The 288,358-nt window shown below is 37.8% G+C and overlaps 4 protein-coding genes and 2 non-coding genes across 9 annotated transcripts in view; 2 read left to right on the top strand and 4 right to left on the bottom strand.

Annotated features, from left to right (window-relative positions):
* The first annotated feature begins 224 nt into the window (after nt 1–224).
* On the top strand, nt 225–139,598 carry SH3D19 (SH3 domain containing 19). 3 transcript variants are annotated; one of them, XM_054562582.1, is made up of 21 exons: nt 225–534; nt 66,117–66,159; nt 90,908–90,948; nt 96,363–96,405; nt 98,178–98,316; nt 98,444–98,606; nt 99,632–100,636; nt 111,062–111,169; nt 113,495–113,607; nt 117,802–117,863; nt 118,906–119,170; nt 121,293–121,361; nt 121,527–121,667; nt 126,022–126,094; nt 126,934–127,064; nt 128,886–128,947; nt 130,617–130,819; nt 131,248–131,300; nt 133,799–133,985; nt 134,458–134,555; nt 137,582–139,598. In XM_054562582.1, exons 1-21 carry the CDS (start codon nt 432–434, stop codon nt 137,696–137,698), a joined length of 3,219 nt encoding a protein of 1,072 aa, XP_054418557.1. In that variant the 5' UTR covers nt 225–431; the 3' UTR covers nt 137,699–139,598. The 3 variants fall into 3 exon arrangements, with proteins under 3 accessions (XP_054418557.1, XP_054418552.1, XP_054418564.1); XM_054562577.1 differs by having other exon boundaries at nt 284–534; nt 98,444–98,597; XM_054562589.1 differs by lacking the exons at nt 225–534; nt 66,117–66,159 and adding an exon at nt 85,596–85,681.
* Nucleotides 21,487–28,332, bottom strand: PRSS48 (serine protease 48). The gene is given in 8 exon segments (XM_054595594.1): nt 21,487–21,633; nt 21,636–21,749; nt 21,752–21,916; nt 23,965–24,134; nt 24,826–25,085; nt 27,021–27,183; nt 27,761–27,769; nt 28,290–28,332. Coding segments are annotated over 8 exon segments (1,071 nt in total).
* Nucleotides 139,599–145,624: 6,026 nt separating the features above from the next.
* Nucleotides 145,625–149,868, bottom strand: RPS3A (ribosomal protein S3A). Its single transcript, XM_054562602.1, has 6 exons — nt 149,744–149,868; nt 148,932–149,035; nt 148,476–148,663; nt 146,647–146,855; nt 145,998–146,107; nt 145,625–145,807 (listed from the first exon to the last, which is right to left on the bottom strand). The coding sequence occupies exons 1-6, from the start codon at nt 149,803–149,805 to the stop codon at nt 145,686–145,688; spliced, it is 795 nt and encodes a 264-aa protein (XP_054418577.1). The 5' UTR covers nt 149,806–149,868; the 3' UTR covers nt 145,625–145,685.
* Nucleotides 146,322–146,391, bottom strand: LOC129062797 (small nucleolar RNA SNORD73). Its single transcript, XR_008528309.1, has one exon. It is a non-coding gene; the product is annotated as a small nucleolar RNA SNORD73 (small nucleolar RNA).
* On the bottom strand, nt 147,709–147,779 carry LOC129062804 (small nucleolar RNA SNORD73). The gene has a single exon (XR_008528310.1). It is a non-coding gene; the product is annotated as a small nucleolar RNA SNORD73 (small nucleolar RNA).
* A 44,039-nt stretch (nt 149,869–193,907) lies between the features above and the next one.
* LRBA (LPS responsive beige-like anchor protein) overlaps nt 193,908–288,358 on the top strand; it is a 520,386-nt gene continuing 425,935 nt past the window's right edge. For both annotated transcript variants that reach the window (XM_054562615.1, XM_054562626.1), the window contains exons 1-22: nt 193,908–193,995; nt 194,331–194,758; nt 249,191–249,422; nt 249,630–249,730; nt 252,494–252,589; nt 256,366–256,487; nt 256,574–256,700; nt 257,410–257,529; nt 259,537–259,683; nt 261,190–261,387; nt 261,564–261,697; nt 263,350–263,458; nt 263,766–263,918; nt 268,377–268,545; nt 270,743–270,822; nt 272,030–272,092; nt 274,012–274,109; nt 278,072–278,164; nt 279,279–279,387; nt 279,795–279,876; nt 283,270–283,393; nt 283,692–283,884. In XM_054562615.1, coding sequence (XP_054418590.1) covers nt 194,540–194,758; nt 249,191–249,422; nt 249,630–249,730; nt 252,494–252,589; nt 256,366–256,487; nt 256,574–256,700; nt 257,410–257,529; nt 259,537–259,683; nt 261,190–261,387; nt 261,564–261,697; nt 263,350–263,458; nt 263,766–263,918; nt 268,377–268,545; nt 270,743–270,822; nt 272,030–272,092; nt 274,012–274,109; nt 278,072–278,164; nt 279,279–279,387; nt 279,795–279,876; nt 283,270–283,393; nt 283,692–283,884 — 2,769 coding nt within the window. In that variant the 5' untranslated portion in view covers nt 193,908–193,995; nt 194,331–194,539. The remainder of the gene's footprint in view (nt 193,996–194,330; nt 194,759–249,190; nt 249,423–249,629; nt 249,731–252,493; nt 252,590–256,365; nt 256,488–256,573; nt 256,701–257,409; nt 257,530–259,536; nt 259,684–261,189; nt 261,388–261,563; nt 261,698–263,349; nt 263,459–263,765; nt 263,919–268,376; nt 268,546–270,742; nt 270,823–272,029; nt 272,093–274,011; nt 274,110–278,071; nt 278,165–279,278; nt 279,388–279,794; nt 279,877–283,269; nt 283,394–283,691; nt 283,885–288,358) is intronic.

The following is a 288,358-nucleotide window of genomic DNA, read 5'->3' on the forward strand; positions in this document are numbered from 1 at the left end:
CGGGTGGTTCCAGCGTGTGGGGCTGTGTGCGCGTGTGTGTGCGCGCGCGCCGCGCGGGGGGGGGTGCTCAGTGGCCTGTAACCGCCCCCCACCCCAGGAGGCGCGGCCAAGCCGCCGGGCCCCTGGCTCCGAGTCCGCGGGGCGGGAAGGGAAGGAGGAAGGGGGAAGAGAGTGGGAGAGCGAAAGCGGGGAGAAAGAGGCCGGGTGCGCCGGGAGGAGGAGGAGGCGGAGGCGGGGAAACCGGCTCGGCCTGCGCCAGGCCGCTCCCCCATCAGCTGCAGGTGGAGCCCGCAGAGGCAGCCGATTCCGCCGCCGCCGGCGCCGCTGCTGCCGCTTCTTCCCCGGGGCCGCCCTCCAGGCCCCGAGGGTGCTGGCTTGGGGGCATCGGGTGCTGGTCCGCCGTCCCGCAGCTGCGCCTCTGCGCCTCGCCCATGGCTGAGGGTCGGCGCCGGGACGACGAGGAGGAAGAGCTGCGGGAGCTCGGGGGCTCGCGCCGCGCCCGGGGCCGTGCTCTCTCGGGCCACTCGGCCGCAGGTGAGGGGCGCGGGGAACGTGAAGGGGGACGCGGGACCGGGCGCCCCGGGGCGCGCGGGTCCTGCCCTGGAAGGCGCGGGCTCCCTCACCCACCCCGATGGGACCGGCACCTCTCGGAGAGTGGCTTTTCCATCCTCGTCCTCACTTCTGGGCGGAGCCGGAGGAAATTCACACTGGTCTCTACCTGGTAGGGCCCAGGAGCCAAAGTACAAATTTTCCCTGCGCACATTGAATCCAGGGGCTGCTGGCTTGGACCTTGCGGCCCAGGTAGTTACTTATCTCTGGGTGAGTCAGAGACCCGTGGAGGACGACACCCTGCCTGGGCTGCCGCCACCAGGTAGAACCACGTGCTGATAGTCTAGTCTGGTTTCGGTGTCTCTTAAGTTTGGACCCGTGACTTCCCTCCCTGCCCCCAACACCGCCGGAGCAACACCAGTTTTCTATGGGACTTGTTTTAAAGTTATTTTGTGAGCTCCCCAGTCCAGAATATAGCATTCCAAAGGCAATTCATTTGGTCTGAGAATCATTTATGGGCCTAAAATTACTTTTATGAGCTTGTGTTTTGAGAGGCACAAAGGCGGCACAGATCAATAGTTTGGCGCAGAAGTGTAACAGTGAGTGAGTGTATAGAGATGGATACCCCTTCTTCTCTTCCCAGTAGCTTTTCAAACATAATAGGAGTTCTTTGGCCTTTGGTTCCTTAATCTAATTAGATTAGCCTTATCTAATAAGAGAGAACAAACTTAGGGAATTGACTACAAAAGGGAGATATAGAAATGACAGAGGGAAATGGGGCGGGGTGGGGGGAGGGACGGGGAGATATGAGAAAGGTTCGTTATAGCCTCTTTAGAAAGTGAAATATAGGGAATAGTCTATCAAGTCATGGACAAACTTTATCATGTGACTCCCTTAACCTAAGAGAAAGTTGGAGAATTAAGAGAAGTTAATGGGTCTGTGGAAAACAAGTGGAAGGAAGAAAACAGAATAAAAGGATAGGATTTGAGTGCAGTATGAAGAAATTGTCAACTTGATGCCTTTGGTAGTAGGATCTTGGAACCTTAAAAATAATTCCGTGTGCCCATTACTAGGACTTTTTATCAGAATAATGCATTGAACACATCTGTTTTGAAAATGATAGTTTTGTTCAGTATAAATCCAGACCTCATGATATAATATGAAACGAGTAAATATTTCTTTGCAAGAATACAATGAAAAAACGTTGAAAAAGATGTACCTCCACTCACTGATTTAAACAGTGTGGGTTCCATGGAGTCCTAGTACTTTCAGCAAAAAGCTGACTCTTCTCTAAGAAGGGACTGTACTGTGAAGAGTTCTTTTTACTGGAGGGCAGACTAGACATGATCCAGGTATATGTTTACGATAAGTTGCAATCTGAGTATTTATTCCAAGGCTAGTGGATGCTCCCTTCAGCAGAACACAGAGCAAGGCTACGAGAAGAGGTGTTTTTGTAACTTGTTTTTACCAGTTACTTAATTTCCCCAAGCTGGCAGAGAGGCTTTCCTCTCTGATAGTATTTTGCTGAGACATGACATAATGTATTTCACTCAGAAATTCATGTTTGCAGGTTCTAACCACTTAACATACCCTGTCCCCATTAAGGGGTGAGGAGCAGAGATATTAAAGAGTGGGCAGAGGGTTAAACTTGCAGTCACTGGTCTTCTTTCTTTTGGGATTCATTATTTAAGTTTGCATTTCTTGAGAAGCTGTTTTCCTCCGTCTCATTAGTTACTGTGTTTTTCAGACACTGTCACATTCCTTACCAAGCTTGGGCATTTGTTCCTTCTGTCTGTGCTGCATGTTGTTCTCTCTCCAAGTACAAGTATGAACTGACCCACAGGCCTAATCTTTCTTCTGCTTAATGTTTCTTTCCAGACTTTCACCTTTCCAGTTCTCATCACTCCTCCTTCCCTCACCACTTTACAGTTTAGAGATTTTATTTTTCTTTGATCTCACTGGAGCTTGACACCATAAATTTGGGGTTTAGGGACTTGAGGGAATCTGAACTCTTTCTCTCCATGCTAACTTTAGGTGTGGTGGTGGAAATATATTTATTTTCGCAACGTACATTTAGAATAGCATACTAAACCTATAAATTATAAAATACAGGCATACCTCAGAGATATTGCAGGTTTGGTTTCAGACCACCACAATCAAATGAGTTGTTAATCTTTTTGCTCATGGAGTGTCTTCCCTTTAATGCAGGATCTGTGAAGCATGATAAAGTGAATAAAGCACAATAAAACAGGAGGCCTGTAAAATTCTTGTAACCTGTGCCTACATCAAGAAAGAATAGTTGGTAACCTAGAGGCAGACTCTGATCCTTCTCAGTTCCACTTTTTTTTTTTTACTTTTGTGATTATTATCTCCTTGTTCTTCTATACTTTTACCTCCCTATACAATATTGTTCAGATTTATCTATTTTACAGGTTCATGAGTAGAATCATCTGTATGTATTCTTTAATGTCATGCTTTTTTCACTCAATAGTAAGTTGGTAAGATTTATGCATGTTGTTACATGCAGCTGCGGATTTCATTGTATAAATATCTATCACACATTTTGTCTAGCATGTTTTATGGATTTGTTGGAGTTCGTTACACAAGAATCTCAACTTTTTTTGTTTGCATGTTTTGCAAATATCTTCCACTCTGTGGCCTATTTTTGAAATTTTCCTTAAGGTCTCTTTTGATGTGGAAGTTCTTCATTTTAATGTAGGTGTACTTTTGAGTCTTTCTCTTTATAGTTCCTCCTCCCCTTCCTGTCCCCTACCCCAGGGTCATGAGGATACTCTCCCCTGTCTCCTGTACTGTCTCCTACAAGTTTTGTAACCTTCTTTGGAGAGACTGGTGTCGCTGTCATCACACTGTCACCTGGGTCTGAGAGTCTCTAACTGATCTCCAGGGCTGGGAACAGAAAAATCTAGGTCCTCCCCTAATCACCCCCAAGAGTGGTAGGCATTAAACAGGGTTTAATAAATATTAAAGGAATTATTCTTTCTATATGTTGATGTCTTTATGGTAAATTCTGGAAGAACTGATAAAACTCCTCTGATGTGTTTTGAGTAAAATAACTAATATAGTCAGTATAAGGGCACAGAATAAAATTTGTTGTGTTCACTATGAACCAGGTGCTTCTTATATGTTATACCTTGTTAGGTAGGTGTTATTTTCTCCATTTTTATAATTGAAAAGATAGAGGCTCAGAAATAGGTAAGCAACTTGCTCAAGGTCCCTCAGCTAGTAAATGGCGGACTGGGGACTTGAATTCAGGTCTTTCTGACCTGAAAGTTAATGTTGTTCCAAACTATCCTGCTGGTTGTTAACAACAGTCAATTGCTATTAATGCCTTACACGTTTATATCTTCATGTTCCTAGTTATATATTTAGAAATACTTTACATCTGTTTTTTTTCTGCTTAAGAAGGGCTTTCACAGGCTAATTTGATTCTTAAAGATCCTGAGGAAAGGAGGGTAAATTATATCATTCCCATGTTAAAGATAAGTAAATTGAGACTCAGAAATATTGAAGACTTAATCTAAAATACCATAGTTAGGTATAACTGCACCTCAGTTACCTCTATTGCGTGTTTCAAGTCATAAATTATAGTTTCTTTGAGTTGATTCATATAACATGTCCGAGAGTTAGCGGCTCTTAGTTTTTGGAAACTGCATTAATTCCCCTGGGCTACCATCTTCCTGTTTTTACTATTAGAATTCCAGAATTGTCTGATTTATTTTGAGAAAGTTATTATTAGTCCCACGAAAAGTATCGATATATTTACAGTTGTTTAAAAATCGTGTACTCTGAGTTCTTTTAGTCCCATCAATATAATGAATGCAAAATGGTGTAGAAAATATGGGGAATAGAACAGGATATATAAAATAGTCTCCTTGCTTTTAAAGAACATGTAACAGAATTAGGGAAGGTGAGACTAACGCATTTTAAAGGAGATAAGTGTATAGCCGTGGCTAGTGTGGCCCAGTGGATTGAGCGCCGGCCTGTGAACTGAAAGGTGGTCCGTTAGGTTCCCTGTCAAGGCACATGCCTGGGTTGTGAGCTGGGTCCACATCTGGGGGCAAACAAGAGGTAACCAATCGATGTTTCTCTCACACATCGTTGTTTCTCTACCTCTGTTTCTCTCTCTGAAAATAAATAAATAAAACCTTCTGAAAAATAAAATAAAGGAGGTAAGTATATAAAGGAGTCCATAGTGACTATCAACTGGAGTTTAGCATAAGAGAACCAGATTGTCTTGATTCCTTTCTTGGATCCTCTCTTATTAACAGAGTGACCTTGGACAAATTACCTAACCTCTCTGTGCATTCATTCTTTATTTGTAAAATGAGGATATTAATAAAACCTGTTATGTAGGGTTTGAGGATTAAATAAGTTAGTATTTGTAGTGCCCTTAGAACATGACTAGGCACATTGTAAATGGCTATAAAGTTATTAGCACTTACTTACGTTGTTAACCTAAGGATAAAAGACCAAAGTTGGGAAGCAATAGTGTTTGAGATCCCCTCAAAATAGCTATTTGTAATCACTGATTCAGGCAGAAACCCAAATAGTGTTCTGATTATGAAGAAATGTCAAGGGATTTTATGTGAAAAGGAAGGGGAATGATTACACGAATAGCAGGAACGGATTTCTATTGGTGTAAAGTCAAAGATGGAATTTCTGTAGGTGCAAATAAGCTAAGTTATTCTTTAGCTATACATGGTGCCAATTCTAAAGAACGTCTTTAATTTTTAATCTGGTGGTCAGAATGTCCGCTTTCGATTGTCAGCATTGCCAGCACTTCTTTGGGACACAGTATTGCTTTGGCCCAGTCCAGAGGTTCTTTAGCCCAGTTTAAATATTCCGGAGGTTTGAGGTGTGAGACGTGCAAGGCATTTCCTCTGGGCCAGCAGCTCTGACAACATCGTTTTTCACATGTATGTCCAACTGAGGTGACCTATGACTCAAACTCATTCACACCAGAGTATCAACATGTACAAAGGGGGCTAATAGGATCTTTCTAATTTTGGAAATAGAGAGGAAGTTAAAATAGAAGAATTTGGAAAAGCACTGAATTAGGATAATTATATCATCGTGAGTTAAAATTTATTGTGCAGTGGGCGCACAGTATATAAATTCTAATTGGCTTCCATGTATTTTGCTTAGCCCTCATACCATGTGGTGATTTCCCTCATTTTTACAGATGAACCTAAGGCCTAGAGGGAGTAATTAACCTACTCGGGGTCATACAGCTAACAAGTGACACAGTAGGATTCTGTGGCAGACTCCTAGTTGCTTACCCACCGTTCATTCCCTTTGTCTTCCTGAGTCACTGGAACCCTGTGTTTTGGACGGTGGCAGTTTGCCCACCCATAGAACTACCTCTGCCAGCCTGCTAAGGAGGTGCAAGTAAAAGTTGTTGGGTGGGATTTCTAGGAAAGTTCTGTAAAGAGGACTCAACTGCACAGAATGTGCTTTTGCCTTTATCGTCTTTCTTCCCCCTCCTACCAGGAACAAGGATGTGTGTAGTTCGCAGCAGCCACTCTGGGCCATGAAAACGGGATCCATGCACTGAGCATGGTGGAGCAGAGAGGTAGATAGAATCTCAGTTCCCAAAGATAGAAGTCATCATCTGAGCTTTTGATTGCTTGCCTCCTTTATTTGAGAAGAAAAAGAAAAGAAAAGAAAAACAACCTCTTGTCTTGTTTAAGTCACTGTTATCTTAGGTCTCTACAACTAGGCCCTGAATACACTTTCCAACTGATACAAATTCTAACCTGATCTTATTTCTCTCTCCCTAACACCAGGCTCTAATGCATTTTGTTAACATACATTTCCCTTAGGATACCTAGATTCTTGTTGTTATTTTGTATTTTATTGTAACACCACCTTGGGCAAATCACTAAGAGGTTCCCCCTGCCCCCCCCCCTTCCCGCCTTTATTTGCATCTTTTGAATGGGTATTCTTATTTAACTACTCTGCAACAGTGTTACGGGGAACAGTGTTGTAAACTTCAAGTTCTCATGTGTGATGTACTAAAAAGGAACCCTATAGAATCTGAAAACAGTTTTCTGTGTTTGTCATTTTACCTAGTCCCAGGTTTGACTGCTTCCCAGGGACTAAATAAATAGAAGCTGTGAAGGGAGGTGATTTTGTCTCGCCTCTGATGCAAAGGAGATGAACAACTGCAGTTGCTGATGAGCCCTATAATGCAAGCCAGGGCCGCTGCTTAGGATTCTGAGTTCATTTATTTCCAATATGGCTGCCTTCCCTGTACCAGAGTGTTGTTCCCTGAAGATACATTAATCAAGGAATCGCCTTACTGGAGGATAGCTCCATGCTTTTTCTCTGAGAGGGGGCTAAGAAGAAGGGCACAGAAGGAAATGTTTGCACGGCATATGGATAATTAGTTTTTTGGGCATTAAATATTGCCATTTCCAAATACTCCTTTGAAACTAGTACAGAGCTGTTCACACACAAAAAAGGGCAGCCCCGCCCAGCATGGGGTCACCCTTGTAAATGATCCCTTCTCGTCTTGTCACTACACCCCTGTTTATTTCCTCACAAGGACTCCCTCAACATACACACTACCAGCTTAGTGGAGATAAGTGAAACTCTCTGGAGGTTGTAAGGTAGATTTGTGTTACTCAGATGAGGTAGAACTCAGTGAAGGATGTGGTTTGTGAGCGGAATTCATTTGGAATGAGTGGTATTGCAAGTTTTAAAATAGGTGCACTTGCATTTGAATATTACTCTTAATTAGAAACTTAAAAACGCAAAATGCCTAATATCACAAACATTTGATTTCTCATGCAGTTCTAGTCCTGCTTATTTTTCATAGAAAAATTTCTTGAGGTGTTCAACTTTATAACATGGTTTGGAATTTCTCTGTTTCTGTAGCAATGGCACGTCTAACCAGTACTTTTTAAACTTTAATATGCCTATAAATCACCTGGAGAGTTTATAAAAAAAAAAAAAATGTAGACCCTGATTGAGTAGGTTGGGGTGGAGCCTGAGATTCTGCATTTCTAACAAACTCCAAACGCCGCTGCTGCTGCTGCTGCTGGTCCCTGGACCACACTGAGTAATAAAGAAGACCCACGATTACCTTTACCTCAGTGTCAGTGTTCTGAATGCAGGCTGGGCATCAGAATCAACTGGGGAGCTTTGAAAAAGACACACTTATGGCCCCACCTTCAGATTTCCTCATTAGTTACTTCTGGAATAGTTGCTGGGGAGCTGTAGTTTTGAAGGTCTGTGTGGGGTGAGAGTTAGCTTAGGCTTCTATTTAAAAATGTGATGTTAGGTGGTTTCAGTGTGATTTCTTTTAATTTGAGCTGTTATATTCTTCCATCATAAGTTGTGCTGACTTTTAGTTAAACAAACCCACCATGCATTTTATACGTGAATTTTATTCAATCCCTCTATTATTTTATATGGAAGATAAGGCTCCACATGAAGAATGGTATAAGGAGCTATCATTGGAGTACTGAAAAGTAATGTATGTGATAATTATATTATGTGATTGCAAGAAATAGAGGCCTATTCTGCTCATCTCAGCTGATGCAGGCCTAGTATCAGGATGCACAGGTAAGTTTGAACACACAAGAAGTAGCTTCAAAAGTCATTTGGAAATAAGAGTAGCTCTAGGAAAGTGACAGCAAATAACTATTCCAGAAAACATTCCTTTGTAAAATGGGATGATGGTTAATTCTTTATGTCAGTAACACCACCATTTTTGTGACTCAGTTTACCTTTGTGTCCATGGTTTCTGAAGTTACTGAATTGGCCTTCTTTGTTTTTCTGACAGTCAGCCCCTCCAAGGAGGAGGTTCTAAGTAGGATGGGTAGCCGCTGTCCCGCACACAGTGTCCCTTTTGGGCAGGGTTTTCATGCCAGTTGACCTTGGAGGCCTATGACAAGCTAGACAGTTACCTTGTCACACTCAACCCTGCGGGGCTCCTTCTCCTGGGCACGCCCCTGGCTGCCTACATTTCAGACCTGAGAATCGCCAGCGGCTGCTCCTGGCGGATGGGACCTTGGGCCTGGGGGCTGCCCGAGGTTTCCTAGCATGGAGAGAGGGTAAAGTTGGCGACTCTGTGCATGACCCAACGCTCCGACTTTCAGTTATGAGTTCCATGAAGGAAGACACTTATTTTGTTCATTGTTATAGTCCAGTGATTTTCAACCTTGTTTATCTCATGGCACACACAAACTAATTACACTAAAATTCTGCAGCGCACACAAAAATTCTGCAGCACACCAAAAATACATTTTTTGCCCATCTGACACACAAAAAAAATCTTTAATTTTGATTCATTCACACCAGAGAGCTATTATGTTGGCTGTTGTTATTTTTTTAATATGACGATCTCAGGTAAAAGAGGGCTGTGCCCCTGACTAAATGGTCACACTGCGTGTTTTAAAAATTCTTGTGGCACACCAATTGAAAATCTCTGTGATAGCCCCATGACTCAGAACAGTGCCTGGCACTTACGTTCAGTACATATCTATCAAGTAGGTAGATTAAAAAAATGATTTCATGTAAGCTTTATTTTTTGTGTGTTTCATTACTCTTTATTCTAATCCAAGTCCTTAGGTACAGAATGATGGAAAGGGAATTCTTATTCTGACCATAGCTTACACCGCTGAGAAGAAACTGTGCTCAAACATGCAAGAACCTCACATATTCCTGTTTCCTGTTTTTAGACGAGAGACGTTTGCCACTTGGTGCCACCAGCACAGCTGGGTCCAGGCTCTGAGCTGAGGGGCAGCAAACGGAGGTCAAGTCCAGTGGTCGAGTCCTTCCTAACGCTCCCCGTCCTGGCCTCCTTGCCCCGCCCCCCCGCGTGAAGCGGCTACGCAGGGGCTTGAACCCCCGAGCGCCTCCGCCCTGCCCCAGTGCCCCTGCAGCCTGCACGGCGCCTGCGCACCAGCCCACACCGCCGCTTAGAATGCGAGCCTCTCGCTGGGTTGCCGCCATCTTGGGTGCCAATTGAAACTGATTATTTTGTTCAAACGTCGCCTTGGTGATTGGGGCGAGAAAAGGAAGCTTAATTTCAGGTAGGGAGAGAGGCACTGGGAGATCGAAGTCGCCATCAGTTGCAGCTGCTGCCGTTTCTTAAACCCTAAACCCCATCTGTATGTGGAATAGTGTGGAGGATGGATGTCGAAACATACTTTTGAGGACGGATTGACCGGGTTAGTGATACAGGATGTAGGAGGGTGACAAAGTCCTAAGTTGCAGAGGTTCCTAGACTTAGGAAAAGGAAGTTGTGATTTGACAGTCTTTGCTGGGGAGGGGCAATGATATCACTTAATATTAATCTTTAATTAAAACTTAGATAATCTTTATTTTCTAATAATTTTATTAGAGCACATTTGTTATTAGTGTTAAATATAGTGACAAGTACTTAATGTAGCACTTAAACTGCTCAATACCCCCTGGAGCGCAAGGATTTTTGTAAACCTTGCAAAATGTAATTTAGAATGATCACCTCACAGGTCAACAGTGAATGTTTCATGAAGATAATGAAGACTTAGGAGGTTTAATTTTAATATTTTATTTTTTGCCTTTTAATTGAAAACCAGATTTCTTAATGCTGTAGTAGGTTTTTTAAAAGTACCAACTTTTGCCCTGGCCAGGTGGCTCAGTTGGTTGGAGTGTTGTCCGTGCCCGGGAAGGTCGCGGCTCATCCCGGTCAGAGCGCACGGAGGTTCCAGGTTCGATCCGGCTCAGCGGCGCAGGGAGGCAACCGGTTGATTTCTCTCTCACATGGATATTTTTTTTCCTCCGTCCCCCTTGTTTGCTCTGTTTAAAATGAATAAACATATCCGAGGGTGAGGATTTTTTTTAAAAAAGCAGGAAACCATCTCAACATTTTTAAAATAAATAAATACATTAATAAAAGGAGCAACTCTTTAGCATGTCTGAAAAAAAATGTAGCATGTAATAAAAAAAAATTAACATGTTCCAGGAACGTAAGTAATTCTTATAACAAAGAAAGGCTGTTTCTGTTTTTAAGAAACATCCATGTGAGAGAGAATCATCAGTCAGTTTCCTCCTGGACACACCCCGATCAGGGATCGCACCTGCAATCTAGCTCTGTGCCCTAACGGGGATTGAGCCCGCATCTTTCGGGGTAGGGGGCGATGCTCCAACCAGTGGAGCCACCCAGCCAAGGCAAAGATCTCTCGGTCTTTGCAGATGGGCTCTGCGTGTTGCTGCACAGCTTCCCTTAGCCCTCTCTTCCTGCTTGTGCAGGACCTGAAGGTCAGCCAGAGGCAGAGCTTAGGGCCTTCTCAGATGTTTCTGAGCATGTACCCACCCTGGGACTGCACATGGTCTGCTGGGATTCCCGAGAATATATAGGAGCTTTTCAAAGCCCTTATTCTCCCAAGCCTCATTCTCTAGCCTTTCCTCTCAACCTCTTTGGTTAGTCTCTTCTTTGCCCCAACTCTTTATTATTCATTGCCTCATGCAGCACCAACTAGTGTATTTTCTGCTTGTAAATGTTTTCAACAGACTCCCTCCAGCTAGCTACTTTTTAGCACTTGGAGAGTTCTCAGTTAGGCGAGACGATAGTCATCTTTTGTGCCAGTCTTCCAAGGCACCACCAGATAAAACAAAACAAATTAATACAATTCTTTGTGAATGAGATCAGTTCTATGCCCTTTGGTGCTGGTTCTGGTACTGGTACTAGGAAGGCAGACAATTATTTTCAGTGCTACCACTGAGCTGGAGAATGGGGAAATGCCGCAAAGCTCATCACTCAACCAAAATCCAGCTAGTTCTTAAATGTTGCGCTCTCCTTTAGTGCAGCAAGTAGTTTTTGCAAGCTTTTGGTTACTTTCCAGAGTTCCAAAAAAAGTTGATTCTGACAGGTTTTTTTTAATTGCTTTTATGGAGGACAGACTTTTGGAGTTCCTTACTTTGCTGTTTTTACTGATCACTCAAGTATGGATTTCAAAACTGATGAAGATTGTTGGTCTTTTTATGAGCAAATTGATCCCAGTTTTCCCAATACCCAAAGAGAAGAAATGGATATTCTTACTCGTTTTTGAAGTGTTTGCACATTCTGCAGTAGTATTATCAAGGTATATCAGGAGCCTCGCTCGTTTGGTTAGAGTGCGTGGGCAGCTTGCTTTTCTCATTGGCAGGCCACAGGCAACCCCAACCTCTCCGTTGCTCTTTAAAACATGATTTTGAAGGGCTCTCTCTGTATTCCTCTTTGTTGTTTAGAGTTTGCTGAGAGAAAGTAGCTTTATTACACTGTTCTGATGTAAATCAGTCATGTATTAACAGTCAGGGGAATGAAATCGGGGAGAACGTGGAGTGGGTCACTTTAGATACTTCGGTATTGTTTGAGTGTCCTCCAATGAGTATTACTTTGAAAATTAAAAGAAAGAAAAATTTAAAATACCATGAGAAATAACTGCCTGCTGCTGATCTAGTGTATTTGTTGCTCATGGTATGGTATTTTTTAAAAACCTGTTTTGCCTTAAGATAAGTTATTGAAATGATCATAGCAAATGCTGTCCTGTTGATAAAACAAATGATCGATAAAGTGTGCAAGGAAATGATAGTAGGAAGGAGGTATATAATCGTTTCCTATGAAGATCATTTTTCAAACACTGAGTCATTTATCATTTGTTCACCTCTTTGGTTTTATGACACTCACTTGTTTTTATGACAACCATGTCTTGAAAAGCAAATCCTCATTTATAATCAAACTGTTAAAAGCTGTTTAACATAATCAAAGCCCATCTTAGTATTCTCTGATTCTTTGCCTTATTTTTTCTTAGTATTTCATCTCTATCTTATGACCCAACAGAACCTTGTCTAGAGGCATAAACTCGGGAGATCTGCATGCTAATGCTCAACCTTCCACTAGCCAGCTGTATGACCTTAATTTAATCTCTTTGGGTCTCTGATTCCTCAATGACAATATGAAGGATTTAGACCAGGGATCTGGAAACTACAGACCTGTGGGCCAAATCTGGCTCCCTTCCTGTTTTTGTAAATAAAGTTTTATTAGAGTATAGATATGCTCATTCATTTACATATTGTATATTGCTGCTTTCATACTATATCTGTGTGGCTCACAAGCCTGAAATATTTACTGTATTGCCCTTTACAGAAAAGTATGCTGACTCCAGAATATCAAGCTTCCTTTCAGGTTCAAAATTCTTTGTTTTAGTTTTGGGATACTTGGGACAACTTTTTTATTTTCCCATAAGATTGCTTCTTAGCAGATCACCAGAAAATTTGACTAAAAGAGGGGAGATACAAATAAACATTATTATCTGTGGGACACCAATATCTGTCACATTTTGCTGTTAATGCTGTGATAACAACCTGCAGAGCTCAGTATCTTTTCACAGTTACATTCTACTGATGAGCCACAGCTCTGCCCCGCTTTTCTTCTTCATTTTGGGATCCTGGCTGAAGGAGCAAACCTTGTTGGTGCCAATCATGAATCCCCAGTTTGGGGTGTGATGAAGAGGAAACTTTATTCAGTACAAAATATCTCAATTGGGATACATCACAGGCTGTGAAAACAGCGCAGCTATGAGGCAGCCCGGGGACCAGGCCCCTTTCTGGCTAGATAGCTCTGCTCCTCTCCTCTCTTTGCTGGTCTGTCTTGTGCTGCTCTGGTCTGCTCCAGTCCGCCCTGGTGAGACATTGGTGGTGTTTCAGCTCAGCCAGGGAAACACAGTCTTTAGTCTGGTGGAAAAGGAAAGTGCGGTCTCAGAGCCAGAGGAGAGCAGAGAGCTGGCTGCGGGAACAGAAGTACCTGCCCCTGGTCCCTGATTGATATAGCCTCATGCAAATAAGGACTCCAAATCATAACAGCATGATTGGCTTAAAAGGTACTGTCTTAATTGGTCAGCTGCTCTGATTGGTTGGAGCTGTGCATCTCTGATCAGATGGGGAAAGCCTCAGTCTTATTGGTTGAAACAGGATTCCAGGAATTTCTTTATGAGGTCAGACTTAGATGGCAGAAACACTGCAGGTAGGCAGTTGAGTGCAGAGGTAGGTAGTTCAGTGCAGACCTCTCCCTAAAGTGAGGTTTGCCCAAGAGGCCCCTGCGTAGACAGGACTGCTAGGCTCTGTTTTTTGTTTTGTTTTTTTAATTTGAGCCCAGTTTTCTACCAAGAGCCCTTCTTAGTAGATGCCTTCTTTCTCAGCATTCACACTGTCTGGGAAAAAGCAAGGAACAAACCATGTGCCAGCTTTTAAGACTCCTGCTCAAAAGTGGTGTTATGTCGCTTCTACTCACATTTCTTTGGCCAGCTTTATGTGATGCAGGGAAGTGTAATCCTTTTGTAGGAGGTCCTGCAAGTCACCTGGTACGTGGAGTGTGTGGATAGTCCTTCTACTGGGAGGGCAGTGAGTCACTGGGGGCAACAACATCTGATAGCTTCCTTAAAAGGTTTGCTAGTGGGAGCAGAATGAAACTAATGTGTGCTAACTTTCACAAACTCTGTATAACTAATAAAAAACTAGGATTTGGTCCATTGAGCTTTTGGAATATATCCTAATTCTCTCAACTTGCTTATTTAATAAATGTGCAGTGTAAGACTATAGTGTATCTGTTTGGGTTTCTTTTTCATAGACTTGTGATGTCTTTAACTTGTATTTCTCATCCCTGAGCTATCTTCTCCAAGGTTCCATATCTCACTGTATGACGCACCTCAGGTTGCCTAAGTCTGAAACCTGGGAGAAGTTCTTAACTTCCTCCCTCACAGTGATATCTAATCAGTCAGTTACCAGATTCTACTGAGTCTGTCTCTTTTGTGGCTCTTGATTCTGTCCTCTTATCTTCATCTTTGTTGCTACCATCCTGGTCCAGTCATCTCTCACTATTTGCAACAGCTTTCTAACTAGCCTTGCTACCTCTTGACTTGCTTCTCTGTAATCCGTTCTTTGCACAACCACCAAAGTGATTTTTCTAAAATGCAAATTGCCAAAGTGATTTTTCTAAAATGCAGACTAATTGTGTTAGTTCTCTGCATTCAAACCTTAAAGCTCAACTTTCTTAACATGGCCTCTCACCTTTTTTTCTTTATTTTTTTCTGGTAATTCCCAAGTCTATCCTGTTATGCTTAGTTTACTTTCATGGTAGTAAAAATATAGTTTTCTAGAAAGTTTTTTTCTAGGTCATATTTGTTGAACTCATACAGTATTTGGTAGATGTTTTTCACTTGTAGAGACTCAAACCCTTGATGAAAAATATTGTGCAAAGCTGACTGTGCTGTTCTGACCATGGCCCAACAATAGGATGCCCCCATTTTGATGTTATGTGGATTTTTACTTCTTAGAAGGGCTTGGCTAAGCCACGTGAGCTCCAAAGAAAGGTAGACAGACGTTAGTTTTGTTTTACTTTCTCTGTGACCTGTTTTTATAAGTTTAAAATATACCCAATTTGGAACTAGTTTATTGAGCCTCTTTCAGTGAGCTAACATTTTTCATTATGATACCAACTCAGCAGCTTCTGAACAATAAGAATATGAAACAAATGCATTTTTTTTTAAAAAAAACACGACTATCTCTTTTCGTGTTAGCTCTGTGTTTCAGAAATAAAAATAGCTTCACTGAACTTGGGGGGATTGGAGGTTTCTTCTAAAACCCAAATCCTTGCCTTTGAAAATGTGCTAGGAATTTTAATTTTCAAGGCCAAAATGTTTTCATTATTTAAAATTCATTGACACAACTTTCTTTGATCAATCAACTGCTATCTTTTCTTTTTGTCTAGCCTAGTTGCATGGAATTTTTAGTAAAATGAATCAAGGTCTCTCAACTCTGAAGCTTTGCAGTTGTAACCACAGCTTTCTGTTATTATAAGCTAATTTTAAAAAGCAAGTTCAGTTTAGAAAGGCATGTTTAAAAAAACTGTACACTCGTATAAACATTTAAAAAGCAGTCAGAGGCATATTGACACATCCTTAAACATGAGGAGTGTATAGGGTAAGAGTGATAAACAGACAGTTACATGGGGATTTGAACTTTCTGTGCTAGGTATTTCTGTAACATTTTGATATTTTGTAATAAGTAGAATTGGGAAAACATTTTAAGATTTTTTTTTTTTTTAATAAAAAGTTACTTGGTTTCCTCCTCAGGGAGGCAGCAGCCTTCTCTGGGTTAGAACAGGCTGCTTTGTGATTACTTGTAATATTCTGGAGGTTCTATGAATATAGGGATTTTTGAACATCTTGAAATTACATTAAAAAATGTGTGTGTGCATGAGTGCTTTTTTGGGATATAGGGTTCGAATGATGTGGAGATGAGGATCCATAATTTAAACAGATTCTTCTGATTTTATTTCTCTACTCCAGCCCTCTCTGAGCTCCAGATTGCCTACTCAGCATCTTTACTTGAATCTCTAATAGTGATCTCAAATTTAGTATGTATGTATTAGTTTCCTATTGCTGCTGTAACATATGACTACAATTTTAGTGGGCATGTAATAATGTTGAACGCATGCTAATGTTCAGACTTCCCAGAATAAGGGACCTGTTGGGCTGTCCAGTATTTTTTTTTTTTTATATTGTTCTTTTAGTCTCTGTGTTAGTCAATTCCGCTCTGATCTTGATTATTTCCTTCCTTCCTTCTACTCATTTTAGGCTTTGTTGTTGTTTCCCCTGTTCTTGAAGCTGTAGGGTTGGATCGTTTATTTGAACTGTTTTTATCTTTTTTAGGTAGGCCTGTATTGCTATGAACTTCCTTCTCAGGGCTGCCTTCTCTGTGTCCCAGAGGTTTTGGACTGTTGTGTGTTTATTTTCATTTGTTTCCAGAAAATTTTTGATTTCTTCTTTCATTTCACTATTGACCCATTCATTGTTTAATAGCATGCTATTCAGTCTCCATGAGTTGGAATGTTTTTGAGTTTTTTCATTTAGGTTGGTTTTAGTTTCCAGCCCTTGTAGTCTGAGAAAATGCTTGTTATGATTTCAATTTTTCTAAATTTGTTGAGGCTTGTTTTGTGTCTTATGTGGTCTGTCTTTGAAAATGTTCCATGTGCATTTATAAAGAATGTGCATTTTGCTTCTTTGGGATGAAAGGTTCTATATATGCCAGTTAAATCCATTTGATCTAATGCATTGTTCGGTTCCACAGTATCCTTGTTTATGTTTTATTTGGATGATCTATCCATTTTTGACAGTGGGGTGTTAAAATCCCCTACTATCAGTGTGTTGCTGTCTATTTCTTTCTTGAAGTCCTCAAGATTTTCCTTACATATTTGGGCGCTCCTATGTTGGGTACATATAGGTTTACAACGTTTATGTCTTCTTGATGGATTCTTCCTTTGAGTATTATGAAGTGTCGTTCTGGGTCTTACTTTTTTAATTTTTATTTTTAAATCATGTTTATTCTATTACATTTGTCTCAGTTTTTCCCCCTTTGCCCTCTTCCACCCATCCCATCCCACCCCCCTCTCCCACAGTCAGTTCCCACTCTTGTCCATGTCCATGGGCCATTCATACATGTTCTTTGTCTAGTTCCTTTTCCTTCTTTCCACCAATATCCTCTTTCTCCATCCCCTCTGGTCACTTTCAGGCTGCTCCATGTTTTGATGCCTGTGGTTTATTTTGTTCATTAGTTAATTTTGTTGAATAGATTCCACTTATAGGTGAGATCATATGGTATTTGTCTTTCACCAACTGGTTTATTTCACTTAGCATAATATTCTCCAGTACCATCCATGTCGCAAAAGGTAAGAGTTCCTTCTTTTTTTTTTTTAATGCAGATTTTATTTATTTATTTATTTAGAAAAGTCAAAATCCATTATAAAATATTTAAAAATTTAAACCCATTATAAAGTCTCAGCAATTAAAACAACATGACACCAGCACAGAAATAATCAAGTAGATCAATGAAATAAAATGAGCATTCTAGAAACAAATGTATATCTCTATCTAATAATGTAATATATGATTAAATTGATATTTCAAATCAATGGGGAATATAAGACATATTCAACAAATAAAGTGCATGGACCACTATTACTTGAAATAAAACAAATATAGAGTCCTATTATACACATCATACAAACAGTATTTAGGTGAGTTAAAAATCAGTATGTAAAATCTAAGGAGTTTTAGGAGAAAGTACAAATTAATATTTTTTTTACCCTAAAGTAACATATTCAAACCCAGAAGCTCTAAAGTAAAGTATTGACAGTCTGACTATATTAAACATTTAAGACTATACAGTAAAATACATATAAAAAAAGTTAAAGGACATGTAATAGAATAGGAAAGTATTTGCAACACATCTAAAAAAGGGTTAATAGTTTTTTGGGTGTTTTTTTTAGGGAAAAAATTCTACAAAGATTTAATAAAAAAATGGATAAAGAATACCAAAAAAAGCCATTTAAAGCTTTTTAAAAATAATAGAAATAGGCAAGAAATACACAAAAACAGGTTTAGTTTCAACAAATAATAAAGTAACAATTAAAATAACACATCATTGTCTCAATCAGATTAATAAGTATTTAAAATATTGGTAATATCAAGTATTAGTAACTGTGAAAGGAACTGGATATTCATAGACTCTTTTTCTCCATCTTCTTAAAGCAGTACCTTTAACATATTTTGCAATGCTGGTTTGGTGGAGGTGTATTCTTTTAGCCTTCTTTTGTCTGGGAAGCTCTTTATTTCTTCTTCCATTTTACGTGAGAGCCTTGCTGGGTAGAGCAGTCTTGGTTGCAGGACTTTGCTTTTCATTACTTGGAATATTTCTGGCCATTCCCTTCTGGCTTGCAGTATTTCTGTTGAGAAGTCACCTGCTAGCCCTACTGGGCTTCCCTTATATATTACTACCTCTTTCCCCTTTGCTTCCTTTAGGATTCTCTGTTTGTCTTTGATATTTGCCATTTTAATGATGATGTGTCTTGGAGTGGGCCTCATTGGGTTCCTCTTGAATGGGACCCTCTGTGCTTCCTGGACTTGAGTGACTTTTTCTCTCTTCAAATTAGGGAAGTTTTCCATCATTACTTTTTCAAACAGGTTCTCTATCCCTTCCTCCTCTTCTCCTTCTGGTATCCCTATTATATGGATATGATTACATTTCAGGTTTTCCTGCATTTCCCTCAATACCTCTTCATTCTTTTTGAGTCTTTTTTCATTTTCTTGCTCTTTCTGGGAGCTTTTTTCTACCTTATCATCCAGCTTGCTGATTCGATCCTCTGCTTGATCTATCCTGCTTTTGATTCCGTCTGCTGTGTTCTTCAATTCAGAAATGGTATTCTCCATTTCCTCTTGTCTCTTATTGATAGTTTCTATGTCCTTTTTCATGCTGATATAGTTTGCAATAAGTTCCTTGTAGTTTCCCTGTAGTTTTTTGTAATTCTCTCTGAGCTCACTGAGCTCATTGATCTTCCTTAGAACTGCTGTTTTGAACTCAGTATCTGATAGTTAACTTGTCTCTATTTTATTTAGTTCTCTTTCTGAGGATTCTTCCTTTCCCTTTGACTGTGGTTGGGGAGGGGGGGTTGTTTCTTTGTCTTCCCATTATTTGTGAGACTCATTTTTTGCTTCTCCTTCTGAAATTGATCTGTCTTGACTTCCTGACTTATATGGTAGGAGATTGCTGTTTTTTCTTTCTGGATCTGCTTCTGATAATGCCAGATGTTGACTGTGTCTGACCTTAGGCAATCTGTTCAAGATTTCCAGGAATCTACTGTCTGGCTGTCTCCTTCAGTTGTTAATCTAGCCCAGGCTGTCCAGTATTAAGTGTAACTATTGGGTAGGATAATCCAACAGCCTCACTGCCCTCTGGGCAGCTGTTCAGTCAGGTGCTCCTCCTGATACAGCCGACCAGTAATGGCCAGGACAGTGTACTTATGTGGTCCTCTTCTTTCCATATCCCCTTCTTTCCACTTGAATGGACTTGTCCCTCCAAAAGTTTTTAAGTTTCAACTCTAGTTTCATGAGAAAAGTTTTGCCAGCTCCCATGCTGTGGAACATTTTCTTCCTCAGGTCTAGAGGAATGGTAGGCAGAAGTATTTGGCTTTTTTATTTAAAAAAAAAAGTATTTGACCTTCTTTATGTTCTCTTGCTCTGTCCTCCTGATTCATCTATTTGTAGTCTTTCTCCTCCTATTTGCTGGTCTCTGGTTCTTCATTTTAGTCTTTCCTCTCTTCTTGCCCCTCCTTTCCTTCTTTTGTTCTTTTCTCTCAGCTGCCATTTTACTTTGCCCTCTGTCATTTTAGAGCTTGCTTAGTTTGAATTCTTGCCTTGAGAAACCTTTCAATTACTTGCTTTTTGTACTCTTTTCTCTCCTTTGTTCCTTATGTTTGGAGAGAAGGGGCTGAAACATTCTTTTCTTTCTTCATCACTTTATTTAACTAATATTTGAAACCTACTTGGGTAAGATACTATGCCAGGTTCTGGGCTACCTCAGTAAATAAAACCCCCAGGTTCTTAGTTGGGGAGACAAAGAGGTTGAGTGTTATTCACTCATGCATGCATTCATTCAGCAAATATTTGAGACTGGATACAGTGGTTGGCAAAAACAAAAATTCTTTCTTTCATGGAGCATACATTTTGGTAAGACAGACATACATCAAGTAAATGATTATACAAACAAATGTTAAATTATAGCTATGTTGAGTCCTGTGAAGGACAACTCCATAGTGCTGTGAGAATACATTTAGAGGGATTTGTTCTCATCAGTAGAGCTAGGGACAGCCTTCTTAAGGAAGTGAAGGGTAAACTGAGATCTTAAGGCACAAGAATTAAGTAGGTGAAGGCAGCAGGGAAGAGGTAAAAGTCCAGTACTCAGAGGTGGCTTGGAGTATTTGAGGAAGTGGAAGCATGTGGAGCAGGATGGAATGAGGCTGAATGAGGCTAAAGAGGCAGGCTGAGGTCAAATCCAACAGGGTTTGGTGGGTCCTGTTAGGGACTTGGGTCCTTATTCTATGAGCAATGAATGGATACGATTGAAGTGCTGTAAGCAAGGGCAAGGGGGAGAAAAGTATAAAACATACCTTTATTTTTGAAACAATCTGAATTCTGTAGAGGATAAATGGAGTTTAGCGTGGGTGTAAGTGAGGGAAAGGATGTGGGAGTGCCAGTTAAGAGGCTGTTGAAGTAGTCCAGATGAGAGGTGAGGGCAGGGGTCAGCAAGGATTTTAAGTTTCCAAACCTACCCTTACTTCCTAGTAAATGAATTTAACCCCAAAATTGTTTTTGAATGTTGACTTACACAGATATGATAAAACTGAAGTTCACTCAGATGAGAAATGGATGATTTAAACAAAAAGGGGTTACAAGTGGAACTATAGCATATAATCTAGGATAAAAATGATGACTGAGCTCAAGTTTAAAACTTAGCTCTGAGCTGAAAGAATAGTATACGTTATGTGATTCTTTAAGAAAAGGAAGCATGCTAGTTAAGTAGAGAATATAATCTTTCCCTTATAAACATTTATACTTTACTATAGAATTGGTATTAAACAACCTGGATGGGTCCGGATTATTAAAACCCAAGACTTCAGTTCTTGTGATCATGGCAATAATCCATTTTTGGCAATTGGTTACATTGATATTTCAAAGAGTAAAAATTTCTGAAAATTCTAGAGCTGAACTACGTAAGTCCATTTCTTACTAGACCTTTTGCATCAGAGGGAAAGCATAGGATAGGAGAGGAGAGCACATTAGAAATACAGACCAGGTAAGAAGCTTACAATGCGTCCATGGGCAGGAAGTAAACCCTTAAATTTATTTCCTTGATGTCCTTCCCTTTTTCCTCCACAGATACTTTTTTTCTTTCCTGTTTCTCCAGTAGACATTTAATTTGTTTTCATAAATACTTATTCATAGAAGTCATCTTTCTTGCCTTGCAAGATGCACAGTCAGGGGAAAAAAATGCCATAGATAGAAGTGACAGCCTTATTTCTCAGTAGTTCACATTCCAACCACTAAAACATGCTTACAGAATCAAGAACCCAGAATTATTTCTAATTATTTTAATGAAGTTATTCAGAGTTTCCAGGGACTCTCCTGTGAGTTCTCAGCCCCTGGGGTTTATTCTCCATGCATTCCCTCCCCAGCCCTGTACTTGGCTAATGGCTTCAGCTTTGCCTGCCCACTCTCCTGGTAAGATGTTGGCCCAGAGGCCCAGGAGGGTCCCAAAAGAGCCAGAGAGAACAGTAAAATAGGGAACAGGAAGTCAGATAAGTCCAGATTGTTGGCCCCCAAACATCAGCTCTTGAAATAACAGCTTTAATCCATTTTTGATAGTAGGTCACGTTGGTGTAGACTCCAGGAAGAGATTCACCACATCCTAATCCCCAGCTTACCAGTCCTATCAGGGTCCATACACCATCAATATGACATGACAGAGGCCCTCCAGAATCACCCTAAGGAAGAGATAAAGGTCATGAGCATAGTGAAAAAGGCCTTGAATAGGAGAGTGGCTACAAGAGGTGGAGAGTTCCTTAGAATGGGGCAGTGGAGCCTGCGGAGCAACAGAACTCTAGAGGGAGCGGGACTTTCCCCTGTATTAGGGGGAAAGCACAGGAATTCTAGAATCATAGAATTTGAAACTGGCAGAGATCTTAGCTCAATCTATATATCGATAGTTTAAAAATACTAATTTGTGATAAATTAATGTGATGTTTTTTCACTAAAGTTATTCAGTTGAATGAACTGCCCTTATTTTTATGTTTTTAGGTTCTTACAGCCTTTTTTAGTGTCAAAATAATCCTTTGTTATATAAACAATAGTAATAGTAAGTAGTTGGTGGTATGTCTTTCAATCTTGCTTGTCCTTTCTGTAACAGCCTTATTGTTATAATTCACATACAGTACAATTCACCCATTCAAAGTATACCAGTTTTTTAGTATATTCACAATGTTGTTCAACTATCACCACATTGCATTTTAGAACATTGTCATCACCTCCAAAAGAGGAGTCACCCTCATTTCCTCCCACCCCTCCAGTCCTAGGCCAACTAATAATCAGTCTACTTTCTGCCTTACAAATTTGTATAATCTGGACATTTCATATAAATGGAATAATATTATATGTGACCTTTTGTGTCAGGCTTCTTTCATTAAGCGTACTCTCTTCAAGGTTCATCTATGTTGTATATATTAGTATTCCATTTCTTTTAATGGCTGAATAATGGCAAAATGTGGATATACTACATTTCGTTTATCTAGTCATCAGTTGATGGACATTTTGGGTTGTTTCACATTTTGGCTATTATGAATAGCGCTGTTATTAACTTTTTATGTTAAAGTTTTTATATGAACATATGTTATTATTTCTCTTGTGTGTATACCTAGGAGTAGAATTCCTGGTCGTGTGGTAATTATATTTAACCTTTTGAGGAACTAACGGACAATTTTCCAAAGCAGCTGCACCATTTTACATTCCCACCAGGTGTATGAAAATTCTAATTTTCCCACATTCTTTTCAACTCTTGTCATATCTGTCTTGATTGTCGCCATCCTAGTGAATGTGAAGCCATGTCTCATTTATGATTTGCAAATAATAAATATACAGATAGAAAATCTTGGTAGAGATATAGAAAAGTATGTGTGTGTATGCAAGAGAGAGAGAAGAAATAAAACTAACTGATCATACTAGAACTAAAAAATAAAATATCTGAAAAATTTCACTGGATGAACTTAACAGAGAAATAGAGATAACAGGAGAAAGAGACAATGATTTTGAATATGGATTAATTTAGAGTATCTTGAAGATTAGAAAAAGAGAAAAATAAAATGAATAGATTCTGAAAAGATCAAAAAGTATAACTTACACATTTGTGGTTTTAACCAGAAGAGGAAAAGAGAAAAATGAGGCAGAATAATATTTGAAGAAATAATGAATAAAAATTTTTCAAGTTATGATGAAAGATAAAAGAATATATTTAAAAAGCCAAAAACTCAGCCAGTTCCAAATAGGATAAATACAAAGAAAAGCATATCTAACATATCACAATCAAATTTCTGACAGTCATATATGAAGGAAAATTGAAAGCAGCCAGACTAAAACAACTTGTCATACTCAGTGGAGGAAGACACAAATGATGGCTGACTGTTCATCAGATAGTTATGATCAGGAGACAATGGAATGACATCTTTTGAATATGAAATGAAACATTATTACTTGAAAATATAAAAAGATTGGCAATTCTATATCAACCTCCTAATATATTTAGAAAAATTTACGAGTTTGTAAAAAATCCAGTGACTAGTGGTTAGTTTAGCATTGCACTAGATCAGCAGTTGAAGAGATTAAATTCATATGTAAAAGTTAAGTGACTTGTCCAGGGTAACACAAGAATTATCATCAGAACCCTTGTATCTTGATTCCTAACCCACTATTGTTTACAGGTAGGAATACCTGGATCCACATTAAGACCTTATGTTAAAAAATTTCAGCAGCAGACCCTAACCTTGCAGGAATCCTTCTTATTGTGAATATCACCAGCACAAATCATGTCTTTCTTGACCACTGGGTCTAATTCTGGCAACATGAAGCCGACTGGGTTGTACATATATTCACAAGCTCGGTGGTTGATGATGGGTACTTCTGCTTCCTGGAGGGTGGAACTGTAATCAATACCTGTAAAAATAGACAGGAAAGAAAGGAAAAGCAATCTGGAAAGGTGCAGGGGCATCATTCAGTCATGATGTGCAAAATTTCTGAGTGGGAATTCAAAAGCAGAATGTAATCACTTTCCAATTGTGTGTGCTAGTGGAAGAATGTTTTTCGTACCCTTAATTTAAAACAATGGATAATTCAAAATTACTTTTATTTGTCTGAGGTTTTTTAAATGTGCCAGTGTGGGGTATTCCTAATGTTCCAAATAAAAATTCAGATATGTTTTCATTAAGAAAAGATGTGAGTATTCTAAAACTTTTTCCTTTACCACTTGTCTGCTCTTGTCTTTACTCCATCCTGGGAAACAGGTGACACAAACACTTTAAAAACATTAAGAAAACACTACACTCTCCCCAGTGTTAAGTCAGGTTTGTTAATCTCTTTCAGAGAGGTAATTATGTGTTTAAATTTTTTCATATCTGCTGTTGCAGCTACAGCTAGACTCAAGTCAGGATAGAAGAGCAAATAAACATATAAATGTCAAAAAAAAAGACATTTTATTTGAAGACTTATAGATAATATCACTAGGTTGACCTGGTTTTGTCAAAAAATATTTGTCTCAGTAATGATGTGACTAGAATCTGAACCTTCTGAAACGGGTGGGTATAAGAAGGTGACATATAACACAACCCCTTTCTCTACCCAGTCTCACCTTCATCCCCCTTAACTTTTCCCCATCCAGTCACCCAGCAAGAGCCAGGGATATTCAGCTGCTTTGTGGTATTGGGCAGGCAGATGGGCAGGATGGAAGAGGTGAAGTTAACTCTAGCAACCAGCTTCAATAAGGCGATGTCTGCAGCTATGTCTTGGGATTTGGGATGGAAAATGATTTGGGATACATGATGGTTCACAGTGCCATAGGTTGCTTTAAGTGATCCCAGTGACACAGTATATAACCAAGGAATCCAGGTCCTAAGGGGAAGAGAAAGTGGAGCACATCTGTTACAGTTGGGTCAGAACAACCTATTTGGGTGCAGCAAGCAGTAAGACTGTAAGAAAGGGGTGTACCAGACTGGGAATTAACCAGGCAGCTTCCAGCCTGGACTAGGGTGGTTTGTCTGCTTTTCTTCTTCCCGCCTTCCTGACGACTATTTTTGTTATTGTTCTTTACTGTTTCTGTGATCTCCTCTTACATGCTTATGGCGCCTTTTGTCCTGCATTTCCTCCCTCCCTGGCTCTCTTGTTCACCTCTCCCATTCTCCATGGTTTCAGCCATCACCTGTGTGCTTACTAGTCATTGGGTTTTTTATTGCCAGTTTTGATTTCTGAGCACTAGAGCTTTATTTCTAAATAACAATGTAAAGTGAAGTATAATCATCAAAGTTATATATATATGTATATATATATATATATATATACTATTTAAAATGTCAAGTAGCTTGAAAAGATGTACTAAATAAAAAGTGCTCTGCTCTACTGCCCTCAGTTCACACTTATCCAAAGGCAGTCAATTTCAACTCTTAGCTATGTCTTTTAGTATTTTCCTTGTTATTTTCAAGAAACTCTATTTACTGCTATTCATTTAGTTTTAGAATATTGTATTCCTATTGTGAAAGGCGAGGATTGAGCCAATAATTACTGCCAACCTTCTACTTCCTTTTCAGCATCCTCCTAACCAAGTATAATTTTTTGTTAGATCAATAGTTCATGTGTATGTTATTGTGACTACATAAACATTATTTACTGCTGGACCATATTGGGTCCTGTGAATACATTTCTTATAAATATTTTTGTTTGTCCTGGGGTTAATAATGGGATCTCGCCTTTTTGTTTTGTTTTCTAATTACCTATCATTAAGTGATCATTCATCCCCCACATTCTCTGCCAGAGCGTAAATCTCTCAGTATGTTAAAATCTTCAGGCATTCTATCAATACCTTTTTTTTTTTTTTAAGCCATCTGCCCTCTTGCTCCAATTCCAGTCTTGGTATTTTCCTTTATCATTTTCCTAGGATTCTCTTTTATGTTGTCTCTCCTTTTTTCCGGATCCCATAATTCCCTGTGTTTTCCCCCTTTATTTTGTTCAAGGACATTTTCCTGAGAAAATGTGCAGGAGAGATAGTATTTTTGCTGTTTTGTATATTTGCAAATATCTTGTTTCTGTCCAACACTTAATCAATAGTTTGCATATGGGTAGAATTCTAGGTTGGAAATAATTTTCTCTCAGTATTCTAAAGTTGTTTCTCATTTTCTTTGAGCTTTCAGTGTTGTTATTGAAAAGTCCCGTCATTTTGATTTCTGTATATATTAGTTATCTATTGTTGAATAACGAGTTACCACACAAGCTTAGAGGCTTAAAACACACACTCATCTCACACTTTTCTCACTTATCTCCTGGGCCAGGAATCAGGTGTGGCTAGCTGGGTGCCTCTGGCTCAAGCTCGTTCACGAGGCCGCAGTCAGGTGGGCTGCAGCCATCTCCAGGTTCACTCTGGGAGGATGTTTCCAAACTCCCTTACATTCGCAGACTTTGCATCTTCATTAGGTATTGACTAAAAACATTAGTTTTACATGGGCTTCTCCCTAGGCTACTCACCACATGGCACCTTGCTTCTCTCAGCAGTTCTGGGAGAAAGCTCAGGTTGTGAGTTTACGACCCCCAACAAGCTTTAGACAAAACTCCCTGACTGGTGTTTAGAAATCAGTTTGGCAAAAAGAAAAGTTTCTAATACAGTGCCTATTTTCATTATTTATTTCTTTTCCTACCTCTGTGCCCTGTCCCTAGTCCAAGGTGACCTGTGGTTTCTGCTTACCCATCTTACCACTTTCCTTTGTCTGTTGGTTCATTCATGAAACATTCACGCTTCCGGAGACCCTGTCTGTGGCCTAGGCATTAGCTAGAACTCACGTTTGGATGCAGTGTGCTGCCGTCAGGATCCACCTGTCGCTGATGAGGCAAGCTCCGCAGACCTGAGTCAGGCCAAAGTACAGGCCGGCCTGCCAAGGCCAGCGCCCCGCGGGAGCATCCTGGCCTCCCACTACCCGGCCTGAGTATGCAGGTTGTCCACACACTAGAGAAAGAAGAGAGAGGGAAACATGGATCTCAGTGTCCTGTGGTTCCTGTTTTCTCATCATCCCCAAATGCCATTTCTAGGACCTGCTTCCTCCCCAGCTCCATATGCCATCCTATTCCAGTTCCAAACCCAGTAGTTTTGGGCCCAAATGGAGACCACTCACCTGCCTGCTGGTCTTTCTTTTTGGAAGAACAGCATGGGCAAGACCCTAAGACAGACACACCGTATCATTAATATATAATAACACAATATCTTAATTCCCTGAACGAGGCTTTCCACTTATTTAAATTCCTCTGATTGGCATTCAAGGCAAAATTTTTATAACTGTTCACCCATTACTGGGAAGTCTTGATAATTATTACATACCCGCCTGCCTTTTTTAGCAGCATACATGGAATATAATTTAATTTTTACTTGGTGATTCAAGGTTGCCATCAGGAATATCAAGATGTTAGGTTGTAGATATGATGATGCCTTCAGATGCTGCCCATGTTTATAAGCTGTTTACTTTTGTCCTGTTTTCTTTAACTGAATTGGCATTTTGCAGTATTTGTGTATCTTTCCTTTTTGCCACCTGTTATGGCTACTCTCAGCCTATCTTGCTTTTGAATCGCCAGAAAAATAAATGAACAAGCTTATGCCTGAAAGCACTGAACAGCGTTTGTGCTTTTAGTTCCCTCTGCTTGAATTTCTCTTTTCCTAGAGCCTCTTAGTCAAATTATTCACCTGCTTCAAGTCTCTGCTCAAATGATTCCCCCTTAACGAAAACCTCGTTGCCTACCCTATTTAAAATTACAACATGCCTCTTCCATGCACTGCCCCTTTCCTGTCATAGTGTCTGTTACTTCCTGATGTGCTACATAATTTGCGTGTTCAACATGTGTATTGATCATAAGGCCCACGAAGGCAGAGATCTCTGTTTTGTTGACTGCTCTATCTAAGATACTTGAAAAGGCGCCTGGCATGTAATATCCTCTCAGGATTTTCTCGGGGCACACTACTGTAAGTCAAATCACATGAGCGAAGTGTCATCTTATTCTAAACGGTAACTTCTTGAGCCAGAAAACCTCTCCTCCCCTCCCCAGCCCACCTGAGGGGCTCACCCAGCAAAAGGGACAGCAGGAAGACACAGCCAGCAGGGCCCATGTCCCTGTCCTCAGAAACTGCACTTCCTGCTTCCTGGACTCAGGCTCCCAGGCAGACGCCAGAAGAGGGGCAGGACCAGCTTTCCCTCCTGGATGGAGTCCTCTGCTTCACCCCTTTCTCTCCTTTGACTTTCACTCAGGGCCAGGCACCGAAGGGACCAGACTTGAGAAGAGCACCGCACCTAGAAAGAGGAGCGGGTGGTGGGGAGGGGGGCGGCCTGAGGCGCCCCCTGCTGTGCGGGAAGAGCGGACGCCTGCTGGGTGGGGGAGGGGTGGGTGCAGTGGCGACGCCAAGGCAAGTTAGGGGCACAGGAAGAAACCGGGCCCTTTTCTCTAGCAAGGAAGCGGAAGATGGGCAGGGGTCTTCAAAAGCAAGAAATGGAAAAGAGAATCAGTTTTTCCTTATTTTTTCCTGGCTGATTTTTCCTTATTTTTTTCATCTTCTTTACAGTGTTAGCTGGAAAATATACCACGAGTCAGATTATTTGGGCAATACTTTAATGATAAGAGATTTGTGGGCAAGAAGTTTCGTGGGTTGTGAATCAGGATCAACACCTCAAGGTGGGTTGGAAGTAGGACTGGACAGAGGGAGAGTCAAACTAATGCATTGGCAGTGGATGTCTCTGAGCCAATGGCACAAGTTCCCCTGAAGCTGGAGTTGACCTGCAGAGATGTCCTGAACTGAGGCAGAAGGCCGGGCACGTGGACTTCTGCATGGTTGGATGCAGGCTGCCTCCAAGAACGGGGCATTACCTTAAGTGGGAGGCTCTGTTGGCGGTTCTTGGAATGGGACTTAGCTGTGAACTGTCGCTGCTGCTGGTTGCTGGGAGAATGAATGGGTTCAGTCCCGAAGGAGGATCTGGGTGGTGCAGCACAGCGCCTGCCACAGAACCCTTCTCTGTGCCTTTCCTGTTTTCTAGACCGATTGTTTGTAGAGAACTAGGTCTGTAGAGGCAGGATTCAGTGGACTCTTAAAGCATAGTAGTAGCATATTATTGTTCTCTTGTAGCTTAAAATATTGGGAGGTCTGAAAGATACACGTGAACAATTAAAAAGTAATAGAAGCCCAGAAAATTTAACTGCTTTGATAAGGTTTATTCAGTTACAAGCAACAGAGAATCACTGAACCCAGCTCAAACAAAAAGAGGATTACTTTAAAGATATTGTTATGGGCTGAAATGTGTCTCCCCCAAAATCATATGTTGAAGTCCTAACCCCCAGTACCACAGAATGTGACCATATTTGGAGATTGTCTATAAAGAGGTAATTAAAGTAAAATGAGGTCATTAGGGTGGGCCCTGGCCTGACATCAATGTTGTCCTTGTAAGAAGACAAAATTTGGAAGGCGAAATTTGGACATAGACTCATACAGAGGCAAAAGTTGGCCATCCACACACTAAGGAAGCCTGGAATACTCTCCCCTCATGTCCCTCAGGAGGCCCCCTTGACACCCGGATCTCAGACCTCTCGCCTCTATATAACTGTGAGAAAAAAACGTCTTGTTGTTTAAGCGGCCCATCTATGGTACTTTTGTTAGAGCATCCCCAGCAAAGGAATGCAGGTATCTATGGAACAAAAAGGAAAACAGAGTAGCTAGGACATCTCGGGGTACCATAGGACCGACCTGATGACCCCGGTAGGAGAGGAGAGCTGTAAGGATACAGGTTCATGCCCGTGAACTAGCTGTCTTTGGAGTAAGTGCCCCTATGCCTGAAGCGGGGGGTGGGCGGGTGCAGAGTACGGCCAGATGAGCAGTGGAGACAGTGGTGGGGCAGGTGCTGGATTATCTGTATCTCAATACGGTGAGATGTCTGCCTCTTTAAATACATTTCTTTTTCAGATATTAGAAGTGAACACTTGAAAAAAATAATTTTTCCATTTACTTTTTTATTGACACTATTACAGATGCCCCCCATTGCTCCCCCTCCTTTGAGCTCCTCCACCCAGTCCCGCTCACAGCTGTGTGCCTTCACCACAGTGTTGTCTGTCTGTGCCCATGGCCATGCATATATGCATACATATCCTTTGGCTAATCTCTTCCAGGACCCCCACTCCCCACCCCTCTGAGATCTGTCAGTCTGTTCCATGTATCCATGCCCCTGGTTTTATTTTGTTTGTCAGTTCATTTTATTCATTAGATATGAGTGAAATCATGTGGTATTTGTTTTTCTCTGACTGGCTTATTTCACTTAGCATAATATTCTCCAGGTCCCTTTGTTGCAAAGGGTAAGAGTTCCTTCTTTTTTACAGCTACGTAGTACTCTGCTGTATAAATGTACCACATATTTTTTATCCATTCATCTAAAATATATAGACCCATTTACTTTTTACTGACTGCCACAACTATGAATTTTTACCTGATTTATATTTTTCAGATCCATTCTTCTTTATTTGTATCTTGATGGAGATGAGAATCTACTACTACTATTTATTTTAGTTCCTTCATAGATTTTTTTTTTAGTGGTTCTTCTTTTAGTCACCTGTTTTTGTGTGTGTGGTTTATACATTCATTCTGATTATGTGTTTATCATGCACTGTGCTTTTTATCATATATAATTATTCTTTTAGTGATTTTCACCTTGATTTTTTCTGAAATTAATATTGCAACATGTGATTTTTGTCCTAATTTAATTGAACAAAAAGGTTTATTCCTATCACAACCATCTGGGTGGGTATTTCAATTAACTTATAGTATTCACAGACCATTTTATCTATTTAGTCAACTTATTTAAGTATAGCTTCTAAAAAAGTCAGACCTCAGTTTGAGATTTGCCTTCAAGTCATGTTTGGAGTAAAGGTAGTCATTTTGCAAGACACCAAAGCTCTGGACAAGTCTTTCTATTGATTTATCAAAGGAACAAAAATTTGACCAGATATTCTTTTCCCTCTGAGGGTCTGTGGTTGTCCTACATCTTTGGACTTTTATTTCCCTGCATAAATCTGGTCACTAGTCAGTACTATTTACGTGAGTTGGGTGGTTCATAGAGTCTTTTCTTTTTCCTTTTAAGTGTTTTATAAAAATGTATTTTTGGTTTTGGTTCTAGTTTAGTTGGAAATAAACTTTATTGGGAGTAACTAAGATATCAGCACTTTACTTGGAAATTGAAAGTAAAAGGAAAGAATTAAATAGTTATCTTGCTTTTACTGTCCAAACTATAGTTCAGAGTAACAAAATGGTTTAGTTCATGAGGGAAGAATTCCAGCTAATAAATGTGGTTGGACTGATAGAACTTGAAAAGCATCGCTTGCAGCCCCTCATTAGATTGATTCAGGGGATGATTATCAGTAGCTGAAAGCAGATGAAAGGTTGATGGGTTGTTGAGGGCATTACCATTCGAACCCTGTTGTCAATCGTAGCATCGTGGAAAGTAGGGTAAGGCGGGCACGTGCCTCCTGATGTGACATAGTATCAAGCAACATCCAGTGAAGTGTTCTTGTCCAAAAATGTGACCTCTCTCAAGTTTCTGCTACATACAGCAAATATAGGGATAAAAGAGTAGGTTAAATTACAACACAACGAGCTTAACAGTCAAATCCATAATGTGCTATATTTTATGAAACAACTGACCTGGTTTCTATAGTAAGTCAATTATGTGAGGGTAAAAACGGAGGAAACACCTCTAGATGAAAAGAAACTTAAGAGGCAAGTGTGTGCATGTCCCTTGTTTGGATTATGATATAACAAACCAACTCCAAAAGACATTTTGATACAAGGAAGCAAATTTGGTAATAAACTGGGTATTAGATGGTATGAAGGAATTATAGTTAATCTTGATAGGTGTAATAATGGCCTTGAGATATGTAAGAAAGTGTTCATTTTTGAAAAGGGAGTTGGAATTGTGAGTCCTTTCTAAATCTAAGCTAAACTCTTTTGTCATACTGGAGAAATCTGTGGCTTTCAGCTCACAGTGCTACTCTGTCATTTTGATGGGGATGGCTCTATGACCTTCAGCAAGTCCTTTCCCCCAAGACCTTTGTTTTACTATTGTAACATGAAGGAATTATAGGTAGTCATTGATCTCAAAGATTCTTGATAGATGTAACATTAAATTATGCATTGCTCATTCACCTATTTATCTTTATTTTTGTTATTACCTCCATTTTTCCTCTGCAGATATTGTCTTATTTCTGGTTTAGCAACCATGAAACATGTTGGGTTTGCCGTTTCACCACCCCCTTGCTTCTTCTAAGATAAGGACTTGCCAAGAAGTTGGAAGCAAGAGAGCAGGTGCTTAGCGGCCCCTCCACTGGCCTTCCTGAAGACAGCTCTCCGGCTCCCTGGTCCTGCTCTATCTCCAGGTCTTAGATTCTTCGTTCTCAGATCACTACCTTGTTATCATTAGTTATCTGTAAATATCTCTGCTGTACACAAAACTGCTGGTTTGGGAAGTGGCAATATATTGTTGGTGGTAAGAGATTTCATATTTCTCGTGTGGCTCTGGCTAAGTGACAGCCTTTCCATCTCTGTAAAATGGGAATGATAATGCCACAAAAGATTTTTGTAAGAATTAAATAAAATCCAGGGCATGTTCTTAGCTTGGATTTCGCTTATTTATGCATGCAATAATACATCGTAGCTGCTGTTTTTGTGGTTGTTGAACTAATATTCCAGTTTTATTTTTATTTATTTTACTTTTTTATTGAATATATTAAGGTGACATTGGTTAATAAAATTATATCGATTTCAGGTATACTGTTCGATAATGCATCATCTGTATAGTATATTGTGTTCACTCCAAGCCAAGACTACTTCCATCACCGTCCCCTGCCCCCCGCCCCCATACCCTTTTCTACCTCGCTTTCCTCCTGGTAATCACCATACTGTTGTCTTTATCTATGAGTTTTTTTCCTTTTTTGCTTAATCTTGTCACCTTTTTCACCAGCCCCACAACCCCTCTATCTATGAGTCTGTTTTTGTTTTGTTAGTATATTTTGTTCATTAGATTCCACATATGAGTGAAATCATATGGTACTTGTAGTTCTCTGATTCTTGAAAACAGGTCATGATGATGATAGCTTCAATTTATGTTCATGCCTGTAAACCAGGGTTTCTCACTCTTGGCATTGTTGAGATTTTGGGCCAGCTGATTGCTTGTTAGGGGGCCTGTTCTGTGCATTTTAAGATGTTAAGCAGCATCTCTGACCTTTATCTACCAAACACCAGGAGTACCACCCACCCCCAATTTTGACAACCAAAAATGTCTCCAGACATTGCCAAATGTCCCTAGGTTGAGAACCACTGCTGTAAAGCAAGGATGCCACTTCAAGGATGCAATCTTCTCTTGAGGACCCTGAGAATAAAATAGGGATAACGGTGGTTTTGTAAATTTTGTAGCTCTTTATCTGCATTTCCAGCAAGGGCAAATGAATCTCATTGTCTCTTTTTAAAATTCAACCCATAAGATTGATCTATTATATTGGAAAATGATTAAATCACCTTATGAAACAGTCTTCCAAGGAATAATTGATTTCTCTAGCACATGTATAGCAGGCTCTGGCTTTTGCCTGATGTCACCTTATAACACTAAGACACCTATGCTCTCTATTTACAGCGCCAGTCTGGTCCTAGTGCTCAAACGTGGACAAGAAACTTTTAGCCCATCTTTTAGTTCCACTAACCAAAATGTCCTTGGACTAGTCCATATACTTGGCATCCATTGTGTCAGGGCTCTAAACCCTGCACAACCTTTCAGGCACAACGTTCTTCACCTCCCCAGCTCATTGCATTATTGGCCAGTCTGTGGTTGCTTTCTAACAATGAATGGAGGTAATTTGGTATAGTGGAAATAGCCAAATCTTTTGAGTCAGACAGTCCCGGATAAACCTGTTTAATCTGGTATCAGCTGTGTGGTCTTAGGCAAGTTACTTAAACTCTCTGAACCTCCGCTGTTTTGTGTGTATGTGTGTGTACTTTCATTTGTAAAAGTGGGATAAATAATACCTTCTTAAAGTGTTAGGACTAAATAGGATATTTCAAGTGCCCAGCATGTTAACTAAAGCAGAGGAGGCATAAAGAAAGCGTAAGTGCCTGCCACAGTTAGAGATGAGATAAAGATGCGGGTCACCCAGAGAATCTGCTTAGGCAGGCCTTTCACAGCCAACATGGCTTGGCTCAAGGTATCTCAGTCTGGGCCCTTAGCTTTTTAGCTTATGAAATTCAGGGTTTGTCAGAGCACCTAGAATAGATCAAACTCAAGAGACTGACTTGCTAAATTTTAATAGACTTGTGTATGAACCAGAATGTTTATTTGCAATGAGAACTATTCGTTTTTATTATTTAGAATTTTCATTTTTCCCAACCAGGGTACACCTTCTTTATATAAGTAGGGAATCCAAATTAGTAAGTGGGTGGTGGTTTGAAGAGACTCTAGATCAGAACAAAGGGAAGTGGTTAATCTCCACAAGCATTTCACTTACTAGGATGAAATATTCCTTATTTATGAAAACAAAGTTAAAGCACTTCTCCCTAACAGGACATGTTTTTCTAAATAAATGTGAAGTTTATATTCATCACACTCAGAGCCTTTCTCCCTTAACAACCTAGGGTTACCAACCTAGGGTTGTTTCTCCCTTAACACATTCAGCTATCTAGCTTTTGCTTCCTTAGATTCCATGCTGACCATTCCCCTTGCTAATACTGTTTTTATTCAGTCACTGTGTACTATTGCTGATTAGACTTAAGCTTCCTCAGGTGTGCTCTTATTCCTGGTATGTTGCTTTGAGGTTATATCCAAATCTCCAAGTTTAGCTTATTTGTAAAACACAGAGGCATGTATTAACTGAATTTTAGGGGGTTCTTTCTACAGATAACAATCTCATTCCATCTCACCCATTATGTGTCTATTTTATTTGTTAAGTTTCAGTTTTAGAGGATTCTGGTGGGCAAGGGACAGGAAGGTGCTATGTAGTGAAGATAGTGTTCATTTTCCTATTCCCAACAGCCAAGATAGATAGATAGATAGATAGATAGATAGATAGATAGATAGATAGATAGATAGTTTTCCAGTGCTGCTGTATTAAAAAGTGAAAGGTCTATTAAACAAGCAAATGTATGCCTTGATTGATTGAGCTGAGAATTCTATTGTATAAACTTGGAAGGTGCCTTTCAATTCTTTTATTTTATGATTCTGAAACCTTCTTTTATCTCTGTGGGATTTCTTGGCTCTATTATCTAGATCCATCTTCTCTCACATTGTTATTTATTTATGTTTTTTGCTTATTCTGAATCCCATGTTTAGTGACTTTATCTTTTCTTTTGCTGAAGCATTTTTCACAGCTTCAGTTGTACCTTGCTTGCAGTTCTGCAACATTGTCATCTAAAAACATCCCAATGAAATCTTAACAATGTGAACAGTGTCCCTTTGAAAATAAATTGTAAACATCCTTTGAATCCTGCTTATACTTTATGATTTTTGCGTATGGGGGAGTTAATGTTTTTTCAGAGTTCTTACTGTTTTCTTCATATATGTGAAAAGCTTTTTAATGGTCCAGATTGAGTATACTTATTTTTATATAATTACCTTATCTTATAGTTATTAATGAAAATTTTTATTTTTAAACAATGATTCTAGTAGTACTTAATGAAATTTGAGCAAGGGATGTTCATCCCACTGCTTTGGCCAGACCCCTAATTATTTTTTACCATTGCTAGGTGATACAGAGCATGCTGCTATTACTTTAATCAGCATCTTGTGAAATCTATAAATTAATCTGGCATTGGCCAGTGTCACACCCCAGATTCTTAACTACTCCGTGTGTGCCAGAGGCCCAGGGAAAGGGTAGGGGTACAGCAGTCATACACTTCTTACATGAGACATGTCCTTAAACTATTCTCTGGTCACGGATAATGCAAGTTGGAAATCTCTTTGACACCTTCTCTAACCCCAAGACATCTATGAGCACAACCATGAGGTGCTTTCCGTGGGTGGGATTAATGGGGGACTCAGAAGGCATTTTTCCTCGCACGTGTCCATGTAACCTCCCCCATGCTTCTATTTAACCCATGACTCCACACACAGTCAGTCTTTGCCCCCTTCTCCCAATTTCTTAATCCAGACCCTTCCCTTATACCACCTAGGTATAAGGGAATGATCCTCACCTTGATATTCACACCTTGTTGATTCACTTGTAAAGAACAAAGTACAACAGAAGTAATGAGGTGTCAGTTTTGAGATTAGATTATAAGAGACCATGGCTTCCATCTTGGATGTTCTCTCTCACTTCTGGGATCACTCACTCTGGGAAGCCATGTGCCCCGAGTCAGCCCTGCAGGGAGGGGAGGCCGAGAGAGTGTGCCTAGAGCTCACTGATCCTCAGAGGCCAGTCCCAGACAAAGGAGCGAGCTTGGGGGCAGATCCTGTTGCAGGTGAGCTTAGAGCTGACTGCAACTGGCGCTGGTGACAGCAGCCTCCTAAACGACCCTGAGCCAGACTATTTGATCACTGACCCACAGGAACTGTGAGATAATGTATGTTTGTTGTTTTCAGCAATAGGTATCTAATACTGCCCAAGGCTCCTCTTGCCTGGCTCGCTTCATTAAAACCTTCTTATCTTCTGAGTCCTTGATTTTTCTTCAGACCCAGTTCTGTCCCAGATTGGATGGTTTTCATCCTGAATTCAGCCAAGGGCAAACTATCTGGACCCCAGCTCCTTCATCCACAGAATGTGGAGATTGCTTGGGCCAAGTGATTTCCAGATCCCTTTTCAGCCCTAAGCTTCTGTGCTTCTGTATTTCCCCAGTCTCTGTTTCCAGTTTCATCAAGAGAACAAATATGAGAAATAATAGTTAGAATCAACCAAACTTTATTCATCCTGAGCGTGTCGCTTTCCAGGCTGACCTGGGGGGAAAAAAGGCAAGCAGCAGATTAGACTAATGGGGGCTATGCTTAGAGGTTGCAGAACTGCATCTGTCTTGCTGAATCTTCAAAATCCTCAACTTCTAGAATTTCCCCTTCTCTCTTGTTCTTAATTGCACCTTCACCCTGACCACACTGAGCTCAGTCAGTTAGGGTGGCCCCAGGGAAGTGAGCAGTTGAAGCGTAACAGGGAGGAGCCCGGAGAAGTCCGGACTGAGGGTATGAGAAAAGTCAGTGTGCGAGGCTGCTGCCTCCTCAATGCAAGATTTGCAGAAATGGATGTTTGTATAGATTCCAGTCGCATTGGTTTGGTTGCAGCTTGATTCCCAGCTCACCACTCCTGCCAGGATCCAGAAATCCTCCACTTCACTATGAGGGGATCTCCTCTGCTGCCCTGGGGGAGGGAGCAAAGATGGCCAAGCCACCCACAGGGCAAAGGGAGACTGTCCAGCGGTTTAGCCAAGAGCTGTGGAGTCAGGGCCTGTCCAGGCACTCCTGGGTTTACCCAGGGACTCAGAAGATATGGGCCATGGAAGCACATGGGGAAGGGAAGAGGCTCTGAAAGGCGCCAATAGGGTGGATCCTTACGATACACTGATACATCTGCCCGACTGCTTGGAGCAGACGATGGCCTCAGTGACGAGGGGCTTGACTCCACGCAGCAAGCTTGCTTTCTGATAATAGTCACTGTGTTTCTGGAGATCAATGAGGGGCACTTTTAGTTCCTTCAGTGTATAAGACGGCTTCATATCTGTGAGGTCAAAAACAGTCAAAGCTGCCTTAAAAAATTCGGAAGCAACCTCCAGCTAGGATATGGATTTTGGGCCTCTAATTTCAAATATTCTGCCCCATATTAGATAGCATTTTCATGTCTGGCTTGGGAAACAGCCTAAAGTCTGAGTTCCTGTGTCTGAACAAGGCTGAAAGCAGTTGCTCCTGCTCAGCACAAGTAACAGAAAAATCTCGTGATTCAGGAAAACCAGGAACAATGAATGATGCAGAATTAAGTTTTTTGTCTTTGGAATATATTTTTCTATTCCATAAGATATAAATAGGTGGATCTAATATACTGAAGAAGAATCGAGACAGTTGATACAGAAATGAAGCTCTGCTCTCCCAGTCTGACTCTGGACTTGCTGAGTGGTCTTACTTTCCTGAGCACATCTTCATGTCTGCTTCTCCTATCCACTGGCCCACACACACTCGACCCAGGAATGAAATGAGAACTGTATTATTTTCAGACCAAGAACTGTCCTCTAAGCTCATCGCCCTGTCCTTTTCATGTCTCTTTTTAATCCTTACCCTAAGACATGCTTATTGATTTCAAAGAGAGGGAAAGAGAGGGGGAGAGAGAGAGGGAGAGAAACATCGTGTGAGGGGAAAACACTGATTGGTTACCTCTCATACACGCCCCAGCTTGGGACCAAACCTGCAACGTAGGCACATGCCATGACAGGGAATTGAACCTGTGGCCTTTTGATTTACAGAACAATGCTCCAACCAACTGAGTCACACTGGCCAGGGCTCCTTTTCACTTTTAAGGTCTTGCTACTCTTGCTAAACAGGAACAAAAGCAGATATAAGTAAGCAAAGAGATTACAGAAGAAATATGAAGGAGGCAACCAGTGTAGTGAGTCCCAGCTACTCGGGAGGCTGAGGCAGGAGGATCACTTGAGCCCAAGAGTTCTGGGCTGTAGTGCGCTATGCCAGTCGGGTGTCCACACTAAGTTTGGCATCAATATGGTGACCTCCTGGAAGCAGGGGGCCACCAGATTGCCTAAGAGGGGTGAACCAGGACCAGGTCAGAAATGGAGCAGGTCAAAACTCCCGTGCTGATCAGAAATACGAAGAAGGCAAAGGAAAGGTCCAGGGTCAAGGAGAATTTGAAGTCTGCAGTACCTCAGATTAAGTGCCTGGAGAATGTAAAATATTTGGTGCTAGGGGCTGGATTGAGAGTAGGGAAAGAGAATGTCAGTTTAGGAAATAGGGGTCATAAAGTCTACTTATCCTCACATTGGTAAATCCCAGAGTAGCCCCAACCACTTACCCAGCAGGCGGCTGAGTTCTTCAGCTGCATTCCTGAGGGGGGGGGGGCAGAACAACAGGGCTAAGAGAAACTGGGCCAGCCAGTTCTGCTGCAGCGCTGGAGCTGGATGCGTTTCCCTGGAAGTTGGAGAAGAGAGCAATCCTGGACCCAGGTATTATTGTTGTTTTGGAGCATAGGCAACCAAATATCTGAAGTGACCCCACCAATACGGTGTATTTCCTGGTGTCCTTGGACCTGAGAAAAGTAGAACAATTAACATGGATTTCTTGTGACTCTGCTGTGGAATATCTAGCAGAGCCCACAGTTCTGGAGGTTGCATTCTTCCCCTAGTTCTTCCTAAGCACTGATGTTCCTTCAATAAGTGCTGAGCATCTCCTGAGACTATGATACAGCCATGATCTGCCCTCAGGGCTTTTGGTCATAAGGATTGAGTGTGTGTGTGTGTGTGTGTGTGTGTGTGTGTGTGTGTGTGAGAGAGAGAGAGAGAGAGAGAGAGAGAGAGAGAGAGAGCGAGCGAGTGCGCGCGCGCAGGCGCACTAGCGGGACAGACAGAGAGGGAGGGAGGGGGAGAGAAAGGGGGAGAGAGAGAGAGAAGCTACAAATAAGTAAACAAGTAAAATTTTAATTGTGATAGCTATTATGAAGAAAACAAACAGGGTTTTAAGTGAGAGAGTACGGGATAGGAAAAGTCTTTGGAGTGGGTATTCAAGGAGGTCTCATTGAAGAGAGAACTTTTCAACTAAGTCCTCAAAATTAGGAGTTAGCCGTGAGAAAATCTACAAGGAAAAGCAATCGAGAGAGAGAATAGAGTATGCAAAGGCCCTGAAAGAGTTAGAAAGGGCTTGGCAGTTTCTAGGAATTGAAATAAACCTGGAGAGGAAAGGGGCGAGGTTGGGAAAACGGGCAGATCTGGCAATTCCTGCGTGTAGGCTATGGGGAGACATCTGGGTTTTATTCTCGGTGCCTGGGCAGCCACTCTAGGATTCACAGACCTCCGCTACCCAATCAGGGATCTGCCCTAGTTGCTCCCTCTAATTCCTCCTTGACCAATGGTAAACCAACATAGGGCAGATCCCTGAGTTTAGATTGAAAAAGGGCTGTGCAGAGTGGCTGTCTCCAGCCCTTGGCTTCTAGAAAGGTTTGTTACAGGACTGACAAGAGAAAAGAAAAAAGAAGTAAGTGTCTCAGGCAGCTGACCAATATTTTTTGCTTTCTCTCTCTGTTTTCTGCTTCAATCTCTACTTGATGTACTTTGTTCTTTGCCTTTCTAAGTTAACAAGTATTTACTGGGTCTATTTGGCACAACACCTTATACACCTAGTATGAATCATGGGGCTGCCTGCCTTCAAGGTGTTGACAGTTTAGTTGGAGCGAGGTAGAAGAAGGAAATAACTCAGGAGGATTTATTTTTAATTGATATCTCATTCATAAAAGGGGGAAGGCAAGGGGCTCTGAGAGCTGACTGACAGCACATTGTGTGGGGAGCACAGGATGATCAACTTGATTCCTGCCTCCCCCACACATTGGCTTGGAGAACTTTTGAGTTTAGAAAAGGCTGAACAAATGTTGGTTGCCATTTCTAAAGACCTGATGATGGTGATTACAATCAAATGGGTAGAGATTCTTTAATATTCCATGCCCAGTGCTTGGCCTAGGAGGACTCATGGGTACAATAAAAATGAACAGGATTAGAAGGCCTGTAGAAATAAAGGGGAGATTATACTTCGCAAAAGTCAAGAATGGGATTATGTAATATAATTATTGAAATTGAGAATTCATTTAACTTGAAGCTTTCTAGACACTAGGGCAAAGAAAAAAAATGAACTACAATGCATAGCTCATATCATCTGATAATAAGAAGCGTACTCTTAAGTCAGGAGATAACTTTTTAACCCCTGGAAACAAATTCACCAAGTTTGTTATAATATTGTAAAAAGCACATTGGTTAACATAATAAGCAGTTTTGTAGGGGACTGGAAAAAAGATACCTTGTCTTTTTATATTGTCTCTCAATAAATACTGATGCCATCCTTTGGAATCCTGATTAAAGTATTTCTTTGAAGAAGTAAACTATTTTAAATGAAGTATTTATATTTCTTATGTAACTTGAAACAAGAGTAGAATTTAGAGAAGATGCCTCTTTTCTCCTTCAAACACCACTCTTTCTGGTGGTGCTTTGGTGAGGTCCATATTCTCTAGGCACTTTTAGACTGTCCTTACATTTTATTTCCAAGCCAAGAACCTGGCTTGTATTTCTTTCTGCCTCTATGATAGCATCTCAGTTTTGCTTGATTTGGGCTGCAGGAAGGTCTGTGGGGAGGGCAATTCCAGAGCCAAATAAAGTACCGAAAAGATCTCAAGATATGAAGTCTCATCTCCCCCATTAGGAAGAGATACAGTCCCAGAAGGGAAAGGAAAAGTAATTTTAACCATATGCCCAGAAGTTGGAGCTTGTAGGATACTAATGTGTATAATTAATAATATAGACAATTACAAACTCTAGAGAGAGGACAGTTAAAAATCTTTGTTATAATTTAAGTTATGACAGCCATTTTTACAGGTGTGAGGTGATATCTCACTGTGGTTTTAATTTGCATTTCTCTGATGATTAGTGACATTTGAGTATCTTTTCATATGTCTGTTGGTTGTACATCCTCTTTGGAGAAGTGTCTCTTCAGGTGTTTTGCCCATTTTTTAATTGGATTGTTTGTGAGGGTTTTTTTTATGTTAAGCTTTATAAGTTCTTTTTAAATTTTGGCTATTAACCCCTTATCAGATTTATCAGTTAATACTTTCTCCCATTTAGTGGGTTGTCTTTTCATTATGTTGATGGTTTTCTTTGCTGTGCAAAAACTTTTTAGTTTGATGTAAACCCATTTGTTTATTTATTTTTTGTATCCCCTACATAGGGAGATATATCAGAAAAATATTGCTATGAACAGTGTCCAAGATTTTACTCCCTGTGTTTTCTTCTAGAATTTTTATGGTTTTGAGTCTAACTTAAGTCTTTAATTCATTTTGAATTTATTTTGTTTGTGGTACAAGAAGATGATCTAGTTTCATTTTTCTTCATATATCTGCCCAGTTTCCCCAACACCATTTATTGAATAAACTGTCTTTAGCCCATTGTATGTGCTTGTTTTCTCTGTCAAATATTAATTAACTATAAATGCGTGGGTTCTTTATGAGCTCTCTATTCTGTTTCATTGATCTATGTGTCCGTTTTTATGTCAATTCCATGCTGTTTTGATTACTATGGCCTTATTAGTATAGTTTGATATTAGGTAGTGTGATTCCTTCAACTTTGTTCTTCTTTCTCAAGATCACTGTTGCTATTTGGGATTTTCCGTGGTTCCAAATATATTTTTGAAATATTTGTTCTAGTTCTGTGAAGTACGTCATTGGTATCTTGATAGAATTGCATGGAATCTATAGGTTGCTTTGGGTAATATAGACATTTTAATGATGTTAATTCTTGCTATCCATGTACAGAGTATGTGCTTCCACTTATTTGTATCTTCTTCAATTTCTTCCATCAATGTCTTAAAATTTCCCAAGTACAGGTCTTTTACATCCTTGGTTAAATGTATTCCTACGCGTTTTATTGTTTTTGAAGCAATTGTGAATGGGATTTTTAAAAAATTTTTCTTTCTGATAGTTAATTATTGACATATAAAAATGCAACTGATTTCTGGATATTAATTTTGTATTCTGCTACTTCACTGAATTCGTTTATCAGTTCTAGTAGTTTCTTGGTGGAATCTTTAGTGTTCTCTATGTACAGTATCATGTATTCTGCAATTTATAACATTTTTACTTCTTTCTTTCCAGTCTGGATGCTATTTATTTATTCTTCTTGCCTGATTGTTGTGGCTAGGAATTCCGGTACAATGTTGAATAAAAGAGATGAGAGTGGACATCCCTCTCTTGTTCCTGATCTTAAGGGGAACACTTGTAGTTTTTGCCCACTGAGTATGATGTTGGCTGTGGGTTTGTCATATAAGGCCTTTATTATGTTAAGGTATGTTCCTTTATTCCCACTTTGCTGAGTTGTTTGTTTTGGGTTGTTTTTTTTGATCATTAAGGGGTGCTGGATTTTATCAAATGCTTTTTCTGCATCTATTGGTTAGATCATAAGGTTTTTATCCTTCATTTTGTTTATGTGGTGTATCACATTTATTGATTTGCAAATGTTGTACCAACCTTTCATCCCCAGAATAAATCCCATGTGACCATAGTGTATGTTCTTTTTGATGTATTGCTGTATTTAGTTAGCTAATATTTTGTTGAGGATTTTACCATCTATGTTCATCAGGGATATGGACCTATAATACTCTATTTTTTTTGTAGTGTCTTTATCTTGTTTTAGAATTAGGATAATGCTGGCTTCATAAAATGAACTTGGGAGTCTTTCCTTTTCTTAAGTTGGTGGAAATAGTTTGAGAAGGAGAGGTGTTAGTTCTTAGAATGTTTGGTAAAATTCACCTGTGAAGCCATCCAGTCCAGGGCTTTTGTTGGCTGGAAATTTTTTGATTACTGCTTCAATTTCAGTAGGTGTAATCTGTCTATTCAGAATCTCTGATTCTCTCTGATTTAGTTTTGGAAGATTTTATGTTTCTAGGAATTTCTCCATTTTGTCCAGGTTGTCCAATTTGTTGGTGTATAGTTGTTCATAATATTTTCTTACTATCCTTTTTATTTCTTTGCTGTCAGTTGTTATTTCTCCTCTTTCAATACTGATTTAATTTATTTAGGTCTTTTTTTTTTTTCCTCGATGAGTCTGGTAAAAGGTTTGTCAATCTTGTTTGTCTTTGCTAATAACCAGCTTTTGGATTCATTGATCTTTTATACTGTTTTTTTAGACTCTATTTCACTTATTTTGCTGTGATCCTTATTATTTCCTTCCTTCTGCTCACTTTGGCCTTTGTTGTTCTTTTTCAAGTTCCTTTAAATGTAAAGTTATATTGTTTATGTGAGCTCTTTCTTGTTTCTTGAGGTAGGCCTGTAATGCTATCAGTTTCCCTCTTAGGATTGCTTTCCCAATGTCCCACAGATTTTGAGTTGTATTCTCATTTTCTTTTGCTTCAAGGTATCTTTTGATTTCTTCCTTGATCTTGTTGTTGTTATTGATACATTTGTTGTTTCATAACATGTTGCTTAGCTTTCATGTCTTTGCATATTTTTCTGTCTTCTTCTCTTGATTGATTTCTGGTTTCATAGCATTGTGGTCAGAGAAGATGCTTGATATGATTTCAGCCTTCTTAAATTTATCGAGACTTGTTTTGTGTCATAACATGTGGCCTATCCTAGAAAATGTTCAATGTGCATTTGAAAAGTATGTATATTCTGCTGTTTCAGGGTGAAATGCTGTGAAGATACCAGTTAAATCCAGTTGATCCAATGTGTCATTGAAGGGCACTCTCACCTTGTTGAAGTTCTATCTTGAAGAAAAATCCACTGAAGTCAATGGGGTGTTAAAATCCCCAAATATGACCGCATTTCTGTCAGTCTTTCCCCTTACATTTTCATCAAGATTTGCTTTACATATTTCAGTACACCTATGTGGGGTGCGTAAATATTTACTAGGGTTATATCCTTGTTGGATTGTTCCCTTTATCATTATGTAGTATCTCTTTGTCTCTTACTATAGCACTGGTTTTAAAGTGTATTTTATCGGGTGTAAGTATTGTTACCCCAGCTTTTTTTTCCTTTCCATTTGCATGAAATATCTTTTTTTATCCCTTTAATTTTAGTCTGTGTGTATCTTTCAATCCGAGATGGGTCTCTTGGAGAAAGCATATATATGGATCTTGTTTTCTTACCCATTCAGCTACCCTGTGTCTTTTGATTGGAGCATTTAATCTGCATTTACATTTAAAGTGATTATTGATAGGTACATATTTATTGCCATTTTATTCTTTTGACCGTGTTCCTTTATGTTTTTCTTTCTCTTCTTATTCTTAAAGCAAGCTCTTTAACATTTGTTTTAGCACTGGTGTTAACAAACTCCTTTAGCTTTTTGTTGGCTAGGAGGCTCTTTATTTCTCCTTCAGTTTTAAATGATAGTCTCTCTGGGTAGAGTAGCCTTGGTTGTAGGCCCTTGCTTTTCTTCACCTTGAATATTTCATGGTAAACCCTTCTGGCCTGAAACGCTTCTGTTGAGAAATCAGATGACAGTCTAATGGGAGCTCCCTTGCAGGGGAATGACTCAGCACAGGATTCCTGGCAGCTGACCATTCATTCAGTTCTCTTCCCCAGAGCCATCAACTTCACCCTCTCCTCACGTGTTTCAAGTCTGCTCTGCCCACCTTCTGCTGGAGCCCAGGGTAAGTGGCTGCAAACAAAATTTTGTTCTTGGCCCTATAAGAGGCCCTCTGTGTTTCCAGCCATCTCTCCTTGGCAGATAGAAACCCCTCTGTTTTTCACAGCTGTTTGTTATTTGAGTTCCTTTTCTGGTTTTGGTGCTCTAGGCTGGGGAGCCCAGCTTGGGATCTATACCCCACGCTTCTCACAGGGACCTCCCTGGCTGCTGAGATGTCCCTCCAGAACTTCAGCTGCCACAGATGGGAGCCTATGGGAGCCCAGCCACCCTCTCGTGCCTCCACACTTCTTACCAGTTTTCCTTGTGGTGATGTGTTTTCTTCTGTAAGTCCTTGGTTATAAGGCTTCTCTCCAGCAAGTGTTCAGTTGGTTACTCAGGACAATTTTTCTATAATTTAGTTGTAATTCCAGTTTAATCCTGGGAGGAGTTGGTATACTTTCCACCTACTCTTCTGCTATTGTGGGTCTCCAAGACATAACTTTTAAAGAGGGTATTCAGGGAAGGCATCACTGAGGAGTTTCTGAGCAGGTATCTGAGGAAAGAGAGACAACGAGCCAGGCAGGTAAGTGAGGGAAGAGGTGTTAATGCACAGAGGGTGTCAGTACAAAGCCCTTGAGGCAAGGGTGTGTGTGGGAAATGTGAGAAACATTGAGGCTGGAGCAGACAGGAAATGAGGTTGCACAGGGAACAGAGGACAGACCATGGAGCCCCTCATAGGCAATTGTGAAGACTTTGATTTTCATTTTTAGTAGAACAGGAAGATTTGTATGTGACTTAAAAGTTTTAAATGGATCATATTGGCTACTGGGTTGAGAATGGTGACGGGTAAAAGCAGGGAGACCAATCAGAAAACGACTGCAGTAATTTGGGCAGAAGGCGATGTGGCTTTGGACCAGGGCTGTAGAGGCGAAAGTGGTGAGAAGAGGCAGGTTCCGATTGCAGTTTGAAGGTGGAGCCAATGGGACTTGCTCATGGATTGGCTGAGGGGATGAGAGAGTACAAGGTCAATAATGACTTCAGGGTTTTTGGCCTGAGCCACTGGAAGTGTGGGTACCATTTACTGAGATGGAGGACACTGTGGGGGAGATGAGAAATTTATCTATAGTCATGTTAAGCATAAGATGCTTCATAGATGTCCCACTGGAAAGGTCCAGTGGGCAGCTGAACACACGCATCTGGAGTCAGGAGGTTGTCACAAACTGAAGGAAGTAGATTAGGGCGTCACCAGCATGTTATACTATTTAAAGCAATGGGATGAGATAAGGTCACTTGGCGTGAGTATAAACAAAGTCCACTGTGAGTTTTAAGGATTGACCACACCAAAGCTAAAATGAGATAAACAGGAATCAATGAGAGCCTGAGAGGATAGCAGTGAGGCAGGCAGGGAACTGACAGGAGGAGTATTCTGGAAGCCAAGCAGAAAGTGTTTGAGGGAAGAAGTGATCAGCTGCCAAAGGCTGCAGAAAACCAACTGACTGTTGGGTTTAGTTTCAAGGAATGGATTCAAGAGAAAGGAGGGATTGGAGGCAGCAAGTATAGGCAGTTTTTAAAAGCAGTTTAACTATTAAACGGGAGTTGAGAAATAGCTGGCAGAGGAGCCTGGGTGGCACAGGGTTTTTTGTTCTAGTTTTGTTTTAGGATTGGAGAAGTTACATCAGGCTTGTGTGCTAATGGAATTATCCAGCAAAGAGGGAGAAATTGATGATGCAGAAGAGAAAGCTGGAGAATCGCTGCTGTGGTGTCCTTGAGCAGACAGGAAGGGACTGAACCTAACTCATCAGCTGGGAGGTGAGGATGCTTAGGTTAGAGCACAGATGGGTCTTTCCTTCAATGGGAGCAAAAGCAAGTATGTGGACACAGATGTCGTTTGGTAGGAGATGTGGTGGTAGAAGTTCTCTGCTGGTTGTTTCCATTTCCTCAGAGGGATAGAAATCATCTCCCAAGGGTGGGGACAGGAAAGGGAGTATCGAGGACTCAAGAAGAAGGAGTGAACTAGTTATGTATAAGTGTGGCAGATGAATGGGCCAGAGAAATAACAGTATGACTGCTGGGCAGCAGAAACTATCCACTTGGACTTCAGGTGAAGTCGGCAGTGCTGTGTGTTCACAAGCAGCATGGTTAGAGGCACAGAGAGGGCAGAGGGTTGGCTCTAACCAGCCTGAGGTTTTCTGAAGTGGGTATGATGAAGAGGGAGGGGGCAAGGGAGTGATCATAAAAATGAATCATGAATTTAAGCTGGAAAGGAGGGAAGTAAGGAATGAGGGCGCTATAGGGAGTAAAGCAAGGTAAAAATCAGTGGGTTATGAATCCTAACGGGGCTGAAAATGATTGGGATTGACATTCTTGCTACGAGGAGAGCAAGACAGATAGTAAATGTGCTGGGACAGTGAGGTGCTTAAAATCGAGATCAGGGGGAGGGTGCTGCTTGCTGCTGGGCATGGTATATGGTTGGTTTTTTCCTCTGCAATTAATGAAAAAAATTAAACTGTATAGATATGTGTGAAGTAAAATAGAGAGTTTCCTTCCTCACCCTCTACTTCTAGCAGCTCATGGGTTGTTTCAGGGGCATCACTCCAGACCTCTCCTTGGCTTTCCCTCTCTGCCTATACATACATATTTGTGTGTGTATCACAGAAAAAAAATGGAATTATTCTCGATGCAACTTAACTTTTTCTACTCAGAGTCTTTTCATGCCAGTATATACTGACCTGATGACTTTTCTGCAGAACTGTTGCATTATAGTACACAAGAGAGAAGCATACCATAACTTTAAAATCATGCCCATGTTGATGGATGCTTAGGGTTTTAAAAAAATTTTTGCTATTATTGATTATGCTAAAGAATGTAGATATTCTTTACCAGTCTTCTGGAGTATTCGTGCAATTGCTTTGCAATGAATTGCTCTGACATAGAAGTACTAAATAAAAGATTTGTGTTTTAACTCTGATCTCTGTTGCCAAATCTTCACAAAGATGGTACCAGTTTGTAGAGATTGGGAACATCTCTTTTCCCACCTCCTCAATCATATCCATAGTTTATCTTTCCACCCCTTCCATTTTAGTTACTCGAATAGGAGAAAACATTTTAAACAAACAATACTGCATTAATTTTGGGAGGGAACAGAAAAATAGGAAGATATTTCATTCTTATCTTTCTGCAAAGGGTGGATTACTAATGCTTCTCCAACTTCTAAGACTTAACTTACACAGGAAGGGCCTTAATTAATTCCTTAAAGAGAAAAGTGATCAGAGGCAGGGCCGGAGAGTAATGGAAGTCATCCAAATAAAAGGACAGACCTGATTTCTCTTTTTTTTTTTGTTGCCAAAAATGTTTCCACATCCATTTTTTACAGCAAGTTTGCAAAGATTTCAAGCTCTGTGATAAACCCTTATATGGTATTGATTTCAAATTTGATCTGAGTTTAATTTTGAGTTGGTGGTGACTGAATTGGAAAGAAATTTTATATCAGTATATTTTGGAAGGAGAGACCTGTAATAGTATATATTTAAAATGGAGTAGTACAGATTTAGCACTACTTTTTAATTTTTTCATGCTTATTCTGTGAGTAGATAGAATCTTATATTGATGATTTCCCTCCAGTTAAAAGTCATTTATTATTGATGACTTGATAACTCTCTGATACTGTTTTTAGGGAAATGTTTGAAAATAAGTCTTAGGTATGAAATTCCTTTTATTTAATTAACAAAATAGTTATATATTTTATGGATATACTGAGTATATACATAGGACAAAGGGTATGTACAGATTCTGAATATATGTGTGAGTATATATATGTTTTGGATTCCTTTATTGTGAATTCATACTTGTCAGCACAAGACTTACGTACCCTTGAGTGCTTTATAGTCAGCCTTTAATGTAACTATGCATCTGCTTAAAACTCAAAACAATCTTGTCATATGCTCTTAGATGTTTTTGAGGCTCACTTTATGTCTTTGAGAAGATGATAGAAAAGTAACAGATGGCCAACAAGGATATTAAGCTGACAAGGAAGCAACTTAATTTAGTAACTTTAATTCCTGAATGAGAACAAATTTATGTCAGTATAAATTCACTCAAGAAAAATCTTGGGAGTATGTTTTCACTGAAGTCTTTTCTTTGCATTTTGTTTCATTTTGTTTTTGCAAGGGGACTTTCTGGTAGGGAGGAAGGAAAAAAAGAGGGAAGAAAGATTTAGACCCATGTTTATGGTTCCAAAGTCAGTGCTCTTTCTACTCCTCTGAGTCTGTTTTCTGTTGACCTTTTACCATTGGAAGAAATTTTCAGTGCTCAAAGCAATGTTTCCTAATCTTAGATCTAATAATGCTAGTGACTGGATTATGCATGTTTGAACATGTAAAAATATTTTCTTGTTAAATTAAGTTTAATCTTATACTTAACGTTCCCTGTTGTATAGGGAGAACTTTGAAGCAAGGATAAGAAATCAAATGATACTAATACTTCCTAATTAAAGAAATTTCTCTTCAGTGCTAACTAAGAATATATTGGCTGAACTTCTAGTCAGCTGGGCTTAATTCTTAGCACTAAATTCCTGAACATTATGGGTAAAACACTTTGTCCAATTCAGAAATAGCTAGACTTTTTCAAAACTGTCATTGAAAAAAATTTAAAAAGGAAATTAAGAAAAATAAAATCTTTTAAATTTACCTTACATTAAGAAAATATGGTTAATGTGAAATAAAGAAAAATAGCAATTTCTATTATGTCTGGAGGCAGAGAGGTTATTGTGATCATATTTTATTATTTGCCTCCTGTTGCTTGTTGCCAATGGGGCTGTTAAGAATACATGATCATGAACGCCTCGGTACTGAACGTAGGAACATGAGAACAATCATACTGTTTGTTTTTTACATTAATACCAGGTAGCTTTAATGAGTTTTAAGAAAATTATACCACTTGTGCATAGCACAACATTAATTTCTTAAAAGTAAATAAGTTTAATATAATATAATCATGTTCTATGCAATATAGCCAAGATTTGACTCTGTTAATCTTATTTAATCCATATTAAGTGAATGCATCTGTTCATGTGCTTTAAGGTTATGACATTGCACTATTAAAACAAGGGAAGGGCTGGAGACAGCAGCAGGGATTGATTCCTAGTGGGTGTAAGGGATCTTTTTAAGGTGATGGTAATGTTCTGAAACCATGGTGGTGATGCTTGTAGAACTCTGTAAATTTACTAAAAATCATTGAATTGTACACTTCATACAGGTAAATTTTATGGCATGTAAGTTATACCTCAATAAAGCTGCTAAAATTTTAAATAATGAATGGAAAAGAGGTCACCACAGGTAATCCCAGAGACAGAAAATCTAAAATAACAGTTATTACTGACGAAATAGACAAAGTTGTTAACAATCTATAGTCCCTGCCCTCTCTTTCAAGTTTATAAGGATACTCTACCACAATTTAAGAAACAAATTATTCCAATGTTATTTTAAACTGTTTCAGAACATAGAAAATGAAGAAAACTTTCCAAATTCCTTTTTTTGAAGGGCAAATAACATTGATATTGAAAAAAGGAAAAGATATTACTCCTAAAAAAAACAAAAAAAACAAAAAAAGAAAACCAACCCAAAACCCAGAGATTAATTTTGTTTGTGAATATTTAAACAACAATCCTTGAAAGAAAAATTATAAAACAGAATCCAGTATCACATTTGAAAAGTAACATACAAAACAGCAAGCTAGTATAGCGCTGAAGAGTTTAGTCTCTGAAGCTGGACTGGTTTGGGACCCTGCTTCCATCACCTCCTAGCTCCTTGACTGTAGCAAAGTAACTGAGCTGCTTTCTTTTCTCATCAGTAAAATGGGACTGGTAAATACGAGAACTTTTGTCACAGGGTTCTGGTGAAGCCCCAGGGAATAAAGCACTTAGATAAGTGTTTGACACTCGATAAATGTTCAATATGATAACCTCATAGTCCATTAAAAATTACAAATGTGTCAAAATTTGTTATTTATTATTGACCATTTGGATATGCTATTGTAAAGAACAGCACAGTAAATATCTTTATATGATTTAATTTCTGCCAGTAGGCACATAATATAAACAACTAAAACAGTTAAGAACTTAGTGTCCTTCATGACATCCTCACCAGACGCAGGAATCGCCTTACTTCCCCTCATGTTCGTTCTGAGTCTATGAAATCAGTTTATACAGTTTGACTCCCACATCTTAGTGATATTTATGGAGGGGAATAGAAAGCAAGAGACATTTTTCCCCCTTTTTCCCATTTCTTTTCCCCTTTTATGGTGTAAAGCCTTACATTTTTATTTGCTATTATACTTTTTATTTGATCATCACAGAGTACTCTCTTAACTTAGATATTAAATGATATTAACTTAGATATTAACTTAGATATTAAATATTTTCTTACAAATATTTGGACACAGATTACTCAAGAGGTGTACAAATTCTGGATTGCACCTTTACTTCCTCTTACTTTCTTAGCACCATAAGGATTGAGGAGAGAGAACCAGTGAGAGGTCTTTTTGGTTCCCAAACCAGCTGTTTGTTTCTGTGGAGGTAGAAGAAAAGTTTGGAGATATTCTGTCATCTCTAACGCTTTTTGCAGTTTGTCTAATAATCAGGATTATTCCCCTGGAATTATCAGTGTGTCTGTCACCTGGAATTATTATTGGGAAATTCCTTATGCTTACTTTGTTTTACCTCTTGATTCCTACAACTTTGTTAGTTGTACTATCAATGCCAAATCTGTGTTCAGCTTAACTGTACCTGAGAGACTTTCTTACAGCTTTTTACAAAAGAGCAATATTGTCATTAATTTCCCAGTCAACTATGACCTAAGGGTATAAGGAAACATATAAAGTTACATAAAACCTATCCAAAATACACCTTCTTCTTTCTATTCCATTATAGTTTTTCCTCTTTACAAGCAAACGCTGACTTATTAATAGAAACGTGATGTTTTTGCTTTCACCATGTAAAAGATACATCAGGCATGAGTTACTGTGAAGAGACATCTTGAGGATGGGACCCCGAGCTGCATTCCGGCCCCGGGTCGGCTCCAGGCCCGGTCGGCTCTTCGCCTGTCTTGTGACCCTGGGAGGGAACTTCAGTTTCCACGTTTTAAAATGAGAATAATTTCAGGGCTGTGAGGATTAAAATAGCTTAAATATTCTTTCCTATTCCCTAAAGTCTCCTTTTCTTGGATCAGGAATTGGTCATACATTTTGGTCTTTCTCTTTTACACTATCGATTTTTCTTAGATGTTTGTTTATCTTTGCAGGTACATGTCTATGAATAAAAGACTAAATTGACATAAGTCGTGGGGCTTTTCCTGTAAAAATGTCTTCTGCTGAGTGATAGAACCGACTGTGTCCGTGGGTGTTGACAGGGGCACGCCTGTAGGTCAGCCTTCCTGTAAGGGAGGAGGAAAGCAAACTTTGACCCCCAAAATTGCCAAAGTAAGGAAGTTGTCCTTCTAGGGGTGAGATGTATCTAGAAAGGGAGTAGTTTACTGTATTTACCCTCCAGTACCTGTCATTCCTCTCTGTCTCCCAACAACTTCTGGGTCTGAATTCTTAAATTCTAAATTACCTTAGACTCAACTCTTTGTACCTCTGAAGCCCAAAGTCCCCTGCTGGGGATCTTCTCGGGCAGATCACCAGCTTTCTATGGATGGCAGTTTCTGCCTTTAGCTCATAAAACTCAGAACGATCTTGTAATATGCTCTTAGATGAGTGGTTGAGGGATGTAAGTGGTTGTGGGGTGGGCTGGGCAGTGCTTAGTAGCTCCATCTGGTCATCCGAATGTGCTCTTTAATTACCTGTCTCCCGTGGTTGCCCAAGGGCCCACTTTTTATTTTTTCACTAACAAGGAGCTTCCTAGGGAGTGTACATGTTTAACCTCTGATGTCTTGGACCCTGGTTTCAAATTTTTCAGGGAGTCTGATCTATTGATGACTGATGACTTTCATTCCTGAGTTATTTTTTTTATAACTCAGGGGGGATTTTTTTTTAAGTGTTGTTATAGTTCCATTCAGATTTTTATTTTATTGTCATTTCACATTTAGAGAGAGGCAACTTGGATGTAACTACTAATTGGGCCATCTTGAATGAGTCAAGTAAAACATTTCCGTGTGATTTTTCACTTAGAACCCTCAAACTTAATATATCCTAATCATCATATATCCCCACCCATTCTCTCATCATGCGTCCTCACCTTGCTTTGTCCCTGACCTCAGTTAATGGTAGCCTGTTCTACCATGTACCACAGCAGCATTCCAGCTCCTCCCTCAATGCACGTTGCCCATCCCTAATCCCATCTGTTTCCATTCAATCCTCTCACTTCACTTCCTGGTCCTCTTATTTCAGGCTTTTTGTCTTGGTGTAGTTAGAGGTCTCTGCTTTCATTCTCCACCCTCCACCGCAGTCCATCCCACAGGGTTATCCTTTCTCCATTGCCTATAGAATAGTACAAATGCCAAGGTATGGCATTCATGAATTGCCCCACATAATCCTGAATTGGCTTTGTAATATCATCTCCTCATATATTTTCCTTACACACTGAGTCCACCTACAACTGGATTACTCAACACTTTTCCTTAGTTCCATGCACCTTTACCCTTTTGTATAGTACAAGTTTCTCCTAAACTTAGATGCCCTTCATCCCATATTTAACTCTCAAATTTGCCAACCTAAAATTAGGCTCAAATAACATGCTGTCTACTCTGGGATGCTTCAAAGATTTCTTAGTCTGTTGTTTATTGAAAGTAGATATTGTTGTATTTCAACTGTATTCTCAATCTTATATCCTCCAAGACAATCAGAATTATCTTTGTCCCTTTTTTCTCTGGGCCAGGGCTGGGCAGATCAAAGAGATCCAAGCCTGAGCAAACTGAAGGTGACAGATCCTTCTCACTCCAGGGGTTTCATCCATGGCTCTGTGGAAAGCAAGCACACGTCTTACTTTGGTTTCTAACAAAGTAGAATATGTTTTGTATTATATTTCATCTCTGTGTTGCTGGAGGAGTCCCCTAACCAAATGATTGCTCTGTTGCTCAGACCTATTTTTTAATTGCTTGTGGTACATGCGTTAATCCATGAATGATGCAAACACATTTCTATATGTGTTAACGATTCTGGGTGTGGAATAATATATAAGACTTAGATAGTAATGACAGGCAAATCAAAGATAGCTGAAAGTCTGGTTTGCATAAATGACACGTAAGCTGCCCCAGAGCCAATTTCTGGTGTGTGGCTAATATATCTTATAGTTCTTCCTCCTCATCGCCCAGTGTTTGTGTGCTTAAAATAACTATCATGTGTTTTAACTATCATTATTGAGTTGACTTTGCATTGCAATAAGATGGCTAATTGTATTTGAAAAGAAAATCAGCAACATCATATTGGTGTCCTATAAAAAATACAATAATTTTCTCAGTTCACTTTATCCTTTTAAAAAAAATTTCACTCTGCAACACCAAAGAAACAAACAATCCAATTAAAAAATGTGCAGAGGCCCTGAATAGATATTTCTCCAAAGAGGACGTACAAATGACCAACAGACATATGAAAAGATGCTCAACATCACTAACCATCAGAGAAATGCAAATTAAAACCACAATGAGATATCACCTCACACCTGTCAGAATGGTTATCATCAGTAAATCAACAAACGGCAAGTGCTAGTGAGGATGTGGAGAAAGGGGAACTCCAGAGTCCTACTGATGGGAATGTAGACTCATGCAGCCACTGCGGAAAGCAGTGTGGAGGAGATACCTCAAAACATTAAAAATGGAACTGCCTTATGATCTAGTGATTGTACTTCTGGGAGTATATCTGAAGAAATTCAGAACACCAATTTGAAAAGATATATGCACCCCTATGTTCATTGCAGTATTATTTATAAAAGCCAAGCTACAGAAGCAATGCAAGTGCCCATCAATAGACAACTGGAAAAAGAAAATGTGGTACGTTTGTACAATCGAGTGTTACTCGAGCTATAAAAAAAAGAATGAAATGTCACCATTTGTGACATCGTAGATTGACCTAGAAGGTATGCTGAGTGAGCTAGGTCAGACAGAGAAAGACAAATGCCATGTGATTTTTACTTATATGTGGGATCTAAGGAACAAAATAAATGAACAAACAAAACAGAAACACAGGCTCGTAGATACAGTGAACAAACTGAGGGTTGCCAGATGGGAGTGAGTGGGAGGATTGGTGAAAAAGATGAAGGAAGTAAGGAGTTACAAAATAAGCACGTGGATGTAAAGTGCAGCATAGGGAACATAATCGGTTATACTGTAATAACTATGTATAACGCCAGCTGGGTACTTGAAGTATTAGGTGGATCGCTTTGTAAATCATATAATTGTCTAACCATTATGCTGTACACCTGAAAATATATTTTTAAAAATTTCACTCTGAGGATACAGGAATTAACACACAATATTGCAACAAAATTTAAACTTGCCTCACAATCTGTTAATTTTGTAATGAATTGTCCCTGTCGTCATGTACCTATATCCATGCTCTGCCGAACCCATAAATTGAATGTTAGTAGCTAAGATTACTGATAGCCCTAGGTAGTGAGTTGGAGCCATTCTCCCAGCTCAGATATTTTGTCGTAAAACACCCAAGTCAAAATCTTCTGTATTCTTAGGAATTTATGAGAGGGTGTTTGAAAGTTTTACAGAGCTGAAGAAAACCACAGAGACATTTGGAAAGAATTTGTGAAGCCCTGGATTCAGTCCCTAAACAACACACTGTCTGATACTGAAGTATAAGTGCCTTGTAGTGAACAGAATTCCTATACATTTACCCTGTAGTTCATCAAATGAGTGAGACCTCCAGCCTTCTAATGTAATGGAAAAACAGGGACTTTGGGATTCTTCACATCCAGGATTGAAAATTCATACTCCCTTTTTATTTAACTAGCTGCTCTGAGACTTTGCTTTCTTGTCAATAAAATGGAAAAGACTTGCATCATGGGACTTCTGTGAAGATTAAATGGGAATGTATTAAGAATGCCTCTAACATAGCAAACACTCATGAATAATAGCTGTCATTGTTGTTGTTGTTATGCTGATAGCCAAGTCTTGAATTCCTCTCAGCTGTTTTCTGTGACCTGGGAGCCACAGAAGTAAATCCCTTGTGTACTTTCCTATATTTTATAATGACTGCTCTCCCAAACAGTGCATTTTTCATTACATGAATATAATGTTTTTATTAATTCTGCAACTCTGAAGTAGCATTTCAAAATGCTTTCACTCCAAGTTGAAATTATTTGAAGCTTTGCACAGTAATGCCCAATCTCTTCCTCTATGAATTAATAATAACCACACCCCACCCTGCTACCCCTAAAAGAAACAGAAACAACACAAAGGCCTTTTTTAGTAAATGTATTGGGGTGACTTTGGTTAATAGGATGACATAGGTTTAAAGTGCACATTTCTGTGACACAGGATCTGTATAGCGCAGTGTGTGCCCACCCCCCAAAGTCAGATCATCTTCTGTCACCATGTATTTGGCCCCCTTTATCTCCTCTCTACCCCCCACTCACTTTCCTTTGTGTCTATACGGTTCAGTTGTATATCCCACATATGAGTGAAGTCATATGGTTCTTAGCTTTTTCTGATGGACTTATTTTGCTTGGCATAATATTCTCAAGGTCCATCCATGTTGTTGCAAATGGCAGTATTTCATCTTTTCTTAAGGCTGAGTAGTATATCATAGTATAGATGTACCACATCTTCTTTATCCAATCCTCTGTTGAAAGGACACTTTCGTTGTCTCCATGTCCTGGCCACCGTAAATAATGCAATGAACATAGAGGTGCATGTGTCTTTGTGAATAAATGTTTTCGAATTTCTCAGGTAGATACCCAGGAGAGGGATTGCTGGGTCATGTGGTAACTCTCTTCTTAATTTTCTGAGGAACTTCCAGACTGTTTTCCATAGTGGCTGTACTACTCTGCATTCCCACCATCAGTAAATGAGGGTTCCTTTTTCTCTGCAACCTTTCTAACTCTTCTTGTCTTGTTGATAATAACCATTCTAACAGTCTGAGGTGGGTTATCATTGTAATTTTGATTTGCATTTCCCTAATAGCTAGTGAAGTTGAACATCCTTTCATATGTCTCTTGGCCATTTGTATTTCTTTTTGGGATAAGTGTCTGTTCAAGTCTTCTGCCCATTTTTTAATTGGATTGTTTGTTTGGTGTTGAGTTGTATGAGTTCTTTATATATTTTGGATATTAATCCTTTGTTGAAGATGTTTTTGCAAATATCATGTCCTATTCCATTGGTTGCTTTTTGTTTTGTTTTTAATTTCTTTTGCTGTACAGAAGCTTTTCAGTTTGATATAGTCCCATTCATTTATTTTTGCCTTTACTTCCCTTGCCATTGGGGTCAAATCCTTAAGATATTCTCTACAACCAAGGTTGATAAGTTTAGTACCCACGTTTTCTTCTGTGTAACTTATTATTTCAGATCTTACATTTAGATCTTTGATTCATTTTGAATTAATTTTTGTACATGGAGACAAACTGTAATCTAGTGTCATTCTTTTGCATGTGGCTTTCCAGTTTTCCAAGCTCCATTTATTGAAGAGACTTTCTTTACTCCATTGTCTGTTTTTGGTCCCTTGGTCAAAAATTATTTGCCCATATACATGTGTTTTTTCCCCTAGGCACTCCATTCTGTTCCCCTAGGCCCACATGTCTGTTTTTCTGCCAATACCATGCTGTTTTGTTTATTGTAGCTCTGCAGTATAATTTGAAGTCAGGAAATGTGATACCTCCAACTGCATTCTTTCTTATCAGGATTGCGTTGGCTAGTCAGAGTCTTTTGTAGTTCCATACAAATGTGATGATTTATTGTTCTAGTTCTTTAAAAATTTACATTGGAATTTTGGTGGGAAGTGCATTAAATCTGTATATTGCTTTGGGTACTATGGCCATTTTAACTAGGTTGATTCTTCCAACCCATGAACATAGAATAGCTTTCCATTTCATTGTGTCTTTTTCAATCTCTTTTTTAAAAAAAAAAAAAGATTTTATTTGTTTATTTTTAAAGAGAGGGGAAGGGAGGAAGAAAGAGGGGGAGAGAAACTTCGATGTGCTGGAGAAACATCAGTTGGTTGCCTCTTATATGCCTGTAACCCAGGCTTGTGCCTGACTGGGAATTTAACCAGGAACCTTTGGGTTCATAGGTCAGTGCTCAATCCACTAAAGCCACATCAGCCAGGGCGCAATCTCTCTTAATGATGGTTTGTAGTTTTCAGTGTATAGGTCCTCCATATACTTAACACAAAGAGGGTTTTAGCTCAGCTGATTTCCAGTTTGCAGAGGTGTTGGAGAGGATCCACATCAGTGTATTTAATGATAGATATTATATTGTATCTACTATGTATAAGGTACTCTGCCAAGCATTGTAAGATATATATCCAGTGTACTGGGTGTACTGGATATATATTGGCATATTGGCAGAGTACCTTATACACAGTAGATACAATATAATATCTATAGTTACATAGGCCCTGTCTTGAAGGAACTTAAAATAGTTGAAGCAATAAGGCATAGATGAAAAGAATTATAATGTGAGGCAAAATGTGGTAAGTGCCAACAAGTACTAGGCACTGTGTGTGTGTATGTGTGCATGTGGGAAGGGTAGGTAGGAGCCTTATTTCTCACTGTGAGAAATCAGAGAAGGCTTTGAAGCAGAAATGGCAATGCCTCTCAGGTCTCCTCTCAAACATCCTGCGCATCTTTAGAACTGTGAAAAGTTAGAACAAAGCATTCAGAGGCATTCTACACAGTTGAAAAATACAGTGAGACAGTTGGCATTCTCCTTGTTTGTGTTCAGTAGCATTTTGAAGGTGGTTGTGTGGATATAAATTTGATTAACAAAGTGGAGAGGAAGAAGATGGGTGGGCTTGAATTTGCAAGAAGCAGTGTGTCGTTTCCAGAGAATACATTCTCTATGCCTAGGTAAGGTGATGTGGTAAGGGCTAGATATGGCTTTGCCTGTCTTCCGATTAAAAGAAAAAAAAAAATCACTCTATATTAGAGACCAAGACTGCCCCACTGTGGATAAAAATCTTAGTTTGAAAATTCAGATTAAAAAATCCTCATCCATGTAGTACAAAGGTTTGCATGGCCTTACATCAGAATAAGGTGCCTGGTATTTGGGATAAAGTGGTTGTCTCTTTGTTTCCTGCTTCTCTGCTGATGATGGAATCTCTTGGTTACAGCGGTTTCTGATATTTGCTCATTTTGTAGAGTAAGCTGTACAAGGTAAAACTTTGTTATGAGATCTGTGAATTAATCAGAAATAAAGGAAGAGGGGACCCTAAGAATGGGCCTTTCGCTCTTTAAGGAAAAAAAAATCTTTCTTTTTACCCTAACAGCTGAAAAAGCAACCTGTGGTTAAATGTTACCTATCTAAATGTTATGTTAAATGGCACGAGAAATAATTTAAATCTTTGACTTCTGGATTCTTGTGAGAGAAATCCATACTATCCTAAAATATGGAGGCAGATTTCAATATTTTCACTCACTCATTTTACTTAGGAAATTCATTTTACTTAGGCTTCTTGAGTCTCAAAAAATGACTGTGAGGGCTTAATATGCACGGCATGAGCAGGGATGGGGAAGACGGCAAGGAATGTGCTTCAAGGAGCAGGATAGAGCGCAGACCTTTCTTGGCAAGAGCTTTCCATCCTGAAGGAACTGCCTGTGCCTGTCTTTTAATTCTCTCCCTTCTGCTGCTTACTGTTAGGGCTTATTTATCACTTCTGCCAGAAGCTGCACTGGGAAAAGTTTTCATGGTAGCCTTGGGTACAAAAGGGCTGCAAAGGAAAGAGGCTGGAGTCATTGGATATGGGGAGTTTGGGAAGTTATTTATGAGTGCGCTCCTGTCTTGACCAGTGATGCACGAGAAAAAAAACCTTACAGAATTAAAAACTCCATATTGGACAAAGGATAATTCATCTTTTAGCTAATTCTACACCCAATATCATGAATTTCACAAATATTCTGTGTCCCAGGTATTATCATGATAATAGTAAACATGTATTGAGCACTTGTAGTCAGCAACCTTACTGTCCTTTCTATGCTTGTCTTCGCTTGATCCCCATTCAGCTTGATGAAATGGGCACTGCTATTATCAGATGCGGATACTGAAGCTTACAGAGGTTAAATGTCTGGCTAAGATCATCCAGGTAATAAATAGTGAAGCAAGAACTCCAGAGAAGCCCTGTCTGACTTAGAGTTCCTGCTCTTACCCTCTACCTAACTGTCATACTGAATATTTATAATTTCCCCATTATGGGTATGACCCAGTAGTAGATACCTAGAGGCACTAAGTAGTTACCTTCTTTGTGGAGCCTTGTAATTCTAAACTGCACAAATTAACCTAAACAACGCAAAATGAAAGATCCGTGATAGGATTAAAGGAAGGACACATTTAATATAATCTTAAAAGATCAGGGTTTGACCTGATTGGATTGGAAGGGAGATCCACTTGTCCTTCTCACACCTTTCTGTGTTTGGGTTCTGTGCCTGGTCCTGCACCACAAGGACTTCAGTTTATTAGAGAAGTGCCTACACTGTGCAGGCAAGGTGCTCAGCCTGTCACTGTCATCGTCTCACCTGACCGTCTCAGGACCTCTGGCATGTAGTGATTTGCTATTTTTCTGAGGCATGGGTTTACGTGGCCAGTAGTTTGGCTAAATTGGAGGGACAGAGCCTGGAACCAGAAAATCCACTCAATGGACAACAGTCCAGATGAGCCTGATCTGAACCTAGAATGCAGGTAAAGACAGTGGGCGCGGGGAGGAGAAAATGGACTTCACAGACAATCTGCTCCTTTGTTGAAATGTAACTCATGTATTGAAAAAACTTCGCCTCCACCTCTGATATCTCCTCCCTCTGTGATTAGGGTGCTGCATTTTAATGAGTTAGGCACTTTATAATTAGAATTAATGAAAGGTGTCCGTATTGACAGTGCCGTAGACCAGACTCTTCCACTACCCACGGAAGCATGCTCAGAGGTCATGGAAATTTCTCGATAAAAGGCCTCATTTCTCTCCTGTCATGGTAACTCACAGAAACTGTCTTTAATATTTTGGTGTTTTAAACCAAAAGAGATAGCAACTTTCTTGCCGAAGTTCTAACAATAACAAATATAATTATGGAAAATCTGCCATTTAAAAAAGCAATATACTAGTCACTCCAGGAGCCTCAAAAGTGACTAAAAATCAGTTTGAAAGCCCTGGCCTGTAGCTCAGTTTGTTACAGTGCTGTCCTGATATGCCAAAGCCGCAGGTTCGATCCTGGTCATGGCACATAGAAGAAGCAACCAGTGAAGCGAAACATTTATGTCAGATTAATCCATTCTTAAAAAATAACACTATATTTAGATCCATGCTGGAATTTGACAGTAATGCTTAAGAGTGTGATACAGAATCTCTTCATAGACAGTATTCATTCTACGGAAAGATTTTAGTTCTCCAATATGAGGTACAGCACAGATTCCTTTATACCACTTCATATTCTACCCCAAGTGTGTCTGTGTGTATTCATTCATGTAGACTGAGTCTTCCCACTAATTTCAAAGAACGATTTAGGAGCTTTCACTGCTGGCTCGAATTAGCCAAATAAGTTCCTACCCAGTGAAGTTTGATTTTTCTCTTCAGTTAAGTGATCAAAGCCAAATCCTTAAAGCCTGCATGTCTTATAGTAGATTCTCATAAATTCTGAGTTGGCCATTCTTCTTAGTTTTAATCAAAGCAAAAGATGACATTTGCATTTTTGTCATCTTCATTTCCAAGTGTTTTTCATATTCTTAGATTCAGAGTTACCCTGGCTGGTTACACATCAATAGAATCTGTCTAGCCATTTCCAGAAAGAACAGGGGCCCATTTCTATGTTAAGGTGGTATCCCACCCAAATACATAAACACTAGAATCATGTATGTCCAGAATACTTAGAACCAGAAGTCATCACGGCAGGAAAACTTGGGTAACCTGGAGTGGAGTTCTCCCACGCAGTCACTGATTCAGTGTAGCCTCCTACCACTCTCCTGCTTCCCAGTCCCCGTACTGTGCGGCTTCCCCCGTGGCCTCCTTTCCCTCCCTCACAGCATTTACACACAGGCAGTCATCAACAACACCCTTTGTACCTGCTTTGCCTTATTTTCTGCCTCTACTCTGTTTGCAGGGCATTCTTTCATTTCCTCAATTAGCTCTATTAACTGGGAGACATGGGTGAATAGGGACAGGGAATGCAAGTGCCCTCACGCCATGTGAGGGTGTCTGAGTGACATACACCTGCAAAGCCAGCAGACGTTTACATAGCCGTCCAGCCATGCCTACCTTCACGTTGAGAGCGTCCTGCTGATCTTTGACCTAAATCGTTAAGCTCAGTTTGGTGGCCCCTGGAGTTAGTGCATTACCCGCAGTAAATGTGCAGCATTTGGCAACCAAATTTTAGAATTAGAGCACTTTTTAAAAAAAAAATTTTTTTTTTGTAGAAATGATGAATTGAGCTAATCAGTTGTTTATATGATTTCTAAGTACATAAAAGTTCAGGAAAGCTTTGCAAGTATACTCTCTTCTAATTATTTAAAAATTAGAAACTCTAAAATAAATTGGGAGGGGCTGTGCCAAAGAGTATTTAATCTGAAATAAATAAAATCCATATGCTTATAGCGCTGTATATCACAAGATGAAATTTGCATGTTTGCTATAGATCAGTTCTCATTTTCCGTGAGGGAATTTTATCCAAATGTTTTATTACTGTTGGCACAATCCAGATCTTGAATCTTCCCTCAGTGCTTTGTTTTGTTCAGTCTTGGCTTTTGGACCAAAATAATAACCACATATTATTTTGCCAGAAATACAGCATTACTGCTAATGTATTCTTGACAATTGCACAATATTCTTGACTGTCATGAAAATTACTTTGCTTAAAATTAGAATATAAAAATATGTGTAGACAACATACACTACACATTTATATGTATTCAAGCTAAAAGATGGCTCATGGCAGAATTTGAAGTCCAATTATTTGTGTATTTTGAGGAAAAAGATCACACCAAGAAACTGTATCATATTTTGTTTTCTATTGTCAAGAAGTAAGGAATGGAGAATATTGTGAACAATGACTAGTTTACTCATACCTTCAAATTATCAAATGTATGGGATTTAGGAGTAATATGTTACAAACAATGTGTATGTATATTTACATAGAAATGTAAAATATAACATTGAGTGAATTTGGGAGAAAATGTTTAAAATATCCTTCAACAGGGGGAAGGATTGAGGGTGGGAGGTGGGGTGGGTGGGGTAGGGGAAAGTGGTTGTAGGAAAATGGAGACAAATGTATTTGAACAATAAAAAAAAGTCCTTCAACAGATTATCAACTTATTTTCTTGGATTTTTAACTACTAGCTTGATAAGTACCTCGGGGAGGCATTTGTATTTTCTTAGAAGAGAAAGTATAAAAATAACTATAAATTTTCCTGTTTTAACCAAGAATTAAGGAGAGCTATGAGCCATTCGCTTCCTGAGTGGCCACATTCCAGCTGTGCAGACTGGTCATAGCACATCTGCCAATCAGAACAGGCTCTAGGCCCTGGAGGGAAGCCCTCAGATGCTGAGTCTTGTTTACACTCCTTGTGACTCCGTTTCTCTCCTCCTCCTGTGTGTTGTACCACTAGAAAGATTTGTGGGGGAGTTTGGTATTGCATGCCTAAATAAACTGTACGAAACTTGGATCACAGCCACAGCAATTGGTATTACGGGCAGACTTTGAGCTCATCTTTAGCCACAGGTAAGAGCTGTTGCTTTGTTTTCAGAGGATAGCTGATCTGCACCCAGTTTCTACCTTTACTTTGAGACCTTATACTTTACTTTTGTTAGCAAAACTAGCAGGCTAAAAGCTGAAGAGGAACAATTGAAAATACAGTTAAAATGTGTGCTGTTTTGCTATGACTAAATTTTTGGTACTTAACAAGTAAAAAACCATGATATTTTCATTTAAGGGCAGGGTAAAACCAAATTAAAACAAAAGTTTTAAAAGCGGCAATAACACTAAGTCACTGTGTAGAGAAATTGGAACCAGAAGCATACTAACAGAGTGCAGTTTGGAAAGCATTATAGCTAAACAAACATGTTTTATTGTGAATCTTCCTCCTTGTTAGTCTTTCATAAAACACTGTCTTCCTGTGTACTAAGTCTTTGGTTTAAACATTTCTTTATTATTATGAACCCATTCAGAAAGAATTGATATATACATTTAACTATGTAAATCTGATTCCTTTTCTTCCATAATTCTCTCTAGAAGTTATGCAGTACATTTTCATTATCTTTATACTATTCCACCAGCAATAAAATTAAAGGGGGGAAAGAATTTCTGTCTAATCTTTGTTTTGGGATTAAATTTTATTATGTTAGTAATAATTCAGATGATACTTTAGAAAACAATATTTGGACAACATTGCAAAGGATTTTTTTTTAAAAAGTCATTGCATAGGATTTTATTGTGGCTTACACATTGCTTTCTTTTGTTAGTTTTTCCATAACACTGAGAACTTTTTACTTCATCTTACTTATTTCGAAGCATGTATTGCACAAAAATGTTATTCAGGGTTCAAAAAGACAACCTGGGGGTTTTGTGGTTCTTTCTCTTGTATAATACAAGTTGATTAAGAACATTTTTCAGCATTCCAAAGAGACACTTTTTGAAAATTTCAAGCAGTCAAGCTCTTGTCTCTTACCCTGTAGCGGTGTTTTTCAACCTTAGCACAGTTGACATTTTGGCAAGATGATTCTTTGTTGTAGGGTGCATCCTCGAAGAATGTTTAGCAGCATCCCTGGTCTGACCCACTAGATGCCAATAGCTCCTTCCTCCCCAGTTGTAACAATAAAAAAAGTCTCCTGACAGGCCAGATGTTTCTTGGGGGAGGGGTTGTGAAATCCCCCCCGGGAAAAACCACTGTCCTATAGCATATTAGACCTAATTATCTCAGACACAGTGAAATCCAACTTCTGAAATGCTCTGGGTGATAGAGAGTTAAGGATGAGGTTGTACTGGTCTTAGTGTATTTGCAGATGTTGCTGCAGCTGACTGCTCATTTTTTCCCCTTCCCCATCCTGTTAGAAGTTTTTGCCAACCATGATTCATGGAATAATTTTTTTGGAGCTGAGTAATTTGTGGCTTTTCAATTTCCTTACTTTCTTTCCTTAGCTAAATTTGTTTTTGTTTTAGCAAAGTGTTTAAAACAGCAAAGATCTTTGAAACGAAATAATACATGTAATGATATATTTTCCAAGTAGGTGATTTTAACCAGCCATGAAAAGTGCATATCCCTGTCTTTCTCTGAATCCTCTCTACCTCCTCTGTCAGGCAACCAACCCCTCTCCACTCTGAAGAGCCTTATACAGAAAAAGACACAGTTACCTTTGGCGGTTCTTGTGAAATCTAGTGGTATGGAAGCTCATAATTAAGGACTTTTCCAGGGCTTCTAAAGAGCATTTTGACATGTAACCGTCTTCTTTCTTTACAGATCGCAACGAACGAAATAAGCCACCAGAGCATCGTTCTTCAAGGTATGAAATTATAATATTTAATAATCCTGCATGAAGCTTTTCATTTGAAAAGTATTGTTTGGAGGCAATGCAAATATCCCTTTTAGAGTTACTATATATTTGAATCTTCAATGGCATTCAAAGAAGCTTTACAGGGAGATACTGTTTATTGTCTGAACAAAAAATTTTAATAAAATTATTAACTACTGGAAAAACATTTTATTTTGAGAATTCCTATCAGTGATAGGCAAATCCTTACAAAAATTATTTTATTCCTATTTCTTTACTTTTGTGGTTTATTTTCCTTTTCTTTAACTGGTATTTTTCTAAATGTGTATTGCTTTTTTCCTAATTATAAACTAACGTGGGATCACTGTAGAAGTTTTTAAAATATTTAAAAAAAAACATTGAAAAACAAAGCACAGCCATCTGTCTTTCATCAGCTAGAGATGGCTGGCTACTGCTAAAAATTTGGTGTAGTTTCTTCTGTATGTTTTTTATTAGTGTATGTGTATTCCAATTGAATTCTTTAAGTTCTTATTAGTTTCAAATGACCAGCAAGTTATATTACTTAAGTCTCTTACCCACTCTTGTGCGAGAGTGTTTCCCAAAATCTTCACCAGCACTGAAGAGTACTTTTTAAAATCCTTGTCAATCTTACAGGTAGAAAATTGTTTAACTTCCACTTCTAGGCAAGAATTCAATTTTTTGATCCAGTTCTGTGAAGGATTATAATTTTTCTAATATTATTTTCTCCTTATCCCACCTTCCATCACTTTTTCTTTACATTTTGTGTTGTGGGAACTGATAAAATGGTAATGCATTCATTGGGTTGAATGGCTCAGCAAGCCAAACCCTGATGCTTTTGCAAGGCAGTAAACCCTAGAATGTGTTGGTCTCAAATGAATAAAAATATAAAATCCATGAAAATGCCATTAATTAGAATAGCAATACATTTTGCAGAAAATTGTCAGTCAAAAATAGTGAGACCTAATCTTGGAGAAAAATATCATTGAGTATTTGAAATACAAGGCTGATATTTTTCAGGTATAATTCATGTACATTAAAACAGTCATTTTGGTGTATTATTCTATGAGTTTTAAGAAAGATACCATTATGTGACCACCACTATACTAAGAAAAGTTTGTGAGATTGATAGTGTTAATAATTTAAAAAATAATAAGAGGGGAAAAAGTGATGTACGAGAGTGAACTTCGACAGCACACTGAACTGTGAGTGACATGAAGTTGCAAATACGTAGCATGACACAATCACAATCCACAAGATCATTGGCATACTGAAGGCTTGACTTAAGCAATGTGAGTTTTAGTTAGAACAAATGTAAATTCTTACACCTGGTTTTGAAAAACCAATTGAATATGAGATGTCGGAGATGTGACTTAACAATATGTTTGAAAAAGTCTTGAGGATTTAATTCTTCACAAATTCATCATGAGTCAAAATTTTTGTGTCATTGCCTCCTCTTCCTCCAAAATATCAGCATCCATTTAATTACACTGAAAGAATTTTAGTGTCCAGTATAAAAAATGTAATATCTCTAAACCATACTTTTGATTCTGGGTCCACAGGGCCTTGAAAATCATATGTGCAGTGGTTAATATCACTCGAAGAGCTTAAAAAACAAACAAATAAACAAACAATAGAACAAAAACAAGAGTCCCATGCTCCCAGAGATTCTCATTCAGTAAGTATGGAGTGAGTAGATCCTGGGAATCTATATATGAAAGAAGTCCCCTCGTGACTTTGATGTATAGCCAGGTTGGGAACCTCTGGAATAGAACACAGCATCTGAGTTGGGACAGGTAATATGAAAGAGGAGAGCAGCGTAGAAATCAGAGACAAGTCACAGGGAGACTGTGTAAGGAACTGGGTGAATTCAGCCTAGCAGTGAGTTTTGGGAGCTGAATTTTGGGATAGAAATAACTGGCTTCAGACATTTGGAGGGCCGGCATATAAAAGAAACTAGCAACATTATTCCTCATAAATGCTATTCCCCACTAAGAAGCAACAGGGATCTTTGGTGGAATAGCTGATGCCAGGTCTGGGGAAGGGGAAAGTACAGGTGAGTCTGAACTTCGATGTGACAAAAAGATAGGAAATGCTCAACTAATGAAGTCATGTCAAAAAGGCTTCGGGAGGCTCCCACTGGCCAAATCTGGGATAATCTGAGTATCAGTTTTTAGATGGTAACGTATTCTAGCACATTGGCTTTTTAAAAATCCATGTAGAAGAAATCATAGAATTAGAAAATAATAATTTTGTAATTTTCAATGTAATGGTTGATTCAGACAAGGATCACAGAGCCTTCTAAAACTTAGGGAAAAAGTAGTTGGAGACATAGACATTCACACTGCCTTAAAGTTTTTAATTACAAAGGAGCAAATGTACTTTTTCAATAATGAGATCTGGTGATCACATTATAAATCAAGTGGTCAACTTATATATCATCATTAGTGAGACAGCCTGACAGTATGTGCCTCCAGATGATGCATTAGCCGTACATGTAGGTGGTGCTTTGGTAGCAGCAGTCCTGGCCAAAAAAAAAAAGTTACAAAATGTACAAAAAATTCTAGAAAAATATTCTAGATTAAAAGCGACTGAATTTCTTTTTAATCTGGAATTTTAAAATTCCGATTTTAAACAAAACACTTTGGGATAATTGAGACACTTTTAATGTGAATTTCATTTTAGACAATAGTTTATTAATATTACTTTTTTTAAGATGTGTAATAGGAATGCTGTTATATGGGAGAATGACCTTAGTCTTAGAAGATGTATGCCAAAGTATTAGGTGTGATGTAGTCTTACATTTGCAAGGTACTCTCAAATGATTCATTAAAAAAAAAAAGAAAGAAAGAAAACAGCAAGGGATAAAACAGAGCAAGTATGGGAAAATATTAATAATTGGCAATTGGATGAAAAGCATATTACCAATTATTATTAAGTGTTAATTGCACTATTCAACTTTTCTGCAGACTTGACATTTTCGAATAAAAAGTAGCAGGTGGGGGACTGTTCTGTGAGTGCCGGTGAGCCCCAGAGGGCAGAATGTGAACCTGTGGATGGAAGGTTTCGGGGTGGGGGGAGGGGTGACTTCACAGCAAGAGGAAGGCTTTCCTGACGCAGCTGGTCAAAGCTGGAATGGATCACTCTGTGAGGGTACACTTGTCAAGGAAAAGCTAGACAAGGTGATGCTGGGAACGAAAGAGAAAAGATTCACACATGGCTGTAATCCTTTGAACATTCAATAGCCAATAAATAATTTGTTGAGAGGCCTTAATCCAGGCTCAGGACACAAGAGAAAACAAGAAAAGTCTCCAGCTTCGTGGAGCATGGAGCACCCATTGTTTTGGATTTACACTCCCAATCTCCGACAGCCTGTTCACTCTGAAGTCAGCATCCAACTGTTCATAGTTCTACTGCAAGCAACGTTTTGGTACTCGAGGGTATTCAGAAAATACTTTATTCTTTAATCTCTAATTTATACTGTTAGGTTCTCAAGGTCTGTGCTACTAGGCTTAGTAACCCTCTCTTAGCAGTGTCTGGTCTGCAAGAGGCCCCTAATAAATAAATGCCTGTTGAATAAATGCTAAATGCAATTTGAAAAGAGAAAGAGAAATGCCAATGCTTTCCCCTTGCAAACTGGGAAGAACCTGACTCTCGAAAGCTTGCACATGACTATTATGGAATTTTTGTTACAGCAACAACAAGCAGGAGTGCGCTATAAGAAGAGAAAAGAAATATTTTTTCATGGAAGGCTACTCTTTTCTGTCTGGGTGTCTATTGAGAGATTGGCAGGGACCTGGTCTTCCCTTGCCATGTCAGCTGAGCATGACTGCCCCGCCAGGCCTGCAGTGCATCAAGCAGATTAATACCTGCTGCACAAACAGAGCGGGAAGACGAAAACACAAACAAAAGGCATTTAATTTTGGTATGTTTGCTCATTCTCTTCAGGCTGCTTGGCTGCAAAAATGATGGGCTCAAAGCCCAGCAAGGATAAAAGAAATGCATTTCTTTTGCTTGTCTTTTTTATAAGACCAAAGTAAGAGATCAATAAGTCTGAGATGTCTGCCTGTTCTTTCATTTTGGTGTTGAAATAAGAAGGAAAGCATAACTCTTACCAGATTAAAGGGAAAGGTTTATCAGGTATAGGCCAACGCTAAGACCCCAAGCTAAAAAAATAATAAAATAAAATAAAATAAAAGGCTTAAGCATTTTTATAAGTCTTGCTGGGTGCTTTTTGTTCTGATACTGGCATTTTAATTTTTTCTTATTGCTGAATGACCAGTGTGGAAGTCAGAAATGTCTAAATCCTTGTCTTTTTCTTATTCGTATAAATACATTATTTCCCAAATTGATGTCCCATGGAACACTCTTTTGTAAGAAATTAAGCAGTATGCAGGAAATAAACATTCACTCACAAAAAAGTTTGTGAAATGGTAAATTAAAACTAAACTAGATATATTTCTTTACTGTAATTCCACCAAGAGTATTTGCTATACTAAAGTTTATTGTAAAACTCCAAGTGAGAGATTTACTCTACAGAATTTAATATTTTTTGTTTGAATGTGTAACTTCTGACAAGCTATTAGTATTGAAAAAATGTACTATGGAATGGCAGTTTGATAAATTAATCAAGAGGGAAGTAAGAGCAAAAGGAAATAGAGAAAGTTAAGCCCTGTGGCAATTGGTGCCATTAATGGAAAATTAGGCTCTTTTTTGTTTGTTTGTTTTTTACCACCCGACTAGATCTGAGTAATATAAAAGAGCCCAGTGACTTACGCAGGCTGCAAAACCTGTTACTCTGTCTTAAATGTTTTACCTATTACAAGGAAATAATTTATAGCAGCAACAAAGGAAAGCAGCAAAAGAGGGGATTCTAAATGTACTTCTCAAAAATTATCATTTGAACCTTAGTCTTTCTAAAACCTTCTTGAAACTACCTATTGTAATCCTCTTTGATAACTGTTCATAAAATTCAGTAAAATTTCAGTAAAAATCACAAAATAAAAAAAAACTTAAAACCCTCGCCCAAGGATATATTCATCGATTTAGAGAGAGAGGAAGGGAAACAGACAGAAATATTGATGCGAGAGAGAAACATGGGTCATTTGCCTCCCATACGTGCTCCAACTGGATAGCAAACCCAAAACCTAGGTATGTGCCCTCACCGTTGATTGGATGCTACCTTTTTGGTGTTCAGGATGATGGTCCAACCAACTGAACCACTTGGTAGGGAATCACAAAATAAATTTTTGAACTCAATTCAGTGGTTCTACAATTCATAAGGAAGACATGGATAACCAATCATTTCTGAAGATCAAGAGAGGGAGGCGGACTCTTGCAAGTAATTAAGGTAGGGTTTTGTCATCAAAGAGAGAAACAAGTTAATGGAACAAAATAGAGTTCATAACAGGCAAAGATGGACACATACAATTCTGTATTGTGTGTTGTGATAGAGGTGGCATTACAGATCAGCGGGGAAGGTGGACATGTCAACAGATGGTGCAGAAACAACTGATTACCCATATTTATAAAAATTCAGATGCAGTTTGTTTTATTTCATCACGCGAGGTAGACTCTGAAGACATAAGAAGCACAGAAGTAAAACTGAAACTTTTTTTATCCTCCCCAGAAGACATTTCTTCCTTGTTTTTAGAGAGAGAGGAATGGAAAAAGGAAGGGTGGGAGAGAGGCACTGATTGGTTGCCTCCTGTCGGTGACCCAACCAGGGATTGAACCTGCAACCCAGGTATGTGCCCTGACTGGCAATTAAACCCACAACCTTTTGGTTACAAGATGATGCTCCAACCAACTGAGCCACACCAGCCAGGGCTAAAATGGAAACATTTTGAAGACATATATTACATACTCTTTATGACTGCAGTCAGAAAAAGAGTTCTTAAGCCTCAACAAGTACAAACCACAAAGAAAAAGATTTGACCATGTGAAAAAAAATCTAAAATTTATGTATATGAAGATTCAAAAGCATGAGAAAAGACAAGTTATGACTGTGCAATGCACACGGGTGACAAAAATTAGTGTCCAGCATTATAAAAAATACACATCAGAAAGAAAAAGAAAAATAACTCAGTAAAAAAGGGAGAGGGAACTCACGAAAGATGAAACCCAAGTGGCTAAATAATATTTGAAAAGATTGTATCTTTACCTTGCTATTTTTAAGATGTATAGTAACATGATAATAAAATACTATTTCACATCCATCAGGTTGGCACAGAAATCTCAATGATTGGCAAGTCTGTATGAGAATAATGTGTTATATCATATTTAGAGAGCAATTGAGCAGTATCTGGTAAAGCTGAAAATGCCCATACCGTACAACTCAGGAGGTATTTGTATACCCTAGAGAAATTCTTTCACATGTGCCAAAGGAACCATGTATTAGAATGTTCCTGTACTGCTTGGAGAATAGTACTGTTTGGATTAAGGGGACTGCAGATACACATGAAAACATAGATAAATCTCAGAAATATAACTGTGGATGATAGAAAGCAAGTTGCAGAAGGATAGGTACAATATATCATTTATATTAAGCAAAGGTCAGCAATGGGCCGTATCTGGCCTGCTTGTGTATATAGTTTTGTAGGAGCTCAGCCGTGCCCATTTGTTTGTGTATTGTCTGCTTTCACATCACAGCGGCAGAGTTGACTGTCTACAACAGAAACCATATGACCCTCAAAGCTGAACATGTTTACTGTCTGACCTTAAAAGCTTGCAAACTCCAGATACCAAAAAAAATAAATAAATACGTAATTGCTGACTCGTTTTCATAGGTTAAGCAAACAATATGTTGTTTATTAAATATTTTATGGTTACATATCTACTATGTATATGTATTTATATATTTTATGAAAGTGTACAAAGATGCATGGAAGTGATAAATAGTAAATTTAGGATATTGATTATCAAAGGAATGGGTCAGAGAAGGGTCCACAGGGGGCTTCAAGCATTATCTATTCTGTTTTGTTTCCTAGGCTAAGTAATTGGCTTTGTAAAATTACACTTTTTAAAAAATTCTGAAAATTTTCATAATTAATTAAAAAGGACTTTAAGAACACCTTGAATCCTGTGGCACCAATAGAGAGGTTTTTATAGGATATTGCATAAAATTGAGTGAAATTTTCTTATGACTGAAAAGGAAAATAAAAAGGAGGAAATAGTCAAGATTGTTCAGAAAAAGACATGATTAAATTCTTCGTATTTCACTTCCACTCAGTCCTACTCCTGTAATTCCCTTTACTGGCAGTACCATTTATTGCTCTGTTGGTGTTTGTCCCATTTTGTCACTTGAGTTAAACAAGTAACACATGAGAACATTTTTTAGTAGTGTAGAAATATGTGCCTTTATTCCATAGACAACTATTATTAAGAATTTGGTGGTACAATGCCTATCCTAGGCTGCTTTCTGTGCATATATGTAGTATATATTATAGAATAAATGGGTATATATATTTGTGTGTAGCGTGTAGGTATATATATGTTTGCATATATATTCATGTATATTTATACCAACTTGCCCTTTTCACTTATATTTAAGAAAGTTTTACCATGTCACTTTCCACTTCATTACTTTTTAAACTGCTACATAGAATTTTATGTTATTATTTATTTAACTAGTCCTTTATTGATAGCATTTGGGTCGTTTTCCAGTTCATAACAGAAATGATGCTGCAATAAACATCTTCATGTTTATATCTGTGTATACATGTGGAAGAAAACCTCTACTTCTTCTTCCAAAATTGATTTTTTTCTCAACTTTCTATTGAACACCTATTCTCATTCACAATTATTTTAAGTTTTAAAATTTTTCATGCCCTCAGGAGGTATTTCTATTTCTGAATCTGAGATAGCTTCATAGTGGTTTGGTGCCACTTCAGGTTTAGGAGGGCCTGTTTCTCTCCCTCACACGCTCCCAAAACAGCCTGAAATGTCACCCCACACAGGGAGGTACTCAAACTCAACATGCGGAACATATCTGCAGCACACAGTTCAGTGCACTAAGAATTAGTAGTTGATGATATTAAAACTCACTTTATCATTAAAATTTGAAGGGGTCTTGGTACCCTGAATTGGTACCCTGATGTTGATTTTATGAAGATGTTGAGGATTTTATTTTTATAAAAAGTATGTTGAGGATTTGACACTTTTATCCTCATCACATTGTGGTTTAAATAGATTAGCTAAAAGCAAAAGATTTAACTTGTTTTTGCTGTTCTTCTTTCTAAATATGTCTATGAAAATGTCATGCTCTGCTGGGCTTAGTTTAATTACTGTAATTCTGTAGCATTTCCTTGCCCATATGTTTTGATTCCTGTACCTCTATAAACTATAGCTTGTGTGTAATTACTTTCTGGCATTATGTTTTCTAAGCTATAAGAGAAACATTACTTATGCTGTAGCATCTGTAATGCTGTAAACAAGGTGAAAAATTAAAGTGTATGCAGGTTTTGTGGGAGGAAAAAGTCCTTTTGCAGTGGAAGACGTAAAAGCATTATTAACATTTTATGTCATTCTACAGAGACTATATATATTATGTTGTTTTATTGTAGTTTTAAGAAATGTCACTTTAGCATTTCCCCCTAGTGTGATGAGAATGAAAATGAAGCATTTATATGGTGTATCGGTTGGGTAATTGAAAAGTTTTATCAGCTGGCCTACCACTGCCACTTAGTACTTAGTGTGGAGGCTTCTCTGAAGTTGTTTCAAATTAAACTATCAGCAGGAGTTAACTTTGGAATAGCAGCTGCTCCTGTTTTATTACTTTTCGTCAAGATTGGCATGTATAGCCAACTATTTCTCAGCAGTCCAGGGAGCCCACGGAACTCCTGGTCCTTAAATTTTTTCATTCTAATTCTTTCCTTTCTTTCCCTTGGGTTAGTTATATTTTATATTAGTTTTTTACTTTTCTTCAGTATAATTTAGAAGCAGTCATTTACACAGTTCTACAAAATCTATATTAAATAGACTTTAGTTGAGTAAACTTGGTATACATCATTGTGGATCTCAGTCTGTTGCTAGTTTGTGGCCTTACACCACCTAATAAATATCCTTGTACAACTGGACTTTAATTTTTAAAAATATTTTCTCTTGCTGGCATAGCATATATCAGATTTTTCAAATGTGTTGATTAGGACAATGAAGCACAGAAGTGTACTAAGTAATTCCTGGAAGAATTTTAGTATGGACAGAATTGCTAAATAGTCATTCAGTTGCCTGGTCACCTCCTGTCTTATTAATAGTAAATACTGTTGATCAAAATTTAGTTTTGTCCTGCCCTGGCCAGGTCGTCCCATACAGCAGAATGTGTGGGTTTGATTTCGGGGCACATGCGTGGGTTAAGGCTGGATTCCCTGATGGGGCGAGTACAGGAGGCAACCGATCGACGTTTCTCATGTCGATGTTTCCCTTCCTTGCCTCCTCTTGTCAATAAACATATCCTTGGGTGAGGATTAAAAAAAAATTTAGTTTTGTCATTATCCATAAAACCCTTCTCAAAACCAGAAATTAGGCCTGGCCCCACAAATGCAGTTTCAGGGCTGGGGTTTCCTTTTTAATTAGGTGCTCCTCAGGTCAGCAGATTTCAGCCAGTGAGCTGCAGGGATTTTTAAAACATCCAGTAGCTGTTTAGTCAGGGGCACTGACTTCTTTTCCCTTAGATTGTCAAATTAAAAAATGGCAACAATCCGATTGTCAAAGAAAGAAATCACAATAGCTGTCAGGTGTTAATGAGTCAAAACTACACCTTTTTATTTTTTGTCAGCTCAGTGAAAAATGTATCTTTTGGTGTGCTGCAGAGCTTTAGTTACTAGTTTATATGTGCCATGAGATGAAAAAGGTCAGAAATTGCTGCTCAAATCAGAGCATTCAGTTCTGTCTTAGTGACCAGGTTTTGTCACTTCCAATCTTGTTCCAGCTCTAGAGCAGCTTTCCAGAGATGAACCTGCCCACCCTGTACAACACTTTTAAATGCAGCAAAACTAAGGCAGGCGGGCCAAGGAAGGGCTTGCGGGTGATTCTCTCCTTTTGGAAAGGAGGATTGAGAATCAGTCCTTGGTAATTAAGGCAATGAAAGAATAGAAGGAAAGTATCGCTCCTATGACTGCTTTGGAGTAATATGTCTAGAATACAGGGTGGGGCAAAAGGAGATGAGTACATGAAACACAGAATTTATTCTGCTATTATTATGGATCAATTATTGTATTATTTTCCCTCTGAACAACTGTAAACCTATTTTTGCCTCACCCGGTACAAACATCCCCTCAGTTGCGTCGCTGTTTCCTGGAGATAATACTGTTCCCGGCACCCGGAGCTGTCCCGGCAGCCTGGGGGTGCCGTCCGGGATGACAGATAGGACCTGAGCGTTAGCACCACCTCTTGCCCCGGTAGTTTCTCTTTCGGCTCTGGATTCTAAAGAGAAGTTCCAAGTAGGAGTCCTAATAATTGGAACTATACTGTTCAGAACTTACCTCTATGGTAAATTACTGTCTTTAACACCATTGCTCTTTTTTGTTTTAAATGAAATTGCATTCACTTGTTCTGATTATAAAGTAGAATATAGATAGAAAATTTAGAAACAATTTTCATGATAGAAAATTTGGAAAAAGTAAGTATATAAAAGAAAAAATCATCTATAATTCCACTTTTTTACAGTTAATCACTATTATATTTCGATGTATTTCTGGCTTTTACGTTTTCATGTGATACTATAATTTTAACACAGAGACTCATGAACATACTGTTTTTAAATTGTTTTCATTTAACTTTATATCGTGAACATTTTCCCATTTCAGTAGTCTTATAAATTATGATTAATATTTTTTTACAATAAAGTAATACATTTTTATTAAAGAAAATTCATTTAAAAAAAAGAAAAGGCAAAATTAAAATCACTTGTGGGCCAACCACTGCATTGTAACTACTGTTGGTATGTTAGTGGCTCAGCCTTTCTTCTGGGCATACTTGGTATATATTTTTAAAATGTAATTGGGATCATACAGCACATAGTATTATATATTACCTCCTTTTTTCACAAAATGAGAGTTTGTAAATATCTTCCTAAGGTATGATTTTTAATGGTATTCCATCAAGGTGGTATACCAAACTTTAATTTTGCTATTGTCAGACATTTAGGTTATTTCCAGTTTTTTCCTATTATAAACAGTGCTGTGGTAAAATTCCTAAACCTGCATTTTAATGAACTGTCACTGATTAGCTCCTTATGATAAATTCCTAGCAGTGGAATTAATAGATCAAGTTAATGGGACAAAAAAATTTTTCAGACTTCTTATATGTACTACCAAATTACCTCACTGAAAGGTTTCATTCTCACCATTGAAACTTTATTTAAAGATCTTCCCTTACCCCGTGTTGCTAGTGGATCAACCAAAAGAAAATAACCAATTAGAACTTTGTTTCTTTCAGCTTAACTCATCTTTTTATGCTAGAATGCTCAGATTTGTTAGCACGACCCATTTCTGTAATCTTTAGTTCAGGCTCCCAGACGATACTTGTGCTGATCCACAGCCCCTGGACTCCCTCCTGCCCAGAGCCTCTCAGACACCTCGTCCAGGGCACTTAGGGGCCGGATCTCCTGGGCTAGCGGCCTAGGCATCAGTGCCTCTCCCTCGTGCCTGCATTTGAAATCAGGACTGTTTGTGCTCAGGTTTGGGGAACTTCCAGGGTGGCCCAAAGTGAGTACCAAAGTACTCCTGGATCATGCCCAAGATTGGAGAACGTTTTAGGGCAATCCAAAATGGATTTTGAAAAGTACTTTTTCAGCTGTTTAGGTTCTGCTTGCATTGGTGAAATCATTCAGAAAGGCGGTGGAACAGAAGGTAAAGTGCTTGGCTTTGAACTTCAGCTGCCTGAATTAGAATCCAGCTTTCCCACTTAGGAGCTGGGTACTCGGAGCAGTTTCTTAATCTATCTGTACCTGTTAATACTCATCTATAAGTGGGGCTAATAATAATACCTCTTAAGGTTATTAGGATGATTATTTAGTTGCTGTATCAGTTAGGGTTCAACCAGAGAAACAGGACCAGTAGGAGAAGCATATTAAGAAATTTATTGTGGTTAATTGGCTTAAGTGATTGGGGGGCTGCCTAAGCAAGTCGGAAGCGCATAGGGCAGCCCACCAGGGAGGGCAGGCTGGAACTCACATGCATGGACTGAGCTGCCATTCACAGGCAGGGTATTTTCTCCATCAGAGAAACCTCAGCTTTGCTCTTAAAGCCTTTCACCAGGTTGAATGAGGACCACTCATATTATCTAGTGTTGTCTCCCATATTTTAAAGTCAAATGATTATGAACTTTAACTACATAAATTTGTGTTTGATTGAATAACTTCAGGCTGTAGCCTCACCAAGTGGACACACACAATTGAACATCACAGTTGCTTTGGACCTCAGTTAAGCAGACTCAACCCACTTGGTAATGAATTTCAGTTTTACCTCTGCTTTTCAAGCTCTTTAAGAGTCTATAACCCAGTGCTTTCTGACAGATCTGTTTGATGTACCACTTGGTAATGAATTTCAGTTTTACCTCTGCTTTTCGAGCTCTTTAAGAGTCTTTAACCCAGTTCTTTCTGACAGATATGTTTGATGTCTGTTAGTTTTGGTATAAATAACTGTTCTGTTGTGTTGTCCATGATCCTGAAAGTTCTGTCTGTTGGAGCCAGGGTGTCTGGTCAGGGCAGGGTTCTGTGCAGGCACATAAACTGACACTGGCACCTGCATAGACCTTCATAGACACACCTGGTGGCATGTGCTCTTCACATGTTTGTGTTACCCTTTCATGCTTAGATAAACGCACTGCTACACAAGTCTGCTTTGTGTGGACTGGGAAAGTCTGGGATTGTCAGGGACTGTGGAGCAGTCCCGCAGGCTTCTGACATAGTGACAAGATACTAGCTTTGGTTACTTATAGAAAAGATAGAGATTTGGTTCTTTTGTTTTACTAGTGCTGATTTTTCATAGTCAATTCTATATAGCAGAACTTCCTTTTGGGAAGTGAATTGTGTTTCTTTGAGCATAATAAACCCTAATCTCTACCCAATTTGAATACAGGAGGCTGTCTTCTTTGTTCCCTCACTCAAAGCAGGAAAAGATAGGCCACTCAGAGGTAAAATAGCTAGTGGGAAAAGCTCAATAAACATGGTTAGGATTAACTTCCTTGTGGTCTTGGGTTTACAAAGCTTTTAGCAGTAGCTCTGGAAACAATGCCTGTCCTCTCGTGGATCCTCTTGTGAATTCTCTAGGCCTACATTTCAGTGTTCGGTTTGTTTGCGGTCCTACTGAATCAGACCTCTTGCAGATGTACCCCTTGCCCCCTTCTCTGAGAACTGCCTCCCAGCTGAGGGAGAGCTCCTGGAACAGGGCTTCTACGCAGCCTCACCTCATTTGGCCATCGCTGGTAGACTTCTGACCTGTATGCTGTGATAATCAAGCTCTTTCTTCGAAAGTTTAAAAATACCACTGAGAGCTGTGGTTTCCAGAGCTTGAGGACTGTTAAGGTTTGGGTTTGGTGGGACACACATGCTGGTGAACACGGGCCGGGTACGCTGGTGAACAAGCGGAGAGAGTCCGTCTGCAGCAGGAGGTTTGAAGAGAGAAGCAGAGAGAGCGGTCCCCGGGAAAGTGAGGAAGGTGAGGGCCTGGCAGGAGGCCCCGCTGTCTCCCAGTACTGCGCGAAGTTCGCCTGCACCTCCTGTGTGTGGGATTCCCAAGGTACCCTTGTACGCTCATAATGAACCTTATTTAAAATTTGAGTTTAAAGAGGTTTCAGTTGTTTTCACCCTCACTAGATAATATAATGCCATTAGAAGAAATAACCATAATGCTATTATAATTTAGAAATGAAAATTACATACTCAGCATACTTAGATTGGCTTTATTAGTACTAACCCAGACTATAGCCTTGTTTGAAGATTTATTTACACCTAGGGGAGGGTACCATGAACACAGTGAAAGAAACAGAGCAGAGTAGAACTTCATAGTATTTATGTACAAACCAAATCCCTTCCATATTAATATATTGTATGGAGAAAGAAATGTATTGCTTGTCTTATGAACTCTGACATCAGATCTATGCATTAGTGAGTAATAGAAGTGTTTATTGTTCTGCCTTCTTCCACCAACAAAAATCAAAACAAACAAACAAAAAAATCAAAAACCAAAAAAAAACCCAAACCCTCTTTGTATAGGATCTCCTAAAACAACACAAAATACAGCCAGACCCATGAATTTTCCAAATATTTATTTGCATACATGCCTTGACATGTTATATATGATTAATAAATCCCAGAAGTTATCAAAGTTTTAAATCATTTTCTAATACTCTTTAAAACACCTTCCCCCTTCCTGCACCATTGCCTCTGGTTTAAATCTTTCAAGCCTTGGGATATTCAGTGGATGAAGACAAGTTCTCAAGGTTCCTTGGTAATTAATTCACAATTGTTACTTTTAAGTGTTTTTTGTGTTTTCCTCTTAACATTCAGCTGCAGGTGAACTTTTTATGAGGCAGAACTAAAACCTCAGTTTTTGTAAACTTACTGTCCCAAGTTCAAATCCTGGCTTCATTATTTAAAGCTGTGAGACCTTAGATATTTAAATTACAAAAACTCTTCTCATCTGTAAAATTGAGATAATAATAGTACCTTCTTCTAAGGGGGGGATATGTGGATTAAATTAGTTAAAAGATGTAAGGCATCAGAACCATGTTCAGTTAGGTTAGCTGTTATTATGGAGCATATTAGTTATAAGTCCAACTCTCTTTATTTCAGTTGGATTAAGTAATTGATTCTTAAGTGGAATTTAAATTGGGGTCTTGGAGTTTTTTAAGTTTCATATTTCATATTTAAGTTCATATTTATATTTCTATAAAAAATTTAGAATAGTGGGTAGAATAGAGATCATCCCATCATTTCCAATAATGTTGTATTATAGATGAGGAAACTGACATTAAGTTATACAGTTATGGGCCTGGTTGGTGTGGCTCAGTGGATTGAGCACTGGCCTGTGAACCAAATGGGTGTCAGTTCGATTCCCAGTCAGGGAACATGCCTGCGTTGTGGGACAGGTCCCCAGTTGGGGGCATATGAGAGGGAACCACACATTGATGTTTCTCTCCCTCTCTTTCTCCCTCCCTTTCTCTAATAATAAATAAGTAAAACCTTTTTTAAAAGTAAAATAAAACCTTACACATTCTAAAAAAAAAACCTCATAAAAAATTACACGATCATGCTCACTGAGTGACAGGGCTGAGACTGTACTCCAGTCTTCTCACACAGTCCCCTCTCTGTGTCTGAAAAGTGTCAGAAGGATTCTTGGTCCTGAGCCCTACATGCCCTGTGTCTCCAGGAATTCATTTATGGACTTAATGCAAGTAGGTACTTTATGTACAAGGGTGGGTCGCCTCTCCTCTCTTCTTTTTGACCCTCTACTTGCATAAAAAATCAACCTGATCACGGTATTTAAATAAAGTAGTACCCTTTAGTTTCTTTAAATAGTAATTGCTGAGAATACAGCTTTTAAATTTCCCATAGATTTGTTCTGGTTAAGAGTGAGGCAAAACCACACCTTGAATTTATGGCAGGCCTGTTGTTGGAAGGATGCAGCTTAAGTAATATCTCCATGAAACATTGATAAATGCATATTTGATATCAAACAGATGTATTGGAGCTTCTGTACAATGATATATTTGCAAGTGGAATTTACTTATATTCAACAAATAGTTATTGTGTGTGATAAGCACTTTGCTAGGCATGCTAAACCCAGGTAGTTGAAGCCATAAAAAAATAAATCTGCAGAAATTTTGCCCTACCCTGATTTACTTTAAACTCTGTTAAGGTTAGCAGTCTTTCTGTCTCCTGAATTTTTCTCCCTTTTATTGGTACTTCTCTTCTTTGTAAAACACCACTCTAAATAGTTTGTCTTTATGTGAAAAGCCCTGTGAATTGGGCTTCTTGACCTTATTCCTCAGTTCAAATGTGACTTTTCCTTGGAGAAAAGGATATTTGGGTGTTCACATTTTCTGTTGCTCTGAGGAAGAGCGCTAACATTCTGTTCAACGTTACACTAATGCCTGTAGGGGATCTTTTCTAGTTCTGTAATATCTTACAAATGAAACATGGAAAAGTAGAGTTTGCATATTAGTGTTTAAAAACATATATACGTAACTGTGACAAATGTAACATTAATGTAAGATGTGAAAAATAGGGGAAACTGTGTGTGGGCTGTATGGAAACGCTTTACTATCTTTACAACTATTCCATAAATCTAAAACTGTTGCAAAATTTTAAACTATTTAAGAAAAAGATTCCCCCACAAAACATACTTACAAAATTACTATGACAGAGTAAGTTGCAGCAATTCAATATTAGCACGGTGAGCAGCTTTTATTCTGTGTCACCAAATAATATAAGATAAAATGATCAAGACTGATTTATTTCAGTAAGAGAAAGGTCATTGCTCTTTCAGAACATCATAATTTGAAAACAAAGATTTTTGTTTTGTTTTGTTTTGGTTTTTGGCTTGGATAAGCTGCATCTTTATTTAGCAGGTTCCAGCTCAGCACTAGCACAGTAACAAAAACCAGAAGTTCAAGGTGGGGTCAGAGACAGGGATCTGGTCCAGCCCTTTCCTTGCAAACCCTCCCTGACCCTTCCTAAAGAGAGGGGGTGTGGGAGAGAAGGCCCCACAGAGATGGGAGGCCTTCTTTTGTCAGAGGCCTGTTACCCACTCTGTTCTGGGCTGATGCTCACATGTGCTGCCTGACACAGGTGTTTCCTGAAGGGTGACATCCACTGAGAGACACGGCGAGGGCCTGGGGGTGTTGTCGGCCATAGTGAGCTGGAAGGATCCAGAGCTGGTCAGCAGGAGTTAGGGGTTTACAGAAGCAAAAGTTCTGTCACTGTTCTTCAAGTCATCTGACTTTGTCACTTCATGCTGCTAAGAAAAAAATAAACACTCTATTCCCACCTAAAATCTCACAGCAAACCTAAAACCCACAGGAGTTACATGCAGAGAGGAAATCCAAGACCTGGGGTTTCAAACTGTTTCCCCAGAGCCCCTGGGCCCCTGCAGAGGCACAGGGGGACCGTGGCAGGGGGGCGGGGGGCCAGTGCAGAGGGAGGGGCCTGGATGGTCAGGCTCAGCCTGTGAAAGAGGCCCTGTGTGACCTGTAGGCTCCAGTGGTTGGAAGGTCCCTCCTTTCTTCTGAGACATTTACTTTACCAGTCTTGTTCTGGCTTCTGCTTTATATCTTTAGTTGTAGGACTTCTGTTCAGCTAGATTTCAGGCAGTTCTGAATGATGCTTGTTCAGTAGTTCAGCTGTAATTTTGATACGGTTGTGGGAAGATTCAAGTACCACATTTATCTACACCGCCATCTTAACTGGAAACCAGCACTTTTATTGTTCTCAAGTGTCAGGAATGTGGAAGCAGCCTAGGTGGGTGGTTCCGGCTCAGAGTCTCTCATGAAGTCACAGTCCAAAACAAACACTGCTAGCAAGATGTTAGAGTTAAAGAGAAATGCAGGTGCAGTCATCCGCCACATGATGATGTTTTGTTCAACAGTGGACCGTGTATATGATGGCGGTCCCACAAGATTATAATGAAGCTGAAAAATTCGTCGCCTACTGATGTCATAGCTGTTGTAATGTCATTACAGTGTGTTTGCATTTTTAGCTAAGTGCCATTACCCAAGAGTCACAAAGTTAAATAAAACATTTATAAAGTTAAAATGTCACAGTAAGCTAAGGTTAATTTATTATTGAAGAAAATATTTTTATAAATTTAGTATAGCCTCAGTGTGTTTCTAAGCTCTACAGCAGCACACAGCAACGTCCTGGGCCTTCGCGTTCACGCGCCACTCACTCCCTGACTCCCCCAGAGCACCTCTAGTCCTGCGGACTCCACTTATGATGCCCTGTACAGGTGTACCCTTTTATCTTTTTACCATATTCTTACTGTACCTTTTCTCTGTTTAGATACACAAATACTGTTGTGTTACAATTGCATACAATACTCAGTACAATAACGTGCTGTACATTTTGTAGCCTAGGAACACACCATATATGTAGGCCATACCATGTAGCCTAGGCGTGCAGTAGGCTACACCACCTAGGTTTGTGTTAGTGCCCTCTACAATGTTTGCACAATGACAAAATCACCTAATGACACTCTTTTTAAATGTATCCTGTGGTTAAGCAGTGCATAACTGTAGAGTCCTTAAAATTTTTTTAAATGGCCTAAAGTTGGAGACATTTTTGATCATGGGGACAAAAAAAAAACAAACTGAAGGCTGCTTCCTAATTACTTAAGCATACTTGCATCTAGAGCACAATACAAGTTGATTTGTGCTCTAGATACAAATCTTATACTTATCAACAAATTAAGTTGATAAGTATAAGTGTATGAGTCTGGCTTCTCACCCAGAAGCAATTGTTCATCTTTGTCTCAGGCTTGGTACGTAACAGTGATCGGTTAATGTTTCTTAATTTGAGAGGAGACACTAGTTCCAAGTGAACTAGAAACAACTAAAAATCTGAATACCTCAAGAAATTTTTTGGGGGGGGGGGTGTTTAGTTTACTTGCAAAGGTAAATAATGAGGTAGAGAAAAAGCTTTACAAAATCAGTATTTGTGGGTAGGTTTTCTTCGCACACTGTGGTCTTTGTAGGTATCTAAAAACCATCCACAACAGTCCTGCTGCCCCACTGCCAAGGGCTGTTCCACACCAGCTGACATTTTGCAGGGAACCGTTGCAGCTATTGTTGATTCTCCTATCACGAGAATTCCACCCAGCCCTTCTTAGGCCCTTGATGTCAGGGCGGTAAGGATGCAGGTGGCTTGTGCAAATGAGGTGGAATCAGGAGTAGAGCTTGCAAGCTTGTGTTTAATTCTAGCCCACCACCAACAGTTACATTTCTCTAAGCTCTTTTGTCTCCATCTCTTTCTCGTTCTCCTTTTCTTGAAATTCCAGGAAGAATCTCAAATATTTTCTGACTGGGTTCAACTCAGAATGCAACAGCTGTGGCCTCAGTTTCAGCAGGCAGAGTATCACACTGGCTTTGGGTGTTTAGAAAGGCTCTCTCTTTGCCACTCCATCAAATCACCTAGACAGGTGGACCTACACGTAGAGGGAGTTACTAGATAATGTATCTTCTTTTTTGACAGTAGGCTGTTAATAAAAAAGTCTGTCTATCTGCCTATCTGTCTGCCTACCTTTTCTTTCATCTGTCCATCCATACACTGATTTCCATTGATTTCTATTATTATAAATTCCTACAACAGGATGGGCCATGGCCTAAGAAACAATTAGTATATCTTATGGACCTGTGTAAGGTGACAGAGCCATTGGTTAAAGGTGTGAGCAGGATGACCTTGAGTGCCACTAGAAGTTTGAATTAGGACTGGACCATCCTGCCAAGCCAGCTTGAAAAACGCCAATGTGGACGAGCTGGGCGTTCAAGGACTGACTCTGGCTTTGGCTGCTGCAGGAAGGTAAATATTACTATTCATATCTGCACAGTCTTGCCAATGAGAGTCTATTTGATTACTTTTTAAAGTGTGGTTATACTTTAATCTCTTTCAGTTGTATTTAATTGGAATTGACAACCATGATTAGTTCTATGTTTGTGATATTTTTAGAAGATTCTAGATGTCCTTAGGTGGTTCCACATTTCCTAATCTGTATTAAAATTGCCAGACTAAAAAACAAACCCCAAAACTAAAAGCTTGTATGTTTCCTTCTCTGCCTTCTCCACCTAAACCGTAAGCCCTTTTAATGCAGAGGCTCATCTTTTTCACTCTTGTCTCAGTGCCTAGGAGAATGCCTGGAACATAGAAGATACTAAGGAAATAATAGTGACATTAATGGTCTTTTAATTCTAGGAGTTTATATTCATTTAATTTGATTATTAACTCCTTATTTTTTATTTTATATTTAAGCAACATAGATTTGTGAGATATATAGGTAGTTTCTTTTTGTAAGCTGTTTTGAAGTTGTATGCATGCGGCCATTCATGCTCCAACAGAATTCTGGGGGTTTTATCCCTGTAGTGTCATGTAAGACTTGACCTCAGTCTTTTCCAGAGAGTGATTTGATTATCTGATGGTTTGAATGTAATTTTAATTATTCAAAGGTCATGAATTTAACATGAACCAAATACTTCATTTTGATTTTGCCATAGCAGATCTTTTTTTAAAAAAATTAAAGTTATAAAATGAATGTTTATTATATAAAACTTGGAAAATACAGAGGCATAGGGAGATAACAAATCATATTTCTGTACCTCTCAAAGCCAACTATTGTTAACATTTTGGGCATATGTGGTAATGAGCCAATAAATGTTTAACAACCAGCTCCCTTGGTGTAATTCTAATAGGAATGTTGGTTGATATTTTTATTAATATAATGAGTAAGACATATGTCAATATTTCCACTTTTTGTCAATGACATTGAGCAACTTCTTTACTTATTTGGATAATAGTTTTCAAATATTAGAAGAATGTTTCCTCAATTTTTTTGTGCTATGCATAACATAACAGCTACAAACACAACATGGTTCTGAGTTGAATTTGCACTATTAACATACTCTCCACCACTTTTTAAAGTCTAGACAATCAATAAAATGATAAATTAGGCTCTGGTTTACCAGTACTTGTGTAAATACACCTACTATGGCCAATTTCAGACTACCAACATGGCACCACCGATGGTAAATTGGGAAGTGTTACAGCAACACATCATTATATCATATTCCACCCTAGAGGCATGATAGACATAAAGAATCTTGAGAGCATAGATAATAGTAAAGGTACTCAAATGATTAGGAAATGAGGAGTTTTGAATCTTTATTACCTTTGTTTTTATGTGCTTTATTTAATTATAAGTCTGTATAATTTATGTAAGTTCATGTAATTTTAAATAATGGCTATATTTAACAACTGTCCTGCAAAATTTCTGAAAATTTAATTGTTAGCTCTCTTGAGCCAGTATGAACTGACTGAAGCACATCACTGAATAGATATGTTCTCACTTTTCTTGTATAAACATATGTTTACTTATATATGTATGTATATTTATTTTTTATAAGTAAGATTTTAAAAATAAGATTGGGGTCATAGTGAATATTCAGTTTGGGTACCAGTTTATCTACCCCATAGGAGTAAATTCCAGTATCAGGTGGTCATGCTCTGCTGCAGGGAAAGATGCGACAAGTCAAGGACTTGTTCAGTATAGTCCTAAAATAAGTATCATTTTTTTAAATTGTAGATAATCCCTGATTGATAAAAGCCTGACTTGATAAAGATTCTTTTCACAGAATGACTGATTGTCTATGTTCCTTCATAGAAACACTCATTTTTTTCATTTGGTATAACATAGTACCACTTCTCCAAAACTGTTCTTGGTGCTAGAAATTTCTTTCACTCCTTTCTTCTATTCTCATCACTCCCTTTGCCCTGTTCCCTCATATCCAGCCCCCAATTTTATGCCACTACTATCGCCATCAACCTAGCAATCAGAAATGGCAAAGCCGGCTTCTTTCCTAGCCATATAGATCCTGTTACTCCTTTTTGATGCCCCTAGCTTAGTTTTTCTCAACTGAGGGCAATCTCCCCCCACCCCCCACCCCTGCCAGGTACACTTGGCAGTGTCTGCAGACAGTTTTGGTGGTCACAACTGGCTGGCAGGTGGGGCAAGTGTGTCTTCAGCATGTAATAGGGAGGGGCAAGGGATGCCGCTAATTATCCTACAATATTCAAGAAAGCTCCCCCGTCCCCCGGCTCTCCCCACACTGCCCCCACCGCTTCACAAATGTCCATAGTACATGGAAGAGAAAAGTAAATCTCAAAGAAAAAACTCTTTTAAAAACATAAACTGTCAGTTAGGCCTGCTAACTATATGCTATCAGACCCGTGCCAATGGAGAACCTGCTGATGTTGTATGTAGGGTCAGGTATTTTGTGATGCCCCTAAAGGTGAACAGACATTAATATCAACAGTAGCATCTGGCACTTATCAATCGCACACTTTGTTCCAAGCACTGTGTACAATACTTTAATGGATTCTCTCTCTTACTCTTTATAACAACCTCATGAGGAAGTTGGGTTATCCTTGTTTTTACATTGAGGAAACGGGGGGCCTCAGAGAAAGCAATTTGCACAGTCATACCAGCCAGCAACGGTAGGCACCAGGAGGGAATATGGACAGTTGGAAGCCAGAACTAGCTCTCTGAACCAGCAGGCTCTACTGTCCCCTCCTTTGATCCATGGTCCTCGGGCCATGTCTACCGCTGTGGTGGCCACCCTTCCCAGAGGCTCCTCGCCTGAGCTCATGCTGAGGGAGGACTCCCATGGGGTTTCCTCTTCAGACTGTAGAGTGGGAACTTCACCTCCAGCCCTTGCTCTGCAGTACATCTTCTGACCTCAGCGTCTGCATCCACAGCTGCATCTGAGCTGCAGAAATCATGTGCACCACACAGCCAGCATCTCCTGAAGCTGCTTCCCATGGAGATGTATTGGACCACGGGCCTTTTTTTAAATGTTCCCTCCCTGGAAACCTGTTAACCTCTAAAAGAAAACTTTAAACTTTTAGAGTTTGGACAGTGCAGTTTTAGACATAAAATGTTGGTAGATTGGTTGGTTGGTTGGTTTATAGTTCTAGTCTAAATATGATACTGCAAACCCTGAGAACTGTAAGAGCCTGGGATGACCTCAGTCAAAATTCTATTTTGTGACAAAATTTCTGCCCCCCCCAACTTTTTATTGAAGTAGAACATACAGAAAACCGCACAAAGTGTACAGCTCAGTGGACTATCACATCTACTCAAGTACCCCAGGAGCCCTCTCTCCCCTGCATTAATTTCTTAGGGCTCCCATAACAAAGCAGCAGAAACTGGGTAGTTCTGGAGGCTGGAAGTCTGAAACCAAGGTGTTGGCAGGGCCACGTTCCATCTGAAGTCCACAGTCCAATCCTTTCTCACCTCTTCCTAGCTTCCGGTGGTTTGCCAAGCACTTCTTGGCGTTCCTTGGCTTGATGCTGCGTCACTCCAGACTATGCCTTTGTTGTCACCTGCCACTTGCCCTGTGTGTCTTCACATGGCCTTCTTCTAGGGACACCAGTTACATTAGATTAGGGGCCCACCCTACTGCAGTGTGACCTCATCTTAACTAATTGCATCTGTAATGACCTTATTTCCAAACAAGTTCACATTCTGAGGTATTGGAGGTTATGATTTCAACATATTTGTGTGTGGGGAGGCGTGCAGTTTGACCTAAAACCCTCATGTTCCACCTCAGTCTGTGTGCCTTTCTCCTTCACGAAGGTATAACAAAGGGTGTTTTTAAGTAGTAGTAACATCCCACCACATCAGTGTTAATGAACAAGATGACTAAGATGTAGACATTCAGTAACATCCCCTATGTCTTGCCTGGACACATGTGGAACTTTGGCTTTTTTTGTCCTTGCTTCTAAATACTGATTTTTATCTTTTTACTTACTGTACCTACATCAGCATACACAATATTAACATGCAGATTCACTCCAGTTTTACAAGTTTAGGAGAAGTTTCTCCTGAAACCTTAAGTCAACCTATTTGTGTTTTAGTGCTGTTACCTCTTATATATTACTTTATACTATTTACTTTCAAGTAGTTGTTTTCAGAAAGCCTTCATGACATTTTTAAAAAATTAGTATTGCTGAAAACACATGGTTTTATATTATGGTCCTAGCTCCATGGTATTGAAGACCTCCTAGTGCTTTTTTCCTTCTTATGTGACAGAATAGTATATTTTTAAAGCATCTCTCCCATAAAACAGACTGATATGTTGTTGTATCTTCCTACTGTAGCTATCTAAGAAACAGCAAGAGGATTTATGCAGGTTGCCACAGGCACAAATTTTAGAAGAGTATAAATTTTTTTTTAAAAAGTATAAATTTTAAAACACCATTCTGAAAAAAACAAGAATTTTATAAACAAGAAATTTTTTTAAATCATATCATTAAACTTTCATGGTTGTATATTTTTTTCTAAATGATTCCAAAAAAACAGTCCAGCTGATATGAATAAAGACAAACAAACAAACAAAAACCTGAAAAACTAATAGTATAAGCCTTTGCAGTTCTAGATTGTTTTGACCAATGACTGAGCGGGGGCTCATAAGAGTGACTTGCCCACAGTTATGTAGAGAGGCAGTCAAGACCAACCAGCTATTGAGCAAAAATCAAAGCAGAAGACTTTAATTTTTAGGTGGTGATGTTCTAATTATAATCTTAGGGGGAAATGCTGTTGGTCCTCAGGTCAAATTGACTATAAAAATGATCTGTTTTGACCTGAGAAGATAGGAATTCCAAAATCAAACACAAAGGGGGTTGGCGAGGTTCAAAAATGTTTTGAGCGCCATGTAATTGCTACTTGACTTCAAGCAAATCACTGGAAGACACAGTACGTAGGTAGCTATAAAAGCAACTTCAAGGCAGAATTTTATTTATACTGCAGATATACTTCACCAGCCTCCTCACCTCCCATAAAACATCTTAAATATCAAAGGCAGTTGTTAAATGTTTTTTAATTTGTGTTTTGTAAAGAGGATAGACCAGTAATTAATGTATCAAACTTGCTGCTTGGCGCCATATGGAGTCCCTGAAATGACCTGGTGCAATGAATGATTCTTCTTCAAAAGGATTAATGAATGTATAATAAGTTTTCTTTCTTTCTTTTTCTAGCCAAGGACCCTTGTCATCCATTAGAGCGGTAATCAAGAGATGTAAGTTTGTTTTTTCCTGCTCTACATTTTCCTCTGTAGTAATTTTAAATGATGGTTTAGATTTCTAGTAAGTAAGTCATTGTATTTGATGAATCTTACAAAGAATCCAACGAGAGGAACTTGTTGTAAGGAGCAGTAAGCCATTTCAGACATGCCGCCAGCTTTTCAACTTCCTTTTCAACTCATTTATTGATAAGCCAGTTCCTCAGAACAATGTTTTTCTCTTATAGAACTAAGCTATTAAAATAAGTCTGGATTATCTAGTCAGTTCCTGTGATCTAATATAAATTTTATGTGACCATTTTTATAGGTAAACATCTGATGAATCTGAAAAATATCAAACAAGTCCTGTCCTTTTTTATTCTTTTGCTTCCACAGTATTTTTATTTAGCTGTAAACATGCCTATGCAGTTTGACTCACACTTCCACATACAAGATAGAAGTGCCCTCATAGAATTGTCTCCAGAACAGTAGCTTCATAGTTAACCAACTTTACCTCTTGGTTAAAGCTTTAAAATGTGCTCTTTGTGTGTAGGATTTTAACATTCTTTTTAATACAAGGCTCTTCAAAGATCCCTTTTCCAAATAGTATATGAATTACCTGTCATAAAGAAAAGGCAAGGATTTTAGATGTTCTTCAGATTATTTGAGCTGAGATCACCACCCTAAGGAGGACGTATACTACTTTTAGAAACATAATTTATAATAGTATAGATTCAGAATATCCACAGGTTTCGAAGAGCGTGCATTTGAACTTATTGTGGTGAACAATTTGTAAGGTGGCAATACAAAAAATTTTCCATGATTCTCCATGTTCCCCCACATTTCATTTTTTTTTGTTGTTGGTAGTGGTGGATTATAAAAATATGGGAATGCCACAGTTTATGTTGAAGAGAGTTCAGATATAAAAATAAAAAATTAATGACAACTTTACATGCCACAGAGCCCTCGGGGTGAGAGTGGGGAGAAGGGCTAACTTAAACGGGAAATTAGGGTCTGGAATTTAGGCAAGAATTTTTTCCCAAAGACACAACTTGGGGGTGGTCAAGGTTGGAGACAAAATCCTGGGAATGGCTAGTCACATAGGGAGAAAGTGTAGAGGATAAAGATGCCGAAGGACCGAATCTCGGGAAACAGTGGTGTCCGGGATCAAGCCCTGCCTTTAAGGTGCTTTGGGCAAAAGACGCATGACCCAGACCACGGCCCCGCCGTGGGGAGCCTTCTTTCACCGAGCCCTGTCTGCTGCTCCTGCCTGCTCTCTGGCTTCTTGCCTTTCCTCTCTCTCCATCTCAGGACTTCTTTGTTGGGGATGATGATTTGTATCTGATTTGCCATAGGTCCTTCAGGATGGATCCTGCTTACCCTGAGGTCCCCTGCCATGCAGGTCTTAAGGAGAAGCCAGCTAAGGAGGAGTAGGCAGGAGGGGCCGAACACGAATGATCGGCGTAATAGAAAAAATAGGAGACTGCGGTGTGTTAGAGGTCAAGGGAAGAGAGGTTTTGGAAAGAATGAGTGGACCACAAATAGCTCTTAGTGCTGCAGCAAGGTCAGGCACGGGTGGCTGAGAATAGGTCATTGTATGTGCCATTTGGGAGGTCAGTGCTGATCTTTGAGAGAGCGGTTTAAGTAGAACATTGAAGTCAGAAGGCACACTTTAGCTTGAACAATGAATGGAATCTGTAGAAGCTGGGACAGCTGGGCTAGGCTACTCTTTTATTAAATTTTGTGGTAAATGGGAGAAGAAAACGCAGCTTGAGGAGGGATGAGGGTCAAGCAGAGAGGATATGTGAATACGTTTGCAGACTGTTCAGGAAGAGGGAGCTTGGAAGTCTCTGTGGGCAGCAGGGAAGGAATCAGCGTAGACATCAGACAGGCGCCTCTAGAGAGAAGAGGAAATTGGTGAAGCAACCCAAGCAGAGAGGGAGGAAATGAAACAGTGGAGGAACTCATGCTTTGACATTTAGGCAGGACGGCCAAGCAGACCCTCACAGGATGCAGTGCGACTAGAATGGAGAATCTCTGCGGCATCTCTGAGGCATCCCTGCTCTTTCGCACTTGTGCCCATTGAAAACAACTTTTGTCCAACCCCAGCCCACTATCCCAGAAATGTTTGTGTTATTCTCCCAGACTTACTCATGTAACTCTGACAAAGAGAAAGGCTTTATCACATTTCAAGGTGATGTTCCTTAACTGGTTGTGTTATATTTTAAATTCTTTCATGAAGAGTCTGGTTTCAGTCAAGCCGTGAGGTCTTTTTTCATTTATCCTTGGGAGCCCTAAATATTTTGGGTAAAGATCTTAAAGTGTCCTGACTGGATATATCTAGAATTTCATGTTTTTCCTTTCTTTTAACTTTTTAAAAGAAAATTATCCTCTGAAATTCAGAAATAGCTAATATTCGTTGCCTACTGCAAGTCAGGAACTGCTCACATACATTATACGTGGTATGTTAACCTCATTTTGTGGATGGCCAGGACACTAAGTCCCAGGTTACGTAGCTTCATAAGGTAGAGTTGAGCTGTGAACCTAGCCTTCCGGACTCCAAGGCCACGGGCTTCCCGTTGCATGGATGTTCTTGTTACCATGTCACACGCATCTAGCTCACACCCTGTCTCAAGCTCATGTAGTTATTTTTTATTATTGTGGTCTTCATTGGTAAGGATTATAGCAAGGATGCTTACTATAAATATAATAATCCTTCTGTGTGTTTATTCTTTTGACCATCATTTAATCGCTGTTCTTGAATTATTTAAAATCAGATCAAGCATCCGGCTCTCCTAGCTCCACAAGGAGTTAAACTGCTTTAAGGAAGAACTGCTCCCAGCCCTTCCTGTAATGGGTTGGGTGCCCTGGGATAATTCATTTAGCCCCTCTGTGCCTCTGGCTCCTCATCCGTAAGGTGGCAGTAGGATGATCACTGACGGTCCTATCATGCTCATGATCTTCCTCGAGCATAGGAAGAGTTTTTGTTAGTAATAATATTGCAAATACAGATCTCAGTCTTTTATAAACAGCTGAATATGAATTTATTTTGTACTTAGAATTTAACCATGTGAGCTAGAACAATTTCAACATAATACTGTAAAGTGATAATGGTAACTTTAACTGAAAATGCTGCCTTTATTCTGTGGCTGTAATCCAAAATGCACGAGAGACTAGCAGCTTGTGGCAAGGGCTAAAAGGAATATTGGTCTATATGGGCCTTGGTGGCAATTTCAATGTTCTTGGCAACAACTACTTCAAATCTCTTTAATCTGGGAAAGTGAGAATGGATTAAGTGGGTAGTTAAGAAATTAGCAAGAAGAGTGTGAGATACTACATGAAAATCTACCATGAACATCTGAAGTGTTTCCAGATGCTAAACCTATTCAACACTGAAAAAAGTCCCAGTCATTCCATAAAGATCAAGAGAAAAAAGAGATTTCATAAATGAGCGAATGTGAAAAAAATTCAGAGCAGGAGAGGAGTGCATCTGGAAGGACGTAGAGATCTGTGAGTGTGATTGGGAGACTTTCTTGCCCCTCATGCAGCTACATCTGGAGTAGGAATGCTACACTGCTCCCAAGGGGGCACCTGTTATTAATGACCTCTGGTATGAAAGGGCAGAATCAAGCAAAAAGCCACTAATTTAGAAGGATGTAAACTGACTACTGAATTTCCTTTTAAGTATTACTTATACTTTAATATTGATTCCTATTGAAGTAGCAAATTGATTTTTTTTTTTTTTTTTTGCAAAATGCTTTTTTGTTATTTTTTGCACTGTTGTTAAAAACCATAGGTAGATTTTTTTTTTTCCCTGTGGTTATGTGTGTGTATATCTGGTCTATGCAGACATGTCTTTGCTACAACGTACCTCTTTACCCCCTGAAACTGTGGTTGATCGGCTTTTCCTTTCCGTAGAAGTTTGCAGAGTGGCATGGCAAGACAGTCTTGCTTTCAAATTCCTTTTAGAGAATAGGCAGCTGGGTTCACTCTTTTTCTCCCTTTCCTCTTCTATAACCCCTTCTTTTTTTCCCTTAGCACTCATGAATAGTGCACAGCAAAAATGCCCCGTGGAAGAGGTATGTTTGTGACAATAAATAACCCGATGTCTTGTACAAGTGCTGTGTCTGCTGATTCTGGCTGTAGTGATGATGGCGATGTGGTTGCAGCACACTCAGTGAGCCTCTGATTTAATGAAACCATTCTCACGAATCAGACGCACCATTAGAGCTTTAGCTTCCCTGTCCTTTTATTCCAGTAGACAAAATGCACCTCAACTTGGTTTAACTCTCGATAGAAAAGTAAGTCAAACCAGTTGATGATAGGAATACGGGACATTCTCCAATCTGAGGTCTAAGGGTTTTGGCTTCAAATGCTGGGTTTGCTTGGCCAACCCAGAATAGATTGAGCTGTCAGCCTAAATTTCATTCCCACCTCACACCTCTACCCCTGCCTCGCCAGTCTTGTCATCCTCCTTGTTCAGAGAGAATCAGAAGCTAATAGGGAGAAGAAAGAAAAGATCCATACCATCAATCTTTACAAATCAGGAAAATTGAAAAATCAGAGTATTGGAGAGATATGAGGGCAACTGGTAGAAGTAGTTAATATCTGAAACAAATTCCTGTTTGTGCAACAAACCATTTCAGTATAGTATTTGAAGATTTTTTTAAAAAGATATCTTTAGAACGTGCTCCTTTAAAATAGGAATATTATTCTCTATTGCACATATGTGTAATATGTGACGCTATATGTGACATGGTTTCCAGATCATCTGATTAAGGTTTAATTTTAAAATAAAATTTGGAAAAGATTAAAATGATCTAGCTTTTCAAGTTTGAGACTTGAGGGAAAGGTCAGTGCTGCGTGTATAATAACATATGCTATAAATATGTTTATTAAAATGATTTGAATATTTTTGCATTTATTATCTCTTAAGTACTAAAACAACTTAAAGATTGTAAAACTCCAGAGAAGTTAGAAAATAGATGAAACTTTGACCACCTTCACCCTCTTTATAATAGAGTACAAGCAAATATTACAAAAATATAGTAATGGATCAGAATAGCTATTTAACAAGCTTTCCTGCCCATTGTTATTTCATGTCATCATAAGCGCTCTTATCATGCAATTTCTATATAGCTCTTTTTTTCCCTCTGTTCATTCTTTAAATTATTTTCAGAGCTGCAAAATGTGCTTTGGAGAACTTTTGAAATCTATGCTTTTTTATGAATTCAAATATATAACTGTAATTAACTTTATACCATATGAAAAGATTGTTTTGATTTGCTTTTCTACTATGAATGTTAAAATCCATACATTCTATGTGATGTGAAGTATAAGCTAATCTTTTTCAATAATATACCCTAAAAAATTTAAACCTTTGTTGAATATAATAATTTTATGTTATATCAATATATTATTTTTTTTTATAGCTTCTCGGATTTCTATTCAGAGTGAGCTTCATCGAGATAGGAGGTATGGTTATATTCTACTAATAGTGAAATGCAAGTATGTTATCAATTAGCAAGTTAAGTATTTCTCATTCATAACAAGTGTATTATACCATTCTACCTCATCAGTACATTTCCGGAACTAATCTATAAGTTTGAGTGATGAAGAGCAATACAAGCCTAAAAGTGTTCTTTTGACAGTAATTATTTACTGACATCAATTTGAAAGTGTTTATTAAGCAGTTGCTATATATAAAGCATTATTGGAACTGCTTCAAAGGAATGCTGTGTACCTCATAGCTACTCAGTAAATGTTGTCTAGATAAATGGTTGATAACAGGATAGAGAATTAAATGGAAGGATAAAGAAATGAAGAGAGGCAGGGAGGCTGGCTGGCTGGCTAGATAGGTAGGTAGGTAGATGATAGAGAGAGAGAGAGAGGCGCGGGGAGCGGGGGAGAAAGAGAGAGAGAGCTGAATGAGTAAGCGGCTAGATGGCTGGCCGGAGAAAGGGAAGGAGTAGAGGAGAGAGGACTGAGTCACTGGACACACAGAAGGAAGGACAGATAGGTAAAGAGCTGAATGGATGGAAAGGTGAACAGGTGGGTAAATAGATGGCTGGATTTTTATAAGATATCCTCCCTGCTTTCAAATTTTTCACAGTAAACTATCAGGGAATGAAGGACAAGGACTTTAGAGTGAGACATTACCCACACTCAAATCCTGGCTTTACTTTCTCACCATGTGACCTTGGGCAAGGTACTTAGCCCTTCTCAGCTTTGATATGCCCATCATTAAAGTGGTACGAAGCAGGCCTACAACATGAGGTTGTCATAAGGATTAATGCATGTAGAGTGGTTAACATTTATTAATTAGTAACTCATTATTTAGACAAAAGCTATAAGCAGAGGTTCTTAGGTAACACCATTCAAATTGAATCAGTGAGCAGGTCCTACTGTTTCACTAGCTAGCGTGAGAGTATGTCTGCACAGATTTGATAGTGACAGTGCTTTTTGTTTTTATTTTCCATAGAGTGCTAGGGAAAGGAAGAGCAGGTGCCATCATCTCTGTTTGTTAGAAGATTGAGAAGATTGAGGCTCACAGAGGCAGATTGATTTGCTCAGAGTCACACAGTTGGTGTTTGTTAGGAAATCAGTTTGAAGAAGATAAAGTTTAGACATGACACTGTAGACTGAGGTTAAGAAAGTGAAGGAAATAATGCCTAAATCACTGTGGCTTCTTGGCGTTAACAGTTAGTCATCAAATTTGTACACATAGCTGACCAGGAACACAGACACACATGTCAGGGTTGAGAAGTGAACGTATGAGTTCTAAACACTTAGGTAACTTGGAATTGGGACAGAGGTGGCCTGAGGAGAGAAAGGATATTGTATTTATATCGTATCATTTTTTAGTATATACTTTATAATAATAGAAAACTAAACAATTCCATTTGACCAGTGCACTTTTTTGCTTTATGATATATTTATGTTGTGCTGTAGGCCCTGGAATGAAGAGCTTGCATGGGCCTTACTTAGCCCATTTGCTTATTAACCAAGGCACACGTGCTTAGGGTTGAGAGGAAAAATCACAGAGGAAGACTGCCATTTTATCCCTTGAAGCTTGCCTGGGTGTCGTGCTAGAGACAGCCCAGGCCAGACAGGTCATTTCTGTGACTCTGATGGTTCTTATGTAATTTTTGGGGGTGGTAGTTGTTTTCATGAATCTCTGAACATTTGCAAATAAACAATAGCTTGTTACCAACCTGCAAAACCTCACTGAGGCTTCTGTGTGCCAGGCGCCCGGAGATCACCATCGTGGCAGCTGAGCCGCTGAGGCCGGCCTCGTGGTTCCCAGGAGCCCCACCCCCAGGACTCGGGTTTCCGCCAGCCTCTGCAGCAGGCCCCTGGAGGCCCAGTGAGCTGGTTCCTGCCGAGGTGAATCAATACTACGTTATCCCTTCCCATTTTATTTTAAAAGTAAAGTTCAAGGATTAGAACGGTGAGATTATTAACATGTCGGCTATTGCCCACAAATGTCTAAAATCTTCACTTTATTTTACAGCTCCCACCATCTTATGAACAAGTCATAAAAGAAATCAACCAAGTTCAAGTTAATACAACAAATAACAATAATGCTGCTGCCTCTCCAAGGCACACTATTACTTCTGCAACTCAGACTGACTTTTCAGAAGAAATAGACAACCATCTGCCTCAAAGTAATGCAAGTAATTTGTCTTCCCTAATTCTGACCTACTTCTAGGAAAATAATCATCAGGCTCTAGCCTTTAAAATAATTTTCAATTTGTACATAATTTATTGAGCTCTTCTTCCCAGTCAGTGTGATCATGTGCGCTTTCTTTCTTTCTTTGGGTTTGCTGTGATTATAATAGCTCATTCGCAGGAACTAGAGCCCCAATCTCTTGACCTCACCCTAGTTCATATCACAGAAACATCATCCTTTTAACTCATGGTTGGCTTTATTGCTATGCCCTTTATTTTCATCAGGAAAGATGTTATATTTAGCAACTTCAACTTGATAGGATGCTAAAGGTGGTTGTCCTGTTAGGCTTTTTAAAAGCATTGTATTAGGATAACATATGAAAGTAAGTTACTTTGGGAAAGTAAAGCAAGAATTGTTGGAATTTTGATAGCAAGAGAGAAATGGTTCATGTGATTAAGTCTACTGAGAATCAGAAATTGAATACTGTTTTTGTGGTGGTAGGGGAGTATAAGGGCACTAAATGGTAATGGAAAAAAATATAGTAAAGATTAAATCAGTCCTGGCTGGTGTGGCTCAGTGGATTGAGAGCTAGCCCGTAGACCGAGAGGCTGCTGTTTTGATTCCCTGTCAGGGCTCATACCTCAGTTGTGGGCCAGGTCCCCAGCTAGGGCTGTGAGAGAGGCAGCTGGTGGATTCTCTCGCATACTGATGTTTCTCTCCCTACCCCCGCCCCCAAAAATAGATAAATAAAGTATTTTTTAAAGATTAAGTCAAAAAATAAATTAGAAATTTAACGTTTAAAAATATTACATATTAAATATTTCTTGTATGAATAAGTATAATTTGAACACTCCTGCAGGAAGCTGAGTACATTTTCCCACTGATTTTGGAATTACTTTTTACTAATTAAGGAAACCAAATTTGTTTGATATTTTACATGTATATCTTTAAAAATATATGTATTTTCTTTTTTTTTTCCTTTTAAATTATAACATTGCAACTTCTTTTTGTTCGTTTTGGTCTTATCAGCACTACCGGCACCTCTCAAACCTCTTCAGTCTTCCCCAGTGGTCTCAGCCAGTGATCCTCCAACAAATGTGGCACCTTTAATAGTCTTTGACATTTCTGAAGAACAGAACTGTCCAGAAAACTCCAATGCTGCAAGATGTCCAGTGCCAAGACCAAGATCAAAAAGCAACCTCAGACCAGCAGCCAGAGATACTCACATTAAAGAGCAGAATCACCAGAAGACCAGCCCAGCGGCCGCAGAATCAGAGCCATCCCCAGGCCGACCCCAGTCTCTGTTGGACAGTACCAATGACTTGGGTAGTCAGGCAGTGATGAGCATTATGAACACAGAACAAAGCCAAAATAGTATTGTTTCAAGGATCAAAGCATTTGATAGTCAGACAAATACAGACACCTCTGGGCTGACCAAGAAACCAGAGATTGCGCCCCGCACACTTCCCCCCAGGCCTGCTGTTCCCTCAGGGAAACCCTCTGTAGCTCCCAAACCAGCTGCTAATAGAGCTTCTGGAGAACTGGACTCCTGGAACGAAAACAGACTCAAGGTGGCCTCTCGGGAAGGGCTCATCCCGCACTCTCCACCGCAGGAAGCAGGGAGCCTCCCGGTAACCAAACCTGAATTGCCAAAGAAACCAAACCCTGGCCTTACACGAAGTGTCAATCATGAGATTCTCAGGGGAGGGCCCACAGCTGAGAGCCCTGACAGTGGCAAGAGAATCCCAACTCCTGCTCCTCGGCCTTTGCTGCCGAAGAAATCAGGCTCCTCAGAAAATCCCACCTACCCTGCAGCTTTGCTGAAACCAGTCACTGTTCCTCCCCGCCTCTCGGTGGCATCACAAGCCAAAGCATTCAGGTCCCTGGGTGAAGGACCCTCAGCCAACCCCCCTGTTCCAGGTCTGCAAAGCAAGCCTCCAGGGGACGTCGACCTCATCAGTTTTGATGATGATGTCTTACCCACCCCATCGGGGAACGTGGTTGAAGACCCTGTGGGTCCGGAGATGATTCTGGGTAAGTAAACATCAGAAGTGGAGGGGAATCCAAACTCACCAAAGGCTATCGTGAACGGCACCTGCTGGTATAATGTGCAGCACGTCCGTCGCTGTGCTGTGTGCGTGCACGTGTATGTGTAGAGACAGGGTGGAACACAGAAAGACTGAGAACCATGGAGCTGGGTGGGAGATGGGAATCAACAGGGAAGCGGAAAGGGAAAACATGGGCTGGGGAGATAGAGACAGAGAAGGAGAGAGACACCCGCATGGATTTTTATTTCCTGAGCCAGGAATTAGCAGACTGGGACTAGGGACTAAACTAGATGTGAGTGAGGCTGGCTCCCTTGCTCTGGCAAGTGGAGATTCAAGCATTAGGAGGAAGCTGGGGCGGGGGCGGGGAGGAGAACGACTTCTCCTCGAGGGGAAGTCCTGCAGCGGCCCCAGGAGGGCTCCTCAGGTTGGCCCCGCCCCATAGGGAGTGTCTGGAGAAGGCAAGGCTGGGGAGGACTGGCGGGAGCGATGCAATGCGAGGAGTGAGAAGCCAGCCATAGGCTGCAAATTTCCCCCCTCCTCTTTGTATAACCTCTTCCCTTGGCAATGCAAAGTTTTGTAAACAAATACAACAGTTGTAAGTTTCCCGCCAAGATCAAGACAGTTAAATTTCCCAAGAAGCAGAGAGTATGGGATTTTTCCCTCACACTGTTCAGCTGGAGCATATGATAGTAAAGCTTATCTTTGATTTGTCAAACTAAGCTTCTCCTTGTCATTAATAAGATTTCTTTTACTGCTGTTTACTTATTTAGGTAGAATTTTTGAACATACAAGCCTAATAGTATAGCTGTCATCTTAAAAATGTTTAACATGCATCAAAATGATATAAACTATGTGATTCAAAACCAGATTCTGCGCAGCATAGATGTATTTTAAATGATAGCAAATACGTATTTCTTCAATATTTATCATGCACACAACATGGTAGCTGTCGTACCATGCCTCTTTTTCATACGGAACGGAAGGACAAATGTGAGAATATATTGAGTTTCTGCAGTGTTCCAGACTCTCTGCCAGCAACCTGCCATCCATTACTTAATTCAGTACTCACAGTAACCCTCTCCTAGGTATCCTTAGCCTCAATTTGCAAATGAAGAAAATGAAGCTGAGAGAGAGCAATGGGTAACTTGCCCAGTGGCATAAAACTACAATTTCCCAAGGCAGACTTCAAACTCAATCGTTTTATTCTAAGTCTAGTTTATTTTTCACAGTATCATATTGCTAACCAACATTTTCATGAAACCCTAAACCAGAAAACACATTAAAAACTTTTCAAGTCTTGGCAATATCATTTTCTTATTTAAACCTTTTTGGTGTTGCAAGATTCAGGGTAGGACAGGAATGGGTAAATCCAACAGCAGCAAGTTGTTTAAGAGTGGACACTGTATAGGCCAAAGAAATATCACCTTTTGTAGAACCTCCTAGATTCTGTGGGGATGGCACTTGGTAATTGCTGAGACTATATTCTGTCATTAAGCAGATAATTAGTCATCTTCAAAAAAGGAAGGTCAACAGTATACATTCAACATGAATACAGTCAGTCTCATGCGTCATCATCCACCTTTCCCGTTTCTTGATTTCTGCCACTTCATTGCGCATATAATTATTGAGGCAGTCTTTTAGCAAAATGTGTACCCCGCTTGGCCTGCGTGAACTTGACCATTGCTCTTGACTATGGAGTAATACTGAACTGAACACTTTATGTTCTTTCTAAACCTGCTCCTCTCCCTGTATCCTGCACCTCACTTGATACTGTCACACACCCAGCCTTCCCTAGAGAATCCTAGAGATCGTCCTCGAGTCACACCCCTGTCACAGAGTGGCTAGCTGTTGGACTTGGAGTCAGACTGGTCTGGGCCTACTACTTAACTGGTGTATGACCTTGGGCAATTTACCTAACCCCACAGTGCCTCCGTTTCCTAATTTATAAGACACGATAATAACACTTTTCATGGCGGTATTGCACAGATTACGTGTGATTATGAAGGAAAGCCCTATCACATGGTCTGAAACATGTTAAGTGCTCATTAAGTAGTAGTTATTGTTACTTCTTGCCCTTCACATCCAATTAGTTACCACCTCCTCCTGGGTTACCTTCTGAACAGTTCTTGAATCTTCCTCTCTTTTCATCCTTCCTGCTACAGCCCCGCTTGAGGCCTTTACGCCTGAATTACTACAGTAGCGCCCTCAGTTGAGTCTCTTCTTCTTCCTCGAATGTATCGTCCTCCGTATTATGGCCACCCAAGCAATTTTTCTAGAGTGCACATTGGACCTTGTGGCCTCTGTGTTTGTGTGCCTTCCAGGGGCCTTCTGGATCATCTCTGAATTCCTCAATGTGTGGCCGGGGACGGGGCGGGGGTTGTTTCTTCATTGATTTGGGCTTTGTGAATTTTTGATGGTGTATCAATAGCACTGTGTTTGTAACTAAAGGATGATGTTCTCTTTGTGAAACCTTGCTTACGCATCCTGGTGGTAGCCAGGAACACGGGGAGAAACTCACAAATGCATCTTTCCTTCTCTTTCTCTTCCTGAAAAATGAAGAAAATTCAATAAAAATAGTTTTCATAAAATGAAGTTGCCATATTAATCCCAGGAAATAGAGATCAGAAAATACTGAAGCTATGAAAACACTGTAAAGATTAGAAAATTTATTAAAGGAAAACTCATAAAACAGGCAATTTAATATTGGATTCATTTTATGGGTAGAATGCCTTCCAGGTTAATGTAATGGAGCTGAGAAGTATTAGCAATTCCTCTTCACACCTTTACAAATCATATCCAGTTGTCAAAAAAAAGCAGAATACTTCTGCTGTCAGCCCCATTACACAGACCAGAATAATAGTTTAGCAGCCAATTTCTGCCATTAACAGAACTCAAGGGAAAGAAATGACAGAAAAGCAAGCCAAGGATGGTGAAACTAATTATGATGACAAGCGTATTATTAGAGACAGGTAATGGGCAGAAAACTACATTATCATCAGTGTTTTTCTCAACCCGGTAATGAAGAGCATGTGGATATAGGTGTAAAGGGGCCTGCTAGTTTGGCAGCAGGTGGAGAATAATTGGCTATGTGTGTGAGGGGCTGGAAGGAGGGCAGAATAAACACTGCAAGTAACGGTTGAGAAAAATGTCACCGACGTCCCTGAAATGTAGGTGGGAGATTCCTTTGGAGATGTTTTGTATTTTTCCTGTAGAAGCAAGAGCAAGCAGCCCATTGTGGAGAGAATTGTGGTACTGCGGTTCTTAACCCTTTCCGGGTTACAGCACCCTGAGAATCGGACTGGCCTGTGGATCCTTTCTCTCCCTTGAAAAGATCTTTTAGCTCATGTATGCACAGCTGGAGGTATGATTTCCAGAGCTTCAAGGGCCTATTCTTGGAACCCAGATTGAGGACTTCAACCACAGAATGTTAGAAATAACTTTCAGTGGACTGTTTTAAATAAATTATGGCACATCCCTAGAATGGCGTATTGTGTGGTGATTAAAAAGGAGGCAGACCACCTGTTATCTCCTGCCACAGACCAACCTCTGGGATATTATTATGTGAAAAAGGCAAGTTAGAGATAGTATTCATGGTATTTTAGCTGCTGTTGGGTGTTAAAACACACACATACACACAAATATGCGATGTCTTTGGGAAAATGTATAAAAAGTTGGCAACAAAGGTTGTCTTTTATGAGGAAACTGAGTAGGCAGGAGAGGAGGTGGAAACCTGGTTTTCAAATAGCTGAACATAAAGCAGAATTCAGATGAGAGACAATGGAAGGGTTACCTCTTGCCGTTTTCGACGCAGAAGGAGAGCTACCTCCCGCACTGATCTTCAGCCCTATGATAAATAGAGATTTTTAAAATAATATTTTTCTGAAGTTGTATTATTCATGGTTACAGATGAAAGCTAATTATTATAAACTAAATCTATCTAAATTAGACAAATTCAAAAACAGATATATGCATTATTCCCTAGTAAATAGAATCACTGAGGAATAGTATAAAAACGAGTTTTTATTTTTCTATTTACTTTGTGGAAAATGTTATGGCCTTTATTGTCTCGGAAAAAACAACAAAGAAAAAAGAATTTTCATTTCTTCCCCTTATTTTTTTAAAGATCTTATTCATTTATTTTTAGAGCGAGGGAAAGAGAGGGAGAAAGAGAGAGAGAGAAGCATCGACGGGTTGCCTCTTGCACTTGGGGACCTGGCCTGCAGCCCAGGCGTGTGCCCTGACTGGGAATCAGGTCCACGACCTTTCTGTTCACAGGCCGGCGCTCAGTCCGCTGAGCCACGCCTGCCAGGCCTTTCCCCTTAGTTTTAAATGGTTCTTCTCTTGGTTTGTTTGACAGGGATATTAATTTCAGCTTCCTCTTATAACTTTTTTCTTACTATTGAATTTATTGATTGATTGTTTTTAGTTATTAAGTAATGTATATTTGCTGTAACAATTCAAACAGTATAAACATTTAGTGAAATAAACGAGTTAATCTCCTTCCAGTTGTCCCAAATCCCCAGAGTAACCAGTGTTAAAATGTTGTACGTAGCCTTCTGTGCCTTTGGACATTCCAAAACAAAGCATATAAACATATATATGTACTTTCTCCTGCGTTTTACAAAAATTTTTAACAAACTATACCCATTACTCAACAGCTTGCTTTTTTTCATTTATCAGTGAAATTTATGGACTTCTCTTCAGACAAGTAGATACAAGTTTAACTCCTTGTTTCCTTATACCTGCCTGAGTGCATCATAGTTGATTCAACATGCAGGTTGTTTTGTTTGTTTTTAATGTTTTGGATATTTTTTTGCCGCTACAAAAAACGCTGCAGTAAACATTCTTAAAAACATTTTTATTTCTACTAGTGCTTTTGTTTCTGAAGAGTAAACTTCCAAAAGCAAACTATTGGGTCAAATATTGTGAGCTTTAAACATTAAATTTTTTTTAATTTTTCAATTACAGTTGATATTCAATACTGTATTAGTTTCATGTGTGTAGTGTTGTGGTTAGACATTTGTATAACTTAAAAGGTGGTCCCCTCATAAATCTGGCATCACCTGGTATCATACATAATTATTACAGTATCACTGACTATATTCCCCGTGTTGTATTTTACATCCCATGACTGTTTTGTCATTGCCAATTTATACTTCTTAATCCCCTTGCCTGTCTCACCCAGCCCTCCAACCCCCATCTCTCTCATCTGACAACTGCTCATTTGTCCTCTGTATCTGTGAGTCTGTGTTTTTTATTTTGTTTGTTCATTTATTTTGTTACTTACATTCCACATATAAGTGAAATCATATTGTATTTGTCTTTCTATATCTGGCTTATCTCTCTTAACATAATACCCTTTAGGCACATCCATAATGTCACAAATAGTAAGATTTCATTTTTTTTTTTTTAAGATTTTATATATTTAGTTTTAGAGAGATGGGAAGGGACGGAGGAAGAAAAGGTGAGAAACATTGATGTGCAAGAGAGACATCAGCTCCAACTAGGGACCTGGCCTGCAACCTGGGCATGTGCCTTGACTGGGAATCAAACCAGCGACCTTTTGGTTCACAGGCCAGTGCTTAATCCACTGAGCCATGCCAGCCAGGGCTCGTTCTATTTTATTATATCCTTTTTTCCACTGTGTATATATACCACATCTTCTTTATTCATTGGTCTATCAATGGAGACTTAAATTGCTTTCACATCTTGGCTGTGATGTGAAATTATTGTAAATAATGCTGCAATGAAAATAGGGATGCATTTATCTTTTTGAACTAGTGTTTTGCATTTCTTCAGATAAATACCCAGAAATGGGACTGCTGGGTCATTCAGTAGTACCATTTTTAATTTTTTGAGGAATCTCCATACAATTTTCCATAGTGGCTGCACCAAGCTGCATTCCCACCAACAGTACACAAGGGTTCCCTTATCTCCACATACTCATTATTGGTTGTTGATTTATTGATGATAGCCACTCTGGTAGGTGTGAGGTAGTATCTCATTGTGGCTTTAGTTTGCATTTCTCTGATGATGAGTGACATTGAGCATCTTTTCATATGTCTTTTGACCATCTGTATGTCCTCTTTGGAGAAATGCCTATTCAGGTCCTATGCTACTTTGTAATCAGATTGCATGAAGGGGTTTTCTTGTTGCTGGTTTGTGTTTGTTTTTGGTGTTAAGTTGTAAGAGCTCTTTATAAATTTTGGATATTAACTCCTTAATCCCTTATCAGATGTACCATTGATTAATTTCTCCATTTTAGTAAAAGGTTGCTTTTTTGTTTTGGTGATAGTTTCCTTTGGTCTGCAAAAACTTTTTATATTGATGTAGTCCCATTTGTTTATTTTTTCTTTCGTTTCTCTTGACAGAGGAGACATATCAAAAAATATTACTAAGAGAAATGTCAGAGAGTTTACTATCTATGTTTTCTTCTGGGAGTTTTACAATTTTACTTCTTACATTTAGGTCTTTCATGCATGTTAAGTTTATTCTTGTATATAATGTAAGAAAGTGGCCTAGTTTCATTTTTTGCATGTATTTGTCCAGTTTTCCCCACACCATTTATTGAAGAGACTGTCTTTACTCCACTATATATGTTTGCCTCCTTTATTATAGATTCACCATTTAGATAATGGTTCTTCTTTTCCGGGCTCCCTGTTCTGTTCCATTGAACTTTGTGTCTATTTTTATGCCAGTATCATGCTGTTTTAACTACTATTGTCCTGTCATATAGTTTGACATTGGGTAGTGTGATAGCTCCAAGTTTTAAACTTGAAACATTTTAATAGTATCAGTGATCCAGTTTCTCACCTGGCAGTGCCTGAAGTTCCCCAACATGAAGTGCTATCCTTGCTCTATATGTTGTCCACTTACATTTCTTTTGGAAAAACATACCCCTCATGAAAAGACATAAAGATAAACTTCGTACTGGGTAACTAGAGAGAGACTTGCACACCATCATCAAGTGAAAAATAGGCCTCTGACTCTGCCTTCTCATTGAAGTGATGCTTTTTGTCCTCCCCATGAATCTGCACTCCTGGTCTGGATTACAGCCCAGGACAGCACGCAGGCAGAGAGGTATATGCTGAGTTCACTAACTCAGTGAGCACGGCCGGGGTAGGTCATTAAACAGACCCCTGCCAAACAGTCTGCAGGGCTGGGACACTAAGACCTCCTGCTCCTCTGTATTGAAAGAAATTTTTCATATGTCTTTTGACCATCTGTATGTCCTCTTTGGAGAAATGCCTATTCAGGTCCTATGCTACTTTGTAATCAGATTGCATGAAGGGGTTTTCTTGTTGCTGGTTTGTGTTTGTTTTTGGTGTTAAGTTGTAAGAGCTCTTTATAAATTTTGGATATGTTTCTCCATATCCAAATGTTTCTCTGTCAACAGAAACATTTCTTCTGGCATTAGGGTCCAGAAACCTTTTAGATTTCTCATCTTTAAAAAATGCCTGGAAGAGGAATTTCTGGTCCTCTTCCCTGCAGATGTGAGATGTGCTGCACAGTGGGTGGGACTTGGGGCGGGGCTCCCTGAGGCCAGTCCTCCAGAAGCGAGCACAGCTGGATGCCCCTGTGCCCAGGCCAGTAAGGCTCTGATTGGCCTCATATCTCCTTTCACTACCCACCTTGTTGAATGCCCTCACTCCTGGAATATGAGAGCGTGTAGGTAGTATACTGGCCCAGAGTTTAGTATGAGTTGGGAAACAATGGAAGTCATTCTATACTCAAGATTTTCTTTTCCCTCCACCACCCACCCCAGAATCATCAACTAAAAACCTATACTAATAACCAGCAGATAACAGGTACCAAAAGCAGCCTTTAAAACAGAATGCCACTTGAAAGATAGGGCACAATAAACAATTGTTAGCCTCAATTCTTTTCTTGAATTTTTGGTCCTCTTCCCTGCAGAGAACAGAACCCTGAGAGAATGGGATATTAAACCAAAAACACGGGGCGCAGAGCCAGACAAGTCCCCCAACAGTTGAGTCTCTGCAGCAGCTGGAGGAGGAAGGTCTCTGGGCGCTAACGAGGGCCACAGAGGCCGTGGCAGGGCAGAGAGAAGGGCGGAAGGGAAGGGTGCGCGCAGAGGGCAGATGCTGTCCTTCTGCATTGGAGTAAAATGTACGCCAAGGGTGTTAAAATTCTTTTGTTTTAGCTAGGGTTTCTCAGAATAAATGAACTAGTTGGGGAGTTCAGATTCGGGTCGTATTTTCAATAATGGGCATTAATACAAGTGTGCTGACCCCTTTTTATCCATTGGTACTGCTGTTTCCTAAAGACCAGAGGTATATTATTCAAGTTGGAAGAACTCTTAGAATGCGGAAAACCCAGTTGTTGGGAAAGCAGTCATGGCCCCCTCCCCAGCCTGGCCCCCCTGTTTCGTGCCGCACCTGCGTCCCCCCTCCCCACGCCCGAAGTGGCTCACCTTGCTCTACTCTCTCCTTTTTCAGTAGCGCCTCTCCCCTTCTAATATACCACATGGCTTCCTTATCTATTCTATCCATCGTTTGTTGTCTCCATCTTCTTGCTGCAGTCTAAGTGCCATGAGGGCCGAGTTCTCTGCTTTGTTTGAAGTATTCCCGGCACCTAGAATAGTGTTTGATGTGTAGCAGGCGCCCAGCCAATACTGAATAACGGAAGTGGAAAAGCAAATTACAAATAAATGGATATAAAATGATCCTGTTTTTGTTTTGCAGAATACCCACATAATAATACATGTACTATAGAAAAAAATTGTAGACAGAGACACCACGTTTTACATAATAATTACCCCAGTGGGATGGGATCACGGAAGAGTTTCTGTCACATGTTTAATGTTTCCCATTTTTACAATAAATATTACTTTGAAGTAAAAAATAATACTATGACAAAATAAGGATTAAAGAATTTGTTTATACTGAAAAGAAGGAGCTTTGTTTGTGGGGACTTGGGTTACAGTGAAAGGAAGTTATATGATTACGAGAGTCTTTTAAAAGTTTGATGTTTTGATAATATTGAATTGGGTTTTTGAACTTAGATTAGCCCTTGCCTCATTTGTGAACTGATAGACAGGGTCCCAAAGAGGGGTCACCTGATTATTTTTTTCAGTAACCTAATGATGATTTTACCTAGCGTGCCATCTGGGCGCCCTTCATAGTTGGTAGATAATAAACTAAAATAGGGTTGTACTTTACTATCATACCTCCCCACCCAGCACTGTTACTGGCATACATGTGCAAATGGCTAGTGAGTGACACCTATGGAACGTATATCATGGTCAGGCTGCTTGAGACCTGGGTGGAAGGGAAGGAGAAGTATCAGGGAGCAGAAAGGCCTTCTTATCCTTAGCTCAGCTCTTCAAGTATCCTGCAAAGAGCTGGTCAGCAAAAGGTGCTTATTGAACTGCAGCTCATAACAGGCAGAACATGAATGCTGTTCATCACAGGAGCGTGGAATGCATTGTTTTACAGGGAGTATCTCCCTAAGGCAAGATCCATAGAACAGGTGCAGAATTACAGCATATACTCACTCTACCTCTTGGTGAATAAAGGCAAAGGCGGCTTCAGTAGATCCTGTGTGCTGTATACAGTATCCAGTATACAGCATTTTATTTTATTGTTGCTAATCTATTGTTTTAGATTTCTCATCTTTAAAATTTTTTATGGTTATTTTTCCAAACTATTAAAAAGAATATTGACATTAAAGAAAAAAAGACTGTTCCTTCAATAAGAAAGTTTGGTAGTTATACTTTTGTTTAAAATACTTTTTCTGAGCATATTCTGCCTATTTTAAATAAATCAATTAATATGGAGAAATACCAAATCATGTATCATTGCCCCAAAATTAAATATTTAAAAGGAGATGTCTTATTTTATTTCCAGGATAAAACTTTTTTCTTTTCATGTTACAGGAGTATAGTTTTACTAAAGTATTAAACACAAGGCTCTGCTGAGCACCCACCATGCGCTAGGCGTGGTGCTGGGTAGGGTGGGGGTCTCAGTGAGCCCTATGGGCAAGTTTTCCACTGGCACAGGAGTGTGGGGGGTGGAGGCCACCCTTCCTGCGGAATCTGGGAGGCTTCACAGTAGGGGGAAAATTGGCTCCGCAGTTCAAGTGGCCCTCATTTTCAGACGGACACTTATGAAATGATTGCACTCCCATGAAAGATAGCTTCTACATAATTCAAGATTGTTCTGGATCTCTCTCATCACAGAGGAAGAAAAGCCATATGAATTATTTACAGAGCATCAAGTTATGCCCTTTCATGAGCTCTGACTTTGTTTTTGTCTCTGCAAACTGAGATTTTGTTTATCCATGAATAGTTTTCCCTGGGGCATGAAAAATATGACTCTTTAATTATGAATGAGGTTTTTTGTTTGAGTCCATGTTAACTAAAACATGCAAAGTAAACTGTGTTTTTCATTAGATCCCTTTCAGCTCCCCACAAAAACAGAACCAACAAAAGAACGAACAGTTCAACCAACACCCACCAGGAAGCCCACTGTGATTCGAATTCCAGCCAAACCAGGAAAATGTAAGCACTTCTCCACCTTCTTTATTTTCTTCTCCAAGATCCTGGGAGAAATATATGCTATTTTATCAATGTCTGCTTTTGAAATGATGTATAGTCAGCCATTTATTATTATTCATAGTCAAGGACACTTAAAAGCAAGTTGTTTTTATTTTTTTACAATTCTTTAGACAATTAGTACAGTAAATTTGGATTTCATTTCTCTTTAACATTGTATTTAGGAGAGAATAGAGGGAGACAAACTCAGAATAATTATTATATCTTAGTGCCACTTGTAAAGATATGGTAAGAAAGTAATTGCAACTAATAGCAAATAAAATTATATATGTATATCATATTACTCTAATATATGTAGGAAGTATAGTATTCCAATCAGCATAACCTAAACTCTTTTTCTGCACTCTGATAAATTGGACTAATAGTCCTGAAATCCTGAAATGGGTACATCGAGGAAGCACCTTTATTTATTATCCTGACAAAGCTCCAGAACTATTAGAAAGTTGAATCCTATACTGCTTTATGTGAGAGAACTGAAGTGCCAGTTTCTAAGGGTTATTTCTATTTATGTAAAAACCCCAGTTCCCTAGAATTTTATTATTACAGTTACCAAGTGATGCATATAATGCTGCGGAGGAAAAAAAGTAAAACTTTTGGTGTCTAAAGAACTCAGAATGGACAAATGAAGAAAGGAGCAGCTTTGTGGTGCAGAACTCCTGGCCCTTCAAACATGTCAGCTCCTTCCCCTGGCGCCTGTTTCTTCTGACTGGGGTGTCCTTTACCCAGATAACTGCATGGCTCCCTCCTTCACCATTCCTTCAGGTCTTTGCTCAAATGCAGCTTCTGTCATTGGGACCTGTTGACCATATTATTTACATTGAAAATCTCCAACTCCCCACACACCCACACCAGATAATTCCCATGTCAGTCAGCTATCTCTGCTCTACTTTCATATTGCTACGACTTTGTACCCCTAATTGTTTGTCACATTAATATTGTCTCCTAAGTGATTCATTACTTCCTTGTTGAGAATAAGGAAACTGCAGCACAAAGAAAGGCTTCCAGACAGACAGTGAATGAGTTGGAATATTCCCATGTGTCTCAATTCCCAGAGAAGTGCTGCCTCTCACTAAGAGCACTTGTCTATCTCTAAATCATTGTTTTTCTTAATAGTTGGCCTAGGCATTTTCCTCCTTTTGAATGTTTTTCTATCTATGGATAAAATAGGAACCTGACAAATCATTCTCTTGTGACATGTTTGTTTTATTTATTTTTTTATGTGAAATGGAGGCAGAGATTGCTCTTTTGACAGAATAGAAAAACCTCCCCTCTCTGTAAATGGCTAAGCTTATGTGTAAAAGCCAGTTGTAGCCTCCTTTAGTAGGCTACACTCATCCTCTCTCCAAGCATTTCCACATACAGATTTTAATTACCTGTCACTAATTAAATCTGGGCATTTTTGTTTTCTTTTTTATAAAATAAGTTGGGGGTGAACAGTTGCTGGGTTAAGGATGTAGGTTGGATGTACAGATATTTTTTGTTAAATTGAGGGGGCAGTTAAACCCCTTAATCTGGAGCTAATTAATCACAAAACACGTTTAACTATTTGGATGGGGGAGGGTTGGATACATCACCTATTAAGAAGCAACATGCCTATTACAATGAGAATAGCCTTTTGAGTCCAAAACCCTGGTTCTGACAATTACTGGCACTAAGACCTCAGATGGCTCATATATTTTCTTCTAAGTTGCAGTTTCTTCATCTCTAAAATGGTTAGGATATTATCTAGTGTAGTGCTGTCTAATAGGACTTTCTTCAAAGATGGAAATATTCTGTATCTGTGCTGTACAGTATGGTAGCCACTGGCCACATGTGGCTATTGAGCACTTAAATGTGGCCAGTGCAACTGAGGAACTGAACTTTTAACTTTATTTAATTTTAAATAATTAAGATTTAAGTTTAAATTACCACATATGACTACTAGCTAGTAGACTGCACAGATCTAGCACATGGGTAAGATGTTGGTTGAATGCATATGAATAAAGTGTTTTAATTTAATGCCTGGCACACAGAAGGTTCTCAAAAGTGTTGGCTGCTGTTGTAATTATTTAGCAGTATTTTTACTCTCTATAAAACATTTTGTAACTGATCTCTGCTAATCCATCAGTTTTCTGAAGTTTGCTAGGAGTTCTTTCTCATTTCCTTAGACATTCATTCTTTGTGTGGATCTTTTATGGAAGCCCTTTTCCTAAGAAACCAAGCTGCAATTATCTCATCCTTTGGAATCTCCAAAGTCCAGAAGTTATTGATGAGTTACTACTATTTTTCCAGGTTTACATGAGGACCCACAAAGCCCACCTCCTCTCCCAACTGAAAAGCCTATTGGAAACACTTACAGTACAGTATCTGGAAAACTCAGTAACACTGACAAAATGAGAAATTTGGTAAGTGGTCATTACAGATTGTCGCAGGTTGAAGACCAAGTGACGAGCTAATTTTTAAAACTCAGCCGATGTCCACATTATTTTACTATGGGTCAGATTTTTTAAAATACCTTTATTACAACTCAGTTTCTAAGCCCATGTACTATTTAATGTGATGTTCTATATTTTAAAAATCCCTATTAAAAAAAGAATTAGGCCAGTTTATTGTACTTCATCATAAAATAATTTGTCTTATACCAGTATAATGGCATTGTCTTTTAAATGTCTCTAATAATGAGAAAGTTATGAAAAATCTCTAAAAAACCTGTAGTATTTGTGGAAATACATTTACTTTATTATCAGTTTTTATTTAAAATACCAATTAATGACATATTTTTAAGATAATTACCATAAGAATTTGTTAATCTGAAATGTAGGGGAATTTTTAAATTTAAAAAATAGTGCTTTACCATGTACTTGTTAACAGATAGTGGACAAAGAGTTCTAAACATGTATTTTTTTCAGCCTAATACTATTTCCCCATACTTTTTGAAATTCGCATATGATAGATTATCTTTAAGGTTTGTTTCAAAAGGAACCAATTCTTAAAGTCTATGAACCAAATTGTCAGTTCAAATTTCATAATAGTTTTACATTGTGCATTAACTGTGCTTATTTTACATGCAAACCATCTAATCATCTAGTTGAAGAGAAAGTTCTTTGAAGAAGACATTAAATTGAATTAGCTGATATCAAGTTAATGAGATTTTCCTGTAGGCTGAATTAAAATTTAGCGATCACTTGCATTTTCAAAGTGCTTGGTAATAAATTTTTATTAAAACTGGGGCAAGAAATCCCAAAGGAAGCTGATAGGGCCCCTACCACACTATTGTTGAATAGGGAAATCCGAAATTTTCATGGAGAAGGAGGTTACTGGCACCCACTCTAAAGGGCTATAAAAGGGAGAGGGTGATGAGTAGACATGCACTGCGTTCATCAAGTCATGGGCTTTGCGAGTCATAAAACTCTTTTAAAATATTAGGTATAACTACAGTTGGTGTCAAGCCATCCACAAAGCAAGTCCACATTTTAGAAAAACAAGAAAAGGAAGTTAGAATAAACTAAGCCATTAGTTTATATAGTTAGAATAAACTATATTCACAATTGTTTGCACCTCACACGAACAACAGGAGGAAAATCCTGCCCTGCACTGTTACCAAAGGGGAGTCCAAGCATCCTGTGCTGAACTGTAATAAATACATACCATAGTAGACACACTGGGTCTGAAGGAAAAAAAGATGAGAAACAGACCACAAGTTCAATGATTTGGCTGATGTCACACAAATAGATTTCCAGGTCCAGAAAGTCAAATCTATGAGAAATTCCTTTCTTTTGAGAATTACAATTGCGGAATGGAATTTGCTCCAGAGGCCATCGAGACTTTAGGTGTGGGTGAGGAGCTCTAGAAAAACTATTTCTCCAGTGTCATGACCCATGAGGGTAGGTGTGGTCTTCCACCAACTGCATCTTCTGATAAAGCACAGGAAAAACTCTACCCTCTCCTGCCTTGACTGCTGGGGGACTTCCATCTCAGGACAAATGGCTGTAGTTGCAAAAACTCACTTTAGTCACTGAAATGATGAGGGACTCCAGGGTGAGGACCATCAAGAGCCACTGGAGTCATTCGGTGAGCAGGAGCAGGTGTTCCTGTGTGCCCTGTTGCCCACTGTGGGAACCCAGGGTGCCCAAAGCCTCCCCAAAGAGGCTGCCAGCTGGGGCAGGAAGGAATCGCAGTGAAAGCACAGAATCCAGCCCATGAATTCAGGGTGTAGAAGTGCTACCAGTTCCTGGGGAAAGTAGAGAAGAGCATTCACAAAGGCTGCTCAGTAATTCCAACAGCCACAGATGTGGTCCTGGAGGAAATGTCTGTCTTTTGAAAATACAGCAAAAAACCAAACAAACTGGGAATTATTTTGAAATCAGAACATAAGGAAGAATTCCAAAACAGATGAACAAAAGCGTCTACAGGGACAGTACACCAGAAAAACCAACTTCTCCAGGAACTAAAATACCTATCTAAACACATCAAAAGCCAGAATGCAGAGATGTCAGGAAAGAAATGCTAGGAAAAGCAGATACGGGGGGCTCCCGTTACGTGTGGAGTACTGGAGAGGAGGAAAGCCTTAACAACAGAAGTTTCTAAAAGACTGCTGGCAGAAGCCGTGTGCAAACTTGAATTTGAGCGAATACTAAGGCCAGGGCCTCTGCAGCAACCAGTCCCCTGTTCTCAGTGTGTCAGGTACAGCAGTGCCTTTCAGAGGTGCCTGCCCTTCCTCAGAGGTGTGAGTGTGCTGCCTTTTATTCTGATTTAGAGTTTGTTCATTGTAGAAAATTGAGAAATAGATACTTAAGACTGTTATAAAATAACACCATCTGGAGAAAACTGCATCTAGTATTTGGTACTAGATTACAGGATTACATGATATGTATATACATATGTATCACAGTACATTGTCATCTATAACTTTCTGTGTCAAATTTATACATCTATGTTTTTAAATATTTGCTTTTAATTATTAAGGTATCGAACAACTATAATGTTGAGGAAAAGCAATAAAAGTTCCTGCCTACCTGCTAGGTTTTGGGGGTTTTTTTGTTTTTTTTTTTTTTCGTATTTTAATTTCAAAAGTGGCCAAAGAAATAAATGAGTTTTTCAAGTATCAGAGTAATATTTGTCAGGGGAAATATAGGCAGCCGCGTATTTATAAGGCATGGATTATAGTCTGGAATATTGCAGGGTTTATGAGCTGGTGACTCTCTTCACTACATTAACTGAACTCATTAGTGAAACCAAGTTTTAAGGGCAAGCTTAATTTGTTTTTAAAAATGGGATTTTAAAACATTGAAACATATTTCAGTGGGTGCAGTTATTGTCAATTAATCATTTGGTATTTAAGGAAAAGTTATAAATATGCAGTTTGAATTAAAAACCATGGAATTGAGTTTTCAACTCATTTATGTATATATAAGTGAAAGAGGGAAACAGTCTGAATTAGCTGAAAGATCTCCCAAGGTAGAGTTTTACCAAAAAAAAAAAAAAAAAAAAAAAAAAATGGGCAGTATAATTTTAAAGGGCTGGCATTTTTCCCCCTTATGAGATCTTGGAGAAATATTATTTTCTGGATGTCAGTGCTGGGGGCTTAGAAAAGAAGAAAAGGTTAAGAGAGAAAGAGATTCAATCAGAATTTGAAGAATTTGGGGAGGATTTTTCCCTACAAAAACAGAAATTTTGGCTTTGAAATCTTTAACTTCTCATTCAACATAACATCTGAAAATATTTTCCACATATTATACTCATTTCCCAATCCTTGGGCTAGAACATGTCCAGAAAAGCTATTTAAATAGCCCAGTTGGAACCCCTTCCCAAAGAGAAATTTTCCTATTGCTCACCACACTTCCAATTTCTCTCATCTGCTATGAAGCTAAAACATTCCAAGCTGTCTTCTGTTTCTCACATTACCCCTTATACTTCTCCCTACAAAAGTCTTCTCAGCACACCTCACCCCCTGGCTGCAGTGGCGCAAGTTCTCTGCTTTCCGGGGCCGATTCTGTGCCTCCTCACATGCCTTTCTGTCAGGCCGTCCCTTTAGCTTCTTGTATTGTTACCACCACTGTCCAGTTCAGAACCCTCTGCACAATGTATAAACCATCCAGTGGTGAGAGATCTGCCTGTTCTAAGCAAAACAAACTGATCACCTCTTCACTCACTGGGAGCAGTGCATGTCTTATGTGTCATCATGGGATGAAGAAAGACCATCTGTTTGGGGGCTTTTTTAATTCCCTACAGTTCCTGCTTACATTGCTACTATGTTAACCTGTCATGATTTAAACATCATCCTCATACCTCGTGAATGGGCTGGGTGTGTGACCATGCAGGGCAATTGATTGGATCATATTCCACAATGGCAGATCCCTGGTCTCCTGCTCTCTGTCTTCCTGTGCATTAGGATATGGACAATTTAGGTGGGAACGGAGGAAGAGGTAATATTGCTTAGGACTAAAAATGTTCTCTACTTTCTCTCTAACTTGTTTTACTTTGTCTAACTCAGCTACATTTTCATTTATAGATCCAGCCAAGAAGTTGTCCACAATTCCTGTTGACACGGTCTTGTTTCAGATGAACCATAACTAAAAAACATTCTCTGATACTTGCAGGAATCAGACCAGGCTGGTCAAACAGGAGGTTCTGTACGAGGACCCCCAAGGCTGCCCCCAAGGTAAGAATGGGAAAGCTTTCAAAAGTTAGTTGGAGAACAATTAATGACTCAGAGACTAGACTCTCCTTTCTGCCATCAAAAGGGAGTACTGTTGCCCTTAGATCTTCTTTTAGAGAAACACTAAACTCATGAATTCACCCAGGCCATTAGCCTAAGTCTGCTTCTGACAGCAGGTTGTAGAAATCTCTACCTCTTTCTTTGAACACAATCCAAAAACTCACAGAACACAAACATCACTGCTACCTTTCTTCAGATGAACAAAACTCCTTTCTGAAGCTAAAACAACTGTGCTCCTGGAATGAACACACACTCACACTCTCATTCTCACACCTTCACAATAACTCCCCGTTATGAGAGACCAGCCTGCTCTGGGCATTTCCAAAGGGAGACAGGCTTTGTGAGCTCAGTGTTGACCTGCCTTCCTGAGTTCCAGGGCTGTTGGAACATAAAGTTGTGATGCTATCAGGTGCTACTATGATGGAAATTATTTTTGTCATAGGGATTAAGGAAAGGCTTTCAAAGTAATGGATGGTTCTCCTATCTCATTTTTCAAACAACTTTCTTTATATTAAGCTAAACTGGAATTGGAATAATAATTCCCATAACATGAATATTAGGGGAGTTTGAAGTTCCTTTTCTAATCATGGACTAGACCACATCACAGAAACCTGATATCTTATTACAAGCTTTTCATCTCAGACTTTGGTAGAAAGTGCTTAGTTTCCTGAAACAGTCATGGTGTGTTTAAGAGCAAATGGGGCCTTGGAGAGCTCATGATAGTAAATGCTTGTTTGTCTTGAACTAATGAATCTCTAGTGGAAGATAAGAGGAAGCTGGAATATCATGGCATTTCCTCCAATAATATAATGTTTAATGCAGCAGCTTTGTGTTCAGAAATAGCATGCCACGCATGTTTAGGTAATTATATTATCCTAGCAGGAAGCTGTGTGTGTGTGTGTGTGTGTGTGTGTGTGTGTGTGTGTACAAAACAGAACCTAATGTTGATCAAACACTGACTCACAGCTCCCGTATTGCCTTTCAGACCTGTAAATGGAAAAGTGACACCAGCTCGGCAACCTCCCCCGAAGGCGCCCCCTGAAAGACCGCCTCCCCCCAGACTTTCCACAACCAGAACATCAAATAAAAAACTGCCTTTTAATCGGTCTTCTTCGGATGTGGATCTTCAGAAGAAACAAAATAACTTGGCGTCCAGACTCACAAAAGCCAAGAGTCAAGTTTTTAGAAGTCAAGATCCAGTGCTCCCCCCTCGCCCTAAGCCAGGGCACCCTCTCTACAGGAAATACATGGTAAATTTAGCTTTTAAAGATATTTGTGGTCAAGGGGTTTATCCTAAAGTAATGTGTAAGATGCAGTATTCCTTAAAAGACGAGACAAATGTGGACTTTACCCTTGACCCTAAGAGTGCTTTAAATAAGTAGACTGCAATAAAACCTAGGTCTTTTAAAGCAAGCTTTCATTATTAGGAGAAATGTAGGAAAAGGAAGTAGTACAGACAGGGATTGGACCAAACACAAACCCTGAAAAACCTGACCCAGTAGATTAGACTGATGGGAGCAACTCCAGCAGTTAAATATATCCCTTGCCCACAGAGTAAAATTTAAAATAGAAATGTCTTATTTAGATGGATGGTTTTTCCCTGACTTTCCCCTTTTATAAACCTAATTATCATGGTCTGTTTAATAGTTACCAGTTAGAAGTTTTCATCAATAATTGAGATAGTTGAGTTATTAATTTTGTCCTCTTATGAATATTTTTTTCTCACCATATGACCTTAAAACTTCACTTCCCATACTTAAAAACAGAGTTGATGTGCTCTTTTCACTTTGGTCAGGTCAACCTGATAAAATCTAGAACAAATAAAGATAAGGATATCAGGATCATTTGTACTTTTTAAACAAATATATAACAGTAGCTTTTACCAAAAACAGCAACTAGTAATTTTATGTTGTGCTACATTTCCATCATTGAGCCAGAAATTATTTTCACTTTAAGCCATTTAGGATTTTTCAAAATCCTCCATAGACAGGTAAGAAAGAGGTAATGTATTCATAGATAACCATATTCATTTAAACGGATGAAATTTTTAATTGCTAAAACCCAGGGATAATTTGTAGGTTAGGTTACTTAAAAACAGTGAATAAATAAAAATAATAGCTAATGTGTTGAGAACTTATTATGGACCAAATATCATTTATTCTTCGTACCAGCCCTGTGAGGGAGATACTATTATTATTTCTATTATACAGATGAGGGAAATAATACACAGAGCCATTAAGTATCTTGTCCAGGGTCACAAAGGCTAATTAATGGTGGAGCCAACTTTGAACACAGATCAGCTGATTCTAAGCCCATGCATGCCCCTAACCACTATGCCATACTATGAAAATAATGTAGCGGGGAAGCCTGTACTTGTTTTGACCATTCCATGAAGCACCTCATTCAGTAGAAACCAAATTTTGCTTATGAGTCTCAGCATAGCCGTGCAATGTCAATAAAACATTTGAAGAACTCAATTAGTTTAAAATAATGGTATATTAGAGTAGTATATCTCATTATGAAATAATTTTTTTAAATTCCCTTTTCTTCCCAAGGCTATCGCACCATTAAATTGCTAACCAGGGATCCGGGTGCCCTGGGAGCCCAGGGACTCAGACGGAGATGCTGGGGAGCATCACCACCCACCCCCTTGCACTCTGCGTCTTGGCCCCTGAGTGACGGAAGGGCCTCAGCAGGCTCTCTGTCCTTGTTAGGAGTGAGCTGGTGTGGTCACATCTCCTGAGTGTGCCTTTATATCGAAAAAGCTCTCTGACCTGTACTCAGCAGCCAAAACTGACCAAGGCAGACAACAGAGCCCCCTGGCCAGGATGGGGTACAGATATAAAAACCATTCCAAGATCAGACAGAGCCTTGTGGACTAGGAAGTGACTGGGGTCAGGCAGTGAAATGGGTTGAAGTAGACACTTGGTCGCAGAGAAGCTCTGGAAGGTGAGATTCAAGGCAAATGGAAGCAGTCCGCCAAGCTCTGTCCCCAGTCAGCTTTCAGAAGGCACCAGCCGTTGAGAACCCAGCTCAAAGGCAGCTCTCCACAGGCTGTGAGGTCAGGCGCCGACTATCCTGTAGATACCCAGAGGCCTCGGTGGGCCTTCTCCCACAGGATAGAACTTCCTGGTTCTGGTTGTGAAAGAGAACTGCAGGCCACAGTCAGCTGCTGTGGGCCCAGTGCCACACCCCAAGGACTCAGTCTCCGTGGGAAATGGCAGGCCCCACTAGACCTAGAGCATGAGGAAGCCAGGTAGATTTTCCTGGAGAAGCTGAACTTAAGGAACACCTGCCAAATCCCCAGATGACCAGCGATTTATGAGGAGGTTATTTGATTGTGAATGATCCTTTTGTTGGTTTACGTTTAAGCTGTCTGTGCCTCATGGAATTGCCAATGAAGACGTTGTCCCACAAAACCCCGGAGAACTCTCTTGTAAGGTAAAGTAGAGCTCTTTCTTTACTGACAAATGTAAAAAATCACCAGCCTCTGTTACTGCTTTACACATTATTAAATGCTTTAGGCTCCAAAGATTAAAATGTGGAAAAAGTAATAATGTTTTATTAAATAATAATTGCTTCAGAGAGTGGTGTTTTCCCTTACAGCGTGGGGATGTACTTGTGATGCTGAAGCAGGCAGAAAATAATTACTTTGAATGCCAAAAGGGAGAAGACACTGGCAGAGTTCACCTGTCTCAGATGAAGATTATCACCCCACTTGATGAACATCTTAGGAGCAGACCAAACGTAAGGAATTAATATTGTACGGCCCTCATATCACCCATGGCAGCTCATTTCATAGAACTATTAATTACATCTCATCCTCAGGTTTTTATTAGAATTCTTTAACTGGAGTAAAAATTATGGTAGCATTTTATTCCATTTTAAGAATAAATTACTTCTGAGAGACTTGCCACTGCCTTACTAATCACCTTGCTACACAGTGACTACCACGTGTTTTGCTTTCTTCGTGTCGTGCTGACTTACAGCAACCAGAGCACTCAGTCATTAATTTTCCACTGTGAGAGCCATTTATTTTTAGAATAATGTAAAGATGTTTACTAAAGTGCCAGAAATTAGTTTCCTAGCAGAAAGGATAATTATTTTAAAGGGGCCCTTATAAATGCTAAGTCTGACATAAAAAAGCACTTCCGTTTAAGATTTAAGCTTAGTGTAAACCTCATTTCTCTGATTATAGCTCATAAAATAATGAAATGTAACCCAACAACCTGAAGTTACAATTTAGGCCTAACAAATTTGTGGATCCTGGGAGAATACAGTGATCATCGAAGCTTATTTGTTTAACAAGAAAAATGCCATTAAACTATGTTTAGAGGTATGTTTTTGGAAGAGCTTCCTAAGTTAGCCAGTTAAATTCTCACTGTTAGTTAATGTTGCAAACATGAAAAATAATACCCACCAAACATTTAATCCAAGTAAAGTATTTGGTTTCCCATTCATCGTAGTTTTCTAGTCCAAATCTTTCTTCTTAGCAGGCACTTTATCTTTTGAAGTTTGCTGAGAAACTAAACATTTGTATATTAGAGAGCAGAGAAGATGCATGGTCAGCTCGTTGCAGATGGGATACTGATAATTCTAAGTTTAATTCACATGGGGGAAGTTCTTCTGTCCCTCATTCTCTCTCTGTTTTGATCCAGCCTTGTCCATCTGTCAAAGTGGTCCTTCCTCTCTCGGAACACACTGCGGGGTGATCATGAGAGCTGGGCTGCCTAAAAGCTTTTGGTTATGAAAAAAAGGAGCTAAAAAGATGAGAAGTTTGTTTTTTTTAAACATTCCAATTTTCTTGTCCACGTTAAGCGTGACCATGCTCATCTCGTACCATAGACTTGCAGAGCTGGCCTCCAATGGCCAACTACAGGCGACGTTAAAATGAAGCGAACATTGGGCTTCTGGGTTGATGGCTAGCCTTACATTTTTTAGATAATAAATCTTACCTATTTTAAAGCCTAGTTTTAAGGCAAAGATTTCTAAAAATGTGTTATGCTTTCCTCTACCTTAGTAAACAGAATATAAAATGCTATCAGTTGAGGCTGAATCTGCAGATTTGGGGGAAAGCGGGAGATTGTTACCTGGTTCAAGCACAAGTCTGGGCTTCAGGGAGGTGGGTTTCTGTTCCCCTGCCACCACCGCAGGTAGTTATCTCTAAACTACATGTTTTAAATATGTGAAATAGGTGCGATAATTCCTCACAGAGCCGTCTATAGAGTTGACACATTATGTATTCCATGTACATAAAGCCCAGCACAGGCAAACCCAGGAAGTCGGTCAGCGCTGGCCCAGGGCTGGGGTGGCTGGGAGCGAGTGGTGCTCAGTTGGGAGGGGCTGTCAATGGGTAGGTATTTTTGGGAAGTGATAAAAAAAAATGTTTTAAACAGATTGTGGGCATGGTTGCACAATTCTGTGAACATAGTAAAACTATGTACATTGTAAATGGGTAAATTTTATGATATGTGAATTGTATTTCAAAAGATGTTTAAAAATTAAATGAGCTAATTAATGCACATAAGGTGTTTGTTACGGCAGGTAGCACAGTGAGCAAACAATGGATATTAGCTATTCTTATTACTCATTTGTTTTAGCATTTAGAATCATATTAAAAATTTTTGAAATATAATAGACTTACCTACCAGACACCCACTCTGACAGTGTGGTCTGAAGTGTACTGGCCCCTGGCAGCCAGCCCCGTTTAGCCTTTTCTTGTTCCCCTTCACCGACCAGGCCAGGTTGATGAGCAGCATTGCCAGGGCTATCCGTGCACTGAAGTCAGAGAGGGAAGCTAACTGGAAGGCACAAGGTATTCTCCCACCTTCTACCCTCTCAGGTTTGTTCAATAGATTTTAGGAAAGTCTGAAGAGGCCATTTGTATGGAAAAGCCACTGGAAACAGCTTGGGTAGGGCCAGATGGTGGGTTTTGGGGGGAAGTGATGGTGGGTGAGGCAGGGCCTCAGGGACTCACCAGGGCAGGGCAAACAGTATAAGCCAGGCTGATGGAGGCTCAGATATGGAGTCCACCTGCTGGCTCTGTCGGGGAGGGCTCAGCAGAAGAACAATGGCCTCTGCCAGCACTTCTGTGTGGGAGCAAGCTGCCCCTCCAGCTCTCGCCCTGATGCCAGACAATTCAATTCCTCCCTGTATTTTCCTGGTCCTTTCCAGCTGCTGCCCCAGCACTGGAGCTCAGAGTGAACGGGTCCAAGGAAGCCAATTGTGTGGGCCCTTTAAGAGGAACTGCCTGAGACTCCCAGCAGCCCTCTGTCTCCCTCACCCTCGGTCCCTGCTAGTTTTCACATCCAGATGTTATGGGGATAACATCTGGGGATTTCACATCCAGATGTTATGGGGATTTCACTGGAACCGTGGGCTGGGGAGCCTGTTGTGGGGCTGGAACCCCTCATTCTTCAGGGGGACTCCGCAGCATAGATAACCTTCCTGATTTTAATCTGCCACACCTGGGTGTGGGACCGGCTCATTCTACCTCCGCCCCTCCTGCCAACCTGAGTATGACTTCTTTGTATCCTTAGTTGTAGGACTTACGTTCAGCTGGATTTCAGGTGGCTTCTGCATGATGGTTGTTCTGCAGTTTAGTTGTAATTTCGATGTGGTTGTGGGAGGATATGAGTACCGAGTTTACCTATACTGCTGTCCGGACCGGGTGTCAGCCTGACACAATTTATTGAATAGTCAGTCCTTTTCCACAGATGTAAATCAGGAAAAAATGAAATCCACACGTAAGCGCATATAATAAATTATGTAAATAATAATTTTTCAAAGCCCCTTCAGCCTTAAAATATCTTATAATTCCTTCCTACAGTCCCTGAAATTCCCATGATGGCCATTTGTTTGGGGGAAAGGCTGAGCAGCCCCTAAGACAATGTCCATGTTCCTTTGGTAAACTAGTGTAATGAACTGCCATTAGCCATCACTGCCTTGACCTAAATTGGTATTTCAGTTGACCTAGTTTGAGAGAATGCGGCATGCCTCCACAGGCGCATTTTGGTTGAAAAAGCAGGTGAGATTCAGAAAAGATTCAGACCGAGGTGCCTCGGGGCAGAAATGGAGAAAGTGGACCATTATCCACAGGGCTGTCTGATCAACCGGGCACATCATGCCTGGGGGAGAGGCAGAGGAATAGGAGTGTGGGGATACCCCTGTGGGCACCGGAGTCCTTGAAAGAGGCGAAGAGACAGGACAGTCCACAAAAATCTGCCTGCATTTGTTTCACAGGTGTGCCCGTGGTGAAGAGTGTTAAAATTGTAACTCCAAATAGTATCCTTCAGTCAGATTTGATGATAGTGATGATGATGATATGGAATATTAACCTGTCTGTTTATATAAAGAAACTAAGAATAACAACTGTTTGTTAATAAGAAAAGGTCACTCTTCACCTCTCCCCTCTCCTCTAGCCAATGTGTGGCAGTTGGCTAGACAGTTAGAGAATATTGAATTCTCTTTGTTAATTTACTTAGAATTGCTGTTGAATAAACCATTCAGATTAAATAGAAAATCCAAGCCAGGCATAGGAGGTAGTGTTGGCTTTTCAGTTAGAGAAAACATTCAGTTAAGTGGTAATAAATGGAATGGATTTTACTTTTGTGAATTATACTTTTGTGGAAGTCATTACCTCATTTCATTATGAAAGGCAAGAAGTTTCAATTACAGAAGTTTCTTCTTTTCCTATCTTAATGAAGATGCAAATGTTAAGGCTCTGTTCTTAAGATTTAGTCCTGTTCCCAGTTTTAGGAAAAAGCTACCCTTGATAGGTAAAGAGGTCAAAAACCTCTGCTTGGGGGTAAATTAGGTTCTGGCGGAAAAAAACAAATTTCAGTAATTCCCTTTTGTTTTACTCTCTTTGTTAAAAGATACTGGAAGATATTATAATTGAGAGTTATTTCTGGCATCCCTTGGCAAGGACACATGCCTCTTCAACTTGATACTGATTCTTTTTTTTGGCTTAACTCTACGTTTTGCATCTTGTACCCATATGTCAAGAGGACTCTAATGAGGGGAAAAAAATGGGTCCCAGAGTGAATGTAAACCCAGCATCCATCCTGCATGTCATTCACTGCCCTGTTTTCCTCCCAAGGACACAAGCCACCCTCAGAAGCCTGTTGACAGTAGCACTCCTCATGCCGTTGTTCTTCATGATTTTCCAGCAGGTAAGGTCAGAAACCGCCAAGTGGCGGTGCCCTTAGGATCCAGGAGCAGGCGGCCCTCTTTGTGTTAACCTCTAAGGACGTCCTTCTTCATTCTCTGTGCAACAGAATCGTACACTGGAGAGGTCATCTTATTGACCACCTGCCTTCAGCAATCATCGATTGCTCCCAAGCGTTCCAGAAAGCTTAGCTGCATACCCTTGCTTTTGAAACTCCCCATGAGACAGAAAGAGAGGGTATTTCCCATACATATGAACAAACAGCAAGTTACCTAGCAGTTACAAACATTTTAATGCTTTCACAACAGTGGGTACCAATTGTGAGATGAAAATATAAATTTTTAAATCAATTTTTGAATACTTTTTATACCCAAGGCTACAAACCTCTGATTTATATATAACTTCATTTTTTTAGATTTTATTTATTTATTTTAGAGAGAGCAGAAGGGAGGGAGAGAAAGAGGAAGGAAGATGTCAATGCGCAAAAGGAACATTGATCCCTTGCCTCTCCCATGTTCCCAACTGGGCCCACAACCCAGGCGTGTGCTCTGACCCAGAACCAAAACTATGACCTTTCACTTTGCAGGACGACACCCAACTCACTGAGCCACACCAGTCAGGGCTAAATGTATCTGATTTGATCTTAAAAGTGGAAGCTCATAACAACAATATGTTTTTAAAAAGATATGTTTTAAGTCCATTTGATTAGTATAATCTGTTCTCAGAATCAGTAGAACATACTGCCTCAGTGGACAGAAGAACTAAGTAATACATTGTGCTCTGCTTCAATGAAATCTTCGACCAGAATAATTTATCATACATAATTATAATTTTATTTTACAGAGGAAGTTGATGATTTGAATCTCACTTCTGGAGAAATTGTTTATCTTCTGGAAAAAATAGATACAGATTGGTACAGAGGAAAATGTAGAAACCAGACTGGGGTATTTCCTGCCAACTACGTCAAAGTAATTGTAAGTTGATCATGCTTGGTTAAATTGGTCTTATGTTCAGTAGGTTCTACGTAACTTGCAGTTTGGAAAAAGTAACTGGAAGCCTAGATTCTTGATATCTAGTTCTCTCTCTTCCATTGATTCATTTGGTGTTTGAAAATTTTGATAAATAAAGATTTGTTCAACTAGATAATGGTTAATTTGTTCATTTATTATGGGATATCAGAACCTAATCCTAAATGCTATATGAAATCCTAAGGTGAAAAAATTCTGCAAGTCAACTGGTGAGTCAGCTCTTCTTGGAGGATTGGTAAGCACTTAGGAACATATGTTAATTATTTGAAAAATTTTAATAGACAACACTCAAAAAGAATAAGATTGTCCTGAAGGAATTACCACTTTCCCCCTTCTTTTAAGTACAGTTTATTTTTGGTTTCTTTCATTCTTTACATTCCATTTATTATATTTCTATCTTTCAGAAAACTAGATTTGTGAATATTAAAGTACTTTCATTGGAGGTAGTGGTTCGTTCATGGTTTTTCACGTGATAATTTCAAGTCTGATTGGGAAAAATTATATTAAATTGTCAGGATGTAATACACCTCTGCAGCCTGACATGTAAAAGCAGGCCTGTGTGGCTGAGCCCTGGTGCCAAGCCCAAGAGACTGTGAAGCGTGGGGTGAACTCAGGCTGCCACTTTCTAACAATAAGGAGAGTGTGACTCAGTCTCAGACGTAACTTACTGGTATCGGAAAATACCGATCAAACTAGCTTAAGCAGTTGAGCATTAATAGCTACTAGGGGAGAAGCAAGTAATATTTCATTACAGAGATTTAGAAAACAAATATAACAGAGAACCTGTATTTTTCCAATATGAATGAGTTTGAGTCTCTTGAATTAAAAATGTGGGCCTTAAAAATTGACCAGTATATATATATCCTGATTCTTCGGAAAAATCCAACCACAATCTCTAAATTAATACTAAGAATAATGGGAGCTTTAGCACTCTTCCTCATTTTTCCTCAGCCCAGTGTAGCAGGACTTTAAAAGCACAATTACCTCCCTGAAATCAATTACACTGAATCTACCACGTTATTGGTATAAGTGTTATTTCTAAGCCTACAAGTTTAAAAAATTGTTTTGAAACTTTGAGCTTCCAGAATTCATCAAAAAGGGCACTGATTTAATTACATAGACCTCAAAGCTTTCAGTAATTTTCAGACTGAGTACATTAGGGTCAAATATTCTATCACAGCTTCACCGAGCCTTGTAAACGAGGTATTATGTAAAGTGCATGCCACTTAGTAGATGCTCACTGAGTACCAATTCCTTTTTTCCTTCCCTATTCACATTGATGGGGGGAAGGGAATGCCCAGAGTTATGCAAATGGAGAAAATCCACAAGTTTGATTAAAATGTTTTATTTCGGGGTCTTGAAAGTACTGCAGAATTCGACCCGCACTCTGCGTAGGTGTGGTGGTGGTGCCCAAATCCTGATGCCTCGTCTCTCTCTCACGTCCTCCTCATGTGGGGTTTTTAACTTGGAGGATACGGGAAAGAGAAAACACAGCCATGGGTAATGATATTAATGTGCTTATTCCAGCAAATAAGAAACGGATTGATTGGCTAGTCAGGGAAGGCTGTGTCACAGGATATGTTGTGTTTTTTTTTCAAAACCCAAATTCTGGACTTTTTACCTTTAGCACCTGTGATACCACTTAATCTGTTAAATACTTATCTAAACTGGTTAATTTTGATCATGTATTTCCTAATTACCTACCCGTAAATTCATCCTACTAAAATCTGAAAAAATACAATTTTTGCCTTGATGTATCTTTACCAGGTTGATGTTCCAGAAGGAGGAAATAGGAAAAGAGAGTCAGTTTCATCTCATTGTGTTAATAAGTAAGTTTTATTTGTGTTCTTTTGCACAAAATGCAAAGGAGGTAAGCATTTATATCGTAATTACTGAGCCTAAACACTTTAGGTGTATGATTATTGATTCCCAATATTTCTCTTTAATTATGAATAAAACTTGTTTAAAAGCCACAGTGCATTAAAATGCTGATGAGAATTCAACATGCTGACACAGGCTGACCTAAGCAGCTCCCCGTATCAATACTGGCCATAGAGACAGGAACAGAGTCTACCAAGCCTCCCACAGCCTGGCCTCAGCTTAAGCAGAGACGGTGTTGTCATCCGGTGTATTGTATTTGGGCCCCCTGGTGTTTATCTACCAGAAAATTTTTAGAAGGTTCAGAACTTTTATCAGAAAATATGAACCCTACAGAAACTGCTAGACATTTTGTATTGGTTTAAAGAGAAACTAAAAGAATATAAAGGAAGAGTTAAGTTGGAGGGGTCTTCCTTTATGTCTGAAGACCTTTTCATGAATATATATACCCTTTAATGCATCGTTGTAACTCCTCTGTGATTTAAAACACTGCCACAATGCAACTTTATATTCCAGTTAAATGAGCAAAATAATAGAATTCACTACCTGCTGACGACTGTAAACCTGTCTTTGAAATAGGTCAGACATAAGGAGATGCTCCCTGAGGACTTTAGAAAATAAACGCAAAGGTTACCACAAGTAAGAAAACTTTTGGTGCCTCAGAAGTTGAAGTCTATTTCAGGTTCCGTTTTTCTCCTGTTTCTAAGCTGTGTTTAATGTGTCAGCAGGTTGAATTTGAAGTGGGCTTTCATAGCTATGGACCCATTGACCTGACTTAGATCGGAATTTGACTGGAGCCAGTCAGTACCAGCCTTTCCTCTTCAGGCGGCTGCACCTCCTTAGCCGGCTGCTATTGAAACTTCCTTCCTAAAGCCTCAGATGGAAGGTTTGGTAGTAAATCGTGCCTTCTAGGGACACAGTTTTATGTCTGCTTTTATCTCGTTTTCAATCAAAATTGCAGCTCATTTCAAGATTGTTGTATTGTTATTCTCAGAAATGAAGGCTTTTTAAAGGAGATACAAAAATTATTTTTAAAACCACGGTGTTAGATATGAGATTAAGTGTGACAGTATGAGGAGTTTCTGTTTTCCTCAGACCTTCTAGTTTTGAAGACCATTTATCTATATATACAGCTCGTGATTGATTCAGCATCTGTTGAGCATCGACCCTGCCCAGCTGATGCCCGTTGTCTCATGTCATGAAAGTCAGATGTCTTGCCCTGAGATTCTCAGGGTTAGCACTCCTAAACTCAGTGCGTTTGTAACTGAGCATGTTCAGGCTGAGCCGTGGATTTACTGCGGTCCAAGAACACAGACGTGGTGACTGGGGAGATTCTGTAATGCAGTACAAGTGACCATGAGCCATGGCAGTGTAAACTGACCGCCAGCTTAAGGCATTCTGCATGTCTCTGTGACATGAACTTTAGCCTTTCTGAGTGAACACAGGTTCATATCCGAAAAGTAAGGTCTCTCATTTAGAAATGTAGTTTATTTTTTCTCATGGAAACGTTTAAATTATGCCTAGTATACCTTGTTTCACAGTAAACACAGAATGAAGGTTTTAAAGCATTTTAGAAATTAGTACTCTCTTGTTTAACCCATAAACATAATCTTTATTCAGAGGTCCAAGATGTGTTGCTCGGTTTGAATATATTGGAGACCAGAAGAGCGAGCTAAGTTTCTCAGAGGGAGAAATTATTGTTCTTAAAGAGTATGTGAATGACGAGTGGGCCAGAGGAGAACTGCAAGACAGAACTGGGGTTTTCCCCCTGAACTTTGTGGAACTCCTTGAGGATCACCCTACCTCTGGTACAGATGTTTTAAGTGAGTATAAAGAATACTGGTTTTGATTATGTTCTGTCCTAATTCAAATAAACCAAATAACAATATAATACTTAAGCTTCATAATAATCTATATTGACTTATTTTCAAAGGTATTTTTAAATGGTCATCTCTCAGAGACCTGATGTGAGTGTTTTGGGTAATTAGCAATAGCTTCAAATCAGAAATGGCAGATGAAGAATCATAGACTTTTAAACAGAAATGGGCTATAGAGTGTAACTAACGATAGCCCCCTTCACTTTGCAGTGAAGGAGAAAGGGCCAGAGAGGACAGCTCCCGGCCAGAGTCAGGCAGCCAGCGCATGGAGAGACTGGGCTGGAACCCCAGACTCGTCCCTCTGCCCTGCAGCCTGACTCCAATGCTATGTAGGTCCTTTTCTCTAAAGTTTTGATTTTTTTTTTTTAATGTAGGTGCAAAGGTACCACCAAAGACCAAAAAAGGAGATTCTGAAGCAGATTCTCAGGTAGGCTGCTTAAATAGATAACTGTAATGAAAGCCAGGTTTCAACTCTGGGAGGAATATTAAAATCATAATTATCAAGAGAAAATGTTATAAAATCATTTTTCAATGCATATAGTAAATGTTTAAAATAAATACAGGGGTGGGGCAAATGTAGGCTTACAGTTGTGAGTATATGAAGCACAGAGTTTGCCCTTGTATTATTTATTAATTATTATATTATTTATTTGTATTGCAACTGTAAACCAACATATGCCAACCCCTGTATTTAGTTGGTTAATAACTTTATTGCATATGGAGCACATAAAAATAGATTAGAAAGACATGCAAACCCTGATAGAAAACAAGGAAAGAAACATTGGAAAATAAAAGAGATAAAGAGATAGTATAAGTGACTGATATTAAAAAATATTTAACCTTGCTAGTATTCAAAATGCCTTGTAAAGCAACAATAAAATGTCATTTAACTTATCTAATTAAATGCAATACTACTCAACACTAAACATGTAATTATATGAATGTTAAAAGAAATAAAGTACAAATTATTATTAATAGTTTTTTACCCTACAAATAGGGTAAAAATGAGGTTTTAGTCACAAAGATAGTCATATTAGTATAATAGGAAAAAAAATTGAAAACAACCTAAATATGATCATTATTGGTGGAAACTTCTGAGGCCATGAAAAACTAGATTTATCAAGTAAATGTAATGGGGAAAAAATGCTATAGGAAATTGAATATATAGCATAAAAAGACTGGAAAGAAATATATTTAAGTTGTTAATATTCAGTTCCCCAAGTGGTAAGATCATAGGTGGGTGGAAGTTTTTTCCCACTTCTTCATACATTTCCAAACTTACCAAATATTTAGAATCATTTGTATTATTTTTATGATGGGAGAGAGGAAAAAATGAGTAAAATTTTACATACTAGCCCAGGCTAGGTAACTCGGTTGGTTAGAGCATTGTCCTGATATGCCAAGATTGTGGGTTCAATCCCTGGTCAGGGCACATATGAGAGTCAACCAATGAATGAATAAATAAAATTGATTAAAAAAAATTTTTTTACATACTATATAACATGACCTTAGAAGTGTTCAAACGGAACAGGAATATGGGTGACTTCCATTGTTTTTTGTGACGTGTTAAGTGTGAGGCCTGATGGGATCATTATTTGCCAAAATGTCACTGGAAATTGGACTGTGTGTCTCTTAATTCTTTCATCCCCACCTACTGATGAAGTCAAACAGGAGAGAAAGTGACTGAGTGCTCCAAAAGGAAGTATACACACGGTTGCCTACATTTCTTGAGAGTGATAAGTGCCATTCTTTAGGGTTGGTTACTGGAATGCAGGAGCAAGAGGGCTAAGGTTAGGGGGTTTTATTTGTTTTCTCCTGTGTTTAATAAGCCATTAGTTGTTGAGGACTTAAGGTGTACCCCGCACTGTGCTGAGTGTTCCACATGAGTCTTCATGTAATCCTCACGGCAGCACCAAGACGAAGCTCAGGCTTAGAGGAAAGAAGCATCTTGCCCGGTGTCCGCTAGGAAGAGGCGGAGCTGGGTAGGGACTTCCTCCTCTTCCTGCTTGAGTTTCTTAACAGAGGGCTCCCATCCTGACTTGGCACAGATGTCTCCTCATAGTGAAAAACCTCCCTCTGATGTGTTTGGGGTAAAAGCATCTTTTTAGCCCAGCACACTTGGGTGGTTATTCTGCCAGCCTTAGAGCTAATAATGCCTCATTAAATTAAAAGTGTAAATTAATGAAGTCCTGTGTCATGGAATCTGATCCTTTTGAATCAAGTAAAGACCTAGGAATTAACCGACTGCCCATTCTGATCCTTCATAATTTAGAAGAGTTTCCCTGGAAATTATATGCCTTACTAGAATTTTTCATAGTGTTATAAATACTATACATGAATGTTGTATGCTTTTACATAATTTTTAACATATAACTAATGTCATAGATCATAATTAGAAAAAAGTTTATATATTTTTTTAAAGATTTTATTTACTTAATTATTCTTTAAAGAAATGGAAAGGGAGGGAGAAAGATAGGGAAAGAAACATTGATGCATGAAAGAAACATCAATCGGTTGCCTCTCGCACGCCCCCAACCAGGGAGCTGGCCTACAACCAAGGCATGTGCCCTGACTGGGAATTGAACTGGTGACCTTTCAGTTTGCAGAACAATGCTCAACCCACTCAACCACACCAGTAAGAGCTAGAAAAAAAGCTTTTGCTTAAGTATTATATATGCCTCAAAAGCAGAAAACCCACAAGTTCTATTACATCATAAAAATTGTCATGGTTTATGATAAAAAGTTATTGGAAATTTTTATTTCTGAAACTTGACAGAAATATAAAGTGTTCAGTGATTTTAAGAAGGCTTTGGGTTTTGAAATCTTATGACCCCTTAGCTTTTTTTCCCACCATTTTTTAAGCTTTGTAGAAATCAATTTCAAAGAAAATCTCACATTTCTCATTCAACTTCTGAATTGTAACAGGATAATAGTCTTTCTGGAGAATGGTGTGAAGCTCTTTACAGTTTCACAGCAGAGACCAGTGAAGACTTATCCTTCAAGCGGGGAGACCGGATCCTGATCCTCGAGCGTCTGGACTGTGACTGGTACAAGGGCAGGCTGCGTGACAGGGAGGGGATCTTCCCAGCAGTCTTTGTGCGGCCCTGCCTAGGTATGACGGCACTATGAGCTGACTCGTGCTTAAGGGGAGCCCAAGGCCTTTAAGCTGATAGATATTGCTTGTCTCTCTGGCCATGCTCAGTTGCAGCTGTTTGCCTGCATTTGAAAGAGTTGATTCATAAAGTTTTGTAAACTCTCTTCTTTACACTCGTATACTTTGTTAGTTATAGGAGAAAAAAAGATAAAAATGTCTTCACTTGGGAATGGCCAATTTTGTCTACTAAATATACATTCTATAATTTTTACCCACTAAGAGAACAGCCTTCATCTTTTTGCAAATTAAAGAAATTAAAAATTAATTGAAAATATTCTGTCTTGGAGAGGGGCATATAAAGGGACTAAATGGAAAAAAAATACACTAAAAAAAAGAGAAGTATTCTCTCCTGGGAATGACAAGGGGGCTTCTTAAAATGTTTGATTTGTGTTTCAGTCCAATGTCTTTACATTTTGGTGTGTTTTTACAGATGAGGCGACAAGTGTGTCTCCTTTAGCACTGAAGGGGAGGAAGGCCAAAGCCTTGTATGATTTCCATGGGGAGAATGAAGATGAGCTTTCCTTCAAGGTAATAATGTGGCTTTTGATTTTGTTTGGTTTGGTTTGGTTTGGTACCTATACTTAGCAGCTATAAATTTCAAAATGTCTTTCACTGAAGGGTGAAAGATTTACGTGGCCTGTTGACCATTTGCTAGGAATGAACAGGTCTCATACCCTAAATCTAAAGAACAAGATTAGAGACAGTGAATAGGACAAATATAAATTATCAGCAAGGTGTTTAGGTATGCAAAGAAAACTGGCTTGATAGCTCCACCATCCCCAAATGAATTCCTACTGCCTAGGTCTTGTAACATCAGATCTCAGTAATACTGTGGTTTTTGTTTATAACCCTAATAAAGGATGATTCTCGATATGGCCCTTGTGGCCTGCTGTTGTCGTGTCTGTGAAATCAATGGAGAAATCAGTTGGTACCTACAACAGTTGGCCACCGTGGCAGGGCCTCATAAGACAATGAAATCTTGTCCAGAAAGACACTGACCACGAAGTCATCCCAAAAGTTTGTTACTTAATCTTACTTTATCAAAGAAGTGCCTTTTTTTTCAGTAAAACAAAATATTTTCATGATCCTGTGTCCCCAGTCCATAGTTGGACCATGGTCAGGAGACAGCCCCGTCAGTAGTACTTTGAGACCGTGCCAGAGCAAGGAGGGCAGGTTTAGTGGTCGTTGCTGCCAGGAGAGCCTGTGTCAGACAGCAGTGAGTCCCCACCACTGGACCCGCTCAGCCAGAGCCAGAATGCTGGAGGAAGAATGAAGGCACCTGGGAGTGATGGGACAAGATGAGCCTTAAAACAGTGGGTGCCCAAACAAGCCCTAGCCCCCACCCTCCGTCTCCAACACAATGAGGACACCACGGCGCTGTCGGTCAGGTGCCAGCTCGGGAGGCCGGGGTAGAAGGGGGATGCTGGGATAGAGCAGTTATAATGTCGCTGACTTTCCTATTTTGTGATGGGGTTTTCCTTACTTCCAAGAATTTCTTTTATCTTTTTCATATTAAAATGTCATTTCTATTACCAAATACTGTTAGTAAATTATAGATATTTCTTATGCAAAATTACAATTTGGTAATCCTGTATCTCTTTCTTCCTCTCTTTCTTTCTCTTCCTTCCTTCCTTCCTTCCAAAAACTTCTTGGTTCTTAAAATCCAAATGTTTGTGGAAACTGTTGCCCCAGTCCTTTTTAATCTTCACAATCAGTAGCTCAAATTTTATTCTTTTTACCTTTCCATAGAGTCTTACTTCAAGTGGACAATCTGGATTCAAACTTTTTTGATGTTATTTTGGCCTTCATTGAAGTTATAGCAATATAAATAACAATTTATAGTATCTTTCAGAAAATTAGGTGATCATCATTTTACAAATGACTGATTGTAAGCAAGATACAGTTCTAGAGTTTTCAGTTAAGGGATTCTTTACTGCCTTTAGTTTTATTTATCATTAATATTTTATTAAATATCCACAGAATATTAGTAGATAGAACTTTTTTTTTGGTTGTTCTAGCCCTTAGAAAACTGACATACCATGTACAGAGCTAAGAAAAATAGTTTTAGTCAGCCACTATGTTATAATTTAACCAGAAGGAACTTATTTATAATAGAAATTTTGAATAGCCAGAAGTTTTACAGATTTTAGCAGAGTAAAATAAATTCATGACATTTGATAGTAAGCATTTTTCTTTTTCATTTTCCTTAAAGAAAGGCCTTAAATCAAACCATTTTTCCAGAGGGCTATGTACTAGGGCTACAAATAAATCCATTTAGCCTGATAAAGATATTCTTTAAAGTAGCCAGAGTCATTTTGGACTATTTTAGAATATTAAACCCAGATTCTAAGAAATAGTTAGAAACAGTAAAGAACAAAATAGTTTCAGGAGATAATTTCAAAAATTATGTCATCTATTAGGGAATTATAATTCACACATGAATAGATACACAGTCCCTTTTATTGTCGTGATGAGGATAAATCAGTGTGTTTTGAGTCAGGGTGAAGCCCTTTCAGACAGGAAAGAATGCAAGTTTGATATAGAGGCCAGGGAGGATGGAATAAAGCAAATGGGGGAGAATACCATTATGTGGAAGAATAGATATACAGTACAAAATGCTCCGGGGATGGAGAAAAAGCAGTTAGAGTAAAAGCCTTTCTAAGTGAAGAGATCTGCTATAACTTGTGATGGCCATTCGCCTAATGGGTAGCAATATGAGCCCTGAAATCTCACTAGGTTTGAATCCTGTCTCTACCACTAACTACACGGTGCATGTTACTTAATATCTCTGAGCTTGAATTTCCTTTTCTTTAAAATAAGGAAATCTATACAAATATCTCTCTAAAATGGGGATGATAATAGCACCTACTTTTAGGACTGCAGTGTTGTTTACATGAGTTAATTCCTATCAAGTACATAAAATAGGAAAAGGCATACTGCAAGCACATGACTCACTCATCTCCAAGTCTTTGCTTAAATGTCACCTTCAGTGGGGCCTTCCCTGACTGCCCTAATGAGACAGCAACCAGTTCCACCCTTTATTCCTCTGCCAGCTTATTTATTTGTGTTCCCACCCTAGCATGGGTCCTTTGTGCATTGCTGTGTTCATAATGCCCAGAACAATAGTGTCTGAAACATAGTGGGTACTTAATAAATGATTGTTAGATGGGGGAATGTGAGGGGATTGTGTGTGTGTGTGTGTGTATGTGTGTGTGTGTACAACACAAATACAAATATATACATATACTAGCTGGTATTATTTATTAAAGAGGAATTTAAATTAGAGGTGAATTTTGGGGGCACAAAACACAAGCAGGAAAATAAAAGTGCAACAAGGGTGACACTGGCAAAGAAATGGCCTTTGAGGGAAAAAGACATACAAATGCATTATTCGGTGAAGATTGTTTTTGTGGTATATCATCTAATCCTCTCAGCAAATCATAATAAATAAGTTAAATAAAGGGAAGATTATACAGGCCTCTCCACATGGGCTGCCTACCATGCTTACACTCAACAGAAACTAATAATTATTTCCAATTCCTGACTTCTTACAGGCTGGAGATACAATAACAGCGCTGGAATCTGTAGATGATGACTGGATGAGTGGAGAACTAATGGGAAAATCTGGAATATTTCCCAAAAACTACGTTCAGGTTTTACAAGTCAGCTAAAGGTGAAGCTTGACTGTGTTCCTTGGCACAAGAACTCACTTGAACTATCACTTTGACTATCAGATATGGTGTTTTGTTGTTTTAGGGAGGGGGGTGTTTTTTGCACTATTTTTTTAAACTGAAAGAAATATCTACGCTGTATATGGTACACTAGAATTTTCTGAAAGCAGAGAATGTGTAGATTTTGTAGTTCGTTTTCATTCACAGTAGAAACGTGCATGTGAAAACCCATGAGCAAGTATTCTACCAAGGAAAACATCAAGCAGGACTGACTAGCAAGGCAGACGAACTCTTCCCCCAGGGAAGCGCCTGGTGACACAGCCGCACAGGGAGGCTTAAAGCAAAAGCTGTGCTCGGACATCTGATTTCATCAGCAAGAGTCTATTAACCATGCTTCTTTATTTTTTTTACTTTCATTTAAAAAGAGAACATTTGATACATTTCATTTTTGATACTCAGATTAATTCTAACAGCTTGAGCGCACTGTCCTTATTTACCAGGGCAAATCCTTGTTTCAGGAGCAGGTAGTTTACTGACTAGTTGGAGCATTTGTAAGAATGTGGTGAATCAGCTCCTGCTCACCAAGTGCTTTTTGTGTTAATAAGTATTTCCCCTTTGTCCAAGGATTTGAAGGGGGTTAAAATTTGATGCATCTTAGTCAAAAGAACCAAACCATCCTGAGATGCCTTGCTAATATGACTAACCCTTCCACATACCTGCCATACTTAATTCTTTCCTCCATTTATACTTTATGTTAACAGGGTTGTTATAAAGCACATTTTCTGATTCTGCAATCATTCTTTTGACAATTACTGGTACCCAAAGAAAAATTCATTTTCTTTGCGTTACCCCAGTAATATATAAAAGCCATGTCTTGTTATAGTGGGACGTTATGAATCACATGTATCTCAGCACACAGAGCCACTGTTGAGATGGAAAACAGTGCCAAGCCCCCGCAGCTCATTTCTTCCCAATATAATCAGAATGAAAAACAATTTGAGAAGACTGAAGGCTGATATTCTTTTGTTTTTTCCCCAGCTCATCCCTATATTAGAGTAAATAAAAAACCCACTTTCCCGCTTTATCATTGTTATACATGCCAGGCTTAAGATAAAAGTGGTCTTTTAGGACTGAAACAATTACAGTTTATGGGCTAAAGCCAAATAGATTGAAGACAATCTTCCAAACAGGTCAATGGAATAAAATTTCATTGGAAACGTAAAACACTTCCCCAACAATGTTCATGGCTTTCTTCTATTTTTCAGAAGAGTTTCATATATTGGGCCACTTTTTAGTCTTTGTTATTGTTTCTCATTGTCCAAAAAGTTAGTCAGCCAATGGTCAAACCGTGATGTGAACACAAGATGGGGCTCTATTAAGGGAGGAGTTATTTACTTCATATTTGACTGAAGGTCCTCTCCCAGCTATATGGTTATAATTGATAACAGGGCTGTTTTTCCTACATGTTTTGAGTAAAGAAGGCAGTATAAAGAGAACTCTTGTCAAATTTTATTCAAGAGCAATTTCATGAGAAATGGATGACTTAAAGCCCATTCCAATTAAATTCCCATTTGCAGCAAGCTGTATAATGGGAAGTAGGTTATGTGTCTGGAATAGGACATGAGGTGTATTTCTTTGCCTGTGTAATTTTTACATATTAAAGATCATGAAAACTTAGCTTTATTGGAGAAAAATATCCTCTTAAATTTTAACCTTCTGTCAGCAGAACGATAAGTGCAATAGTTGTACATCTATTTGACATTATAATAAACTGAACTGAACTTTTCAAATTCCTTTTTTCATACTAGACTGAGTTTTTTGAGAATGGAAATGGTATCTTCTCTTTATGACTCCAGCCCTTTGCTCAATATAGTCTCAATAAAGGTTGGTTGCATGGATGGATGGATGAATGGATAACTTACAGGTATAGCAATACCATCTTGGGTCCACTGAGATCTAATATCTTTCATTCTTAATTTGTTGACAAAATATTGAAACAATTTGCAGGTTTTATATCATTTCACTTCATCGTGCTATATTTTTGCTTGTCATTTATTACCCACTCAACTGATAAGAACACAAAATGTAGCTCGGTATGGGTTTTCATAGGTACTTTCTTGGTTCATATGTTGATTGAGCATAATTTTTATAGTCTGTGAATTTCATAGGAAAAAGGTATGAATGTATTTTTTTTTTCAGGAATTTTAGGAGAAAACCTAATATTGTTCATCCAAACCTCAAAGTAGAATCTTCAAATCCTTTTTTTTATGCGAACTAGATAAGCCAATTAATACATTATTCTTACCCTTTTGATTACTTCCTTTGAACACTAAAAAACAGCAAGATTTCATTAAAAGACACCCTTGTTTACATGGCTGGAGGGATAATGTAATATACTTTTCATTGTGCTCATGGAAAACACAGGTTCTGAATACAGTCTAAAACATTCCAAATGAAATATCAGCGTATTTATCAAAATTTATCGTTAGAACTGGTATTTAATAAATATATATTCCATAGGATTTTTAACATGTCAATTTTCTTAATAATTGTTTAGTTTTTATTTAGTTTCTTAAACTTAGGGAAATATACCTAGAAAAATACTGATGGATATGTGGGCATATTGTAAGGAGCTGTTTGGTATAATCATTAATGGTTTATTCTTTTTAATTAATGTCAAATGTATATGGGCCATACATATGACTCATAACTCAATTCCATTTTGAATGCCATTGAATGAACTTTTAACAGTGAATTTTTCCAGAACAAATAGGAAAATCATTTTCTAACCTAAGTCTTTTTACTTTGCTGTAATTATAGAGGGGGGAAGAAAATACAAAGCCTATCTCAGAACAACAGCACCATCTAGGGGCCCCTCACCTAATGGCAAGTTCATCCTGTTAACACCACAGAGGAGAGTCTGCAGACCAGAGCCCGACTGCAGAGGTTAAGTGATTTGCGTAAGGCCATACAGGTATGGCAGAACCTAAAGCAAAACCTAGCTCTACCGATTCCCAATTCAGTAATTTTTCCATTTGTTGTGCTGAAGTGGTACATTTCTCTTTAGTAATTAAACAAGTTACTTGATCTGTTTTGTTGGCCTGTGAAAGTTGTAACTTCTTAGATAGGATATAATTAGAACAAGTTACAATGAATAAATTAAAGCCTTGAATTTCTTTGGAGAACAATCCTGCTCAGCTTCTCAGTTTTATATAGACAGTTTATATTGATGTTACCAAGAAACTCAAACATGAACTGATCCATTAATAGGGATTTCTTTTTCTATTTAATAAAGAACATTTGAATTCTTGGAACATAAGATCTTGAAAAGGTGTCTGTAGGTCTCTGCTTTTGGTAACAGCAGAGCAATCCTAGACCGAGGTTTTGATACACGTGTAGCACAAAACACTGCTTAGTATTTTGGAGTCTAATAGATTAGTTCAAGCACTCTTAAGCTAATAAATTTTTATTTCAGAGTCTGGGACACATTCTGGGTTTTAAAAAATGAATCATAATTGTATGCACACCATGGATTGTTTATCTTTAAATACTGTGAACTAGGCAATGACTCAGTGAAACATTTCTCAGGATAAGTAATGATTCAAATTCATAATTCAGAAATGACAATTACCTACCAGTTGTCTATCCTGTTTTAACAGAAATCAACTGACAACCTTCATACCAAAATATTGGCCCGTATTTAGTTCTTCTTTATAATTAAAACAACTGTATTTATTTCTCCAATAATATCCAAGTTTTTTATTGGATAGATCCCTGACTCAAAGGATCACTCATGGCCCACCCGTGTGCCCCAGGCCCCCAATTGGCCAACAGCTGAAGGGCAGAGTTGTTACCTCCTAACGGCCTCCGAGCCTGTGGCCAACCCTTGAGTGCAGTACTGCACCCGCGACTCTTCTAGGGAGACAGTGGTGTCATTCCTTTAGACATACAAAATATCAGTTATTAAAAATACACAGTGATTGAAAAAACTACCCATTTCACCCAGATATTCAGAGCACTCTAGGGGAAGATGAACATGGGGGAGCTGGCAGAGGCCTGCACCTTTACTGGTCCGAGGGGCCTGTTTGAACTGTGAGAAGGCCTGGTTGTCCACTGCAATGAGGGAGTTCGGGTCAAGGTCAGAGAGCGAAAGAAAATAGGGCACTAAGACATTGTGCCTCTGTAAGACATTACCAAGTGAGATGACTGCCCCTACGCAGGTGTGCTGGGCCATTCCTGGTGGATGGGAACGGCTGGCCTCTACATCATAGCCTACAGGGTCCGGCAGACGTAAGGCCTGCTTGAATGTGGTTGGTAGGGTAATGATTTGGGTGTAATGATTTACAGTTTTAATTTGAACATTTCACCTAGAATGTCATACGTGTGCCTGAGTGTGATAGTGTTGTTACAGAATTACATGCTTATGATTTTGTAATGAAGGACTTCATAATTTAAAAAAATTGGTGTTATTTGGGCTGGACCCCGTATTTGATGGACACAAGGAGGCACTACTGTATAGAGATGACGGGCAATGATGGAGCCATAGCTGAGTACCTCAGGGAAGATGAGAATCGGGATCCCTGCAGAGCAGAGTGCTGCACACTGATGTGCCCCCAAAAAGCCAGCAGCCAAATCACTCAAGCTTCAGAAAGTAAGATTTTATTCTTTAGGATTTGGCAATGAGGATTGTTACCATCAGGCCATAGACAACAGTAATACTGACCCTGACCACTGGAATGTTGGCTGTCATGATCAGATCCAGCCACGTGGTTCCTGGAGGTGAAGCCCAGGCCACCATGCAGAAATATCTGTCGAGCCAAGGTCCTGAATACCATGGTAACCAAGTAGCCCAAGAGAGAAAGAAAAAAAAAAGTGTATCTAGGTTTGGTCCAGACTTGGACAGGTATGAAGGGGCCGAGTTCATCGTGTGGAAAGTGTATCCCAGATTAGGACAGAAACAAAGATGCAGCAAGTCCATAACCTAGCTGGCCAGACCCACTTTTTTTTTTTTTTAATTGGGGAATGATTTGCATAAAATGCAGATAGCTAAGTATTCAATTCTGAGTTTTGACAATTATATACACTCACATAACCATCAGTAAAATAAAGAACGTTTTCATCACCCTGGAAAAGTTCCTCATACCTCTTTCCAGTTACATCCTCCTCACCTACCCCAAACCCCTGCAGAGGCAATCACTGTTCTCATTTCTATCACCACAGGCTCATTTTGCTTGTTCTGGAACTTCATAAACATAGAACACAGTATCTGCTCTTTCCTTGCTCAAATATACTTTTGTATGTGCAACAGTTCATTCCCTTTATTACTCAAATACACAGTTTGTGCAACAGTTCATTCCCTTTCTCAGTAGTACATCATAGGAAAATACCACAATTTGTTCTTAATTGTATTTGATTTTAGAGGGAGAGGAAAACGTTGTTGTGCCATTTATCTTACACATTCATTGGTTGCTTCTTGTACGTGCCCTGACTAGAAATTAAACCACCAACCTTGGCCTATCAGGACAATGCTCCGAGTGTTTGGGCCAGGACTGATTTATCCATTCTCTTGTGGGGTCTTGTCCAAGTTTTTAGCTATTATGAATAAAGCCAGTGTGGATTTTTCTCCGTTTTATATAATTGACTGGTATGGACATTCTTAAACATCTTTTTGTGTACATAGAATTTATTTGAAATCCTAGAATTGTGGGTTTTTTTTTAAGCCACCCATTTTCCAAAGTGGTTGTATCATTTTACCCACCACTATTTTGTTCCAGTTACTCCACATCCTTATCAACAGTTTTCTTGGTCTATTTGTATTATCAGTTTCAGCCACTGTGGTTATATTTTGACATAACAATTACAGTACTGCAGACTTCTAAGAGCTAATGAAACCTCCAGTTATTTCTTGGACTTGACTTCATGGTCTTTGCAAATAGAAGTTAAATACCCTTCATAGTTGCCACACTTGCATTGCCTATTACATTATATCCAAGAGAGAATTATCCATTAAGTGGTGTGACTGGAATTGTACTAAGAAACTTGGAGGTGTTAATGATTGTTTTCTTAAGTCATTTTAGAGACACGTGGTGAAATACTGCTTCAAAACAATTGAGGAGTGCCAGGAATTGTGCCGGACATTTTAACCCAACTTAGCTTAAAAAGTTAGCCTGCCAATTTCAATGGACACCTACAAAACTCGACTCTTGGATGAAAGGACTTTATTACTCACTGCAAAAGGAGAGCTCCACGTTCATGTGTTTCCCATGCCCCACTCCCTAATCCCACCTAAGTGATGCAAAGGGCCCCATCGTGCAGTGGGTTGCATTACAGAATAGGAACACTAAGTGGAAACAAGCCTTTTTCTGGGGGATACGTTACCTTATCCCTCAAGGTTTCTCAAAGACACAAATACAACTCTGAGAAATGTCCCAGATAAAGAGCAGAGAATCATATTTTCAGCATACCCAACAAGAGCACATAGGAACACTCTCAGGATCTACAGCTTATTGCCTTTCGCAATTCCCTCCTCTGCCATGACACTTTCTTGGACAAACTAGAATTTTTACATAAATACACTCCTGCATCAGGCACTGATTAACGGAGAGTTGAGAACTTCATACATTTAATTAAGGCTATTATCCATAACACTCAGTAGCAGATGTAGACTTGTGGTATTGATGGAGCAGGTCTTTAAGCCACCCAGATGTATTCGAAGGTCAGACAAGTCATTACAACCTGTGTTTAAACTGACCTGCTAATCCTTGGCATTACTGGTCAATAATTAGAGGCAATTGATGGGCTAAAAACTTGTCCACAACGGAGACATCTCATGACCCACTTTTTCGCCCACATACTAATCTGAAAGGGCACAGGTTACTTTCTGGTAATGGTAAATGTCCAAGGACTGAGCCTACAGCTCTGCAACACTAAGGTCTCAAGGATAAACCAGCAAAGGAATAACCAGTGATATGGGAGGAGAACTGTGAGACTCTGAAGGACAGTTAAGAAAAACAGGAGGAAATCAACTGTCAGATGCCACTAATACAGGTCAGGTCAAGTGAAGGCCAGGAATTTAACGATTGGCTTTAGCAACAAAGGCAATTGTAATTGTGACAGCAACAGCTTCCTTAGAGTAGCATGGGGGACAGGGGAGCCCTAATTGCAGCAGATTCAAGTAAATACAAAAAAGCATGGTCAACTCTTGGCTTTGCTGTAAGGGGTCTGAGGTAGATAATAACTGCTGGAGCCATTAGCTGGATTAGGCAGAAGGGAGGGAAATCCTATGTTCAAACGGGATGTCCTAACAATTCATCTAGTGACAAAGCAGATGTGAACACATGCATACTTGGCAAGGTGAAAGGAATGACATCAGGTAAATACAAGAGGTCTGAAGAGAGGAAGGGCACAGAACTGATGGAGTTGGAAGAGTAAGTACTGGATATTGGGCTGCATTAAATACCCATCTATTAAGACCAGTAACCAATTTCTCTAGCCAAGTTCAGCTTCACAGTGCAGGGGCACAGTGGGGTACTTTACAGCTACAGGAAAGAGCATCTGTATCGGAAAACAAAACTAAAAGCCAATTGGCTGTTCCCAGTAGTCAGTCTATCACAGTGGTACTCAAGAGTAGGGTCCTTGAGCATCAGCATCACATTCAACTTCAGAAGCTCCAGAGGCAGGACCTTGCAGTGTTTCAACAAGCCTTCCAGATGGCTTGAAAACCATCAAAACTTTAAGCCGTGTTTAAAAAGGGTTTCCTCTTACTAGACACCTCTAACACCTCCAGATCACTACAGCTGAAAATAACCACAACCCTTTCTCTGCTACTTAGAGCAATAAATAAAATCCACAAGAGGACAGAGAACTTCACGTTACTATCAACTCAGAACATACGATTCACCAAACTGTAAGATTATTTTAAAAGAATGATTAGAAATAAAATACCACAAATAGGCCTTTTTATTTGTCACCATTAAAAGTCTGAATTTTAAACAGATTCTTGGACTGGGGGTTCATATCCATCAGCTCGTTCAACTTTAGCACCTGTCTCATCCCCAGTAGCTTTTCCAGAACTGCTGCCTTCACCATGAAGCTCCATGAGTTTTCCCACTAAAATGAAGAATAAAATTGTTATAGCATACCGTATCTTTAAACAATGGTTTTTCACTACTGTGTAGGCTTGACAGAAAAAAAAAAACACCAAAAAAACCACTGTCTGGCCACCCAAAAAAAAACACCAAAAAATGTATTTGGCCACAATCCGCCCCCCCGCCCCCCAAATCCAGTAATTTTTTCTTACATTCAAACTTGGGCTTCTTCAACATTTTGACTTTTCTAACAAAGACATCATGAAGTGGATAAATAGATTGACAAGCCTTTTCTATGTCTTTTCCAATGCTATCTGGAATCCTGTGAACCAGAAAACAGTAACGTAAATGTACATGGAAAACCCCCCTCATTCAATCCACTTAACTCCCATGCAAGACAGTCTACTACTGCCCCTTTATAGGTGAGGATGAAATGATCTGAACTGTACAGCTAGTTATAGAGTAGTTAGCATTTGAGCCTTCAGAGTCTAAGCCTTATGCTTTTTCCATTACACCCTTTTAGTCAACTGCACGGGAACATCAGAAAAATGTTCAATTTTATCACTGGACATCATTTGGGACCGAAACATTTTGTCATCATTTATTCCCATGCGTTACTGATTGTGGAGGGTTTTGGCTATTCGACCTCACTGCCATGAGATAGTGTCATCTAAAAAAGGACTAAGAAACCATATCAGATTTCCTCAGCTATTTGCATGCTTTCATTTCAACTGATGCAGCAAGATGGTTTCACAGACAGGGTTTAAACACAGGTCTGACTCCCCCTTATCTTATATGCTTTCCCTCAACTAAGGGTTAATCAGATTCAGGGTTGTGTGGTGAGAGAAAAGAAACTCTTACAATTTATTGACCACTTCTTTCAAGTCATTTGTCTGCACCTCTCGGGTCATGATTTCCATCATCTTCTTCCGGATTTGGCGGACCTGTTGGTGCTGAGCATAAGAGGTCTTCCGAATCTGATTGTTGCGTTTTTTAGTAAAACCAACACAAAACAGACGAAGCAAATACCCATCGGTAGTCTTGACATCAACATGAGCTTCAATCATGGTCTAGTGGAGGGGCAGGGGGAGATACTGTTAGATATACCAGTTTTTTACCTTTTTTTAATCCTCATCAAGCTTTTTTCCCCCCCTTTAATTGATTTAAGGGAGAGGGATGGAGGAGAGACAGACAGACACCAGACCCGTTGCCTCCTGTACATGACCTAACCAGCAATCAAACCTGCAACCTTTTGGTGTACAGGGACAATGCGCCACCTAACTGACCACCCAGCCAAGGCAGATATACCAGGTTTTAATACTATCAATTTTTATCCCTCAAATTCTAATGTATAAAAAGGGAAAGGTTAAGTACTCACCATGCATAAAATATAAATTACGTATCAAATGTCCAGAATTAACTTCCTTGAACTTACCCAATTCTTACTATCCTTCCTATCCAATTGAATCAGTCCTCCGAACAATCCTCCCTCCTCCTCTCTATCCCCACCATCACTGGCAACAGTCCCCACCCTCACACTTTTCAAATTCGTGTCAGCCTTTTAACATTCTTCCCCTCAATCAACGGTACAACTCTGCAGCCCAACAGCTTCTATGAGCCTCTACAATATGGACATCTACTCTTATTCCACCTTTTAGTAAGTGTTCTGAATAGGTGAAATGTTATTAACACTAACTATATATACTTTTAAATGTCATTTATGTTCCAAACTAAAGCCATGCTGAGGATTAAATATTCAACTGCACAGCCAAAATACACAAAAACTATCTCAGGTAGCAATAAAAACTGAATTTCCTCCTCTGCATTTTGTAAATTTTATACCTTAGTTCAAAAAAAATGAATGTAATTATAGTAAAAGGACCTTAAAATATTTCCAGAAATGCAACCAGAAAATCTTAGGGGAATGTCATAAATAAACATAATTATATAATCAGAATGTATCATCTGGGACCAAAATATTGTCTCCATTCACTCCCATATACAAAGTATTCCAACACTGGATGGTTAGCCAGATACATTTGAAGCAATACAGTAATTTCCCACATCACAGTAATGTTTATTAAATGCTTTCTGTGTCAAGGTCTGTGCTAAATATGGATTTCATCCTAATGCCATGAGATGACACTCTTACCCACATTTTAAAGATAAAGAAATCAAGGCTTAGCAAGCTGTAAGTTTCCTGCCAAAGAGAACACAATTAGCAAATGGAGCCAAGACTCCACACCAGAGGCTCTGCTACTCCTGTATTGCCAGAGGTTATCAAGACTAGACCAAAACACCCATTCAGTTTAAAATCCATTAACTAAAATAAAATAAAATTCATTAACCTTTTAAGTCCAAAGATAGTATGAAGACAAAGGAAAGTATAAACCTGAATCTAGACATTCCTCAATCAGCCACTAGCGTATGCAACAAAAAAACTATCCCAATAATACATTTTGAATTCAACTTAAATAAATAGGATCACAGCTTGCGTCCCACTGTTGCTCAAGTTTGAGTGCCAATTCCAGAGTAAGCACTCGATAATTAGCAAGAAAACATCAAGGTTTTAAAATGGTACCTAACCCTGAACTGTGTGGTCGTCCCTCGCTGAAATTACACCATGACAGAGCATTACCCTCTGGCCACGCGTGCCATAGCACCATCCCCCGAACAACTTCTGTTCTCACCTGCCATTTTTTGACCATGGAGCACATTTTGTCACGGGTAAGATCCATGCCGTGGAAATTAGTCAGGCAGTTTTTGCCCTGAACATCCTCGGTAATTAGCTTGAATTTTCTAAATGCAACTTCATCATTCTGCAGGTCAGCTAGGCTCACTTCAAACACACGACCCTTCAGACCATCCGATGCGATTTCTAGAAAACAAGAATCAATTGTCTTATTAACCTTGGGAACCACAAAAGCAAAGTCAAGTCCACAAAGATAATGTTCATGCATAAAGGTAAGCTCAGAAAGTTAAAGTACCATCTTGCTTCTACCAGTGTCCCCAAAACAAGCACCACAGGGGCCGACGCTGCTACGAAGAGCTGTTATTTCCTTAGTCTCACACCACAGGACCAACTGCAGACTAAGATACATACGTCTCAATTTAAGGAAAATACAAGCCAAGAATAAGATACTCACTGGTTCCTTGAGTTCTCGTGACTAGTGTTTTTCCAATATTTCGGATATTGAACATAGCTGGTGCTTTCACATCATACCAATCTTTCTTAGAAAATGGATCAACCCTGCATTTAAAAACAAAATGCTTCGGTTTTATCGCAGATCACATAATCCTTGACTTTTATTTTCCTCATTCGAACGACTTTAAAAGGCTAACTGGCACGTAAACCTCTCACGGTGAGGCGAGGGGCATATACGTAGATGGACCTCTTCCCACTGCGCCCGTCCCACGGTTAAGCCACAAACGTGCCCGCTCCCCACCCCCACCCCGTAGGCAGCGCTGTCTCCCAATTACACGCAACTATCTTGAACTTTCCTAGTACGAAGAGCACGTATTGGTAACCCAGGTTCTTTTACAGGGCCTCACGCGAGCCCACTTGGAGCTCCCAGGTTCCACCCCGCCCAAGCAGAGAAGCGGTGCGGGGTCCCGAGTGGACAAGAGTGCTTTCCTCAACTCCAGCTTTGTGGCAACCACTATCCGTGGAACTTAGGAGGCCCGTGAGCCCACAATATGCAACACGCCACCGCCGACTCGCGCCGGCAATCCAGCTCAAAGTGGCAAGCACCGTCCCAGAAGGCCAGGGGAAAGACAACCGACCCGCTGCGACACAGCACCCAGACCTGCCAGGCCGCAGTTCGGAGTTTACCAACCCAGCACGGCCAGCTCAATCCGACTGGCATCCTCCCCATCCGGCCCACACCGAGACCCGCTACCCTCCCGCCGATCCCAGCAGGACCCTGAAAAGCGGAGAGCCACGACAGTCGCCACTTACACTTTCTTCTTTGCTCCCTTTTTGCCGCCTTTCGTAAGGCGCTTGTTCTTGCCCACCGCCATGGTGCTGCTCAGGGAGCCAAAAGGGCGGAAGTAGAACTCGCGCGAGAACTTAGGCGTACGGGGCGGGGCGCGCCGTCTACGTGACCTTTGACCCACGTCTCTCCCTCCTCAAGAATATCGCGACAACAAGAAGGCACACCCCCAACTGCAGCTGCGACAGCGCCCTCAAGTGTGGGGAGACTGCTCACTGGGAGACTGCGCTCCACCGCCGCCGCGGTGCAGGCTTCAGGTTACTGTGGTTTCCGTGGCTCTGACACGCGGAAGTAAGTTTCCGTGGAAGGGAACGCCTGGCCCACTCACCATCGTTCAAAGCTGAAGTCGCCGTCTCACCTTGAAACCTATTTCTCCTCCAGCGCGTGGGATTTGGAATCCGCAGGTCCAGGTTGAAATGCTGCTATCACCAGTATTAAGCCTTGTGACCCGTCTGTGCTTCAGTGTCTCCGTCCTTGAAGTGACGATAGTAATATAATCTGCCTCATAAGATTGTTAGTAAGATTAAATAAACGTGACCTCGGAGGTGCTGGCACTGTTCTGCTTGTCGACATGGGTGCTGGTAGGGGGTGGGGGGTTAGCTCTGTGAACATTCCTCAAGCTGTACGCTGACGTGTATGCTCTTCCACGTTTCTCATACGTTCATATAAGAGTTGGTGTTTTTCTTTTAAGTGACGTGAATTCTGGTGATTGTTTCCCTGAGGGACTAGGGGTCCAGTGTTCCCAGATATTTTTATTTTTATTTTTTAAGAAAAACTGGAAATTTTTTTGTATGAAACCAAATTGTTCAATTTTTGCAACTCATCCAAAAATTTTTTTTTTTTTTTTTTTTTTTACTTATAGGGATTTAACAAAATATATCCCGGCTGGAGGTGGCCCACTAGCTTCAAGGGTGCAGCGCCTAGAAAGCTGGCCCGTGCAGGCTTGGGCCTCAGCCAGGGCCGTGCTGAGTTCCTCCTCTAACTTCCCCGCTGGCAAAAACCTGGTGCCAAGCCACACCCCCCTCAAAACCTCCCGCAGCCCCTTCCAGTCCGTCTAGCTTCCATCCCCTACCTCCCACTACCCCCACCTTCTAAAACAATCTTCCTGAATCTCCAGTCCTATACTAAAATCTTTCAACAATTCCATTAATCTCATTTGCTTATAGGATAGTGTCAAGGTCCTTCACAACAATATGCATATTCTTAACCGTTCTGAACTGTACGCGTAGAGTGGTTAAGATGATAAATGTTCTGTTAGGGTTTTTTGTTTTTTGTTTTTAACCACAATTAAAAAAAAAAAATCAAAGTCCTTAGCCAAACCTACAAAAACTCTTATCAAACCCGATTCACTTAATCTCTTTTCATCCTCACCACATCTTAGCCTTTACCAGATACCCCAACTTCAGTCACCTAGAACCGTTTAAGATTCTCTGAACAAAATGGTTTTCTCTTGCCTTCACTCCTTTTCCCTCATCAGCAGGCAAATACCCTTGCATTTTAAGACAGCTCAGCTTTATTCTTTCAGTAAGATTCATTCCCCCCAACAGGCTCCCAGGACACCGAGCACTGCTTAACTTCTTCGTAACTATTGATTAAATGTGTCCCTTGCTCATTGTGAGTGGAAGGGCACACGGTGCAGTCTTGCTATTGTGCTCCCTCTCTGATCACATAGTAGGTGCTCAGAATATTTGTTGGATGAACAAGTAAGAGATAAATGACATCAGTGCTGGTCCCAGTTTTTGAACTTTATGGATCAATCCATATTTTCCAAATAATTATGGGAACCAATAGGACTACCATTTTTAAATTTAACCACATTATAAAACAAAAAACAACTGCCATTTATTATCAGCATCATTTCCTTTTTAAATTATTTTGACGACCAAAATAAAAATATAGAACTTATCCTCTAAAAGGTCAACCCTTTTTTTCTGTGAATGCTGCAAAAGATCAATCCTTTTAAGTAAATCAGCTTTATGAAAAACTCTATAGATATTATTTCTCTTGTCTAATTGCAGTTGTTGAAAACTTGTGGCCAGTAGAAATCAGTGAGTCCTTCCAAATATAATATTGAGTCTAGTAAACTCTATTAATTCTATACTTACAGTAATCTCAACTAAGTTTACTTTGTAGGTGGTAGTTCACCAGTTGAAAACTTTCCCAATGGAAAATGCTATAGACTCTGAGGTTACATACCCCAGAATAAAAACCAAACTCGCCTTCTTCCTGGTCTGATTCCTCTTTCTGCCCAAGAGTGAAAAAGCCACAGAGGAGGCATTGATGAAGTCAGCTGCATTTAGTTTATTCTAGCAACACCAGCACCTAAAGGATTTGTCAGAGGTATGTATTTCAATTCTCAACTTTGTTTTGTAATAAAAGCTTTAAAAAATAATGTCCCTGACAGTTACATTAAATGGAGCGAACATTGGTTTAAATTATACTGGGGGAAAAAAGAAAAGACAGCATGGGGGTGTAAAATCAGCTTATTTGGTCTCAATCATCTGAGAATTTCAAAATTAGATACCTGGAATAGAAAAATGTCAGAATATATCAAACCTAGTAAGGTGTCAATATTTCATTAATTTTCTTCTTCATCTGTGACTAATCTAGTAAAGCCATCCAATGTTTTTGGAATTTTTATTACTGTGTTTTGTAATTTCTGAGATTCCATTTAAGGTTTTTTCCCCCATTTATATCACTGTCATTTCTTATTCTTTGCAGGCATCTTCAATATACATTTAAGCACAGTAAGAGTAAATGTTTTACAGTCACTGTATGATAGTTCCAGTATCTGAAGTCTCTGCCAGACTCTGTCTATTGTCTATTTTTGTGCTGGTTCTCCTGCATGAAAGATGAGTTTCCTTAAATTCCTAGTTATATTTGTGTCCTGGTCATTGCATTTGAGGCCTAGGATGAAGATATCCTCTTCTAGAAAGAATATGCATGCATATCCTGCCAGAGTCCTGCAGGCAAGTAATTGAGCTTTTGGGTTTTTTGGGGGTCTTTCTTCCTTTTCTTTCTTCCTTTCCTTTCCTTTCCTTCTTTCCTTCCTTCCTTCCTTCTTTCTTTCTTTCTTTCTTTTCCTTCCTTCATTTTTTCAATTTGATTTTTTTTTAAAAATTGAGCTTTTGACTTTAGGCTTCCTGGGCAACCCAGGAGGTCCAATGAGCTGTAATTCTAGGTTGGTGAACACGTGGAAATGTGGGAAGAGTACTACTCTCAGGGGACTTAGAAGCTCCATGCACCTTCTCTCTAAGTTGCTGTATGCATCTCTTCCATCTGGCTGTTCCTGAAATATTTCTCTGAATTCTGTTAATGGCTCTAGCAAATTAATTGAACTCAAGGAGGGGGTGGGGAGTCGTTGGGACCTCTGATCTGTCAGAAGCACAAGTGATAACCAGGACTTGAGATTGGCATCTACTGGTAGATTGTATCAGAATTGCTTGTTGGTTTGAGAACAACTTCTACACACTTTGGAATGGGTTCCAAAATAACATCATTTTCTCCCATTCTATAAATACTTTCCGATCTCATTTCCTTTCCTTCTCAGCTGCAGCCTGTGGTTTTCTCACCAAAACCCTGTACTTTCTTGCATCCTTATTCTTCTCAGACACTGCCCTGAAAACCCCACACCCAGATCAACATGCAACCTACCTTCCATAGTACTATTGCCCCCGGTGTTTTCATTCCTTTTTGTATGCATGACCTTGTGTAGTTCTCTCCCACACTGACTCTGGGCATGTTCATGAGACTTGCTCTGGTCAGGGACATTTGCAGCTATGACTTGGGCAATGGCTTAAAAAAAATGCTGGCATATACAGGACTTGCTCGCTTTCTGCTATTTAGAACACTTGAGCTCACTAACTTAAGAAACCCGAGCTAGCCTGCTGGAGAATGAGAGATCATTTGAAGCCGAATAAGTAACCCAGCTGAGGTCTCTCCAGAACAACCAGTCTACCACCCATTGGGTATTTGAATAAGGCCATCCTAGACCATTTAATCCAACTGAATTGGCCCAGAACAGAACTACCCAGGGGACATATAGAAAAATAATATTTATTGTTTCAAGCCATTAAGAGTTGGGAGAATTTGTTTTGCAGCAAAAGCATATATTTTCTCTGTCCCTATGTTTATCTTACCCTCGTGGCACGATTAGAGATTACTACACACTTCAGACTGGAACTATCAGAAATTAATGGTATCACATCCCTGTTGGGTCCTTGGGGTCGCTATCAGTCTTTTTACCTATCAGGTACCCTTCCCCGACCTCTTAGTGTCTGACTATTCCAATCCCTCACATTGTTCATCCTGTCCTCACCTCAGCCCTGTCCCCAGTCATGTTTAGGAAGCGATCTGTTGGCTACTTGCAGTAATGTAGGGGCTTGCAGGCTACAGTAGGACTGGACATTTTTCTGTGTGGAATGAGAAGCCATTGGAGGATTTTGAGCACCAGAGTGATACTCCAGCTGCTATGTGGAGAGTACAACGTGGTCAAGCACAAATCGAATCAAGAAGTTAAAAGGGATGTGGGAGCTTGGCCTAGGGAGGTAGAGGAGGAAGCGCGAAGGGTGGAGCATGATGGAAACAGGACACCATTCATGAAGACTAAGATGCAGATGACATCCTCTGGGGCTGTGAAATGCAGTTGCCCTGGGTGAAGGGATGCAGTAAAAATTCTGGTTATAGTTTGAAGATAAGAACCGACAGAATTTGCTGATGAATTGTTATGTGGAAAGGAAAAAGAGGAATCAAGGATAATCACACTGTTTTGCAATGATTTAGGGGCAGGGGGAGACATCCTCTGGGTAGAAGGCAGACTCTGTCCAAAATATCATTCTTTGTACACTAGTCTTGATGTATGACTCAATAAATTAAGATGAATCCTGATTAATATTATTACTTTATAAAATGGGTAAATTACCCATTTTCTTTGGGGATATAGTTTTTCTCCTTGCTTTTCTATTTACCAAGTGAAAAGAGTATGTAATAGTTCTCTTTGTAGAGGTGTTATAAATGGGATTGTTGAAATGTACCCTACAGTAGTGCTTCCCCAAAACACAGTCATCACAGTAGTTACAGGTCAACAAACTACCATATTCTGCTGTGTATAATGAACACATTTGCCCAAATTTTTTTAAAAGATTTTATTTATTTATTTTTAGAGAGGGGAAGGGAGGGAGAATGAGAGGGAAAGAAACATCAATGGGTGGTGGCCTCTTGCATGCCCCACCTGGGGATCTGGCCTGCAACTCAAGCCTGTGCCCTGACTGGGAATCAAACCAGTGACCCTTTGGTTCATAGGCCAGCATTCAGTCTGCTGAGCCACACCAGCCATGGCCTCTTTTGCCCAAATTATTTAGGGAAAAATAAGGATGCACATTATACATGGGTGGTGCTAACTCCATATCTATATAAATGTTTTTAAGTCTTTTATTTATACTTATGCATTAAAAGTGTAACTCTAGAAAGCAATAAAGATATCCATGTGCAAAATAATGCCCTGGAATACAATAATCAGTTTTGTTTCTAAATATAAATAAATAATTAATTGGATTACAAAATTAAAGCAAAAGAGGTTTTTCCTGAAAGTTTGGGCCAAAAATGTCAGTGCGCATAACACATGGGAATGCACTATACATGGCAAAATACGGTACTATCAGTTGGCAATGAGCTAAGGAGCTTTTGACAGAATAAAATCAATTGTGTCACTAAACATAGTGTTTTAGTGTTTAGTTCAGCTGACTTTTTTCTCTATAGTAAAACTTTGCCTATTAAGGATATAGTACACTGGTTTTCATTTTGGTTTAAGCTCCTTATCCTGTTGCCAAGCTGCACCTTTTGTTGCAGAACTAAGAAGGATCAGCTGGGTTCCCTAAGAGCTGCCAAATATTTTTTTATAATTTTTTAAAGATTTTGTTTATCTGTTTATTTTTAGAGAGGGGGAAGAGAGGAAGAGAAGCATCAATGTGTGAGAGAAACATCTATTGGTTGCCTCTCGCCCACCATGTGCCCTGACCTGACTGGGAATCGAGCCGGCAAACTTTTGGTTTGTGGGATGGTGCCCAACCCACTGATCCATATCAGTCAGGGCTGCCGAATATTTTATCGGGCCTGCCAGTCACATTAAAGGCCTAGTAAATTTCTTAAAGTCCCAAGATAATTTTCAGAGTTATATAGAGGAGATGATGCATTTGACAATGAGAAAATGGAGTTTTTGAAAAAGTTTAAAGGCAACAAGGTGAAGTAGAAAGAACATGGACTTTGTAGTCAGACTTAATTTCAAATCACTGCTCTGTCACCTGCTACGTGATTTTACATTGTCTTTTTTTCTCTCACCAGTGAGAACAATACTGTTAAAATAACAAAAATTCAGCCAAATAAATTTTAAAGATCCAATTGGCTTTATTAAACAATTCATGAATCAGGCAGCAAATTTTAAATATCCAATTGGCTTTATTTAAACAATTCATGAATCAGGCAGCATCCCATCTTTCCTAATAGAAATGAGTTCTGCAGAACTATAGAAAAGAAAAAGCTTTTTAAAGGTGCAAAGGGCGGGGGGGGTGTGGATAAACAGGAAATTATTAGCAAAGAAAGCACTGTTTCAAGGAAGATCATCCTTCTAAGGGGCCTCTCAGGCAGACTATCTCACTAGGGCTGACCAAGTGATTCCATGTTGACTGGTTAAAGGTTCCTGGGAAACTGAAACTGCAATTAAATTAAGTTTTAAATCTTGGTTTTCTGATGCAGGGCCTAGCACCAGTTACTCCATCTAAGGCCTGTTGTTTCCTTTTTAAATAATTCCTACCTCCTGTGGTTATTTCAAGGTTTAAGTGACACAATATACTTTGGAAACCCAGAACAGGGCTTAGAATTTTAGAAGGCACTAGGTAACTATTTACTCTCCTTTTCCCTCTCTCTCCAAAATAAATATCAGCTGCTCACTCACACTCAGGTCAACATCTCTCTATCCTTAACCTTATAAAATGTCAAGTATTGCTCTTATTGGAGGCATTTCCCCCTCCCACCCCTTCCTGACTGGCTTGTTGTGGATAGCAGATAGGAAGAAGGAACTTGTTCCAGGAAACAGAGCAAGAGAACTGAGAAGGAACACTGAGATTAAATCTGTACACAGTGATATTAGTGTCATTACAGAAGTACAATGGTACAATCAAATTAGATTCCTTATTACCATTGTTCTCACTAGGAATGGCACACATTCAGGAGACACTTTTTTTGTTGTTGTTGTTGTTACCCACACAGCCATTGTTGCTGTTTTGAGGTGGGAATTGGAACCACTTTCCTTACACTGTAAGAGTACATGGAACTTTCCTTCCAATCAACATTTCACAAAGTGAAAATTGGGAGTAGAACCTAGTGTTGTCACTATTTGGTATCATGTAGATCTGTGCAGTTTCACCTTATTATAGAGTAGTTAGAACTTATGAAAAGTTCTTAATCTTTCTGAATTTGTTTCTCCTTACTCTATTACTTGGAAGTTCAGTTCAATGTTGACATGTTGCCCAATTCCAGGGAGAACACTCACATAGACTGCACAGGAAGTTAAACAACTTTGTTCAGAAACTGTAACAAAGCCCTAAGTAATAGTTGCATAAACAAGGTAGAAATTATTTCTTACTTATGTGACTAAGTGTATACAGTCCAGGGTTGATGTATGGGCTCCATAGTGTTGGAGACTTAGATTTTAATAATTTCACCAGTCATTACTCTATCATCTGTGACGTTTCTCTTATTCATGTGGTCCAAGATGAAAAGTCAACATTTAATCCAGCAGAGAGAGGAAATCAAAGAGGAGGGTATGTTCCTTACATTGCAGAGTATATCAGCCACAAATTCCACACCTCCATTCTGCTCATATCACTTTGCTATCTCTAGCTGTAAGAAAGGCTGGGAAATGTAAACCTTATCTGTATAGCCATGTGCCCGCCAAAAATTCTGTTACTTTCCAAGAATGGAAGAATGGATATTTAGGAACAACTACTCTATGTCTGCCTTAATTGTAATGTTTTTATGAAAATTAAATATATAGCGCACACCAGCATCCATGGTAATATTTAAATTGTCACCTAATTTTTCTGAGCACCGTGAAAGATGAGCTCAGACTGAATTTCTGTCTTTGTCTACTAAACCACCAAACAACCTTATGTTTTCTATTTTTATTCCTGTTTCTGCATTTTCCCTTCTTAATAATTGTTGAAATGAGAAATGGTGTAAGTGTTTAAGCCCCTGGAAGTTACACTGAAAATACTGAGAAAAAAGGTAGAAGCTTTTATTATATTATGGCAATGGGAAAGAAAATTAGTATTATGGAAGTGCTGACCCAGGAATAGAATTACTTACATTATCTCACTTAATCTCCTTTAGTCCTCACAACAGTGCTGCAGGTAGGATTATTTAATGAAGAAACAAGACTCTGGTTTAGCGATTTGTGCCAAATCACACAGCAGTAAGTGTAGAGTTGGGATTCAAATCCAATTTTGATCACATAGATTAGCTTCCCCCCCACAAAAAAATTTCCAGGAAAGCTCTGGCTGGCATGGCTCAGTGAATTCAGCACCAGCCTACAAACCAAATGATTGCTGGTTCGATTCCCAGTCAGGGCACATGCCTGGGTTGCAGGCCAGGTCCCTAATAAGGGGTGCATGAGAGGCAACCACGCATTGATGTTTCTCTCCCTCTCTGTCTTCCTTCCTTCTCCTCTCTCTAAAAGTAAATAAAATATTTTTTAAAAAATTAAAATTCCCAGGTGATGTTGATTCTGCTGGTCTAAGATCCATGCTTTAAGAACCACTGGGCAAGACTCTGATGTATTTATCATCTAGTATCTGTAATACTGTATTAAACATTAGGTTGGAAACCCAGAATATACTCACTAGGGAACAACTTAGGTTACCACTCTGGATACATACACACTTCTTTTTTGTGCACTAAAAAAATAAATTAGCCCTGGCCAGATGACTCACTTGGTTGGAGCGTTGTCCTATACACCAGAAGGTTGTGGGTTTGATTCCCATTCGGGACACATATCTAGGTTGTATGTTCAATCCCCAGCTGGGGTGCATATGAGACACAATGAATTGATGTTTCTCTCTCATCGATGTTTTTTTTCTCTCTCTCGCCCTTCCTCTCTCTCTAACATCTATATACATATTATCTAGGTAAGGATAAAAAGTTAGAGGAAGAAAAAACACACAAGACATAGAAAACAAAAATTAAAATGGCAATTTTTAAAATTTTTAAATAAAAAACAAGTTAGATCCTTTTATTTAATATGGTATGCCAGATACCAAAATATGCAGTTCACAGTTACTTTGGTAGGCTGTGGGGGGTCGTAGTGATGTACTGAGCAATGAAGAGACATGATCAGAACTCTGCTTTAGGAAATCCATCTGACATCACAAGTGTAATTAGGGGGAGATGAACCAGGAGCCAAGACCTCTTACAATGCTCTAACCCCCTTAAGTCCCTAAATTGATAGGAATAGAAAGAAACATGAAAAACTCTCTTTGCCCTTTTGTCTTTTATATCCACTGCACCTACAGTTTCCTATTGTGGCAGGAGTTAACAGACTAGAAAATATATATCAGTATTCTTCTAGATATGACAATATCTAGAGCTTCTCCAGGGAAAACATCAGACCAGGAAATACAGGTCAGCCTAAAACACTTTTTGCAAAGCAAGTTTATAATATTTGCTTTCTTATTCTATCTCCAACTGATACTCATTTGCTAAATAAACTATACATATTTTCTGAATAGCTCACTTAATCCCTTTTTACAACCCGGTGTATTGAGTGCTACTTAGGTCCATCTATGAATGAGTAAACTGGGGTTCAAAGAGAAGAAGAAACTTGCCCTTTAACGTTAGGAGAGTTGGACTTCACACCTGATTCCAAAGCCTGTACTCTTAAGGAAAAAGGAGGGGAAAGAGTTGAAATTGAGAAGCATGGTGTTTTTTCTGCTCTAATCATGTCTCTATTCATGAGCATATCATTTGAGCATATCACAGTTTTCTTTTCAGAATGGCCATGGTAAACTTACTGCTTTCTGGAAGTTTGAACATATTTATTTTAATCAGTCCTATGGGACTCACAAAAAGACTTCTTTGTGTACATCTCTTCTAAGAATGCTGAGTTGTTACAATATAGCCTGAGAAGGATAAAGCCCCAGAGCAAGGCAAAGCTCTTGAGGTAGAGGGTGAGGGCTACCACCAAAGAGTTGAACTCTTACTGTGCTAAGTATCAGAGAAGAGGTGGGAACTGAAACAGGAAACGGGAAACTAGTGGTCCAAGAGAAGGAACTGCAGGTATTTGGCTGGGAGTCACTCTCATTTTCTTGAGAATTCATTTTAAGGCCCTCCTGGAAAAAGAAAAGGAAAAAAGCTGACCTCTGCAGCCTGTGGCACCAAAGCTGAAGATGAATGAGCCTTATCTTGCTTAACAAAAGATTATCTAGGTTCAGGTTACTCTTTTTGTTCATATCCCTCTTGTTATCCCTAGGCCTTTCTTAAAATCTTATTTAAATGTTTCAGTCCGATTTAACTAGGCCACAGGGAGTTAAAAGGAAAAAAAAAAAAAAAAAAAGAGCTCTGTCCAACTTAGACCAGCAGTTAAAAAAACGGGAGTAGGTCCCCTTGAGACCGGCTTGGTGGTGGCTGCACGAAGTGTGAACTTCCCAAAGGAAGCTACAGCGTGGGACATCAAAGTTGGGGTTAGGCAGCGCAGCCACTTCTCACTATTGTCCAGGGGAAGGCCTCCTTCCATCCACACCTGTTAAGGAGGAACAGAGAGGTGATTTGTATTAAGAGAGCCAGGTTTCCTTACCCATTTACTTCAGAGAATGTTTTTCTATGTGCAGGTCAGACGCATTAGTAGGTTATGAAATCAATTTAGTGGGTGTCAATCAGCAAGTGTTTTTAAATGAAATGAAACAGAAACTATCATATACTTAGAAAGTTTGTTTTTTGAGATTTTGTTTCAGTTTTTAAAAACTGTGCGCTTGCACGTGTGTGTGTTGGGTTACCATGTGATTGTATTTCTTACTGTGGGTTACGATCAGAAGAGTTCAAAAGCCACTGTTACTGATATACATCTAATGAAGTCAGAGTATCAAGGGGAAAAAATCCTTACCTTTCCTTGTGTGTTTGTGTGTGTCTGTGTGTGTTTTTCACTTTATAATTTATGTACTCAGGGATTGTTCCCTTTAACACATGGAAAAAATAACTTACCTTTAAAAAATTATTTTGAGTGCTTTCATTCAGGAATTTTGCACTGCTTAATAGTTCTCAGCTCTGTGGGCACCTTTATTTGGCTGCTAGGAATGAAAACAAGTCTGCTGATGAGATTAGGTGCCCGGAAATAGTGATCTTTGGTGGGATTTGTACTTCTTTAACCTCTTCTTTCCAAAGTGGAAGGTTTAGGCCTTCCCTTGTCACATCAGTGTCAGGACTTGCCCATGCGGGCTGACAGGCAGGAACACCTGGCTCTTCACCTGAACGAGGCCGGTGGTGCTCTAGACTCACTATCCCTTAATTGCTTGGTCCTTGTAGTCTTTATTGTGATGCTAGATAAGCTCAAGTGTCATTGCCTAAGGTCAGTGTCACAATGCTCCCTGTCACACACCCCCCCTTGAGTTCAAGCATAAGTATTTATTCCATTAATTCTGAACCTTAATCATACTAAATTACATGTGATTAAACTGTTGCATACATGTATACCATAGTTAACATGAATTTATTTGTCTCCCAGACATTTTTCATCACTTTATAAGTTTGGTTTATAAGGCCGGTGCTCAGATACAGCCATTTATCATAAAAGGATAATACCACCACAGTTATGGCTTCATGGCTTGGAGGAAGAAGGTGAGGAAGTTCTTTACCAAACCAGATTAGCCAAAAGATTGAATGATATCTTTTTAGTGATATCAGTTGATGATTTTAACTTAATAATTTATAGGCACTTCAAGGGATAATTTAAGGAAATCCCAGCAAAAGCAAAATCTTTCTGAATATAAAAAGTTGACTGACATTTAATCCTCTTTTGATGACTAAAGCAATCATGATTATTCTATTATCATTGCCAGTAATTGGATCCAAGTTAGTCAAGTGACCAATTGTGCCAGGGTTCTTAGAAATACTTCCTCACTCCTAAGAGAGGTCTTCATTTCTGGATGTTGACATGTCTGAGTTATGATGTCAGGAATTTCTGCTGTCATCTTTCTGTTGCCTGAGGATGAAGTTGTTACCTGAAGGATGAAGAATGACAGAGTAAAGGGATGGAAGAACCCTGGATCCTGCATGACATTATAATGCAACTGCATATATCAATCCTGCCCTACCTCTGAACTTCCTTGTTATATGACATAATAAATTTCTTTATGGTTTGAGTATTATTAGTTTTATTAATTATTTACAGCCAAAACATTCTAACTGATCTACTGAATGTTAGTACCACTTGGTAACACTGGTTTTCCCCAGATGCTGCTAAAATGCTTTCTATAACTCCTCCTGTATTTTCCAGTGTAGTTAGAGAACCCTCTGGAGAATATACATGGATCCAGAATTTTAGAAACTCTCCTAGGTACCCAGGCCTCAATATCTTGTCAGGATTAGTTTGTGTCAAAAGCTGTCATTGCCTTTTTTTTAGCCATTGACCTCCATTGCAGATTCAGGCCAGGTCTGAAAATTTAATTCTTTACTTAACAAGAAGGATAAAGTGTTCCCAGGTGTTAAGATCCTGCTTGCTGCTGCTGCTTATATCTGTTACTTAAACTCTGCTTTAGTTATGAATGCTTCTGACTGAACTGCATGAGCAGGTTTCTGACTCCATATTTCCCCCTTCTTGCCTGTGCTTCCGACAAATTGAAGGGACTTCTTACAATCTTAATTTCAAGAGCTCCCCCATTGTTTAACTCTCGCCTGCCTACCCGAATTCTTGATTCATTCCTTCTCTGACTTTCCATGTCTTCATCTTTATTTACAGCATGATAAAAACTATTTACAAGAAGGAAATGACTAGCCCAAAGTACATTGGAGAAGTATTTTAACAGGAGTGACCACAATAGTGGTTCATATTTCATATGCCTGTTTTCTTTCCTGAGGTAAGAAGAATTTATAAGCTGCTAACTTCATATGCTCTGCATGAACTGTTGTAAAAGTTTCAGATACATACCGAATTTAGTTTTTTGTTTAACTACCAAAGATTCTGAAGAGAGAGGAGAAATTAACCAGAAAGATTTATTTCAAGAACAACTTTTATTTAATTAAAGTATTATTAGCAATAGTTCAGTATATAAAGGTAATAACTTCTTTAATATAGCCATTTGTCATTTATAGACACTACCCTATTAACCTGAGTAATCAACTCTGTTTCCCTTCAGTTTCATTTAGTCAGGCTTAGGGGTAACTACAGGTTTTTCTGTGGCTTGTGTTTATAAAATAGCCTCTTGCAATCTGCTTTTTTGCATTTACACATATGAAAAAAGTCAAAATATATTAGAGAGACTTTATTCTTATATATTAACTATGTGAAATTTAATTTCCTACCCATAAAAATATTTTTCTTTTAATTAATTATTAATTAGTTTCTCTCATTCTTATTTTAATATACTCCTGAGTTACTTTTCTATCTGCTATAAAATTCTATGAAACTATTCATTATGTGTTAGGAAAATATTATTCTTGATCCAGATCTCCAAAGGCTTGTTTAAAAAGCAATTTATCATCAAAATTTTAAAACTTTTGTGCTTTAAATGACACTATTAGGAAAGTAAAAAGACAACTCAAAGAATGGGAAAATAGGTATAAATCATATGTGTGATGAGGGACTTGTATCCACAATTTATAAAGAGCTCTTATATGCAAAAATAAAAAGAAGAAAACACAAGTAAAAGTGGGCAAAAGATTTAAAGAGACATTTCTCCAAAGAAGATATACAAATGACCAATAAGCATACAAAAAGATGCTCAACATCATTAGTCATTAAGGAAATACAAATCAAAACCACAATGAGACACCCACTAGTATGGATGGTTAAAACGAAAAAGACAGAAAATAACAAGTGTTGGTGAGGATTTGGGGAGGTTGGAGCCCTCATATATTACTGGTAGGACTGTAGAATGGTGCAGCCATTTGGGAAATCAGATTGGCAGTTTCTCAAGTAGTTAAACATGTGAGCTAGCAATTTCACTCCTAATTGCAAACCTAAGGGAATAGAAAACGTGTGTCCACATACAACTTGTACACAAGTGTTTATAATAACAAAAAAAAAAGTGGAAATAGTCCAAATACCTGTCAACTAATGAATGGATAAACAAAACATAGTGTTGTCCTGTTATGGACTGAATGTTTGTATTTCCCCCAAATTCATATGCTGAAGCCCTCACTTCCAGTGTGATGATATTAGGAGGTAGAGCCTTTGAAAGGTACAGGTTTAGGTGAGGTCATGTGAGTGGAGCCCCCATGATGGGATTAGTGCCCTTATAAAAAAAGGAACAGACACCAGAGCTTCCTCTCTCTGCCATGCGAGGATGCAGTGAGAAGGTGGAGACCTATAAGCCAGGGAAATGTCCCCCACCAAGAATCAAATCTGCCAGCACCTTGATCTTGCCAGGGGCTGAGGGAAGACAGAAGAATGAGGAGTGACTGCAAATGGGTGTGAGATTTCTTTTTGGGGTGATAAAAATATAGTAAAATTAAATAATGGTTCATAACTCTGAGTATATTAAAAATTACTGAACTTACCCTTAAAAGGGTAAATTGAATACTATGTAAATTATATAGTATCTCTGTATAAAAGTAATTTAATTTTCTGTCTACTTAGGTCTAGTTATTTAACAAAACTCTTTATTCTACAATTATATTCAGAATCAAGGTAAGAAGTACATAGAAACATATCAATAGTCAACACTGATAAATCATATCCAAATGCGCATTTTACTCTCTCAAATATTTTCCCCATGATTTACATACACATTTTACCCCCTAGAGTATTGCTCTCTGCATTGGAATAACAACTACCTCTAGAGAACTCTTTAAATGTGTTTGAGGAGGTGAAGGATACAATTAAAGTAATAGCCTAACTATTGCCACTGACTGGGGGCAGAGTCAAAATTAGCACTCACCTTTATTGCTGCAACCAATTTGTTTCCAAACCATCAAAGAGATTTCAAAAAGAAACCAAGTGTAAATTGTCATCCAAAGACTGCAGTGTCTGTCCCTTAAGACATTAAAAAGGAAGAAATTTTAGGAGCTTTAGTTTCCAATTACATGTGCCTATAATAAAATTTGTCACCATTCCTTAATAAGTGTAGATGAGAATTCCACAGATGATGAATTGTGGAAGAAGAACAAATGAATCTGTGAAGAGATGCATAACCTCACCAACAGTTAAGGAAGTGTGCAGTAATATGACAGCATAAGAGACCATTTTACTCCTTCCAGATTAGGAAAAATTTAAAAGATAGATAACATCCAACGTGGAAGAGAGTGTTTGGAAATAAGAACTCACATCATATTGGGAGAATAAAAAGATATGATTGGTTTTGAATGGTAATTTTCATTGTTGATTCATTTTATATGTGTATACCCTTTGATTCATCAAGTCCATTTCAAAGGATTGATTTTTGAGAAAAATTTTCACAACTCTGTGAAGATAAAAGCACAAAAATAGTCACTGAAAGTTTATTTATAAAGAAAATTGGAAACAAACCAATAATCTAGTAATGGAGCAACAGAATACCATGTAGTATTGCAAGATTCCTCATTAAGTGAAAAAAGAAAGTGATTTGATTAGTATGTATTGTGTAAATAATATGATTACGCTTTTGTAAAATTAATATTCATATGATCTTATATAACCTAAGTGCATACTAGGTACTCCTTAAATATTTATGTTAGGTTATATCTAAACACAGGTTAAAATGTGCATTTAAAATTAAGAGTTTTATGCAAAAAATTATCAGAGATTACTTTTAAGAATGGTTATATTGGACTTTGATTTTCTAAATTGTATCATTCTGAAATATTTGACTTGTAAAAATTATGCATTTCATAATTTTTAAAAATATTTGTTCTTTTTTAGAAAGATTAATGCTCTTAGGGTAGTGAAAATACTCTATATGATGGATATATGTCATTATACTTTTGTTTAAACTCATAGAATGTACAATATCAAGACTAGGGTAACCTACAGACTTTGGATTATTATCATGTGTAAATGCAGGTTCATCCTTGGTTAAAAAAATAAAAGCACTATTCTGGTGAGTGATGTTTTATAATGGGGAAGGCTATGCATGTGTGAGGGCAGAGCTATATAGAAATCTCTGTACCTTCCTTTCAATTTTACTATAAACCTAAAACTGTTCTAAAAAAACCCCATAAAATCTTTACAAGGAAAAAAAGGAATGAAAATTCCCAAGTATAGCAATGGACCAGGACCCAGATTCACATTTAGTGTTGCCTGTGTTTCCCTTCCTTGCAATGTCTTAGAATTTTAGATTGAAATTAACAGAGAAGAGATTGATAGCTAAAAGAGATTGATAGCTTAGTTCAACCACTTCCTTTTACAGACCAGTAACCAAGACATAGAGGAATCAATGAGTCCTCTAATATCACACCATAGAGGCAGTGTCATGTCCAGAGTCCAGGTCTTTTGTCTCTAAATAAAATGATTCTTCCTGTTGAAAGGTGGGAGGGGGGGGGGGAAGAAAGAAAAAAAAAGTGAAACCTCTTTTTCTCCCACTTATCAAAAGCTTATACAATTTTATTTTGATTAGTTTCTGAGTCAGCTCACTGGTTCTTAACTAGAAATACACTTCCTTAATTCATAGTACCCATCTATGATACTAAAAATAGTCATTCAAAAAAGATTTTTTCATATTTTGCAAAACCAAGTACAAGACAGTTACAGCATTTAAAGATGTCATTTTATTCATACTTATTTTTTAGGTTTTCTTTTCTCCATAAAAGGAAAAGGAATTATTTAGAAACTGAAATAGACAAGATTTATAACACTAAATACAATTTTATATTGATTTTTAAAATGTAATGGATTGTGCCATCTCTCTTGAGTTTAAAAATTATTGATTGTGTCATTTTTAAAAATTTGTATGTTATCTTTGCATACTAACACTTTAATTAGAAATCAGCCAAGTAGAAGATAAATCTCTAAATGAAGACTGTATCTAATATTAACTTTATTTCAGCTGGGTTAGAAAAATGAGATTTTTTTTTTTTGTCGCAAATAACAATAACTTTAAATAACTGAAAGAAATAGAAAGTAGCATTACTGGTGTGGCTCCTTGGGTTGGGTGTCCTCCCGCAAAGCAAAAGTTTGCCGGTTCAATTCCCAGTCAGGGCACATGCCTGGGTTGAGGGCCAGTTCCCTGATTGGGGGCGTGTGAGAGGCAACTGATCTATGTTTCTCTCCCACATCAATGTTTCTCTCCCTCTCTTTCTCTCTCCCTTCCCCTCTCTAAAAATAAATAAAATTTATATATATAAATTTATAGTTAACTTCAAAGCTTGGGTACTCAGATTGAAAGGGCCTTTAGAGTTCTGGCTGGGGGTAACTCGGTTAGAGCATCATCCTGATACATCAAGATTGTGAGTTTGATCCCGGGTTAGGGCACATACAATCATCGACCACTGAATGCAAAAACAAGTGGAACAACAAATCAATGTTTCTCTCCCTCTCTCTTTCTCTCTCCCTTCCTCTCTCTCTCACTCTCTCTCTCTCCCTCTCTCTCTTTCCCCCCTTTCTTCCTCTCTCTCTCTAAAATCAGTAAGTAATTTTTTTTAAGAAAAAGTTCTTAGAGACAACGCAGATGTGTTTATTTACAGTTATTGTCAATTTGATAAAGAATGTTTATCAAGTTTTATAGGTGATCTCTAAGGCTTAACAGGGTATTATATTTACTCATGATATATACTATTTTTAAACCCCTAGTTCTGAGGATATATAACAGAAGTTACTGAAAGTAAATTGGTCAATATCTGAAACAATGTTTTAACAGACTCCTTAATCTCTCAATAGTCTAGTGTTTAAATTATAAGATAAAGGAGGTAATTTTTAAAAAATATATTAGAGACAAGCGCAAGAAAATGCCCGAGATAATTTCTGCCCCAAGGTTCAAAGCATTAACTGTAAAATCAATGGCCCTTTAAAACAAATTTTTATGTTTTAATTGACTAGAGGCACAACATGAACCATTGGCATAAAACCATCATGAAATTTTAGGCTGCATTTATAAAAAGATAGTGTTCATAACCGAAGTAGGCAGCTTCTAAGATAGCCCCCCAATGCCTCCTACCTCATGAGATTTAATGTCTATGTGTAATCCTGTGGGCTGAACCTTGTGACTCAGTTCTAACATAGAATATGTCAGTAAGGATGGGATATTTCTTCTGAGACAGTACAATATTATTTTTAAAAAAAGAACAAAACTGCGTCTTCTCTCTCTCTCTCCCTCTTTCTGGGATTACTTTGTCCAGAGTGAGCAGTCTGTCATGATGCGTGATGATGAGAGCAGTCCTGTGGAGAGGTCCACGTGGTGTGATGAGGAACTAAGGCCCTATTCACTATCCCGTGAGAAAGCTAAGCCTGCCAGCAACCACATGAATGAGTTTAAAGGAGGTTCTTCAGCCCCAGTTGAGTCTTGAGATGACTACAGCCCTGGTCACAACTTGATCGCAGCTTCATGACAGACCCTGAGCCACAATCATTCAGCTAATCCTTTTCTGAATTCCCGATCCATGGACTTGTGAATTAATAAGTATTTGTTACTGTTTTAAACTGGTAAATTTGGGGGTTAATTTGTTATGCATGATAGGCAACTAATACAAGGACAATAGAGTATTAGTAACATGGAATTCAGTACTCAGACTACATCTAAAACACTTACTTTCTTCAGTTCTGGGTGCTCTCTTTATGCCTATTGACAATCTAAGGTATGTCCAGGGAAGGGTGATAAGGATTGTGAAAGAGCTCAAAACTACAGCACACAAGGAATTGCTGAGTGAATTATTAGGGTAGAAAAAAGGTAAATTTAGGGAGAAATTGGACATCTTCTCTCAGGTATCATAAAATCCTATGGAAGAGCTACAAGGGACCTGGGACTTAAAAGCTAGAAGAGATATTCAATGGTCCAACATCTGCACTTTATAAGTCAGAAAAGTGAGGCTCAGAGGGGTTATGATTCTGACCTAACATCACATGACTAGTTACTGGTTGATCTGAGAATATAACTCCAGACGTGTGTGTCAAAGGCAGTTGTGCTTTCTGCAGCTCTTGGGATTTATTGACAGAAGCTATAGGAAGGCCAACTTTAATTATTTGTAAGAAAGAACCCTTGCAATTAGAGCTCTTCAAAAAAGCATGGACAGCTATGTAGTGTAGTGGGCTCCCTGATATTGGAAATGGCTAAAATAAATGGCCTGGGTGGCTGCTTATTCAGACATTAAGTTGAATCAGATTACTTCCAAGATTTCAACCAATTCTAACATGTGATTCCATATTAATTTTAAGGTTAGAAAGAATATAAAACAGACCAGAATTCACCATGGCAGTAAAACAGGATTCTAGAATCTTAAAAACAAAAACCACTTTATAGAAATAAACAATACATTTCCATTAAAAATATCAGAATGAAATGTCGGCATAGTAACCATTGTTGAAATAAGAGCAAAGCCCTGAAAACAAAGAATTTTACTTTTGAAGAAACAAAAAAAGGAAGAGAAGAGCACAAATGTTTAGATTTTAATTATTTGTGTAATGAAAAGGGGCACTATAGTGAAATATACACTATAAAGTAGAGGTACATATTCTCTTCTTATTTACATCATAATGAACAGATTCAGGAGTTACCAGTATAGGGTAGTGGGTAGTCATTGTGGAAATTCTATTTATAATTCTCTCTAAATATAATTAAAAATCAGAAGATGGATAGGCTAAGAGGTAATTCCTACAATTAAAGTGTTTTAGAGACAATGCCAGCATGTATCACAAGCACTTTAACGCCCACAATTAGACAACAAGGACCTAAGCAGCACAAATAGAGCAAAGACTGTATGCCACATTTATCAATTATATAAGAAGTCCTTTTTAAAAGAATAATTGTGAATATTATTTGTCGGATCCTCTGGAATAAAAATATCACCCTAATTAATTGCTTTTCAGTTATAAATAATTATCTTTCACCATAAAATACCTGGATAAGTAATGAAACATTATTTAGAAATAAATTCACAACATTTATAAACCCAGGGCCTTCCCCTTCTCAATAATAGCAAGTGAATTCTCCTAGTAGCTCACTGGAGAAGTATCCTCAATTCCTCTCTCTTTATTTTACCTAGAGTCAATCAGCTCTACTTTCAAAATCTACTATATTCAGACTCTGACCACTTCTCGGCACCTCCCCTGCTACTACCCTGGACAAAGCTGTCATCATCTCTTGCCTGGGTTCTTCTAACTGGCCTTTGGCTTTTGCCTTGACTTCTGCCTGTCCTCCATCCAGCAGCCGGAGAGACTCTTTAAACATGTGTGCCAACTACGTCCATCCCCTCTGCTCAAGGCCCTTCAGTGGCTTCCCACCGCATGACTCACCAAGGCCTATGAAGCCATCCATGATCTGGCCCCTTACTTTTCTGACCTCATCTACGACAATCTTCACTCATCGCATTCTAGTCAACACTGGCCTTCTTCACAAACACACCAGGCATACTCCCATCTCAGGGTCTTTGCACTTGCTGTTTTCTCTACCTAAAATGCTCTTCTCCCAGATATTGTCAAGTTTCAGGTCCTTCTTACCTAACTCTTTGTTCCATACCACTTTCTCAGTGAGGCCTTCTTCTGTTTAAGGTTACAACTTTCATGACATGCACATTTCTTGCCTCCTATATTTTCCTTAACATTTCTTCTTACTGTTTTACTTGCTATATAATGTACCTATATTTTTATTGTCTGTCTCTCCATTAGAATATAAGCTCTATGAGGTCAGGGATTTTGTCTGTTTTATACACTGATGTATCAAAAGCACCTTGTATAGTGCCTGGCTCATATGGGTACTCAATAAACTTATGTTTAATTACTAAGTTAATTAGGAAGAACTCACTTGTATTATTATTTTTCAGCCCCTACCTGAGGATATGTTTGTTGATGAGAGAGAAACATTGATCTGTTGCTTGCCATATGTGCCCCAACCAGGGACTGAACCCTCAGTCTAGGTATGTGCCCTGACTGAGAATTGAACCCACAACCTTTTGGTGTAAGGGACGCTTCTCCAGCAACCAACTGCACCCAGCCAGGGCAAGACCTCACTTTTTACAGCAGTGAGTTTTATATGGAAAGCACTTAGGCTATTGATAACTAGAACAATTGACTTATTTTTAGTTTTAGATTGACATTTGCTTTGCAATTGCAGTACATATTAGACAGAGTAGATAAGATTAGCATTTTTCAGGTATAAGGAAAACTGCAGTTCTCATGAGTGCTGAATCAGAAAACCCCAGGGCATAGGTAAAAGTAGATATTTTGCCTGAAGCAATGTGCCCAGAAGAAAATTAAAATTTTCTTAACTATATATTTAGTCCAGCTAGAAAAATATTTGCATGTTATTTTGAACCTTTGTAAAATTGCTTTACCTGATCTCAGCAATAATTTAGGAATTAAAAATAAAACAAACAGAAATCCCAAACAGGGACATCAAAATATCGCCGTATTTCATCAGCTAGTCTCAAAACTAAAGGAAAGTAGATTCACTTAAGATTGCCCCAGTTGATTTAATAAATAAATCTGAATATATACTTCAGTATCTTGAAAAGGGTAAATAATTTTGAGATTGGTAAATTGGCAACATTATATCTTCTGATTTAATATACATTTATTAAATTACCTAATTAAATAATGTTATTAATTTATTTGAATAGTTTATAGAGCTGCTTATAGAATTATCAGAAATATTGAGCAAATATTTTTAAATTTTTATGTTCATAGTATAACCAAGTATACTGCCAGTCAAAGGAAAAGAAAACTTACTCAGTGTAAAGCATGCTTCATTGTGCTTATTTGGGAGAATATTGTTTTCTGTCTTCTACATGGCAGCAATATTATATCATTTGATTTCCTTTTGGATGGAATGTTCCATAAGTATAGGAGAAATGAGGTTTTTCTTTTTTTTTTTTTTGAAACAAATAGCTGCACCAGCGGAGATGAAGTTTTATAAGCACTTCAGATTTGATTAAGATCTGAAATCAAAGTTGGCTATAAAATAGAAGTGTCTTTTAATAAAATGCAGTTAAATAATTGAAATAAATTTATAAACCACATATTTATAGTTTTAAATAGTCATGATAAATCTGTGTACCCACCACGTGGGTGAAGAAATAGCACTACTAGTACCGGCGCTCTGTGTGGCCCTCTCCATCACAGCTCTGTTTCCCAAGAGGCACCTATTATTTCGATTTTGTGTCCTCTATTCATGTACTTTCCCCAGATCGTACCATCCGTATGTATATTCCTAAAGAATATATTACTTAGTTTTGAAAACTAGAGCAGCAACCACAAACTTGGTTGTATAAGGAAAAAGCAGCATTGTCATTACTTGTTGAGGGCTATCAGGAAAAAACATGCTGATCAGAGTCCCTGGGTCATAGTCTGGCTTCAGCACTTCTGAGACTTCACAAGAGATTTTCTCGGTCTATAGCAATTCCTGAGCAGAGAGCTTATTGGAATTCACCCCTCTGACATGGGTATAGTGTGGATCAGGTACAAGTTACACAGCTGTGATTTGATTAGACAGAGGGGGCTGCTCTTTAGTTTCTATGTTCATCTCCTATGGTCTAGAAGTAAGTCAAGCCAGAGTCTTTTGGGGTAAAATGACTGTTCTCAGATGAAGAGGAAAGCATAGCTTCAATACGTGATCAAGACAGGCCAAACACACATAAGTACCTGGGTTAGGCTTACCCAGCTATTCTGTCCTCAGGCTAAAAAAAAAGGATATAATGGCAGAGAGGATCTTGATGATGACAGTGCTGGCCATGTTTGATTATATATTTTTAACCTTTTTTTTAAGATTTCACTTATTTATTTTTAGAGAGAAGGGAAGGGAGGGAGAAAGAAAGGAAGAGAAATATCAATGTGCGAGAGATACATCAATCAGTTGCCTCTCACATGGCCGCAGCTGGGGACCTGGACTGCAACCCAGGCCTGTGCCCTGGCTGGGAATCAAACCAGCGACTTTTCGGTTCTCAGAGCAGCACTCAATCCACTGAGCCATGCCTGCCCGGGCCTTATCTGATTCTTGAGTCATACTGCCCCTCCTGGACTGTTAGCCTCCCGTGTGGGGCACAGCTGTCACCTGGGATTCCCTTTCCTCTCTGCTGGAGCTCTAACTCCCTGTACCACTCATCTTTATCTCTCTTGGTTTAATCTCTCTTATTGGTGAAGCATACCCTTTAGTCACTTCTTAAGAAAAGATACATGGGAAATAAATTCTTTGAGACTTTACATGTCTGAAAAGATCTTTGTTCAATCCTCATTTTTTTAAAAAAGTTTCTTTTGCTAATAAGTGTAGTATTTTTTAAAAAGTTTTTTATTCTTTTTTTAGAGAGAGTGGAAGGGAAGAAGAAAGAGAGGAAGAGAAACATCCATGTGAGAGAGAAACATCACATTGGTTGGTTGCCTCTTGTACACACCCCAGCTGGGGACCAAACCCAAAACCTGGGCATGTGCCCTGAGTGGGAATTGTACCAGCAACCTTTAGCTCTGCAGGATAATGTCCAACCAGCTGAGTCATGCTGGTCAGGGCTCAATCCTCATTCTTTATTGATAATTTCTAAGGAGAGTATTCTGTGTTGGAGAGCATTTTGCTCAGAATTTTTAATGCAATTCTCTTGTTTCTTGAAAGCCTATCTTCTTGCTTCAAATGTTGCAGTTAAGAAGTCCAAAACTGTTGTTCCTTTATTCTTTGTGTGTAACCAACCTGTTTACTTTTTCCCCTGAAGCTAATAGAGTCATTTCTTTCTCTAGTGTTCTACAGTTTCACAATGGGTGACTTATTATGAATCTATCTTCATTGGTTTTCCTTGGCTCTTGGTGAGTTCTTTTTTTTTCTAAAATTATAAGAGAAAGTTTATTGAGCAAGTTTATTTAGAAAGTTACAGAGGCAATAATACTGCGCTGTAAAAAAATGAACTAAGGAAACAAGTTGCAGTGGCAAAAAAAAAACAAAGTTTGAGCAAGCATGCTCTGTAGGGGTGGGGGAAGAGAGAGAGAGCTTGGGGAGTTCTTTAATCTGGAAACTCAAGTTCTTAAACTCTGGTAATTTTTCTTGAATTATTTTGCAGATTTCTACTTGTTCTACTCTTTCTGTTCCTTTGCTCTTCTAATCGTTTATGTATTTCCCATCTCTGTTTTTTCTGTTCCACTTTCAGGGATGCTTTGTTCAACTTTATCTTCTAACCTGTCTTTCAAGGTGGTTATCATCCTTCCCTTCCCTTTCCCCCTCTCCCACTTCCCTCTCCTCTCTCTCCTCTTCCTCACAAGCTTTTAAATCCCAAGGACTTTTTTATTTTCTGAGAATTACTGTTTTATGGCATCCTGTTCTTGTTTCATGAATGCTTTTTTTTTAAACTCTAAAGATATTAATAACATTTTTTCTTTTTAAAGTTTTTTCCTTCCTGAATAGCCTTTGATTCTTCCAAGCTGTTTTTTTCCTGTTTGTATTTGTCTGTATTTTTCACTTTAGAAGAGTCCCTCGATAATTGGTAGTCCTTGATTTTGATTCTGTAACCCCACAATTAAGCATGAGGACTTAACCACATGATTAAGCATGATGGACTAAAAAAGTGATTGAATGTACTGAATATGAGGCTTCATGACTTACTCTTCATTGTAGGGTTAAGTTAGGTAGACAAGTTTAACCGTTGAGTCAGATTCACCAGGAAAGAGACACCTAATCTCCTGCCAGATGGGTAAGTGCCTGGTTGCTAGCATTCTCAGCACTAAGTGAGGGAAGGGGGATGGGATTCTCTGAAATAAGTATTCAGTATGCATAAAATTGATAAATTCGCTCTTTGGGGCTCAAAACCTATCCCCCTCAACTGTGCCAGGCACTTTTATAGCCTAGTGACCTAAGTTTTACTTTCTTCAGAACATAAATGTCTAATCTATCAACCTTGAGAAAGGGCAATTGCCCCCCATTTAAACAGGGAGATCAAACTGGTTTTATCCCAGTCTTTTTAACTGCAAGTTCCAGAAGTTCCCGTTGCTGCCATTTCCCATGTCTTTTAAAGATCCTGTAGAATAACTTGAGTTGGTTTTAGTTTTCCTACTGCCTTGGGATTCAGGTGCTTTGGAACTAAGTCAGTTACCATTGGTCTATTTTGTTTTCAGTTTCCTCTGTACTTCTTTAGTTTTGGTGGTATAAGAAAGGAGAGTGAAGTGAATGCCTCTGTTTGATGTTACCCTAACTAAACAATTTAGTAAATGTTTTCTTAATTTACTTAATATTGTTTCATTATAAGATTATAATATTGTTTAGATCTGAACAAAATCTTTGCCTCTTTTGTGCTGTGGGTAGAAACTTTTGGGATTTGTCCTTTAGAATCATCATTTAGCAAGACCTGTGTATGAGGTTTGACTAACACTGCCTAATTTCTTTATCTCTTTCCCAACTCAAGTCTTTATTCCTTGAGACTGGAACTTGCTGTAGAGAAAGATGGTGAGGCAGCCATCCCTGGGAATGCTGGGTCCCTACTTTGAAATATCAAGATATGGGCCTTTTCTGTAGCAGAACTTTTTCTCCATAAAAACTTACCTGTTTTATGTGCCATTTCTTCACAGCCATGGTTTCCTTGAGAGGACAGGGGTAGCAATGAAGTCGTAGATAAAATTAACAGTGACTTAACACAGTGAAAATGTTTGCATGCTAACAAAAATTTGAAGCTCTGGCTGGTGTGGTTCGATGGGTTGAGTGCCGGCCTGTGAACCAAAAGGTCCCTGGCTTAATTCCCAGTCAGGGTACCTGCCTGAGTTGTGGGCTAAGTCCCTGGCTGGGGGCGTGCAAGAGGCAACTGGTTGAAATATCTCTCACACGTTGACATTTCTCTCCCTCCCTTCCCCTCTCTCTAAAAATAAAAATAAAGAAAGAAAGAAAGACATTTTAATGATTAATCTCATAGTTGACTTTTTAGGTGTGGTAGAACACTGATAGGAGATGCTTTTCATGCCATTATATCACCTCACTTATATGTAGGCTTAGTATTTATTAGGATTCAATAAAATGTTCCTATTTGTCAACATGTCCCCAAATTTACAAAGAACTAAAGCTGTTTTTTGTTTATTACATTTTATCTATATATTTATAAAAATTGTTTTAAAAATCATTAGTAAATTTACTTTCATTGCATAACAGATAGAAAGAAATAATGCCAAATTATTTTATCACTTGTTATGACATGAAAATTAGTTTATTTTTAAAAAGTAAAAGGGATTAATTTTACAAAGCTGGGCTTTTGTGGTATGTCAGAAACAGTAACTGAAATGCTAAAATGCCATTGAAACTCCAACTTAGTGGCAGAGACAAATGCCTTTGCAAGGTGGCTTCTAAATATACATGGACACATAGTTATTAGTGACTATCTGAGCAAGCTCAGTTCAACTGTAGCTAATGAGGCAAAAGGGCAAGGCACTTTAAAGTAGAAATTTGTACATTTCACATTTGAATTTATGTGCCTATTTCTGGATCCTTCAGGAAGGGAAGCATTTTGAGATAGGACACTTTTTATGCTTAACACATTCTAGACATGAAAAAAGATATACTCTACTTTCTTTGATGTAATAACTACCATAAAATTTCATCTCTCTCAAAATCAAATTTTAAGCCTAACTCAGTTATACAGTTTAATGTAATAAAATATTTCATGAATAGTTTCCCTTAATTATATTTATTTCTGCCTCAATTGTTTTTATTCTGTAAGGTTAAGTATTAGCCTGAAAAACTAATAAATAAAATATTATTTTATTTTTATTATTATATTTGGACCTAAGGAAGAATATGATTATATGAAAGTATACTTACCTCTATGTGCCAGTTGTATTTTTATAGATGATTAACAGCCAAATCAAAATATAGATTTCTTTCCCCATATTTTATAAGGAGAAGCTTCCTGTAATAATTGAGGAGAGTGATGTTCAAGTTATTCCAAAGAAAATTGAAAAATTGAAAACTGAAAATCATTATTAACTATCTATAAAATTGGTCTTATTTACAGTTTTATACATTATTTTACTGTTCAAAGACATTTATAGACAACCTCAGTAAAAGAAAATGTGTGTTAGGTGTCAAGCACAAATTTAAGTGGAGTTAGACAAACAATGAATTAATAAATACTTTTACTTTTTATGAGTCAGGTACTTTTCCAGGAGCTGGGAATTCATTGGTACCAAGTTAGAGACTATGGCCTCCAGGGAACCCCCTTTCAGTGAGGAAGGCAGAATCCTTAGGACCCCTCCTCTCATGAAGCAGGAAACCATTCACTGAGCACATACGGTACTTGCTGTCAGGCCCATCTTGTGCCCAAGCGGTGCCAAGATTAAGGACATAGTCCTTACCTTCATGGGGCTCACTTCTTTATGGCTGAGTCAGAAACGATGCAGTAGTTTAAACAGATGTGACTAAAGACCTTTAATAATCTCCAGATCCTCCAATTCTACTCTAATTTGTGATTTCATCAAATTCTTCATCTGTCAAATGGGGATAATATAACTTTACTTATAGCATTGTTGTGGGCAGTAAATAACATCATGTAGCAATGTGGGCCCTGGGTGGTCAGTCTCCTGACTGGCTCAGGGACTCCATCTCAGCAGAAACAATCCTATTTCATGCCTGAGCAGACTGACAAATTACCCCATGTCCCGGAGTTTCAGGGCCACTTGTGATATTTAAAACTTCGAATGTTAAATTGTGGGATGTGGGTCCATGTGGTAAATACCATGTTTGGGGTAAAAGCAGGTTGTCATGACAGCGCATAGAAAGGACACCTGAGCGAGGAAGGGGATGGGTGCAGGAAGTCCCGAGATGAAGTCTGAAGCTGCTGGTCTGAGAGTGGAGAAAAAACCTGGCATCGGGAACAGAAGAGATTGAGCAAGTGGGTGGAGGTCGGTGAGGGGAGCCTGGTGCTTCAGAGGAGTCATGGGTACTTCAGTAGAACTTGAGCCTGAGCAGGGATTTGAAGACTTTTTTGTGCCACAACCCTCTCTGATAAAGCCAATAAACCCTTCCAGAAAGGAATGTCTTTACATGTATACAGTAGGAAACAATAATTACAGTGCAGCTATCAGAATATTAAAAATACAATTGCAATTTAGGTATTTCTTTATTAACCTGCTAATAAGGTGTAGCAGTGGCTGTAATAACTACTACGATGTCACTGTGATGAAGATAAACAATATTCGAGATGTCTATAATAAATGGAAGTTATTATGAAAATATCTGATTTCTATTGGTTGTAAAGCCACAGATATTGTTAATAGTGCTGTGGTTTATTGCCTACTTTTATAACTGGAGGCATTCCTAAATTTCAATTAGATTAGTAAAAATTAAAAAATTTTCCCCTTATGCAAATTCAGTCTACTACAGAGCCAAGTTATGTACCCTTGGTTTTAGGCTGTAGCTTCTAAATGAGGTTCCCCATCTTCAGTAAGATCTTGCCTTTTGCCCAGTGTCTGGTTTGGTAATGCACAATCTGATCAAGCCATTCCCCTCCTGAAAACTCTTCACTGTTTCTCTGGGCTCAGATAGAGAGCAAAACACAGCTAATGGGGATGGGGATGTTAGGGGTGAAGGGGCTGAGCAAAAAGGAAAAAGGACTCATGGACAAAGAACAACAGTGTGGTGTTTGCTGGGGGTGGGGTGTGTATGGGGACTAAGAGGTAATGTAAAAAATATACAATAAAAAATTTAAAAAATTCTTTATTGTGAATCACAAATCCCTTTAAGATGGGTCTTTCTCCATGCCTTTACTCTTATTCTCTTTCCCAGACAAACAGAACTTGTCAAACACAGCCCTCTTTTGCCTTTCTACTTATTTATTTATTTTTTTCTGGCAAAATCTTCTCCCTTTGACTCTACCTTTCCTCTGCTTGGTAAATTCCTTCGTTAGCACCTCCTTTGGAAAACCTGACTTACCATCAGTGTGGTTCCTGGCCTCACAGCGTTTGTGTTAGACTGGGGGAAATAATTAAACATGCAATTATATACAGTGTAAGAACTGTTTTGTTTACTTTTTTACCTCTGGGTTTACAAAGTGCTCGCTTAGTGCCAAAGTCTCATATACTCCAGGATGGCCAGTCTGTGTGAATATTCTGTGTCAATGGCAGTCCCTGGGATTGTGTAAATATCAGCCCTGGACTGATAGTATTTTACTGATTAGTAAACAAATGAATGAGTGACTGCCTCAGCTGGGTGAGCAAGGGTGGTGTAGAGAATGAAATTTGGGCAGTAACCGTTCTTGGATTATGTGTACTCAGTTTTTAAAATTAATGATCTTGATTGTTTTTCTTCATTTTTACTTATAGTATAAAAGAGATGAACATTTCAAGGGCTTAAAAGAGCCACTTGCTCTGATTATAAAAGTATGAAAGTTAATTTACAGCAAAGTTAAAAATATGGGAAGATATACCAAAATAAAATTAAAGTTACCCACAAAAGATTCCCTTACTGTATAGAACTATCTTGGAGTATTTTAGATCAATGATATTTGAAATTGATTATAAGCCTTATTGAATATACAGGGATGGGCAAAAGTAGGTTTGCCGTTGTGAGTACAAAAAACAGCTTACTCTTGTATTATTTATTTATTAATTATCATATTATTTGTTGTTATTATTAACCTACTTTTTGCCCACTCCTGTTTATTGGGACACTGATTTCCTGACTCCAAAAATATAAATTGTGTAAAACTTACAGAATATATAGTTATCACTGAGATGTGGTTTTTCCTTTGTTAATTATTCCATTAAGCAAATGTTTTCTGAAAATAAAACCTGAGTAAGGCACCGGACTTGACATTTTGAAGGATGTAAAGAGAAACTGGACATCAATCCCGTGACTCAGGCACTTAGAGATTATTGGGGGTATTGGGTGTATTTGGAACTTTAATATAAGGCAGTAAGGATATGTGGCTTAAGAAAAGAGCAGTCAGCCAAAGTGAACTTTTTAAAGGTAAATTAGGCCATGTCATGAAACTGCTTAAAATCTTCAACAAATTCTCATGAATTTATTTTAATTCACTTTTTGAAGTGTATAATTTACAAAGTTGTGCAAACATTTCTCATTAGATTTTAAATAAAATCCAGACTTTTAACAATGACCAGAGCGTTTGTAATTTGGCTCCTGCCTGCACCTTCCCTACTTATTTCATGACACATTTGTTTTTGCAGTTGCGGCCTCCTTCACCTAGAATCCTGGAATACATCTCCTCTGGCACTTGGAATAGGTGGCTCATCCCGAGGGTCTCAGCTGGACTGATACCTCCACAGCTACGATTTTTCCGAATATAATATCCAAAATAGTGCCCCCATCTACCCAGCTCCTGTCGCATCGCAACCTACTTATAATCTCTATGTGGTTTTGTATTACTTTTTTTTGTTACTGGTTTATTGCTGGCTTTCCACTGGAATATACATTTCATGGAACAGGAATTTTTTGTTTGTTTTAGCTCTCCTTACTTTAAAAATTTCCCAACCTTTATTTTGAAAAGTTTCAAACCTACAGAGCAGTTAAAAAAATAGCCTAATGAATGCCATATACCCTTCACCTAGTCTTCAATTGTTAATATTTTATCACATTTGCTTAACTTCTCTCTTTATATATGTACAGTCATCCCTCAGTATCCAAGGGGGAGTAGTTCCAGGAACCCCTCATATATCAAAATCTGAGGGTTCTCTAGTCCCCTACATCAAATGGTGTTATGTAGCATTATAAACCATAAACCTACAGATGTGCATCTTCCTGTCTACTTTGAATCATCTCTAGATTACTTATAATACCTAGCACAATGTAAATGCTATATAAATAGTTACACTGTAATGTTTAGGAAATGACAAGAAAAAAAGTTTTTACATGTTCAGTACAGATGTAACCATCATAGACCTAACTACATAGTATATGTCAACAAAACATAAAATTGAATATTTTTGATCTGAGGTCGGTTAAATCTGCAGATGCAAAACCTGCACATGTGGAGGGTTAAAGGTGTATCTATATTTTTGGAAAAAAACCAAAAGAATAATGTTTTATGATGTGAGAAAAGTATATGAAATTCAAATTTCAGTGTTCGTAACTAATGTTTTACTGGAACGCAGCCACCGTTATTGGTTTAGGTAGTGTCCCTGGCTGCTTTGCTGCTACAATGGCACTTGAGTAGTTGTGACAGAGAACATATTGACCAAAAAGTCAAAAATATGTATAATTTAAAAAATATGTATTTATTTATTTTTTAGAGAGGGGGAAAGGAGGGAGCAAGCAAGAGAGAAAAACACCCTTCGGTTGCCTCTCACGTGCACCCTGACCAAGGACCAACTCTGCACCCCTGGTGACTGGGAATCAAATCAGCGGCCCTTCTCCCCATGGCACAATGCCCAACCCTCTGAGCCACACTGGCCAGGACAAAAAGTGAAAAATATTTGCTGTCTGATTATCTATAAAAAACATTTGCCAACCCCTCCGCCCCCCATTAGGTCTTAAAGTCCTCGAGGGCACAGTGGTTTGCCCACAGAAGGCATTCGATAAATGCTGTTAAGGTAAGAAATGGGCAAACCTGGAGATAATTTTTATAAGAGTTTGTCTGAGCCAGACTGGTGATATATACTATGGAACAAGATTTCAGGTGTTCAGCAGAATAACAGTCTTGCAGTTTCTTTTATTAAAGTAAGAAAGATTACGTGAAGGTGGGAGAAAGCAAGGCGGGGATCAGGTTTCATTGCAGATAAGACTGTGCTCTCTTCAGGGTGGTCTCCTTCAGAAGGAGGGGTCTGAAAGGGGACATGTTAAAGGTGTTTTAACCTCAGTGCAACAGCAACAATGGGCATGGCTTCCTCTAGGCCTGGGGCATGGCTACCTGCCATGGCTGCCCAGACAGGAATTTATGAGCAGCTCTCCATGTGAATTTACTTCCCATAGAAACCCCCTTTTCTCCCACAGTGTTTTTTGGATTAAATTGAAACTCTTAAGCCTCTTAATTTTCCTGACTTAAAATTCCTTGTCTGTATCTACACAACTATTACCCGTTTGAATGGGTAGTGTCTTAATATGAAAAGTAGCTGTAGTATTAAAGTTGGTTTATTCCTTAGAAACTAAAAAAGGAAATCATACATTTACCTAGCTTTAATACTAGGCTCAATGTGTTAAGTACTGTCAGAAAATTACAACTTACATGTTACTGGCTTCAAGACAACACTGAGCAGATTAAGCTGGAGCAATTGGGAAGAGACCTTAGGATTTCAGAGTAGCTGACATTGGATTCTCAGGTCACAGTGGGAAGACCAAGAGCAATGTCCAGCCAATGGGAAACCCCTGGGTGTAAGCCTGGGCTGCAGCGTAGACTGTGGAAGACACTGATGTGCCATGCTGGCCTGGAGGTCGACCCTGAAGGACTGCATTTCCCAGAAATAGGGTCTGCCCTCTTCCAGCTGTTTGTTATCATCCACTCATTTTCAAACCTACAATAATCTGGCTTTTCCTTTTCACTCAACCGAGACAGTTCTGTTGAAGTTTCCCCCTAACCACCGGAAAATCCAATGGGCTTTGATCAGGCCCCATCCTTCCCAACCTATCTGTGGCATTCGACAATTTTATCTTCCTTCCTTTTGGAAGGCTTTCCTCTCCAACTCATTCTGGTGGTACCTATACTCCCTTCTCTGGTTTCTTTTCCATTGACAGAATATTTGGGTGTGAAAAGGAGAGACAGTTAAAAGTGACTCTGAAGATAGGAATCATTCATATCTTTCTGAAGTATGAGGGCATTTATTATTAATGCTCCAATGATTAAGAAAAATACTAAGTTATAAAGTTTGTGTGATTTTTAAAGAAAAATTACTATTTTTTCTCTTGTATTATAGGTTCATTATAAATATTAAAACTTTATTTTTAAAGTTTTATCAGATCCAGCGGTAATCCTTTTCTCACTTGATCCTTACAACAGTCCTATTTGGTAGGCATTATTAGCCCTGTCTTATGATGAAATTGAAACATAGGAGCATTAAATGAGTGTAGGAAACTGGTCTCAAATAGAATTAAACTCCCCTCCCCCCATTATTTGAAATGAATTTTTCAGGGAACTGCAGGAAGAATGTTTATTTAAATATACTCTTTCTTCTGGTTTTTACTAAATTGGGAAGCAAAATGCCAGTACTTAAATTGTATAGACTCACAAGTCTCAGATTCAGTACCTTATATTTAACCCAGGAGACTCATTTTCTTCCTTGTCAGAATGACCCAGCAACTGGTCTAGGTGCTTGGAGATATAATAGTTTTTTTCAATCCAAGAGGGTGCAATAGACTCTGTAATGGTGGTGAGAACAATGCAGCTCTCTAAAGCTGTGTCTACATGGCAGTCCTAAAATGGTTAAAAAGTGAAAAGTATATTTGTAGTTGTTTGCAGCCCTCAAATTCCATTTCAGTGTTTGGAAATCTGAAGATTGATGTCATTCTGTATGTTCCATTTTTTTCTAAAACTGGGGTAATCAGTCATTCAGTCATCTTCAGGCAGTCAAACCAGTTTGGTGGGTACCCCTCCCACTTCCCCCATCAGAAACTGGCTTCGCTCCCTAGCGCTTTTTGGCTGATGGTTAGAGTCGGATCGACAGGTGCAGCAGTAAAAAAAAAAAAAAAAAAAAAAGAAAGAAAGAGAAAGGAAGAAAGAAAAGAAAAGAAAACTTTGCAAACTCCACTAAGAGATTTTGTAAATAGAAATAAAGGCTGTGTAAATATAGTACCTCCACTTTCCCTACTTCACATTGCACACTAGCAACCCAGCAGAAGGAGATCACAGTAGACAACCCACAAAATAGAGGCCTTTTTAGGGAGTGGAGGTGGAGTGAAGAGGGCCTCTGGCTGCTTCTGCTTTTGTGCAAAACTTCGGGCCAAAACTTTTGATTCAAATAGCTTACATGTGGGAATACGGAAGAAATTTTCAGTGATAAAAAGGTGACCAAGACATATGAGAGAACTCATTTTATTACAAAGAAAGTCAGATACTTCTTTGTTGACACAGGAGGATCTGGTAAGGCTGGAAACCTGGTGCAGTCTGTGAGCGTTGGGGCGTGCTGGAAGAGGGTCTAGGATGATGAGGCTGTTGTACCAGGCAAGGCGGAACTTAGTAACTCTATTCATCTTCCGAGTTGCCGAGTTGCCGGGTGAACTTTGCTTAGCGTCTCTCCTTTCACTACCTACGAAAATGAGGCAGAGAGGAAGTAGGCAACAGCAGGAGCAGAGCATGTGGAGCAGGAGTTTGTACCAGTTTGTAATGTTTAACCTTAGATTCTTTCTGATATATTTTAACAGATCAGTATTTTTTTATGTGACCTGAATGAACTGTATCCGAGATTTCTAATTCTGAAAAACTCAGTTCAATTGTTTTGCTTCATGAATTCCTAATGGCTTGAGTGAGCAAAGAACTCATTGTCAAGAATTGCCTCTCTTGGTCCAAGAAACTAATAGAATTTGTGACTGAATCAAAGATTATATGGATGTCCCAAATGCTGACCAGACTAGCTGGTAAATAATCAGAAAAACTATTATAAATTTTTTCAAAAATTAAAAATGCAGTTATTTAACAATGTATGCTTTAAATATTGTAATAATGGCTTTTTAAAAAGTTAAGCACTAATTGCTTTTGGATGCCATGCTAAGTACTTCATCTTTAATCATTACAAAGTACTATTGTTATAGTTATTTTATAGATGAGGAACCCGAAACGTCAATAACTTGTTCAATGATTTCTCAACAGCACACGGCCAATAAGTCATGAATATAGAATTTAAGCTGGATGTGTTATGTGTCAAAGCCTATGCTCTTAAGTAGTATATGATTTTATGGTGTTTATAATAGCATAACATTGGAAACTATAAAAGATTGGTTAAATTATAGTCTAGCCAATAATATAATCACATGCAGTCATTAAGGTGACGTTTAAAAGCCTATTTAGACACACCAACAGTATGGGGGTTACCAGAGGGAAAAGGGGTGGGCGGGTGTAAAGGGTAAAGGGGGTCAAATATATGCTGATGGAAGGAGACTTGATGATGGGTGGTGAACAGGCATGTAATACATAGAAGGTGGATCATAGAATTGTACACTTGAAACCTATGTAATTTTATTAATCCATGTTACCCCAATAAGTTTAATTTAAATAAGCCTATTTATTGACATGGGAAATATTAATGTTTTATTTCTGGGTGAACAAAAGCAGGCTACAAGCAGTATGTGGAGCAGGATCTCCGTTTTATAATACACATTTATTTAGTGGGAATACATATATACACCTAATGTTAGAGATGGTGTCTCTGGGTGTTGCAGTTATGGATGTATTTATTTATTTTTTCATTTTTGAACTTTTTGTAGTTTTCAAACTTTCTACAATTAACATGCATTACTTTTCTAATTATGTAAGACCTTTCATTGTTATTTAAAGTAGAAGAGAGAAATACAGTAAGGAATAACAAATGTACCATCATTAATTTTGTGACAGATAATGAAAATTTTGTGGGATAAGTGGGTAGGGAGAACTGAGCATATGAATGTAGCTGTGACACAAATGCAATTTCTTTCACAGGTGCAGCCACCAGTACAGATATGTCTCACAATTTTCCATTAGCCGATATCTTATTAACCAGGGTTATGAGTAAGCACAGTCATATCCTGATCATTTTCCTCCTTCTTGAGTCTCTTTCCTCCCTTGGCTTCCGTGACTCCCTACTATTTTCCATCTACATCAAGTTATTGGCCTCCCCTTTCTTAACCTCCTTTGATAGTTCCTTCTGCTACCCTCACCTCCCTTTGCATTTCAAAGAGCCCCAGACTTGGCCTTGAGTCTCCTCTTCACCACCTACCTGAAATTTAAAAAAAAAAAAAATTAAAATGCCTTTAGGAGCCAGGCCAGTTACAAGTCAGTGAAGCAACCCCTTGACTTCACAATTGCTCCAGCTCAATGCCAGTCATCTCCACCTCAATAAATAGTAGCATATCTACCCACTGCTCAAATCAAGAATCTAGAAGCCATCTTTTATTGCTTCCTTTTCCTCATCTTCACCTCTTCACATTCAATACATCAGCAAGTCCTGTTCGTTCTAACTTAAAAATATATCTTAACAAACATTTAAAATAAATCCTTTTCTTTCCCCTTTCAGCTTTCGTCCTGCATCAGCTATTTCAGGTTTACCTTAAATAGTCTCTTTGCTTTTATTCATTCTTCACATAGCTAGTTGTATGAATCTTTGGGTTTGGAATGGGAAACTTAGATGTGGCCCTGGTCTTCTTCCATTCATCCTATTGAAAAGGTAAAAAATTACCTAGTTGTCTGAATGATTACAATTCAGAATTAACTTAGTAGTACTAAAAAAAAAATGAATTCACTTTAGTTTCTTAGCAGTCAAATATTTGGGAACCTATAAAAAAAATACAGAAAGTTTGTTTGCTCATTTGTTCTGCTCACTTTGTACACTACTACCTTGGTTAATTATGGTTGATGGAGAATTGATTAAAAGGAAAATTATATTCTACTCTTAATTCACATCCACCTATAAAGAGCAAAACAGAAAGGGTGAAATGTGTATTATAATCTGGGGGTGGCTTACTAAACTTCTTTCCACTTAAGTTAGTCTCACCTCATTTTTCCAGGACCTCAGTTCAATAGGTTTTTCTTTCTTTTTTTCTTTGCCTTCTAAGCTTCTATGATTATGACTCATAGAATTAGAACTAGATCAGTTCTTCCACGTGTTACTTTCTATATTAGTTTTTTCTCAACTGGTTAAAATGACATAAGCAAAAAACATTTTGTTTTCTTGAAGCTTAAACACAAAGTTAAACTGTCTAACAATTTCCCATTAAGGGAAATTGGATTTAGCAGAGGAGTAAAGCCTTTCTAATTTTACTATAAAACATAAAATAATTTTCCCAGCTATTTCTTCCTTGCTGATTATAGAACTTCCAGTAATCTCATTTAGGTCTTGGAAATTAGAGTACATTTTTCTAAATGGTAATTTCTTGGTTACTTATCACATTTTACTTTAGAAATAAACCATTTTGAAGTTGACACTATTTCTGTGTTGCCTTTAACATGAAATCTAGCAACTGTCCGTTATTTTCTTTTCTTTACAAAAGAGCTCTCATTCTTCTCCCTTCTGATTTAGAAGACTGTTGCTTTTGGAATAGAAATATACAGTCCAGATTGTCAAGGTTTAGGGACACTCTAGGTTGTTTCCAAAAGTCTAAATGAGAGACACTAAAATTTTTATGCAAGTTAATATTATTGACATTAACCCTACTGTTATGTATGTGTCATCAAAAGAATATTATGGAATTAAATAAAAATAAGTTAGGTCAGTGGTTATGAACCCTGCCCTTACATTGGAATTACCTGGGAAGCTGTAAACAATATTGATGCCTGGGTCCTGCTCAAGATTCTAATTTAATTGGCCTGGACATTGAGATTTATAAAAGATTCCAAGTTATTCTAAAGCAAGGCCAAGTCAAGATCCATAGAATTAGGCAATTGCAGCTCCAAGATGTCATTTTCTATATTTGAGACTAGCTGCATGTATGAAAATGTGGCAATATATTCTCGTGTGTGTGTGTGTGTGTGTGTGTGTGTGTGTAAAACAACACAGATGTATTATCTTACAGTGATGGAGGTCAGAAGTCCAAAATGGGTTTCACTGGGCTAAAATCAAGGTATTGGTAGGACTGCATTCTTTCTGGAGCTACAAGTAAGGATCTGTTTCATTACCTATTCCACCTTTTAGAGACTGTGTGAACTCCTTGGCCTGTGGCTTCTTCCTTTATCTTCAAAATCATCAGTGTAGCACTTTCAAATCTCTCATTGACTCTAACATTTCTGCCTCTCACTTTGATTTATAAGGACTCTATTATTACTTATATTGGGCCCACCTAGATAATCCAGGATAATCTCTGATGTAAAGATCTTCAATTTATCATCTCCCAGTCCTTTTTCCATGTGAGGTAATATAGTCATAGGTTCTAGGGAGCAGGATGTGGACATCTTTGGGGCTGGGGAGAGTGGCATGCTGTTGCCTACCGCAGTCCCTGCAGTCTGTAGTTCTTTGCCTCTCCTAACTGGACACTTGCCCTGATGATCTTTCTCATTATGGTGGATGTCACCACATTTGCATCTCCAGCTCCAGCAGCGACAATTCATTGGACATTTCCCTTTTGATGCCCCACAGGTTCTGGAGCCCATGTTTCTCACCTTTAGGCCTTTGCACACTGTGATATCTTGGCTTAAACACTTTTTCCGCAAGTCACACTGTCTTCCATGTCCCTTAAGATTCAAGGCATTCCTTTCTCCAGAGAGCTTTTTTCTTTTTAAAAATATTGAGAGATAATTGACATAGAACATTTTGTAAGTTTAAGGTGTACAACCTGTTGATTTGATACATTTATATATTGCAATGTGATTACCCCCTCTATCATGTCACATAATTATCATTCTTTTTTGTGGTAAGAACTTTGAAGTTTATAATAAAGTATTGTCGATTATAATTACTGTGCAATGCATAAGCTCTCCAGGACTTCTTTATCCACTATTTGCAAGTTTGTACCCTTAAAACACATCTCCCCAATTCTTCCACCCCAGCCCTTCAGCCTCTACATTACAGAAGTCATCGTTCTCTGTCTACTTGGAATAGTAGGAAACAATTCAAAGTACAAACCCCAGAAAATGAGGGGTAGAAAAAAATAACTCCTTCTGTCTATTTGAAGTTAATCTCCTGGTGTCTCACTTAAAAAAACATTGAATTTATTTTATTTTTATTGTTTATGGTGTTACAGTTGTTTTTGCTTTTTCTCCCTTTCCCCATCTACCCAGTCCCATCCTCTCCCCTCCCCAAGTCAATCCTCATATTGTTGTCGGTGTCCAGGGGTTGTGCATTAATGTTCTTTTGTTAATCCCTTTGCCATCTTCCATCCTGTCCCTGGTGTCTCATTTCTCATGTGAAATCCCACTACTCTCTTGATGAGTGCCATTTTCAGGGGACATACTGACCTTTCAGAGACCTCACCTGGACAAATAATTCAGAATTTAGCTGACTCTGTTTACAGTCTTTCTAAGGATATGCACATGTTATATAGATTGTAAAGGTGGGATGGAGGGATGGTACATTTCATTGAAGCCTCATGACAGTTATTATTTTGCTATCATAAGAGAATATGGCAAATGGGCTACCTATTTACACTCTGCTTAAGAAAAAAGTAGGGATGGGAAAACAGAAAAGACAAATCAATAAGCCTAGTCTGTGTCTATGTCAGCTGCATGAAATGCTGCATTCATACTTCATGTCTTCAAAGGTATGCCCTGCTAGTATACTTGCTGAAAGTGAAGAGACGTTGCCCTTTTCAGTCTCTATACCTTGTGTGACATGTCAAAAGAAAAAAAGAATTTCAAAGTGCCTAAAATGTAATAAAATTAATAAGGATCATTTTGAGTGGCTAGATATTGAAAAATCATATGAACTTTTAATCTTAAACCTTTGAGTTTTTGACTGAAAGAGTAGGCAATGTATTTTCCTCTTAAATTCTAATTATTTTCAGAATCTAATGCCCAATAAAATGTTATTAATAAAAGTTACTAACATCTGAAATTTCATTTAACCCTAGTAAACTGTAATGAGAAGTAAGAGTAATGTTTGGCTTCCTAACCAGGAGGGTGCTGCAGGCCAAGGCCACAAATTACCAGCCTATGATATCCTTAGCTATGCCAAGGACTGTATTTTGCCATGTATAATGTGCACCCAGGTTGTTGGTCCAAACTTTCAGGAAAAAAAACTTCTGCTTTAATTCAATGTATAATTTATTTATATTTAGATACTTGTTTTTGTATTATCAAGGAGTTTTACCATTTATTTTTGAACATGCAGATATCATTATTGCTTTCTAGAGTTACACTTTAACATGTAAGCATAAATAAAAGAATTAAAACTCCTGAATTAGTACTACCCATGCATAATGCGCATCCCTATTTTTCCCTTAAAAATCTGGGCAAAAATGTGTGCATTATACACAGCAAAATATGGTAGTAACTTGAAGAAAACTGCCCATTTAGGGATATACCTCTAGATGCATAGCAAATCATGTAGGTGTAATCATTTAATCTATACTCTAGCCGAATGTCAAGAAGTTACAATTCAGTGTTGGCTGTTCCTTGTAGTAGAAAATCCTATCCCACCTTTGTTTAAATATTTATTTTTAGAGAAAAGGGAAGGGAGAGAGAAAGAGAAGGAGAGAAACATCGATTGGTTGCCTCTTGCACACCTCCAACCGGGGACCTAGCCTGCAACCCAGGCACGTGTCCTGAGAATTGGAACTGGTGAACTTTTGTTTTGGGGGTTGATGCCCAACCCACTAAGCCATGCCAGTCAGAGCTCCTGTCCTACCTTTGTTAACAGAATTTTCTTATCTTTGTATATAGGTAAGGGTTGGTAGGTTAATAATCTTGATTTCATCATGAAATTAGATTCTCTTTGCTTGAATTCCTCTGAGTTATGCTTAAGTCTTCCTGTTCTGAATCCACTGTTTTGCTTTCTGTTGTGGTTTCAATGTGTTGAAGTCAAGTACGAAAATTATGAAAGCCCTCTAGTCCTTAATTCTGTCAAGATAGTAATGTTAGAAAGAGATACAAATTAGATAGTGATAGAAAACTTGAGCCTGGCCCTGACCAGTGTGGCTCAGTTGGTTGGGTGTCATCCTGCATAAGGTCACCAGTTTGATTTCCTGTCAGGGCACATGGCGCGATTGCAGGTTCAACAGCTGATCGATGTTTTTCGTCTCACATCTCTTTATTCCTCCCTTCCCTTCTCTCTAAAAATAAATAAAATCTGTTAAAAAAAGGAACCTTGAGCCTAGCTTTACAGAAGGCTTATTTTGCCTTTCTTCCTTTTTCTTCTTCTTTTTTCTTTCCTCCCTTCTATGTAGTAGTTGAGTGTATGATAGAAGGATACAACTAAGGCAGCCTTATAAACACATCTACTGATAGTTCATATGAAGACTTTTGACTTGAAAACTCCCATTGCAGTACCAAGAAATATAAACAAATTTTAAAATTCAATTTATTGGGGTGACATCGGTTAATAAGATCACATAGGTTTCAAGTGTACATTTCTATCATATATGATATGTATATCCATTTTAAGATTGTCATATATACTAAAATCTTCCTTCCTTTAACTGATAGTTGTTGTATAGACTCAGGCAAGGGTTTTCAGGCCAGAAAACTTAAAGCAAGTTATCTTTAGAGTTTTAACTCAATCCAAATGTGTTGAGTATGTACAATGTTAAAGTATTGTGCCATGAAGGAGCTTAATAGTTGATAAACTGTTGACCTTGAAGCACTTTCATTGTTCTATTCTTTACACTTAAACAATAATGCACAACCATTGTGTTTTAACTGTGGTCTGGCTAGAAGTAAAATTTCCCCTCCACCTTCTTTATGCTTCCTTCTGCAGTGAACCTCTGTTTTTTGCCAGCTATCTTACTGTAACCAGGGGCAAAGTAAAGCATGATATTGAAAATTCTGAAAAATTGTAAAATATGGTTTGCAGGTTTTCTTTTTTGTATGGTTGTCTTCTGTCCCCTTTTGTTTCACCAGAACATTGTTAGTAGTGAGTTGGCAAATCTATGAGACACAAGCCTCAGCCGTAGATCATTTAGACTGAGTAATTGTGACCACACTGTGTTTAAGGCATTCTCACTATTGTCTGCTCCTTCCTAATGGAGGACATTTATTTATTTAACAAATACTTTACTAGCACTTATATGCCAGATACATTAACATACTCTAGATTAGACTATTTGCTCAAATCTGAGAAAGCAAAATGGTATTAGAAGCCTTCCATTATTTAATGCTTCTTTCCCTGCCTGCCTACAGACGTGTTAAAGGTCAAGTGAAAGTTGCCTCTCTCCTGCAGGCACACCACACCCCCTATTCCAGCCTTAAGCCATTTAATCATCTGAACTGTAAATCTCGGGTGTTTAAAATAGTTTTTTTTCAGCGACTTGGGAGTGGCAAGCTACTGATGTTGCCTCTTACCCTGGCAATGCACCAATCACTAATTCAGATCACGAGAATGATGTTTGCCTCATCTTTAGAGTATTTAAACCCACTTATGGAGACCAAATCTTTAACACACATTTGCCATCACATGAGATTTGGTGCAGCTGAATTCATTTTAGTATTTTAATGATGTAACACTTTTAGACACTCGTGCTTGTCTTTTTTCATGTTGCCTCCTTCCTCCTGAATTTCCATATGATAGTTAAAATTCAGTTTATTTTTCAAACCCATCCCAAATAATCTGTTCTCTAGGAAACTATTCATCTCTGAAACCAATGTATGGTAATTTGTTTTTTCTTCTGACTCCACCATAGTACTTCCTAACTTTTGTTTGACTCCCACTTGCTTCTCTTTCCTATTAGGGAATTATCAGTATTTTAAACATTATTACTTTAAAAGGCTTTATGACTCCAAAGAGTCATAAGAATGAAAAACCACGATGACATTTGTTTGGTTTTCACTAACGCATCAGAAAGAATGCTTTACTGTGAACTGTGGGGGTGGAGGGGAAGGATACAGATTATTATCTGTGCTGGTTTCATTCCTAATATAATTTATCTTTCAAACTAATCCGAGGAGGCGAACCTAACTTTTAACACTGGAAAATCACGAGAGGCGGGGGAAAAAAAAAACAACCCTTTGGAGAGCTAAAGGCAAAGTTAACCCCGCCTCCATGCTGTTTGGAGCAGCTGTCTCAGGAATCCTCCCTTCCTTAGAATGTGGGGAAGGTTTGGTGGGGCGGCAGCTGCAAAGCAAGGAATCTTTCCCATTCCTCGTGAACGCGATCCCCCGCCCACCCCCTTCCAAATGGTGGCAGCTGCCGGGCATCTCAGTGGAAATCTCTTTCCAAGTCTTCGCCGAACGCGGCGGGCGGGCAACAGCTGAAAGCAGTCAGCGCTGAGGACTCGGCTCCCCTTAGACAAGGACAGCAGCCTAGCTGGCTCCAGTGCTGCCACCTCTCTGGCTCGTAGTGGTCCCTCAGGTGCCCTTCTCCAAGTCCAACAAACACCATGGCAACGTGGGGCGGGTTCCCTTAGCGCCTGGAGACCCTACGGTAACAACAGTAGTTCTGAGCGTCAGAATCACCGACTCAGCTCTTGCCGCCAAAGCACCTTCCCAGGTCGGGGGAGGAGCCGGCATTAAGAGGGAAAGCTCTTTCCTCGCCGGGCGGCGGACACACCTGGTGCTACTGGACCTCCGCGCCCACTTGGCTACCTCACAGGCGGTCCAGCCCGCAAGTCCGCGCCCAGCCCCCAGCCCAGCCAGGACCCCCTCGGCCGCCCGCTCGTCCCCACCCCGACGCGCGGTTGCATCCGCCTTCGCTCGCGCACGCGCACGCCGCGCTGGGCAGCCCTCGGCGCTGTCATGGCGGCGCGGAGCAGCTTTAATGGGCACGGGGACAGTCGCGCGAGCCTCGGCGGGGCGAGCTGGGCCAGTAGCATCCTCACCCTTGCCAGCAGCCTCAGCCCTGGCGTCCGTAGCCCTAGCCGCGGCTGTTTTTGCAAAGGCTGATCGCAGGGGTGGGGCGGACCAGGAAGCCATGGAGTTCTGTGCAGCCGCGGACTCCCGGGGAGCGGACTAGGGAAACTTGGAGGCTGCTACCAGGTGCACTGATCTCTCAACCCCCTTCTCTCCTAGCCGTCTCCGCCAGGCCTTCCCTCCCTTCTGGCCACAACACACCTGCCCTCCTCTCCCTGATGAACCTCAGGTGCCCGCGAGGTGCTCCACTCCTCCCCCTGGGCCGAGCGCTGAGAATAATCACCGCCCCCTTCCCCCGCCTTTTCCTGCCCCGGATCTTCACGGCCACCTCCGTCTCGCGGCTCCCTGGAGCGGGGTGAGGACGACCAGGAGTATCTGGGTGAGGAGTAACTTTCTACCTTTATGGTAGCTTGGGGCCCTTTCCTTTCCTGCGACCCCCCCGCCCCCCAGCGACAGTTTCTGTTTCCGTGCACCTGTGAGGAGAGGTTGCCCTGCGCCAAGAACCTGCGAGAGTGGGGGAGGAGTGAACCTGTTCAGGAGCCTCCTGCACCCGCCTCCACTCTGAACCCAGCTCCTCGAGCCGGGGAGGAGCGGGGGCTGGTGGTGGGGTCCCTTCAGGAACTTAGTTGACGCACCGTAACTATTCACCATCTCCCCCTAAAGCACCCTAAAACAAAACCTAGCCTATTTAACGTTTATCTAATCTTCCAATAGGGTTTGGCGTTGTTGTCAGCCTCGGGGAGAGAGATTGGACAACTATTCTCCAAGAGGAGGAGGGCGACGCCAAGGACTTTCCACTTCAACTGCTTTTGGGGGTTTTCCGCAACTTGGGAGAGTGACCCTTTTCTTTTTGCATTGTGTGTGCTTATTACTAGTGCAGCGATTGCTGTCCCATAGTGACTCGAGTTTCCCGTGAACTAGCAATGGCCAGTGAGGACAATAATGTACCTTCCCCGCCACCAACAGGTGATGACGGGGGAGGTGGAGGGAAAGGAGAAGAACCCTCAGCTGAAGAGGGTGCGTTGTCCCTGAAACCAGGGCTCCCCATCAGGGGCATCAGAATGAAATTTGCTGTTTTGACGGGACTGGTTGAAGTTGGAGAAGTATCCAATAGGGATATCGTAGAAACAGTCTTTAACCTGGTAAGTAGATGCCTACTTTAAAAGCATATATTCTTTTCAATGGGTTGAAGAACAAGACGTTAAAGGAGGAGCCATGTGCTTAACTAGATTGATGATGGCTTTTTCCGCGGGTAGAAACACTAAATTCTACTGACTAAGTGAAACAATTTCCTGTATTTGTTAGTTTAAGGGAAATTATGTAAAACTAAGATGCTCCAGCTTTTGTGAAATTGAACAGATCACTTTTGTGGTAAGAAAATAAATGTTGCTAATGAAAATACTTTGGAGGGGTTCCAGTGGAGGAGTTTTATTCTATAATTTTTAGGGGGAGGGATGTGTAAGTAAGTTTGCATTTCTCTTTGACATTTTAAATAAGTTCTTGTGACTTGTTTTGGACTTGAGGAATAATGTAAATGGTAAGGCTGTCCAACTACTCTCTTGAGACTACCTAAGTTCTAGTTTGCCGTGTAAGTTTTGAACATAAGTTTTGTTCATAGGGCTGAAGAAAGATTACTGAAAAGTTAGCATTTTAAATTTTGACTGGTGTTATTTTAGGTGTAACTAACATATTAAATTTGACAATGAATTTAAGGTTATATTGTGAAAATTAAGTGACAATTTGAGACGAGGGTTTTGGCAGATATAGCATAATCTTTGTTTATTTTGTAAATTCATGTCTAGCAGTTAAATATATTAGGTCATGGGAAGTTGCTGGTTATACTACTATGGGCTATGAATGTTATTTTTAAAAGATGAATATACAATATTTTCCTTTTGCTTTTTTCTGTTCTTAGAAATGGTTATTTCTAATGGGGGCTTTTTAGATTTCTTTATTCCAAACCCTTTGCCTATCAACTTAAAGAATAAAAAGTAAATTTGGCCTTAAAATACTTCCTCCTCTTCCACATACTCACCTGTGTTCGAACACAACACATGGGAACAAAATGAGTGTGCAGTAGTTTTAATGATTGTTTAGCACCTTTCCTTGTTGCCTCTATGTTTTCAAGGTTAGACTCCTTTTATTCCAGGGCAGTTAATTATTTCCTTCACTAGACCTTTACTAATAGTCTGGTCACCTGCAATACAACTTGTAGAAGGAGAAAGTAGCTTGATGTAATTGACTTTTGGAGTAAGAGAACTTTGCTAGAGACATACCCTATTGAGTTGTTGTATTGGGAACTTATGTATAAACACCTATAGACACACACGTACACCCATGTGTTTTTAACTCTACATTATGGAAATGTTCAAATACGCACAAAAATAGAATGATATAAAGAACCCTGTTATCTGTCATCCAGCTTCAACAATTATCAGTATCTTGTTGGATCTTGTGTGTGTGTCGGGGGGGGGGACTTAAGTTTGTGAGTCTCAAGGAGATAAATGGTAGATTGATGTATTCCTCTACTTCAAAACAGAGACACTTGAAAACTTTCCTTTTCGTTTTTTCCCCCTAAACTTCTTATAACTTGGATGATAAACACAAATCTGTGGTAGTGGTAAAGTCCATAATTAGTTGCTTGTCTGTGAAATGCAATGCAACATTCCGTTGGCAGAGGGAGAATTTTAACTCCTCTGGTCTTTGAGTTGCTTGCATTTCATCATTAAGGAAAATCCAAATTCTGTAGCAGTAGTTTGCTTATATACTGCCCAGAACTGTATGCCTGATAGAGATTTTAAGGTTATTGGTTAAGTCTTTGACAACTATATGTTTGCAGGACAATAGATGTCCCAGTAGAGGGAGAGGGAAAATTTGTTCAGTTATACCCATTCATTACCACCGTTCTCTGGTGTGAGGCAGAGAAAGTTGCTGAGAGGATTAGATTAGTTCCTCTCTTTCCATTCTCCCTTATACTTTTCATGCTCCTTCATGGATATCCAGGGTCCTGGCCAGGCTTTATAAAATGTGGGGAGCTGAAATGTTGGGAATCTGCTCATGTAGTTCATCGCAATGTTGTTAATACAGGTGGACTTAAATATTTTGTAATTGATAGTGGTCAGCCTTAGCCTTAATTCTACTCAAGGAAGGGAATGCGTTAAGTAATAAGTGACTTTTAAAAAGTTGCTATTTATCAGACAGAGGGCCAGGTGCTTTACATGTTTTTTAATTCTTCCCTTAACTACTCTAATGCATATACAGGAGTATCTCGTGTGATTGTCCTTTGCTATCTTGCGCTTCACAGGTGGTGAGCTTTTTTTTTCCCCCTTAATTTAAGACAAGACCCTCCACCAGCAAAAAGATTACAACTTGCCTTATTGTCGTACTGGCTTTATTGCGGTGGTCTGAGTCTGCCATATTACCCAGGTATGCCTGTGTCTCATTTTAGAGATAAGAAAACTGAGACACTGACTGGTTAATTAGATTGCCTACAATTTGATGATTCTGAGAATGGCAGCCTTTCAAGGAATACACCAGCCTGAGTTGATGGAGAATTGTTGGCTCCTTTAAGCCGGTATTTATAATTTAGGTATAGCTTTTCCCAATATAAGGGCACAGAATTCATTGGTTCTGCTAAATATTAATGGTGAAAACTTCATCAGTACTTTTAATTTCTTATTTAACGTTCAAATAGCTTTAGGGAAGAAAAAAAAGCTTTAAAAACACCTTAAAAGTAGAAAACACTTGGTCATTCATTTTTTTTCCACTCAGAATGTGGATGCAGAAAGTTGGTCAATAACTTTTTTTTATAGTCAGTACATTGGATTAAAATTTCTACAATTGTGAAAAATAGGATACAGACAAAAGAATATGTAACATGACTAGTAATGAAATGCTATAAAAATATAAGCCCTGTGGACTCCATCTAATGTACCCAGTATATTCCCAATATCGTTGAATCCTGCTGTGCCTGTGCGTCACTCTCTTATCCTGTCTTCACTGGATTTCTCATTAGTAAGTTCACACTATTATTTATAGCCATCATAACTTTCTTATATTTTTTCAGGCATTTATTAAAATAGATTATGTTCTACTGATTCCTTTTTCTTGATTACATATTAACTGCTTGAAACAATAAAGTTGTACTGTTAAAATTAAACAAGTTGTACTGTTAAAATTAAACAACCTCCCATTTCCTAGGATTGTCCAAATTGATGGTAGGGCCATATATCTTGAGAGTTCTTTCTCTACGAAGTTCTGTCTCCCAACTTTGCTAATTTGGCTTGAATTTACTCTGCTATAAATTCCTTTGAAATTTACTACCCTTCCTGTAATTTCTTTCGCAAATCTTTCGCAGATACATTTTGATTAATAGCACACCTGTGTATTCAGGTATTTCAAACTTCTGGTCAGCCTTTACATTTTTCTGGTTGCACTTCAGAACCACCTTATCTTCGTCTTCATCTGTATGCCAAAATTATTTGTTAAACTTTAGGACCCAGAATAATTAATGTATTGACGTTTTCATAAACTTGATGCTGAGTTTAAGTCTTCCATCAAGTGTTTAAAAGTATTATTCAATGCTATTTAATTCAAGAATAGTAATTCCTATGATATGGTGACAAATACATGTTTTCATGTTTTTTTTTTGTTTGAAGAGTATAAGGTTTTAATTAAAATGTTGAAGCTTAAAAGATAGAATGTAATTTTTCATTACAGTAGTCCTTCCTTATTCAGTTTTGATTTCTGCAGTTTTACCTAACTAGTCAATCATGGCCTGAAAACAATAAATGGGAAATTCCAGAAATAAACAATTCATAAGCTTCAACCTCCTGCCCATTAGTCACTTAGTAGCTGTCTCAGTTATTAGTCGCTGTATGGCAGTGCTTGTGTTCAAGTAACCCTTATTTTACTTAATCGTGGCCTCAAAGTGCAAAAATAGTTTTAAAAGAAAAGTAGTATAGGAAAAAACAGTACATATAGGGTTCAGGGCTATCATTGGTTTCTCTCGTCTCTTAGGGGTCTTAGAACATAACCCCTGTGGATAAGGGGGGACTACTGTACTTATTGTGTGGCATTTGAGGTAGTTCCTGCTAAATATTAGTGGTGCAACATCTCGATACTTATAAGGAGTTGAGCCCATCACATAGGCCTCTGCTAGTATTGACTGCAGAGGGTATGTTTGTAGACTTAAGGGGCAGCTGCTACTCCGTTCTAGCTGATGGTTGTCCTGTAGTAACAGGGGCCCAATGGTGTAATACCATTTGATTTTTCAGGAATTAGAAATCTAGATCTTAAAATTTAGAAACATCATGTTAAAATATTATGTGGGACATAAAATCACATGCAATTACTTTTCAAGCTTTTATATGAACCTTAATTAAAAAGATAATCAGGAGAGATCAAGATGGCGGAGGAGTGAGTGGAAGTCACACTGACCTCCTCCCGGGACCAAGCTGGAATTACAACTAAATTGTGGTGAAATCACCTGGAACAAATAGCTGAACAATAGCGAGAGAGGAGCCTTGTAACCTCAGAGACAGAAGAATCAGCTTTAGTGCAATCTAACTGGTACGGAGTGCGGTACAGACCTGAAAAGGTGGGCGGGGTGCCCATAGGCAGCAGCACCAGAAGGATAGTGAAATGGCCAGTTGGATCCCCCTGAGAAGAATGGGGTCTAAACCAAAAGCAGGGATCTCTAGCCCACAGCACTAGACCCCAAAAAGTACACAGATTACAGTACACAGATAACAGCCAGCTGCGAAAAGCTGCAGGGTTGCTCTCTGCCAGAGATAGGCAGTGGGAGACGCAAAGAGCCTTCTAAATGGCCAATGCAAAATTTTTATTTGCAGTGACTTAGCCTGGTCTCTGGCAAAGGTGGGGGGGCAGAGTGGGCTAGAGACGTCTGAGCAGAGACTGGGGAAGGAGGCTTTGGGGAGAGAACTGAGAGAGTAGCCGGCGGGATTTTGGTGCTAACTCAAACCCCATGCAGTAGCAGCGATCTTGCTCAGGCAGAGACCACTCCCCCTGGGCGGCACCAGTGCCAAAGGACCCAATAGCTCAGCCCCCAAGTGGGATTCCACCCCGCCCTGTGCTGTCTAAGCTGCCTGCTGAGTACAGAGTGGCAGCCACAGGCAGTAGATCTCTGGCTAAAGGGGGTGCAGAGAGGTCTGGCGACACTTGAGAGACTGGGGACGGAGGCTTTGGGGAGAGAATGCAGAGAGTGGCCAGCGGGATCCGGGTGCAGACTCCTTCCACCTACAGCAGAAGCGTGAGAAGACCCAATAACCCCGCCCCCCAGGAGGGACTCCACCCCACCCTGAGCTGTCTAAGGTGCCCTGCTGAGTGCAGAGTGACTAGATTAACAGCTGAAGGAGACAGCCACAAACATTACTGGAAGTCTCGAACAGACTGCTTAAGGTCAGACAGGGTCAACATCTGACGACATCAGAGGCAGATCCAGAAAGTAAAAACAGCGGTCTCAAACCATAGAAGCTCACACCACAAAGTCAGGAAATCAAGACAGATCAACTTCAGAAGCAGAAGCAAAAGAGAAGAGTCTCGCAAATAATGGGAAGACAAAGACCCACTTGAAGGGAAAGGAGGAATCCCCAGAAAGAGAACTAAATGAAATAGAGGCAAGTAAACTATCAGATACTGCGTTCAAAACAACAGTTCTAAGGAAGCTCAGTGAGCTCAGAATTACCAAAAACTACAGGGAAACTATGAGGAACTTACTGCAAACTATGTCAGCATGAAAAAGGACATAGAAACTATCAATAAGAGACAAGAGGAAATGGAGAATACTATTTCTGTTTGAAGAACACAGTAGAAGGAATCAAAAGCAGTATAGATGAAGCTGAGGACCGAATCAGCGAGCTGGAGGACAAGGTAGAAGAAAGCTCCCAGAAAGAGCAAGAAAATGAAAAAAGACTCAAAAAGAATGAAGAGGCATTGAGGGAAATGCAGGACAACCTGAAATGTAATAATATCCATATAATATGGATACCAGAAGGAGAAGAGGAGGAAGGGATAGAGAACCTGTTTGAAAAGGTAATGATGGAAAACTTCCCTAATTGGAGGAGAGAAAAAGACACACATCCAGGAAGCACAGAGGGTCCCATTCAAGAGGAACCCCATGAGGCCCAGTCCAAGATATATAATCATTAAAATGGCAAATATCAAAGACAGAATCCTAAAGCAAGCAAGGGAGAAAGGGGTAGTATAATATAAGGGAGCCCTAATACGGCTAGCAGCTGACTTCTCAACAGAAACACTGCAAGCCAGAAGGGAATGTCAAGAAATATTCCAAGTAATGAAAAGCAAGGGCCTACAACCAAGGCTGCTCTACCCAGCAAGGCTCTCAATTAAAATGAAAGGCGAAATAAAGAGTTTCCCGGACAAAAGAAGGCTAGAAGAATACACCTTCACCAAAACAGCACTGCAAAATATGCTAAAGGTATTGCTTTAAAATGAAGAAAAAGTTTCTATGAATACCCAGTTCCTTTCAGAGTTGCCAATACTTGATATTACCAACATTTTTAATACTCATTAATCTGATTGTGACAGTGATGTTATTTTAGTTGTTCCTTTACTATTTTTTGAAGCTAAACCTGTTTTTGTATATTTCTTGCCTATTTCTGTTATTTTTAAAAGCTTTAAATGACTTTTTCGTATTCTTTATCCATTTATTGATTAAACTCCTTAGTTTAATCAATAACAAACCTATTGATTTTTAACTCACCTGAATATTTCTTGTATAATGTGTGTAGTAGGGCTTTGTATTTGTTTTATTTCAAGTAATACTGGTCCATGCTCCTTACTTGTTGAAAAGCCTTATTTTGCCCATTGATTTGAAATATCAACTTAATCATATATAATATTAGATATATATATTTGTCTCTGGAATATTCATTATATTTCATTGATCTACTTGGTTATTTCTGTGCTGGTGTCAGGTTGGTTTAATTGCTGAGACTTTATAATGGTTTTATATTTTTTAAATATCTTATAATTAACTTTGACATTTAAAAAATAAAATCAATCTGCATCTCAGAGAGAGAGAGAGAGAGAGAGGGAGAGAGGGAGAGAGGGAGAGAGGGAGAGAGGGATGGAACCCCTACCTTTTGGGACAACATGGATGGAACTGGAGAATATTAAGCTAAGTGAAATAAGCCGGTTGATGAAAGACAAATACCATATGATCTCACCTATAAGTGGACTCTATTCAACAGAATAAACTAATGAATAAAATAAACCACAGGCACGGAAACATGGAGCAGACTGAAAGTGACCAGAGGGGATGGGGAAGGAGGACAATGGTGGAAAGAAGGGGAAGGGACTAGCCAAAGAACATGTATGAATGACCCATGGACATGGACAACAGAGTGGGAATTGACTGTGGGAGTGGGGGTTGGGGGTGGAATGGGTCAAGGGAGGTAAAGGGGAAAAATTGAAACAACTGTGATAGAATAAACATGATTTATAAATAAAAAAGATCATTGAACGTGTTTTTATTCTGATGTGTGCCATCATGAGCTTTAGGGTTATAAGTAATACCTTCTAGAAATATATTTAATGGGCTTCCCCCAAAGTCAATCTGTACTTCGTGTTATAGTAGTGGAAAACTTGAAACTGGTTTTAAACACAGTGAAAAAGATTTATAGGCTTATTTATCTGGATGTCCAAAGGTAGGGCAAGACTTACAGAAACAAAATAATATTAAAGACCAGTTTCTTTCTGTTTCTGTTCTGCTTTCTTTGATGTCAGCTTCGATCTGTTGACATTCTTCTCATGGTTATAGAATGGCTGCCTCTGGCATTTGGGGGAGAGAGACTTTTTGTCCTAATGTTCCAAACAAGAGTCCTGATTGTACCTTGGGACAAAATGACTGTGGTCGTTGAAATGTGCTCACTGGCTTAAGCAAACCTGGGCCAACCTAAGGATGGGGTCGGTTTTCTCTGAAGTACCCAGGCTCTCTGGGGAGGGTTGGATACACAAATAAAATCGTGGGTAAGACACTGAAACTGCGAATGGATGCTAGATAGGCAACTGTGACGTCCATTAGTTTCCTTTTCAGTTGCATGATAATATAATAGCCTAACAGTATTTGCATAAAGAGGAAAAGAGATACATTATCCCAAAACTCTTTTGTGATCTTGAACACTTCCCCCGCCCCCCGCCACTTCATGTCTTAGTTTCCCCTTCTGTTCAATGGGGGAAAACACATCATAGTGAAGATTAAAGGAATAAATACTTGTAAAGCGCTCAAAGCAGTGTGTGGCAGGCCTTCTCCAGGTAGTTCACTTGAGCATTGTCCCTATACGCCAAAGATATGGGTTGGATTCCTGGTCAGGGCACACACAAGAATCAACCAATGAATGCATAAAGAAGTGGGACAACAAATTGATGTCTGTCTGTCTTTTTCCCTTTTTCTCCCTTCTCCCCACTCTCTCAAATCAATTAAAAAGTGTGGGGCATTAAATGCTATTATAACTGTTGGCCATTATAATATTTATAATTTTAGATAGTTGGATTCATCATATTTCAACCTTATATTTTTTTTGTTTGTTTCTATATAGATATTGCTAGCCTTATTGGCGCTGCAATATACTGTGTAGTTCTTGGAGTTTATTTAACGGCCATTGTAATTTTTTTTTTTTTTTTTAACAAGTGACTTGTTTTTAAACATCTTCATGGAGTTAGAGTTTACATAGCATGACTTGTTTTTAATTATACAATTCAATGATTTTTAGTAAGTTTAGAGTTGTGCAGGCAGTACCACAGACTAATTTTAGAACGTCTACATCCTGTGTTCAAAACTTTTTTACAGTCGTAGCTATTACATTTAGGCCTATGATCCATTTTGAGTTAATTTTTGTATGCCCTGAGGGAGTGCTCAGATAAGGGTCTAAATTCATCAGTTTGTATGTAGATACCCAGTTGTCTCACTGCTATTTGTTACAAATGGTATTCTTTCCCATTGTATTGCCTTGGCACCTTTGTCCAAAATCAGTTGACCATAAGTATAAGGATTTTATCTGGATTCTTAATTCTTTTCCATTGATCTATATGTGTATTATTACACTACTTCCAAACTATCTTGATAACGGTAGCTTTGTAGTAAGTTTTGAAATAGGAATGTATGTTCTCCATGTTCTTTTTCAAAGTTGTTTTGTTTATTCTAGGTGCTTTGTATTTTCATGTGAATTGGAGCATTAGCTTGTCAATTTCTGAAAAAAAAAAAAAGACTGGGATTTTGATGGAGGAGGAGTTGAATCTATAGGTCAGTTTGGGGGAATATTGAGTTTTACAGTCCATAAATATGATCACTTTTCCTTTTATTTAGGTCTTCCGTAATATCTTTCATCACTGTTTTGTAGTTTTCAGTGTATGAGGAGATGAATTATTTTTAAGTAATTTTTTCTTTTTGCTGTTAAAATGCTTCTGTAGGCATTTTGTGCATTGAAAGTTCCAGAAGAAGATTTCAAAGTATATGAACATTTATATAGATTATGAATAGATATTGTTAAATTGCTTATTAATGTTGATAATTAGAAGAGATTTGAGTGAAATGGTGGATTTTGGAAACCTTATAATTGCGTAGAAGTAATAGAACTGATCATGTGGGCCCCTGTGTGTGTATAGTCTTGTTTCCATTTGAATTGGTTCATTTTAAAAGGAGAAATCATTTGGGAATCGAAAAATCATTTTTTTTGTTTGTGAATTAATACAAAAGAAAATTAAGTAAGCCTTTTGTTTCTCATATTGACCTTGTTGAACTAGTGTATTTTAATGTTATCAAGTGTCACGTTTTAATGCATATATTTAAAAAAATATTTTAAATAGTTTCCATGTACTTGAAAGAAAAATGTCCAGGACACATTTTCATTTTATAATACTTAGTTAATAAATAGTTTTATTTATTTTTGTACGTCTTGAACTTTCACAGTGCTTCAAAAGTCTTTGTTAAATGGAAATGTCTTAATCTTTTCATTAAATGTATTATAATCATTAGTAAGCCTGGTTTCTATTGTTCTTTTCTGAAAAAAATACATTGTTAGTACACATTTCTTATTGTTTTCTGACTCTCATATGAATATACTTGTCAGTTTGCATTTTTCATTGTACAATTTTGGGTTACTTCAATTCCTCTTTTACCCCTCAGAAGAGCAATTTCATTAATTATTTTCAAAATAGTCTCTTTTCTAAACATAGTTTTTTCCCTTTTATCTATTGGGTTGGCCAAAAAGCCCATTTAGTTTTTTCTGTAAAATAAAAGACACATTTTTCATTTTCATTTTGATTTGGACATTTTGATTATTTTGGCTGTCTCCCACTATTGGCTTCTACTGGGCATAGGCCAGGGCTGCTGCTAAACATATTCCAATGCACGAGACAGCCCCACAGCAAAAAATTACTTGGCCAGAATATCAATAATACCAAGAAACTTCACAAACCACTTTTTACACTTTGAATTAGTCACAGCACCTTTTTCATATACTGCACAAATCTTTTTTTTGCATTTCAGTTGTGTTTTTACCTTTTTTAAAATAATAACGCAAAATACACCAAAAAAGTTATCTTCTTGCATCTTAAATATTAAACTGGCTGCACAAAAATTCACCAATTTTGATTTTTTTAAAAAAATACACACTGATATGACAGCTCTAACAATACAATCTAGCAAAATTGTTTAGAATGAAGTTAAAGACATCTAGGCACTTACTAGAGCCATCGTATAGAAAAAAAATTTTGGCCAACTCAATAATATTTCATTGGTTCTTATGAATTGGGATATATACTCAGAAACCCAAGTATAGTAGATTTCTAGTGAGTCTTTGGCTTAAAAGCTATGGGGACAAAATACAAAGTGAAAAAATAGTGAAAAACATTAAAAAAGCTGTTAAGAGTATACAGATTCTAACTTTATAAAACATTCTTGGTTTTTGATTTTTAAAGTCTTTTTTTGTGTGTCTTTTAAAAAATTTTTTATTTTTAGAGGGGAGGAGAGAGAAAAGGAGGGGGAAACATCAATGTACAAGAAATACATTGGTCCATTGCCTCTTGCACGCCCCCAGCTGGGGACCTGGCCCACAACCAGGCATGTGCCCTGACCAGGACTTGAACTTGGCAACCTTTCGGTCTGCAGGCTGGCTCTCAGTACACTGAGCCACACCAGCCAGGGCTTGAGTCTCTTTTGATTCATCAAAGATTTAATTGGGTTATCCCAGATTAATATATGTGATTGAAATGTGCTTTGTGAAGTAGAGAATTTCTTGTTCTGGAGGTTTTAAAGAATTGCATACTGGGAATTTTATAGAGTGAATTCTTTCTTTGGGTAGGAAATCGTACACCAAATGAATTACCGTTATTATTATAAGGTTATAGGACTATCTGATGCCCATGCTCTTCAGTTTTGTTGTCTCTGTTGCACCTGGGTCTTTGCATTTATTTCTCAGAGTTCTGTTAATAACTTACCCCATCAATCTTTTAGTAATTTATGTTTTTAAAAATCTGTTTTAGTGAGAGATGGGGATGACTTTTCTATATACTTACAGAAAGATGAAAAACTGAGGTCTTGATTAGTTATATTTGTTAGAGATTAACCTATTGCTTGAGAACTAAAAAACGTTTTCTCCTTGCCTAATAAGATCTTTATTCATTGAATAATGACTTCATTGGAGTAGTATTTTTATTTATAAACTATAGTACAATCTTGTGCTATATAATGCTGTTTTGGTTGACAGTGGACCGTAAGATGGTGGTCCCATAAGATTACAATGGAGCTGAAAAATTCCTATACCCCTGGTTATCTCATAGCTGTCTTAAAGCCATAGAGCAATGCATTATACGAATACTTACATAGTTGACTACCATGTTCATTACAGTAACATGTTAGGTTTGTAGCCTAAGAGCTATAGGGAACAGGATTTGTCGTTCCAAAATACGTCTTTTTGGTATAAGGGTTACTTTAGACAGGTTAATTTTAAGAAGTGGGGTGGATGTGGGAGAAGCTCTGAAGACGAAGAAGTTACCCTTTGTTGAGGGTGTTTACATTTAGAATGGAACCCTTCATATTTGTAAGGCTCTCTGTGCCAGGAGGAGGGGGATGGCCTTATGTCTAGTAACTGTTAGCAACGTGGAAGACTTTAAAACTTTGGGAACACTTAAGTCTACGTTACAACCTTACCTTGATTTACTGTGCTTCTCCTGGTAATCTCCTGTAACTGATTTCTCCCTCCCAACACCATCTTTTGTCTTCAGCTGAAGATGGTATTTCAGGTGGTACCTTCAGTCATTTTGGCGAATAACTCAGTTTTCCTGGGTCTTTCCCATGTATACAGGCAGTATACATGTTCTTAAACTTGTGCTTGTTTTTCTCCTGTTAATATCTTATTACAGAGATGTCTCAGACAAGAACACAGAAGGGTAGAAGGAAAATTATTTTTCCTTCCCTACAGAGCATCAGTCTATATCATATACACTAGGTGTGTAGTAGGTTATACCATCTAGGTTTGTGTAAGTACAGTCTCATGTCCAATAGCGGAATCACCTATAAACACATTTCTTGGAAGGTACCCCATAGTTAAGTGGTATGTGACTGTAAACCTCTTAAAGCTATGGGAGTTTTAAATAATTAGACCTTTGATGAAGTATTTGGATTTTGTCTCTAGTGAAAACTTTTCTCATAAGGTAATATAAATAAATATATTAAATCTTGTATGTAGTACCTAGTTAAATCCAGTCTTTACGATCTTTGGACTTCAATAATTTGAATAAAAATCATTGTATCTCAGAGCTTATAAATGCATGTGTATTAAAAAACATTTTTACCAAAAAGCATTTTTTAAGAAAATGTTGATTTAATGTTTGTTCATGAAACAAAAACATAGATCCTGATAGGAATATGATAATCACTTTCAAATGGGATGTCGACATATTTTTCTGGAATCAGAGAAGCTCACTGGTACCTAAAATGGAGAAAATATTAATTATTAAAGAAAATTATGTAAAGGTATTATGAAATTATTAACATTATCACCATCTAATTTAGGTCAAATTGCTGTGAAATTAATAGACATCAAACAGACACAAAATCCAAAACACTTCAGAATAGTTTTCCTTACTGTAGGTGTCAGTTGATGGGTGAGACAGCGTCTTTGGCTAGCAGTGTGCATGGGTAATTTTGTTAGTTTACTAACACATTTGCTGGACCTACGGTTCTAAATCTATTTTCAGGCTTTTTTTTTGGTGGCGGTGGGGATCAGTTTTTATATTCAGTGATGGTGAGATGATTTATGGCTCTTGAGGTGGGGAAAAATATGTTGATTATTTGTATGTTTTTGAATGGAAGTTAATTCATCTTTTTGAGTTATAATATGTACTACCAATAACTAAGATTTATTGTGTGTCAGATTCTGTCTAACGTGTATATTAACCCAATTTAATTCTCACAATTCTTAAAATTACTAGGTATGTATAGGTGCTTCTGCCAAAATGTCTCCTGTTTTGCAAAAAAAATAATAGGGCTAAAAATAACGGCTTACTGGGAAAAAATAGGATTAGGGTGGGCCATTCAAAACCTGTGGAATTTTGTAACCAGAATGCTAACAGAATTAGTAATGACTAATGAAAATATTAGCAAGGTTAAATCTCTACTGATATGTTCACATTGGCATCAGTCACTTCTGCGGCACTAACCCTGGAGCTGATGTTCCCTTCGTTGAGATGGAGGCCAACATTTCCATCAGCACTGAAAATCTGATCCATGTATGGCTTTCTTCATTACTTCATTGTTTTGAGGCAGGGGGAAATGTCTTCGCAGTTTCTTCATCTGTACTTGCAGATTGTCAGACACTTAACACAGTTGAAAAGCATAGTCATTAGACCAGGCAGGCACTATTTGCATTGAGGGAAAACATTTCTGTAAATATTCAGGGTTTTTATTTTTAAGATCTTTTATCTGTTGCTAAGTATTTCTCTTTGATTCTGTTGGAATAAATTGCATATGAACCAAAATAATTTCCACACTATTCTCCTCTTGAATAATGCTGTAGGAGGTAATTGAGGGCAAAGATATGTTACCGGAGAACAGACTTTACTCTTATAATATTCGCTTTGTAAATGATGAAGCTGAGCCACAGAAAGGATAACAAGTAATGTTGCTGAGATTTAAACTAGGGAATATGCAGCCTAAGCTCTCCCCCTCCCCCGCCCCGAATTTAAGCTCTTTTCCACTAAGCCATATATGGTTTATAATTGCAAAGGACCTTAAATGTGAAGTATAGTTGACCCTTAAACAAGATGCCAAACATCCCTTGCAGTTGAAAATCCATATATAACTTTTGATTCCCCAAAACTTAATACCCTGCTGTTGACCTGAAGCCTTGCTGATAACATAAATAATTGATTAACACATATTTTTGTGTGCTGTATGTATTATATACTGTATTGTTACAATGAAGTAAGCTAGAGAAGAGAAAATGTTAATAATAAGGAAGCGAATATACATTTACAGTATTGATAAAAATTAACATATAAGTGGACTCATGCGGTTCATACCTGGGTTGCTCAAGGCTATAGTGGCCGAAGGCATCTTTCAGTCATTTCATTGACATTGGAAAGGTATCTGGATTGTTTTCAACTTGCCTAACGTAGTCAAGATTTGCCTTATGAAAGACAGATTCCCCCCACTTTACATAACCTGAAATGTGTATTAGGAAAAGGGATGCTTTCATGAATGTGATATTCAACTTGAGTGGAATTAATGACATAGTTAATCATTGCGCAGGGTGCTGGAGTTTGCTTTTACTCTCGTGGTCAAGATTTAGTTGGCCTAGTTTCCAAGACTGAAATGACCTTGGATATTGAGCCTCTAAGAAAGTGGAATTTTAATACTCTTTTTTGTGACTTTTATATAGGGACCACATTGAGTACCTCAACAGGAAAGGATGATGCTTTTATTAATCAGTTGTAGAAGAGAATAGAGAATAGATGTCTTCTTTAGTATTTGTCAAGATGGGTCAATGGGTGTCTAGTATGCAAATGACCTTTCCTTGAAGTTGATTTGCTTCTATGATAGATTTACCAGGTAAAGTTACCATATAGTAATTGTATGTATGTAGTTTTCAATTGATTATTTCTTTCCTGAATCGTTGGTTCATAATAGATAGTGTTTTTTTATACTCTAATTTTATATAGACTTGTGGATCTAGGATTTTGTCAGTTAAAATGTGAGGAAGGAAAGTAGCATTTTTTGAGGTCCATGTACTATAATTTATTCTTCAAAAAAATTGTATTTAGAAAGAGGAGAACAGAGGGAGAGGGAGAAAGAGTAGGAGAGACATTCATGTGTGAGAGAAACACCAATTGGTTGCCTCTCATATGCCTCGAACTGGGGACCAGCCCTCAATTTAGGCATGTGCCCTGACCAGGAACTGAACCCGTGACTTCTCTGTCTGTTGGGATGACACCCAACCTACTGAGCCACACAGTCAGGGCAAGGTCTTGGTACTTTAAAATGAATTTTCACATTTACAGAAACCCTGGAGGGTTAGAGCAATGTATTTGTATAGTAAATTGAAATACATGGGTGGGCAAAAGTAGGTTTACAGTTTGTATGGAAAATGACACAATAATAATAACACAAGAATAAACTCTGTTTCATGTACTCACAACTGTATACCTGCTTTTTGCCCACCTCGTGTAAGGGAGATCTGAAGTCTGCTGGATTACAAGTATGAAGTATCACTGTAAATACGTTATGATAGTTTTTCAAAAAATTTTTCTTAGTTCAAACTTGTGGTTAGGTAACTAAATCAAGGTTTAGGGGGCTCTTGGTGAGTATGTATTTAGATGGTTAGCAGCATGGCAGAAATGGGGTTCTTTAGGGTTTGGTATGTTGATACTAAAGTATACACAGGCAATAATGGTTGGTTTTTAAATATAATTATATTTTTGTATTATTTTCCTTGAATGCTTGTCATTGAGTAATTTTACAAGAATTTTTTAACTTGTGGAGTTTTCTAGAAAGTGTATTTGTCTAATTGTATCTGTTGTGTATTAGTGTAATGGAGGGTTTTTTTGTTGTTCTTGTTAACCATCCTATTGCCTACCTTCCTTTTTTCCTCCCCTCTCCTTTCTCCCTCCCTTCCTTGGTTGTGAATTTCACTTAAGCTCCTTTATGGTCTTGGGAAAATTAGCCCTTCAGATGCTCAATTTTTTAAAGTGTAAAATAAGGCTGATTCTGTTTCTTAGGGGATGTTATATATTAAAAATAGCTAATGGGCACTTATTGCTAGTTACCTTGTTTTTTCTCCCCAAATTTATAAATATCTAACAAAAACTCAATTTCTGGAGTTTAAAATTTGACCTATTATTAGTCAATAAAAATAAAAAAAATTATTATGGAAAATTTCAAACATACACAAAAGCATGAGAGAACTCTTACACATCCATCAACCAGCTTCAATTATCAACATGTTTTCATTTTTTATATATCATTGTAACTAATGATATATGGCTTCTGTATATTTGTTTTCTTTAGCTCTCTATGATTTGTTTCTTGGAATTGTAATGCTTTAAGATTACTAACATTTGGGGAGCAATTTTCTAGGAACTTAAAGTCTGCTGTCAAAATTTATGTGGAATTGATGAGATAGTATCTGTGGTTTCTGTAGAATGTAGTAGTACGGTGCTCAGTAACAGGATCCATTGTGTGCGGTACTGTTCTGTTTTGAGAACAGTGGCCTTTTGCTTTGTCTTTTCAAATGATTTTGAATTTCAGTTGTGTTTATATATAGAGTTTGGCTATGTTTTTTTCTTTAATATTGGCAATAGACATCTAATCTAATGTAAGATAATAATACGGATTTGGGTTTGATACTATAGGGACAGTTTTCACTAAGTGGAGTGAAATGTTGAATTGGCTTCTGTCCTAATGATAGAGATTTATATGCACACTCCTCCAAGTACCTTCAATGACCTTACGCATTAGCACAGTTTCTCTAATATCTGTATTGCTATATTTTTATTTTAGCTATTGTCATTATTGGAGTGGGGATAAAATACACTGAAGTGCAAATTGTAGAGCAAATGGAGACCCTAACCATTGCGACTGTCGCATAATTTATTTCTATCTAGAAATGTCAGTTCATTGGTATGGATGAGGAAAACCATTTCTGTATAAATCCGAAGATAGGAAAACTTGCTGTGGAACAAAATTTTAAGAATATTTTTGCCTAAGGCATGTGACATTTTGACTCTAATGAGAATGTTTGCAGCTAGCTTCTCTGCTCTCTGGCCCCACAGGGTATATTGTTGGTTGATTGGTACATCCTATTATATTTTTCTGTCCTTTAGAGGAAGGTGGAAATTTCCATAAAGATATGTTTTCTCTCCTTCTACCTATGGCAAGCAGAACTATTTCTACCCCTTTCCACCCCTCTTGGACTGCCTTTCTTTCCCCTTGAAATCTGTATTCTGTTCTTTTCAAATCGGAAGCTTCCTTGACATTCTAGCTTAAGAGAAAAGCTTGTAAAAATCTTTCTTTGTCACTACAAGGTGAGTAGATTTCTATGTTGTTTTTTTTAAATATGTTTTGTATCCTCAGTGGAATAAAAAAAAATTAACATGAGGTGACTTTAACCAATTGAGTTCAGAAATGATTGCTATACCAATCTACCCCTCCCCTTTATTTTATTTTTTAAAGATTTCAAAAAAATTACTTATTTTTTAGAGAGAGGGGAAGGGAGGGAGAAAGATGGAGAGAGACACATCAATGCATGAGAGATACATTGATGGGTTGCCTCTCACCTGCCCCCAAGTAGGGACCTGACCTGCAGCCCAGGCATGTGCCTGGACTGGGAATCAAACCGGCTACCTTTCGGTTTGCAGGCCGGCACTCAATCCATTGAGCCACACCAGCCAGGGCTATTTTAATCATCTTACTGATTTATCAGGGCTGCTCACATTCTATTTCAGATCATGTTTTATCATCCTCTACTGGTTGAGAAGGAAGCTGAAGGTTCACCAAGTCTACAATACCTCAGGTCTATGTACATGTTAGCCTTGGTCTTAGTCATGAAAGATGTCATAGATTAGGAAATAAAAGAATAAATTACTGGGCTCTGGCCCAGCTCTGTTGGTTAGAGCATTGTCCCCATATGCCAAGGTTGCGGGTTTGATCTCCAGTCAGGGCATGTACAAGAATTAAGCAGTGAGTGCATAAATAAGTAGAATAACAAATATCTCTGTCTCTCTTAAATCAATATATAAAAATAAATTAAGAATAAATTACTGAATTACATTTGTAATTCTATATATAGTGTGTAGTATGCAGTTACTTAGAAAACAGTGCTTTGGAAAGAATTTTTCTCTCGTTTAATTTGTATCTAATATGTTGAGGTTGAAAGGTTGACTTTTATGTTAAAAAAGCTTCAATGAAAGTTTGAGAACTACCGGTTTCTAATCCAGGTATTGTACTTTTGGAAACATTTGTCTTTGACTAAGTCAAAGATTGCAAAACCAACATTCTTATGTTATTCTTGGTTCTTTAGGGGCAATGATATTAAAATTTAATCAACCATAAGATGATAAAATTGATCTGATTTATGTGGAGGTGTGAGTATATAAAACAAATTGTAGTCTTTAGAGTTTGAGTCTAATAAATCTAGATGGAGGTGTGGTGTTTTTCTAAGTATAAAGTCCTATTTCGTGTTTTTAACAGTAACTTCAATATGATTTTGAAATTTCTTTTAGAGCTGCATCTTGTTTTCTAGTTAATAAAACAAAAACAAAAAAAATGCTTTTCTCTTCATTGCATTTGTAATTACTTTTGAAGTAAATTTGAAGAAGTGGAATATTTTCTTTGATATCTTTTATCATATTAAATTTAACCTGATTTAGTTCTTTTTTAAAGTATGATTTTTAGATTCTGGCTACCTGAAAGCACTAATTAACAGACTATGTTGAGTTTCACATCATAAATCGGTACTTATGCCTGTGAGACTGTAAGAAGTAAGCTTTTACTTTATTTTTTATTTAAGAAATATATTTATTATTGATTTTAGGGGGAGAGAGAGGAAGGGGGAGGGAGGGAGGAAGGCACAGGATGGGGGAGGGGGGAGAGAGAGAAAGAGAAAGAGTCAGAGGGAAAGAAACATTTGTTGCTGCACTTAGTTGCAGCATTTGTTTATGCATTTGTTGGTTACTTTGTATATGTCCCCTGACCAGAAATCCAACCCAAAATCTTGGCATATTGGGATGATGCTCTAACCAACCGAGCTACCTGTCCAGGGCAAGAGCACTTTTATATACTTAAAATATATTTACTTACAAACTTTATGTATTCAGTATACTGGAAAAAATTTGATGTTGGTTTAGGAGTTGTGAACTTCAGCTGTCATTCTTGAGTAGCTCATTTCCTTATTCAATAAGAGAATATACACATGTTCATTAAAATCATGTGGAATTCTAGATTTCAACATGTATTCACTAAAATTTTGTCTTGGCTAAATGCTAAATAAAAACACTGATAGACCCAACTACCGTAAAATAGTTATTTTGTTTTACTAGTTCCATCCTTGAGCTTCTCTCACATTTTGGAAGTAAACTTAAGTTTGTTTAAAAAAAAATCCTTCAGTTTAAGACATAAGCATGTTTTAGACTTATTAAAAATAAGTTTACTTTCTGAAGAAAAGATGGCTAAGTAAACAAGTGTTACAGATTTTGACGATGTTAGCAGGAATGGTTTTAGAATTTGTATATATTGTAGTTATGCTACCACTTTTATGATTTCATTTACTTCTTTCCTTCACTACTTCTCCCTTCCTTGTAAAAGTGAGAATATATGAAAACCCAAAGCGTTTCTTTTTGCTTCTCTCTCTCAGTTACAACACCTCCCCCCCAAACCCATCCACCCACAATTTGAAATTTCTTTGAGAAGTCAAGGCACAATAAAGAAGAAAATGTACATATGAAGGAAGGTTAAGTGTTTAGGGTGAAGATTTGTAGCAGATTATCATTTTAATTTTTAAGTTGAAAAAGGCATATCAGTTAAGAAATGGCATATTTGTTTTTGGAATGTTAGCTATAATAGCAAATCGTAACTATTATGTCATTTAGATCACAACAATTTTCTCTCATTGGATTTTTAAAAGATTGATTTTTAGAGAGAAGCATTTGTCAATTGACTTATTTATGCACTCATTGGTTGAGTCCTATTTTTTAAATTATAGTTTATTGATTATGCTATTACAGTTGTCCCGGTTTCTCCCTGTGCCCCACTCCCTCAGGCCATCCCCACACCATTGTTCATGTCCACGGGTCATGCTTGTAAGTTCTTTGGCTGCTCCATTTCCTGTACTGCACTTCACATCCCCATGGCTATTCTGCAACTACCTATTCGTATTTCTTAATCCCCTCACCTCTTCACCCATTCCCCACACCCCTCCTCCCATCTGGCAACTGTCAAAACACTCTCCGTATCCATGATTCTGTCTCTGTTCTTCTGGTTTGCTTAGTGGTTTTTTTTTTATTCTCAATTGTTCATTGATACGTATTTATTACCATGTTATCGTTCATAGTTTTGATCATCTTTTTCTTAAAAAGTCCCTTTAATGTTTCATATAATAATGGTTTGGTGACGATGAACTCCTTTGTTTTTTTCTTGTCTGTGAAGCTTTTTATCTGCCCTTTGATTCTAAGTGATAGCTTTGCTGGATGGAGCAATCTTGGCTGTAGGTCCCTGCTTCTCATGACTTGGAATATTTCTTGCCAATCCCTTCTAGCCAGGAAAGTTTCTTTTGAGAAATCAGCTGACAGCCTTATGGGAACTCCGCTGTACGTAACTTTCTCTTGCTGCTTTTAAGATTCTCTCTTATCTTTAACCTTTAACATTTTAATTATGATGTGTTTTGGAGTGGGCCCCCTCACATCCATCTTGTTTGGGACTCGTGTGTGCTTTTTGCATATCTATTTCCTTCAAATTAGGGAGGTTTTCTTTTATTATTTTTTTCAAATAGATTTCCATTTTCTTGCTCTTCCTCTTCTCCTTCTGGCATCCTGATAATGTGAATGTTGGACCTCTTGAAGTTGTTCCAGAAGCTGCTTATATTGTCCTCATTTTTTTTTTAATTTCTATTTTCTTCTTGTTCTGATTGGTTGTTTTTTTTTTGCTTCCTTATGTTCCAAATCATTGATTTGATTCTTGGCTTCCTCCATTATATTGTTGTTTCCCTGTAAATTGTTCTTTACTTCAATTAGTGAATCTTTGTTTCTGACTGGATCTTTTTTATGATGCTGAGGTTCTGAGTGATAATTGTTCTGCATTTTAGTTGTAATTTTGATGCGGTTGTGTGAAGAGGTCACCATCTTGCCTGGAAGTTGATCCGTTGGTTGATTCTCATATGTGTCCTGACTGGAGAATCCAACCTGTGACCTTGGCATGTTGGGATGATACTCTGACTGATCTACTGGGCCAGGGCTCTTTTGGATTTTAACAGGTTGAATGTAATTAGCTAATTTTATTGGGAGACTTTAGTGTGGTTCTTTGTGGTTCACCCTTCATATATTTTGGTTCAGGAAAGTTTGAGCTGCCTTTGAGGTATGTGTCAGGGAGCAGTAAAGGAAGTGAGGCTTGTGGCTTGTAGAAATTGGAAGGAACACAGCATAATAAGGACTAAATAAATATTTGTTAAATGAATTCGTGCATTTGAAATACCTCAGGTGTATTCTTGGTAGAGAAATGGGCATGACCGTAAATGTATCTTTTCTTTTTCAAGTATCTTGACTGTTCAGAGGGTAACTAGTCCTCTAGTTCTCACCCATCAGCCATTGGTATCTTTCTGAAAATCTCAGCTGCAAATTCAGGATAAAAAGAACCATTATGTGGGTGAGGACGTAAGTACTAGGGGGTGAGAATTATTGGGAGCCATTTTGGAGCCCAGCTATCCTACTCTCCCGTGCTGATTCCTTAGTTCCAACGCCAAGGCCATCCTTACTTTTGCCATCTTTTGAGGTATACTAATGTTTTTCAAAAGGTTTTAAAGGAGCTCTTTCTAGGAAATACTAGTTTTAAAGATCACAAACTTTCCAATATTGTATGAAATACAACCGCAAGAAATACCTTTCTATGGAGAATTAAGCCAAAAAGTGAAAGGTTTGTGTGCCGCTAGCACTTTAAGAGCTGATGCTTGAGCCAGATGTCTGGGAACAGGGTTGCCCTAAGCCAGGGCCACACTCCCTGTCACTCTGCTGTTTCCGCTGCTGGCCTGACTGCAAACCTGCCATGTGCTTGAGTCCGATGCGGTGTCATCACTGACAGCAGCCAGGCCTCTGCCTCCTTGGCCGAGCAGAGACCGGACCTCTGTCCCTTCCTGCCGGGCCCCCGCCATGCCTGCGGTCACCTAGACCTGCTTCTCTAGAAAACAGACGTAGTTTAACCGCATTTGGAAGAACTTACCTTATTAGCCTGAATATTTGTTATAATGATGTTCTTGGTAACTGTTGAATTAGGTAGTATAATTTACCTTTTGCTGAATATCTGTAGATTGTTAGGTTTTGGTTTCTTTAGTTTTGTTTCTCTAGGATTACTTTGACCTCTTACTGGGTTATCAACTATCATTTTATTTTTTCCCCATTTTTTTTATTGTGGTAAAATAAATATAACATAAAGTTTACCACCTTAACGATTTTTAAGTATGCTGTTCAGTGCTGTTAAGTACATTCATGTTGTATAATTATCATTACCATCCATCTCCAGAACTCTTTTCTTCTTGCAAAACTGAATCTCTGTGCCCATTAAATAATAACTGCACGTCTTCCACCTACTCTCAGCCCCAGGCAGCCACCATTCTACTTGTCTCTGTGTATCAATTTCTTTTTATCAATAATTTTGTGAATTTTTCTTTTTTTCCTTTTTGCGTCACCTCTCCACACCCAGCCCCTCCCAAAGGCCCACCCCTCCACAGCTGTCAGCCTGCTCTCTATCTGTGAGTCTGTCTCTGTTTTGCTTGTTAGTTCAGTTTGTTCGTTAGATGTCACCTGTGAGTGAAATCATGTGGTGCTTGTCTTTCTCTGAGTGGCTTATTTCACTTAGCGTCATGCTCTCCAGGTCCATCCGTGCTGCTGCAAAGGGTAAGATTGCCTTCTTTATGGCCAAGTAGTAGTCCATTGTCAATAGTAATTTTTATACTCACAAAATCACAAAGTAGAAAAAAATATTTTTACATTACTGCAGATTTCAATTTTTGACATCTTAGAAGAAGTTTAGAGGAAATATGTAACAGTGATGAACCAGCTTATGGTGACTGATTTGTGACTTACTTGAGGGTACTGTATATGACAACATTCTTTTTCTACATTTGATAGTTCAACATAAATATATTATAAAAAGGATGTTCACTGAATTCATATTTGGTAGCTGCAAGTTGGAATGGAAAATTTTAAAGAAAGTGGAAAAATCATGAGACTGGATAATTCCTACGAAATTAGTACACATTTTTTTTCCCCTTCCACTTTCCCTTATGCATCTGTCATTTGTGTAAATACACAGGACACAGTGTGGGCTTTCAGATTGTTTTCCCAGTTCAGCAAATTGCTTAAGCTGCTTCTATTGCCTTCATAGTTTCCTGATTGCCTTGGTTGTACTGATAAGCATTGCCCTGCATTCTGTGGCTTCTCTGTTCACTCTCTATCCTCGGTAGTCGTTTATTTGACCCATCGTAGTGATCTTACCTTTGTGCCTTGCAGAAGAAGAAATGCAGTGGTACAGAGTGTGGAAATTACAAAAGAAACCTGTATTTTTAATTCTGTGGCCTTTTTGTCAAATATAGTATAAAATGCAGATTAAACCAAAAACCTCTGGTAATTCTAGCATTTATTGTATTTTTACAGGAATTTCTCTGAAAGTTGAATTATGCTTTTGCTACTTACTATATTTAAATTCCAGATTTGCTGTAATCTTGTATTTTTTCCCTACTTTTTAGTTTGTCCTTTATCAGTATTTAATATTGGATAGTCACCTATTAATTAACCAACCTAACATTTTCCAGTTTCCTCTTAAGCGTAGTTTTCAAGGGGCATTTTATTTTTTGAACATTTAAGCATATTACATATTATAAGTAGCTGTACATTGATTTCCTTGCAATGTATATAGGGACTTTTGCAATTGTAATTAAGCACACACATTATAGAATAAGACTTAAGGAACAATTAATACTTAAAGTTCCAATTGCTTAAAGACCAAATTGATAATACCAAGTTTCCTGTACCTCTAAGCAGTCTTAATTTAGTGTACATGGTCTGTGGTCTTCTGTTTTTCCCTAAAAGCTTGTTAGTTGGATCAAGAGAACTTACTGAGTTTTTTATGGCCTATTCACTTACCATTTTTCATTGACACTGAGATGTTAACTGTAAGATGCATCATTATTTTATGCACCATCAAGAAAGAGAAAACATTATTTATTAAACTCTCAAACAATGCTTTCTTATCTCCAGGCTTTTAAAAAACTTTATTGATAGTTGCAAACTTAAAAGTTGCAAGAACATCTGCATGTCCTCTTACATAGATTCATCTATTCACAATCTATTCCATCTGTTTTATCACTGCTTGCTTCTCTCTTTATATATGCATACAGTTTTTTCTGACATTTGAAAGTGGAACATACCTCTAAATGCCACAGTGTATATTTTTTAAGAAGAAAGACATCTCTTACATAATCAAAATACAAAGCTTTAATGAACAGATTTAACTTTGATAGTCTTTTTAATACACCATCCATACTTCATGTCTCGTCATTTGATCCCATAACATCCTATACTTTTACCTTTCCTTTCCTTTAGGATCCAATCTAGGGTCAGGTATGGAATTTACCTGTTGTGTTTACGTAGTGTCTTTTAATCTGGACTATATCCATAGCCTGCCTTTGTCTTTTATGGTGTTGATAAATTGAAGAATACAATTTTTAAAACACAGTATTCCTCTTTTTTTTTTCTTAATATTTGCCTATACTTAGGTTCAGGTTATGAACTTCTGATGAGAGTTCTGCGTAAGTTACGTGTTTTTCTCAGGGCATCAAATCTGGAGTCCCACAGTGTTCCTTTGGTCTTCATTGGTGATGATAATTTTCATTACTTGCTTAAGGTGTTTGATTTCTCCACACTCTAGCTATTATTTTTACCCTTGCAATTTATAAACAGTCTGTGAGGAGACACTTTAAAACCATGCAAAATCTTGTTCCTCAGCAAAATTTCTCCCTAGATTTTGCATCTATGGATGGTTGTTGCCTAAATAAATCTCTATAATGATAGTTGTAAACTGCTAATTTTTAAACTCTAGCATTTCCTTCCTATGTACCAGTCAGACTTTGGTATTCTACCATAAGCAAGAATCTTCTCTCCTCCCCCATTTATATATTTATTTACTTGTTTTAGATATAAATTCTTGGCTTCTTATTTTTTCTAGTTGTCTATAGTTTCTTATTGTCCTTTATTATTTTTTTTAAAGATTGTATTTATTTATTTTTAGAGAGAAGGGAAGGGAGAGAGAAGGAGAGGGAGAGAAACATCAGTGTGAGAAAGATACATTGATCAATTGCCTTTCATGCAGCCCCAACTGGGTACCTGGCCCACAATCCAGGCATGTGCCCTGACTGGGCATCGAACTGGCAACCTTTTGGATTGCAGGCTGGCACCTCATCCACTGAACCACATCAGCCAGGGCTTATTGTCCTTAATTATTTTGATGCTCTAATTTTGATGTACTTCTGTACATTCTGACGTAATTAAATGTTCCAGGCTAATTTTATACCTATCTTGGAATGAGCCACTTTTCCGAGTAACTTAGGTTCCTTTGTAGGGCATGATCTTAGAAACCAAGATTTGGGTGTTAGGTGTTCTCAATATTCTGGAAGTATCTTTGCTTCTGTGTTCCTTCAGCTGACAGAGGAAGAAACATACATGTATTTATGTGTTTAAATATGAATATCTGTGTACTTATATGCACACATTCATATTTAATTTTATATATGCTTACATATATAAAATATATGTGTACACATATATACATCTTTTAGAATTTATGAATTCACACTGGTATCTCCAAATCTAGTCCATCCTGATAGGATTCTTGCTTATCTCCTCTATCCCTTATTTGTGTATCTTCTCTACAGTGAGAACACTGGGTTCCGAAATTATCTATTTATCTCATATACTCAGTTCTAAAATACTTCTAAAATAGTTCAAAATTGTTTTGCATATACTACCACACACACAGAAAGCCCACCTACTAAAAAGAATCAGAATTTGTTTGCAGTTCAACCCCTTAGTCCATCAGTGACTGTGGGTGTATATTTACGGTTGATCCTTGAACAACACAGCGTTGGGGCACTGATTCCCCATGCAGTGGAAAATCCACATAAAACTTTTGTCTTTTGAAAAATTTACTAATAGCCTACAGTTGACAGGAAGCCTTACCGATAACAAATGGTATCAATACATATTTTGTGTGTTTTGTGTTATTAATGTATTCTTACAATAAAGTAAGGTAGACTAAAAAAAAATGTTAAGGAAACCATAGGAGAAAATACATCTATAGTACTGTACTGTATTTTATCAATACCATAAGTTTGTCATCTGTTCACAGGCTGAATCACCTGTCAGTCAGTACCTATATCAATATATATTGTCTTACATGATACGGAACACTGCATATGTTATTTGTGCTATTAACACTAGATGTCAAATGAAAAAGTAACATGAACAATTTAAATTTATGTGCGGGTATAGTGATTCATGCATCAGTAAGGAAGAAGCGACAGTAGGAATGCTTTCTGGAAGCCTGAAGTAATCACTGTTGCGTCATGGTGGCCGTTCGTAAATCCTGTGAAGTCAGGCACGATATCTGGACATGTTTCCTCCAGCAGGTATTTGGTTGGGCTTGATAGCTTTCATGGCATTTTCTGTAACAATGAAGCATCTTCACAGTGTGATCCTTCCAGACTTTCCCGATGTTCTCTCTATTGGGGTATTCTTCCATAGCGTTTACAAGCCTTGCCTTAGAGTACTGTGTGTGATAAGCCTTAAAGTTTCTGATGACCCCCTGATCTAGAGTCTGAATTAAAGGTGTGTTTGGGGGCAAGGAGACCACTTCGGCACCTTCAGTGTTGAACTTGTGGGGTTTCTGGGTGGGCAGCTGCATTGTTCAATAGCAAAAGAACTTTAACAGGCAGTTTCTTACTGGCAAGATACTTTGTGATTTCAGGGATAAAGCTTTGATGGAATTAATCCAGAAAAAGTGTTCTCATTGTCTACACCTTGCTGTACAACCAAAAGACTGCGAATGTATGTGTGCACAGGTTTTGATGATTTGAACTTTTTATAGTAGATTTATGAATATTCTATGGTAGTAAATGATATAATACACCAGTAACTACATATATTTTATGCATTGATGACATACCTAACTTATTCTTTATTTTTTCGATGATTTCAGGCTGTGTGTTTCATCTCTGAACTTTTTCAAATTGTTGCAAATCTCCAAAATACTTTCCAATATACTTATTGAAAAAAATCTGTATGTAAATGAATCCACACAGTTCAAACCCATGTTGCACAAGGGTCAACTGTACAGTCAAATACTATGTTCACAGATTGCTTAGATTAGCTCTTTCTCTCTTGTCTGTGTGATTATGGTATTAATTTGAACTGCAGTTGAATTCATAGTTGTGATTTTAGTTCCTCCCCTTGCTGCCTTTCTTGATTTCATTAAAAATTTATTGAATAATTCCAACATTTTTTCTGTTCTAGGTAATTGGCTTCATTGTTTTTTGATTTGCCTTTCGTCTGTTTATTTTTGTTAAGCAAAGCAAATACATATGTTTTCTAATTTTTCTTACACAAAAGGTAGCACCTGCTTGTCCCCCATCTTTTTTATTGTGGTAAAATAAATACAGCATAAAATTTGCCTTCACTATTTTTAAGTGTACAATTCAGTGGTATTAATTATGTTTATATTGGCAGCTATCACTGCTTTCCATCTCCAGAACTCTTTACCACGCCAAGCTGGAACTCTGTATCCATTGAAGGGTGACTCCCTATTTCTCCCACCCCCTGGCCCCTGGCAACCACCATTTTACTTTGTCTCTATGATTTTGACTAAGTACCTCATATAAGTGGAATCACATAGTATTTGCCTTTTTGTGACTGGCTTATTTCATTAGCTTAATGTCCTCAAAGTTCATCTGTGTTGTAATATATGGCAAGTTTTCCTTTTTAGAGCTGAATAGTAATCATTGTATGTGTATACCACATTTTGCTTATCCATTCATCCATTGATACGACTCTTGGGTTGTTTCTACATTATGGCTATTGTGAGTAATGCTCCTGTGAACATGGGAGTACAAATATCTCTTTGAGATCTTGCTTTCAATTCTTTTGGATACGTACCTAGGAGTGGACTTGCTGGATCATGTGGTAACTCTATAGTTTTATTTTTTGAGGAGCCGCCATACTGGTTTCCATAGTTGGCTGGGCCATTTTCCATTCTCCCAAACAGTGCACAAGGGTTCCAGTTTCTCTACATTGCCTCCAACACTTAATATTTTCTGGGTTTTATTTTTTTTAACAGTAGCCATTCTACTGGGTGTGAGGTGATATGTCATTATGCTTTTGATTTACGTTTCCCTAGTGATTAGTCATATTGAGCACATTTCATGTACATGTTGGTCATTTGTTATTTTTTTTTTTCTTGGAGAAATGTTTATTCATATCCTTTACCTGTTTTTGAATTGGATTGTTTGTTTTTGAGTTTTCCTAGGAGTTCTCTATAACTTCTAGCTATTAACCCCTTGTTAGATACATGATTCTGAAATATTTTGTTCCATTCTGTGGGTTGCTCTGTTTAATAGTATATTTTACTTTGTTGATGGTATCTTTTTTTAAAAAAGATTTTATTATTTTTAAAGAGGGGAAGGGAGGGAGAAAGAGGAAGAGAAGCATCAGTGTGTGATTGCCTCTTGCACACCCCCAACTGGGGACCTGGCCCGCAACCCAGGCATGTGCCCTGACTGGGAATCGAACCAGTGACCCTTTGGCTCCCAGGCCAGTACTCAATCCAGTGAGCCACACCGGCCAGGGCTCATAGTGTCTTTTGATGCACAAAATTTTAAAATTTTCATGAAGCCCAATTGGTCTCTCTTTCCTTTTGTTGCCTGTGCCTTTGGTGTCATATTTAAGAAGTCATTGCCAAATCCATTGTTGTGAAGCTTTTGCCCTGTTTTCTTCTAAGCGTTTTACAGTTTTAGGTCTGACGTTTAGATCTTTGATCCATTCTGAGTTAATTTTTGTATATGGTATAAGGTAAGAGTCTACATTATTTATTTATTTTTTTGCATGTGGATATCCGCTTTTCCAAGCACTATTTGTTGAAAAGACTGTACTTTTTTTCCCTTTGAATGGTCTTGGGACCAGCAGACGCTCTTTGGAACTTTACTATTTTCAGTTAATAGTGTCTCATGGAAATCACATTGTGTCATTCCTTTCAGATCTTCATTATATTTTACAGCTGCGTAGGTCTTTTCTTTCTTTTTTTTTTTTTTAAGGATTTTTTTTTATTGTTATTCTGTCACAGTTGTCCCAGCTTTTCCCCCTTTGCCCTCCTCCACCCTGGCCACCTCCAGCTCCCACAGTCAGTCCCCACGCTGTTGTCCATGTCTGTGTGTCATTCCTGCCTGTTCTTCGACTGCTTCCTTCCCCTTCTTTCAACCCTCTTAGCTCTCTCCCCACCCTCCTGGCCGCTGTCAGTCTGTTCCATGTTTACAAGTCGCTGGTTCTATTTTACTTATTAGTTTGCTTTGTTCTTTAGAGTCCTCTTGTAAGTGAGATCATATGGTATTTGTCTTTCATAGACTGGCTTATTTCACTCAGCATTTTAAAAACTTTGTATGTGTATGTGCCATCATTTGTTCAACCAGTCTCTCATACTTGGACATTTAGATAGTTTCCAAAATTTCAAAATAACTCTAATAAATAATGTCATTCCAATTAGATTTTCTATGGTTGGAGGCGTATCTCCAGGTTATATTCATAAAAGTAAAATAACTGGGTAGAAGTACAAATGCATTTGTAGTTCTGTTAGTTATTAAAAAATACTCACCTGCCTGTGGGTTGAATCATCTTTCATATAGTTCCTACTAGCATTATATGAAAGCGTCTGTTTACTCATAGTGTATATTGTCAAGCTTTCGAAGTTTTTGTTAGTCTGATGGGTGAGAAATGGTATTTCAGCATAGTTTTAATATGTACCCATTGACAGTTACTTCTTGTTCCCTCTTTCCTTCAGCCCCTGGTGACCACCAATGTACTTTGTCTCTATTATTGACTAACATTTAACATTTAATTTTTAAACTTGGTTGTCCAGTTTTCTTCCCTGAGCACCTGTGAAAAAATGCACTAGAGAGGCCTTGAATGCGTCACCCTGGTTTAATGGCAGCAGAAGTGACGGTGAGAATGTAACAGTGTGGAGGGTCCAGAATAAGCTAAGGAACAAAAACAACCAAGAAAACCCCCTACGGAATAGTAACAGTATGACTAATGAATGACTCTGTCATTATGAAAATGTTATATTTAGTTATTTTTTAAAGAGCCAGGCAATTCTAAATTACTTATTAGAAAGCATATGGGCAAAATACGGAAAATAAAAAAGGGCTAATAAAATCAGGAAGAGTCCTTTTTTCTATCTCTAAAATGAAAAAAAGACATTAATGTCTACTTTTCAGGGATGTTAACATTTATTGAAATCCTGTCAGTAAGAGATGTACACTATTAGTTTATTCATAAAAAGTTCATATAAATGCCATTCTTCTTTTTAGATGAACAAACATACAATTTAGCCTTACTCTTGATTTTGAAAAAGATATCCAAGCCATCGGTGTAATTTCCTCTTGGAAGACTCTGATTTGGTAAAACTCGGATTGTAACTGCAAACTTGAAAATAATCTTTTTGTAATAAAATATGGTAGCAGCCATAGTCTCCAAAGTGTGATGCTTAAGATGACTCATTAAAGTACACAAAGAAAGTATTAGAATATATGTTTATTTTCTTAATGAGTAATAAGGAAAAATTTAGCTTTACAGTGGTCCCCTTTAATCTCTGTCAGATGGTCAGTTAGGTGAGTAGCTTATGGCATCCTGAGGAAGCCCAGGTCGGGAGATAATAAACCTCACCAGTGTGTTTCCTTTCTGTTTATTGTGATGTGTTTATTTGTGCCTGGGTAAGTGGCTTTAAAGATATTATTTTAAATAATAAACTTTTAACAATATCTTGTGATGAGTGAGTATAAAATTTAAGGGGTGAGTGTGGGGGGGGGAGAGAGAGAGAAAGAAAAAGAAAAGCCGATTGGTTGCCCTCCAGTACGTGCCCGACCAGGACCTAGGCATGTGTCCTGACTGGGAATCAAACCCCCAGCCTTTTGGCTTAGGGGACGTCGCTCCGACCTGTGAGCCGCAATGACCAGGGCATAACATTTTTTTCAATAATCAGAGGTTCACTACTTGTATATGGCATGATAGATTAACTTTAAGGATGAGTTAGATCTTTTTTCCTACTACAGAAAGATCTAAACTTATCTTTTCTAAGTAACAATCAGTGGTACTTTTATAAATATAAACCAGGCTGCCCTTTGATGTTTAAAGGTAGCATTTTAGCTATGACTGAGAAATAACTTTTTTGAATAGATTTTGTCCTGTGGAAATGAATGGTTGAAAACATTTACATTTATTTTCTGATTTTGTTGCTGAAAAGCACTTATAAAAATGGTTACATTTTGAAAAACCGTAGAAAAACACAGGAGCAGAATTTTCCAATCCATTTTTTTAATCCTCACCTGAGGATATGTTTATTGATTTTAGAGAGAGGAAGGGAGAGAGAGGGGAAAAAAAAATCCATGTGAGAGAGAAATATCATTCTGTTGCCTCCTGTACCCCGACTGGGGACTGAACCCACAGCCTAGGTATGTGCCCTGTCCTGGGATTGATCCCTTAACCTTTTGGTGTACGGGACAATGCTCCAACCAGCCAAGCCAGCTGACCAGCGATGCCTTACTTCTTTACTTCTGTACTGTGCATGTGCAATTCAGAGATTAGTCTGAGACTTGATCAGTTAACTTACCAAAGCTTTAGTTTGACTGGTTTGCGTCTGTCACATACATAGTTCAGGGGTGAGTCTGAGACTTGTGAGTGTTCCTAGAGTGTTCTCTCCATGACTCCTGAAATACTCTGTAGTAGCCTCTTCCAGTTTGTTTGGCTTAAAAGGCAGGGTTTATATTGGTGTTTTAGCTGCTGGTTTCATTGTTCCATTGTGCAGCTCCCTTAAGGCAGAATCAAGGCTTGCTTTAAAAAAAAAAAAATTGATTTTAAAGAGAAAAGAAAGGAGAGGGGAGGGCAGGGAGAAAGGGGGGGGGGTAGAGAGGGAGGAGCAGGGAGGTAGGGGAGAGAGAGAAACATGGATTTGTTGTTCCGCATATAGATGCACTCATTGGTTAATTCTTGTCTGTGCCCTGACAGGGGATCCAATCCACAACCTTTGCGTATTGCGCCAATGCTCTAACCCAGGCCCAGGGGTGCCCAACCCATAACAGTCCTTGGCCTGTTACGAACTGGGCCACATAGCGGGAGGGGAGCTGACCTCCACCTCCTTTCCCCGACTCCGGCCTCCCCCGACTCCACCCCGCCGTCCAAGGAAAAATCGTCTTCCTGGAAACTGGTCCCTGGTGCCAAAAAGGTTGGGGACCGCTGCTCTAACCAACTGAGCTACCTGGCCAGGTTGAAGCTGGCTTTTAAACATTGCTGTGGTGTGTATAATGTTACTCATAGGTTAGTTAAATAATATACTATGGCTTGTCCTTTTGGAGTCTCCCCTCAAAATCTTGAATGTTCAAGATCTTTCTACTTCGGACAGAATTCACGCTTTTCCCAGCCCTGTGTGAGCTGTGAGAATTTTTTTTATCTTATTAAATTTATTGGGGTGACATTGGTTAGTAGGGTCATATAGGTTTCCAGTGTAGATTTTTATGATTCATGATTTGTGTATTACGCTTTGTGCCTAGCACCCAAAGTCAAATCATCTGTTACCATGCATAGGATTGAGCCACTTTTTTCTGTCGAATTTTTCAGTCTGGATTATATTCTGTGAGTTGATCAAGGCTTGATTAGATTCTGATTCAAGTGTTTTGCTGTGAGGGGTAGTTATGGGCAGGCTGTGTACTTGCTGTTGGGTCCTACAGAAAGCACGTGAACTAGTGCGTCTCTTTCTGTGTTGTTAGGGTCCTTGGATGTGAGATTAGTAATCCAGTGGGTTTAGGCATTGTTAGTTTGATTCATGTGTTTTTAAGCTCTTTTGAAACTTTTACTTTTTACAAAATGGTGTTAGCAGTCATTAGGAACCATTCCTGAAATCCATTATAGCATCAGGGGCTCCAAACATTGTTTTAAATCCATCATTTTCTTCATTCATTAACTGGAATTTTCTAACATGAAGAACTTTTTTATGTGAAACTTTATTTTTTAATACAACTTCATAAAATCAACAATTTGGTTACCTACAGAAAAACACAGGATAAATGCTTAATTCTTGCTCTTGTTTTCCATTTTTCATAGTAATGAATTGGTTTCTTAAAGGAAATTGAGTAATAGCTTACTTGGCAAAAATTTACCCACATTTTCATTCAGACATCTTTTTATCTTATGTTTCACCACAAAATTATGAGAACAGAATTATTAGAGATTTTTACTCTGTATTAAAGTATTGATTTTACACATTTTGCTTCTTTTGAGATACTAAGAACAAAAAGATTAGTCTTGATACATTTTTAAAAATTACAATTTTTGTCCTCTAAGTTTGCCACTCTTAACACTATAAGAAGATACTTGATCTAACTATTAACTTACAGAAAGTGAGTCCATGTAATCTGAACCAAGAGACAATGTGACACTGAAGTGCTTCAGTGAGAGTATATTGTCATTGGATGAAATTTCAGGTAGGAAATAACTGCATTGTTTGGTATCAGGTAGTCAAGTTAGTATAAACCACCTGATTGCTTTCAGAAAATGAACTTTTATTTTATACAAAGAGCAGGGAAGCTAGCAAAAAATTGCTTTAGTCGTAAAGTACTTGTTTTTCTTTGAATGGGAAATGCCTTATATTTTTAAACGCACATTAGAGAAAATATGAAACGTTTTTTCATTTATTTACTTATTTTTTAAATAGAAAATTTGTCAGTGACTACAAGAAAGGGTCAGCTCATGTTACTTTCAGAATTGCCAAACTTATTTAAGCTTCTGGTTCATCTTTTTAAAAACTGATGTATCGTTTAATTCCCGCCTCTCCACCCCAGTTTGAGACTTTGCTTATATTTACCTCTTCTACAGTGTTTATTTTGTATTTGTCATTGAGAATCATTTTTTAGCTCTTACCTTGATATTTGTGGAAGCTGTTTGAATACTTATATATTATTTCTGTTTGTTTAAACCATTTGCTAACTTTTTAGGATACATGCACAACATTTGAAATTTTAAAAGCAAGTTTTATAATCAAGTCTTTACTCAGTAGCCTGGCTTTTAAAAGCTATTGCAAAGATTGATTTTATACATACTACTCCAAATGCCTGTGAGATGGTGCTCATTAGTTTTGCTTTTGTAATATTGATGTTTTATAAGTTGCTTATAATTATTCTTAGTAATTATAATTGTTAGAAGGTACATTATGCCAGTATGATATAAATCTGTCTGTTGTTCATCTTAGTCTAATCACATTTATATTGGGTTGACCAAAAAGTCTATGGCTTTTTTCTCTAAAATAAGACATTTTTCATTTTCATCAATAACTTTATTGATTTGGCTATTTTGAGTATTTGGTTATCTCCTGCTATTGGCTTCTAGAGGGTAGAGGCTGTGGTGCTACTGAACATCTTCTAATGTATTAGACAACCCCACAGCAAAGATTATTTGACTAAAATGTCAGTGGTACCAAGAAGCTTCGCAAACAACTTTGGACACTCCATCAGTCACAGCACCTTCTCCATACATTGCACAAGTCTTTTTTTTTGCATTCAGTTCCATTCTTACCTTTCTTGACATAATAAAGCATAATATGCCAAAAATGTTGCTTATTTTCTTCCTTCTTCAGTATTAAAATGGCTACACAAAAATTTACCAATTTTGATCAGTTTTCTTTTAAAAGTTCCCTGATAAGATGGCTCTCACAACACAATATAACCAAATTGTTTCGCATGAAGTTAAAGTCAGCTAAGCACAACTAGAGCCATTGAATGGAAAAAACTAAACTTTTTGGCCAACCCAATATACTTATTCCCTAATCTGGTTGTTGGCTAACATAAAATCCTTGACTTGCTATAGGTCTTCAAATGAATGGTACCTTAAATGTATCTCAATTTTGACCTTTTTTAACACAAATGTCATATTGCATCTCTGTTTTTTTATAACGTGTAAATTCTTTTCCCTTTCCCCTTTAGGTCAAGCCAATAACGCCTGTAAAATAGGAGATGAAATTTAGAGCTCCTAATTTTTTATTTGCTGTGGCTGTTTGCTAAATAAATTTCAGTATATCCTATGATAAGAAAGAGAATGGTATTTTGTTATCTAGGTACTCACTGAAAGTATTCTGCTAGTCCTCTTTCATTTTTTTGTATATAGATTTTAGTAAAACATGAGGAAACAAGTATATTTCTGGATTGTTACCCTTGTGCCAACTATTCCTTTGGCGATTATTGAACTTTTACCAAGTTTACCAAGTTGTAGAAGGAACTACTGTTCTTATGCATTAGACCTCATTGTACTGAGTTGGGACAAGTGAATATAGCCTGGATAAGGTAGAAAGACTTGTTCAGAGATAACATCATGAGGAGGCTCAGACCCCTGAAGGGTTCTGATTGGCCTGACTTACATCACAGTCCTATCAGAGAACCAGTCGCTGGCGCTGACAGTGAGTGATATTTTGACTGCCAGACTTGGGTCTCATGTCCCTCTGTGGAGCTGGGCACCATGACTGACTTTCCTACAAGGGCTGTATGAAGTAAAGAAAGAGTTCCCCAAAGAATCAGAGGAAGGGAACGTGAAAGCATTGCTTCCATAAGGAAAATGGTCATCACTGTACTGAACATATTACTTCAAAGGGTCGCTATGAAGATGAAGAAAGTGGGAACACTTTGAAAATAGCCGTGTGCTGTAGAGCTTTGTACCATCTGTGTGTACACTTTGAAAATAGCCGTGTGCTGTAGAGCTTTGTACCATCTGTGTGTGTGTTTTGAGAGACAGTATCTTGCTAGGCATCAGATTCAGGTAGACTTTGTTTTGACTCCTAACTCCGTCACTCCTTAAGTGAGTTCAGGCAAACTATATCATCTTTCTGATTTAGTTTTGTATTTGTAAATTGGGACTAATAGTACTAACTTCAGAGGATTGCTGGAATCTTCGAAAATGAGGTCTAATGAATAAGTACAGTAGTTCCTTCTACAATTTTCCTTCTCATGAGTTTACAGTCTGAGGGAGACAAGAACCATGTAAACATAACTAGCAATCCAAGGCAGGTGTATGCTTTGCAATACACAAAATTTTAATAATTCAGAGTGGGGGAACATTTACTTCTTTTTGGTTTTATGTGGAAATGTCTTTGTGTAGAGGAGAGAATCGAGCTAAACTGAATTTTAGGAAAAGAACAAAGGAAGTAGGATTTTAAAGCTTCTTCGTGGTATAACTGGATGGCTCAGTAAGACAGTGTGGGGACAAGATGGGAGGCAAGGCTTTTTCAGTTTCTGTGGGTTAGGCGAAGTGACTGGAAATGTATTCTGTGGTAATGAGGAGCTGTGGCGATTTTTGTCGCGGGGTTGTACATGGTTTATTTGCTCTTGGGAACCTTGATATGATGGTAATGACATGATATTCTTAACTAGTTGGAGTTATTTTTCAGTGAGGAAAATTTTTATGTATTTAGTGTATTACTGATTTTAAGTTCTATTCATTCAAATTAAATGAGGCTTTAAAAAAAAAATCATTATGTAGTTGCCATTTTAGTTTTACTGAGTGAATAGTAGATCTCTGATAACTAATAGGAGCTAGATAAAGGCTTATGTTTCTATGTTGTTTAGATTTCAAGGCCATGAGCTTGTCTCTGGCCTTAGCCTGGGATTTCTGATGGCAAGATACTGAGGGAGTCATTTAAATATTAATTCTTACCAGAGCTGTCTCATTTTAACCCTATTTTTTGTACCTCCGTTTGTTCACGCTGATAGACAACACATAGTAATAGATGTTTTGGGAAGTACAGGTTCTTGGGCTGGAATGTGCCCTTCTGGGAAGATTTGTTACCTCTGTTGAATACTTCAACTTCTAGCACTGTTTACCTTCGTTTTGTATTGTGTTAAACTATCTAGAAGAATCTTGATTCGCTGGTTAGCCAGTTTGAACAGTTAAGACTGGAATACCAATGTAAGAGCAAGGAAAGGCTTAGCACTTCTGAGAATAAGCTACAAAAATACCATTTGGATATTTTACTTTTAATGTATTTATTTTGTAAGAGCTTATTCATTAAATTCTCCTTCCTTACCCATCTTTTATGACAGTCTCCACATTGCTGTTCCCTTTTTGGGGGGAGCAAAACACTCCCCATAATGCTCAGACAAAACAAACTGAGGATGGACCACATGTTAAAAGCCATCTTTATTGATACTGACACGTTAGTTGGCTGTAGTATCTGATCCAACGTTAGTGATCTGTGGGATGGTATCTTTTCAGAATTTTCTGGGCTGTCAAATATCTGATTCTTTTTGACTTTGTTTAGTATTTTATATAGATAATACACTAGCATTTTGGAAATAAAGATGAATATAATAATATATTTCCTACCTCTGTCTCCCCTGTTTTCAGCACACCTTATCCCTGCCAAATCATCTCCCACCCAATTAATTCAGTCACTGCTAAAGAAAACCTGAAAAATAACTTATTAGCATCTTATATATACTTTGAATTTTCCTTAGGTTTTTATAAACAAATATGAAATATTTATATGTTTCACCTCTTTTTAAATGTATATTTTAAAGTTTACATTGCAGAATTGGAAAAAGTGGTCTTGAATATTTTAATATTCAACCCACATATGATTATTTTTCATTTTTATTTTTAAAATCTATTTTATTGTGATAAGAACAGTTAACATGAGATCTGCCCTCATCATTTTTTTCAGTGTAAAATAGGGTATTATTAATTATAGCAGGTCTCTAGAACTTACTTGCATAATTGAGCTTTAGCCCATTCATTAGCAATTACCCATTTCCCCCTCCCTCTAGTCCTTGGCAACTACTCTTCTCTCTGACTGTATGATTATGACTCTTTTAGATCCTTCATATAAATGAGTCATACAGTATTTGTCTTTCTGTGACTGTCTTATTTATTTCACTTAGCATAGTGTCTTCAAGTTTCCTTGATGTTGTCAGGTTTATAGGATTTTCTTTTTTTATGGCTGAATTATATTCTATTGTATTTATATACCACATTTTAAAAAATCTATTCATCTACTGATAGACATTTAGATTGTTTCTACATCTTGGCTATTTGAGTAGCACTGAAATGAACATTGGAGTGCTAATAGAGTAGTCTCCTGTGGTAAGTAGTATTGCTTTCCACAGTTTCAGTTACCTGTGGTCAACTGGGTACTGAAAATATTAAATGGAAAGTTCCAGAAATAAACAGTGTGTGCATTTTAAATTGCAGGCTATTCTGAGTAATGTCATGAAACTTCGTGCCATCCCACCTGTAATGTGTATCATGCCTTTGTCCAGCATATCCATCTTGTATACTCTGCCTGTCTGTTATTAACCGCCTTGGTTATCAAATTAACTGTGGGCGGTACTCTAGTGCTTGTGTTCAAGTAACCCTCAGCAGCCTAAAGCTGCATCACGAAGCCTGTCATTCACCCCACTTCATCTCACCACGTGGGCACTGTGTCATCTCACGTAATCACAAGAGGAAAAAGGGTGACTGCAGTACAATAAGATATTTTGAGAGAAACTACATTCACCTAACTTTTATTACACTATGTTGTTATAATTGTTTTATTAATTATTGTTGTTTTATCTTTTACTATGCCTAATTTGTAAATTAGACTTTTTCAAAAGGTATGTGTAGGAAAAAACATCTATAGGTTCGTTACTGTCTGTCGTTTCAGGCATCTAAGGGTGTCATGGAACATACCCTGTTAATAAGGGGGACTATTATTGTATCTCTACTAGAATCTGATTACAATTCTTTTGGATGAATACTCATAAGTGAGATTGAGAGAGAAATGGTGGTTCTATTTTTAATTAAAACATTTTTAAAGATTTATTGTTTACAGAGAAGGGAAGGGAGGGAGAAAGAGAAGGAGAGAAACATCGATTGGATGGATGCCTCTCATATATCTCTGATTGAGGACTGAACCTGCAACTTAGACATGCACCCTGACTGGGAATTGAACCAGTGACCTTTGGTTTTGCAGAACAACACCCATCCAGCTGGGCCACACTGGTCAGGGCTATTTTTATTTGTAGGAAATTTCTGCATCATTTTCCATAGCAGCTGCACCATTTAATATTTCTATACGCAATGTACAGGGTTCTAGTTTTTACATATCCTTGCCAATACTTACTGTCTTTTTATTTTTTTATTTTTTGCAGAATAGTATTCTCATAGGTGTGAGGTGGTATCTTTTTCTGGTTTCATTTGCATTTCCCTGATGGTTAATGGCTTGATTATCTTTCCTAAACTGTTGACCATTTGTGTATCTTTGGAGGAATATCCTTTCAAGTCTTTATACTGTTTTTTAAAATATGTTTTATTGATTATGCTATTACAGCTGTCCTGGTTTTTCCCCTTTTGCCTCCCCCCACCCAGCAACCCCACTTTCTCAGGCCATCCCCACACTATTGTTCATGTACATGGATCATGTATGTAAGTTCTTTGGTTACTCCATTTCCTATACTGCACTTCACATCCCCATGGCTATTCTGCAACTACCTATTCGTACTTCTTTATCCCCTCACCTCTTCACCCATTCCCCACACCCCTCCCATCTGACAACCATCAAAACCCTCTCTGTATCCATGATTCTATCTCTGTCCTTCTTGTTTGCTTAGTTTGTTTTTTTATTATCAATTGTTCATTGATATGTATTTATCACCATGTTATTGTTCATAGTTTTGATCATCTTTTTCTTAAAAAGTCCCTTTAACATTTCGTATAATAATGGTTTGGTGACAATGAACTCCTTTGTTTTTTTCTTGTCTGTGAAGCTTTTTATCTGCCTTTCGATTCTAAATGATAGCTTTGCCGGATAGAGCAATCTTGGCTGTAGGTCCCTGCTTTTTATGCCTTGGAATATTTCTTGCTAATCCCATCTAGCCAGCAAAGTTTCTTTTGAGAAATCAGCTGACAGCCTTATGGGAACTCCCCTTACAGGTAACTAACTTTCTCTTGGTGCTTTAAAGATTCTCTATCTTTAACCTTTGGCATTTTAATTATGGGTCTTTGAGTAGGCCTCTTTGCATCCATCCTGTTTGGGACTCTCTGTGCTTTCTGGACTTGCATGTCTATTTCCTTCACCAAATTAGGGAGGTTTTCTTTCATTATTTTTTCAAGTAGATTTCCAATTTCTTGCTCTTTTTTCCTTCTGGCACCACTGTGATGCAAATATTGGACCTCTTGAAGTTGTCCCAGAAGCTGCTTACATTATCCTCATTTTTTTTGGATTCTTTTTTCTTTTTCTTGTTCTGATTGGTTGTTTTTTGCTTATGTTCCAAATCATTGATTTGATTTTCAGCCTCATCCATTCTGTTGTTGTTTCCCTGTAAACTGTTTTTTATATTAATTAGTGTATCCTTCATTTACTGGATAATTATTATGCTGCCAAGGTTCTCACTACATTCCTTGAGCATCCTTATAACCAGTATTTCAAACTCTGCATCTAATAAATTGCTTATGTCCATTTCGTTTAGCCCTTTTTCTGGAGTTTTTATCTGTTCGTTCATTTGGGCCATGTTTGTCTCCTCATTTTAGCAACCTCCTTGTATTTCTATGTATTAGGTAGAGCTGCTTTGACTCCGTGTCTTGTGGCCTAATGCAATAGGTATTCTGTAGGATCCAATGGCACAGGCACCCCTATCACCGAAGCTGGGTATTCAAGATGCATCCTTCATGTGGGCTGAGTATATCCTTCTCTTGTAGTTGAACCTTGGTTGCTGTTGGCAGATCTACCCTTTTTTAAAGTATATTTTATTGATTATGCTATTACAATTGTCACAATTTTTCTTCCTTTTATCCCCCTCTGCCTGGTACCTCCATTCCCTCAAGCATTTCACCTCTCTTAGGTCATGTCCATGGGTCGTACATGCATGTTCTTTGGCTTCTCCATTTCTTGTACTATTCTTAACCTCCCCCTGTGTATTTTGTACCTACCAATTTTGCTTCTTATTCTTTGTACCTTTCCTCCATTCCTCCCCCTTCCCCTCCCCACTGATAATACTCCATGTGATCTCCATTTCTGTGATTCTGTTCCTGTTGTAGTTGTCTGAGTTTGTTTAGGTTCAGTTGTTGATAGTTGTGAGTTTGTTGTCATTTTACTGTTCATAGTTTTGATATTCTTTGTAGGTAAGTCCCTTTAACATTTCAGGTAATAAGGGCTCGGTGATTATGAACTCCTTTAACTTTATCTGGGAAGCACTTTTATCTCCCCTTTTATTCTAAATGATAGCTTTGCTGCATAGAGTAATCTTGGATGTAGGTCTTTGCCTTTCCTGACTTTGAATACTCCTTTCCAGCCTCTTCTTACTTGCAAGTTTTCTTTTGAGAAATCAGCTGACAGTCTTATGGGAACTTCTTTGTAGGTAACTCCTTTAGTTACTCTCCTTTTCTCTTGCTGCTTTTAAGATTCTCTTTTTATCTTTAATCTTGGGTAATGTAATTATGATGTGCCATGGTGTGTTTCTCCCTGGGCTCATCTTCTTTGGGATTATCTGAGCTCGACTTGCATGTCTGTTTCTTTTGCCAGATTGGGGAAGTTTTCTTTCATTGTTTTTTCAAATAGATTTCCAGTTTCTTGCTCTTCCTCTTTTGACACCCCTATGGTTCAGATGTTGGAACATTTAAAGTTGTCCCAGAAGTTCCTAAGCCTCTCCTCAGTTTTTTGAATTCTTGTTCCTCTAATCTGTTGTGGTTGAGTGTTTATTTCTTCCTTCTGTTCCAAATTGTTGATTTGAGTCCCAGTTTCCCTCTGTTCACTGTTGGTTCTCTGTATATTTTTCTTTATTTCACTTTGCATAGCCTTCACTTCCTCCTCTATTTTGTGACCATACTCGACCATTTCTGTAAGCATCCTGATTACTAGTATTTTGAACTGTGCATCTGATAGGTTGGCTCTCTTCTCTTTGCTTAGTTCCTTTTCTGGAGTTTTGATCTGTTCTTTCATCTGGGCCATTTTTCTTTGTCTTGGTGCACATGTTAGGTTGTAAGGGGCAGAGCCTTAGATATTTGCCTGGGTGGGGCAACCCAGTTCCCTGCATTATGGCACTGTGTGGGGGTGAGGGGTCAGAGAGGGAACAGTGCTGCTTGCTCAGCTCTTGGCCAGCTTTCAGTCACATCCCCCACTATGCACAAGTAAATTGGGTCTTTCTGGTGCCGATTCCTGGGTGGGTGGGTTTGTGTATGTTCTAGGACCCTGTGGGAATCTCCAACGGACTCTCCTATGACACTGGGAGTTTCTCCTGTGGCTGCAACCCCCACAGTTTTTTACAGCCAGAGGTTTTGAGACCTTCTCTTCCGATGCTGGGACCCTCAGTTGCCCAGTCTGTCTTGCTTCCCAGTTGTTCCTCCTGGTTTTCCTGCACACAAATGTATGACTCCCTGTCTGCCAGCCACCTCCTTGCCCACCCGGTCCTCTAGCTGCCACCTTGCCACTTGTCCTCTCCACCCCGGCTCTGTGTTTCCGCCCCTCTTACTGGTCTGGATGAATGTTTCTTCTTTCATTCCTTGGTTGTCAGATGTCCATACTGTTTGATTTTCTGGCAGTTCTGGTGATTTTGTTTTTAAATTGGTTGTTATCCTTCTTTTGGTTGTGCAAGGAAGCGAAGTATATCTATCTATGCCTCTATCTTGGCCAGAAGCTCTCTACCTATGATTGATTTGGTGGAAAAAATACTTGATAGGATTTTAGACTTCTTAAATTTTTTAAGACTTGTTTTGTGGCCTTACAGAGTGTTCTGCGTGTGTTTGAGAAGATTGCATATTCTGGTGCTGTTGGATGGAATGTTCTGTATTTGTGTGTTAGGTTCATTTTGTCTAAAGTGTAGTTCAGGTTTAGTGTTTCCTTATTGTTTTTTTTTGTTTGAACTTGGTTTTATTTGGACCTTTTCCAAGAATTAAGAATGATGTCTAGTTTGAATGCAATAGCATATGAGTATCCAATATACTTCTTAATCAGTATGCTTTGCTATTGGCACATACGTTCCCATAGATTCTTTATATAGGTGGTCATTTACAGGGACTTATTTATTGAAAAACCTATTTTAAATTAGCCTTAGCTGGTGTAACTCAGTGGATTGAGCACCGGCCTGTGAACTAGAGGGTTGCTGATTTGATTTTCAGTGTAGGGGCATATGTTTGGGTTGTGGACCAGGTCCTCAGTAGAAGGCATACGAGTTGCAACCACACATTGATGTTTTTCTCCCTCCCTTTGTACATCTCTTCCCCTCTCTAAAAATAAATAAATTCTTTAAAAAAAATTATTTTTGTTTCTCCTTTATTTTGGTTAGAGAACTGTGTTGCCTTTTAAAAAACTTTTCATTGAATTTATTGGTGACATTGACCAATAAAATTGTATAGGTTTTGGGTGTACAATTCTATAATTCACCATCACTCTGTAGCTTTTTTTGATTGTTTCTTGGTCAGTCTTATCTGTTGCATTTTCTCAAATCTAAGATGTCATCAGTTGTACCTTTGTTAATTTTATTCAACATTAAGAAAAAACTGCCAACTTAAATTTATGATGCCTTTGATTGTAAGACACATTCTGATTTTTGAGTTTTTAAAAAAATTTTTTTTAAGGAATTGATGAAATTCAGTATATGAATTTTATTGAAGTACTATAGGGGTGTACCGAATTATTTTTAATAAAAAGGCATTAGGTCTAATGCAGTTATATTGTGGATAGAGAAGCATGAATGAAAATGAAAAACTTCTTTTAAAAAAAATGGCTGCCTTATATACAATTGTACATACGTGCCCCAATTCAGCTAATTTCCTGTTTTTGAAATTAGTCTGATTTTGGGTGCAAGAGATAGAACTTACATCAAATTAGCTTAAGTGTAAGGGGCATTGCTTGGCCCGTAGGACAAGGACAGACCATTGACTGAAAATGCAGAGCCCGGGGGCGCGGGAGCAGGCACTGGAAGTAGGGCGTCGGCGCTGCCAGCCTCGCCTTTTCTCCGTTTGCGCTGTGGGTGGGTTTCTCTGGGCACAAACCGGGGAAGATGTCTGCTGGAGGCCACCAGTTTGCGTACCATTTCAGCTTTTCCCGAAAGGCCAAAAGCCCTTTTTATTCCTCTCCCAATTAAAAAAGCAATTTTTGTAATGCCTTTCATTGGTCTGATTTAGGTTACATTTTCACGCCTGCATTAATCACTGTGACCAACATGTGCCAGGCCAGAATTACGTGTCCCCTCTGCGGCCTGGGTGTGAGGCACTGTGGTTTTACTGCCTGGAGAATGCTCGGAATGGAATGGGGGATTAGAGGAAGAATGAGCCAGGGCAGTACAGACAAAAACAGATGGACATTTAGATTGTTTCCAGTTCATTCCTGTTAATACAGTTTCTTTTTCGTATCTGATAAATCTCCTTACATAAGTATATTAGTATGAAATTAAAGAATGTTGGTATGAAAGTATTATAAGGATCTAAAAGGCCATCTTTTGTGGAGGAAAGTTGTAATATAGATCTTTCTTTGATATATTCTAAACTTTGCAGTTCCTCAAAATAGGATTTGTTAGTCTTCAAATTAAAGACTGAAATTTAACAATGTATTTTAACATAGTTTGGAAGCATTGAGGGGATAATAATATGATAGAGCTAGGCTGTGGAAGTAATGAGGGTTCTTAAAGTGTATGTGAGTCTATAAACAGTTATATGTAAACATATAATCAAACTCAAATACTATAATTGATTCAGTTATGGAATGCAAGACATTTTGCTATCTCTTTTATATCCTATGATGTTTTGGTTCCGAGTAATGTAAGTTCAGTGGACTTCTGACTGGTTGTCACACAGTGACAGATTTCTGATTTTTAAAATATGTCATTGCTATAAATCATTGGTTTGCTAGATTGAACTAGCAAGCTATTAAAGAACATGGCAGTATTTACTGTAGATAAATGCAAATTTAAAAAGGTTCTGTGTATGAAGGTTTAAATGATTTATTAGCCTTCAGTGCACACATGAATCTGAAGTTATATAATAGATTTAGAAAATTTCATTTCCTGTTTGAAGGTTCAAATTTGCATATTTATTCTATAATGAAAGGATTTGATCTGAGCCAATAGGATACATAGTTAAAATCCATGATATCAATAAATGCTTAATCATTTTTTTGGTATCTTATATGTCAAACCTTTTTTTAGGTGTAGGGCAAGTGATTAAATACACCGGCACCCCCCGCCTGCACCCCCCCCCCCGCCCCCGCCCCGGCCTGTGTGGGGAAGGAGGGAGAATTGAAGAACCTGGGGCTTGTATGTCTTTAGGTGGCTCAGAAATTGTGCTCAGGAGGGTTTCCTTGCCCTTTAATTTGGTTTTTATTTCCTGTCAATGAGAGATTCACCTAGGTTAATATAGTTTCCTTTTCAATGGGAAATAATCAGAACAATAAATTCTATGAACAGAGTCACAACTCACATCCATTACTTATTTTTTTAAATTAAACTTTTTATTTTGAGATAGTTGTACGTTCACATGCAGTTGTAACAAATAATGCAGAGATCCCTTGTACACTTCTCATTTTCCCTCAGTAGGAAAATCTTACAAACTATAGTACAATATTGACACTGATAGAATCAAGATATAAAACATTTTGTCATATAAGGATGCCTGCTGTTGACATTTTATATTCACATCTACCTTCCTCTTTCTGCACTTCCCTTTTACCCTGGCAACCTCCAGTATGTTCTTCAGGTCTATAATTTTGCCAGTGCAAGAGCTTTATATAAATGGAATCATATGCTGTATGACCATTTGTTTAGTTTTGGCACAATTCTCTGGAGGTGCATCTAGATTGTTGTGTGTATCAATAGTTTGTTTCTTTTTATTGTTGAGTTATATTCCGTGTTATGAATATACCAGTTAATTTAACCATTTACCTGTTGGACAGCTGAGTTGTTTCCATTTTTTGGCTATGATGAATAAAGCTGCTATAAACATGTGTACAGGTTTTCGTGTGAACAAAAGTTTTAATTTTTCTGGGAAAAATGCCAGAGGTGCATTTGCTAGATCGCGTAGTAGTTGCGTATTTAGTTGTTTTAAAACACTGCCAAACTGTTTTCCAGAGTGACTGTCATCTTATATTCCTGCCAGCAACATCTTGAGTGTGTCAGTTTTCTGCCTCATTGCTAGCATTTGGTGGTGTCACTTTTTTTTTTTTTTAAGCCATTCTGATAGGTGTGTAATGGTACCTGATTGTTTTTAATTTGCACTTCTATAATGGCTAATAATACCTTTTCATGTGCTTATTTGTCATCTATATAGCCTGTTAAGTGAAATGTTTGTTCTTGGATTTTTGATCATTGGATTTTTTTTAATAATTGGATTTATTATTTACTTTTTGCTATTGAATTTCGAGACTTCTCTATTTTAGATATTTTCCTTTGTGAGATATGTGCTTTGCAAATACTTTCTTTTGGACTATAGCTTGTCACTTCAATTTCTTTAATAGAATCTTTGGAGAGCAAATTTAAAAATTTTGATAAGGTCCAGTTTACCAGTTTTTCCTTATATCAGTCTTGCTTACTTATGATGTCAAGTTTAAGAACTCTCTTTGCCTAATTCTAAATCCTGAAGGTTTTCTTCTATGTGTTTTTCTAAAAAGTTTTGTGTTTTTACATTTAAACTATTATTTATATTGAGTTAATCTTTGTGTCAGGTATAATTCTTAGATAAAGGTTCATTGTTTAAGGCAGTGATTTTTAACCTTTTTTTTAAATCATGGTAAACATAGGCTAATTACTAAAATTCTGTGGCACACCAGAAAATATATTTTTTTGTCAACATGACAAAAATAGGTATAATTTGGTTGACTTACAAAAAAAATAACAGTAATTACCTATCCTTTTTGCTCCAAAGTGACTTTAAAAATATCAGGTGCCTGTAGTTATGTATAAGCATATCTGGTATCAAGAATTAAGCAGTCAGGTGTAACCTAATTATGTGACGAGACCAATAAGATGCAACGTATTATATGACCTATATATTTATGGTTCATCACAGGGCATTCACACCAGATATCTGTTGTTATGTTGGCAGTTTTCATTTTTTAAAATTGATAGTTTAAGAGAAAAGAGGCCATTACTCTTGACTAAATAGTCAGGTATTGCATGTTTAAAAACTCTTACAGCACACCAGTTGAAAACTGTTGATCTATAGATATCTACTGGTGCTAATTGCTCTAGCACCATTAGTTGAATTTCCCGTTGAATTCCTTTTGTCCCTTCGTCAAAGCTCAGTTGGGCTTTTTTGTGAGGTTCTACTTCTGTGTTCTCTGTTTTGTTGATTTATGTGTCTGTCTCTCTGGCAATACCTCACAGTGTTGATTACTATAGCAATATAAATCTTGAAATTGGGTAGACAAATTCTTCCCACTTTATCTTCCTTTTTCAAGATAGTTTTTGCTATGCTGGATCCTTTGCTTTTTCCTATAAATTTTAGAATAATCTTTCTATGCCTGTAAAAATCTTGCTGAGATTAGGAAAGAAATTGTGTTAACTCTAAATTATCAATTTGGGGAAAACTGACATCTGTACTGTAAGTGCAGTATATCTCTAAGTTCATTTAGATCTCTCATTTCTTTAATCATCATTTTGTTGTTTTCAGTTGCAAAGTCCTGCAAGTGTTTTGTTGGATACATCTAAATATTTCAATTTTTTTTTGAGCAATTGTAAATAATACTGTATTTTTAACTTCATTACCAGTTCCTTCTGGCCTGCAAAGTTTCTGTGGAGTAGTCAGTCTTATGGGAGCTCCCTTGTAGGTAGCTATTTTTCTCTTGCTGCTTTTAAGGTTCTTTGGCTTTAATCTTTTGCATTTTAATTGTGATGTCTTGGTATGGGCTTCTTTGGGTTCATTTTTTTTTTTTTCAAATTATTTTTAGAGAGGGGAGAGAGAAGGAGAGAAACATTATGTGCGAGAGAAACATTATGTGCGAGAGAAACAATGATCAGTTGCCCCTTTCATGCCCCCAACCAGGGACCTGGCCAGCAACCCAGACGTGTTCCCTGGCTGGGTATTGAGGGAGGGAGTAAGTCCAGCTGTGGATCTAGGACTTTGGAAACCCTGTGTCTCCCTCAGCCACAATCCACACTGATTTTTACAGCCAGAAGCTGTGGGGACCTCTCTCCCTGACACTGGTACCCTGGGCTGGGGGCCTGGTGTGGGACTGGGAGCCCTTGCTCCTCTGGCGGGACCTTGCAGCCAAGATATCGCTCCTGGTTTATCTTTCAAGGAAACCATCAAATAGTCTCACGAATATTCTTCGGGTATTTTCTGTAGAAGTGCTGTCATACATAATGCATAAATATGTGTATGTTAGAGGCATTGTATATAATATAGACCTTTGGCTTTTATGAAAATCCTTATCAGGCAAAACCAAAAATTACCAGCTTAGAAGGAACTTCTGAGATACAAGAGTGAGTAAAATTTTATTGAAAATTTTAATTCTTATTGAAATTTTATTGTTGAACATTTTAGTAAGTTGTTGCACATTTCATATTCTAATTCAGCGAATACTTGCTTGGCACTGTTACGTATTGTAGGACATTGCTCTTGTGGTCACTGGATGGCGCGTTTCAGAACCTACGCAGCCTTTCTTTCAACTGATGTTGACTGGGGAGTAAGATACTTTGGCTCTCTCAGTAAAGGGTTGGTATAAAGTAGAGGCTGATGGTCATGTTACTACCAATATACTGAGCGTTCGTTCTTCTGTACTAGTAACTGACTAAGGCAAAGTCTTGTTGCATTGTTTTATGTTAGGGATGATTTTAAAAGATATGTACACTAATGAAGTTGTAACATTTAATCACTGTTCTGTATGATTTATATATAGTGAATCTCTGCAGTAATACATGTGGAGTCTAAAAATTAAGTTGTGTCAAATTCAGGGCTGAGCTATTTCTGTGTCTAAGCTTATCAGGGCACACCACTATCTCCAAAAAATAGATCAAGAGAGACGCTGTTGGGGAGTTAACACCTGCTATAGTATGAGCGGTGGGGTTGGGGAAATGGCACTTGTTATATAAATATTTTTTATATATATATATATATACACACACACACACATATATATATATAAAATCAGGCTATATAGGTTTTAAGCTGATGTGATAGAGAGGCTCCATATGACAGTGACTTAAACAAGGTAGAAGTGTGTTTGTCCTTCAGGTGAAAGTTTGGGTAGTTAAATGGTCCAGGGCTACTGAGACAGTTCTGTAATTATCAGGATCCATAGGTCTTTCCGCCCTGTTACCTTCAACAGGAAAGTTACAGCACAGACTCTTAGGCGGGTGCTCTGACTCTTGTCATTATTTCAGCATCTTATGTAAGTGGAAGGAGGAGAGCTGCAAAGAGGGTCATGTTACCTTCCTTTTAAGAGTTATACCCAGAAGTTGCACTTATTACTGTCCTCCTTGGTCAGAACTTGATCAAATGGCTGGAGGCTTGAGGGAAAGCTGAGAAGTGAGATCTTTTGCCTGGACCCCATGTACCAAATTAGAAACTCTGTATCATTATGAAAGAAAAAATGTCACTTGGGAGTCGTCATAGTCTATGGTGTGGCATTGTAATTTTTCCTCAATTTCTCCCTACTAATAAGTTTGTAGTGACTGTAAACATGTGTATAGGGTCACTTTCACTTAGGAATGGATTCACTGGGATAAATTGGATACTTTGAGATTGGCACTTGTAAAAGTAATTACATTTTTAAAGTACGTAGGTAAATAAAAGAAGCTTACTCTTAGTTCATTTTACAAAATGAAAAATCCAGAGAAAAAAGTGGTTTGTCACAAGAGACAGAGAGTAGAGTATCCAGTTAGGAGCATAAGCTGTTGTTGTACATTGTCCAGTTTTTCTGTTACACCTTATTCCTGTCACATCTTTGAGGAAAAATTAGCAAGTTTCCAGGGAAAACATTGCTTCACTTTGAAGTAGCAGAATTTTCTATGTTTGTAGTCTTTTCAGTTTCATAAATCTTTTGAAGAGGTTATTTTTTATCTGTTTCTTGATTTTCTGAAAAGACAAGTGACTTAGGTTTAATTATTAATTTCATCTTAAGTCACTTTATTAATATAACCATTGAAAAGATCATCATGCCCTATTTAAGTTCTATTTCAAAACTTGTGAAGGTTTATTTTAATTCTTTGAATAATATGCTTTAAAATTTCTATAACCTTATACATTAAACTGTAATCTATAGAAAGCGTGCTGTGCCACCCTGAAGGTTGCTATAAAAATTGTTTATGAAGTTCAGGCGAAGACTAAAACATGTTGAAATAGAGAGTTTTGAAAAATGTTCTATGTGGCAAAGGAGATCAAATCATGCTAAAATGCAGAAAAAGACTATACATCAGTTTTCAGGCTACATTATTCAAAAAAAATACAACCATAAAAAAGGTAATAAGATTACATTTTCACATTTCATGGCTAGTAAAGTGCATTAGGCTGCTCAGATATTCATAACTTACTGTGACATTTGGGAAGATTACATTTTGTAGTGCAGAGCCATTACTACAGCTCAGATAATAACTAGCCAATGCTTGGACTTAGATTATGATCCCTGTCATTGGAAACAAATTTGTGTTTTGAAGGTTGATCAGTTTCAAATAACTATTAGAAAGGGTTAACATGACATACTCTAGGCCCTGTCTATGTTTTTTAGGTATAATAGATATGCATACATACAGTATATCAAATATGCCACACATTTGTATGTAGCAATTTCTGCCATCAATTTTCCCCTTGAAAGGCGTATTTTATAATATTTAAAGCAATAGAGGAATATTTAAAATACCTGTCTGGATACTGCTTTCACAATATAAACTCAATTCAAAAGCTGGTGAAATATTTGGTGCTTTTTTTTTAAAAAATTACTTTTAAAAATTAATTCCATAGCTTCTTGGAAGGGTGGTTACTGATAGTAATAAACAGATCAAAATGAAAGATTGATGTAAGTAATACTAAGGTGAAGCTAAGGTCTCCTAAGTTAGTTAGCTGCACCTAGGTGTTATTTTGTTTTTGTTTTTTTTTTTTAAAGAAATTTATTTTTTCATTTCCAGAGAGAGGGGAAGGGAGGGAGAGAAACATCAGTGTTGTGAGAGGAACATTGATCGGTTGCCTCTTGGACACCCCGAAATGGGGACCTGGCCTGCAACCCAGGCATGAGCCCAGCCCAGGAAATTGAACTGGCGACCTTTCAGTTCTCAGGCCTGCACTCAGTCCACTGAGCCACACCAGGCAGGGCACAGCTAGGTTTTGACCTATTTACATCCGTGTGGAGGCTGTCCCCAAGTGTATATACTAAAAACTCTCCCTTTGCCCTTTTTCCCCAAAGTTATCTTTTCAGAGGCAATTACTGTTTCGTTTCTTGTTTATAAGTCTTAGGTATATGTGTTTTACACTCAAAGAGTAGCCTATTGTTGATGCTTTTCCACTTTGATTTTCTCACTGAATGCATTTTAGAGATCTTTACATGTCAAATGGAGCTGCTTCATTCTTTTCAGTGGCTGTGTTATATTCCATTATGTAGTTATACACAGCTTTACTAATCATTACCTTACAATGTTTTCTTTGGGGGATTGTTTCTTCTATTTTTTATTAAAAAAATGCTAAAGGGCAGTTTTTATATCTAACATCATTACTTAAAAGTTCTACAGATACATATTTTTGAGACTGATTCATATTGCTAACTGTATCAGTAGTTCTATTACCAAATACTTTTCTACAATATAGTAATTTTTCAGTTGAAGCTGTTTTTTCTGGATACAGATTATACCATCTGGAAATAATGTAATTTTAATCCCTCCTCATATGTATACATGTTGCTGCTTTTTGACCAGTGACTTCTGTGTCTCTAGAATAATATCAAGTGATAGTGAAGTTACTGTATCCTAGTCTCGTTTCTAACTTTCATGAGGATTATTTCAGTTTTCCTATTTGAGCATGATTCTGGCGTTCAGGTGTGATTCATGTATTTTATTATTAAAGAAGGTTCCTCCCTCCCCCCATTGATAAATTTAGGAAGGATAATGGAAATATAAAATCATCATTTAGGAGTGCCACAGTTATAATAGTTGCAGGTAAGATTTATCAGTGGATTCTTAAAAGTATGATAAGAAACAAAATATTTGCATAGTTTGAAGGGATTCTCCACAAGATCCTTAACATTTTTTAATGAGAGATAGTAACTTGAAAGTGGAAAAACACTGACAGACACCACCTTAAACAGGTTAATCCAAGCTAAGGTCACCATTTGTGAGACATACTGACATCAGATGCCATCTGAAATGATAGACTGAGAGGAACACACTTCACTTCTGGGGTATTTTTTTTAACCAAAAAATGCTTAATCTGAATTTAAACATGAAGGAAACGTTTAGATAGGAAGACAGCCCATAAGATACCTGGCAGGTATGCCTCTGTAGTTCAAAATCATGGAGCCAAGAATGCCTGTGTTGTTGTCTCAGGCTGGAGACAGCTGTCCCTGGGTCTGAAAAAGGACGTTAGTGTGACAGGTGGCAACATTTGAGTAGTACCTGTAGATGTGTTAATGGTATTGTATCAACATTTATTTCCTGGTTTTAATGATGGTACTATGATCATAAAATATATGCACAGTAGGGCCAGCTGGGTAAAGGTTGTACAGGAACTATACAATTTTGCAACTTGTTGAACCTTTGAAGTTATTTCCGAATAAAAAAAAGATAAGCAAATTATCTTCACAAAACCAACATCTGTATTAGAGTTCCTATGTAGCCCACAGTGTTTTGGGTGGCCTCGGGGATCCCACAGCCAGGGCCGTGCAGCTTGGGGAGTTGGCCCCATCCACCAAGGGACTCTTAGCAGGAACCCAGCTGTCATCTCCTGATGCTGCTTGTTGCTGATGATGCAAGAGTTGTGCACTGAAGCCTGCGCCAGAGCTTTCCTAGAAGAGCCAAACGCCTTGGCCACCATGCCTGCCATGAATGCTTACCTCCCTGCACGCAGGTGCTGCCTCGTGCTGTTCATTTTTGTGGTTTTTCTTTCTCGTGCTGGTGTATGTCTTGGCAGAGCCCTGGACACCTGTGGATCCCTGGCTGCAAGGAGTTTTAATTGATTTCCTAATTTTGAACCTTCCTTGCTTTTCTGGAGTAAACTCTATTTGGTTACATCTGTTACTGTTTTATGAGCTGTTGGATTTTGTTTCGTAAAGTTCACTTTCTCCGATCTTTTAAAAATTTAGTTTAGAAGGATAGCTCTGCAAAAGTAATTGTAAAAGCATTTTAATTCCTTTAAACAGTTGGGATTTGTTAAGATTTCATAAGTCTCTTTCATTGGGAGGCTGCTGTGGATGAGATGGCAGGGTGGGCATGGATACGTCAGTACGGCCTTCTCCAGGTGGATCTTCTGATAGTCATGTCAGTGAAGTAAGTTCCCTTGACGACTGGCTTTGGGTATGTGACTCCGTATGTTTAAGTCATCCCGATTATTAATAGGGAAGCAGAGGGATCAAAATGCATAGATAGAGTCAACCAGAAATTTGACAAATATGAACTCCAAGTTTTGTGTTCGCTCTGAGCCATTTTCAGGTTTTCACTTTTGCTGTGAGCTTATATCTTATATAGGTAGCAAAGGACTCTTACGTTGCTGTGAGTAGTTCACAGAGTTTATAATTCATAAGTGAAATATTGAATTAGAAGGAGTTACAGAGCTAAGTTAGATCTTTATTGATAGCAGGGCAGTAGGTAGTGATTTACTTAAGACATTCTGTTTTTGTTTTTATTGAAAAATATTTCCATTTCTATATTGTAAGTTTTACTTAACTTTGTACTATCTTAAAGATTTCTTTGAGATTTTTGGAGGTTTTTTTTTTCTTTTTTCTTTTTTTTAAATAAAGACCCTTTTAATGTCGTAGGGTGTAGGGAAGAATGTACAGGTAGTTACTGCCAACCTAAAGCTTAGGAGCATGCTTGAGTTATATTGAGAGAAGAAGTAGTAATGTTTGTAAATTTTTTTTCCCTTTTTTTTGGAAGTTGGTAGGAGGCCAGTTTGACTTGGAAATGAATTTCATTATCCAAGAAGGTGAGAGTATCATCTGCATGGTGGACCTACTAGAAAAATGTGACGTCACTTGCCAAGCAGAAGTTTGGAGCATGTTTACAGCCATTCTGAAGAAAAGCATACGAAATCTTCAAGTCTGCACTGAAATAGGCCTCGTCGAAAAAGTGCTTGGTAAAATCGAGAAGGTCGACAGTATGATAGCAGGTATGACTTTTTCTACAATACAGTGAATGTGAAGTGGATGTTTGATTCTTAAATATTGTATTTTTCTAATTTAGTATTTATTTAAGAAATGTTTGAGCTTCTAACATGTAGCCAGAACTTTAGTGTCTGAACTCTTAAGCATGGTGTATTTTAGTCCTTCACGAAATATAAGTAGCTTAATTATTTTATTGTTTTCTTTGTTTCCAGATCTTTTAGTTGACATGTTGGGAGTGCTGGCTAGCTATAATTTGACAGTTCGGGAACTAAAGCTATTCTTCAGTAAACTTCAAGGAGATAAAGGACAATGGGTAAAATAAAAACCTTTTTCATTTGAAAGTATATAGATGGGTCAGATGTAAATTGAGGGGAAGAGATCAACTAAAATAGCATTTAGATCTATACAGATTCTTTTGCTATGACCTGAGACAGATGTGGACTAAGAGAACTGGGTGTTCCTGGAAGGAATTTGGTCCTTCTTCAAATCGTTATCCTTCACTGTACATTCAACATTTTTTGAGGAAAAGTGTAAGGACAGAAAAATAAAAGTTTTAGGTAGCAGCACCTAGCTTCTCTTTCTGTTGACCTGAGGAGTTTACCTGTGGCCCGTCAATGCGAATGTGTGGGTTATTCGGTTGTGAGTAACCCGCAGGGTGAACAGAAGCTCTGCAGGCAGTGGGATCCGCCTCCTGAGACGCAATGTGGTGGTCCTTTGCCTTGGGTAATGGTGGTGGTCAACGTGTTTATTCCTTTGAAGAACACTGGCAAATATCTTTTCCTTGTTTGTTGCGTTTCTGGGCTTATTTTAGTGCCCTTTAGAGATGGTCCACAGCAGCTACTCAGCCAGCTAATCCTTAATACAGTGTTTAGCTCTGGTTAAGCGTATTTAAATTTGTGCTTTGCAATTATACACTAATTTATTGTATTAAAATGGTTAGACTCTTTACCTTGTTTGTATCAAACTCTAGTTCTCTGGCTACTTTTAAGATTTTGTCACTGATTTTCAGCAATTTTTGTTTCTTCATATGGTTTACCTTGTGTTTATCCTTGAAGTTCTTGAATCTGTGAGTTTTAATATAATCATCATCAAATTTGGAAATATTTTGGTCATTGTTCAATTTGCTTTTTGTGCCTTCCTCCCCACTCCAATTACACGTTGCCCTCTTGATAGTGTCTCACAGTCACTGAGATCTGTTCACCTTTTTTCCCCAGTCTTTTCTCTTTATCCTTTACTTTAGATTGCTTTAATTGCTATATATTTAAGAGAACTAATCTTTTCTTCTGTACTGTTTTTTCCATCCATTAAAAATTTCAGACTATTTTTTGTTTCTGTAAATTTTAGATTTCAGATATTTCTATAAATTTGGTTCTTTTTACCATCTTTCATTTTACCATATTCTTTCATGTTTTCCTTTTAATCTTTGGGATTATGTAGCATATTTTAATAGTTGCATTAATGTTTTTACATATAGAAATAGTGCAACAATGGGCATGAACATTTAAAAAAATTCTTGAAACATGAGCACTAACTTATGTTCTGAATGGCTTTCCCAGTATACAGTGCCTCAGCATTGTATGGAGAGGAATGTGCTTATCTCAATATATTTTTTTTTTTGTTGTTGATTGGTTCATAGGAAAGGGAACTTTGAGGATAGGGAATACTGAGGAATGATTTCTCTAAACAAATGTTACAATACTGTATTTTTATTTTAGACGCAGAGTTTTTTGTTATTTCATTTTGGAATTTATTTAAAAATCAGTGATTGTAGTTACTTGTTATTACATTTTTATAATAAGCAGTGTGATTAATTAAAAATTTCTTGATCACTTAAAAGTGAAGATTTCCACTCTTTTGGACAGTAATAACGTAGAGCAGCTATCAAGTAAGATGAAGGGAAGCCAGTGATTTCACCTGGAGTTTAACATGGTTTTGAACTTTTAACAAAGGGGACTGTACAACACTTATTTAATGGTGAAATGATTAAAATGATAATGGATAGCTGATTGTCCTTTGCTTTTCCTTGTAAATGTAGATGAGTTTCATTTTAGCTGTTTGTTGTTTAATGCATTAGAGGAGATTATGGGTCAAAGAGGCATTCATCAAAGCAATGTAATGTTACAACTTTTATAACATGCTGTGTAGTAGAGGCTCACTGTAGAATGAAATATGATAGGGCGATTTGATCCATCCTCAGAGGTCAGGAAAGGCTGGCCCTGAGGATGTGAACACTAAGATGAGCCCCGAAGGGTGGGTAAGGGTTGCTTAGTCACCGGGGAAGGACGGAGGGTTAGGGAGAACTTTTTTGAGCACAAGGAGTAGCTTGTGCTCAGGCACTGTCTTGGGAAAGAGACAGAGAAGGCATTGTGGATGGCGAGCAGAGAGAGGGAGGTGGCGGTGGAGAATGAGGCTAATGAGGTAGGTGGAGGTATTGTAGACGAAGTAGCTTGCGGGCAGTGCTTGGGGTTTTGGCTTTTGTCTTAGAGACAGTAGGAAGCTACAGGAAAGATAATAATAAAGGTGAAAATGTCGTGGTTAAAAGCATGGACTCTGGAGTCAGACTGAGTTCCGATCCCACCCTTGTCACCTGTGTGACCTTGGACACATTCCTCTGCTTCAGATTCCTTCTTTGTGAAGTGGGCTAATAGTTCCTAGTGTGGTTATAAGGTTATAATATTTTATTTTTAAAGTGCTCTTAAAGGTAGAACACAGCAAGGATTATTTATTTGTGAAAAAAGTGTTTTAAAGAGGGCTAGGTGGTAGGTTGATTCATTTTGTAAGGTTAAAAGACCATCTTTGCTGTGGTGTGGAGAAGAGTTTCAAGTGTCAAGTGATATTCGCTCATATTTACCGAACATCTCATTCTTCTTACAGCATTAAAAAAAAGTGGCATAGAGTGTTCCTTATTTTTTTTCAAGATAGGTGAAAGTAACCTTTCTCTGGTTATTTTTATACTTTTTATCTTATAGCGTTATTTGGTTGTTCTTGGATAGATCAAAGTATGAGTATATGAAAGATAGGTACTTTTGTTTTATGGGGAATCACATGGGTAATGAATTGCTGATTCTTTTCATAGCCTCCACACGCCGGGAAGTTGCTGTCTGTGTTGAAGCACGTGCCTCAGAAGTATGGGCCTGATGCCTTCTTCAACTTTCCAGGAAAGAGCGCTGCAGTAAGTGAATCTTAGGACATCCCTTGGAGTTCTTCCGTTTCCTTCCTCGAAGTACAGCCCTGTAAACCCTTCTGACAGGTTCCAAATTAGGTAGAAACTTCTTTGTACCACCTTAATCTTCACAGCAATTGTACATGTTACTTTGTACTAACAGTTTTAGAGGTGAAGAAATAGAGGCTCCAAAAACTTAGAAAGCTGCCAACTCACATCTTGGGGCAGCAATGGAGTAAGAGCCCAGTTCTTTTTAACATGGTCATGGTGTCTTAGGGATTTCTCTCTGCATTTCAGATACTTGTGTGTAACACTTTCACTTTTATCTTTATTTAGTGTTACAGTTCTTTATTTCTGTTTCTTTTACACCTGGTGTGCAGAATGAGAGTAATTCTTTGAAACTTTCTAGCCAAGTTTTCCTGACTTCTGAGTTTCCATATTATATCAGTCTCAGCATTCTTTAAGCCATTGATAAGTTAATAAATAAGATAATTATGTATGCTAATAACATCTGTAATGTTTCAAAATTATAGTATATTATACAATGTATATATGTCATTTATGGAAGTTTTTTTTAAACCTCATTATGTTGCTCTGTCTGTTACAAACAAACATTTTTTTTTTTTTTGAAGATATTTCAGCCTATTTTCTTCCTGAGCCTACCTTTTATTCATTTTTTTTACCTTGGTTCTCTCAGTATCTTGTTTGTTAGATTCTAAGAAAAGTGTTTTAAAAGGGTAACATTTGAATCTTTTACATACAATACACAGCTTTCTTTAGAAAGTTTTATTGTGCATGTTGTTTTTCCTTAATAAGCATTTTAGATTTGAAGCTTTCCAGAATAATTTGACTCTGTTGACATTGAACTTATCATTTGTTCCAAACATAAAAATGTGTACACATAAGAGTAACCTTTTTTTAATGCATGTTATAATTTTACTATTTATAATTCTCTGAGACTGTAAAGTGTCCATTCCACTTCCTTGCATGTATCTTGAAAGTTGGGCAGTTAACCTAAAAAGTTATTGGAACTTGAAGAGAATAGATTTTCTTTTTAATCATCACCTGAGGGTATATTCACTGATTTTTTTAGAGAGAGAGGAAGGAAGGGAGGGAGAGCAAGAGCGAGAGCAAGAGCAGAGCAAGAACGAGAGATGAAGGGGTGAGGAGAGAGGAAAAAAACAGAGAGAAACATTGATCTGTTGCCTCCCTTATACGCCTGGACTGGGGATTGAACCTGTAACCTAGGCATGTGCTCTAACCCAGGCATGTGCTTTGACTGGAAATTGAACCTACAACCTTTTGGTGTATGGAATGACACTCCAACCAATTGAGTCACCTGGCCAGGGCAAGAATAGATGTTTTAAATGTATTCAGTTACTTATATCTTTCCTTAAACATAGCTTTTAAAGGGAAATTACGCCCTGGCTGATGTGGCTTAGTGGATTGAGCACCTATAGGTCACCAGTTCAATTCCCAGTCAGGGCACAGGCCTGAGTTGTGGGCCAGGTCCCCAGTTGGCATGTAGGATGCAGCCTATTGATGTTTCTCTCCCTCTCTGCCTCCTTTCCCCCATCTTAAAAAAATAAAATCTTTAAAAAAAGGGAAGTTAAAGTATTCATAGATAAATTATTTTTACAAAATTTCACCTCATTTTATTTTTTTTTTGGTGAGAGAACATATATACACACTGAATATGTATTCTTTTATTTTTGTTTCTTACCACATTCATTTTAAATCAGCCTTTTGAAATCTCAGTAGTATTATTACCTGAATTTGGCTCTATCATGTTTCATATTTTATGGAATATCTTGTACATGTAAAAGAATATATGTGTGTATATGATATATGTAAGTTGTGTATATGATAAACACAAAAGGTTGTGTAATATCTTTTAAAAAGTTTTATTGAGCTATAATTGACATACCATATAATTCACTGATTTAAAGTGTACAGTGAAATGGTTTAGCGGGTTCACAGAGCTGTGTGTGCGGCCACCACCAGTCAACTTTAGAACACGCCATCGCCCACCAAAGGAAACCTGCACTCGTAAATGGTCACTGCCTTTTTCTCCCAAGCCCCAGGCCTGGGTACCCATTGCCTGGCTTGCTTTCTCTCTGGATTTTTCTATTCTGGACAATTCATACAAAAGGAATCATAAGACATCTTTGTGATTTGGATTTTCTCAGGATACTGTTCTCGGGGCCCATGCTTGTAGCATGTAGCAGTACCTCGTTCCTTTTTATGACGAATAATCTAATGTAAGAATTGAACACATTTTGTTTAATCATTCATTAATTAAAGGGCATTTGAGTTAGTTTCACTTTTTTGGAAATGCTGCAATGGGCTTTTGTGTATAAGGCTTTGTGTGTGGACATACGTTTTTATTGCTCCTGTGTGTGTACCTGGGAGTGGAATTGCTGGATCATATTGTCTATGTTTAACCATTTGAGGAACTTTCAGATTGTTGTCCAAAGTGGCAGAATCATTTTACAATCCCAGCAGCAATTTATGAGGGTTCCCATTTCTTCACGTGCTTGCCAACACTTGTTAATGTCTGTCTTTTTTTATTATAGCCATCATAGTGGGTGTGAAGGAGTATCTCACTGTGGTTTCGGTTTGCATTTCCTTAATGGCTTATTTTACATGTCTTTATTGGCCATTTGCATGTATTCTTTGGTGACATGCCTACAGGTCCTTTGCCCATTTTAAATTTTCATTTCTTTATTATTGAATTGTGAGAGGTTTTTATACTATGTTCTGGTACATGTTCCTTATCAGATACATGATTTGCAAATATTTTCATTATTTTGTCCTTTCACTTTTTTGGTGGTATCTTTTCAAGCACAGAAGTTTTTAATTTTAATTAAGTCCAGTTCATGTATTTTCTCTTTGGGTGCTTGTGCTTTTGGTGGCATAATTAAGAAGGATTTGCCTAATCCAGTGTCATGAAGATTTACTCTTTTTTTTTAAATGAGAGTATTAGTCAACTTCATACTTTGCTAGTAGATGTTGTTATCCCAGCATATATATTTTAAAAACTATTCTTTCCTTGTTGAATTGCTTTGCACGTCTTGCTGAAAAACAGTTGACCAGATATAAAGTTTATTTCTGGGCTCTCATTTCTGTTGCATTCACCTATATCTCTATCCTTATGCCATTGCCACACAATCTTCATTACAGTAGCTTTGTGTTGTAGGTGTTGAATTTGGTGGTATGAGTCCTCTAGCTTTCTTTTTATTTTTTCAAGGTTGTTTTGGCTTTTCTTGATCCCTTGCATTACTAAGATCTTTAAAATAAAAACTTAAATCAAGTGGTAGAGTCGTTTATGTTGTGACTTTTGAATACAGTTTAAAAATGTTGTGAAAAAGATGAACTAATTCTCTTCAATATTATATTTGCTGTTAAAAGTATCATGCTCCAAGCTTTTTTCTTTCCTTTTTTTGTCCATCTTTCTCTAGTCTATTACCTTAACATTTTAACAACAGAGTTTCAATCTGATATCACTACCTATCTCTTTTAATTGGAATCTCTTTGATATGTCATTATATGAAATACAGCAAACAATTTAGTGTGTCCAGCAGGTCACATGGAATGTTTCTATTGTTTAATTAAATACTGTTATTGTATATTTTGGAATATTTAGAAATTACTCTTCCAGGTAGAGACATGTAGATATTTTAATCAGGATGTAGAATAATATGTAGCCTTGTACAATCTCATTTTCATGATTTCAGTAAAAAATTTATCATGTGTGTCAGTAACTCGAAGTTTTTTCTTTTTAGGCTATTGCATTACCTCCTATAGCCAAATGGCCATACCAGAATGGTTTTACATTTCACACCTGGCTTAGAATGGATCCTGTGAATAACATCAATGTGGATAAGGATAAACCATATTTGTATTGGTATGTATTTCTGTTCTGTAGTGTTATCATCTTACTTTGAAAATGAGGAGAATACTTAGAGGTAAAATGAAACCTATTTTCTATAGTTTCAGAACCAGCAAAGGTCTTGGTTATTCTGCTCACTTTGTTGGGGGCTGTTTGATTATAACCTCAATAAAGTCAAAAGGAAAAGGCTTTCAACACTGTGTGAAATTTGATTTCAAGCCACAAAAGGTATGTAATCTTACAGAATTATAGTTATGTTATCAAGCTATGCTAGCTTTCAAGAGGCTTTGTTTTAATATTATTAACATAATATGGGGTAACTTACAACTCTGTTTAAACTGCTTCAGAAAATGAAGTATAAAATCACTGGACAATTGTTAACCTCTCTGACTTGGATAATAAAGAGTGTGATATTTACTTACAGAATTCAAGGGAAATGTAAGGTGAAAATATCAATGGCAGTTATTTTATTATTACTACTAGTAATAATACGTATTTTCTTTTGTACTTTAAAACTTATAGATTAATTAATGGTTGACAAAAAACTGTATATTCATACATAGATAGGTGGGTATGTAGATAGATGAAACAAATGTGACAAAATGTTGACAGTGGTGGAATCAATCTGTGGTGAGAAAGAGGGTGTTCGTATAAAACTTTAAACTTTTATGTGGTTTGTTTGAAAATTTTTATAATAAAAGATTGGAAAATAATTTAATGATTAATTTCTTACCCGTTGAGAGGTCCCTTGAATAAATATTGTTCCAGAGGTTGGATATTGAATTTAATGAAGTTAATCATTTTATTTTTAATTGTAATTTATTATTTAATTTTTACTTGTTATCATCAATGTAGTTGAGTTATTGGAGGAGTCATTCTCTCTCTCTCTCTCTCTCTCTCTCTCTCTCTCTCTCTGTAACTGTTCTTGTGTATCCAGTGGTATATGGTAACTATAGTGCACATTTATAACCGGTGGAAGAACAGTGAGCTGCGGTGTTACGTGAACGGTGAGCTAGCTTCCTATGGAGAGATAACGTGGTTTGTCAACACCAGTGACGTAAGTAGTTTGAAAATGTTAAAATGAAAAAATTATTTTAAAAACATGAACTTTTCAAGTAAGAAAATATATTTTACATTGAATATAAATTTTGGACTACCACGATGGTATGTTTTCATAATCCTAGTTTGTCTAGCATGTTAATATGTTAATAGAATAGACCTGTGTTAATATGTCACATAAGCTATTACTCTGTCCTTTTATATAAAATTATTCTGGATAGGGTAGAGATAAGGATTTATAGGTAACAGTGGGTTTATCTTGAAAGTGTGTGTCATTGGTCCATTGATCAAATTAAACTTGTGAGGTCTTCCATAGGGTTCTGATAATTTTTATGAATGAGTTAAGATAATGCATGCTTATAAATTTTCCATATAACTTGTAGGTAACTTATGTCATAATGTTTTCAGGATTTAAAAAGAGATCCACAGATCTCTTTTTAAATTTGAATATTCTTCCCCCCTCAATTTACCTTTTCAGTAGAAAGCTTAAAAAAATAACACATCAGGAAAGTGAATACAAACTGTATCACCCATTCACCATTAACTCCTTTTTTTATGTATATCCTATGCGATGTGTATTTACACACTGTGTAATGCTAATCTTAGAAGCTCAGGTTGTTGTTAACAGGTTAGGTTTGATATCAGCTCTTTGAGTATCTGTCACTTAATGACTATATGACCTTAATTAATCTGTTGGGCTTAACTTTTCTTTACCTAAAAATGAGTATAAAATAATACCTGTCTCAGAAGGTTAATGTGATGAAATAAATAAGATACTGTTCAAAAATCTACTAGAAACTTCTCAATAACTGTTCTCATTATTGTATTGTTTTCGTAACCTTTTTTCCCCTTAAATTAACCTTTATTGAGTGCTTCTTGTATTCCAGGCATTGTAATAATACTTTTATTTTCTGAAAGCCCTAATCTTTCAAGATAAGTACTATTATAACCTTCATTTTACAGATGAGACTGAAGCACAGAGAGGCTATTAAGTAACTTGCCAAGATCAGCAGCATGTGAAACACTGATTTGACCTGTGTGGTTTGTCTTTAGAACCCAAGTGTTGACAACTTTTTTAGGTTCTCTAATGTCAATATATATATATTTTCAGCATTCTTTCCAATGGTTTCTAGGTATAAAATGATACTTTTAAAGGGATATTAAGAACTTTACTTCTTACACTCTTTTGTTGTACACATGGGATTTTAAAATGTGATCTTTGCAACATGGATGTTTTTAAAAATTTTTTTATGTTAGAATAACATACACCTGCCTTTCTGCATTTATACATTCCTTTTGAGGGATTGCAGCTACTCCCATGACTTTACTCATCATCTATATCTTGATGTCTGCAAAAATCTTTCTCTACAATTTTATTCAATATTAAGAATAGTCATAAAATCAGTATCGTATATATATATTACCTTCCCCTCAATCAAAACCTTGGGATTTTCTTGTGTCAGAACACCAATGTGGTGCAAAGCTTAGTATTTTGTTAAAAATATAATTTATTTTATATTTTTGCACAGTTGTTTAGTGCAGAAAAAAATCGGTCTTTACAGTTTTAACTTCTCACCAAACCTACGGTACCTGTTGGCAGTTGCTTCTGCATCCACATTAGCTCACAGAGAAGGCAGATTCATTATGTCCCAAAGTTAGGATTTTCCTCCTTGCTCCAAAACCTGTTCTTCTGTCTGGTTCTTCATTGTCCAGTTATGAACCGTTAGAGTCCATAATGATTTCTTTGACTCTGTTTCCTACATTTATTTTTGTCATCAAGTTTTGTTTTTTGTACTTTGGAAAACGTGTCTTGTCTCCTTTTATGTCCTGGTCACTGCGACAGATGGGAGTGACAGAGGTGTAATGGCTAAGTGACTTGTTTCAGTCTACTCAGATCATAGTTCAGAATGGACAAAACATTTACACCAATATAGATTATTATTTCTGGAGAAGGTGATTTTTTTGTTTTTTTTTCCTCTAATAGAATCTTCTGTTTTCTTTACAGACCTTTGACAAATGTTTCCTGGGCTCATCAGAAACAGCAGATGCTAACAGGGTGTTCTGTGGTCAGATGACTGCAGTTTACCTTTTTAGTGAAGCTCTTAATGCAGCTCAGATTTTTGCTATTTATCAGCTGGGCCTAGGATACAAGGTACTTGACTTGCTATTCACTGCTCACCCAGTGTTACTGGGTGATGCATGGGGCAACTTACCTGGGTTATAGACTGTTCGCGGAGTAATCAGGGACACCACGGGAAAGTCACAGGAGTCCAAAGGGTCCTTCAGTTTTTTGAGGGAAATACAATATACTTGTCATATGTGGGGCACTAGCTCAAGTTTCAATTTTGGTTCATGCTGCATTTCTTTTGATGATGTTATCCTTGCACAGCTAAGTTTTCAATAGTTGCTGTGATAAAATACAAGTACCATGGGAAAATCAGTGTGAAATAGGAAATGAGGATGAAGTATGAAATCTGATTCCAAAGTTGGAGAACTTGTACAGTGACCAAGATGCATATACATCCCATTAATACTTATTGAAGGAAACGTTGTTTTTTTTCTTCAACTTGTGCATTAGTGTTTACAAATGGCTACTAAATTGTTAAAATCTAAACAATAATGTTCAATATTTATTTTGGTCTAGAATGCCATAAAAAATTACTGAGATGCTAAGAATGTCATGAAGCAAGAGAATTTGGGAAAAGTAAATTAGGCTCTTATTGATCTACTTGGTTTTAGGGAGTCGTTTAATTTCTGCTCTGTTCCTTTGAGAACAAAATCAACTTTGAGTTGATTTACTTATAATTATAGTTAATAAAGTGTACATATATAAAATTACCATATGATTGAGCATCCATTGATGTAAATATCCAAAATAATCGAAAGCAGGATCTGGAAGTGATACTTGTATCACCCATGTTCACTGCAGTGCTGTTTGTGATAGCCAAGAACTTGAAGCAACCTAATTGTCCATAGACAGATGAATAAAGAGGATGCGGCACATACGTACAATGGAATATTATTCAGCTTTAAAAAAGAAGGAAGTCTGTCACATGCAGCAACATGGATGAATCTTAAGGGCATTATGCCCGTCACAAAAAGAAAAATACTCTGTGATTCCACCTAAACGCGTTACATAAAGTAGTCAGACTCCTAGAATCAGAAAGTAGAATGTGGTCGCCAGGGGATGGGGGAGGTAGAAATGAGATGTTCAGTGCATGTTGAGTTTTAGGTTGGCAAGAAGGAAAAGGTCTAGAGATGTATTGTGCAATATGTGTATAGGTAACACTGTTGTACTGTACACCTAAAATATTTAAGACGGTAAATTTTATGTGCTTTTTACTACAATTAAAGGAAAGAAACAAAGACAAAATCCAGTGAAAAAAGAGACACAATACATTCTGTGGGGGAAGACACTAAATTTCACATTTTTTTTTAAATGGAAGATTTTAATGTTAAGTTAACTTGTTCTCCATTATATTTTTCACATAAATTCAGTCCACTTAAGAAGTAATTAAATATGCAGAGCTTTTCCTAGCTGATAGTGTTAGGAAAATGATCAGTGGTATGTCTCCTTAAATTTTTAATATCCGATGATTTATATCTGGATTTTCTTTTTTGTGGCATTCTACTTAACTGTTCTACTTTTTATTCCTAGGGGACATTTAAATTCAAAGCAGAAAGTGACCTGTTCCTTGCTGAGCATCACAAACTTTTATTGTATGATGGCAAACTGTCTAACGCCATCGCATTCACGTACAATCCACGCGCTACAGATGCCCAGCTTTGTCTCGAATCATCCCCTAAGGACAACCCTTCAATTTTTGTTCATTCACCACATGCACTCATGCTCCAGGTACTAGCTAGAATCTTTGAAGGATACTTTTAATGGTAAATTTTGATGTGTTACAGATGTGTATTTGGTAGCTTCTATTAAATAGGCAGTGTACCATCTTATTGTTCCTGTTATGCTTTATATTTATTTTGGAAAAGAAATCATTGAAATCTTTATGGTGTCTTCTGTTTTATAAGGATGTGAAGGCAGTTTTAACACATTCCATCCAAAGTGCTATGCATTCAATCGGAGGAGTACAAGTGCTGTTTCCGCTTTTTGCACAGTTGGATTATAGGCAGTACTTATCTGAGGAGGTCGACTTGACTGTATGGTGAGTGCCTTTATTTTTGTCTTTAATTTGATGTGAGTTATTGTCATCATCACTGAGCTGCACAATAATTTAAAGAAATTTGTGAACTATAAGTATTGTTACATATCCTTATCAATAATAATAGTATTAATTTAAATTCTTTATCAGTAGGAAATACAGAAGCTCTAAAATAGTTGTTGTTTTTAAAAGTTAGAAGTGATAATGGATTTATCAGAAATAAATGCATTTTTGTCTAACATTCTAGTTAAACATTTAAAATTATTATTTGGCGGTGATTTATAATGGGAATTCAGCTTTTCATATTTGTTGATTGCATGTAATTGAAATCTAAAAATTTTGATGATGCTGTGTAATAGGTGATTCAGTCTTTTTCAATAGATTGTATGTTTGGCACATTTGTCTCCTCTGTTGAAGTGTTGAGTCCAAAAAAAGGCAGAGACTTATGAATCTAGGACAAGTTATAAAACTTTGGAGAGCATGTCTAAATGCAGTTTTCATGGCTCTAATTGTGAAACTATGTATAGTAAAATAATTTGATTTAATTTATTACTTGAGTAATTTAAGGGAATTTGCATTCTCTCTTTTTGAAAATCTCTGATTTCTGCTTTTATATATAACTTGAGGTCTATTACCAGTGTATATATTTAATAATGTAATAATGTTCTCCAGATTATTTTTAGAGAATAAAATGAAATTTGTAAAGGATTGAAGTATCAAATCTCGTTTTTATTGATTTTAAAAAATTAAAATGATCCTTGACATATTATGAACTTAATTTTTTTTGAGTCCTGGTCTGAAATCTTTGTTACAGGGCTTAGTTATTATTTCCCTTGGCTATTTTGTTTTTAACTTTTCCACGTCTTTATTGGAACTGCTGATAGGTAAAAGCAATTTTGACTGCCAGTCATGTTTTCTCTTTGTGGGAAACTCTTAGAGCTTTTGAGAAGGAGGTAACAGCTGACCTTATGTCATTCCATTGCAGGTATCTCTAAAAGTTGTGAGGATGGAAGCATGGCTATTCAATTTTAAGAGTCTTGATTGCCTATTGAAAATTCTGATTTTCCTGTGGGATAATGAACACAATTTTTAACTTAGTGTTTGAGGATTTCACTTTGTTTTCAACTTTACTTTCTTACCTTCCCCTTTATGAACCATTTGCTCTATTCATAGTTGACCAGTGTGGAACCCTAAACATTTTGAGGAGTTCTAGCCTAGTCTCTTTGCTGCATATTTGTTTTTTCTCTGTTTGGCCTATTATCCTTCAAAATTGAACACACTGGCTAATCTAAGTTTTGTCTAGTCTTTAGTGCCTTAATATACTTATGTTAACCATTTTATTACTTGTTTTTCATCATTGCATATTTCTATTTGTGTTTCTTAGAAACATCATGTTTGTCATGATGTTTCTAAGTTATTCACTTACTAACATGTTTGTGATAAAGTACAGGAAGTAAATATTTGAGTAAATTCTAATCTTACAATAAAATTCTAGTCCTGGAATAATGTTGAGGCAGTTTTAGTAGAACTTCAATTTCCTTGAAATAGAGAACTTTTATTAAGATAAATGATAGACTTCATCTGTTTCACTTTTTTTTTTTAAAATGCATATGCTTTTTTTTTTTTAAACCATAGTCTTTTTTTTCTTATTCCAGTTCAACCTTGCTGGCTTTTATCATGGAGTTGTTGAAGAATTCAATTGCCATGCAGGAGCAGATGCTTGCCTGCAAGGGCTTTTTGGTAATAGGATATAGTCTTGAAAAGGTAAAGTATGAAATCCTTTTTACATGTTTGATTCTTAATTTGCAGGCCATGGACTTGGTCTCCTAAGTGGCCCAGGAATTCTGTCTGCAGGAGTCTCCTTGGTCATGTAAAGTCACCTAAATTAAAATAAACTGTTTTACCTTGCCCCCATTGCTTTATTAGAGAACTTAACCACTTTGGTTAAGTCGTATGGCATCTTTAACTTAGAGCATAGCCTGTGGGTCAACACTTTTCTGATATTGACAACCTTTAATTTACTTACCTTGCTTTGTGGTGTTAGTGACTTTTGAAATACCTTTCTTTGCAGTCTTCCAAATCCCACGTCAGCAGAGCAGTGCTTGAACTTTGCCTTGCATTTTCAAAATATCTGAGTAATCTGCAGAATGGGATGCCCCTACTCAAGCAATTGTGTGATCACATTCTTCTTAATCCAGCTATATGGATTCATACCCCAGCCAAGGTAATATGTATATTGATTTTGTTTTACTGTCTTCAGGTTTGTGTACGTGAATGATAATTGAGGATTTTTTTTATCCTTTTATGTGTTCTTATGTAAGATTTCAGCAGATTGCATTCTTTGACTAAATGTATTCTTTTAGGTAAATTTGCAAGTCAGTAATCTCTTCTTTTTTTTTTGTAAAATATATTTTAAAAACAGCTATAGTCCTTATTTTCTGTTATATTAAATACAATTTTATTTCAGAGAGACTTTGATTTACTAAATATGAATCAAAGTTGGACATTTCCAATGTAAATATGTTTCTGTAACTGTAGTTCTGTTCTATTGCAAATATACGTAGGTGTGTATATATTTCCATTTCTTAACTTACTGAGCCCTTTCCCTCTTTATATGCATATACCTTCCGCCATCACGATGAATTCCTGAATTTAATTCTTAAACTATTGAAATGTCACCCTTTCTTGGGGATGTCCATGATATACTGATCTCATTGAATCATTTTAATTTCACATTAATTCAAACTGTTAAATACAGTTAATTTGTACACAATTTGTTTGGTACCGTAACAAAAAACCAGTTACTTCTGAATGAACATGAGTGAACTTGTGATAAAGTATGTAAATTAAACCTTTGATAAAACCTAATGTTGTATTAAATTGTCCTAAAAATATTAATAGTGATATTGTTAAGCAGAGCTTGAAACAGAAATTTTTATTAAATTGCATAATTGCATCTGTCTAATCTACAATTTTTATTAGAAGTTATATTATTTCAAACCCATTAATTTCCTCTCTGCCCCCTCCCTCTCTCCCTTTTGGTCCACTTGCAGTGTTTCTCATTGTTTAGAATAGCACATACTTATTCTAGTTGTCAGAAAAAAATGTCTGCAGACTTTTTGCATTTCTAGAGTCATAGTATCTTATTTTCAGCTGGTCTTTTCAAATGTTAAAGAGAAAAACAGCTGCTGACTCTGATTGCCATTTGGAAATAATCAAAGGAGACAGCTGGAGGTTGTAGCTTTTTATCTGCGGGTTCAAATTTGACCTCTTTCTCTTCTATGACCCTTAGTCTTATTTCTTTTCAAGGATTGTTTCAAGTTACTTTTTAAACCTTTTACTAGACACTTCTTTGTCTTACTAAACAGCATATTTGTAAGGCTTGGGGTCTCTTTTGATGTGGTCAAAAAGCCTCTTATTAAATAGTTAGTTGTAGGGAAATGTTTTTAAAATTTTATTATATCATTTCCTTTAGTTCCTAGTATTATTACACTCAATTTCTTACCTTTTCCTTGTTAATAATTTTCTTTAATTTCCTCTTTAGAATTTGCAGTTGATTTGGTAATATTAAACTTTCCTTCTGTTTTAGCCTTCTGCTTTGTATATCCATGAGGAGTTATATCTACTTTTATTTTATTAAAAAGGTAGTTATAACAAAGGGCAGATCCAAAGTTTGTTCGATTTGAAGGTCATACAGTTTTGGGAGGGAGGAACTTTTTAAGAAAAAGATATGACAAAATGCATACAAAATTAGGCGTAGAGTCTTGAAGGAACCTATATGGATGCATGGGCATAAAATTTAAGCTTCATTAGCTTTTTGGTAAATTGACCTCTGGTTACCAAAGTTGAGGGTATGGATATATGAATCAGCCTTTGCTTTTGGAAAAGGGTGCTCACAGTGACTTAGAATATCCATTTATCTTTGATCTGCTCAGCTAGTCTTTTTGGTGACCTCACAAGAGATGAATTATCTTGTATGCAGTAGTCCTTTGTGTGAGTGGCTGCTTCCTGCTAGGCATATGGAATCGGTGGTGAAGAAGAAAGATCTAATTCCTGCCCTCAGAGTGTTTAGGTCTAATGGGAAAGACAGTTGTTAACACATAATTTATGTGGTTTATAGATTATATAACGAGTGAATGAGGAAAGGTTTATTCATAATTAGTATACGAATAATCTTGAGGCCTCCATTCTTATCTCAGTTTGTTGCTATTAAATCCTATCCAGTTTTCCATATTTTTTCACTTTTGGCTAGAATTACGGTATGTTTTTAACATATCACTCTCATCAGATCTTTTCTGAGCCTTTAAACTTGTAATGGTTTTCCACTGTTTTCAGTATAAAGTAAGTAGTCCCTTTTCTAGCATAAAGTTTTCATGCTAATTCTCCTTTGTAGGCTTTCTAACTTAAAACCTCAGTTACCCTCAAAGGCTAGGCAGGTACTGAAAGGTTATCCCAGAGAGTGGTTCTCATTCTGGGCCGCTGATAGAATCAGGAGAGGTTTTTAAAATCAACGCTAAGAACAGGATTCCCCTCCACCCTGAATTCTGATTTAATCGGTGGGGAAGGGCTCAGGCGTCAGTGTTTTCAGTGTGGGTACTACAAAGCGAGCACCGGCGTCTGTATTTAAAAAAAATATTTTTCAGGTATTTTAATGCACAGTCAGGGATGAGGACCATTGTTCTAGATCTAGGGAAACCTTTTGTATCATTCACTGTTATTTCCTGTTTGAAACTTCCCCTCTTGTTCCATCTACCTTTCCTACTCAGCTTCAAAGCCTACCTTAATACCTTCATTATTAGTGAAGATTTCCTTGACCATTTTACCTTATCCTATAATAATTTCTCTAGACTCTGAATTCATATTTAATAGTTCTATGCCACTTACTGTGCAGTTAATTGCATATTGCCTCATGAACTTTATTTTGGTAGCTGTCTATCACTTTTGGTTTTTTCACTTAAATTTGTGTGTGTTTTTAAAAATCTTAACTGGCTTTCAGCTACGAAGGGACAGTGTGTATACTATCATATTTCCATAATAGGGTGTTGTGCATAGAGGTGGGTGTAAGCATTTTTGGGACAATTGAAATAGCATGGTCAAGTATTTGAACCATGTCACAGAAAGTGTTAAATAACCTCAGTGACAAGGAAACTGGGCCTATTCATTTGAACAGCAGTAGCTACATCCAAATAATGTTATTTTCAGCAAGTCAGTGGATTACAGTGTGTGTGTGTGTAGTTTTCTAAACTATAATCATCTTCTAAGCCTCCGTTTGAAATGGTTCAGAATCTACCATTTACCATTTACCATTACTGATTGACTCTCTGAGTTATTTAACCCTGATTGTTTGTTTATCAAGCATCTGGATAATAGGCACTTAATTTTCGCTTTCTAAAGAAATCACCAGGTGTTTTGTGGGGTTAAAAATGAAAAATGTCCTCAGTATCCAGGGAAGGTAACATAAATGCTCAGTCGTAAGTGCTCAGGAGTAGTTTGGCCTTTGGCCACGGGAGTATATATGCTCTACTTTAAAGCTGTACACTTTATAAGTTATGTCCACTAGCCATGAAATGAAAAATTCTTGATTTTGACATTAAGATAAAGCAGCGATTTTCAACCAGCGTGTAGCAAGGACTTTTAAAACATGCACTACCTGACTATTTACTTAGGGGCACTGACCTCTTTTCCCTTTGATTGTTAAATTAAAAAAATGACAACAGCCAACAGAGGAATAGCTGTCTGATGTAAATGAATCAAAATTATACCTATTTTTTTGTCAGATTGGCAAAAAATGTGATACATTTTTTTTTAGTGTGCCACAGAATTTTAGTAATTAATTTATGTGTGCCATGAGATGAAAAAGGTTGAAAATCGCTGCAGTAGACCAAAAGCGCTTTTTGTGTTGTTCTGTGATAAATGCTGTAGTTTTTGGTGAATTTTAGAGCCATAATTGGACTGAAATTTTGTGTTCGGATGACATGTGCAGTGGTGCGGCACACATATGTTCTTTTTTTTCTCACATATTAAGAGCTTCTATTTTGAAGTTGATAAGTTCTTGTGTGTTTATTTAGACTATTTATTTAGAAATAAGATTAGTAGAATCCTTTCCTAATTAGAGGAGCGGGATGGTAAACATGGTTACAGACAGTAATGTTATGATTACAGTCTTTGCTTTTCTAGTAAATATTTCTTATGGTAGGCTTTACATGTTTCTGTATGGGTTGCTTTTGACTTATATGTTTTTTTTCCAGCTACCCCCACTTTTATTTTTCTGAGGTTTTCCTAGTTTCTGATTTTCTCCCAGACAAGAAAAATTTCTAAAACCACTACATGTAGCACTAGTAATTTTATAGTTATGCATGTTCATGAATAATTGTTGATTGCTGAATAAGAATCAGTTTTTTTCCATAGAATACTAGTGTTGCAAAAATTTGATATATTTATACAGGTTTACTTTATAATGTTACTATAAAAGAAGACTTCAACCTGGTTTTGTTTTATAAGGAGCGTGTTTTTATCTGGGTTTCAGTGGATATGTGTTATTTATTAATGTGGAAATTATTATCAAGCTCAGCATCTTTTTGGAACAAATACAGTTTGAGTAAAGCAGTCTGAGGGTATTACTAGAAATGGGTAAAATGCTGGTCTCTTCCTTTGATTTAAGCTCCTCATTTTCATTCTCTAGGTTCAGTTGACACTCTATACGTACCTGTCCACTGAATTCATCGGTACTGCCAACATATATAATGCCGTCCGCAGAGTTGGGACGGTGCTTCTCATCATGCATACCCTGAAGTACTATTACTGGGCAGTGAGTCCTCAGGATCGAAGTGGTATCACCCCAAAAGGATTAGGTATAGTTTCTATGTCTATATATATACATATATATTTATATGGCAAATCAGGATTTTCTTTTCTCTTTTTTTAACCAGTACTGTTACAGTATTCTAGAAGTCTTTCTGAATTTCATCATGGTAAAATTTTCTTTTAATCTGTTGATTATATCGACATTTGTCCTAAATTGTGGTCGCTAAAGGTTAATAACTTGCTACTTTTAAACGAGAATGCTACTTTTGCTAGTATGAGTTGTTTTGGGAGCAATTATGACTAGAATGATTGTTTTAAGTCACTGAAAGTGAGAATAAAGTCTGCACTAGCAACTGGCATTGATGCTGATGCCAGCTGTCACCCTGAGATCATTGAAAACTGTTTTTTGGGAGATGGAGTTTTCTTGCACAAGTAGGGAATGTCTGCTTCTAATAAATGGTATAATGAAATCACACCATTTCAGTAATTATTTTCCTGTATAATCAGGAAACTAAATGACTTGAAGGATAATATTCATTCGTAATGTCAGGAGTTCATGGAAGGGGTCAAAAATAAAAAATTTGACAGTTGGTGGCTCTTTTGATTGTAAATACTACAAAACCTGCTTCAAACAGGCTTACATCATTAAAGGGAGTTACTCAGCTCATATGGTCGGGCAGTTTCGGTAAAACTTGGTGCAGAGTTCAGAATATGGCCCTTGGAAACAGTTTGTCTCTTTCCATTTCCCAGTTCTTCCCTGTTGGCTTTTTCATGTATTCTCTCCCTTTGTACTACCAAGCAGCCGCTTCATTTCCACATCTTCACAACTTGAAATCCAGCGAAAGACCATCTGCCTATATTGAGCATTTCCATTTGAGTGTTTTCATAGCTCATTGGCTCTGATTGGTGCCCACCTGTGCGGCAGGTATTCCTCAACTTGCCCAGACATTGAGGCCCTTCCCACCTCTGCAACACATGATCTGAGAGTGAGGATGGGTTCAGTCCCTTGATAAAAGTTGTGGGCTGTTGCATGCAACTGGGGAATGGATGCTGGGGAGTGAAACAGTATACATTCTGATTGTACACAAAGGCTTTGTCTCTTCAGTGATTTACAGACATAAGGTTTCGTATTTGCGCACTACTTTTTTTTATCCCTTTCAAAATAAACTTGATTTATTCTCAGAATATGCTGTGTACAACTTAGAAAGCTGTGAGGACACACATAAGTAATATGATCTCTTTGAGCTGGCAAGGCTATGGTAGATCTAGAACTAGGTAATGATTTCCTGATGACTGTTTCATGGTGCTGTAGGCATATCATGCACTGACCTGGGCGTTGGTATTATATTCTGGCCTTGATTTTATAACTGATTAGTGACCTTGGGAAGGTTTCAGACTTCAAGTGGTAGAGATGGACAAACTATATGATTCTATTGTAACTCTGTAACCTATTCTTTGTCTAGGAATTGTCATGTGGAACAGATTTGAAACAATTTTCTTCCTCTTTTAATTGGTCTGTTCAAGGTCATGGTGGTCTTATGCTTTGGTGGTCTCGGAACTAGTTGTAAATAATGATTACTGGGGGAAAAATTGTAGAAAACAGGTACTCACTTAGGATCTTAGAACAATGGGTGTTTGGTTTCAAAAGCTTTCTGGGAATTATATGTTTGAGACATGAAAATTGACTTTAATGTGAGCCATGTGTGACCAAGGACTTGCTCAAGAAGAGAAGTCAGAGGTAGTCAACATAATGTTTCACTTCTTCATGAATAATACTGTGTTGAGTTGTATTTTTTGAGATTTTTGTATTAGCTTACAACAATGGTAACAGAGAATAAGGTTTTTTCATACTGAACTTACATAAGTTTGGATTTTTCTTTTTTTTCTAAACTTATGTTGCCATAGTATCATTCTCAGAGTCTTTTAAAATAAAAGTGCATATTAATATATTGAATACAAATTTTGTTACCTCACTTTTATGTTTTGAAATTCTTTGATGTTATTTAAAGGCTTCTTCATGGTAGTTTCAGCAGAACCCATTTTGTGTAATTGGAGCATTATATATACAATTGTATATGCGATTGAATACTTGTCTTTGTAGAGGCATAAAGCTCTTGAGGATACTGACCTTTATATTTCTTTTAAATAAGTGGGAAAACTATTGGGAATGCAAATTTTATACTTAGCTTTGAAGTCTTTGAAATACTAAGTATGTGTGTATATATGTATTTTTCTTTTTTAAAGATGGACCACGACCTACTCAAAAAGAAATACTTTCTCTAAGAGCATTCTTGTTGATGTTCATTAAGCAGCTAGTGATGAGGGTGAGTTCATCTTGATTATCCTATAGCATGTGTGTATTGTAACTTGTAATTTCAAATAAAATACAATCTTAGTTTCCTTGCTCTGTTACTAGGGTTACACATTGGAAAATACGTTGAAAGATACTGGTTTTTGTATTTGTTTTTTGATCATTGTAACGTGTTATATGAGTTTCTGTAGCAGTTCGGGTGTACTCATTCTTTCGTTAGGCAGGCATTCACTGTTTCTCTTCTCTCCCTGGCACTGCCTGATGCAGCGTCAGCAAAGCTGCTCAGGGAGGACTTATTTTGGGGGAGTTCCTTGTACCTGACATTCATGTTTTGAGAATTTTCTTTTGTAAATATACGAGCTAGGTGTGTCAGCCATTAGAAATGATTGTATTTTTGTCTAATTTCATTCTACTATAGGTAGAGTAAAATTTAATATTTTTAAAGAAGGTGTTTTGGTTTTATAAGATGGCAGTATAGAAATATATTTGTTGCCAATATTTTATTCAGTATTTTTATAACATTTTATTTCTTATTCTTTACAATTTAAATCTTTATTAGCTCTTACATAATGTTATAGTGAGTTGATTTAACTTTTAGGATATATTGCAGACTCAGATACATTTTCATTTATTTAAAGATTTATCTTTTAAATTGACTTTATTTTCTAGTATGTTTTTTGTTAATTATCTATCTTATTCCTTTTCGAGAGTGAAGCTTTGTTTTATGGTTAATAATTGATAGAGTAGGTTGAAAATTTCCATACTGCATTCATTTAAAAGTATGTTTTTCCCAGTGAAATTACTACTTAATTTTTAGTGCCTAACATTTTATCTCGGTAATTTTAAAAACTCTATTTCACTCTCCAAATTAAAAAAAAAATAATAGAAAAGCTGTCTTCTGTATTTAGAGGAGTGATGGGTATGGATAATACTCATTATCATTAATTAATATTTTTTGGGTTCTGTAGCTTTATTAGATAGGTTATCATATTATATAAGGTACCAAAACCAGGACACTGATGTCAGACCTCTTTTGACTTTTACAGTCTTGAAAACTGCCTTTAGTATGTCCCTCCATTTTTATTTTAAATTTAGTTTCTATATTACATTATTTCTTTATATTTATGGCAACTGACCATGTTGACAAATCTTATGTGTATAATTTCCATTAAAAAATTTTTTAATCTGCAAGTTTAAGATACGTGTTTATGTTTTTAAAGGATTCTGGAGTAAAGGAAGATGAACTACAGGCCATCCTTAATTACCTGCTCACTATGCATGAGGTAACATTGGGATTTTATGTTTTGGGGTTGCTTTTTCTTCAAGCTGTGTTTATAGGCTTTTTCTTTTTCTTTTTTAAAGTTAAAAAGTTGTGTTTCATTAATGATATACCTATAATGGGGAGTAAGTGTATCTTGGAGCTAAATCTTAGCAACCTTCATATAAATATCCTTTATTACCACAAGAGGGCTCAGAGAAATATCATGAAAGGCTTTAAAAAGGTTAAAATTGATCTTATTAAGCTAATTATAAAGTATACCAAAGAATGCTTTCAGTGTATTTCCAGGAACCAGTGTAACAAATGGAAAAACAGGTACCAAAAATGACTAAAAGTAATTGGATTTAAAAAGTCACAACAGTCTTCCCTGTTGATTTTGCATGAGCAACTACTATTGAGTTAAATAACTCACTTGTAATGAGATTTAAAGTTAAATGGTTGAAAAGGAGATTGATATGTATGAGTTTTTTTCCTTTATTTTCTTAACACTGATGAAATGTAATATATGCAAGATATAGTCTAACCAAATAATCTGATTGTGTTTTAAATAAGTAAATTTTGGAAATTGGAATTTAATATTAAACACATATTTTCAATAATCTACCTTATGTTATAATTCATGTTTCATTAGTTAATAAGTATCTGTTACAGTTTGAAATACTGCCTTCTTTAATCATTAATAAATGAGATTGTTGGGACCCATCTTTGTTAAATGGGGCCGAGAAGAATAGATTAAATTGATCGATTGATTGGATTATATTTGGCTCAGCCATTGATGATTGTGATTCCTTTCTACTGTTGAGTTGGGTATTCTATTGTACATTTAGATTTTCTTGATCCAGTTTAATAGATGAAGATTTTTAGGTGCACTTCCTAGTAACCTGTTGTTATATGTGATGTAGATGGTTAGTAACCCTAAGGGACCAAAGTAATTCATGAAAGAGGAGCTGGAAGTCAGAGTGACCTTCTCTTTTCTCTGAATCTATTCAGGGATCTTTCAGGTCCTTCAAATAACACTTTGTTCCATAGTCTCAGCACCCCAGCTGTAGCTTATTACTTAGCATATTGAGGATTAGGTCCTCAGATAGTGGCCATAAGCGAAAGGTCAAAAGCAGGGAATGGAACCTAGGTGCAGGGTGGCAGAGATGACTAACTGCTGTTTCCCTCACCTCTTTGGTCAGTATTGCCCTTGCCCAAGTTCGCCCTAGTGCTGTGCATACATGCTGAAATACTCAGCAACAGCTGTGAAGGATTTTCGTGAATTTTTTTAAAATTTGAGAATTCATATATGATCCTGTGCTAGTCTATAAATGTTAGCAAGTTGTGCAACACACAGTAGTACGTTGACTCAGTAAACATTCATCAATATCTGTATCTTTAATGCTGAAAATAGATCATCTGTGAGAACCATCCAATCATGATTTCCCCAAAAGTCTTCCTTTGGAACTAGTTTCTTGAGAAGTTCAGTGAACAAAGTGGTTCAGGTTAATTTTAGGATATGATACATAATACGTTGCCCCCCACACTACTGCCAGATTCAGTACACCAATTAGCTATTAAAGGCTCTACTGTCTTGCTGTAATAAAAAGAACAACATAGATCCCCCTGCCCCCAATTTCTTGGTGTATAAATCTTTAAATAAATCCTGTTAAATCAGGTCAGTATCTGTAGATTATGTTTTAGGAAATATTGGTATAAGAGGCATTTTATTTCTTTATTAAGAAATTATTTGACTTATTTGGTGTTGCTTACTTTCAGTTATACAGATGAGTATGTATATGTAAAGAGTCAATTTGTTAAAATAAGTATATATTATATATGTCTACTTATTTTTTAAAGTTGAAATTTCTATTGTTTTAGAAGTATTCAGTGTTCAAATAAGTTTTTTTCTATATTTAAAAAATGTTTCTAAAATGATTTTAGGATGACAATCTAATGGATGTCCTACAGCTGCTTGTTGCATTGATGTCAGAACATCCTAGCTCGATGATACCTGCTTTTGACCAAAGAAATGGTTTACGGTAAGAGTTTAATGTGTCAAGACTTTTAACATGTTTAATATCAGAGAATAGTTGGAAGATGATAGAGTCTTAGATATGAAAAGTATTACTGGATCTTTTTTTTTAAACTTAGTTATACTTTGAAATTTTTATGCAGGAGCATATTTGAAATCTTAATATTTTAAAATCATGTTTCTAATTTTTTTCTAAGTGTTTATGAGGAAGAAAAGGCTATGTAATGAATTTATTGAACTTTGCTTATCAAATTTTATATTATACTCACATTTTGTTATACTTTGCTACATTGGAATCTGTGGACTGTGGCTGAATGACTTCAGATTTTTTTTAAAGAATTAGATTACTTTGTAATTTTTGAGAATTGAATATGAAACTTTCAGGTTCATGTCTTTTAAATCTTCTTACTTTTGAAAAATGTATTTTATTTTTGATTATCATTCATTATCTGTTATCATTATCATTCATTTTCCTGTTTCCTTTTCATGGTGATAATATAAATATGTGCTACCATTAAACAACGACTTGTTTGTATTGATGTGAAAAGTGTTGGTGGTCCGGAGAGACCATTGATGAGCCTGTAATTCTCTCAAAGCCCTCTTTATGCTTTACAATTTGCATATGTAGGTACATGGAAGAGTTGCGATTGTTTCTGAATGTTCCAAATTGTTCTCATTTCTTGGTGTTTAGTAAAAAGAACAATAACTAGCATGAGACAGAAAAGTTTTTTTGTAATACTTTGTTTTTTAGAGCAGCTTTATATTTACAGTACAGTTGAGAGGGAGGCGCAGAGATTTCTCATACACCGCCTGCTCCCAGAGAGGCGTGGCTGCCTCCCCCGCTGTGAACATCCCCAGCCGCAGGGATACAGTTAATGAACCTACACTGACACATCGTAGCCACACCAAGTCTGTGATTTGCATTATGGTTCACTCTTGGTGGTGTACATTCTGTGGATTTTTGACAAATGTATGATGGCATGTATCTATAATTAGGGAATCATGCAGAGTATTTTCACTGCCCTAAAAAATCTTCTGTGCTTTATTTACCTTCCTTGCCCTCCCCCGCTCTCTCCAAGCCCTACCTCTAGTTTTAATGTCTTTGTAGTTTTTGCTTTTCCAGAATGTATATACACTTGGAATCAAACAGCAGCCTTTTCAGATTGGTGTCTTTCATTTAGTAATAGCCATTTCAGGTTCCTCTGTGTCTTTCCATGGCTTGATAGTTTCTTTCTTTTCGCTTTGAATAATATTCTGTTATTTGGATGTATACAGTTTATTTCTCCGTTTATGTTCAGAAAGACATCGTGGTTGCTTGCACGTTTTGGCAATTATGTATAAAGCTGCTTAAAATGTGCATATGGGGATGTAAGTTCTCAACTCCTTTGGGTAAATAGCAATGAGTACCTAAGCATTTCATTTTTGGGGGTGCTAATATAAATGCTTTTAATATCCCATTACACTTGTTTATTGTTGGTACATAGGAAAGCAATTGACTGTCATATTTTGCAGCCTTGCTATAATTGCTTTTTAGTTCCAGGATTTTTGTTGGTTGGTTCTAGATTTTCTTCATAGATGGTTATGCCATTTGTAAACAAAGTTTTATGTGTTCCTTCCCAATCTGTGTACCATTTTTTTCTTTCTCTTTTTTTGTTAGGCTGTAATGTAAACTCACTTTAATAGACGAGAGAATGTGTTCTTGTTTTCTTTTTTAACTTAAAAAAATTTCTTTTTATTGTTCCAATTCATTTGTCTCCATTTACCCGCATCAGCAAGAAATTTCTAGTACGATGTTGAAGAGGAGTGGTGGGAGAGAGGCAACGTTCTTGTCTTGTACCTAATCTTAGTGGGAAAGTTTCAACTTTCTTCCCTCTCAGTATATGTTAGCTGTGGGTTTTTTGTAGATAAGTCTGTCAAGTTCCCCTGTATTTCTAGAGTTTTTAACATGAATGGGTGTTGGATTTTATCAAATGGTTTTTTTACATCTACTGATCATTCCATAATTTTCTTACCTGTTCATGTGATGGATTACATTAATTAATTTTCAGATGTTGAACTAGCCTTGTATACCCGGGATAATCAATCTCACTTAGTCATGTAATCTACTTTTTTGTAGATTTGGATTTTTGTTTTTTTGAGGATTTTTTCATCTTTTTGAGAGAGATCGGCAGTTTTCCTGCAATGCCTTTTTCTGGTAATGGTGCCTCAGAGAACAATTATGCAGTATTTCTTCTGTTTCTGTTCTATGAAGGATATTGTATAGAATCAGATTTCTTTCTTAAATGTTTGGTAGAATTCACCAGTGAACCCACCTGGCTTGGTTCTTTCCATTTTGGACCATTATTAATTATTTATTCAATATCTTTAGTAGGTACAAGCCTATTGAGAGCATCTTTTTTTCTTCTGTGAATTTTGGCAGGTTGTGTTTTTCAAGGAATTGCTCTGTTTCATCTAGGTCATAGAATTTGTGGGCATAGAGTTGTTCCTAGTATTTTAAAATTATCCTCTGTATGGCCATGGGATCTGTAGTGATAGCTCCTCTTTCACTTCTGATATTAATGAATTGTGTTCTGTCTTTTTTTCTTAACCTTGCTAGAAGCTTATTGATTTTATTATCTTTTTAAAGAACCAGCTTTTGGTTTTATTGATTTTCTCTATTGATTTACTGTTTTCAGATTTGTTGATTTTGTAGTCTATTATAATTTATTTACCTCTACTTACTTTGGATTCAGTTTTATCCACTTGTTCTAGTTTCCTAGGGTGGATTACTGATTTTAGTTATTCCTTTCTAGTATGTGCTTTCAGTGCTAAAAATTTTCCTCTAAGCACAGTGTTTGCTGCATGGATTCTTATGTTGGGTTTTTTATTTTAGTTTAGTTGAAAATAGTTTTAATATTTCATGAGGTTTCTTCTTTAACCTACGTGTTATTTGGAAGTGTGTTGTTTAATCTCCAGGTATTTTGGAATTTTGCAGCTATCTTTCTGTTATTGATTTCTAGTTTAGTTCCACTGTGGTCTGAGAGTAAACATAATTTCTAGTCTTTACATTGGTTTAGGTGTGTTTTATGGCCTGCAAATGTTGTCTACTTGATGAATGTTCCTTGTGAGCTTGAGAAAAATGTATATTCTGCTGTTGTATGAAGTAGTCTATAGATAGCGGTTATATCCAATTGATTGATCGTATTGTTGAATTCACCAGTGTCCTTACTGATTTTCTGCCTCCTGGGGTCTGTCCATTTCTGAGAAAGATATGTTGAAGTCTCTAACCATGAGAGTGAATTCACCTACTTCTCCTCACATACTCTTTTGCTTTATTGTTAGGTACACATATGTTAAGGATTATTATATCTTCTTGGATAGTTGCCACCATTATCATTATTTAATTCCCTCTTTAATCCCTGATAACTTTACTAACTTTGAGGTCTTTTCTGTCTCAAATCAATATAGCTACTTTTGCTTTCTTTTGGTAAGTGTTATCATGGTATATTTTTCTCTACTCACTTACTTTTAATCTATATGTTTTTTATGTCTAAAGTGTTTTTTTAAACACTTATTTTTTAAGTTTTGATTTATTTTTAGAGAGCAAGGAAGGGAGGGAAAAGAGAGGGAGAAAGACTTTGATGTGTGATAGTAACATCAATTGGTAGCCTCTTGCATACCCCTAACCTGGGACATGACCTGCTGCAGCCCAGGTATGTGCCGAGACTGGGAATCAGATTGGCAACCTTTAGATTCGCAGTCGGTGCTCAATCTACTGACCCACACCAGCCAGAGCTAAAGTGGGTGTTTGAAGACAGCATATAGTAGATAAGTGTCAGAAGTGTGTATTAAATTCACCCAATATCTTACTTGAAATTAGACTTATGATCATGACTATGAAAAAATTTACACATATATACATACGTTTTAAATCTTTTCTTTTTTAATAATGTACTTGGAGTAATTTGTTTTTAATTTTAATTCATTCAGTGTCATCTATAAACTTTTGGCATCAACGAGTGAAGGAATCAGAGTGCAAGCTCTCAAGGCAATGGGCTATTTTTTAAAACACCTGGCCCCAAAGTGAGTATGCATGAAATCTAAAATGAACTGTAGTATATTACTTATTTATTTTTCAATAAGTAACCTCTTTTTTCTTTATTTTTATTCAGAAAATGGTATATAAATTTAATCTCATTTCTACACATTAAAAATAAAGTGGAAATGAGTATATTGTCTTTCATGAAAATTATTTAAATTTTCTATTTTTCAATTTGGGAACACGTTTGTATAAATTGAATTCTAGATACAATGGAGACTTCATTTCAGGTGACTTGTTTATGGTTTACTTTATCTGTGCTATAAAACTACCATATTAACTTGGATGTTTGTCACATAATGTGTTCTGCTTTATGCATAGAAACTAAAACTTCCATTCTTTTCTCTTAGCTGAATGCAGACGTTCTTATCTTACCTATTGTTCCTTGCACCAGGATTGGTTTATTAGGAAAAATAACCATTTTGGTGGTAGAAAAATGTTGTTAAACTGTGGTCTGTATGTTGAATACCTGTCTGCCTGTAAATAAAGTTTTATTCTAACATAGTCACAATAATTTATTTGCTTATTATCTATGGCAGTTTTCATGTTACAACAACAGTGTTGAGTTGTTGCTACAGAGACCACGTGGTTTACAAAGCCTGAAATATTTACTAACTATCTTCAGTTTCTCATTTTTTTGCTTGGAAGTTTAGTTTTGGTATATTTATCTTCATGGTATTCACTTTCTTAATTTCTTATATTTCTTTTGCCTTTTTCTTTGTATTGTTTTTTTTCTTTAACCATTACTATGCTTTAGATTTTAATCTGTAGTAGAGCTTAGCTCAGTGTTGACAGAGAGTAGCAACTAGTTAATAAATAATTGCTCTGAAGATTTCAGTGGAGATTTTTGCTGTGTTGTGGCATAGCTAGTCTTAAAATTTTGTTTTTAAATTTTAGCTGTGCTTATACTATAGTTTGTATTTCTCTCCTTAAAGATTTTGTGGCCTTACCAGTTGTAGGTCAAAGAAAACGGGGAGAGTTACTGAGTTTGGAATTTGTTGGTAATGTGAAAAACATTTTTGTGCCTCCTTCATCATTCATACAAAATGGTGCATACTTAGACTGTGCATTTAATTATTTCTTTCTATGTCATCACAGAAGAAAAGCTGAAGTCATGCTTGGACATGGATTATTTTCATTGTTAGCTGAAAGACTCATGCTTCACACAAATTTAATCACAATGACCACATATAATGTCCTGTTTGAGGTAGGAATAGTTAGAATTTGATTTTACTAATTTGTGAAAATGCCTATATAATTGAGTTGATGGCATATGATGGAATAAGATCATTGAGATTTGATGTACAATTTTGAAATTAGTTATATAAGTGAGATGTGGCTGCATCTTAATAAACCTATTAATATGTGAATTATTAGGCGTGTGGCTTTTAAGTATTTCCTCCATTGTATCAACTGTTTGATGTCTCATTTTATGATTAAGTAAAAACAAAGTTAAATTGTTGAAATCATTTAATATAATGCAGATGATATTTACCGCGATAATATTGGACTGTATAAATTAATGTTGATTATTGTTGTACTTAAAGTTCATTAATGGTGGTGGTGATACAGTGATTATGATAATGCATGCAGTCTATTATTTTCCATCTGTAGATTCTTATAGAACAGATTTGTACGCAAGTGATACACAAACAGCATCCAGATCCTGATTCTTCAGTAAAGATACAGAATCCTCGTATGTATTTAAATACATTTTTAAATTTTTGTTTTTCTTGACTGAGATATTGTGTAGGTTTATGGTGTTTAACCTAATGATTTGGTATATGTATATATTGTGAAATATTTACCATAATATTTGTTAACACATTTGTCACAGTTGAAAGTTTTTATGTGTATGTGTGGTGAAAACTCTTAAGATCTATTCTCTCAGCAGTTTCCAAATACACAGAATAGTATTGTTAACTGTGGTCACCATGTTGTATATTACATCTTCAGAATGTCACCTTGTAACTGAACGTTTTTACCCTTTGGGTGAACACCCTCACCCATTTTCCCTGTCCCTTCTTTTTATACTTTTAACCTGTGAAAAACCTGAAGTTGATGTGGTTTGAAACACATGGACGAATATTTCATTACAGGTAGTGATATAATATTAGTTTTATTTGTGTTTGATGTTGAATTTAACTTCAAATTGACCTTAGGCTATGTGGAAATGTTTATATAGAGATTTTGAAGAATTATATGCACAAGATCTTGGTTTAATATACGTTCAGATGATCAGTAAAGTTTCCACTTTACTCTTTAGTGATGTCAAGCTAAATGATGTGAACCATAGAGGTAGCTTTCATCTTAAATTACTGTCAATTTAAGAATACCAAGTTTGAAATTGAAAACTGCCTACTTTGTTGTTTATGGACTTAGTGTGCTTAACAGTTTTTTTCTCTTGATATTTAGAATTCTTAAGAACTTGTACAAAGTGTACATTTTTCATTTTGCTTTTTAAGATTACTGACATTTAAATAACTGGTTTGTAGAATTTTGAAATTTAATTGCTTTTTGTGTGGTGAATTGTGTTTGTGGAACTCTTATTTCAGTACTAGTTTTAAAAACACACACATGTCTCTGAAGTTTAATTTTTCTTAGCTTTCAAGGAGAAAAATCTTGAAAATATACTATACTATACTATTTATTTTATGTGGTTATGGGGAAGATGACTTACTGAAATAAGAATTTTAGAATACATTATCTGTATAATATACTGTCTCAGAAAAGACAGGCAGTACTGTATGATCTTTAAAAACATAGGCTGCCGGACTTTCAGTCTTGTCTATATCTTGATAGTTTTGTGACTTTGGATAAATTACTTATAATTTCTGTGTGCCTTAGTTTTCTTGTCTCTAAAACAGGGATAATAGTATTATACAGCTGTCATTGTATAATGATCAAATGTGTTAATACCTGTATTTTCTTTTCTTTCTTTAAAGAACAGATTTATTTTTAGAGAGAGGGCAAGAGAGGGAGAGAAACATCAATGTGCAGTTGGTTGCCTCTTGCATTCCCCCAGCTGGGGACCTGGCCTGCAACCCAGGCATGTGCCCTGACTGGGAATAGAACCAGTGACCCTTTGGTTCTCAGGACAGTGCTCATCCTCTGAGCCACACCAGCCAGAGCACCTGTATTTTCTTAAAACAGTACCTTACAACAGTATAGCCTAAAAATTAGTGGCTATGATTATCATCATTATCATTATTATGATTATTACCATCATTGTAATAATTGTTCAGGTAGAGAAATTTTGGATTTTCATTGGAAGAATTAAGAAATTGCTCCTCCCAAATTATTAACTGTATAATAAAGTACCTACATGTTTGCTATTTTGAACTTACTGTTTAAGAATCACCAAAAATTTTGGCAAATACTGGCTTATAATTTCTAAATTTTTATTGACTGATTGATTTTAGAGAGAGAGAGGAAGAGGGAGAGGAAGGGGAAAGGGGGGAGATATTTGTTGTTCCACTTATATATGCATTCATTGGTTAATTCTTGTATGTGTCCTGATTGGGGATCAAACCTGCAACCTTGGCATGTTGGGACGATGCTATAACCAATGTAGCTAGCCGGCTATCGAGAATTTCTAATTGAAGGGCAGATAAAAAGAGCTTCCCAAACAAGAATATAGGAGTTCATCATCACCAGACCATTGTTACATGAAATGTTAAAGGGACTTATTTAAGAAAAAGAAGATCAAAACTATGAACAATAAAATGGCAATAAATACATACCTGTCAACTATTGAATCTAAAAAACAAACTAAGCAAACAGAAGAACAGAGACAGAATCATGGATACTGAGAGGATTTTGGTGGTTGCCAGATGGGAGGGGTGTGGGGAATGGGTGAAGAGGTGAAGGGGATAAAGAAGTACGAATAGATAGTTACAGAATAGCCATGTAACATGTAAATGGAGCAGCCAAAGAACTTACATACATGATCCATGGACCTGAACAATGGTGGGGGGATGGCCTGAGGGCGTGGGGGGTGCTGGGTGGAGCGGGGCAAAGGGGGAAAATTGGGACAACTGTAATAGCATAATCAATAAAATATAATTAAGTTTTTAATTGGGTAAAAGTTCAATGTACTTAATTTATAATTCAGTTATAGTTGTTTTTGTTTCTTATTTTAAAGTTCTGTATTTAAGTATCTAAAATAATTTCTTTTTTAAAGTTTAAATTCAATAAAAATTAAAAATGGTTATCTTAAAAAGAAATTTAGACAGCATTACACTTAAGACCATTATAATAGTAGTTTTATTTGTATTTTTTCCGAGTATTGTATAAATTTTAACTTTCTTTGGGTATTTTTGTATCTAATTTTACTTTTTAAAAGTATGGAATAAAGTCTTGACATCTTTTTAAAGTTCATGATGAGTCCTACCAGGTGTGGCTCAGTTGGTTGGAGCATTGTCTTGTAACCGAAAGGTTGCAGGTTCAATCCCAGTCAGGGTGCATACCTAGGTTGTGGGTTCTATCCCTGGTCCAGGCGTTGACAGTCCCCAGTCCAGGTTTGTCTGGGAGGCAACCAGTTGATGCTCCTCTCTTGCATTGATGTTCTCTCTCCGCCTCCCCTCCTCTTGCTCTCTATAAGCAATCAGAAAATGTCTTTGGGTGAGGATAAAAAAATGTATTTTTTTAAATTCACAATGATAAAAGGGTAGGTGCATACTCTAAATTTTGTTGAAGTTGTGAATTTTTTTTCTGATATTTTTGATTATAATGTTTTTTAAAAAAGATCAGCTGTACTAATTGGCAGAGAGTAGGGAGAGTTGTTAGTAGTAGTTTTACCATCATTTAATTTGTTCATAATTTAACTTACTTATTACAACCTTTTAAAATTCGTCTTTAACACATTCTAATGGTGAAATTAAAAAAAAAATTCTTGTTTGTGGATGTTCGGTAGTGAATGTATTGCCATTCTTTTTGGCATATGATTTCTTTTTATTATAAAACAAAGGAGGATGTTTTTAGTAGACATTTATGTCAGGGGAATGAAACAAATTGCAACATGTTGATCTTCCATCATGACATTTTTGTAGTGTTCTGCTTTTTTATTAATTTATGAATTGTCTTTCAGAGATACTAAAAATAGTTGCAACCCTACTTCGGAATTCTCCGCAGTGCCCAGAGAGCATGGAAGTACGCAGAGCCTTTCTTTCTGACATGATTAAACTTTTTAATAACAGTAGAGAAAACAGAAGGTGAGCATATGAGAAAGTATTTATTTGCAATATTCAGGTCCAGGTTTGAATAAGCCCATTTGTTCTAAGAAAAATTGCTTTAAAAAAACACTGTGAAATGAATTTTCCATATGCTTTAGTCATTAAGGGTATGTAAGTAATATACCATAGAGTTAAATTGAGTTTTCATTACCGCATTCTTTAATTGTTTTGAATACATAGGTAAAGGTGGGTGTTTTGTTTATTTTGTTTTGAACTTTCACTTTTTAGAATTCTTTCAGATGATTTAAGTAATTTAATATCCTCTTGTAAATTTTAGGAGCTTGCTACAGTGTTCTGTGTGGCAAGAATGGATGCTTTCTCTCTGCTTCTTTAATCCTAAAACTTCTGATGAGCAAAAGATAACCGAAATGGTATATGCCATATTCAGAATCCTACTTTACCATGCAGTCAAGTATGAGTGGGGTGGCTGGCGTGTGTGGGTGGACACCTTATCAATTACACATTCAAAGGTAAGTTTCTTTATGACAATGTTTTTAGCATTTTAAATGTCTGTAATTTTGAGTTTTGCTCATTTAATCGTTTTATGTATTTAAAGTTAAGGAAAAAAAGGCAGGTTATTCTCTGAGTCAGATGAACAATTAAAACATGAAATGACTAGAAAGAAATATAAAGTATTTCCAGTTTTTTCAGAAACAGAAGTCTTTTTCAAATGTCATTTTTATGTGCGCCTAACTTCAAGTGGAACTTCATGAAACAGCGTATTTCCTAGTAGCCATTTTCAGGTCTGATACTCTGAATTTTGTAGTGGTTTGAAACTTTGAACACAAGGTGGCGCAGTATATTCAAAGATGAGCAGTTGTGGGTGAGTAAACAGGAAAGCTCTGGCTGATGTTTGCCCTATGATCATGTTTCAGCCAGTTAAAAAATTAGTTTAGAAGAGTCTACTAATCTGTTTTTCTTTTTTTTAACTAAAGCCACTCTGTTAGTTATTTTTGTATAACTTCTGTTTAAAATTTTTAATGAAATATTCTAGACATGCAAAAAGACATGAGGAATAATGTATGAAATTAGGTTCCCTATTCCAGTTGCTTTGTCTACCATTGTTAGCCTCCCTCTTCGCCTACTAGCCTGAATTTGGTATATGGTTTCTATTTCTATGTCTTATCTATATTTTTAACAACATATATCTATATTTTTAACAACATATATATAACTCTAAACAATAAAGAATTCTATTTTGCTTAACATAAATGATATATCAAATGCATTTTTTGGGTAACTTACTGTTTTTACTTGTTATTGTTTGAGATTCATTCATGGTGACCCATGTACTAGTGTTTAGTTTCTCATTTTTGTTGTATTCCATGGTATGACTTTACCCTTTTACCAGTTGATGAACATTTTTGATATATTTTGTATATATTTGGAAGTTTCACTCTCTATATATTCCTAGAAGTGGAATTACTGACTCTTAAGATGTAGATGTTGAACATTATAAGATAATTGAAACTCTTTTCCAAAGTGATGCATCAGTTCTCATTGCTTCATATTATCTCAGCACTTGATATGGTTGGAGTTTTAACAATTTGCTAATTGGATAAATTTCGGATGCTATACCACCATAATACTAATTTGCATTTTCTTGTTGTTTTGTGGGAGTTCTTTATATATTCTTGGTCTTAATCATTTACTAGCTATATTGTTCTTGAATATATTCTGCCAATTTGTGGCTTATCCATTTCTGGAGTTTTATGGCCTTTGTCTTCTGAGGAAATTTTACATTTCAAATAATGTAGTAAAATTTATTTCTTTCATGGTTTATGCTTTTTGTCTTTTATGTAAGAACTCATTCTGTACTCAGAAGTAATATATAATTGTATTATAAATTGAGTAGAAGGAACTGAAATGATAAATTTGGTACATCTTTAAATGTTTTATTTTATTGACTATTATAGTTATTACTCTGTAATATCTTGCCATTGTACTGAAATACATTGTCAACTCTTAAATATATGGTTTTTAGGTGTTTGAATAACTTTTACTTACTTGAACATACCTAAGATTTATTCATTCTGCTGTTTTTTCCCTCAGTGAGAGGAAGGTGCATTACTAGCATAAGGTGTTGCAAAGATGTCTTAGATTGGAAGATATTACCCTACAAATTTGTTTGAGAACAATTTGGTGCTAAATAAGAAAAAAAAATGTGAGTTTATAAAAGTCACATGGTCTGAGATCAGCCAAATTTGTCCTGACCTGTTTCTGAAAATAAAGTTTCATTGAAATACAGCAATTCCCATGTATTTATATATATATATTCTATGGCTGCTTTCATGCTACAAATGTTGAGTATTTGCAACAGAAACTATATGGCTTCCAAGCCTGAAATATTTACTCTTTGGTACTTTACAGCAACTGTTCGCCACCTCTTGTCTAACTTTATTTAGTTTGTGCTGATGCCCGCCTATTCTGGCTTCTATTGTGGTGGTCTGCGGTGAACTGGACTGCTTTTTCTGTTGGAGCTGTTTTCCCTTTGTAAACACCCATGAGAAAAATAGGTTGAGTCTGGGCCTCATACACCCTTGGATTGGATTTCAGATACATCTGGGGGAATTCTAGGTTAGGGAAGTGCCAGTATAAATTAGATTTTTCAGATTTTCTGAATAGTGGATATTAATTCAGTACTTTTGTATACACTGTAGTTGTCTGTTCAAGTCCTTAGGATGGATAGCTAAGGGAATACAGCCCTTCGAGGAGTCTTCCTTAATGTGTATCCTGAAAACCGTAAGAGCCCAGGAGGCATTTCCAGGGATGTGTGATGTCCTCCCTTCATAACTACATATCTGTTTGAGGGTGGATTTCTTAGAATACTTCAGTCAAAATAATATAATCCATTACATTGATACAAAACTAGATATTAGAATATAACAATTTAAATTATTAAGCCATAATTTAAAGAGCACACAAAAATGTGAAATAACACTTTTCTTTGAAAAATCATTTTCTAAAATATTATTTTTATTAACGTATTGGCTTTACTATTAATAAATTGATAAATTTCTTAATCAGTGTATAATATTTTTTAGTTTTAATTTCTAATATGATAAGTAGTGATAGATATACCCAATATAAATAAAAGATTTTTGTGGGACCTTAGTACTATTTAAGAGTATGAAGAATCCTAAGACCAAAAAGCTTGAGAACTGCTTAAGGGGTATTTAGAACTCATAGGGGTAACTAAGGCTAATAGCATATAGTCTCTTTGAATTTTCCATCTACAAAATAAAGGAGTTGGGCTGGGAGATATCTTGGGTGCTTTTGAGCAGTTATGACTAAACATTTATACCCAGTTGCCTGTTTATTTGTGTAAGTAATGAGGAGAACATGGGCTTTGGAGACAGGATAGTTCTGGGTTTAAATTCTAATTTATAGTAATTTTTAGTTGTGTAAACTTAGGCAAGTTTCTCAACTTTTCTTAACAATCAAGGTCTAACCTAGAAATGGTAAATGTGTATCTATATGCATAGTTGAGGTTCAGAGTTAATGAGTGAAATCGCAAAAAAATAGAATTAAATACACAATGACTCTTTTCCTTTGTTATAGCTCTATTATTTCTCTTATTAATCCTTTTGTTCTCCGTTTTACTGCTAGACACTAGTTCATGCCCCAGTCCCTTGATGTTTGATATAAATACACTTTTTAAAAGACTCAGTTACATCCAAAATAATAGGTGTAGCATATATGTTATGAAGCTGCGATTTTTAATCTCTTTCATCTCATGACACGCATAAATTAAATACTAAAATTCCGCAGTACACCAAAAAATATATTTTTTGACAGTGATTTAAAAAAATAGGTATAATTTTGATCATTCATACCAGACAACTCTTGTCGTATTGGCTGTTGTCAATTTTTTATTTGGCAATCTAAGGGAAAAGAGGTCGGTGCCCCTGACTAATAGTTAGGTATTGCACATGGGTTGAAAATCGCCGCTTATGAAGTGTTGTAAAGGAAGAATTGTGACTACCCAACTTAATGTGGTTCTCTTATCCACCTCCCACCCCTACTCAGCACTTTGAATTTTGTGTGTGTCATTTCCTTTTTTAAAAAGTTAAAAAATGAATTTGTAAAAAATACGTCAATGTTACCTATTGTATTTTATGAGATGACATCATACTATTAGACTCTCTTCTGTGACAGTCTTTCTGTCAAACCTTATGTTTTTAGGGTTTAAAAAATTGTCACATATAGCTTTGGTTCATTCATTTCTAATGTTATGAATAACTCAGGTGCTTAAAGGTAAAGGTTTTAATAGAATTGTCACTTTCAAACTTCTTATGACTGTGACTCACAGTAAGAAATTTATTGTGAGCAGGTATGTATGTACACACACCCCGCTCTCCCTCCACAAACCTGAAACGGGTTTCATGATACAGTATTTACCCTAATTGAACCTTGGTATGTAATGATGCACTCTACTCTTACTTTTTTATTCTTTTTCATTTAAAATTGCTCCTGATACCCCTGTAAGAGATTCCATGATTTGCCAGTAGAATTATCTTCCGTTTGAAAAAGCACTGCTCCAGGATATATAAGTAGGAGTACAGTTGCTACGCTCTAACACTTGATACTGTTAGATTTCTGATTTTTGTAAAGTTTTTGTCTTTTATCTACTTTGGACTTTTTCTTAATGATTTCTAATTCCTCATACATGTCCACATCACTTCTATTTTGGATATTTCTAATGGTCAGTAGCCTTAGGTATCATTTTCCTCTGGATTTATTAAGCTACAAATAACTCAGATAATGTTATCTTTATACACATTTTGTTCTTCTTAGAAAGGCAAATAAGCTTTTTTTTTCCTTGCAAAATAATTTCTACCTGATCTTTCACTGTTCCCCTTGAAAAAATGTATATCCCATCTAACCTTCCACTATTTCACCTGACTAAAATCTCCTACCTGGTTATATTGGTTCTAGTCTTTC

The sequence above is a fragment of the Pteronotus mesoamericanus genome, unplaced genomic scaffold (assembly GCF_021234165.1).
Source record: "Pteronotus mesoamericanus isolate MK-2021 breed Mesoamerican mustached bat unplaced genomic scaffold, CSHL_Meso_final contig_163, whole genome shotgun sequence".
In the NCBI taxonomy this organism is placed as follows: Eukaryota; Metazoa; Chordata; class Mammalia; order Chiroptera; family Mormoopidae; genus Pteronotus; species Pteronotus mesoamericanus.

What these genes read in the sequence shown, in the direction of transcription:
- SH3D19 (XM_054562582.1), top strand. Translation starts at nt 432, where the DNA reads ATGGCTGAGGGTCGGCGCCGGGACGACGAGGAGGAAGAGCTGCGGGAG. An exon ending in TCCAGCCAAACCAGGAAAAT is followed by an intron (nt 111,170 to 113,494) that starts GTAAGCACTTCT and finishes CTATTTTTCCAG; the next exon opens with GTTTACATGAGGACCCACAA. An exon ending in ATTCTGAAGCAGATTCTCAG is followed by an intron (nt 131,301 to 133,798) that starts GTAGGCTGCTTA and finishes GAATTGTAACAG; the next exon opens with GATAATAGTCTTTCTGGAGA.
- RPS3A (XM_054562602.1), bottom strand. Translation starts at nt 149,805, where the DNA reads ATGGCGGTGGGCAAGAACAAGCGCCTTACGAAAGGCGGCAAAAAGGGA. An exon ending in AAGGGAGCAAAGAAGAAAGT is followed by an intron (nt 149,036 to 149,743) that starts GTAAGTGGCGAC and finishes TTTTAAATGCAG; the next exon opens with GGTTGATCCATTTTCTAAGA. An exon ending in CACGAGAACTCAAGGAACCA is followed by an intron (nt 148,664 to 148,931) that starts GTGAGTATCTTA and finishes CTTGTTTTCTAG; the next exon opens with AAATCGCATCGGATGGTCTG.